The sequence below is a fragment of the Schistocerca serialis genome, chromosome 12, assembly GCF_023864345.2.
Source record: "Schistocerca serialis cubense isolate TAMUIC-IGC-003099 chromosome 12, iqSchSeri2.2, whole genome shotgun sequence".
Taxonomy (NCBI): Eukaryota; Metazoa; Arthropoda; class Insecta; order Orthoptera; family Acrididae; genus Schistocerca; species Schistocerca serialis.
In genome coordinates this window covers 113,628,120-113,916,477 of record NC_064649.1, presented here as the reverse complement: position 1 = coordinate 113,916,477, position 288,358 = coordinate 113,628,120, and the positions used below count along the sequence as shown (strand labels likewise).

At 44.3% G+C, this 288,358-nt stretch overlaps 1 protein-coding gene, 1 non-coding gene and 1 pseudogene across 4 annotated transcripts; all 3 read right to left on the bottom strand.

The window, feature by feature from the left end:
• Positions 1-158,853: 158,853 nt before the first annotated feature.
• On the bottom strand, positions 158,854-271,599 carry LOC126428169 (natterin-3-like). Of its 3 annotated transcripts, none has more exons than XM_050090083.1 (5): positions 271,512-271,599; positions 257,333-257,377; positions 190,060-190,256; positions 170,738-170,881; positions 158,854-159,068 (listed from the first exon to the last, which is right to left on the bottom strand). In XM_050090083.1, the coding sequence occupies exons 1-5, from the start codon at positions 271,516-271,518 to the stop codon at positions 158,982-158,984; spliced, it is 480 nt and encodes a 159-aa protein (XP_049946040.1). In that variant the 5' UTR covers positions 271,519-271,599; the 3' UTR covers positions 158,854-158,981. The 3 variants fall into 3 exon arrangements, with proteins under 3 accessions (XP_049946040.1, XP_049946038.1, XP_049946039.1); XM_050090081.1 differs by lacking the exon at positions 257,333-257,377 and adding an exon at positions 214,397-214,765 and having other exon boundaries at positions 271,512-271,587; XM_050090082.1 differs by lacking the exons at positions 257,333-257,377; positions 271,512-271,599 and adding exons at positions 214,397-214,765; positions 238,525-238,604.
• On the bottom strand, positions 199,669-199,786 carry LOC126428609 (5S ribosomal RNA; annotated as a pseudogene).
• Positions 247,284-247,358, bottom strand: Trnap-ugg (transfer RNA proline (anticodon UGG)). The gene has a single exon. It is a non-coding gene; the product is annotated as a tRNA-Pro (tRNA).
• Positions 271,600-288,358: the final 16,759 nt, after the last annotated feature.

The window sequence follows — 288,358 nt, the reverse complement described above, 5'->3', positions numbered from 1 at the left end:
AAAAAGGATAAAGCAATATTTTCAGTCAAAGGTCAGCATATGTTCCCTATAAATTTCTATAATTATGTAGGTGTCTTCTACTGGTGGCTTCTCCAGCAGAGCGAAAGTTTACGCCGGGCAAAGCCTAATGCCTGTTGCGTGCTGCGATTAATGGCATTTTGCACGCAACTTACTTGCAAATACTGTCGCACATATTAAGAACATTAAAGAATTTTCTTTGGCTACGTAACGAATGTGGTTAACTGCCCATTACTACGAATACTTTCATGTGTAACATGACACAGCTGGGGATATGCCCGCTAACTATATAATAACTCCCAACTGCTTCGACAAGCCTTACAACATAATAATTGAAAGTAAGGAGCAGTGGGAGAAAACAGTTCGACACCGTACAGGGGACATCGTTTGGTTCACCAATGGGTCGAAAACAGATCAAGGCGTTGGGGCAGGGCTGTATGGGGCTCAGCCAAGGCTGGAGAGCAGCATCTCTCTAGGGAAACTGGCCTCTGTAATCCAAGCCGAAATTACTGCAATCACGGCATGTGTGGAGGAGAATATGAGTAGGTACTACAATGACCGTAGCATCTACACCTATTCAGACAGCCAGGCAGCACTAAAATCATTGGCAGCTCCTGCAACAAGATCCGAGATTGTTGCAGATTGCCGCAGGGCTCTGGTGGAGCTAGGGGGAAGCAGTAGGGTGTACCTAGTGTGGGCCGGCAATGAACAAGCCGATAGATTGGCTAGGGTGGGGGCAACAACTCAATTTATCGGACCGGAACCTGTCTTGCCAATCACCAAGGCTATGATCAAATTAGAACTACGGAAATGGATTAGGAAACAGCACGTTAGATATTGGACCAAGGTCCATAAACAAAAACATGGTAAGGTAATGATGCCCAAGCCATGTTTTAAAAGAAGCTCTGTAATCCTGGGATTGAAGAGGAAAGAGATCAAACTCATGACTGGACTGATGACCGGCCATAGGAACTTTAAAAAACACCTGCACACAGTGGGTATAATGGAAGTGGACCCTAAATGTAGGATCTGTGATGAGGGTGAAGAAACTGCATCACAACTAATCTTTGAATGCATGGCATTGGAGAGCAAAAGATACAGAATCTTCGGGACAACTAGATCTGAAGAAATTGTGTCTAACAAAAAACTGGTAGAGGGACTCCTTGCACTATTTAAGGACACTGATTGGCTTTACTAGATATACAGGGAGCGATACCGCACAATAAACCTAGTTTCGGTGCGGGCAGTGGCGAGTTAGACATAAGCTGTTGTAGCTCTCCTGTTAAAATCAATCAATCCACAAGATGCAGCTGATATTATCACTCAGAGCAGTGGCGACGTGCGTGAAATCTAATAACCTTGCAGTATCGGTTATCTGTCGCCGTCAATATGGAGAAACGTGAAGCGGCCAGCAGAATTTAGCGATCAGCGAGGGGAGCGACTGAAAGAATTTCCATTACCCATTTGAATGTCAATATTCGGTTATACACTATGTGATCAAAAGTGTACGGACATCCTCAGAAACATACGTTTTTCATATTAGGTGCATTGTGCTGCCAGGTACTCCACATCGGCGACCTCAGTAGTCATTAGACATCAAGGTCCACTTCTTAGATGTGATAGTGAAGTGAAAACGTGAAGGGGCATGTCCAGCATAAAAGTGTATAGGCCGACCTCGTCTGTTGACTGACAGAGACCACCGACAGTTAAAGACGGACGTATTGTGTAACAGGCAGACATCTATCACAGAAATTCCAAACTGCATAAGGATCTACTGCAAGTAAGATGACAGTTAGGCGGGAGGCGAAAAAACTTGGATTTCGTGGTCCCTCATAAGCCACGCATAAGCCACACATCATGTCGGTAATTGCGAAACGACGCCTCACTTAGTGCAAGGAGTGTAAGCATTGGACGATTGAACAGTCGAAAAACGTTGTGTGGAGTGACGAATCACGGTACACAATGTGGTGATCCGACGGCGAGGTGTGGGTATGGCGAATGCCTGGTGAACGTCCTCTTCCAGCGTGTGTAGCGCCAACAGTAAAATTCGGAGGCGGTGGTGTTATGCTGTGGTCGCGTTCTTCATGGAGGGGGCTTGCACCCCTTGTTGTTTTTCGTGGCACTATCACAGCACAGGCGAACATTGAGGTTTTAAGCAGTTTCTTGCTTCCCACTGTCGAAGAGCAATTCGGGAATGGCGATTGCATTTTTCAACATGATCAATCACCTGTTCATAACTCACGACCTGTGGCGGAGTGGTTACACGACAATAAGATCCCTGTAATGGACTGGCCTACACAGAGTCCTGACCTGAATCCTATAGAACATGATTGCGATTTTTCGGAACGCCGACTTTGTGCCAGGCCTCACCGACCGACATAGAGACCTCTCCTCAGTGCAGCACTCCGTGAAAAATTCCCCAAGAAACCTGACTGAACGAATGCCTACGAGAAAGGAAGCCGTCATCAAGGCTAAGGGTGAGCCAAGACCATATTTAATTCCAGCGTTACCGATGGAGGGCGCCACGAACTTGTAAGTAATTTTCGTCCAGGTGTCCGGATACTTTTGATCACATAGTGTGCATTTGCTTGTTATGTGCCTAGTAAAGTAGTATACTACTGCTAATATCAATGCATTTTCTGTTACATGTATGTTAATCATCCACTGAGCATTCCTGAATAATCTCTTGGCCGAATTAAAGAGACTGAAGCGCCAGAAGGAAATACTGCAACAATTACAGTCCATTTATTGTAGCCGTGGACTACCGATGCCAACTGAACGCCAAATGGTGAGGGGAACAATATGTCTTCCTTTCGTTTTTCAGTAAGCCAGAGTAGTGCATTGCCCACGGACTCGCAACAGTGATAACGCCGGTTTCCGTCAGATCACCGAAGTTAAGCGCTTTCGGGCTGGGCTAGCAGTTGGACGGGTGACCATCCGGTCTGCCGAGCGCTGTTGGCAAGCGGGGTGCTCTCTGCCCTTGTGAGGCAAACTCAGCAGCTACTTGACTGAGAAATATCGGCTCCGGTCTCGTAAAGTGACATACGAGCGGGAGAGCGGCGTGCTGACCACATGCCCCTCCCTATCCGCATCCAGTGACGCGTCTGGGCTGAGGATGACACGGCGGCCGGTCGGTACCATTGGGCCTTCCAAGGTCTGTTCGGAGGGGGATTAAGTTTAGTGTAGTTTAGTTTATAACTAACAGTGTAATCTGTAGTTTTCACTTTGTAATATTTATTAATTCTTAAGTGTTTTTTTTATAGCCACGAATAGGATTAGGACTAGGTTTCAGCTGCACTCAGAGACAGGTAATGTATCTGACAATGAGGAAGCAGAGAATATTCATGAGACATAACGAAATAGTGCATCCTTCGTTCTCCCAATTAGAATCAGATGACCAGTTAGCACAATATACAGTACCTGAGTCGAGAAGTACTCAGGGTCGAGTGAATGGTCTACAGAGCACGTTTCACATTCACAGTAGCACTGCTACAATTGGTACAGCGGTAGAAAATCCGACGGTTAACGGAGACTAGTTGACGGAATTTTTTAATCGGCTGGAACTGTGAGATAAAGAAAGAGAAGTAAATCGTAGGGAAAGAGATTAAGCCTTGCTAGCTAAATTTAGTGAGCAGCAAAGAGCCAGCAAATACGAAAGAAAAACAACGACCCAGCGAAAAGGAAAGGGAAGGAAAGCTACAGCTGTGGTGTCACATTCTCACACCGTAGCTGAACACCATATTAGAGAAAAGGGATCTAACCTCAGTCAAAAGGATATAGAATAGTTTCAAGAGCATCACTACCGAAGTAACTCTGATAAAGGAAACCTTTAAGGACGTACCTGAATCAGTTGACAAACTTACAGAGGAATTACAGAAACGCCAGACCTCCACTGAAAATCTGAATAAGTAGGTAAAAGACGTGACCATTAGGCTGGACCAACTGCGGGTAAAACAAGCAGTGCAGATCCAAGAGCACGTGAAGGAGCATACTGAAAAATTAGACATCAATGTAGCACAATGGTTGCAACAGAAGGATGAGGAGATAACGGTACAGAGGTACAGTCAGCCATTGCAAGGGTCACCACTCGGTTTCTGTCAGTGGAGAGTCTGCCAATGAATTGAAGTCTTAACTGCAAAATATCAGGTAAACTTTAGACGAAGGTTTGGCACAATTGAGAAACGAAATCTTGCCACGAATAGCTCGCACTGAGCGAGGGGACATGTGTGTGGCTGAAAGTCAATCTGTGGGCACACGGCAGCTCTAACATTCAGCGTTGTCTGTTAGTTCTAAGTCGTGCCTCCCTATCACTTTCACGCAACGACGCTCTGAGCGTGTTTTTTAGGGAACTGACTAGTTTGAACCTGGGACCTGTTGCTGGTAAGGAGACGCCAGACCACACATGACATGTAGAGTTCAGAAGAGTTCAGTGAGACTAGCGATGATACAGTCAAATACTTAATGATTTCAGCGTCAGCTCCACTGCACTCCCTGTAAAAGAATCATAATACTAACTAAATTCAGTGGAAGGGGTTCAACGCTTTCCTATCTTTAGTTAGCTGGTAAAATAACGTCGAAAAAGCAGTTAAGTTTATCATTGGAATTTTTATCTACTCACAAAACATTGTTTATACATTGCACTATTCATAAAAGGAAATATTTAAATACAGGATGATAAAAACCAACTGTGTTCAACAAAAATGTGAACGAATATTCCCTGAATGGGTTTCCAAGTTCTATAACGGATGACCTATGCCATATCACATCTATAATCCAGGTTTAAATTAAGTTTCATAGAAGAGAAAACTATCAAAAATGGTCTACAGTGACCCTCAATTATCTTTAATTATTTATTTAACTTGTCGTATATTACAGTGGCAGATGTGGCTTCTCAATAATTATATAACAGAAAAATCATCGCTTTTCAGATTTTAACTCCAAGTAGCAAATGTGAATACCACGAAGTTTATCTGACGATCGACACTAGTATTACGTAAAAAGGGGATGTAACAGATGAGACTTCTGCAGTTCTGAGTGAAGCCTTATGCGCTCTTACATGGCATCGCGTGCGTTCATTACCTTGTCGGTGGTTAGGCAGCGTCAGGGGGCGGCGGGTGGCACAGCTCCACACACCTCGCCGTCTCGGTAGCAACTCTCTCGAACTTCTCCTTACTACAATTTACCCGAAGTCGGTTTAAGAAAAGGGTATCTGGCTATGTTTTCAACTGACCAATCAGGGTCTCTATGTTAACCTTAAGCTCCGCCTACAAAAATTCTTTCTATCCAATGAGAAATGTTATACTTTTCGTGGTGGGGCAATGTTTTTAATGTTTGCTATGTAATAGAGATGCGTATAGTCTCACGCTAAAACTTGCAGCTGGTGTGGCCCTTTTACTGTTATCGTAAGATCTATACTGTTCTTCTGGAGGGCTTTATCTTTTAACATAGGCTGGGGGATAAACCTCCCAGCGGTCGGCCTTCTAGGCTACACGACTCTGCTCTCGGCTTCTGTTCTCGTTTCTCCCCTCGGAACTGCGTCTGTAGGAAGGTATGACATGCATTTAGGCTCTCTTGTGTTAGTCTGTGGTATTCCGTTTGCTCACTCGTTGATCGTTTTACTTTGGTTAATTTAGTGTCAGGATTTATTCGGAGCTATGTGACATATTGCCCGATTTGCTATCATGCCAGGGTTTTGAGGGAAACTGTTGGATTTGTCTGACACCTTACACAGCGTATGAGATAAAGTAGTGAATCGATGTACCCAGTAGCCTCTGTTGCGGTAGGTCATGAGTATGACACTCCAAGTCTCATGAAAGTCCTATAAAAGGACCACTTGTATCTGCGAAACAGGGAGGCACACAGACCTACTCCAGTATAAAGATGCAAGAGAGGTTAAAAAAGCATGGACAGTTTACGAACTTTTGCCGTGAGAAAAGATCTACACACCCTGTGATTTTTATAAAGAGTTTTTAGTTTGCTTTGCCCAAAGTTTGGTCAGAATGACAGAAAATACAGTTCATTGCAATGCTCACAGTTGGTGACGCAGTGTTATGGACACTGAAGGGTGTGATACGCTTCAGCAGTTTGAAAGAAAATTTTTGTCAAAATTTTCGAGTTCTTGTTTTCAGGAATGACTTAGAAAATAAGTATATAATGCTCAACAGTATAACTCGAAGAAGGGTGGTATGAGAAATTTTATTGAAAAGTGTATTAATAAAACGAGATACAATTAGTGATCGTACCTGACACAGACCTGGAACAATTTCTGGCTACTCTGGATTCAACTGATATGATCAGCGAGGATACTAAAAGAGACATTGGGAATGACCGTAGTTATAATCCATCAAGAAAATCACAATAAAGGTAATGTCAATGGTAACCGCAAAAGAAACGGTTATCGCAACCTTGACAGCAATAATCGTTATGATTACGGTTCAGGCAGTAACGAGGACTTAACAACAATTATAATAGTAACAGTTCACCAAATGCAAAGAGTAAGCATGCGAGGTGCCGGGGTGGAGAAGAGTTTGTACCTCTTTAATTCTGACGAATTTTACATGAGAACGAGACATGCAGTCGACCCACTCCTTACCTACCACCTAATTAATAATGTGCACAATAGTAACGAAAGGAAATGATGGAGGACCCTGCTAGTTGGTAAAATAAGAAGTGCAGACTCACAATAATTTAATAAAAATCGTAATCTACTCAGAGAAAAAAAAAGGAGAAATTTATCATAATAAACAACAGGAAATGGGATTCTGAATATATCTGCGAACTGATATGCAGCTTAAATATTACAATGAGATTTATTATACGAGCTGCATTCAAGTTCTAAGGCCTCGGATTTTTTTTCTAATTAACTACTCACCCGAAATCGATGAAACTGGCGTTGCTTCTCGACGTGATCGCCCTGCAGACGTACACATTTTTCACAACGCTGACGCCATGATTCCATGGCAGCGGCGAAGGCTTCTTTAGGAGTCTGTTTTGACCACTGGAAAATCGCTGAGGGAATAGCAGCACGGCTGGTGAATGTGCGACCACGGAGAGTGTCTTCCATTGTTGAAAAAAGCCAAAAGTCACTAGGAGCCAGGTTAGGTGAGTAGGGAGCATGAGGAATCACTTCAAAGTTGTTTTCACGAAGAAACTGTTGCGTAACGTTAGCTCGATGTGCGGGTGCGTTGTCTTGGTGAAACAGCACACGCACAGTCCTTAACAGACGTTTTTGCTGAAGTGCAGGAAGGAATTTGTTCTTCAAAACATTTTTGTAGGATGCACCTGTACCGTAGTACCCTTTGGAACGCAATGGGTAAGGATTGCGTCCTCGCTGTCCCAGAAAATGGACACCATCATTTTTTCAGCACTGGCGGTTACCCGAAATTTTTTTGGTGGCGGTGAATCTGTGTGCTTCCATTGAGCTGACTGGCGCTTTGTTTCTGGATTGAAAAATGGCATCCACGTCTCATCCATTGTCACAACCGACGAAAACAAAGTCCCATTCATGCAGTTATTGCGCGTCAACATTGCTTGGCAACGTGCCACACGGGCAGCCGTGTGGTCGTCCGTCAGCATTCGTGGCACCCACCTGGATGACACTTTTCGCATTTTCAGGTCGTCATGCAGGATTGTGTGCACAGAACCCACAGAAATGCCAACTCTGGAGGTGATCTGTTCAACAGTCATTCGGCGATCCCCCAAAACAATTCTCTCCACTTTCTCGATCGTGTCATTAGACTGGCTTGTGTGAGCCCGAGGTTGTTTCGGTTTGTTGTCACACGATGTTCTGCCTTCATTAAACTGTCGCACCCATGAACGCACTTTCGACACATCCATAACTCCATCACCACATGTCTCCTTCTACTGTCAATGAATTTCAATTGGTTTCACACCACGCAAATTCAGAAAACGAATGATTGCACGCTGTTCAAGTAAGGAAAACGTCGCCATTTTAAGTGTTTAAAACAGTTCTCATTCTCGCCGCTGGCGGTAAAATTCCATCTGCCGTACGGTGCTGTCATCTCTGGGATGTATTGACAATGAACGCGGCCTCATTTTAAAACAATGCGCATGTTTCTATCTCTTTCCAGTCCGGAGAAAAAAATCGGAGGCCTTAGAACTTGAATGCATCTCGTACATCAGAACATAAAGCACATCATTATCGACACAAACAGTAGGTCAAAGGATAGGGTATTCTGAACTATTATGCGAATAAGACGGCTCGAGAGCAAGGGGCTCCTACTCTTTGTGATGCAATGGCTTGACCATAATGACTGGAGGTCCTAATCAATCAAATATTACTCTCTCGACTATATTGCAGTATCGCGATTAGTAGTGAGAGATCAAACGGGATTACATGGAGAAACGAGCAAGGTGGAATAGTGGCAATACGAGCACGCATGCTGCTGAAGGATTCAATATAAAATTGATGAGGTCCTACAATGCCGGAGGCGCAAAATACTTTACCAGTCCTGAAATCTGTAGCTGGTCATCGGTAGGCAGCTTTCTGACGATGTAGGCGCCGACTTCTGGTGTGTAGCAACTCTGTTTCAACCCCCGCCCTCGAAGGCTGCCCGAAAAAAAAAAGACCATGTGACTCCAATGAAGATCATAACCTGAATCTCCTGTGGCCGTGCAACGCAAGAGCGAAGCCATCATTGCTCAACTCCCTCCTCGAAAACTGCGAATCAGCATTCAGTGCGGTTTCCAAAATTCACCCACACTGTCTCAGAACATGATTCGCGCCAATAGCGACCATTCCCTGCAATTTCGAGCAGGAATTTATGACGTCAACTAGCCTCAGTTTAAGTTGACCAATCATGCCTCTGCTATTCGGCTGAGGGCACTAAACCTGCCGTTTGACCAACTACGAAAACAACATGCCTGCACCACGAGCAATCCGGCGCCAGACAGTCGCACCCAGCAAGGCACGGTCCACAAGTATTCTCAGAATGAAAAAGGACAATGCAGTCAGTCGGTGTCGGAACGGTAAACACATAAACTACGGCGACACTCACACGTCTCGCAGGTCGTTTCGCCCTGCATACAGTAGGCGAAACTCGACGGACATCAGTCGTTCCGCCAGGCGCTTAAGACCATTCTACGAACCCTTCACAATTCGGGGAAGTACAGCCCCTAACCGGAAATGCAGTGTGCCGCGTCCCCCGATGCTCGCCTCGCACAGGCCAGCCAGGAAAGTACCCCAACATGCATAGCAATCAAGTGATGCAAGTGGTTAGCTCAGATGGTAGAGCACTTGCCCGCGAAAGGCAAAGGTCCCGAGTTCGAGTCTCGGTCCGGTACACAGTTTCAATCGGCCAGAAAAGTTTCATATCAGCGCACACTCCGCTGCAGAGTCAAATTCCCATTCTGGAAAAATCCCACAGGCTGTGGCTAAGCCATGTCTCCGCAATATCCTTTCTTTCAGGAGTGCTAGTCCTGCAAGGTTTGCAGGAGAGCTTCTGTAAAGTTTGGAAGGTAGGAGACGAGGTACTAGCGGAAGTAAAGCTGTGAGGACGGGGCGTGAGTCGTGCTTGGGTAGCTCAGTTGGTAGAGCACGTGCCCGCGAAAGGCAAAGTTCCCGAGTTCGAGTCTCGGTCCGGCACACAGTTTTAATCTGCCAGGAAAGTTTCATATCAGCGCACACTCCATTGTAGAGAAAAAAATCTCATTCTGGAAACATCCCCCAGACTGTGGCTAAGCCATGTCTCGGCAATATCCTTTCTTTCAGGAGTGCTAGTCCTGCAAGGTTCGCAGGAGAGCTTCTGTAAAGTTTGGAAGGTAGGAGACGAGGTACTGGCGGAAGTAAAGCTGTGAGGACGGGGCGTGAGTCGTGCTTGGGTAGCTCAGTTGGTAGAGCACGTGCCCGCGAAAGGCAAAGTTCCCGAGTTCGAGTCTCGGTCCGGCACACAGTTTTAATCTGCCAGGAAAGTTTCATATCAGCGCACACTCCGCTGCAGAGTGACAATCTCATTCTGGAAGTGAAAAGTATTTTTGAGCTCTCACAAGGGGAAGGCCTCAGACACGGCCAACCGATTCGGCTCAAATTTGGCAGGTCGCTTGTGTACAACTTATAACGAGGGACTCTAAGGTATTTTGGGTCAACATCCTCAAAATTTTGAGAAAGTGACCCCTAAAGGTTATGACGAGCAATTGACTCAAAATTGGAGGGATCGATAGATAATTGTAAATAGAGAATTTTGCATCATCAGGTATGGGGTCCGCATACGCAAAATTTTCCAGAAAACGAGGAAAGAAACTTTTACAACTGCCGCTTCTGTACCCACACGGTAAACGCCTTTCGCCGACAGCGCCAATATCGCAATGGCCAAGGTAATTGGCTAGGAATCGGAAAATCCGGGTTCGGATCTCGAGGAAACGTAGCGGATGTTATGAAAGGGTACAGTACCGCCCGACATTGAAAATAGGTACAACATACTTCATTATTTTTGTCAGAACAACACATTTTTTTTTGTAAAATAACTCAATTTCAATTAATACAGCGAAGCCGGATACCAGTGTGGGAAAGAATGACAATTTATTTATTTAATTGATCACATGTGCACTCCCACAAAGTAAATCCCTACATCCAGTTTGGTGAGATCTGTGAAATGAATGAATATATGGTCGTCTGCTAACCGCAGATAGTGAATGTGAATATATGATCATCTTTGAGTCGATCCTTTGGCCACCTTTGGTGGGACCAAAGAGATGAAATTTCCCAGAGCTTTGAGCGCCTGAAATGTGGCTGACCAATACGATAGCAAGGTGCTTCCCCCACCTCGACAGAGAACGGCCTCACCTAGAGAACGGCCATGTTTCGGCGCTCTGCCGCTGGATCTTGTGCTGTTAAGACCTGTTTTAGTTGTGCTCCGTAATGACGAAAGAGTGGAGACATGGTATGCATGTGGAATATTTAAGAGTAGTTTGAAATAATAATTTCTCTATTTCAGGAACTTTCGTGGAGGGGAAAATTAAATGCCAGGCAGGTAATATTAATGGGATTGTAGTAATCTTCGGAAGTGACCAACGGTTACAACGAAACCACGTGTAGCAATAAGTTGAAATACTTCCGTGTGCTTAAGTTAAGCTGAATTACTAGCGTGTGTACAATAAGTTGAAATATTTAAGAAATAGCGTGTGTACCATAAGTTGAAATATTTAAGAAATGGCGTGTACAGGACTTGAAATTAGAGACGAGTACTTCCACGTGGTGAGTACTGTGTGAGTCTCAAACTGTGTATGAGACAAAAGACAAAGAGAAGTACTCGTCCATGGTATCAGTTGAGGACTCGCGTGTGTGATGAATACGTTCTTAAAATTACTTTATGTAATATGATTCCGTGTGACGCTAGATTCAAACTCTGAGAGAGAAGCAAGGTGAGTCGGCCGTCTATCCAGCAACGCCACTTGGCTTGCATTGCACAGGAAGATGTGCAAATATCTCCAGAGTTCATAGTAGGAAAGTAGAATTACGAAGTGGGGCAGTGTCATGTGAAACTGCGATAAATATTAATTGAAGTGGGAAAGCTGAAAGTGATAATGTTGTGACTATTCTCTGTGTAGTATTTCATGTTGTAGTGTGGTGTATGTCATGTAATTTGGGTATGTGTGGTTTGCATGGGAGAGTAGCGAGGTAGTTTCAAAAGATTAGTGGGTTATGCTTGTTCCTTCGGTACCGCTCGGTCTGGAGGAAAGTTTCGTGATGATGATTGCGAGAGTCGAAGTGTGAGGTATAATAAAAGATCCACCATCCTATCCAGAAAGTGCACTGTAGCGTTAAAATATTTACGAGACCATAATATAGAGATTCACCATTGTAAAGCCATGCCCACTGGGCGGAATTTCTCATGTGTTATTGTTGTAGGTTATAGAATTTGTGTGTTTAGGTTAGAGAATTTATCGGAATAAATGAGATAGTGAAAAGAAAAAGATTGGTGGACTATTCCTTCGAATTGTATGTTGTCATAATGTCCCGAATTTATAATGTGTGCGCCATTCATATTCAGTGCGGTGGCCACGTGTTGACAAAAGCCGTTAAATAAAAGACAAAAAGAAAATGTGGTATTGCCAGTGCGTAGTGTACAGTCAGAGTTCTGTAAATTACTGATAGTCAGATGCGTGTTTCCGTTGCGCATTATTCATGCAGGAGGATAATTTGTAACTAAATTGTGAGTACGAGAGTTCATGTTACTCGATAAATAAGAATGAATCCACTCGCTTGGCAGACCACTCATCTTGCAGGCCTGACTGCTTGATGCCACAGTATGAGCAAGGCATGTGGGTGCCTCTCAGTTATTATTTTCGTTTGTATTTTTCCATATCTCAATTGATACGGATAGGAGGGTTAATAAAGTAAGTAAATCAATAAGGAATGATAATAATACTTACCTTATTAAACCACCTACCCCTATTAACTGAGATATGGAAAAACACAAACGAAAAGAACAACATCCGCTAGGTTTCTTCGAGATTCTAACCCGGGTTCTCCGAGTCCCAGCCAGTTACCTTGGCCGTTGCGCTATCGGTGCTGTCGGCGAAAACGGACCATGTGGTACAAAAGCACCAGTTGTAAAAGTTTCTTACCTCGATTTCTGGAAAAGTATGCATTTTCGCACCATATACCTGATGATGACAAATGCTCTATTTACAATTATCTATCGATCCCGCCAATTTTGAGTCGACTGCTAGTCATAACCTTTAGGAGCGATTTCTTAAAATTGCGGGGGTGTTGACCCAATATATCTTAGATACCTTCGTTTTAGGTTGTACACAAGCGACCTACCAAATTTGAGCTGAATCGGCTGGCCGTGTCTGAGGCCTTCCCCTTGTCAGTACAGATACTCTCATTATGACAACCTTATTCGGTCTGTTACCACCGTGCAATGACATAGAACATTAATAAAATTGATGAAAATGAGAGGCGACATACAAAAGAGGGCATGGAACCTCTCAAGCGATGTGATAAATGGCCTGAGTCAGTGGTTTCAACAATCCAAGGCTAGGAAGTTTAACTCCGAAATAAACAAAATCTGCTAAGTCACCGATTACTCAACAGAGGGAGACTTAAGTGAAAGGAGGATGATCAGAGCTATGTATCGTGGCAAAACAGTCCGGAGACACATCCTTTAATGAATAAAATGCACATATAACCTAAATGCCTCAGGAGAGCCTACTGGACCCATCAAGCCCGGTAAACTACATTTGATCACACTACGTCTTCCAGTGGTGGTCAGGGCACAGAGCGAAGGCACATGTGAACAAGTTCTCATGTTACAGTGCCAGCACGGACATGATATCAGTGACAAATTGTGTCATGAGCCAGCCAAGTGTGAAAAGACAGCAATACAGGTGGTAAAAGCTGCTATTCATGCCAGGATTGGAAAGTATCTGGTAACTGTTATTGTTGATACAGGAGCATCAACCAGTGTACTCGATTTTAATTTTTACAAAGAACTGTGTAAGGAACTTACCTTATCCATACATACACTTCCTGTGCACGGATGCAAAGTCATGGGCGCCATTGGTGGCAAAGCACAAGTACCATGCTCATGTGGAAATGATGTATTTCAGTGGAACTTCCTTACGTCTAAAAATTCGTCGGTCACTTGTGTGCTGGGATGGGAATTCCTCCAGGAGAAGCAAGCAAGACTTGACTTGTCTGTGGGTAAGTGCACTCTTGAAATGCAGGCCATCGCATTTAATTGGAGTTGGTAAAAACGGATGAGGTACATGTCAAATATTGCCAACATATCTGTGTGATGTACCTTAAAACACGTCTGCGTTACATAAATACAGAAACATCAGCATTAGGGTATAATCATGCAGCACTGGTATCGGCAGATAGCGACAGTATAGTATTACTAACCAGATCCGCAATAAATTGGTAGAATCTGAGGGCTTAAGTGTGAACGAGCAGAAACAGCTGTGAGATTTGTTAGTCAATTTTCAAATTGTGTTCACACGGAAACCTAAAACCATTAATGGCTATTCTTACCATATGGAGGTATATCCCCACCAAACTTATTCCAAAGCCACATACTCATTGGCCTAAACAAAGAAGGAAGCAATTACCCATGAAATACGTAAAATATTGGAATGGAACGTTATAGAAGTGTCAGACTCACCTTAGTATCAGTCCACTGATTGCAGCAGGTAAAGCAGATGGCAATATACCCATGGTTCTTGATATAAACAAAATAATGATAGCAATCCATACCAGGCCAGAACATTCAGGAGCCAAATCCAAAAGTTTTAGAATGTGAAACACCGGGCATGTACTGATATGAGATCTGCTTATTGGCAAATTGCATAAACAGAAGAATCTAGGAAGTACGTTGCCTTCCTCTTTGTCAGAAGAAGTTATCAAACTAAAATATTGCCCTTTGGGCTGAATATAAGTGCCGGTGTCTTTATAAACGCGCTTGACACAACGTTAGGCTATGATCTATTAAACAGAGTGACTACGTATGTTGATGATCTGTGATAGTTACTTTGGAGGAACATACTGAAATAATAACTTGGGTACTAACAAGGTTTGCAGATGCAGGGGAAACAGCAAATGTTATGAAATCAAAGTTCAGAAGAGCACAAATAAAGTATCTTGGTCACTTGATATCTGGGGAAGGAATAATTACAAACGCAAATAAGATGAAGACATTTAGAAACTTCCCAACACCGAGGACAAAAAAGCAGGTGAGGGTTTATCTAGGATGAGCAATATTTTTCGCTGCACTGGTGAATTTGTTGATAACAAAAACACCTTGGATCTGGAGCTCCGCATGCCAACAAGCATATGAAGGAATCAGGGATGACTTGATTAAATGTGGAAATCCTGAACCATCCTGATATGATGCAGGATTTCTGTATTGTGTCAGATACTTCATCTTTTGGCATGGGGGCGTGTCCCTTTAAATTGTGCTAAAATTGTACTAAAAGGTATCAGATTGATTATGTAATGGTAAGACAGAGATTTAGGAACCAGGTTTTAAAATGTAGAACATTTCCAGGGGCAGATGTGGACTCTGACCACAATCTATTAGTTATGAACTCTAGATTAAAACTAAAGAAACTGCAAAAAGGTGGGAATTGAAGGAGATGGGACCTGGATAAACTGAAAGAACCAGAGGTTGTACAGAGTTTCAGGGAGAGCGTAAGGGAACAAATGGCAGAAATGGGGGAAAGAAATACAGTAGAAAAAGAATGGGTAACTCTGAGGGATGAAGTAGTGAAGGCAGCAGAGGATCAAGTAGGTAAAAAGACGAGGGCTAGTAGAAATCCTTGGGTAACAGAAGAAATATTGAATTTAATTGATGAAACGAGAAAATATAAAAATGCAGTAAATGAAGCGGGCAAAAAGGAGTACAAAAGTCTAAAAAATGAAATCTAAGGAAGTGCAAAACGGCGAAGCAGGCATGGCTAGAGGACAAATGTAAGGATGTAGAGGTTTATCCCACTAGGGGAACGATAGATACGGCCTACAGGAAAATTAAAGAGACCTTTGGAGAAAAGAGAGCCACTTGTATGAATATCAAGAGCTCAGATGCAACCGCAGTTCTAAGCAAAGAAGGGAAAGCAGAAAGGTCGAAGGAGTATATAGAGGGTCTATACAAGGGCGATGTACTTGAGGACAATATTATGGAAATGGAACAGGATTTAGATGAAGATGAAATGGAAGATACGACACTGCGTGAAGAGTTTGACATGGCACTGAAAGACCTAAGTCGAAACAAGGCCCCGGGAGTAGACAACATTCCATTAGAACTACTGACGGGCTTGGGAGAGCCAGTCCTGACAAAACTCTACCATCTGGTGAGCAAGATGTATGAGACAGGCGAAATACCCTCAGACTTCAAGAAGAATATAATAATTCCAATCACAAAGAAAGCAGGTGTTGATAGATGTGAAAATTACCGAACTATCAGTTTAATAAGTCACAGCTGCAAAACACAAACGCGAATTCTTTACAGACGAGTGGAAAAACTGGTAGAAGCCGACCTCAAGGAAGATCAGTTTGGATTCCGTAGAAATGTTGGAACAAGTGAGGCAATACTGACCTTACGACTTATCGTAGAAGAAAGATTAAGGAAAGGCAAACCTACGTTTCAGCATTTGTAGACTTAGAGAAAGCTTTTGACAATGTTGACTGGAATAGTCTCTTTCAAATTCTGAAGGTGGCAGGGGTAAAATACAAGGAGCGAAAGGCTATTTACAATTTGTACAGAAACCAGATGGCAGTTATAAGAGACGTGGGGCACGAAAGGGAAGCAGTGGTTGGGAAAGGAGTGAGACAGGGTTGTAGCCTGTCCCCGATGTTATTCAATCTGTATATTGAGCAAGCAGTAAAGGAAACAAAACAAAAATTCGGAGGAGGCATTAAAATCCATGGAGAAGAAATACAAACTTTTAGGTTCGCCGATGACATTGTAATTCTACAGAGACAGCAAAGGACTTGGAAGAGCAGTTGAACGGAATGGACAGTGTCTTGAAAGGAGGATATAAGATGAACATCAACAAAAGCAAAACGACGATAATGGAATGTAGTCGAATTAAGTCGGGTGATGCTGAGGGAATTATATTAGGAAATGAGACACTTAAAGTTGTAAAGGACTTTTGCTATTTGGGGAGAAAAATAACTGATGAAGGTCGAAGTAGAGAGGATATAAAATGTAGACTGACAATGGCAAGGAAAGCGTTTCTGAAGAAGAGAAATTTGTTAACATCGAGTATAGATATAAGTGTCAGGAAGTCGTTTCTGAAAGTATTGGTATGGAGCGTAGCCATGTATGGAAGTGAAACATGTACCATAAATAGTTTAGACAAGGAGAGAATAGAAGGTTTCGAAATATGGTGCTACAGAAGAATGCTAAAGATTAGATGGGTAGATCACATAATGAGGAGGTATTGAATAGAATTGGGGAGGAGTTTGTGGCGCAACTTGCCAAGACGAAATGCTCGATTGGTAGGACATGTTCTGAGGCATCAAGGGATCACAAATTTAGCGTTGGAGGGCAGCGTGGGGGGTAAAAATCGTAGAGGGAGACCAAGAGATGAATACACTAAGCAGATTGGAAAGGGTGTATGTTACAGTAGGTACTGGGGGGTGAAGAAGCTTGCACAGGATAGAGTAGCATGGAGAGCTGCATCAAACCAGTCTCAGGACTGAAGACCACAACAACAACAATAACACCAACAATATTTGGGGGCATTTTGCAATTCAAAAGTACGCTAGGTAAATTCCAGTTATTATTATTACCCTAACCTCAGGAAGTGTGTTATATGACAGAAGGCCAGACATATAAATGTGTCCATGAAAACCGAACTCGATTCTATAACTCCAGTAAAACCATTACAGTTAACATCAACAGACGTCTGTTAGCCTTTCCAAACCGCTCATGGGGGTGTAAAGTTCTTTTAATAATGAGCGATGATGTGTTCTCCAAATATTTAAAATTATATACGAGTAAAACCACCGCTTCCACACCGACCATCAGGAGAATAGTGACTTATTATATACCAAATGTTGGCAAACCATAGGCCATGTTACATAAGAACGCATCATATTTGGTCAGCACAAAATTGAAGCAAAATTTCTACAGGACCAAGAGATAACTCACTGATCTTCCAATTCCATCCAGAAAGTAGCCCAGTTGCAAGAGTGATCAAGGATTTTAATAGGTTCATGAGAATGTACGCCCACAGGCAACATGCAAAATGGGCCGAGTATGTTCAGCTGGTTGAAGAAGTATTTAATAGTTTCAAAGGATTATATCCCACGAGAGAGAATGTTTCCGAGTAGAGAATGGGCCAACCCAATTCCAAAATTTGCTCGACTGTAAGTACAAAAATAAATAATACGTTAGTGTACTTAACCAAGGAAGCTAACACTCGAAAAGTCAAATATGATAAAAAACTGACTAAGCTCCAAACCTATGCCATAGGAGAACTAGCCTTGAGGACTCACCCAAATTCTTCCAGCATAAAGTGCCAGGCTTTGATAAAATGTTCAAATGTGTGTGAAATCTTATGGGACTTCACTGCTAAGGTCATCAGTCCCTAAGCTTACACACTGCTTAACCTAAATTATCCTAAGGACAAACACACACACCCATGCCCGAGGGAGGACGAACCTCCGCCGGGACCAGCCGCACAGTCCATTACTGCAGACCGCTGGGCTAATCCCACGCGACGCCAGGCTTTGATATTCCCACGTGTTATTATTACTGCGGAAGGTAGATCTCTCAGCCAGAACTGATACAGTAGCACTGCCAGTTACCAACTGCATCTTTCTCGGTGGAAATGAAAATGAGCGTTTGGCGTCATTGGCCGGGAGGCCCCTTACGGGGCAGGTGCGGCCGCCATGGTGCCGGTCTTATTACATTCGACGCCAGATTGGGCAATCTGCGCGCCGTATGTGGATGAAATGATGATGAAGACAACACAACACCCAGTCCCTGAGCGGAGGAAATCCCCGACCCAGCCAGGAATCGAACCCGGGCCCGGAGGACGGCAGTCCGTCACGGTGACCACTCACCCATCGGGGCGGACACCTTTCTCGGTAATTGCTACGCACTGTGGCCGACAGTATCAATGTAGTAATGTAGAACAATATTTCTTATACAATATCTTTGGTTAGGAATTGCTAGTGCTTATAGAATTCTCTATGACGTCACTGTTTCGTTTCGTTTCTGATATTGTGACGTCACACGCTAGTAATGGAGTGGTGGCTTGGCAGTCATACGTAAATGTTGGTCAAAGCTAAGAACATAACGACATCGACACGACAGTATGCGACTGTGACACTACGTAACACGACACAGCGCGATGTTGACACATAACTCGCGTGATTAGGTATAAGTGCGCAAAACTCCTAAATCATCTGCGTAGAATAGCATCCTTGGAGAAACGCCAGATATCACTTAGGTTTTGTTATGTCCCCACAGAAAATACCCTCTACCACGCACCAATTAATCATTTTTTATCAAACCATCCACATTAATTCACTTTGGAAAAGTTATCTGATCTGATTTTCTCGTAATATATGCGGCGACAGCTCGACGACGCCAAAGTATTTTCTAGTGCGTTTATTCTTTGAAATAACAGAGATGCATATATGCATTATCCATGGTAACTAGGACAGCTTCTGGAGTATCTGTCGAGGGATTGACGTGTTTCTGAGAGATACGTATTCTGCTTTTCTTCTCGCTAAAGCGAGCCAATTAACATTTGTTCCGCTAGCGGTTTGTTTGAGGAGAAAGAAACTGTAAAATGAAAATTATTAAGGCGTGGAATCACCGGAGATCTGGATATGTAATGGAGATTGATTTAATACACGATTTCCTCCATAAATAAGGTTTGTGACTTTTTTGTTCTGGAGTGAATGAACGAATGAGTTTTTTCTGAACCATTTGATGATCACGTTGGCCCTGTAATTAGTGGGGAAGTTTCAGGTGTGTCGAAGAGAGCCTGCAATCACTGAGTCTGTGTTAAATCGTCCAAAAAGGCTTCGTACACATCTGGAATTCGCAATCTTTCGTAAAAGGAACAAATTGTCCACACGATTGATTCTCCCGACTGACTGCAGTGTTTAACAGTAATAATAAATGTAAAGATCTCTTACAGCAAGCCAGCCGCTGATTACCAAGACGAAGGACTCCACCAAAGATCCTATTTGGCTGATTTCATGTAATGAAATATTACATTAAAAACTTTACATAGATAAAGGAGAGAGAGAGAGAGAGCGAATGAAAATAAAGGTAATACTAATAATCCTCCATTAGTCTAATTTTTCGCCTGTCTTATCACGGATCAGCCAAGAACTGGGAGGGCCTTACTTTACTGTATAGATTTATGTGTGAAGGTGAAGGGATCTTAAAGGCAACAGATACACATCTATACAGACAAGACATTACACAGAGATAGTGGCTAGCTGCATTCATCATCTATTCTTAGATAAAGAGACGGCAACTTATTATCCGAACATTTAAAAAATGTTAAAGTTTGACTAGATGACTTCCCATCAGTTACTATGGACTGTGACCATTCGATTCGCATGACTGAGAGGTTTTGAATCTGATTAGAATTCACCGCTCAGGAACGCAATGAAAACCCTTCTGGAAGTCTAGCAATATGGAATGACTGTGAGATCCCCTGTCGAAAGGAACATTACTTGGTTTGAATGAAAAGTTGTGTTCCAATAGAACGATAGTTTCTGAACCTATGAGTACTGTGTGCCCACGGGGCTTGCCGCAGTGGTAACACCGTTTCCTGTTAGATAACCGAAGTTAAGCGCTGTCGGGCTAGTATAGCACTAGGATGGGTGACCATCCGGACTGCGGAGCGCTGTTGGCAAGCGGGGTGCACTCAGCCCGTGTGAGGCAAACTGAGGAGCTACTTGACTGAGAAGTAGCGGCTCCTGTCTCGTAAACTGACATACGGCCCTGAGAGCGGTGTGCTGACCACATGCCCCTCCATATTCGCATCCAGTGATGTCTGTGGACTGAGGATGACACGGCGGCCGGTCGGTACATATCCATCTACATGCATACTCTGCAAATCACATTCAGGTGCGTGGATGAGGGTTCATCGAACCACCTTCACAATTATCTATTATTCCAATCTCGTATAGCGCGCGAAAACAATGAACACTTATATCTTTCCGTACGAGCTTTCATTTCCCTTATTTTATCGTGGTGATCGTTCCTCACTATGTAGATCGGTTTCAACAAAATATTTTCGCATTCGGAGGAGAAAGTTGGTGATTGGAATTTCATGAGAAGATTACGTCGCAACGAAAAACGCCTTTCTTTTATCGATTTCCAGCCCAAGTCCTGTATCATTTCTGTGACGCTCTCTTCCACATTTCGCGATAATTCTGCTACCCTTCTTTGAACTTTTTCCATATACTCCGTCAGTCCTATGTGGTAAGGATCCCACACCACGCAGCAGTATTCTAAAAGAGGACGGACAAGCATAGTGTAGGTAGTCTCTTTAGTAGGTCTGTTACATTTTCTAAGTGTCCTGCCAATAAAACGCAGTCTTTCGTTAGCCTTCCTCACAACATTTTCTATGTGTTCCTTCCAATTTAAGTTGTTCGTAATTGTAATACCTAGGTATTTAGTTGAATTTTAGATTAGACTGATTTATCGTGTAACCGATGTTTAACGAATTCCTTTTAGCACTCATGTGGATGACCTCACACATTTCGTTATTCAGGGTCAACTGCCACTTTTCACACCATTCAGATATATTTTCTAAATCGTTTTGCAGTTTGTTTTGATCTTCTGATGACTTTTTTTAGTCGAAAACGACAGCGTCATCTGCAAACAACCGAAGACGGCTGCTCAGATTGTCACCCAAATCGTTTCTATAGATAGGGAACAGCAAAGGGCCTATAACATTACCTTGGGGAACGCCAGAAATCACTTCTGTTTTACATGATGACTTTCCGTCAGTTACTACGAGCTGTGATCTCTCTGACAGGAAATCACAAATCCAGCCACATAACTGAGACGAAATTCGATAAGCACGCAATTCCAGTACGAGACGCTTGTGTGGTACAGTGTCAATAGCCTTCCGGAAATCCTGAAATACGGAATCGATCTGAAATCCCTTGTCAATAGCACTCAACACTTCATTTGAATACAGAGCTAGCTGTGTTTCACAGGAACGATGTTTCCTAAACGCATGTTGACAGTGAGTCAATAGACAAAAAATGGTTCAAATGGCTCTGAGCACTATGGGACTTAACAGCTGAGGTCATCAGTCCCCTAGAACTTAGAACTACTTAAACCTAACTAACCTAAGGACATCACACACATCCATGCCCGAGGCAGGATTCGAACCTGCGACCGTAGCGGTGTCGCGGTTCCAGAGTCAAGCGCCTAGAACAGCACGGCCACACCGGCCGGCGTCATTAGACAGTTTTCTTCGAGGTAATTCATAATGTTCGAACACAATATATGTTCCAAAATCCTGCTACATATCGACGTTAACGATATGGGCCTGCAATTTAGTGGATTACTCCTACTACCTTTCTTGAATATTGGTGTGACCTGTGCAACTTTCCAGTCTTTGGGTACGGATCTTTCGTCGAGCGAACGGTCGTATATGATTGTTAAGTATGGAGCTAATGCATCAGCACACTCCGAAAGCAACCTAACTGGTGTACAGTCTGGAGCAGAAGGCTTGCTTTTATTAAGTTATTTAAGTTGCTTCACTACTCCGAGGATATTTACTTCTACGTTACAGGCCGGCTGGGGTGGCCGAGCGGTTCTAGGCGCTACAGTCTAGAACCGAACGACCGCTACGATCGCAGGTTCGTATCCTGCTTCTGGCATGTATGTGTGTGAGGTCCTTAGGTTAAAGTAGTTCTAAGTTCTAGGGGACTGATGACCTTAGAAGTTAAGTCCCATAGTACTCAGAGCCACTTGAACCATTTTTCTACGCTACTCAATTTGGCAGCTGTTCTTGATTCGAGTTGTGGTACCGTTGTGCCTTCATGGCCTGTTCGGGCAGAGTATACTTTTTTTATAACTACTGTGTACTGACAGATCGGTATCCTTCTGTAGCCGTTCTTCTCTTTACTTGTGAGGGAGCTACACCCATTAGAGTGAAGACCTACTTTAACAAAGCTAAGTCACATGGCACTGACTTGGCGTCCCGTCTGCTCTGAACACGCTTGCTTTTTACGGCGACGTTCCGTCCATTCCGTTGACGGCAAGTATGGATGGACCTTGGAAGTTGGGCATGCAGTCACCGTTCCGAGATTGGCTGTGAAGCTGGCGCAGAGACTGTGGCTTCGCCATCAGTACCGACACAGTGCAGCCCGCTAATTGGCGAGGCTGCAGACCAGCGGGGAGGCAAAGAGTTGTGGAGGGGAGAGTGGGGGAAGGGGGGAGGCTAATTGGGAGCGAGGGGAACCCCCGCAGCGATGGCAGAGCCCTGGCCGACGTCAGCCACTGTCCCCTCCGCTATGCCCGCGCGCTGAAGGCGGTGACCGAGGTGGTACCTTCGATCCTCATAGAGGTGTTACAGGAGCTCTTTTGCTCTTAATCTATACTGAACCGCCAGAGAAACTGGTATGGGCATTCGTATTCAAATACACAGGTATGTAAACAGGCAGAATACGGCGCTGCGGTCGGCAACGCATATATAGGTTGGTCCATTGAATGGTCCATACCTCACACAGAGGCATATACAGGGTGGTCAATTGATAGCGAATGGTCCAAATATCTCACGAAATAAGCGCCAAACGAAAAAACTACGAAGAACGAAACTTGTCTAGGTTGGAGGGGGAAACCAGATGGCGCTATGGTTGGCCCGCTAGATGGCGCAGCCATAGGTCAAACTGCGTTTTTTTAAAATAGGAACCCCCATTTTTTATTACATGTTCGTGTAGTACGTGAAGAAATTTGAATGTTTTAGTTGGACCACTTTTTTCGCTTTGTGACAGATGGCGATGTAATAGTCACAAACATATAGCTCACAATTTTAGACGAACACTTAGTAACAGGTAGGTTTTTTAAATTAAAATACACAACGTAGGCACGTTTGAACATTTTATTTCGCTGGTACCAATATGATACATGTACCTTTGTGAACTTATCATTTCTGAGAACGCATGCTGTTACAGCGTGATTACCTGTAAATACCACATTAATGCAAAAATTGCTCATAATGATGTGCGTCAACCTCAGTGCATTCGGCAATACGTGTAACGACATTCCTCTCAACAGCGAGTAGTTCGCCTTCCGTAATGTTCACACTTGCATTGAGAATGCGCTGACGCATGTTGTCAGGCGTTGTCGGTGGATCACAATAGCAAATATCCTTGAACTTTCCCCACGGAAAGAAGTCCGTGGACGTCAGATCCGGTGAACGTGCGAGCCATGGTACGGTGCTTCGACTACCAATCCACCTGTCATGAAATATGCTATTCAGTACCACTTCACCCGTGCGCGAGGTATGTGCCGGACATCCGTCATGTTGGAAGTACATCGCCGTTCTGTCATGCAGTGAAACATCTTGGCGTAATATCGGTAGAACATTACGTAGGAAATCAGCATACATTGCACCATTTAGATTGTCATGGCTAATATGGGGGCCAATTATCCTTCCTCCCATAATGCCGCACCGTACTTTAACCCGCCAAGGCCGCTGATGTTCCACTTGTCGCAGGCATCGTGGATTTTCCGTTGCCCAATAGTGCATATTATGCCGGTTTACGGTACCGCTGTTGGTGAATGACGCTTCGTCGCTAAATAGAACGCGTGCAAAAAATCTGTCACCGTCCCGTAATTTCTCTTGTGCCCAGTGGCAGAACTGTACACGACGTTCAAAGTCGTCGCCATGCAATTCCTGGTGCATAGAAACATGGTACGGGTGCAATCGATGTTGATGTAGCATTCTCAACACCGACGTTTTTGAGATTCCCGATTCTCGTGCAGTTTGTCTGCTAGTGATGTGCGGATTAGCCGCGACAGCAGCTAAAACACCTACTTGGGCATCATCATTTGTTGCAAGTCGTGGTTGACGTTTCACATGTGGCTGAGCACTTCGTGTTTCCTTAAATAAGGTAACTATCCGGCGAACGGTCCGGACACTTGGATGATGTCGTCCAGGATACCGAGCAGCATACATACGACACACCCGTTGGGCATTTTGATCACAATAGCCATACATCAACACGATATCGACATTTTCCGCAATTGGTAAACGGTCCATTTTAACACGGGTAATGTGTCACCAAGCAAATACCGTCCGCACTGGCGGAATGTTACGTGATACCACGTACTTACACGTTTGTGACTACTACAGCGCCATCTATCCAAAGCGAAAAAAGTTGTCCAACTAAAACATTCGTATTTCTTTACGTACTACACGAATATGTAATAAAAATGGGGGTTCCTATTTTTAAAAAAACGCAGTTGATATCCGTTTGAGTTATGGCAGCGCCATCTAGCGGGCCAACCAAAGCGCCTTCTGGTTTCCCCCTTGAAGCTAGACGAGTTTCGTTCCTTGTAGTTATTTCGTTTGATGCTTATTTCTTGAGATATTTGGCCCGGTCGCTATCAATGGACCACCCTGTATAAGGCAAGTGTCTGGCGCATATGTCAGATTGGTTACTGCTGCTACAGTGGTAGTTTACCAAGATTTAAGTGAGTTTGAACGTGAAGTTATAGTCGGTGCACAATCGATGGGACACAGCATCTTCCAGGTAGCGATGGCGTTGGGATTTTCCCATACGATCGTTACGCGACAGTAGCGTGAAACGCAGTAAATGAAGCAGGCAGAAAGGAATACAAACGTCTCAAAAATGAGATCGTCAGGAAGTGCAAACGGCTAAGCAGGGATGGCTATAGGACAAATGTAGAGGCATATGTCATTAGGGGTAAGATAGATACTGCCTACAGGAAAATTAAAGAGACCTTTAAGAGAACCCCTTGTATGAATATCAAGAGCTCAGATGGAAACCCAGTTCTAAGCAAAGAAGGGAAAACAGAAAGGTGGAAGGAGCATATAGAGGGTCTATACATGGGCGATGTACTTGAGGACAATATTACGGAAATGGAAGAGGATGTAGATGAAGAGGATACGGGGGATATGATACTGCGTGAAGAGTTTGACAGAGCACTGAAAGACCTAAGCCGAAGCAAGGCCCCGGAGTAGACAACATTCAGTTAGAACTACTGACAGCCTTGGGAGAGCCAGGCCTGCAAAACTCTACCATCTGGTGAGCAAGATGTATGAGACAGGCGAAATACCCTCAGACTACAAGAAGAATATAATAATTCCAATCCGAAAGAAAGCAGGTGTTGACAGATGGGAAAATTACCGAACTATCAGTTTAATAAGTCACAGCTGCAAAATACTAACGCGAATTCTTTACAGACGAAAGGAAAAAATAGTAGAAGCCGACCTAGGGGAAGATCAGTCTGGATTCCGTTGAAATATTGGTACACGTGAGGCAATACTGACCCTACGACTTATCTTAGAAGCTAGATTAAGGAAAGCCAAACCTACGTTTATAACATTTGTAGACATAGAGAAAGCTTTTGACAATGTTGACTGGAATACTCTCTTTCAAATTCTGAAGGTGGCAGGGGTAAAATACAGGGAGCGAAAGGCTATTTACAATTCGTATAGAAACCAAATGGCAATTATAAGAGTTGAGGGGCATGAAAGACAAGCAGTGGTTGGGAAGGGAGTGAGACACGGTTGTAGCCTCTCCCCGATGTTATTCAATCTGTATATTGAGCAAGCAGTGAAGGAAACAAAAGAAAAATTCGGAGTAGGTATTAAAATCCGTGGAGAAGAAATAAAAATTTTGAGGTTCGCCGATGACATTGTAATTCTGTCACAGACAGCAAAGGACTTGGAAGAGCAGTTGAACGGAATGGATAGTGTCTTGAAAGGAGGGTATAAGATGAGCATCAGCAAAAGCAAAACGAGGATAATGGAATGTAGTCGAATTAAGGCTGGTGATGCTAAGGGAATTAGATTAGGAAATGAGACACTTAAAGTAGTAAAGGAGTTTTGCTATTTGGGGAGCAAAATAACTGATGATGGTCGAAGTAGAGAAGATATAAAATGTAGACTGGCAATGGCAAGGAAGCGTTTCTGAAGAAGACAAATTTGTTAACATCGAGTATAGATTTAAGATTCGAGCAAGCCTGTACCTACACGTACAGCGCAGAAATTCATTCGCTGGTCTATTTTCCTCTCGCAGTACCGCTACGATATTTTGTATCGGTCCACTGCTAAGCACGGAAACGCCGATGCGTTGTCCCGTTTGCCTGTTGCTGAGGATAGAGCATTCGATTCTTCCGAACTTGCTTGCATGTTCATTTGATGCGGAAACCGATGACGTGGTCGAATCGTTTCCGATTGATTTTCGTCGTGTAGCTACAGCCACAGCTGCTGACCCTGTCCTTGCTACCGTTCTGCGTTTTGTTGCTACGCAATGGCCCTTGTCAAAGTCAAGGATCTAGGATGCGTTGGTTCGCCGATTTTTTGCTCACGAGGAGAGACTTTTTGTACGACGTGGTGTTTTGCTGTTGCGTTCTGATAATGATCAGTCCAGGGTCGTGGTTGCACGTTCGTTACAGTCCTCTGTCTTACGGCTTCTCCACCAAGGACATTGGGGTATAGTGAGAACGAAACAACTTGCTCGTCAGCACTGTACTTGGTTCGGAATCGATGCTGCGATTACGAATATGTGTTGTTCTTGCATGGCGTGTGCCGAACAACAATCCGCACCACCGCGGAAATTCTTTGCATGGCCAAAAGCCACTTCCCCTTGGCAACGCTTACACATCGATTTTGCTGGTCCATTCTGGAATGATCGATGGTTGGTTCTGGTCGATTCATTCAGTAATTTTCCTTTTGTTGTCCGGATGTCTTCCACGACGTCATCTGCCACCATCCAAGCGTTATCCGCTATCTTTTGCATTGAAGGTCTTCCACAGACTATTGTTTCCGACAATGGCCCACAATTCACGTCTGCAGAATTTCAGTCATTCTGCAAGGCCAATGGTATTCAAAATCTGACGTCCGCGCCGTTTTCGCCGCAGTCAAACGGTGCCGCTGAACGATTGGTCCGGACTTTCAAGTCACAGATGTTGAAGTTGAAAGAGTCGCATTCTCGAGAGGACGCATTATTGCTCTTTTTGTCCTCGTATCGCTCTCAGCCCCGAGATGGTCGCTCGCCGGCTGAGTTGCTCCACGGTCGTCCTCATCGAACCTTGATGTCTTTGCTGCATCCGCCGCATCAGGTTCCTGTGCAGCGGCAGCCACCTGCTTTTGCCCCAGGCGATGTTGTATACTATCGCAACTATCGAGGTTCACGGCGTTGGCTCGCAGGGCGCATTCTTCGCTGCCTCGGCCGCGATATGTATCTGGTTTTGGGGGCCTCTGGTGAGGTGCGTCGGCATCTCAATTAGCTGCGCCTCTGTCGTCGCACGGGTTCTGCCGCTCCCCGTCTGCTTTCATCGACGGTGCCGTCCGGTCAGCGCCCTGGGGACCCATCTACTGGCTCGCCTCATCCCCAGGTGTTACCGACGCTGTCTTCCATTTTGTCCCATGGCGACGCGCCGCCGCCGCCTGTTCTCCCGCCGGCGGCGCCGCAGTGGACGCTTCGCTGCAGCTGCCAAGCGCCTCCCTGGGTCACGCGCCGCCGATCGCTTCCCGTGACCAGCTGTCCTCCGACGTGGAACTCTTGCCCGCTCCGGACCACATGGCGTCTTCGCCCGTCGGGTGCCCAGCCCCGATGGAGGTCGACTCTTCGGCCCTTCCTGTCTCTCTGCGGGCGCATCCACCGCATGTTGACGTGCACCCTGGACTAGGTTTTCAGGCGTTTCCTAGCTCCCCTCGGACCGAATGGCAGGGTGCGGGTGGCACAGCCTCGCCTGTTGTTAGGCTCCCCACCTCGTCGCATACGTCAACATGGGGTCCTCCCCACGGCGGGCGGAAGCCTTATAACACAACCGTCCGCCGATTTGCGGGGGAGGAATGTGGTGTCACCGCCAGACACCACACTTGCTAGGTGGTAGCCTTTAAATCGGCCGCGGTCCGTTAGTATACGTCGGACCCCTGTGTCGCCACTGTCAGTGATTGCAGACCGAGCGCCGCCACACGGCAGGTCTAGAGAGGCTTCCTAGCAATCGCCCCAGTTGTACAGCCGACTTTGCTAGCGATGGTTCACTGACAAATTACGTTCTCATTTGCCGAGACGATAGTTAGCATAGCCTTCAGCTACGTCATTTGCTACGACCTAGCAAGTCGCCATTATCATTTGCTATTTATCTTGTGATGCATGTACCGTCAGACCGATGTTTACCAATTATGGGTTAAAGTTAAGTATTCCAGAAGCTACGTACTTTTTTTACTAGACTCAACTCCTTTAACTGTTCCAGACCTTACGCCAGCCTGCGTGAGCTTAAACGCGTGCCTTTCGGCTTCCTCTCAATAGTGGCTTGTCTGTCTTGCCAAGTCACAACACTATATTTATGAAACCAATAAACATATAGAATGAATTGTGTGTTTTGATGAACGGGAAACTGATAAAATAAATTTATTTCGTACATTTTCATAGGTCTTCAATATGCCCCCTCGAGATGGACAGCATATGTCAACACGGTATTCAAGTCTAGACTTACAGCTTCCACAGCTGCTGTTATGCGATGTCTCAGTTCATTCATTGTTGTTGGTAATGAAGGCGGATAAACAAAGAACCTCCAGTGTAAATATTCACATACAGGCAGGCACGGTGACCTTGGACGCCAGTAATGTAAGGCTGAATCCTTTGGTCCCATGCAACCGATCCATCGTTCAGTAATCCTTTGGTTTAAAAATTGCCCCAATTCTAGCTGCCGTTGTAGCGGTGCCCCATCCTATTGGTAAATTTCGGAAAGTTGAGATAAGGTCTTGTTGGACTAAACTGCTGATGTCATCGGTCCCTAAGCTTACGCACTACTTCATCTAACTTAAACTAACTTTCGCTACGGACAACACATATACCCATGCCCGAGGGAGGACTCGAACCTCGGACAAGGGGAGCCGCATGGCATCCTGTTGGTAAATGAAGTCGCTCGAATCAATGTCCAACTGTAGGAAAAGAAAGTTCTCAGGCATATCGAGATATGTGCTTCCTGTGACAGTGTTCTCGGCAAGAAAAATGGACTGTACACCTTTTCCCATGAAACTGCACAAAACACATTAAATTTTGGAGAGTGCCTCTCATGTTGTACAACTTCATGTTGTTGTTCCGTACCCCATATTCTCACATTACGACTGTTCACCTTTCCAAAAATGGTTCAAATGGCTCTGAGCACTATGGGACTTAACATCTATGGTCATCAGTCCCCTAGAACTTAGAACTACTTAAACCTAACTAACCTAAGGACATCACACAACACCCAGCCATCACGAGGCAGAGAAAATCCCTGACCCCGCCGGGAATCGAACCCGGGAACCCGGGCGTGGAAAGCGAGAACGCTACCGCACGACCACGAGATGCGGGCCACCTTTCCATTTAAATGGAATGTTGCCTCGTCTCTAACCACTGAGCGTGGAAGAAAACTGTCATCCTCCATCTTGCCAAGAACGAAATTACAGAACTCCACACGCTGTTGTTTGTCACCTTCACGAAGAGCATGCAGTAGCTGAATTTTGTACGGTTTCACGTGTAAACGTCGGTACAACACACGCCAGAAGGACATCGGGGGCATGCTGAGCTGTCGAGCTGCACGGCGAACGGATTTCTGCGGACTCCTTGTGAAACACAGGCGGATGCGTTCGACGTCTGTGCCAGACACTCGGGGACGGCCCGGTTGATTTGCCTTCACACAAACAACCTGTTTCTCGGAATTGTTCACGCCATCGTCCAATGCTCTGTGCTCTAGGAGGATCGAGACCATACCTAGTACGAAAGTCACGGTGCACTGCGCGGAACGTAGAACACAAAATGCTTCCTATTGCCCCGACACTATTTTCACTACTGCGCGCACTACTGCTACCTAGCGGGAACCGTGTAAGACTCGAGAGTTTGCTCTTTCCAACAGTACGTTGTTCATGCACATATCTCAAATAACACAATAGTTATGTTTTTTTTTTTGAAGTCGAGTGATTCTTTTGATACAGACTGTATATTGCCGTACTAGTATTATGTGCACGGCTGTCAGCAGCAGCATCTACGTTACAGGAGACAAAATATCTTTCAAACTACATATAGCTCTTGTGTATGGTGTTTCGTATTACATCACTTGACTCCTAGTTTGTCATGTAAAAAAGGTTCAAATGGCTCTGAGCACTATGGGACTTAACATCTTAGGTCATGAGTCCCCTAGAACTTCGAACTACTTAAACCTAACTGTCCTAAGGACATCACACACATCCATGCCCGAGGCAGGAGTCGAACCTACGACCGTAGCGGTCGCGCGGTTCCAGACTGTAGCGCCTAGACTCACTCGACCACCCCGGCCGGCTTTGTCATGTAGTTTAACTTGCTGCATATAATGATTTCTTAACACATGTGAAGGATGTTTGCCGATAGTAGTAGTTTGGTTGAAATGGCTCTGAGCACTATGGGACTTAACTGCTGAGGTCATCACTCCCCTTGAACTTCGAACTACACTCCTGGAAATGGAAAAAGGAACACATTGACACCGGTGTGTCAGACACACCATACTTGCTCCGGACACTGCGAGAGGGCTATACAAGCAATGATCACACGCACGGCACAGCGGACACACCAGGAACCGCGGTGTTGGCCGTCGAATGGCGCTAGCTGCGCAGCATTTGTGCACCGCCGCCGTCAGTGTCAGCCAGTTTGCCGTGGCATACGGAGCTCCATCGCAGTCTTTAACACTGGTAGCATGCCGCGACAGCGTGGACGTGAACCGTATGTGCAGTTGACGGACTTTGAGCGAGGGCGTATAGTGGGCATGCGGGAGGCCGGGTGGACGTACCGCCGAATTGCTCAACACGTGGGGCGTGAGGTCTCCACAGTACATCGATGTTGTCGCCAGTGGTCGGCGGAAGGTGCACGTGCCCGTCGACCTGGGACCGGACCGCAGCGACGCACGGATGCACGCCAAGACCGTAGTATCCTACGCAGTGCCGTAGGGGACCGCACCGCCACTTCCCAGCAAATTAGGGACACTGTTGCTCCTGGGGTATCGGCGAGGACCATTCGCAACCGTCTCCATGAAGCTGGGCTACGGTCCCGCACACCGTTAGGCCGTCTTCCGCTCACGCCCCAACATCGTGCAGCCCGCCTCCAGTGGTGTCGCGACAGGCGTGAATGGAGGGACGAATGGAGACGTGTCGTCTTCAGCGATGAGAGTCGCTTCTGCCTTGGTGCCAATGATGGTCGTATGCGTGTTTGGCGCCGTGCAGGTGAGCGCCACAATCAGGACTGCATACGACCGAGGCACACAGGGCCAACACCCGGCATCATGGTGTGGGGAGTGATCTCCTACACTGGCCGTACACCACTGGTGATCGTCGAGGGCACACTGAATAGTGCACGGTACATCCAAACCGTCATCGTTCTACCATTCCTAGACCGGCAAGGGAACTTGCTGTTCCAACAGGACAATGCACGTCCGCATGTATCCCGTGCCACCCAACGTGCTCTAGAAGGTGTAAGTCAACTACCCTGGCCAGCAAGATCTCCGGATCTGTCCCCCATTGAGCATGTTTGGGACTGGATGAAGCGTCGTCTCACGCGGTTTGCACGTCCAGCACGAACGCTGGTCCAACTGAGGCGCCAGGTGGAAATGGCATGGCAAGCCGTTCCACAGGACTACATCCAGCATCTCTACGATCGTCTCCATGGGAGAATAGCAGCCTGGATTGCTGCGAAAGGTGGATATACACTGTACTAGTGCCGACATTGTGCATGCTCTGTTGCCTGTGTCTTTGTGCCTGTGGTTCTGTCAGTGTGATCATGTGATGTATCTAGCCCCAGGAATGCGTTAATAAAGCTTCCCCTTCCTGGGACAATGAATTCACGGTGTTCTTATTTCAATTTCCAGGTGTGTACTTAAACCTAACTAACCTAAGAACATCACACGCATCCATGCTCGAGGCAGGATTCGAACCTGCGACTGTAGCGGTCGCGCGGTTCCAGAATGTATCGCCTAGAGCCGCTCTGCCACTCCGGCCGGCTATATGACAGTTTTAATCAAGATATTAATGCCGTATATTATATAAGCCTACTTGTCAGCTCTAAGTACAAATGCAGATATCCTGGTTGACCAAATAGTATCCAGATTTTTTTAAATGGAATTTTTTGTATTTTTGTTGTATTCTCGTCGCCACTCTAGAGTCTTGTACCATAGGAATCAAGGGAGAGGGTGTTGTTTGGTAGCTGGTATCCTACAACACAACTGCACACATCAATTAACAGTGGTCTTTATTTAGGTAAACAGGAAGCTATGTATCCGTAAGAGATACCATGTCTTGGGGTACAAGCTCTTCCACAACAGTGCATGTTAGCCTCACTGCTGGTGAAGTACACGTCCCTCTATGCGACACTGGCAGACGTCAAACTGGAGTGTGAGTTGGTGAATCGGCGACTGACCTAGTGACACAGACTGCACTAGAGACTGAGACCGAGCCATCCGCCATGCAGCGGCGATCTAAATATTTGCAGTCGAGAGGGCGTTGGCGGCATGTTGCATGCGAGTCTGTCTTTAACCTCCCTCCTGATACGCTCGCTTGATCCAGCACCTTCTGTCGATCTTCTTGCTACATCTCTGACGACTGGTGTGCTGGCGACACCTTACACCACCACAATTTTCTACATTTTTATAAATTTATACATGTTTTTCATATGTAAGTGCATGTGTATAAATATTCTCTTACTGCTGACAAGACCAGATGTGACTTGTTATTTCGTTTTATGCCATCCAATTTTGACACTGAGTGCCAATCCAGTCACGGTCTATCCTTATTCCTCCTCAGCATTGAAAGCAGTGCCAAAACACATGGATTGCTATCGGAGGTACTGTGTTGACGTTGATCTGCCAAACACACGGTGACGCTATTACCATGTTGACTTCCCACTCCATCCCTCCAGATCCATTCGTGCTGTTCGTGTGACTTCAAAAAAAGGGTTCTCTGCCGTTTACTACTACTACAGAGCTTGCACAAGCACTGAACTTCAGTCCAATTATACGTAATATTTTATCAAAATACGCATATTAGTTTTACTATTTAAAATGATACCAAAGTCATCCATATATCATGATGATCCTGCGGTGGCATCATCACGTTTTTCCATATGGTTGTCAGGCTTGGGAGCTGCATCTCACATTTTTATAGATATATGGGATGACACTCCAGTAAATATACGCTGTTACGTATGAGCTTTCGTGTACAGAGTAGCACTATGCGTGTGGCACGCCGTTGCTGGACTCCACGCTCCCACACCGTGACTCTTGCGTAATCACGTGACAGCACACAGCGAGAGTTTAGTCTCACTTCAGAGGTCATGACCGATGGTTTTTTGCTAGTATCGTGAATAATGATCGATAGTAAAAGCATTTTCTGTTGGTGGCCATATTCCCATGTTATGATCCAATGCAGTATTTCCCCCACACATTTACGAATGTCAATGCAGACTGACAGAGCAATGCACGCTCTGAAACGTGCTCCTATGCTATCTACATCTACATCCATACTCCGCAAGCCACCCGACGGTGTGTGGCAGAGGGTACAGTGAGTACCTCTATCGGTTCTCCCTTCTATTCCAGTCTCGTATTGTTCGTGGAAAGAAGGATTGTCGATATGCCTCTGTGTGGGCTCTAATCTCTCTAATTTTGTCTTCATGGTCTCTTCGCGAGATATACGTAGGAGGGAGCAATATACTGCTTGACTCCTCGGTGAAGGTATGTTCTCGAAACTTTAACAAAAGCCCGTACCGAGCTACTGAGCGTCTCTCCTGCAAAGTCTTCCACTGGAGTTTATCTATCATCTCCGTAACGCTTTCTACTAAATGATCCTGTCACGAAGCGCGCTGCTCTCCGTTGGGTCTTCTCTACCTCTTCTATCAACCCTATCTGGTACGGATCCCACACTGCTGAGCAGTATTCAAGCAGTGGGCGAACAAGCGTATTGTAACCTACTTCCTTTGTTTTCGAATTGCTTTTCCTTAGGATTCTTCCAATGAATCTCAGTCTGGCGTCTGCTTCTCCGACGATCAACTTTATATGACCATTTCATTTTAAACCACTCCTAATGGGTACTCCCAGGTAATTTATGGAATTAACTGCTTCCAGTTTCTGACCTGCTATATTGTAGCTAAATGATAAGGGATCTTTCTTTCTATGTATTCGCAGCACATTACGCTTGTCTACATTGAGATTCAATTGCCATTCCCTGCACCATGCGTCAATTCCCTGCAGATCCTCCTGCATTTCAGTACAATTTTCCATTGTTACAACCTCTCGATAGACCACAGCGTCATCCGCAAAAAGCCTCAGTGAACTTCCGATGTCATCCACAAGGTCATTTATGTATATTGTGAATAGCAACGGTCCTACGACACTCCCCTCCGTCACACCTGAAATCACTCTTACTTCGGAAGACTTATCTCCATTGAGAATGACATGTTGCGTTCTGTTATCTAGGAACTCCTCAATCCTATCACAGAATTGCTCTGATAGTCAATATGCTGTTACTTTGTTCATTAAACGACTGTGGGGAACTGTATCGAACGCCTTGCGCAAGTCAAGAAACACGGGATTTACCTGGGAACCCTTGTCTATGGCCCTCTGAGTCTCGTGGACGAATAGCGCGAGCTGGGTTTCACACGATCGTCTTTTTCGAAACCCATGCTGATTCCTACAGAGTCTCCAGAAAAGTCATTATACTCGAACATAATACGTATTTCAAAATTCTACAACTGATCGACGTTAGAGATATGGGTCTATAGTTCTGCACAACTGTTCGACGTCCCTTCTTGAAAACGGGGATGACCTGTGCCCTTTTCCAATCCTTTGGAACGCTACTCTCTTCAAGAGACCTACGGTACAACGCTGCAAGAAGGGGGGCAAGTTCCTTCGCGTACTCTTTGTAAAATCGAACTGGTATCCCATCAGGTCCAGCGGCCTTTCCAAAAAGAAGGGGGGCAAGTTCCTTCGCGTACTCTGTGTAAAATCGAACTGGTATCCCATTAGGTCCAGCGGCCTTTCCTCTTTTGAGAGATTTTAATTGTTTCTGTGTCCCTCTGACGTCTATTTCGATACATACGATTTTGTCATCTGTGCGACAATCTAGAGAAGGAACTACAGTACAGTCTTCCTCCGTGAAACAGCTTTGGAAAAAGACATTTAGTATTTCGGCCTTTAGTCTGTCATCCTCTGCTTCAGTACCATTTTGGGCACGGAGTGTCTGGACATTTTGTTTTGATCCACCTACCGCTTTGACATAAGGCCAAAATTTGTTAGGATTTTCTGCCAAGTCAGTACATACAACTTTACTTTGGATGCTATCTACAAGTATGGTGAAAAGTTCTTGTGCTAAAGTATTGCATTCCTCCACCAGCACGGTTGAGAAATGGAGGACCGTCGTTGGTGAATGTGGACATGTTGCATTACGTTTTTCCAACTCATATTACACGTGCTCGAAGGGATTTAATTCGGAGGGCAGGGAGCGGGAGGGGGGGGGAGGGGAACTGTCAACCCACACCATTCCCCGATTATCAATATGTCAACAGAGCCGTTCAATGCAGTCCCACACAGTAATCCGCAGAAATGAAGCCAAAACCGAACGTACAACAGAAAACAAATGCATGCGGAAGTGGTCTGTTTATTCCCTGTCTGAGGTCTTCTAAATCTTCTCTTGGGTCATGTTGTAACCGAAACCGTCACCACAGTGCACTATCACCGCTCGCTGACAGAAACACAGTCTTTTCCAGTTCCTTCAACTGCCTCGTGTCGTGGAATCAACTCCATTTGGAGCCGTAGAAAGTTACATCTACATCTACAGCGATGTCTACATCTACATACTCCGAAAGCCCACCATACGGTGCGTGGCGGAGGGTATCCTGTACGACTACTTGTCATTTACCGTCCTATTCCACTCGCAAATACACTACTGGCCATTAAAATTGCTACACCAAGAAGAAATGCAGATGATAAACGGGTATTCATTGGACAAATATAATATATTAGAACTGACATGTGATTACACTTTGACGCAATTTGGGTGCATAGATCCTGAGAAATCAGTACCCAGAACAACCACCTCTGGCCGTAATAACGGCCTTGATACGCCTGGCCATTGAGTCAAACAGAGCTTCGATGGCGTGTACAGGTACAGCTGCCCATGCAGCTTCAACACGATACCACAGTTCATCAAGTGACTGGCGTATTGCGACGAGCCAGTAGCTCGGCCACCATTGACCAGACGTTTTCAGTTGGTGAGAGATCTGGAGAATGTGCTGGCCAGGGCAGCAATCGAACATTTTCTGTATCCAGAAAGGCCCGTACAGGACCTGCAACATGCGGTCGTGCATTATCCTGCTGATATGTAGGGTTTCGCACAGATCGAACGAAGGGTAGAGCCACGGGTCGCAACACATCTGAAATGTAATGTACACTGTTCAAAGTGCCGTCAATACGAACAAGAGGTGACTGAAACGTGTAACCAATGGCACCCCACCATCACGCCGGGTAATACGCCAGTAAGGCGATGACGAGTACACGCTTCCAATGTGCGTTCACCGCGATGTCGGCAAACGCGGATGCGACCATCATGATGCTGTAAACAGAACCTGGATTCATCCGAAAACAATGATGTTTTGCCATTCGTGCATCCAGGTTCGTCGTTGAGTACACCATCGCAGGCGCTCCTGTCTGTGATACAGCGTCAAGGGTAACCGCTGCCATGGTCTCCGAGCTGATAGTCCATGCTGCTGCAAACGTCGTCGAACTGTTCATGCAGATGGTTGTTGTCTTGCAACGTCCCCATCTGTTGACTCAGGGATCGAGACGTGGCTGCACGATCCGTTACAGCCATGCGGATAAGATGCCTGTCACCTCGACTGCTAGTAATACGAGGCCGTTGGGATCCAGCCCACCGATTCCATATTCTGCTAACAGTCATTGGATCTCGACCAATGCGAGCAGCAATGTCGCGATACGATAAACCGCAATCGCGATACGCTAGAATCCGACTTTCATCAAAGTCGGAAACGTGATGGTACGCATTTCTCCTCCTTACACGAGGCATCACAACAACGTTTCACCAGGCAACGCCGGTCAACTGCTGTTTGCGTATGACAAATCGGTTGGAAACTTTCCTCATGTCAGCACGTTGTATGTGTCGCCACCGGCGCCAACGTTGTGTGAATACTCTGAAAAGGTAATCATTTGCATATCGCAGCATCTTCTTCCTGTCGGTTAAATGTCGCGTCTGTAGCACGTCATCTTCGTAGTGTAGCAATTTTAATGACCTGTAGTGTAGAAACATTGATTGCATATTTTCGTTCTGATGTATTTCTCATCCTTCTTTAAGAATTGTAGCACCCATCTAACAGATAATTTCCTTATAGGCAATTCCATTCTTCAAATATGGTACCCCCATTCATATAACATCCCTACAGCTTCAGCAATTTCTTGCACGTGCAGTTGATGATCCTCCGTGTCCATTTTATGAAATTTTGCAGTAAATGCTGTGGTGGTAGCGCATCTTGTCTGACCAATACGCGGATCTTGATTTAAGTTGTCCCGACCAAATTTAAACTCGTTCGTCCACATGGCAACAGTTTTAAATGAAGGAGCAGATTCTTCCCTACGTGTTCTAAAAACTGGCATGAGTATTTCCTTTGCTTTCATACCTTTCTTTATGAAGTACTTAGTCACTTCCCAAATCTCGATTTCTTTCAATCTTCACCAATGACTACACGGGACTCTGTCCCCTTAGCTGATAGTCAGTGCATCTCGCTCCTTGCAGCGGGTCCAGTTTCTATTCCCGGTAGATAACTTTGCACTCAGTACTACTGTTTTCGTTAAGTGTGTGCAAAGCTAAGTCTCTGGTAACTTCGCTGAATTTGTGATTATATAATACTTTAAAATATTCGAAACTGCACATGCAGAATTGTCCCTCTAATAAATGCCCTTATTACTATTAAATATTTGATATACTACAAGACCTTTGCATGAAAATGTAAGATGAAGATCATGTACAAAATGTGAATACCTGAAGATTGCAATAATCAGTGCGATCAGAAAACATTTGTGCACTATTTTATGCCAGATACAAAGTAAATTTAACAAGAGGAGCAACTGAGAAAACGTTATTTTCTTCTAATGGTGCCAAATGTCCATGAAACTGTACAAGAAAATTTAGTGCGCACACAGTAATAAATCCATGTTACAGAAAATGTTGAGCTACTCAGAGCTAATAAATAACATGTAAAACATAGTAACAGTAATAATAAAAATACTTACATAAAAAAATACACAACGTAAGAGGACGAAGGTATACGGACGAGAAACAAAGAAAAATGTGCATACTTCAACAGGGTAGTGCTCTCATATGCCATATGCAGCAAATCAAAAACATTACCACAAAACATCATGCCATACCAGCTTTACCTGATTACCCAAAAAAATTCACAGAAACAAATAACAGTGACGCCTTTTGCCATTTTGGTGTTACCCACCATTTCAGATCTCTGCTTTGCTACTAACCTCTGGGAGGCTGTAGGGGACATCAAAACAAATATTTTTCCCTAATTTCATTTTTTCCTATGAGGAGTATTTAAACCGGTAGAGGAAGATTTCTCTGGCGGCAAATTAATTATACCAGCAAACACTTTTCCATTTTTTTATGACCAAGAGATAGCACATTAACACAACCCAATTACAATAGATTTAGAAAAATGCCTCCATTGACACGTAAACAAAGGTTACGCCGTCGGACCATGTTCTATCTGACACGGGCAAGAACCCCAGGAATATTCTGAATTGTTCCTGCTGCGGCTACTATCCGGGCAACCAGATCTGATGCTACAGGAGTAGCGTAAACAAGGTTGCACATCTCTCCCCACTCAAAATAGTCCAGAGGGGACATATCTGGGGATCGAGCAGGCCATGGTACAGGACCACCTCTGCCAATCCACGTTTCTGGGAACCGTCGGTCCAGGAATCGACGCGCACGACGACTGAAGTGTGCCGGCGTCCCGTCATGTTGGAACAAAAAAATGGTTCAAATGGCTCTGATCACTATGGGACTTAACTGCTGTGGTCATGAGTCCCCTAGAACTTAGAACTACTTAAACCTAACTAACCTAAGGACATCACACACATCCATGCCCGAGGCAGGATTCAAACCTGCGACCGTAGCAGCAGCGCGGTTGCAGACTGAAGCGCCTAGAACCGCGAGGCCACAGCGGCCGGCTATCAGTGTGTGCTCACATCGCAAAGCACCAATTCTTTTGAACTCCCCTCAGTTACTGATCATAAATGAAACTGAAAGGAAGAGATATTTCAGCACTCTCAGTTTACTAAGTACAGACAATAACTAAATAACTTACAAAACGAGGTGTGACAATAAAGTAATGAGACTGAATTTCTTTGCAAGATGTGACAACCCTGCAAGCTTGCTTAGGCACCTTGGCCTATAAGCTGCTTATAGTCCTAGCAGCACATCGACGCAACTGCTCAATCGTGAGTTGTACTGTAATAAGTTAACACGTGTTTGTGTCTCTCGTCACGGAAATGGAACCGAATAATATTGCGCAACGGTATGCCATTTCTTTTTGCGTTAAATTGGATGAAAACGCGACGACAACTTACGGTAAGCTTCAGAAGGCTTTTGAAGAGGAGGTTATGTCAAGAGCTCAAGTTTTTCGTTCGCATAAAATGTTTAGTGAAAGCAGAACGACTGTTGAAGATGAAGACCACAGTGGACGAACATCAACCTCATAGATGGATGTCAACTTGGCCAGGGTACGTGAACTTGTACGATGTGATCGAAATTTATCTGTGAAAATGATTGCAGAAGTACTGAACATCAATCGAGAAACGGTTCGTTTAATAATAACTGAAGATCTTGGTATGAGAAAGATTTGTGGAAAAATGGTCCCAAAAAATCTCACCCCACAACAGCGAGAAACACAGAAAATGTGGCACCCGATCTGTTAGTGCAAACGTTAATCAATCCAGAATTGTTGAGCAGTGTTATCACTGGTCATGAAAGTTGGTTTTTTCAGTACGATCCAGTGACAAAACGCCAAAGTTCGCAATGTTACTCAAAGGGATCACCCAGACCAAAAAAAGCTCGAATGCCAAAGTCAAAAGTGAAATGCATGCTTGTGTGCTTCTTTGATTCCAAGGGAATTGTTCATAAAGGGTGGGTGCCTCCTGGAAAAACAGTTAACAAATATTACTACAAAGAAATTTTAGAAAGATTTCGTAAAGGAGTTCTTTGTGTCCGTGCCAACATTGCTGATAATTGGATTCTGCATCACGATAATGCGCCATCCTATACTGTTCTGTCAGTACAGCAATTTTTAACCACAAAACAAATTTCAGTACTACCACGGCCACCTTATTCACCAGATATCGCTCTTTGCGACTTTTTTCTGTTTCTGAGAGCCAAAACAGCCGTCAAGGGACACCATTTTCAAAGAACACAGGATGTCCAGAAAGCTGTGATGAGGGTCTTGGAAGATATTGAAGAAGATGAGTTCCAGAAATGTTACCATCAGTGGCAGAAGCGCTGGAAAAAGGGTGTGCAGTCAGAAGGAAACTACTTTGAAGGTGACAACACTAAACTTGACTTAAACAGTGAGCAACATTTTCTTGCTGTTGTGTACATAGTTCCGCGTAATCAGCGCGTACACAACTTTCCCACTAGAGCGCGCCCCGCTAAGCACAACAGCGCAGGTGCAGCGCTCGTCCGTCTTCGCACTACGAGATGGCGCTGCCTTAGATACGGACCAAATTCTCCTTCCGCCGATCCGCGTGTTAATATGTAACGCAGCCAATGAGAATGCTGCTAATGTAGAACCTTTTCTCCTCACGGATCACACTCGCACAGTGATACATGAACGAGCGAGGTATTATAACGAGTGTACAGACCTCCGATTAGTCAGTCTGCATTAGTCTGCACCAGTCTGTATGAGTTCTACATTTGTCTGTACCAGTCTATAGTCATGTTTCAGTCTGCGCCTAATAAGATTACCACATTCCTGTACATAGCCATGAAGATAAATGTATAGACACTTTTGTCAAGTATCAGAGACATACGTGAGAATAAGATTAACGTACCAATACCAAAGGAGTCAATTGTAAATAGCATCCAGAATCAAGTTACGTAATGTCTATGGTTTTTATTATTTTAATAAATGTGTGTGAAAATTAATCAAGTTCTGTTTAAAGTTGGTCACCGTCAATCTGCTACTCTAAGCGTGCAAGTGGCATTTCTATCGTCTGACCTAACGGCAGAAGATAAACACGCCACGATAAGACCACGAGACATATTGCTGACACTCGCCTACTTCGTTAGAGCGACAAGTCAAATAATCTGATGGTGTGTGTACCGAAGGTCTTACAGTAGGCACACCACACTTGCACATCAGTCTCAATTTTACTGTCGCACCTCGTATATACTCACAGCAGGGTTATCTTTTGTACGCTTACATATACCTCATTGCTGTGTAACTCTGCTTTATGTACCCAGAAGGAAATTTGGGACAAAACAGAATGCCATACATATGAAACTATGTCACCGTAACCTAATTCATCATAGAACAAAGCTGAACTTGTTGGCGGTAAGGCGAGAAAATATTGTGAAATTTTTTCTCGTTACTGGAAGCCAGCCTCGTACGGCGGTGCATAATAAATTCTCTTTTTTTCTTCTTTTTTTTCGCCACGATATTTCGCAGCGCGCGTCTCATTTCCACGTGCGGCGCACGTGGCAGGAGCCAGAGGCGACGCGGAATTATGTGGGCGGTGTATGACCAGGATATACGGCCACAATAAAAGCCACCCTGACGAGACCTAGCGGCCGCGAGAGGCCGGAAATAAATTACCCGACTCTAAACTCAGGCTCATTACCCGGAATTATAGTCCCTCCTCTTCAGGTCTCGTAAAAACACACGTGGCTGTGACGCGTGAAAAAAATAAAAGGAATACCGAAATGCCCCCTGCGAGAGTCGTATAGTCCCAGAGTGCTGCGAGAGACTATGAGGAAAGTAAACAGCCACGGGAGATTTCGGGAAAATATACATAAAAAATTTCTTTCCTTCTGCGTTCGACATTTTGTGCAGATCCGTCTGAGCCACGGATGTGTGTTTGTGTGTGTGTCTGAATATGTGGTGTGGAGTCTGAGGAACGTAAATAGCCAGGGGAGATTTCAAAAGAATATGCGTAAAAAATTTTCATTTTATCTAATTTGATCTTAATCTTAGAATACTTTTAATTAGAGTTTCTTCCAGCAACCAATAATTAGAACAACAACAATCTTGATTATTTTCGTATTTTCAAATATATTGAAGGGACAAAGAAATTGGTGCACCTGCTTAATATCGTATAGTGTCCTCACAAGCACACACAAATGCCACAGCATGACATGACATGGACTCGACTAATGTCTGAAGAAGTTCTGGAGGGCAATGACACCATAAACCCTGCAGAGCTGTCCATAAATCCGTAAGAGTACCAGAGGATCGAAATTTCTTCTGAACAGCATGTTGCTAAGCATCACAGATATGCTCAATAATTTTCAAGTCAGGAGTTTGGTAGCCAGCAGAAGTGTTTGAAGTCAGAAGAGTGCTCCTGGAGCAACTCTGTAGCAATTCTGAACGTGTGGGGTGTCGCATTGCCCTGCTGGAATTACCCAAGTCCATCAGAATGCACAAAGGACATGAATGGATGCAGGTGATCAGACAGGATCCTTGTATGTGTCACCTGTCAGAGTTGGCTTTAGAGTGTGAAAGGTCACCTGCTGACATGCAGGGTTGTTGGATTCATGAGGTTGTCTCCATACCTGTACACATCCACCCACTGTATACAATTTGAAACAAAACTCATCGGTTCAGCCAACATGTTTACAGTCAACAATACTATAATTTCAGTGTTGACAGCACAGGTGAGGCATAAAGATTTCTGTCATGCAGTCATCAAGGGTACATGAGAGGGCCTACGTCTTTAAAAGCCCGTTTGATGATGTTTTGTTGAATGGTTCATAAGCAGACACTTGTTGATGAGCCGGTATTGACATCTGCAGCACTTTGCAGAAGGTTTGCACTTCTGTCGCGATGAATGATTCTCTTCAGTTGTCGTTTGTCCCGTTCTTGCAGGGTCTTTCTCCAGCCGCAGTGATGTCGGAGATTTGATGTTTTACCACTTTCCTGATATTCACAGTACACTCGTAAAATGGTCGTACAGGAAAATCACTACTTCATCACTACCTCGCAGATGATATGTCCAATAGCTCATGCGCTGAGTATAGCACCATGTTCAAACTCAAGCAAACATTGATGACCTGTCATTTTAGCAGCAGTAACCGATCTAACAACTGTACCACATATCAGTTGTCTTCTAAAGGCGTTGCCAAACAAAGTGCTGTATTCTACCTGTTTACATATCTTTGTATTTGAATACTCATCCCTGTACCAGTTTCTTTGATAGTTAAAAGTGTTCATCCAATCTTTCCTTCATTATCTTAAACAGTAATGTTGCAACAATTAGATCTAGTTGTTTACAGTCTTTCATTTTTATATTTTCTAATATTTGTCACATATTTATATTTTCGATTATTACTAATTTTTGTTGAAGACTACTGTGTTGAATAAAAGAAAATACTTCATTTTTAATAAATTGCTACTTTTTGTAAGTCTTATAAATTTATTTTTGCTGGGATCTTTAACAGTATGTACAACTATTTTCCATACTGTTCACAAAAAACACCAAAATATGAAAACTTATTATTATCATTTACAATAACAGTGCAAAATTTATAAACTCCATTTACTGCAAACTCTATCTCTTGACATTTAAATTTTTTTTATTTCTGCTTTTTCTCTTATATTTTGTTCCTTTTCTAAAATATTTTTGTATTCATCTTTTAAGGGTATATTATTATTCAAATATTCTAATTTTATTCCTTGTTTACTTAATCTTTTACATTTTGGTTCTCTTTTTTTAGTACATCGTAAATATACTGCATCAATTGGTTTAATTTATTTCCTAGGAAATGGAGAAAGTTTACTACCAATATTTGTTCTTTCGCTAGACACAAATGAAAGAATATTATGTGTCTGAATTAATCCTAACTCTTCAATATTTATACATTTTGGTATTGCAGAAAATAAGCTCTTAGATTTAGAAAATATGTCTCCAGATTTAATAAAATAAGTTAGTTTTACAAAAATTATATCCTCTCTCTCTATGACAAATTCTATATAATTAATAAGAAAGTAATTTAAAATTAAAATAAGATAAAATATATTTAAACAATTTTTCCCTTTCTTCTTAACTTTTTTATTTTTTATTAGTATTGCAGTTAATTTTTTTGCATATTTGTTACTGCAATAAACATGTTATAAATAAGACAACAACTATTTTGTAATTAATCTGTTAATTTTTGTAACATTTTGGATTCTGGAACAGAATAAAAAGGAGCTTACTTGATATATTTGCTGTTAAGTATTATTAATTCTTAACTGCTGCATGTTGATTTTTTCCAAGAAATTTATTACTTTTGATGTCTCCACTGCAAGCTATATGGTCAGTTACTTTAAAGACATAGTATTACCAAAAAATTTTTCTGAAACTGATATAAATTCTTCTAATCCTTTTCTCCTTTTGCTTAATTAATATCTCAAATATTTGTATTAAGATCATTGTTATTTAAATTTTCTGTAAGTAGCCATAAGCCTATATTTCATTAGTTTCCTTTTTGTATTTCCTAGATGTTTTGTAATAGAATATTTCTTATTGTCTGTAGTACCTTTTTGATTTTCATCTTCTGTTCACACATAAAAAATTTTATTAGAGTTGTGTAAAAATAGTGAGAATTAGTTTTAAAATTTTTTTAAATTATAAAATTTATTTTCAAAAAGTAGTGGAAACTGCGTAGTTGAAAACATAGCACGTGGTTCCTTACCTATCTGAAAATATCATGGAAACAGGTTTTATGCTAGGTGAACGAACATATGAATTAAGAATTAACTGGATTATGGAATTCGCTTCAACTGGACCCAGAAGTTATCGTTCTGAAAAAATTATAAAAATACAGAGATGAAAATAAAGAAATTTACTTTAAACTGTAAGGTCACTTAAAAGCTTAATGGTGAATCTATGATGAGGTAAACTGAGGCTGCTGTGGAGGAAAAGTTGCATTTAGAGTACAAGCAAAAAGCTAGATATGTGAATACTAAAAATTTAATAAACAAAACAGATAATGAAGAATTCTTATTTGGTATGGTAAAAGAATGGTTCTACAAAATTGATACAGGACCATAAGGATTTTAAATTTTTATTAATAAATTTCTGTTGAAGCTAAACGATGCAAACAGTACTAATTTGCTTAGAAAAGTTAGTGAGCTACACATATATATTTTATGTAACACTAATAGCCATAGGTATTTCATTAATAGACATAAAGAGAAGTTATGGTTGGAAGTGAATAATTAATTTCAAATTATTTTGCAAAACACTAAAACACACATTTAAAATTAATTATGGGATGGGATTTTCAATTTCTTGAAGGAGGGAACATTAACCTTAGAAACTTAAAAATAATGATGATGAATTTTGTGATCTAAAGTCTTTGGTTTAAATTCTTTCACACACACACACACACACACACACACATATATATATATATATATATATATATATATATATATATACATATATATATATATATCACGAAAGAGGGAAGGAGAGGGAAAGACGAAAGGATGTGAGTTTTAAGGGAGAGGGTAAGGAGTCATTCCAATCCTGGGAGCGTAAAGACTTGCCTTAGGGGGAAAAAGGGACAGGTATACACTCGCTCAAACACACATATCCATCCGCACATATACAGACAGAAGCAGACATATGTACATACACTACTGGCCGTTAAAATTGCTACACCACGTAGACGACGTCCTACAGACGTGAAATTTAACCGACAGGAAGAAGATGCTGTGTAAGGAGGTGAAATGCGTACCATCACGTTTCCGACTTTGATAAAGGTCGGATTGTAGCCTATTGCGATTGCGGTTTATCGTATTGAGACATTGCTGCTCGCGTTGGTCGAGATGCAATGACTGTTAGCAGAATATGGAATCGGTGGGTTCAGGAGGGTAATACGGAACGCCGTGCTGGATCCCAACGGCCTCGTATCACTAGCAGTCGAGATGACGAGGCATCTTATCCGCATGGCTGTAATGGATCGTGCAGCCACGTCTGGATCCCTGAGTCAGCAGATGGGAACGTTTGCACAACAACCGTCTGCACGAACAGTTCGACAACGTTTGCAGCAGCATGGACTATCAGCTCGGAGACCGTGGCTGCGGTTACCCTTGACGCTGCATCACAGACAGGAGCGCCTGCGATGGTGTACTCATCGAGGAACCTGGGTGCACGAATGGCAAAACGTCTTTTTTTCGGATGAATCCAGGTTCTGCTTACAACATCATGATGGTCGTATACCTGTTTGGCGACATCGCGGGGAACCCACATTGGAGGTGTGTATTCGTCATCTTCATACTGGCGTATCACCCGGCGTGATGGTATGGGGTGTCATTGGTTACACGTCTCGGTCACCTCTTGTTCGCATTGGCGGCACTTTGAACAGTGGACGTTACATTTCAGATGTGTTACGACCCGTGGCTCTACCCTTCATTCGATCCCTGCTGAACCCTACATTTCAGCAGGATAATGCACGACCGCATGTTTCATGACTGTTAGCAGAATATGGAATCGGTGGGTTCAGGAGGGTAATACGGAACGCCGTGCTGGATCCCAACGGCCTCGTATCACTAGCAGTCGAGATGGCAGGCATCTTATCCGCATGGCTGTAATGGATCGTGCAGCCACGTCTCGATCCCTGAGTCAGCAGGGATACAGAAAATGTTCGACTGCTGCCCTGACCAGCACATTCTCCAGATCTCTCACCAATGGAAAAAGTCTGTTCAATGGTGGCCGAGCAACTGGCTCGTCACAATACGCCAGTCACCACTCTTGATAAACTGTGGTATCGTGTTGAAGCTGCAAGGGCAGCTGTACCTGTACAACCCATCCAAGCTCTGTTTGACTCAATGCCCAGGCGTATCAAGGCCGTTATTAATCACATGTCAGTTCTATTATAATTGTCCAATGAACACCTGTTTAGCATCTGCATTTCTTCTTAGTGTAGCAATGTTAATGTCCAGTAGTGTGTAGTAGTAATAAATGTATACAAAGAGCACAGTTGCCATGTTTTAGTAGCATACCCTCTTTTTGAGAAATTAATTATATTAATGTCATTTTGAAGTTTGATTAATTTTTATTTTTTAAATTAGTTACATTTACAAAAGAGAACACCTGAAAATTGTCATAACTATGACTTATTAAAAAATAAAATAAAATTAGTGAAAAACTCAAATAAAACCAATATGATTGATTCCTATTAAAATAAAATTTATTTAATTAATTGATCAAAATGAGAGTGTGCTGTAAAAACATGTCATCATCGCTCAGCTTACTGCTGGCCTCAAGAATGTTTCCCTCCACAATGCTTCTTCTATACATGAAGATCGTACTTCGTATTGCATGACGACATGAAACTATGAACCTCGTTTCCTGAAACCAGTTTCACGGAACTGATTCTGTAGATGGCTCTGGAAACAGCTAATATGTACTTCAAAGAGGCTGGCATTGTCAAAGCACCGGAAATGACCGCGGAGAAGCCCTCGGACGTTGGCGCGCCAGGTACATATAGTCTGCGGCCTCGAGCTCGGCTCCAGTTCACCACCGGCAATGGAGGGTGAAGATTTGACAATGCCAGCCACTCGTGCTGGCGAAACGTCAGTAAAATCATTAGATGAACGTCGGCCGAAGAACCAGAGACAGAAGCCAGTGGTGCAAGATATTCGAAATTCTGAGAAAAATAGAGGTAAGCTATAGGGAGAGAGAGGTGTTATACAATATGTACAAAAGCCAGGAGTGGACCCCCAAGAAGAAAGTGCTCGGATTAAAAAGAGTGTAAGACGGGGATGTAGTCTTTCGCCCCTACTATTCAATCTGTGTCGAAGAAGAAATTGTGGAAATAGAAGAAATATAAAGGAGTGGAATTAAAATTCAAGGTGGATCAATGATACAGTTCGCTGATGACATTGCTATCCTGGATGTAAGTGAAGAAGAATTCGTGATCTGCTGAATGGTATCAACAGTGTAATTAGTACAGAATATGGGTTAGGAGTAAATCGAAGAAAGACGGAAGTAATGAGACGTAGCAGAAATGAGAACAGCGAGAAACTTAACATCAGCGCTGATGTTCAGGAAATAGATGAAGTTAAGGAATTATACTATCTAGGCAGCACAATAAGCAATGACGGACGGAGGAAGGAGGACATCAAGAGCAGGCTGGGACTGAAGAAAGAGGAATTCCTGGCCAATAGAAGTCTACTAGTATCAAACATAGGTCTTAATTTGAGGAAGAAATTTCTGAGGAAGTGCGTTTGGACCACAGCATTGTATGGTAGTGAAACTTGGGCTGTGAGAAAACCGAAACAGAATCGAAGCATTTGAGATGTGGTGCTACAGGCGAATGTTGAAAATTAGGTAGACTGGTAAGGTAAGGAATGAGGAGGTTCCGAGCAGAAGCGGAGAGGATCGAAATATGTGGAAAACACTGCCAAGGAGAAGCGACAGGGCGATAGGATATCTGTTAAGACATCAGGCAATGACTTCGGTGGTACTAGAGGGAGCTGTAGAGGGCAAAAACTGAAGAGGAAGACGGAGGTTGGTATGCATCTAGCAAATAATTGAGGACGTAAGATGCAAGTGCTACTCTGAGATGAAGAGGTTGGCACAAGAGAGGAATTCTTGGAGGGCATAAAACCAATCAGAAGACTCAAAGAAAAAGTGGCAAGTTATCCCGGAGTCGGGTTCCTGCCACTGTGAAGTACTACGAGAAAGTGGCCGAACGATGGAGTGGGAGAGAGACGGTTTGGTTCTGACGGAATCGTGCGTTACTGCCATGTTATTCAGACAGAGATATGAGGTACAGTGTTCAGTGATAAGACCGTAGAGGAGGCAGAGGATATGGAAATCTCTGCGCTTGTCTGCATTTAGCCAGGTTAGTTGTGCACATCATGGTGAAATACACTCCTGGAAATTGAAATAAGAACACCGTGAATTCATTGTCCCAGGAAGGGGAAACTTTATTGACACATTCCTGGGGTCAGATACATCACATGATCACACTGACAGAACCACAGGCACATAGACACAGGCAACAGAGCATGCACAATGTCGGCAATAGTACAGTGTATATCCACCTATCGCAGCAATGCAGGCTGCTATTCTCCCATGGAGACGATCGTAGAGATGCTGGATGTAGTCCTGTGGAACGGCTTGCCATGCCATTTCCACCTGGCGCCTCAGTTGGACCAGCGTTCGTGCTGGACGTCGCAGACCGCGTGAGACGACGCTTCATCCAGCCCCAAACATGCTCAATGGGGGACAGATCCGGAGATCTTGCTGGCCAGGGTAGTTGACGTACACCTTCTAGAGCACGTTGGGTGGCACGGGATACATGCGGACGTGCATTGTCCTGTTGGAACAGCAAGTTCCCTTGCCGGTCTAGGAATGGTAGAACGATGGGTTCGATGACGGTTTGGATGTACCGTGCACTATTCAGTGTCCCCTCGACGATCACCAGTGGTGTACGGCCAGTGTAGGAGATCGCTCCCCACACCATGATGCCGGGTGTTGGCCCTGTGTGCCTCGGTCGTATGCAGTCCTGATTGTGGCGCTCACCTGCACGGCGCCAAACACGCATACGACCATCATTGGCACCAAGGCAGAAGCGACTCTCATCGCTGAAGACGACACGTCTCCATTCGTCCCTCCATTCACGCCTGTCGCGACACCACTGGAGGCGGGCTGCACGATGTTGGGGCGTGAGTGGAAGACGGCCTAACGGTGTGCGGGACCGTAGCCCAGCTTCATGGAGACGGTTGCGAATGGTCCTCGCCGATACCCCAGGAGCAACAGTGTCCCTAATTTGCTGGGAAGTGGCGGTGCGGTCCCCTACGGCACTGCGTAGGATCCTACGGTCTTGGCTGCATCCGTGCGTCGCTGCGGTCCGGTCCCAGGTCGACGGGCACGTGCACTTTCCGCCGACCACTGGCGACAACATCGATGTACTGTGGAGACCTCACGCCCCACGTGTTGAGCAATTCGGCGGTACGTCCACCCGGCCTCCCGCATGCCCACTATACGCCCTCGCTCAAAGTCCGTCAACTGCACATACGGTTCACGTCCACGCTGTCGCGGCATGCTACCAGTGTTAAAGACTGCGATGGAGCTCCGTATGCCACAGCAAACTGGCTGACACTGACGGCGGCGGTGCACAAATGCTGCGCAGCTAGCGCCATTCGACGGCCAACACCGCGGTTCCTGGTATGTCCGCTGTGCCGTGCGTGTGATCATTGCTTGTACAGCCCTCTCGCAGTGTCCGGAGCAAGTATGGTGGGTCTGACACACCGGTGTCAATGTGTTCTTTTTTCCATTTCCAGGAGTGTATTACGAAAGAGCCGAACATCACAGACATAACGAACACAGGAATTAACAAACAGTTCCAGAAGCCATGAGCTTTCCTGAGAGAGGCCTTGCAAAGCAACATCACTGTAATCAATCATTCAAAGTGTAAGTGTTCTTTTTCAGGACAAGAGCAAAGAGCTGTATATATTTCTGTACGGCATACAGAGATACTGCTGCCTTCTGGCACGTTGCTGTTACCTGATCAGTCCAATTGACATTTAATCCATTATTACTAAAAATGGTTCAAATGGCTCTGGGCACTATGGGACTTAACATCTGAGGTCATCAGTCCCCTAGAACTTAGAACTACTTAAACCTAACTAACCTACGGACATCACACACATCCATGCCCAAGGCAGGATTCGAACCTGTAACCGCATCAGTCGCGCATTTCCGGATTGAAGCGCCTAGAACCTCTCGGCCACCACGGCCGGCTCCATTATTACTCCTAGCCTCTTTCCTGAAGGCGAGAAGTTGATTTATTCATTTAGTGAATGGCGGTAAGACACAAACGACAAGACAATTACTTAAAATTCTAACAATTATACTTACGAACAAACGTCTAGCATATTTATATTGGCTATTGCTCCTGGAGTTGCCATCAGGAAATCTTCAAGTGTCCCTTCATAAGCTGTCAGAGGGTAATCTCCTGTGATGTGTTTCATGGTTGGATTTCACCGCATTCACAGAATGCAGTCGATTTCTTGCGCCTTTTATACAGGAAGTAGGCACATCTATCATGCTGGCTACGTATTCTCTTCAGATTTGGCCAGGTTTTATGTGGTAACTCAAAACGCTGAGGCTTTTGAGTAACACATGGAATTTTGCTACTCTGATTTGTTGTCCATTGTTGATGACAAGCTTAATTTTTCCTCTGTTGCTGTAATTGCCGTTTTGATATGGGGCTTTCAGGATCGAAGGTGGGTATGTGTGACATATTCAGTGTCCTCATCCAAATAAATACAGACTCATTTACAGACATTTTTCTCTTATTACGAGTAAACAATGAAAATGGGAATGGGGACATACACACAGATTTCCCAAAGTCTTTATTTGCAAGTTCACCAATATGATAGGTACGGTAGGCAATAATGTCTCTGTCTACAAAACTTTCAAGGCCAGGCACGTTAGGAACTCCAGTACCACCTCGTACAATTGCTACTGTAAACCAACCATTACCATGTGTAAAAGAATCATTGATGTCAATGCTGTTGACCAAGGTCCTCTTGTAATTTTTCAAAAATGGTTCAAATGTCTGCCGGCCGCGGTGGCCGTGCGGTTTAGGCGCTTCAGTCCGGAACCGCGTGACTGCTACGGCCGCAGGTTCGAATCCTGCCTCGGGCAGTGATGTGTGTGATGTCCTTAGGTTAGTTAGGTTTAAGTAGTTCTAAGTTCTAGGGGACTGATGATCTCAGATGTTAAGTCCCATAGTCCTCAGAGCCATTTGAACCATTTTTTTTCAAATGGCTCTAAGCACTACGGGACTTAACATCTGAGGTCATCAGTCCCACCTAAGGACATCACACACAGCCATGCCCGAGGTAGGATTCGAACCTGCCACCGTAGCAGCAGCGCAGTTCCGGACTGAAGCGCCTAGAACCGCTCGACCACAGCGGCCGGCTGTAATCTCTCGCTAGTGCGTTTATACGGCGCAAATTTGGCGGTGATATACGGCTCAGTACGGGAACCCATTCCGTAGGATTTTATGACTCTTGCGATCGTTCTCGTTGTGTTATTGGGTTAAGCGTCTATTTCATGGGTGTGAGAACTGTGATGCCACACTGGAGCACAGTATTCAGCAGCTGAGCAGACAAGAGCGTAGGGCAGAGACGGATGCTACCAATGTTGTTCCACAGAATTTCTGTATAATGTTGTTCCTCGATTTTGATTTATCTCATATTTTTGTTATATGCTCTTTAAATATGAGAGTTCTACCGAGTGTCACGCCCAGATACGAGGATGGTTTGAAAAGTTCTCGGAATCACCACGAGAGGTCAGCGTTAGCGCAACGATTTGTTCACGTGATATTGATTGGACTGTTGCCTGTAAACACATTCCACGCCAGTGCCCTTGGAAGAGAGCTGTGGCGGTGACGTAGCTCTGTTGTTGTGTCCGCGTAATGATTTGCGAAGATAGAAAAAAATCGAGATTCGAGCAGTAATTAAGTATTTCGTAAAGAAACATATGAAAGCAGAGGACATTCATGCCGCTTTCCAGAATACACTGGGGGACTCTGCTCCTTCATATTCAGCTGTTGCCAACTGGACAAACGAATTTCAATTTGGTCGGGAGACCTTAGATGATGACCCGCGCAGTGGTCGGCCAGGATGTGCCACTACTCCAGAAATCATTGCAAAAGTGCACAAAATGGTCACGGAGGATCGCCGATTGAAAGTGCGTGAAATTGCTCGCGCTTGCCAGGTGTTATCTGAAAGGGTATATCGCATTGTAACTGAAGAATCTGAAATGAAAAAATTATCTGTAATATGGGTGCTGCCGCGCCGCTGGATCAAAAACGCACGAGAATGGACATATCGGAACAATGTACGGCTCGTTTTAGGAGAAACGACAAGATTTTTTGCGCCGTTTTGTGACCACAGACGAAACTTGGGTGCACTGCTATACCCGAGAGAGAAAACAACAGCCAAAGCAGTGGAAACATGCTGATTCTCCGCCACCAAAGAAAGCCAAAACTGTTCCTTCGACGGGAAAGGTCATGGCATTAGCGTTCTGAGATAGGAAGGGGAGTCTGTTTGTACATTATCTCCCCATTGGGCAGACAATTACTGGAGTTACTGCCCGCCATCCATGTGGAGCACGTGTCGGTCTCACCGCGGAATTCTAGACTGAGCCACACACAACTGATTTCATCAAACTGTACGGGCCTGAAGACGGCGTTGACGCAGCGTCGAAACTAGTAGCGAAGTAAATATAAAATCTTAAGTACAGCTGGAGGAATTTCATTTTTAATAAAAATTACTGGAGAATACTATGCCAGCCTCTTGGAAAAATTACAAAAAAATATACTCGAAAAACGGCCAAACTCAGCAAGGAAGAAATTCACCTTCCATCAAGACAACGCGCCCGCACACATGTGCCGCCGCCATAGAAAAATTACGTGAACTAAGGTATGAATTGTTGTCACACCCACCTTATTCACCTGGTATGGATCAGTCACGCTTCCATCTCTTCCCAAAACCGAAAATTTTTCTTGGTGAACGAAGATTCATTTCAAATGAAGAGTTGATAGCCGGAGTTGACAACTATTTTGCAGGCCAGGAGGAAACTCATTTTCGTGATGGGATCAATGCAATGGAGCATCGTTGGACCAAGTGCATTAATATACAGGGAGACTACATTCAAAAAAGAATTTCAATGATGTAAGCACTTTTTTTCTATTCCGTTCCGAGAACTTTTCAAACCACTCTCGTATTTTGGTACTTCATTGTAAGGCATGTGTTTTCAAACTGTATCCTAAGCACCCTTTTGGTATATTTGTTGTTCAGATGAAATAATGTAACCTCTGTTTTATTGACGTTTGGTTGTAGACTACATTTCCGGAACTACCCTTCCAGGTCAGCTGCAAGGACCTCCTCTGATTCATATTTGTCCTATTTAGGGTTAAAGGTTGTAGGGATTCTCGATATTTCGGGCTAAAGAGCCTAGAGTGATCAACCGGTACCTCTTGGGCTTTAGATGTGTTGAGGTTTAACCCTATATCCTGCGTCCATTTTGATAGTCACACATGTCGGTATTGAGATTGGAAACTGGGTGTTCACAATGAATAACGTATCTATGGCGATGGCTTCTTTATCGCAAGTATGTATCACTCATTTTGCCTTACTGCGACTGCCTTTTTGAGGCTTCCTACCCCAATGGAAGCAGTGATGATGACAACCACTGACTATGTGCTCTCTTACTGGAGGTAATATTGATAGCTACATGTTTTCCTATCTTCAGTCACCCACGGACTTGCGCGCTCGTCGCTGCATAGGTGCTGATAAGTGAGCCGGAAACCCATGGACAGAAATAGGCACTGTATTCTGAGTTGGGGCGTATTAGAAAATAGTTAACGCACTTCAAGTAGCTTCTTTCGAAGTTATATCTGACTGCGCTAACCGGCACTACTACACCAAGTAGGAATATTTCTTCGTATTTATTTTATTTTCTTCCGAACTGGAAAAGGATTGCTACGTCTTCTTATACAGCAGGATCATTTAGTCTCCCTTGCCGAGAAGGAACTGCATCTCACACTTCACGTAAGTCGTTGGCATAGGCCAAGAATTGCTTTAGCTGTTCCACGAAACGATAGCTCTGTAATTCAATGAGCCATAGATACTAACTGACTGTATTGCGCAGAAATACACTCCTGGAAATGGAAAAAAGAACACATTGACACCGGCGTGTCAGACCCACCATACTTGCTCCGGACACTGCGAGAGGGCTGTACAAGCAATGATCACACGCACGGCACAGCGGACACACCAGGAACCGCGGTGTTGGCCGTCGAATGGCGCTAGCTGCGCAGCATTTGTGCACCGCCGCCGTCAGTGTCAGCCAGTTTGCCGTGGCATACGGAGCTCCATCGCAGTCTTTAACACTGGTAGCATGCCGCGACAGCGTGGACGTGAACCGTATGTGCAGTTGACGAACTTTGAGCGAGGGCGTACAGTGGGCATGCGGGAGGCCGGGTGGACGTACCGCCGAATTGCTCAACACGTGGGGCGTGAGGTCTCCACAGTACATCGATGTTGTCGCCAGTGGTCGGCGGAAGGTGCACGTGCCCGTCGACCTGGGACCGGACCGCAGCGACGCACGGATGCACGCCAAGACCGTAGGATCCTACGCTGTGCCGTAGGGGACCGCACCGCCACTTCCCAGAAAATTAGGGACACTGTTGCTCCTGGGGTATCGGCGAGGACCATTCGCAACCGTCTCCATGAAGCTGGGCTACGGTCCCGCACACCGTTAGGCCGTCTTCCGCTCACGCCCCAACATCGTGCAGCCCGCCTCCAGTGGTGTCAAAAAAAAAAATGGCTCTGAGCACTATGGGACTCAACTGCTGAGGTCATTAGTCCCCTAGAACTTAGAACTAGTTAAACCTAACTAACCTAAGGACATCACAAACATCCATGCCCGAGGCAGGATTCGAACCTGCGACCGTAGCGGTCTTGCGGTTCCAGACTGCAGCGCCTTTAACCGCACGGCCACTTCGGCCGGCCCAGTGGGGTCGCGACAGGCGTGAATGGAGGGACGAATGGAGACGTGTCGTCTTCAGCGATGAGAGTCGCTTCTGCCTTGGTGCCAATGATGGTCGTATGCGTGTTTGGCGCCGTGCAGGTGAGCGCCACAATCAGGACTGCATACGACCGAGGCACACAGGGCCAACACCCGGCATCATGGTGTGGGGAGCGATCTCCTACACTGGCCGTACACCACTGGTGATCGTCGAGGGGACACTGAATAGTGCACGGTACATCCAAACCGTCATCGAACCCATCGTTCTACCATTCCTAGACCGGCAAGGGAACTTGCTGTTCCAACAGGACAATGCACGTCCGCATGTATCCCGTGCCACCCAACGTGCTCTAGAAGGTGTAAGTCAACTACCCTGGCCAGCAAGATCTCCGGATCTGTCCCCCATTGAGCATATTTGGGACTGGATGAAGCGTCGTCTCACGCGGTCTGCACGTCCAGCACGAACGCTGGTCCAACTGAGGCGCCAGGTGGAAATGGCATGGCAAGCCGTTCCACAGGACTACATCCAGCATCTCTACGATCGTCTCCATGGGAGAATAGCAGCCTGCATTGCTGCGAAAGGTGGATATACACTGTACTAGTGCCGACATTGTGCATGCTCTGTTGCCTGTGTCTATGTGCCTGTGGTTCTGTCAGTGTGATCATGTGATGTATCTGACCCCAGGAATGTGTCAATAAAGTTTCCCCTTCCTGGGACAATGAATTCACGGTGTTCTTATTTCAATTTCCAGGAGTGTATATAAGTAAGAAGTGTAAGAAAAAAGTAACGGCAATTTTTAAAATTTCACGGGCTTTATAATCCGATTTACAAAATTTTTTTATCTTGTCGGTACACATGTTCCTCAAGTATGTTTGCGTATTTAGCTGTTCTGAATATTTAATTTATTTTTGACAGACGAAAAGGGCGCTCGGCAACGCCTATAAACACTACTGGCCATTACAATTGCTACACCAAGACGCTAAAGACGCGAAATTTAACCGACAGCAAGAAGATGTTGTGGTATGCAAATGATTAGCTTTTCAGTGCATTCAGAGGTGGCGATACCTACAACGTGCTGCCATGAGGAAAGTTTCAAACCGATTTCTCGAACACAAACAGCAGTTGACCGGCGTTGCCTGGTGAAACGTTGTTGAGATGCCTCGTGTAAGGAGGAGAAAAGCGTACCGACACGTTTCCGACTTTGATAAAGGTCAGATTGTAGCCTGTCACGATTGCGGTTTATGGTATCACGACATTGCTGCTCGCGTTGGTCGAGATCCAATGAGGTGCCATTGATACAGGACCATAAGGATTTTAAAATTTTTTAATAAACTTTTCTTGAAGCTAAACAGTACTAATTTGCTTAGAAAAGTTAGTGAGCTACACATATATATCTTATGTAACACTAATAGCCATAGGTATTTCATTAATAGACATGGAGAGAAGTTATGGTTGGAAGTGAATAATTAATTTAAAATTATTTTGCAAAACACATATTTAAAATTAATTATGGGATGGGATTTTCAATTTTTTGAAGGAGGGAACATTAACCTTAGGAACTTGAAAATAATGATGATGAATTTTGTGATCTAAAATCTTTGGTTTAAATTCTTTCATATATATATATATATATATATATATATATATATATATATATATATATATATATATATATATATATATTAAAGAAAGATGCTGTGACTTCCAAAACGAGAAAGCGCTGGTAGATAGACACAATAAAGAACACACAAACACACACACAAATTTCAAGCTTTCGCAGCCCACGGTTGCTTCATCAGGAAAGAGGGAAGGAGAGGGAAAGACGAAAGGATGTGGGTTTTAAGGGAGAGGGTAAGGAGTCATTCCAATCCTGGGAGTGTAAAGACTTGCCTTAGGGGGAAAAAGGGACAGGTGAACATTCGCTCAAACACACATATCCATCCGCACATATACAGACAGAAGCACACATATATATATATACACTACTGGCCATTAAAATTGCTACACCACGTAGACGACGTGCTACAGACGCGAAATTTAACCGACAGGAAGAAGATGCTGTGTAAGGGGCAGAAATGCGTACCATTACGTTTCCGACTTTGATAAAGGTCGGATTGTAGCCTATCGTGATTGCGGTTTATCGTATCGAGACATTGCTGCTCGAGTTGCTCGAGATGCAATGACTGTAAGCATAATATGGAATCGGTGGGTTCAGGAGGGTAATACGGGACGCCGTGCTGGACCCCAACGGCCTCGTATCACTAGCAGTCGAGATGACAGGCATCTTATCCGCATGGCTGTAACGGATCGTGCAGCCACGTCTCGATAGCTGAGTCAAAAGATGGGGACGTTTGCAAGACAACAACCATCTGCACGAACAGTTCGACGATGTTTGCAGCAGCATGGACTATCAGCACGGAGACCACGGCTGCGGTTACCCTTGACGCTGCATCACAGACAGGAGCGCCTGCGATGGTGTACTCAACGGCGAACCTGGGTGGACGAATGGCAAAACTTCGTTTTTTCGGATGAATCCAAGTTTACAGCATCATGATGGTCGCATCCGTGTTTGGCGACATCGCGGTGAAAGCACACTGGAAACGTGTATTCGTCATTGACATACTGGCGTATCACGCGGTGTGATGGTATGAGGTGGCATTGGTTACACGTCTCGGTCACCTCTTGTTCGCACTGACGGCACTTCGAACAGTGGACGTTATATTTCAGATGTGTTACGACCCGTGGCTCTACCCTTCATTCGGTCCCTGTGAAACCATACGTTTCAGCAGGATAATGCACGACCGCATGTTGCAAGTGCTGTACGGGCCTTTCTGGATACAGAAAATGTTCGACTGCTGCCCTGGTCAGCACATTCTCCAGATGTCTCACCAATTGAAAACGTCTGGTCAATGGTGGCCGAGCAACTGGCTCGTCACAATACGGCAGTCAGTACTCTTGATGAACTGTGGTATCGTGTTGAAGCTGCATGGGCAGGTGTACCTGTACACGCCATCCGAGCTCTGTTTGACACAATGCCCAGGCGTATCAAGGCCAGAGGTGATTGCTTTCTCAGGATCTATGCACCCAAATTGCGTGAAAATGTAATCAGATGTCAGTTCTAGTAAAATATATTTGTCCAATGAATATCCGGTTATCATCTTCATTTCTTTTTGGTGTAGCAATTTTAATCACCAGTAGTGTAAGACAAGTGACTGGCGCATTTGTAAGATCGTTTACTGCTACTACAATGGCAGGTTATCAAGATTCAAGTGAGTTCGAACGTGCTGTTATAGTCGGCGCACGGGCGAGGTGACACAGAATCTCCAAGGCAGCGATGTGGTGCGGATTTTCCTGTGCGACTATTTTACGAGCGTACCATGAATATCAGGAATCGGGCAAAACACCAAATCTCCGACATCGCTGCGGCCGGAGAAAGATCCTGAAAAAACGGGACCGACGACGACGGTAGAGAATCGTTCTAGGTGACAAAAGTGCGACCCTTCTGCAAATTGTTGCAGATTTCAATACTGGGCCATCAGCAAGTGGCAGCGTGCGAACTATTCAACGAAACAACATCTAAATGGGCTCTCGGTGCCGAAAGGTCACTCGTGTACCCTTGATGACTGCACGACACAGAGCTTTATGCCTCGCCTGGACCCGTCAACACCGACATTGGACTGCTGATGACTGGAAACATGTTGCCTGGTCGGACGAGCGGATATAGATGTACAGGTATGGAGACGACCTCATGAATCCACGGACCTTGCATGACAGCGGGGGAATGTTCGAGCTCGTGGAGGCCCTGTAATGGTGTGCGGCGTGATATATCTAGATATGATTCTGACACGTACCTAAGCATCCTGTCTGATCACCTGCATCCATTCATGCCCATTGTGCATTCAGACGAACTTGGGCTATTCCAGCAGGACAACGCGACACCCTATATATTCAGAATTTGTAAAGAGTAGCTTCAGGAAGACTCTTCTGAGTTTAAACACTTCAAGCGGCTCTGAGCACTATGGGACTTAACTACTGAGCTCATCAGTCCCCTAGAACTTACAACTACTTAAACCTAACTAACCTAAGGACATCATACACATCCATGCCCGAGGCAGGATTCGAACCTACGACCGTAGCGATCACGCGGTTCCAGACTGTAGCGCCTAGAACCGCTTGGCCACCCCGGCCGGCTTAAACACTTCCGACGGCCACCAACCTTCCCAGACACGAACATTACTGAGCATATCTGGGATGCCTTGCAACCTGCTGTTCAAAAGAGATTTGCATCTCGTCGTAGTTTTACGGATTTTAGGAGAGCCTTGCAGGATTCATGGTGTCAGTTCCTTCCAGCACTACTTGAGACATTAGTCGAGTCCATGCCACGTCGTGTTGCGGCACTTCTGCGTGCTCGCGTGGGCCCTACGCGATATTACGCAGCTGCACCAGTTCATTTGGATGTTTTGGGCGTGAAACGTGTAGCAGCGAAGATTGTTCCGAAATGGTTGAACTTTGACCAAAATCTAAGTCGCGTAGACATTGCTCAGGAATTGCTGAATGAAGTCGACAACGATCCAGAACTTGGAAAGAACGTTATAATAGATGACGAAACATGTGTATACCAATATGACGTCAAAACCAAGGCCCATTCGTCCCAGTGGAAACTGCCTGCAGAACCAAGACCGAAAACTATTCGTCAAGTTCAGTCACATGTTGTTCTCTCTGTTTTCGTCGGATACAATGGGATAGCGCATCATGAGGTCCTGCCTCGTGGTTGTGCAGTCAGTAAGGAATCTAGCTGGAAGTTAAAACTACCAGAACTGTGGTAAAACCACTTGTGGAAATGGCGTCACGATAATTTTCCCCCTCACACCTAAATGCTTGTTCGTGATGTACTGGAAAAAAAAAGCAGTTACGTTGCGTGAGCCCCCGTATTCGCCGGACAGGCGAATTCCAGAGGCTTAAGAAACCCATCAAAGGACGTCGTTTTCCCAATATTGATGAGATAAAACAGATTCACTGAAAGATCTGAACACTATAACGAAAAGTGACTTCCAGAAGTTCTTCCTACATTGGAGAAAGTACTGGTGCAAGTGTGTTATATCTGAGGCGGAGTGCCTTGAAGGGTAAAAAGTTGAAGTTGATAATTAAGTAAAAATTCTTTAAGAGAAACAAATTCGCGTTACATTTTCATCACACCTCGTATATCACTTCGAAATGTTCTGCTACCACTTTCGATGCGAATGTATGTTCTGTTATTGTTCAACGTTATTTTGTTAACCTAAACATCAAACCGAAATCGAATCATAAACTGTTATACATAAATTACTGCAGCTTCTATAACTTGAAATAAAGTTCGCATAACCATAATGTTCTGGTATTAACTCTTGAGTTGCCACCAAAAACAAATTACTTGAGGCTATTTCAGGCGATTGTTAAAAGTTAGTCAGTTTAAAGAAACTATAGTTTCCTTTTTTTTCATTCTTTCCAGAATTATTATTCAAACAATTTTTCTGAAATTACTCACTTTTGGTTTATTGTCCGTAGATGAAATTTTCTGTACACGTTCTCACGTGCCTAATATTTTGTAGAGTAAAATATTTCAGGCGACTGTTAAAAGTTAGTCACTTCAAAGAAACTATGGTTTACTTCTTCCTATTATTTCAAAAATTATTATTCAAACAATTTATCTGAAATTACTTACTTTCGGTTTACTGTCCATAGATGAAACTTTCAGTATATGTTCCTACGTGTCTAATATTTTCCAGAGTGAAGTATTTCAGGCGATTGTTAAAAATTAGCCACTTTAAAAAAACTGTGGTTTCCTTCTTCCTGTTATTTCCAAAATTATTATTCATACAATTTATCTGAAATTACTTACTTTCTGTTTACTGTCAATAGATGAAACTTTCAGTATATGTTCCTACGTGCCTAATACTTTCAAGAGTAAACAGCTCGCTAATAACATCCAAAGGATCGTTAACAGGTCATCAGTAGTCAAAATTAAAGCTCTTTGCCGTAAACGTATCTCGCTCATAGGCTTTTCACTGTTACTAAAAACGAATGAGTAAAACTGAAAAATCTCTTCCGTGCTTTTTGGTAAGACTACTGCACTGTACGACATACCTAGCTGACACATATTTAGCTTAACACGCCTTTTGTTATTAGTTCGTTTATACGAGGGTGAGTCAAATGAAAACCTTTAATTTGCAATAACAAATCGAAATTTCGCGCCGTTATCCTTAAGTCGGTAAGCGTGCTACAAACATCATGCAAAATGGCCTGTAGGTGGCAGCATAGTGCAGATGCACACATACCGTCGCGGTATCAATATCAAGATGGCCGCCCCCCTTGCGACTAAGGTGTGAAACCTATTGAAATTCATTGACGAATGAAGGTTCAGTACGGTGATGCATGTTTGTACAGCAGCAAGTCTACAAATGGAGTAGGAAGTTCGCAATTGGTGTGACTTCAGTGGAAGATGCTCCTCGTCCAGGTCAGGCGCAACGAGTTGTGACTCCACAGAACATTGCAGCAGTTGAAGCCATAGTGAAGGAAATCCGCCGAGTGACACTGAATGACATTGCAGCATGTTTACAGTCTAGTCATGGGTTAGCACACCACATTGTGCATAATGTGCTCCAGTTTCACAAAGTTTCTGCAAGATGGATGCCACGTCAGCTGACTCCTGAAATGAGAGAACGACGTGTTGATGCTTGTGAAGAACTTCTTCTTTGAACGAGAAGGTGATGGCTTCCTCGCTAGAACCTGGGTTCCCTTCCACCAACCGGAAACGAAGAGAGCGAGCAAGGAATGGCCCCATTCCTTATCACCAAAACCAAAGAAGTTTAGAACAGAACCATCAGCAGGGAAGGTTATGCTGACTCTCTTTTGGGACGAAAAAGGCGTCATTTTGGAGCTTTACATGCCTAGAGGGACCACTGTCACCAGTGCATCATACACAGATCTCCTAAAAAATCATCTGCGGCCTGCAATGAATTCAAAGCGACGTGGATTGCTGTCACCATATGTCCTTTTGCAACATGACAATGCAAGGCCCCACACTGTCCGTACAACAGTCGCAACAATCACAGATCTGCATTTTGAGTGTCTTCCTCATCCACCATACTCACCAGACCTTGCCCCAAATGATGTCCATATGTCTGGACCACTCAAAGATGCAATGGGAGGAAAGAAGTTCCGTTCTGAAGAAGAGGTACGCCACGCGTATCATGATGGTTGCACGGACTACCAAAAGAAATTTTTCTAAAGGTTTTTATGCACTTTGTAAGCGCTCTAGGACTTGCATGTTGAAAAGTGAGACAGCTTTGTAGCACTTCTGCACAATAAATAATATTTTAAAAAATATTTAAGGTTTTCATTTGACTCACCCTTATACAATACACATTTATCACTACATGTTCGAGACGTCATGTGAATTAATCACCTTACGTAAATCAGTTTCAAACATCCATTTAATAAAAGTGGACAGAGAAGATTTGATAGTGCTGACACGATGTTCTCGCTGGCGTCCTTTTCGTTTAGTGATCCTAACCGCCGATTACTGCGCAGGCAGAACACCGTCCGACCACTTTGCCAGCACCTCCCCTCTCAGACATATAACAAACAGAGGAAAAAATAACACTTTTTAGCACGCACATCATACAAAAAATATGTCACAGTAGAGTCTCGATTATCCGACCTAAACCGGCCGTGGCAAGGTCGGATAAGCGGGAAGCTCGGATAACACGGAAAATAATACAAAAAAACACAGAAATTAAACTAAAGTAGGACAGATGAGTTAAACATTTAATACAATACAAATCCAATTAGACTGAATAGATATTTACTGTGTGAAGAAGTTAGTAATTGTCTTTTGTTTGCCTGCAGTTTGCCGTTTTTCTCCCGCTAAATCACGTAGTCTCGTAAGAAGTAAAACCTCGGTAGACGATGTTTTCTCCAGTTGCTCTACATATTTTAAAGCAGCTTCTAAGGCCTTGTGTCCTTCGTTGTGTGAAATCTAGGGCGCAGTCTCCTCCACTACATCCGCTTCTTTGTCTTCTTCTTTTTCGTTTGCCATGTTGACTGTTCCTTCATCTGTCACTTCAAATTCTTCATCTTGGACAATCATTTATGTCGTCTTCTGTGGCGTCAGCACATCCCGGAACTTTTCGTAACAATGAAAGCAGGGTAGTATTTTCTGGTTCGGTCTGATGCTGTAGATTTTCATCACCTGGAGAATTTTCTTGATTTGCCTGTAGCAAAATTTTCCAGGATTTTGCGGTTGCTTTTGTCCAACACTCTCCCAAGATTGGGCCTCGTCATAAGCTACGTCTTTCAAATCAATACTGCGCAACTGCTCTAGCAAGTCTTCTCCCTTGTCCATAGCATTAATTAAAGAGGAAAACGGTAGTTTCTTTCAGTGTCTCTGAGGCCCCTTGGTCCATAGCCTGACATGAGGATGTGACATTTGGAGGCAAAAACATGGCCTTTACATCTTGATCTTGAACCTCATCTTCATTAGGATGACAAGTGGCATTGGAATCACTCAACAGAGCAAAGTCCACTGGACCTGACGGGATACAAATTCGATTCTACACAGAGTACGCGAAAGAACTTGCCCCCTTCTAACAGCCGTGTACCGCAAGTCTCTAGAGGAACGGAAGGTTCCTAATTATTGGGAAAGAGCACAGGTAGTCCCAGTCTCCAAGAAGGATCGTCGAGCAAAACTATAGACATATATCTCTGACGTCGATCTGTTGTATAATTTTAGAACATGTTTTTTGCTCACGTATCATGACGTTTCTCGAAACCCAGAATCTACTCTGTAGGAATCAACATGGATTCCGGAAACAGCGATCGTGTGAGACCCAACTCGCTTTATTTGTTCATGAGACCCAGAAAATATTAGATACAGGCTCCCAGGTAGATGCTATTTTCCTTGACTTTCGGAAGGAGTTCGATACAGTTCCGCACTGTCGCCTGATAAACAAAGTAAGAGCCTACGGAATATCAGATCAGCTGTGTGGCTGGATTGAAGAGTTTTTAGCAAACAGAACACAGCATGTTGTTCTCAATGGAGAGACGTCTACAGACGTTAAAGTAACCTCTGGCGTGCCACAGGGGAGTGTTATGGGACTATTGCTTTTCACAATATATATAAATGACCTAGTAGATAGTGTCGGAAGTTCCATGTGGCTTTTCGCGGATGATGCTGTAGTATACAGAGAAGTTGCAGCATTAGAAAATTGCAGCGAAATGCAGGAAGATCTGCAGCGGATAGGCACTTGGTGCAGGGAATGGCGACTGACCCTTAACATATACAAATGTAATGTATTGCGATTACATAGAAAGAAGGATCCTTTATTGTACGACTATATGATAGCGGAACAAACACTGGTAGCAGTTACTTCTGTAAAATATCTGGGGGTATGTTTACGGAACGATTTGAAGTGGAAAGATCATATAAACTTAATTGTTGGTAAGGCGGTTGCCAGGTTGAGATTCATTGGGAGAGTTCTTAGAAAATGTAGTCCATCAACAAAGGAGGTGGCTTACAAAACACTCGTTCGACCTATACTTGAGTATTGGTCATCAGTGTGGGATCCGTACCAGGTCGGGTTGACGGAGGAGATAGAGAAGATCCAAAGAAGAGCGGCGCGTTTCGTCACAGGGTTATTTGGTAAGCGAGATAGCGTTACGGAGATGTTTAGCAAACTCAAGTGGCAGACTCTGCAAGAGAGGCGCTCTGCATCGCGGTGTAGCTTGCTGTCCAGGTTTCGAGAGGGTGCGTTTCTGGACGAGGTATCGAATGTATTGCTTCCCCGTACTTATACCTCCCGAGGAGATCACGAATGTAAAATTAGAGAGATTAGAGCGCGCACGGAGGCTTTCAGACAGTCGTTCTTCCCGCGAACCATACGCGACTGGAACAGGAAAGGGAGGTAATGACAGTGGCACGTAAAGTGCCCTCCGCCGTACACCGTTGGGTGGCTTGCGGAGTATAAATGAAGATGTAGATGTAGATGTAGATGTCTAGAAGGAACAGTGCTTTGCGGGGTAAGTTGTTGGCTTTCAAAAACTTTTCAGTTTGTGGCACGAACTCGTTAAAAAATCCATTCTTTAAAAATGTCTGAGCTGTTTCAAGCATTTTTTTGTCGTTGTAATATTTCACCGGGTAAAGCATTTTTAGATACATTTTTAAATGCTCTCGGTTTTTTTTGTCTTACCTATCGCGGGCAGTTTCATTTTCAGATTTGCTGTGGCGTTACTGCATGGAATTATTGTCACTCTTTCTTTTCTACGTTCGTAACCTGGCGCTGCCTTTTCGGCCTTTGACGCTAAAGTTTTCCGGTACAGTATTAAATAATACACCTTTCTGGCCTAGCTGATGTTGCTCCAGCAGACATTACCGACGGTGCTGCCCCCTGCATTCTGGAGCCCCACACTTCTTCAACCCCCATCGGTCGAACTCCTCCCACACTTCTTCAACCCCCATCGGTCGAACTCCTCTCGTTGGCTGTGTACAGTCTAACAACACTACCACAACAAAGGTCAAAATTTTAATAACGATTGTGGTGTTGCTCACGCTGCTAAATACTGCATTATCGGGCAACAACAGTCATATTATGTGGCAGGTGTCATTAGAGCACAGTTAATAAAGTCATTTCATGTAATAATCAAAAAACTAGGCACTCATCTTTTTGTGTTTCCCACGCTGGTCTCGTCGTAAAATCATGGCTCAATCGTTGAAAATGTAGGTGGTTATGATTCCAAGCTCGGATGCAAAGAGGCCTAGGTTTTATCCTGCTATATTCAAAAGTTATGTAGATGCGCTTCTCAAACCATTCTTGGAGATTGAACCTTTCAAAGTTAGCACAATAGTGATGTAAAAAAAATAATCAGCACTCCGAAATTAAGTTACACTTCCTTTTAATTGCTTTTATTGCAATATCACGTGACACACTAACATCACTTCACAATACAAAACATACTTGAAAACATCTCTCTCACAGTCACTGTTAAAGTTCACATTTTATAAGCTGACTACGTTAAGCGTCTTTACAACATGACGTCCCAGACTTGACCTTCTCAAGGTCCGACTCTCTAACAACTTAACAACTAACTAACTATCGCTTACGCGCCTAAAAATGAGAGTTACAAGTACGTCAAAGATCATAGTGACAAAAGAAAGAATACACACAAGAATAATATCATTGCAATATAAAGATATCAATGTATCACAAATGAAATCAAATCCGAATGTTGTCTCAGAAATATCTTAAGTAGTTAACAAAAATGGTTCAAATGGCTCTGAGCACTATGGGACTTAACATCTGTGGTCATCAGTCCCCTAGAACTTAGAACTACTTAAACCTAACTAACCTAAGGGCATCACACACATCCATGCCCGAGGCAGGATTCGAACCTGCGACCGTAGCAGTCGCGCGGTTCCGGAGTGAGCGCCTAGAACCGCTAGACCACAGCGGCCGGCTAAGTAGTTAACAGAAACACAGAATATTAGTGGTATCGAGAGGTTCAGATGAGGTGCCGTAATTGTTACGTAATTCAAGTACCATTACATATGGTATACAGCAGTTCCAGTGGGGCGGTTGCGTATTGCACTGTATAAATTCTTTACGGGATTAGCAGCTTTTCTGTCATCCGGCAAGTTCATAATCGGTTCTCCCACTTGTTGGTAAGCCTGTTACAGACCGTGCGGGGTGGCTGCAAATTGTGCCGCTAGAACAGTGATTTCCGGAGGAAGCCGTTGGCGGCGGGATACCAGTAATCGCCTCGCCATCCGCTTAGCGAGGAATCGGTCGCCTTTACAGAGATCACGCTTCTCAATTCCGAGAGTTAGTCTGCCGGGCTGCATCGATTGACTCTGTCAGCCGGCCGTGGTGGTCTAGCGGTTCTAGGCGCGCAGTCCGGAACCGCGCGACTGCTACGGTCGCAGGTTCGAATCCTGCCTCGGGCATGGATGTGTGTGATGTCCTTAGGTTAGTTAGGTTTAAGTAGTATTAAGTCTGGAATACTCTCTTTCAAATTCTGAAGGTGGCAGGGGTAAAATACAGCGAGCGAAAGGCTATTTACAATTTGTACAGAAACCAGATGGCAGTTATAAGAGTCGAGGGACACGAAAGGAAAGCAGTGGTTGGGAAGAGAGTGAGACAGGGCTGTAGACTCTCCCCGATGTTATTCAATCTGTATATTGAGCAAGCAGTAAAGGATAGCTAAGAAAAATTCGGAGTAGGTATTAAAATCCATGGAGAAGAAATAAAAACTTTAAGGTTCGCCGATGATATTGTAATTCTGTCAGAGACAGCAAAGAACTTGGAAGAGCAGCTGAACGGAATGGTTAGTGCCGTGAAAGGAGGATATAAGATGGACATCAACAAAAGCAAAGCGAAGATAATGGAATGTAGTCGAATTAAGTGGGGTGATGCTGAGGGAATTAGATTAGGAAATGAGACACTTGAAGTAGTAAAGGAGTTTTCCTATTTGGGGAGCAATGCCTCGGGCATGGATGTGTGTGATGTCCTTAGGTTAGTTAGGCTTAAGTAGTATTAAGTCTGGAATACTCTCTTTCAAATTCTGAGGGTGGCAGGGGTAAAATACAGGGAGCGAAAGGCTATTTACAATTTGTACAGAAACCAGATGGCAGTTATAAGAGTCGAGGGACATGAAAGGGAAGCAGTGGTTGGGAAGAGAGTGAGACAGGGCTGTAGCCTCTCCCCGATGTTATTCAATCTGTATATTGAGCAAGCAGTACAGGAAACAAAAGAAAAATTCGGAGTAGGAATTAAATTCCAGGCTCGCCGATGAGATTGTAATTCTGTCAGAGACAGCAAAGGACTTAGAAGAGCAGTTGAACGGAATGGATAGTGTCTTTAAAGGAGAATATAAGATGGACATCAACAAAAGCAAAGCGAGGATAATGGAATGTAGTCGAATTAAGTCGGATGATGCTGAGGAAATTAGATTAGGAAATGAGACAGTTAAAGTAGTACAGGAGTTTTGCTATTTGGGGAGCAAAATAGGTGATGATGGTCGAAGTAGAGAGCATATAAAATGTAGACTGGCAATGGCAAGGAAAGCGTTTCTGAAGAAGAGAAGTATAGATTTAAGTGTAAGGAAGTCGTGTCTGAAAGCATTTGTATGGAGTGTAGCCATGTATGGAAGTAAAACATGGACGATAACTAGTTTGGACAAGAAGCGAATAGTAGCTTTCGAAATGTGGTGCTACAGAAGTATGCTGAAGATTAGATGGGTAGATCATACAACTAATGAGGAGGTATTGAATAGGATTGGCGAGAAGAGAGGTTTGTGGCGCAACTTGACTAGAAGAAGGGATCGGTTGGTAGGACATGTTCTGAGGCATCAAGGGATCACCAATTTAGTAATGGAGGGCAACGTGGAGTGTAAATATCGTAGAGGGAGGCGAAGAGATGAATACACTGAACAGATTGAGAAGGATGTAGGTTTCAGTAGGTACTGGGAGATGAAGAAGCTTGCACAGGATAGAGTAGCATGGACAGCTGCATCAACCCAGTCTCAGGACTTAAGACCACAACAACAACAACAAGTCTAGGGGATTGATGACCTCAGATGTTAACTCCCATAGTGTTCAGAGCCATTTGAACCATTTGAACAATAGTTTTTCTACTTACGAAAATGATGAAAGGTAAAGAAATTAAAATATGTGCCATGGCCCGGACTTCAACCTAAGTCTTCCTGCTTATGAGACAGATTACACTTCCAGATCGCTGAATCTAACACCTGCGTGGACGATCCTAGTCGAGTGTCATTCGTAACACAAACTTCATATCTCTAGCTTATTTTCCTCTTCTTAGACTATGACTATTTCCATGGCTCTCCGGTATTGGAGTAGCACCCTTTACATCCCACGCTGCGGTGTTATTCCAATAACAGAGAACCTCAGCAAAATTTTACAAGAAATAGTCAGACTCTGAATCCCGATTACGCATCAATAGATCTTTCAAAAGTATGTTATTAACGTAATCCAAGAACAATTAAAGAATTTTATTTACTTTTCTAAATTTATTTATGATGAGCAGAAAGTAACCGCCCCCCCCCCCCCCAACTTCCCTTGGTAATACACATTACTGAAAATGGCTTGATATTGCGAGGGTTAATGTACCAGCGTTTCACATATGCAATGGCTTATCTCGCGCTTACTAACCTGTTGTCTTGCAACATTAATCACTAAATATGTTACGTAGACAAATGTCTTCTGGAAATTTTATTACTCTTCATTAACTGCTTTTTGATGTTGCGTTTTTTTCCCTCAGTCTACTTGTAAAGCGCTAACTTTGACCATATTTGACGGTGGAAGTGAGGAACAAGAAGGTTCAGATGTAAGATAAGGAGCGCAGACTGATGCGGGAATAACCTGGAACTTGTGAGCTCGTCTGCGGCAAGCGGTATGTCCGTGATATCCGCCGTTGTCGGATCTGTCTGCGCTGCTTGGGCGCAGCTCCGTAATTTATTGCTCGGGCCCCAGCGCAAACTTGCTCCATCTCTGGGTCGCAGCTACACACCACCCACCTACCTGCTGCGTGACGCAGCGCCGCGTGTCTCAGGAGTGCATGCCTACCTGCCCACGTCACGGCCGCGTAATTCAGTTAGCGGTGATAAACTTGTCTGCCATTTGCATAGCCGGGCCATTAGGCAGACGCCTGCATAGCAGGCTACCCGCTCTGCGCACCTGCACGGCGGGTTGCCGCACACCACCAGCGAGGCGTCCCCGTCGGATCCTAATCAGAGCCGAGAACTTCATGTTAGCGAAATTTGTGCCCTCCCAAGGATTTGCGAGTTATGGCAAATAGTAAATCCACAACTAATCATCATTACCATACGATAGACTTCAAGATCTACTGATTTTGGAATAATCCCGATGGAAGTTCAAACCTGCCTTTTAGTGTCTACATCACAATTTTTCCTTTTTTTTGTGTACGAGGGTGGTTTGAAAAGTTCTCGGAATCACCATGAGAGGTCAGCGCTAGCACAACGATTTGTTCACTTGATGTTTATTGGACTGTTGCCCGTAAACACATTCCACGTCAGTGCCCTTGGAGGTGAGCTGTGGCGGAAACGTGGCTCTGTTGTTGTTCCCGTGTAGTGATTTGCAAAGATAGAAAAAATCGGGATTCGAGCAGTGATTAAGTACTTCGTAAAGAAAGGTATGAAAGCAAAGGACATTCTTGCCTATTTCTATAATACACTGGGGAACTCTGCTCCTTCATATTCCACTGTTTCCAAGTGGACAAATGAATTTGGTCGCGAGAGGTTAGATGATGGTCCGCGCAATGGTCGGCCAAGATGTGTCACTACTCCAGAAATCATTGAAAAAGTGCTGAATATGGTCATGGAGGATGGCCGATTGAAAGTGCGTGAAACTGCTCATGCTTTTCAGATGTCATCTGAAAGGGTATCTCACATTTTAACTGAAGAGTTAGAAGTGAATAAATTATCTGCAAGGTGGTGTAACAACGACACTGTACTATTGTACATATAAATAATTTTTTTTCTTCTGATTTTTCGATAAACTTGTGTAACTGATGTTCTGATTTCATTTCTTTTTTTCCCATGCCATTGTGTTATGAAAACTGTAAATAAGTTTCAATGTGAATATTAATGTTTATGTCAAATGTCAAGCAATATTGTAATAGAATTGAAATGTAACATATGTTGAAACTGTTGTAAGATGTTTAAAATTGTAACTGTGCGTCTGGTCCATACGTAGGCAATGTGTTAGGATATGTATAATGCAAAACCTCGGGTGAATACCCGGTCTGGCAGGGAGCGGTAAAAGGTGGATGGCAGGCGAGCGCGGGAAAATGCGCACGGGCACTGCACGGCACAACGGGCTCAACAGTAGTAGTTGGAGTTTGGCATTGCTCTGAGCAACACCTTCTGGAGCGAGGAGGCTCTCTTGGAAGACGTAGTTTCACTGAGCCTCGGGTATGCTGTTCCAACGCCCACACAGCATGGCAAAATTCCATAGGCACTAAATGGAAAAGTATTGCGGCGCTAAGAAGAATTAAAGCGCCGATACGTCAAGAGCCATAGCTGTGGTTGTATGTGTGCTCTGTGCCTCGCCATCTCGCCGCCCGCCAACCGCCGCATCGACACTAGCAGGTTGAAACTTTTAGTACTGTATTCGCGTGGACCAGAGAGTGAACTGTGCAATAATAACCTAAATTTTACCAGAACTTTACCATCATTTAATTATCCTCACATCTAACCTAGACAGGGTCCTTTCCAAATGTTGTGCAATCCGAGTGTCCCGAAATGAAAAATTAAATTTTGTGTTAATAATAATTACTTGCAGACCTATGTTAGAATGGTGTTTAAAGAACTGTTTTGTTAATGAACCAGTAAATGAATAACGAAGGTCTAACGAAGTTGAATGATGACTTTAATATTGATATAGTAATGAAGTTTAATTATTTCGAGACAGATGTAAAGGTATTTAAATAAGCAGTAAATAAGATAAAAAGAGTAGTAACTCATATACTGGAAATCTTGAACGCATAATAATTTCAGTAATCAATTTTTTTAATACAGTGATCATAACAGTTTCAGAATCCCCCCCCCCCCCTTTTTATTCATTTGAATTCTGAAGTGTTCTAAATTGGTTTGACCAGCAAAAGTTAAAGTCAAAATAAAAGCCAAAATTTATCAGTGTTTTATCCTTATCAAAATTGACGTTTTGTGTGTGGCACGAAAGTGATATTTCTAGGGTAACCTATGCCCGATTTTAATCAGATTGATAGACAGTATAAAGTTTTGTAGTATACATTATAGTGTAGTGTTATGTATTCATGGTTTTTCCATATCAGTACAGAACGTGAAACTATCAGTTCAATAGATTTTCTGGTTCTAAAATTATACTATAGTATGCAGTGTTACTACTTGTTGTTTTGCATGAATATCTACCAACTTGTACAGGGAAGAAACTCAGTTAATGCCTAATTAGGCTGGCGACCGTATTATTATCATATTCAGTGTTGCTTTTGGTCCATCCTGACGTGTAATTGCATTTCGGACTTGCTTGACAGATCATTGTTATTACAGAGTGGGTGTAAGTCTGATTTGCCACCATTCAGGTACACGCGGTCGATAACTATACGAAAATCCTTTCTCATAAGGTGAACCCCGCTCACTTACCATAGCACAGGCTTTAATGAGTATTGTGTGCCCCACGCGCACGTTACAATGGGTGCCGCGACTCTTGACGCTGGATCAAAAACGTATGAGAATGAACATATCGGAACAATGTATGGCCCGTTTTAAGAGAAACGAACAAGAATTTTTGCGCCTGGTTGTCACCACAGATGATACCTGGGTGCAATACTATACTCCAGAGACAAAACAACAGCCGAAACAGGGGAAACATGCAGATTATCCGCCACCAAAGAAAGCAAAGACTGTTCCTTCGACGGGAAAGGTCATGACATCAGTGTTCTGGGATGTGAAGAGGATTCTGTTTGCAGATTATCTCTGCACTGGGCAAACAATTACTGCAGAATATTATGCTAACCTCCTGGGGAAATTGCAACAAAAGATACGCGAGAAAAGGTCAGGTTTAGCAAGGAAGAAAGTCACCTTCCATGAAGACAATGCGCGCCCGCACGCGTGTACCATCGCCTTGCCACACTTACACAAACTAAGGTATGAATTGGTTAAAAATGGTTCAAATGGCTCTAAGCACTATGGGACTTAACTTCTGAGGTCATCAGTCCCCTAGAACGTAGAACTACTTAAACCTAACTAACCTGAGGACATCACACATATCCATGCCCGAGGCAGGATTCGAACCTGGGACCGTAGCGGTCACGCGGTTCCAGACTGTAGCGCCTAGAACCGCACGGCTACCCCGGCCGGCTATGAATTGTTGCCACACCCGCCTTACTTACCTGATATGTTTCCGTCAGGCTTCCATCTCTTCCCAAAACTGAAATTTTTTCTTGGTGGATGAAGGATCACTTCAGACGAAGAACTAATTGCCCGAATTGACAACTATTTTGCAGGCCTGAAGGAAACTCATTTTGGAGATGGGATCAAGCCAGTGGAACATCGTTGGACTAAGTGCATTAATTTACAATGAGAGCGCATTCAAAAATAAAAATAAAAATGTTTCAGTGATGGAAGTACTTTTTTTCTATTTCGTTCCGAGAACTTCTCCTTGTAATTTATGAATTAACGTTTCCGTCAAAATTGCAAATAATTTTTTTATTAGTGCCTAGAGTCGAGTTTTTCGTACATTCTCAAACCATTACTTACAAGAGACACTCTTGTTAACAAAATATGAAATACAAACATTGTTGTGGGTACAGATTACAGTAATGCAATAAATCTTTTGTGCCATACCTGCACTTGTTACGTTTTGCTGCACATAATACAGGGTTACTACAAATGATTGAAGCGATTTCACAGCTCTACAATAACTTTATTATTTGAGATATTTTCACAATGCTTTGCACACACATACAAAAACTCAAAAAGTTTTTTTAGGCATTCACAAATGTTCGATATGTGCCCCTTTAGTGATTCGGCAGACATGAAGCCGATAATCAAGTTCCTCCCACACTCGGCGCAGCATGTCCCCATCAATGAGTTCGAAAGCATCGTTGAATCGAGCTCGCAGTTCTTGCACGTTTCTTGGTAGAGGAGGTTTAAACACTGAATCTTTCACATAACCCCACAGAAAGAAATCGCATGGGGTTAAGTCGGGAGAGCGTGGAGGCCATGATATGAATTGCTGATCATGATCTCCACCACGACCGATCCATCGGTTTTCCAATCTCCTGTTTAAGAAATGCCGAACATCATGATGGAAGTGCGGTGGAGCACCATCCTGTAGAAAGAAGAAGTCGGCGCTGTCGGTCTTCAGTTGTGGCATGAGCCAGTTTTCCAGCATGTCCAGATACATGTGTCCTGTAACGTTTTTTTCGCAGAAGAAAAAGGGGCTGTAAACTTTAAACCGTGAGATTGCACAAAACATGTTAACTTTTGGTGAATTGCGAATTTTCTGCACGAATGCGTGAGGATTCTCTACCGCCCAGATTCGCACATTGCTCACTTCACCATTACGAAAAAATGTTGCTTCATCACTAAAAACAAGTTTCGCACTGAACGCATCCTCTTCCATGAGCTGTTGCAACCGCGCCGAAAATTCAAAGCGTTTGACTTTGTCATCGGGTGTCAGGGCTTGTAGCAATTGTAAACGGTAAGGCTTCTGCTTTAGCCTTTTCCGTAAGATTTTCCAAACCGTCGGCTGTGGTACGTTTAGCTCCCTGCTTGCTTTATTCGTCGACTTCCGCGGGCTACGCGTGAAACTTGCCCGCACGCGTTCAACCGTTTCTTCGCTCACTGCAGGCCGACCCGTTGATTTCCCCTTACAGAGGCATCCAGAAGCTTTAAACTGCGCATACCATCGCCGAATGGAGTTAGCAGTTGGTGGATCTTTGTTGAACGTCGTCCTGAAGTGTCGTTGCGCTGTTATGACTGACTGATGTGAGTGCATTTCAAGCACGACATACGCTTTCTCGGCTCCTGTCGCCATTTTGTCTCACTGCGCTCTCGAGCGCTCTGGCGGCAGAAACCTGAAGTGCTGCTTCAGCCGAACAAAACTTTATGAGTTTTTCTACGTATCTGTAGTGTGTCGTGACCATATGTCAATGAATGGAGCTACAGTGAATTTATGAAATCGCTTCAATCATTTGTAATAGCCCTGTACATTTGTTTTCGCATCAGGTCATTGTTACCTGACAGTGACCGTCGACTTGATGCAATCAAAAGCCGATAGGCCTCTGTAGTTGCATACACATAAAAATTGGGCAGTGACCTTTTGTTGTTTATTGTGTGTCCACATACTCCACCTCTCAGCTACCTTACTGTTATACATAAATTTATATGTGCTGTACTGGTAAATGTCTCAGACATTATCGCACTGTTTTATAAATCACTCGACGCATCATAAGCTAACTGCTCTACTAATACAAGCATCATTTTCAAAAAGATCAAAAAAAGTTATTGTATGTGAATTCGGACTGTTTATCTGCTTCCATCACCTTTTGTTTATATATTGGCCGATCTTCAGGTATGTATAACTGCATTCCTTTAGGTGCCACGTGTAGGATTTTCGTAGCGCTGTCAACACCACCAAGTGATTCTTTCGTACTTCGCATATGATAGCCAAAACCAGTCTCTCTGCTTGAGCTGATGTCTTTCTTGAATGTAATTACAAAATTCCGACCAGTTTGGCTTGTATAAAAACGATCGGATGTTCTACGTTGTAGTCTATACACACCACATGCATAACACTTTTTTCATGTTTTTCAATTCTCTGTCTTAGTTTAAACCTTTTGTACTGTTTAGGGAAAGCATGCGCTCACTTTTCGGTAATAGAGCTACAAAGTTTCAGTGTACCAAACTTTTTTCGTTACTTATGTGGGTTTTTTTCGTTTTTGGGAATTTGTGTAACTAAGTTCCTCATAAAAACAACTGGCTACTGCTACTCGTTTAAGGACGCATAATTTCCGCTGTATTTTCGTGTCATCTAATGGAAGCTCATAGGGTCTGTTCAAAAAATCCCGGAACATTCGTAATTTCGCGTCAATGGTGTGATGGAGCGAAATTCGGTTGGCATCCCTGCACACGCCTGTATTTAATGTGTAACTGCCGGAAGTTTCATTATTGTATCTCTGTTAGTTGTTGTTCAGTACTGTATTGAGTAGAGCGTTGTGTCTCAAAGTTTGCGAATTTCGAAATGGCAGAGTTGGAGGGGTAACGCGTCTGTTACGTTTTACGTGAAACTCGAGGAAACCTTTAAGGAAACACACCAAATGAGGCAGGAAGCCTACGGTGACGACTGCTCAAGTCGTACTTGGTGTTAAGAATTGCTCACACGGTTTAAAAATGACCGGACGGAAGTTAGTGATGACCCTCGTTCGAGACGCCCTTCGACGCCTATTGACTACGGTCATGTCAGCAGCGTCAACGACATTTATGCGTTACAATAGAAGACTGCCTGTCAGAGAGATTGCAGAAAAATGTGACGTTTCAGTAGGATCGTGTCACGAAATCCTGACACAGCGTCTTTGAGTCCATCGTGTTGCCGTGAAGTTCGTCCCGCGGCTTATGAGTCAAGACCAGAAAGACCTTCGCCTCGCAATGTGTGAAGAGCTTTTGGACTGAGTAAATGAGAACGAGATATTCCTTAAGAGAATCATACCGGGCGATGAGACGTGGGTCTATGGTTATGATGCTCAGACCAAGGTTCATTCTTCACAATGGGGCGGGGAAGGCTTTGCAAGATCAATAAAAGCTCGTCAGGTCAGGTCAAATATCCAAGCCGTTGTGACGTCACTTGTGACGTCCGTTGGGATTCGTGACGTCGTATTCAAAAAATTATTACTTATATATATATATATATATATATATATATATATATATATATATATATATATATAGTGAGTCACCTAACATTACCGCTGGATATATTTCGTAAACCACATCAAATACTGACGAACCGATTCCACAGACCGAACGTGAGGAGAGGGGCTAGTGTAACTGGTTAATACAAACCATAAAAAAATGCAAGGAAGTATGTTTTTTAACACAAACCTACGTTTTTCTAAATGGAATCCCGTTAGTTTTGTTAGCACATCTGAACATATAAACAAATACGTAATCAGTGCCGTTTGTTGCATTGTAAAATGTTAATTACACCCAGAGATATTGTAACCTAAAGTTGACGCTTGAGTACCACTCCTCCGCTGTTCGATCGTGTGTATCGGAGAGCACCGAATTACGTAGGGATCCAAAGGTAACGGTGATGGACCTTAGGTACAGAAGAGACTGGAACAGCACATTACGTCCACATGCTAACACCTTTTTATTGGTCTTTTTCACTGACGCACATGTACATTACCATGAGGGGTGAGGTACACGTACACACGTGGTTTCCGTTTTCAATTACGGAGTGGAATAGAGTGTGTCCCGACATGTCAGGCCAATAGATGTTCAATGTGGTGGCCATCATTTGCTGCACACAATTGAAATCTCTGGCGTAATGAATGTCGTACACGCCGCAGTACATGTGGTGTAACGTCGCCGCAGGCTGCCACAATACGTTGTTTCATATCCTCTGGGGTTGTAGGCACATCACGGTACACATTTTTCTTTAACGTACCCCACAGAAAGGTGTAAGATCAGGAGAACGGGCTGGCCAATTTATGCGTCCTCCACGTCCTGTAAAACGCCCGTCGAATGTGTACATCACCCGTCATGGTAATGTACACGTGCGTCAGTGAAAAAGACCAATAAAAAGGTGTTAGCATGTGGACGTAATGTGCTGTTCCAGTCTCTTCTGTACCTAAGGTCCATCACCGTTCCCTTTGGATCCCTACGTAATTCATGCTCTCCGATACACACGATCGAACAGCGGAGGAGTGGTACTCAAGCGTCAACTTTAGGTTACAATATCTCCGGATGTAATTAAGATTTTACAATGCAACAAACGGCACTAATTACGTATTTGTTTATATGTTCAGATGTGCTAACAAAACTAACGTGGTTCCATTAAAAAGAAACGTAGGTTTGTGTTAAAAAACATACTTCCGTGCAATTTTGTATGGTTTGTATTAAACAATTACACTAGCCCCTCTCCTTACGTTCGGTCTGTGGAATCGGTTCGTCAGTATTTGACGTGGTTTACGAAATATATCCAGCGGTAACGTTAGGTGACTCACCCTGTATATCTCCATGATTCTTTCTCTCAGGGATATTGTCTTTTTCTTATCACTTTTACTTACGTGCATAAGTAAACATGAAAAGTGTTCTTGAAGGGTCTCAGTTATTCGTGTACCAACTTTAGATTTTGAACATAATGACTAAAATATAGTGGCCGTTAACTGAATTGAATGTAATTTTGTTATTTTCTATTTATGGATTGCAAAGCAAGGCTTGAGAGAATTTCGATTGTTGCCGTGGAGCGGCCAAGATAAAACTTACTGAACTCATGGAATCTGTATAGTATAAAAACATGAACTTTAACGTAAATTAATTATCTGTTCCAATTTAAAAAGGTTCTTATAACGAAATCTCTCGCATTTACAGTTACTGTTAACACTGAAAAATTAAACTAATACTTCGGCGCGTAACGGCCGACCAGAGGCTGCATCGGAAGATGAGCTTCTCGCAGCGCAAATTGCTGAAAAAGTAGTTATTAAAAATAATTAGTCACTGCGAGCATGTGACGTGACAACTACTACAAAGAAATTCATTTTGTAATAATAATAACAAGTTTATTTTAGAAATAAATACGAATAACTTACATAAAATATGTGTAGCCGCTCAATGGCTGTCTTCCGTATAGCGAAACAAAACAGCATGTGTACCACAAAATACACTCCTGGAAATGGAAAAAAGAACACATTGACAACGGTGTGTCAGACCCACCATACTTGCTCCGGACACTGCGAGAGGGCTGTACCAGCAATGATCACACGCACGGCACAGCGGACACACCAGGAACCGCGGTGTTGGCCGTCGAATGGCGCTAGCTGCGCAGCAGTTGTGCACCGCCGCCGTCTGTGTCAGCCAGTTTGCCGTGACATACGGAGCTCCATCGCAGTCTTTAACACTGGTAGCATGCCGCGACAGCGTGGACGTGAACCGTATGTGCAGTTGACGGACTTTGAGCGAGGGCGTATAGTGGGCATGCGGGAGGCCGGGTGGACGTACCGCCAAATTGATCAACACGTGCGGCGTGAGGTCTCCACAGTACATCGATGTTGTCGCCAGTGGTCGGCGGAAGGTGCACGTGCCCGTCGACCTGGGACCGGACCGCAGCGACGCACGGATGCACGCCAAGACCGTAGGATCCTACGCAGTGCCGTAGGGGACCGCACCGCCACTTCCCAGCAAATTAGGGACACTGTTGCTCCTGGGGTATCGGCGAGGACCATTCGCAACCGTCTCCATGAAGCTGGGCTACGGTCCCGCACACCGTTAGTCCGTCTTCCGCTCACGCCCCAACATCGTGCAGCCCGCCTCCAGTGGTGTCGCGACAGGCGTGAATGGAGGGACGAATGGAGACGTATCGTCTTCAGCGATGAGAGTCGCTTCTGCCTTGGTGCCAATGATGGTCGTATGCGTGTTTGGCGCCGTGCAGGTGAGCGCCACAATCAGGACTGCATACGACCGAGGCACACAGGGCCAACACCCGGCATCATGGTGTGGGGAGCGATCTCCTACACTGGCCGTACACCACTGGTGATCGTCGAGGGGACACTGAATAGTGCACGGTGCATCCAAACCGTCATCGAACCCATCGTTCTACCATTCCTAGATCGGCAAGGGAACTTGCTGTTCCAACAGGACAATGCACGTCCGCATGTATCCCGTGCCACCCAACGTGCTCTAGAAGGTGTAAGTCAACTACCCTGGCCAGCAAGATCTCCGGATCTGTCCCCCATTGAGCATGTTTGGGACTGGATGAAGCGTCGTCTCACGCTGTCTGCACGTCCAGCACGAACGCTGGTCCAACTGAGGCGCCAGGTGGAAATGGCATGGCAAGCCGTTCCACAGGACTACATCCAGCATCTCTACGATCGTCTCCATGGGAGAATAGCAGCCTGCATTGCTGCGAAAGGTGGATATACACTGTACTAGTGCCGACATTGTGCATGCTCTGTTGCCTGTGTCTATGTGCCTGTGGTTCTGTCAGTGTGATCATGTGATGTATCTGACCCCAGGAATGTCCCCTTCCTGGGACAATGAATTCACGGTGTTCTTATTTCAATTTCCAGGAGTGTACGTCCTTACTCCTCGGCCGTACAATCGCGTCTCTTTCGATCCTTTTTTATTTTCATAGACGTTAAATAAAGATGCTACTGCTGCGTATCAGTTGTTTCAAGAACATTATCTATATCTCTTACACTAATTATATTCATAAAATACGTAAACTACGATTTACAACCGCTAAAAATGTCAATATTTATGTGACGTACCGTCACACCGTGCTGATAGTTTTCTTTGCTTTGAAGGATTAGGTCATCATGAATTCGTGTCCCAGAGACAAACTGTTAATCGATGGTACTATCGGGACGCGTTACTGCGCCTATGGAAACAGCCTGGAATGTGGCGAGACAATTCGTGGCTCTTGAATCACGTAACGCACCCGTTGGTGCGTGACTATTGTACAAAGAAAACGAAGTCATTCAGCTGCCTCATCCTGCGTACTCTCCAGACCTGGAACCTGCGGACTTTCTTTTATTTCAAAACTTGAAAACCCCATTGAAAGGACCAAGAGTTGCAACTATACACGAGATAAAAGAAAATTCGGAGACGGCGCTTCTTGCAATGCAGCAAGAGGCGTATCAAGGCTGCTTCCGGAAGTGGTTTAAGCGGCTTTGAGAGCGGTGTATCAATTTTGGAGGAGAGTTTTTCGAAGGAGACAATGCGAAATAAGTAAAATGTAAGTGAAGAGAAATTTTGTAGACAATGCTCAGGAATTTTTTGAACTGACCTCACAGATAGGCGAGCGGCCACAGTGAAGAAATACGCCTTTTTATGCTGTGGAGAAAATATTAAATTGCAGTAAATGAAGCAAGAGAAAAGGAATACCAACATCTCAAAAATGAGATCGACAGGAAGTGTAAAATGGCTAAGCAAGGAAGGCTAGAGGACACAAGTAAGGATGCAGAGGCATATACCAATAGTGATAAGGTAGATACTGTTTACAACAAAATTAAAAACCTTTGGAGGAAAGAGAACCGCCTGTATGAATATCACGAGAGCCGATGGAAAACCAGTCCTAAGCAAAGAAGGGAAAGCAGAAAGCTGGAAGGACTATAGAGAAGGTCTGTACAAGGACGATGTACTTCAGGATAATATTATGTAAATGGAAGGCGACATAGATGAAGATGAAATGGGAGATATGATACTGCGAGAAGAATTTGACAGAGCACTGAAAGACCTAAGTGGAAAACAGCCCCGGAAATACATAACATTACGTTAAAATTACTGATAGCATTGGGAGAGCCGGCAGTGACAAAAGTCTACCATCTGGAGAGCAAGATGTAGGAGACAGGCGAAATACCTTCAGAGTTCAAGAAGGATATAATAATAAAAATCCCAAAGAAAGCAGGTGTTGATAAGTGTGAAAATTAACGAACTATCAGTTTAATACGTCATGGGTGCAAAACAATAAAACGAATTCTCTACAGACGAATCGAAAAACTGGTAGAAGCCGACCTCGGGGATCAGTTTGGATTTCGTAGAAATGTGGGAACACACGAAGTAGTATTGACCCTATGACGTATCTTAGAAAATAGATTAAGGAAGGCCATACCGAGTTTCTAGCATCTGTGGACTTAGAGAAAGCTTTTGACAATACTGACTTGAATACTCTCTTTCAGATTCTGAAAGTGGCAGGGGTAAAATACAGAGAGCGAAAGGCCATTTACAATTTACACAGCAACCAGATGGCAGTTATAAGAGCCGAGGGGCATGAAAGGGAAGCAGTGGTTGGGAAGGGAGTGAGACAGGGTTGTACCCTATCCCCGGTGTTCTTCAATCTGTATATTGAGCAAGCTGTAAAGGAAGCAAAATAAAGATTTGGAGTAGGAATAAAAATCCATGGGGAAGAAAAAAAACATTGTTTCCGATGCTATCGTAGTTCTGTCAGAGACAGAGCACTTGAACGGAATGGACAATGTCTTGAAAGGAGGATATAAGATGAACATCAACAAAAGCAACGTTTCCCACGCCCGGGTTCCTGGGTTCGATTCCCGGCGGGGTCAGGGATTTTCTCTGCCTCGTGATGACTGGGTGTTGTGTGATGTCCTTAGGTTAGTTAGGTTTAAGTAGTTCTAAGTTCTAGGGGACTGATGACCATAGATGTTAAGTCCCATAGTGCTCAGAGCCATTTGAACCATTTGATTTGTACAAAAGCAAAAGAAGGAAAATGGAATGTAGTCGAATTAAATCAGCTGATGCCGAGAGAATTGGATTGGGAAATGCGCCATTGAAAGTAGTAGATGAGTGTTGCTATCTGGGGAGCAAAATAAATGATGGTCGAAGTAGAGAGAATATAATATGGAGACTGTTAACATCAAGTATAGATTTAAGTGTCAGTCTGTCTTTCTGAAAGTATTTGTATGGAGTGTAGCCATGTGTGGAAGCGAAATATGGGCGATAAATAGTTTAGACAAGAAGAGGATAGAAGCTTACGAAATGTGGTGCTACAGAAGACTGCTGAAGATTAGTTGCGTAGATCACATAACTAATGAAGAGGTACTGAATTGATCTCGGGCGAAGAGGAATTTGTGGCACAACCTGACTAAAAGAAGGGACCGGTTGGCTGGACACGGTCTCAGGCATTAAGAGATCACGAAATAAGTACTGGAGTCGAGCGTGGAGGGTAAAATTCGTAGAGGGAGACCAAGAGATAAATACACTAAGCAGATTCAGAAGGATGTAGGTTGCAGTAGGTACTGGGAGATGAAGAAGCTTGCACAGGATAGAGTAGCATGGAGAGCTGCATCAAACCAGTCTCTGGACTGAAGACCACAACAACAACAGGTAGTGGTGGGTAATTTGAGTCATCCTTTACTTTTGCATCTGAGTGTGCTGATTTACAATAAATGGGAAATTTCAACTTATATTCTGGCCTTGTTACTGTTAAATTCACAAATATCATGTTTGCTAATATTTGAATAATACGTTCCGCTAGTGAGGAAAAAAATGCGTGCAAGGTTTGGTCAAATGGCTCTGAGCACTACGGGACTTCTGAGGTCATCAGTCCCCTAGAACTTAGGGCTAAGGACATCAGACACATCCATGCCCGAGGTAGGATTCGAACCTGCTACCTTAACGGTCGCGCGGTTCCAGACTGCAGCGCCTAGAACCGCCTGGCCATTCTGTCCGGTGCGTGCAATGTTTAATCATTCATAATTCGAACACGGGTTATTATATAACTTCAAGTCTCCATTCGATGTATTTCTTCGTCTTTGTTGGCTCGACAACTAGAGGGATACTCAGGTACTACGTTTAAATTCTCATAATTATGACGCAGCACAATTTTAACATACAGGTGTGTCTGAAATTAAGCAATTGGGTGAATATAGTATAATAAAAAGCATTAATCATAAACTTAGAGAGCACGACGCCTTAGTCACTAAGAGTGACAAAGGGAACACCGTGGTCGTGGCTTATAAAAATGAATATATAGAGAAGACTGTAAAGTTTTTTGAGGAAAACGACATCACTGAGGTTACTGTAGATCCTACTACTGAACTGCAAAATGAAATCCGGCGTACTTTAACGAATTCCGTCAGCTTGTTCAATAAGTTCCAAAAGAAAGGGCTTATAAATATGAACCCTAAACCACCAGTGCTCAGAAGTCAGTTTAAGCTGCATAAACAAAATCACCCGATCCGCCCTATAGTGAATAGTATAGGCAGTCCACATCACACACTTGCTAGGCGCCTCCATTTTAAAATTAAAGATGCTTTCACATTTGAAAATAATTTTTCTGTAAAAAACAGTAAGGAATTAATTAACAATATTCAATCTATAAGTTGTACACCTGACACTAGACTGGTGTCCTTTGACATCGTCAGCCTTTACACAAATGTTCCGGTTGATGAAACCATAGACCTTGTAAAAGAGAATCTTCTTAAACATAAAAAATTAAGTGAAACTCAGATTGCCGAACTCATTGGTTTGCTTAAGGTCATTTTAAAATACAATTACTTCACATTTAACGGGAAAATGTATGTACAGCCAGATGGTCTAGCAATGGATAGCCCCCTCGCCGGTATTCTAGCAGAGGTTTTCATTAACGCCCTGGAAACAACGTTCTTCAATTCAAGTTCAGAATTACGCCACAAAATCCGCTATTATGCACGTTATGTTGACGACATTTTCATTGCTTTTGATGGCACTGATCATGAGTTAGAGCATCTCTTTAACACTTTCAACGGTTTACATGAAAAAATTTCCTTCACAAAAGAACTTCAAAACGTGAACTTAATTTTCTCGATTTAACAATTTCTATAGAAGATAATTGCTTCCATTTTAATATCTTCCGCAAGGAAACATATTCAGATAATGTCATTCCTGCTGACTCAACCCATCCAAAAGCTCATAAATTGGCATTTTTTCTTCCGCCATTCACCGAATGGTAACCACTCCTTTATCATCTGCTGATCAAAAAAAGGAATTGAATGTCATCAAAGCGATTGCGGTTAATAATGGGTATAACCAGAATATGATCGATTACCTGCTCAATAAGAAAATCTCCCAAAAATGTTCGACTTTGAGAAATATTCTCCCCACGGATACCACAGAAACTAATAAATTTATTTCCATCCCTTTCCTGGGTAACTTATCGTATAGGATTAAACGTCTTCTAAATAAAAAATATAACTGTAACGTCTCCTTTTCTACAGATAACAGTTTAAAAAGAAATCTTGTACAGTCAGTAGAGATTGCCAGCGATTGGTTTTCTAATTCAGGTATTTACAAGCTAACCTGTAATAACTGCCCCTCTTATTATATTGGTAAAACCGGCAGAGCTGTGAAAACACGATATAAATAACATCTTTTAGGTAAAAAAGGAACGAATATTCGCAACTCTACCTTTGCTGAACACCTCTTGATAACCGGCCATACGCCTAAACAGTTAGAAGACACGGTTATCCTACATAGACAGGTCAAAGGACGGAGACTAGATCTGTGGGAAGAGCTATTTATTTTTAAACATCTAGAGCTCAAAGACGGCAATATACTGAATGATCAGTTGAACCTTGCCTGTAAACAATTTTTCGAAGGCTTCAAACCCGTACTGTTTAATATATAACATTAATGCTAGTAACCTCAGTAGTCTATTTCCTCAGGAAGCTATAATGCACTTTCAAATCTTTCAGTTTACTACCGTTTATATAATGTGTTCTTCTCACGATGTATGGCTGCCACTACAGCGGCCCTCATGTAGTTTTCTCTTATTCTATATTACGTAGTAACTGGATTGTAGACCAGGTCTCGTAATTTTCTTAAAAGCCATTACTGATTGTTCTGGATGTTTTGACTTATATACGTTCTATGGGCTTTACTAATATGGTAATATAACTTTTATATTTTGGCTATATAGACCACTGCATGTAACTCACGGCGGAAGCGCCACCTGTCTTTTTGATGTATGTATCTACGTTATTGTTCCTATACCTCCCACAATGTCATAACGGGAGTTAAATGCTTGCCATTTTATTTATTATCACTCTATTTAAGTACGCATTTAATATTGATGTCTCAAATATTGCTTCAGTACGCCTATCGGCACATAGTTCGCGACCTGAGCGCCACCTGCCCTGGCCGCTGTGCTACTACGCTGGCCGATTTTAGTCGCTTAGGCGCTCTGCAACTTCTATGAACCTATTTTATTTGTCTGACAAACCCTGTTTTCAGGGCTATGTTTTATATAATTAATGTAACTATGCAGATGTTTGCCTAAACGATAAGGACATATCACTTCATGTTGTTATAATACTGTAAGTACCAAGAATCTTTCTCACATCTTGTAATACAATATTTTCCTAATATATGTTAAACTTCATTGTTGACTTATGAGCGCCCGAATGCTGACCCTTCCCCCGAAGTCTCCTCCAAAAAAAACCCCAATCCCCGTGACCCACCCACTCCCATGGACGCGGCCCCGACCCCCGCCCCCGCCACGCCTGCCACCCACACCTTTGTCCTCTCCAATCCTGACCCTCAATTCCTTGATGCCCGCTCCCTCACTCTCGCCATCCGGAAATACTGCCCCAATGCTCCCATCTCCCAACTGATTCCTCGCAAGGACTCGGTCCTCATAAAATCCCCCAATGCTTCCTTCCACACCGACCTCCTCTCCCGCATCCCTCGTATCCAATTTGGCCAACGTGCAACCCTCACCCCCTACCACACCCCGTCCTCTCCCCGTCAGCCTCAACCTCCCCGACGTCCGCCGACCTTCACCGCTGTGATCACGAAGCTTAGCCCCGTGATCACGGAGGCTGAGGTGTTGGCGGAACTCAACTCCCGGCCCGACATCGAAATCCGCTCGGCCCGTCGCATCTTCAATGATGCCGGGCCGACTTTTCTCATGCGGATATTCACTGAATCCTCCTCCTCCGTTGACCGCCTCCTCACCGAGGGAGCCCTCATCTACAATCAGCGCCATAAGGTGGACCCCTCCCGTTCCCCAGTCCAGTCCTACCGCTGCCAACGCTGTCTCACCTACAACGACCACGTTACCTCTGCCTGCAAGAACCCCCCTACTTGTCCCCACTGCAAAGCTTCCCACTTCCTCAAGCATTGCCCCAACCTCACCTCTCCCCCCTCCTGCAACACTTGTAATGAACCCCATCCTACCTACTCCTCGAAGTGTAAAGCGAAACCTCCACCAGTAACCCCTGAGCTCACCGTCCCTGTCCGTCCTGTTGATGACCCCATCCACCCCAACAACTCGCTCCGCCCTCCCCCTACTGCTGAGGACATCATCCGTTTCACCACCATTGTGCTCCAAAACATCCACCCCTTCCAGCGCTCCCACACTCTTTCCCAAATCGCCCTCGCTGCCCGTTCCATCTTCCATCTTACCACCTATGCCACTTACTCCCACAACCAGGCCCACTTCACCTTCACCCCCCTCACCACCCTCGTCTAACTCTCCACTCCCATGGTACAACAACCGTACCGTATCCTGTACCACAACGTTCGCTCCCTGCCCACCCACAAACTCCTCTTCCTCCACACCCTACGTCAGCACCGCGTGGATGCCTTCGTCCTCAATGAAACCTTCCTTCAGCCCCGTATCTCCGTCTCCACTGCCCCTTACACCCTACATCGCACCGATAACCCGTACCCTCTGGCACGTGGCGGAGTTGCTATAGGCCACCTCAAGCACCTCCCAGTCCAGCCACAACCTCTCCTTAACAATCCTGCCGAGCATCTCACCCTCAGCCTCTTCTTCCCCGCCCTTACCATCACCTGTGCCACCATTTATGTCCGCCCTCGCACCCCCATCCCATACGATTTCCTGGCCCACATTGACCGCACCTTCTCCACCTACGTGATTGCCGCCGACCTCAATATCCACAGCCGTGATCCTGCCGACCTCCGGCGGTGGCATCAGTTTCTCACCACTCTCCAGGGAGACCTGGTTCCCCTGCCCCAGCACACCCGGCCCGTATCCAACACCACTCCTGATGTAGTCCTTGCCTCTCCGAACCTTCTTGGGCGCATCACCGCGGATGTCCTTGACCTCATTGGCAGTGACCATGCTCCTGTCCTCCTCACTATCTCTACCGGTCGCCATCCCCGCCACACTCCTCGCCCTGACGTCCCTCCTAAACTTGTCCATGATTACTCCCGTGCCAACTGGGATGCCTACCGGGATTCCATTCACACCCAGGTTGACAGCCACGACCTTACCCTCCAGTCTCCTGATGACATCTCTCGCACTGCTGCCTTCCTGCACCAGACCTTGTCTGACGCCGTCGCCACCCATATCCCCACCAAAGCCATCCACTCTCACCGCCCTGCCCTGCCTCCACAGGCCGTCCTTCTCCTTCGGGAGTCCCGCCGCCTCTACCGCTCTTTTCTCCGCACTCGTGACCGGGATACACTTACCCGCCACCGGCAATTACAGCGACACATCCGCAACCTGCTTGTTGCGAAGAAACGCCGAGCCTGGCGCCAGACATGTACACACCTCAACGCCACGCTCCCCATCAACTCTTCCAAGTATTGGTCTGCTTTCCACCGCCTTACTGGGAACCGCCCCACCCCCCAGTACCCTCTCCTCCTTAATGACCGTCCCTTTCCTGACAACCTCAGTAAGGCCAACCACTTTGCCTCCCACCTCTCTGATGTTTTTTCCATCCCAGATGATCCCCACTTTGATTATTCCCTCTTCCCTGCTGTCATGGACCGTACGGATACCTCTGTTCCTCCCCTCGCTCCTAGCTTCCAGTACTTGGGCCACACCCCACCATCTGCACTTAACACTCCCATCACTACACAGGACATCAGCCTCACACTCCGCACTAAACGCAACACTGCTCCCGGCCACGACTGCGTTACCTACCGCCACCTCGAACACTGCCCTCCCTCCTTCCTTTCCCTCCTTGCCGCCCTCTACAATGTCATCCTTGCCACTGGCTTCTATCCCGACCTGTGGAAAACCTCCCGTATCCTGATGTTCTCCAAACCCAATAAGCCTCCATCTGATGCCTCTTCCTATCGTCCTATCTGTCTCACGTCGGTGTTCAGCAAGCTCTTGGAATCCATCCTTTCCCGGCGCATCCATCTCCACCTCCACCAAAACCACCTCCTCCCAAACACCCAATGTGGCTTTCGACCTTCCTTCTCTGCTGATGACCAACTCCTCCACCTCACTCATCTCCTCTCCCTCCAGCTTAACTCCCATCGCTCCGCCATTTTTGTCTCACTTGACCTTGAAAAGGCCTACGACCGTGTCTGGCATCCCGGTCTCCTGTTTAAACTCCAAACCTACGCCCTTCCTATCAATTACATCCGTCTGGTGGCCTCCTTCCTCTCCCGCCGCCCCTCCTACGTTACCATCCATCATGCCAATTCCCGCACCTTGTACCCCTCTGCCGGTGTGCCCCAGGGCTCTGTCCTCTCCCCTCTCCTCTACCTCCTGTACACGGCAGATATGCCCCAACCCCCCCCTCCAGTGCACCTCTTGCAATATGCTGATGACACCGCATTCCTCGCCCTCGCTCCTACCCTCCAACGGTCCCAACGCCTTCTCCAGAATCACCTTGACCTTTTTGCTGCATGGTGTAACCAATGGCTCCTGAAACTAAATCCTTCCAAGACCCAGGCAATCATCGTAGGTCGTACCACTCGCTCCTTCCGGCTCCTGGATTTCTCCCTTACTGTCTGCGCACGTCCTGTCCGTCTCACCCCCACCCTCACCTACCTTGGCCTCACCATTGACTGTCACCTCACCTGGATCCCTCATCTCCGATCCATCCAATCCAAAGCCCACAACCACCTCCGCCTCCTCAAACTCCTCTCTGGCCGGACATGGGGGTTGCACCCCTCTACCATCCTCCACACCTACAAATCCTTAATCCGTCCCATCCTCTGTTATGCCAGTCCTGCCTGGATATCTGCCCCCCCCAAATTCTATCACTCCCTCCAGATCCTTGAGCGTCATGCACTCCGCCTCGCCTTCCGTATCCGCCTCCCGTCCCCCACGCGGATCCTCTATGATCTCATTCCTTTCCCCCATCTGCTCCTATTCCTTGAACATATCCGCATCCTCTACACCTCCCGCCGTCTTGAACCCCCTCACCCCCTGGTTGCTCCTCTCCTCTCCCATCCCCGCCCCTGCCACGTCTTCACCGTTGTGTCCCCCCTACCCTCCATCTCTACACCCTCCATCTCCTTTCCCGAGGTGGCTTCCGTCAACTCCCCCTCCCGGATGATGCCCTCTCTCCCTCCATTTATCCTTCCTATCAACTCTGATCCTCCATCCCCCTCCTTTCCTCTGTCCTTTCCCTGGGCTCCCTCTCCCCCCCCACTTCTGTCCTGTTCTTCCCCCCACTACACCTCTCCCTACCTCCCTACCTCCCTTCTCCCCCCCCCAGTCCTTTTGTATTCCCCTCCTCTGCCTACCCCACTCCTCATCCTCCTTCAACTCCTTTCCCGGCTCCCCCCTTCGCTTTTACTCTCCTTTCCCCCCTTTTTCGTTTTCCCATCTACTGTCCAGTTTCCCCCCACCTGCTCTCGACTGTGGTGTCACATTTGCCAACTTTTTAGTGCAGTGTTCCAGTGACTATTCAGTGTTGTTTGTCTTTCTCGTGTTGCGAACAGAAACCATGCTGTCGCTCGGTGTGAATTTTATTTCCTTTGCGAACAGAATCCAGACTGTCGCCGTGTTTTTTAATTGTCTATTGTTTTCCCTGTCTACTTCGTATGTCTTTTTATTAGCGTCATCATCCCTGTGTTGTTGTTTTATGTTCCCTGATTTCTTTTCGCCTTGTTACTCTCTAAGTCTCCGATTTTATCGCCTGTTGTTTTTCTTATTTGTTCTCTTGCTCTTTGTCACAAAATCTGTCGGCTGAAGAGCGGCGTACTAAGCTGCTGCCAGCCCGCCCCCTTCGGGGGGAATTGAAATTCAATAAATGAAAAAAAAAAAAAATGTTGACTTATGGCGACACATTCGAAAATTGCTCGCGGCCAAGAAACGCCGGGACTGGCGACAGACATGCACCCGTTTAACTGCTACCCTCCCTATAAACTCGTCCAAGTTCTGGACTGCCTTCCGTCGCCTTACCGGAACTAAACCCTCCCCCTACTATCCTCTTCTCCACGATGATCACCCCTTCCCTGACGCCCTTAGTAAGGCCAATCACTTTGCCTCCTACCTGTCCGATGTGTTTTCCATCCCTGATGATCCCCAGTTCGATTACTCCCTCTTCCCAGATATCCGCGATCGAACTGACACCTCTGTCCCTCCCCTCGCTCCTGGTTTCCAGTACTTGGACAACATTCCACACACGGACCTTAATACCCCCATCACCACACAGGATCTCATCAATACACTCCGCACCAAACGCAACACCGCTCCTGGTCACGATCGTGTCACCTACCGTCACCTTCGTGAAACTCCTGTCTCTTTTCTCTCCACCCTGGCCAGGCTCTACAATGTAGTCCTGTCCACCGGTTACTACCCCGACCTGTGGAAAACCTCCCGTATCCTCATGTTCCTCAAACCTGGCAAACCGCCGTCCGCCGTCTCCTCCTACCGTCCCATCAGCCTTACCTCGGTCTTCAGCAAGGTCCTGGAATCTATCCTCACCCGCCGCATCCACCAGCATCTCCGCCAGCACCGCCTCCTCCCCGTTACCCAGTGTGGCTTTCGGCCGTCCTTCTCTTCCGACGATCTTCTCCTTCACCTCACTCATCTCCTTTCCGAACAGCTCAATTCCCGTCGCTCCGCAATCTTCCTCTCTCTTGACCTCGAACGCGCATATGACCGCGTATGGCATTCCGGTCTCCTCTTCAAGCTCCAAACCTTCGCCCTTCCCATTAACTACGTTCGTCTGATCGGTTCCTTTCTCTCCCGCCGTCCTTCCCATGTCACCATCCATAACACCGATTCCTACACCTTTTTCCCCTCCGCCGGTGTGCCCCAAGGCTCCGTCCTCTTCCCCCTTCTGTACTTGTTGTACACGGCGGACATGCCGCCGCCGTCACCCCCCGTCCACCTTCTCCAGTTTGCCGATGACACCGCCTTCCTTGCCCTTGCCCCCACCCTGCGACGCTCCCAACACCTTCTCCAATCCCATCTTGACCGGTTCACCGCTTGGTGCAACCAGTGGTTGCTCAAGGTCAATCCTTCCAAAACCCAGGCGATCATTGTAGGCAAAACCACTCCCTCCTTCCGCCTCCTTGATTTCTATCTCACAGTTTATGGCCGTCCCATCGCTCTCACCCCCACCCTTAAGTACCTTGGCGTCACCCTCGACTCCCCATCTCCAGACAATCCAAGCCAAGGCCCGTTCCCGACTCCGTCTCCTCAAGCTCCTTTCCGGCCGAACGTGGGGTCTGGACCCCTCCACCATCCTCCACACCTATAAGTCCCTCATCCGCCCTATCCTCTGTTACGCCCATCCAGCCTGGATCTCCGCCCCCCCTTCCTTTTATAAATCCCTCCAAATCCTTGAACGCCATGCTCTCCGCCTTGCCTATCGCATCCGTCTCCCTTCCCCCACACGGATCCTGTATGACCTTATCCCCTTCCCCCACCTCCTCCTCCTCTTCCTCGAAAGGATACGAATCCTATACACCTCCCGTAAACTCGATCCTCCTCACCCGCTCGTCTCCCCGATCCTCTCCCACCCCCGCCCGCTGCCGCGCCTGTACTCCCATGTCCCACCCGGTCTCCATCTCTCCACCCTCCTTACCCTCTCCCAAGGTGGTTTCCGCCAGCTCCCTCTCCCTGATGATGTCCTCGTCCCCTCCATCTACCCCTCCTATCAACTTTGACCCTGCCCCCTCTCCCTCCTGGTGTCCTTTCCCTTCGGCACCCTCCCTCCTTTCTCTTCCCTTCCCTTCTCTTTCCTTTTGCCCCATTCCCTCCCTCCACCCCTCTTCTTCCGGGCTTCCCCTCCCCCTTCCTCTCTCCCCCCTCTTTCCCCTGCCCGTGACGTCCCTGCTCTCCCCTCTCGCTTTCCCACTCCCCCTCCTCCTCCTCCTCCTCCTCCTCTCTTGGCAGGTCCCCGGACTCGCACACGCCTCGTGAACTTTCGCGCGCCGGAGATCATCGCCCTCGTTTTAGTGCCTGTGCCGTCGTGTCTGTGCCTCAGTGTTTTTCGCCGTCCACGCTCCTTCGTTCACGTGTGTCCTCTACCTCGTCAGTGTTTGTGCCCAGTGCCGACGGTTTTTCTTGTTTGTTTCGTCAAGTGTGAACGGCTTCATGTTTTTTAACTGTTGTATCTCCTGTTTTTTAAACCGCCATTCTGTTACTTGTCTGTCTCCCTATCTTCTTTTTTATTGTACTGCTTATGGCTGAAGAGCGGAGTACACTGTTCCGCTGCCAGCCCACCTTGTATGGGGTGTCCAAATTACAGTAAAGAAAAAAAAAAAAAAAGTTGACTTATGCATCTCCGGCGGTACACCGCAAGGTTACCGCCCTTCGATAGTGCCATTTTCGCGCTAATCGAAGTGCTAGGGGTTACAGGTGCCAGCCAGCCAGCCAGCCAGCCAGCCAGCCAGCAGCAGCAGCAGCAGCAGTTCCCGGTCCCGGCCTGCAGCAGTGGTCCCGCAGCCAGCCAGCCAGCCAGCCAGCCAGCCAGCCCTCCGGTGGCAGCAGCAGTCCAGCCAGCAGCAGTCCAGCCAGCAGCAGCAGCAGCAGCAGCAGCAGCCGCCGCCGCCCCGGCCCCGTCCGCGGCAGCAGCGTCCCTGCCTCTCGCCGTCGCCGTCGCCGTCGCCGTCGCCGTCCGCCGTCTCCCAGTGTGTGTCCTGTCCTTTTAGTGCTGTGTTTTTCTTTCTTCTTCTTGTCGTCATGTCCGCCCCCACCACCACCGTCACTACTACCACCACCGCCATCGTGTATACGTCCCCTTCCGGCGCCTCCACCACTATCACTTGGTGTGCCCAGTCCCACCCCCCTCCTTCCATTCCTCCCCTCCTCTCTATCCCTTCGCCCTCGCTCTTTGTCGCCCCCTCTCCCGCCTCTGCCTCTCGTTCTGATCCTTTCCCCCCACTCTCCCAGCCTGTCACTGCAGCTCCGGCTAGGGTGGTGGCCCGTCGGGCCACTGCCCACGCCCAGCTCTCCCCGTCGCCATCGCCATCGCCATCGCCATCACCGCCGCCACCGCCACCGCCACCACCGTCATCATCGTCACCATCACCATCACTGCCACATTCGTCTGCACCGTCACAGTCACTATCTCCGGCGCCGACTGCTGCGTCCGTGCCGGGACCTGTCCCTTCCCGCCACCTCCCCATCGTTCCCGTCCCTCATGTCACCACCCGCCCATCTGCCGCTGTCAAACGCCCTAGTGGCGCCTCCACTTCCTCTGCTCCTAAAAAGGCTCCACCCCGCCCCCCATCCCCACCCCAAAATGCCATGGACGTCTCCCCACCAGGCCCCGCTCCCTCCTCCTCCTCCTCCCCACCCGGTCTCTACAAATATCTCCTGTCCCGTCCCGATCCTTCCTTCCTCGAGGCCCGGAATCTCTCCCTCCTCCTCCGCCAACATTTCCCTGGCTCCCCCATCTCTCTCCTTACTCCCAGACGGCTGTTCTTATCTCCTCCCCCAGCCTAACCCTCCATACTGACATCCTCTCCCACCTCCCCATCACCCGTTTTGGTCCTCACGCCTCCCTCACCCCTGCTCCCTCCCCATCTCCTACCCGCCAACCCCAACCCCCGCGTCGCCCGCCGACCCTCACCGCCGTGATCACTCGGCTTAGCCCGTCGATCACGGAGGAGGAGGTGCTGGCGGAGCTGAAGGCCCATCCCACCCTGGAGGTGCGGGCAGTCCGCCGCATTTTCAACGCGACCGGCCCCACCCGCCTTATGCGGGTTTTCTCTGAGGACGCCCCCTCCATTGACCGTCTCCTGAAGGAGGGTGCCCTCCTCTTCAATCAACGGTACAAGGTCGACCCCTCCCGTTCCCCCCCTCAATCCCTGCGCTGCCAGAGATGTCTGCGCTACAATGCATATCCAACAGCAGAGTGCCGCGAGACCCCCACCTGCCCGCATTGTCGGCAAGCGCACTTCCTCCGGCAGTGCCCCAACCTCCAATCCCCTCCCTCCTGTAATACCTGCAGCCTCCCCCACCCCACCTACTCCCAAAAGTGTAAAGCCCGACCCCCTCCCACCACTCCTGAACTCACCGTACCTGTCCGTCCCCTAGACGCCCCCACCCCTCCTGGCAATTCCCTTCGTCCCCCCCCCCACTGCAGAGGACATCATCAGGTTCCTCACCATTGTCCTCCAAAACGTCCATCCCTTTCAGCGCCCCCACACCTTACAACAGATCTCCCTCGCCGCCCGTTCCATATTCCACCTTAAAATGTACGCCACCTTTTCCAATAACCAGGCCCATTTCACCTTCTCCCGCCTTGACACCCTCGTATAAGTCCTTATCATGGCGCGACAGCATCGTATCCTTTTCAACAATATCCGCTCCCTTCCCGCCAACAAGCACCTCTTCCTGCACACCCTTGCTACCCACCGCGTGGATGCCTTCCTCCTCAATGAAACCTTCCTCCAACCCCACCACTCCATCCACACCTCCCCCTATCTCCTCCACCGCTCCGATAATCCCCTCCCAGTTGCGCGTGGCAGAGTTGCCATTGGCCACCACCGCCAGAAACCCCGTTCGGCTCCAGCCTCTCCTTCCCGACCCCACCGAACACCTGATCCTTAGTCTCTTCTTCCCCGGCCTTACCATTACCTGTGCCACCATCTATGTCCGCCCCTACGCCCCTCTTCCTTTCGACTTCCTCTCCCACATCGACCGTACCTTCTCCTCCTATGTGATCGCCGCCGACCTCAACATCCATAGTCGCTCCGCTGACCAGTTACGGCGGTGGCATCGATTCCTCTCCTCCCTTCAAGGCGACCTCATCCCCATCCCCCAGCACACCCGTCCCGAATCCAACTCCACTCCCGATGTTATCCTCTCCTCCCCCAACCTCCTTGGTCGCATTACGGTGGATGTCCTGGAGTCTATTGGTAGCGACCATCTCCCTGTCCTCCTCACCGTTTCAGACGGCCGTCGCCCCCGCCCCGACCCTCGTCATGACCCTCCCCCTAAGTACATCCATGACTATTCCCGTGCCAACTGGAATGCCTACCGGGATACCCTCTCCACTCAGGTCGATAGCCACCCTCTCGCCTACCGCCGTCCCGATGATGTCACCCATGCCGCCTCCTTTCTCCAGCAGACCTTGTCTGAGGCCATGGAGGCCCACGTCCCTACTGTTGCCATCCACCCCCACCGTCCTACCTTACCACCACAGGCCGTCCTCCTCCTCCGTGAATCCCGTCGTCTCTACCGTGCCTTCCTCCGCACGCGTGACCCGGACACCCTACGACGCCACCGGCAACTCCAGCGACACATTCGACATTTGCTCGCGGCCAAGAAACGCCGGGACTGGCGACAGACATGCACCCGTTTAAATGCTACCCTCCCTATAAACTCGTCCAAGTTCTGGACTGCCTTCCGTCGCCTTACCGGAACTAAACCCTCCCCCTACTATCCTCTTCTCCACGATGATCACCCCTTCCCTGACGCCCTTAGTAAGGCCAATCACTTTGCCTCCTACCTGTCCGATGTGTTTTCCATCCCTGATGATCCCCAGTTCGATTACTCCCTCTTCCCAGATATCCGCGATCGAACTGACACCTCTGTCCCTCCCCTCGCTCCTGGTTTCCAGTACTTGGACAACATTCCACACACGGACCTTAATGCCCCCATCACCACACAGGATCTCATCAATACACTCCACACCAAACGCAACACCGCTCCTGGTCACGATCGTGTCACCTACCGTCACCTTCGTGAAGCTCCTGTCTCTTTTCTCTCCACCCTGGCCAGGCTCTACAATGTAGTCCTGTCCACCGGTTACTACCCCGACCTGTGGAAAACCTCCCGTATCCTCATGTTCCTCAAACCTGGCAAACCGCCGTCCGCCGTCTCCTCCTACCGTCCCATCAGCCTTACCTCGGTCTTCAGCAAGGTCCTGGAATCTATCCTCACCCGCCGCATCCACCAGCATCTCCGCCAGCACCGCCTCCTCCCCGTTACCCAGTGTGGCTTTCGGCCGTCCTTCTCTTCCGACGATCTTCTCCTTCACCTCACTCATCTCCTTTCCGAACAGCTCAATTCCCGTCGCTCCGCAATCTTCCTCTCTCTTGACCTCGAACGCGCATATGACCGCGTATGGCATTCCGGTCTCCTCTTCAAGCTCCAAACCTTCGCCCTTCCCATTAACTACGTTCGTCTGATCGGTTCCTTTCTCTCCCGCCGTCCTTCCCATGTCACCATCCATAATACCGATTCCTACACCTTTTTCCCCTCCGCCGGTGTGCCCCAAGGCTCCGTCCTCTCCCCCCTTCTGTACTTGTTGTACACGGCGGATATGCCGCCGCCGTCACCCCCCGTCCACCTTCTCCAGTTTGCCGATGACACCGCCTTCCTTGCCCTTGCCCCCACCCTGCAACGCTCCCAACACCTTCTCCAATCCCATCTTGACCGGTTCACCGCTTGGTGCAACCAGTGGTTGCTCAAGGTCAATCCTTCCAAAACCCAGGCGATCATTGTAGGCAAAACCACTCCCTCCTTCCGCCTCCTTGATTTCTATCTCACCGTTTATGGCCGTCCCATCGCTCTCACCCCCACCCTTAAGTACCTTGGCGTCACCCTCGACCGTCGCCTCTCCTGGACTCCCCATCTCCAGACAATCCAAGCCAAGGCACGTTCCCGACTCCGTCTCCTCAAGCTCCTTTCCGGCCGGACGTGGGGTCTGGACCCCTCCACCATCCTCCACACCTATAAGTCCCTTATCCGCCCTATCCTCTGTTACGCCCATCCAGCCTGGATCTCCGCCCCCCCTTCCTTTTATAAATCCCTCCAAATCCTTGAACGCCATGCTCTCCGCCTTGCCTATCGCATCCGTCTCCCTTCCCCCACGCGGATCCTGTATGACCTTATCCCCTTCCCCCACCTCCTCCTCTTCCTCGAAAGGATACGAATCCTATACACCTCCCGTAAACTCGATCCACCTCACCCGCTCGTCTCCCCGGTCCTCTCCCACCCCCGCCCGCTGCCGCGCCTGTACTCCCATGTCCCACCCGGTCTCCATCTCTCCACCCTCCTTACCCTCTCCCAAGGTGGCTTCCGCCAGCTCCCCCTCCCTGATGATGTCCTCCTCCCCTGCATCTACCCCTCCTATCAACTTTGATCCTCCCCCCCCCCTCCTGTGTCCTTTCCTTCAGGCACCCTCCCTCCCCCCCCTTTTCCCTTCCCTTCTCTTTCCTTTCCCCCCTCCCTCCTACCCTTTCCTCCGGGCTTCACTCCCCCTTCCTCCCTCCCCCTCTCTCCTTTGCCCATGGCATCTCTGCTCTCCCCTCTCCCATTTCCCCTTCCTCCTCCTCCACCTCCTCTCTTGGCAGGTCCCCGGACTCGTACACGCTGAGTGGACATTCGCGCGCCGGAGATCATCGCCATCAGTGTCTCGTGAGTGCCGTCGTGTTTCGTGTTCAGTGTTCCCGTCATACTCCATCGTTCACCTGTGCCATCGCCATCTTCAGTGTTAGTGCATCGTGACAACAGTTTGTAGTGAATTTTCGTCAAGTGTGAACGGCTCCGTGTTTGTCTTTATGTGTCTACTGTTTTATTACCCACCGTTATGTCAAATTTGTGTATTCTTTCTGTTCTATCTTTATCTCCTCTACGGCTGAAGAGCGGCGTACCATGCTGCTGACAGCCTGCCTGTTTGTACGGGTTTGAAAATAACAATAAAGAAAAAAAAAAAAAAAAAAAAAGTTGACTTATGTTTCATACCTTAATATATATTACGATGTTCATTGTCCCCACGCCGTCTTCTGAAGAAGATAGATTTATATCTATTGAAACCTAGGTAAAGATTACTTTATCCTTTGCAACTGGTCGGCTGCTCTTAGTCTGATTTACCACGTAACACACACATTGCAAAAGAAACCACCAACCATACATAATAGCAACCTATCACTCCAACCAGTTAACAAGAGCAAATGTCTAAATAGTTTACACAGGAATATATATATATATATATATATATATATATATAAAGTAAGTATATATATATATATATATACAGGGTGTCCCACCTATCTTGTTCACGCCTGAGCCTCAGGACGTGCGCTAGCGGGGCATGTCGGGTGTTTCAAGCGTCAACTTCGCGTCTCAATATCTCAATGGGAATATTGCGATGCAATCAACGCCATTGTGTATGTGCTTTGTCATGCTATGGTTTGCTGACGAAAAAATATAGGAGGTCCATTTAAGAAAACATAAGTTTTTGTTAAAAAACACATATGCTTTCGTTTTAGAATGTTTCCAAATATGTACATTCATGGGCCCCAGCCCTACATTGATACCGGTGAAAGTCGTTTTCCGATAGCTGTTGTTGTTCCAGAGATATTTTGGGTGGACAAGATAGCTGGGACACCCTGTATATATAGCTTCTATTCTTTTCTCCATTCCAGACAAATACTTTCAGAAAAGACTTCCTCGAGCTTAAATCTATACTTGATGTTAAGAGTCTACATATTATATCTTTTCTACTTCGACCATCATCAGTTATTTTGCTCCACAGACAGCATATATATATATGGTGTTACAAAAAGGTACACCCTTAGCTGCTTAAGGCGTTGACATGTCCGGAAGAACAGATACCATCTTAGTATATACAGGGTGTTACAAAAAGGTACGGCCAAACTTTCAGGAAACATTCTTCACACACAAATAAAGGAAAGATGTTATGTGGACATGTGTCCGGAAACGCTTAATTTCCATGTTCGAGCTCATTTTACTTTCGTCAGTATGTTCTTCCAACTACGCTCAATGGAGCACGTTATCATGATTTCATACAGGATACTCTACCTGTGCTGCTATAACATGTGCCTTTACAAGTACGACACAACATGTGGTTCATGCACGATGGAGCTCCTGCACATTTCAGTCGAAGTGTTCGTACGCTTCTCAACAACAGATTCGGTGACCGATGGATTGGTAGAGGTGGACCAATTCCATGGCCTCCACGCTCTCCTGACCTCAACCCTCTTGACTTTCATTTATGGGGGCATTTGAAAGCTCTTGTCTACGCAACCCCGGTACCAAATGTAGAGACTCTTCGTGCTCGTATTGTGGACGGCTGTGATACAATACGCCATTCTCCAGGGCTGCATCAGCGCATCAGGGATTCCATGCGACGGAGGGTGGATGCATGTATCCTCGCTAACGGAGGACATTTTGAACATTTCCTGTAACAAAGTGTTTGAAGTCACGCTGGTACGTTCTGTTGCTGTGTGTTTCCATTCCATGATTAATGTGATTTGAAGAGAAGTAATAAAATGAGCTCTACCATGGAAAGTAAGCGTTTCCGGACACATGTCCACATAACATATTTTCTTTCTTTGTGTGTGAGGAATGTTTCCTGAAAGTTTGGCCGTTTTATATGTATATATATATATGTATATATATATATATATATATATATATATATATATATTCATGTCGCCTACTCCGGATGACCATTGTAGACGAGTGTGTCTGCGAAATGGAATAAGCAGTGTTTTGGAGACGCACAGCTCTGTTACCCCAACGTCATGGTGGAGGGAGACAACGAACACGACGTCGGGACAGAGCTGGAACATCATGGGAGTCCTGCATCTTCACTTGTTACCTCTTAAGTGACAGTATCCCGGTGTTATTTTTCAACAGCGTAATAGTCGACTGCACATGACAAATGGCTCTCTGAACTGCTTGCATTACGCCGAGCTGCTCTCTGGCCAGGCAGGGTCGCCACATCTGTGCTGGCAGAACACAAGTATGACCAGCACGAAAGTCAACTTATTTGCAGAGCCAGTATCGAGGAAATGAACCACCAAGTATAGTAGTGGTGGGCCAGCATGCCTCAGGAGAGGATACAACGGCTCTGTGACACTTGTTCCCCAACGGAATCAGTGCTTGCATTCAGGTCCGAGAGGATAGAGGGTCATACTGATAAGGGGGCTAATACTGCCAAGTATATTGTCAATCTGACTCAGTACCGTAGTCAATCATCACACACGCTCTCACCAGATCGAATTCCATTTCGTTTCCTCCTCGCCATCTCGGTGCTTCACTTTATTTACCAGGCTGTGTATAGATACTGGAGAGCGAAAGAAACTGGCGCACCTGCCTAATATCGTGTAAGACCCCCGCGATCAAGCAGAAGTGCCGCAACACGACGTGGCATGGACTCGACTAATGTCTCAAGTAGTGCTGGAGGGAACTGAGACCATGAATCCTACAGGGCTGTCCATAAATCCATGAGACAACGATGGGGTAGAGATCTCCTCTGAACAGCACGTCGCAAGGCGTCCAATATATGCTCAATAATGTACATTTCTGGGGAGTTTGGTGGCCATGGGAAGTGTTTAAACTCAGAAGAATGTTCCTGCAGCCACTCTGTAGCAATTCTGGACCTGTGGGGTGTCGCATTGTCCTGCTGGAATTGCCAGATTGCACACTGGACATGAACAGAGGTCAGCAGGGGACTATTAAAGCTGGTAGAGGCTCTGTAATGGTTTGGTGCGTGTGCAGCTGAAGTGATATGGGACCCCTGATACGTCTAGATACGACTCTGACAGATGATACGTACGTAATCATCCTGTCCGCTCACCTGCATCCATTCATGTCCATTCTGCATTCTGACAGAGTTGGCCAATTCCAACAGGACAATGCGACACCCCACACGTCCAGAATTGCTACAATGTGGCTCCAGACACACTTTCTCAGTTTAAGCACTTCCGCTGGCCACCAGGCATGAACATTATTTAACATATCTGGGGTTCCTTGCAACGTGCTGTTCAGAAGAGATTTCCACTCTCTCGTACTCTTACAGATTTACGGACAGCCCTGCAAGATTCATGGTGTCAGTCTCCTGCACCACTACTTCAGACATCTGTCAAGTCCACAACACATTGTGTAGCGGTACTTCCATGCGCCGTGGTGTTGCAGCACTACTCCATGCTCGCGTCGGCCCTACACGATATTAGGCAGGTGTGTCACTTTCTTTGGCTCTTTGATGTACACTCCTGGAAATTGAAATAAGAACACCGTGAATTCATTGTCCCAGGAAGGGGAAACTTTATTGACACATTCCTGGGGTCAGATACATCACATGATCACACTGACAGAACCACAGGCACATAGACACAGGCAACAGAGCATGCACAATGTCGGCACTAGTACAGTGTATATCCACCTTTCGCAGCAATGCAGGCTGCTATTCTACCATGTAGACGATCGTAGAGATGCTGGATGTAGTCCTGCGGAACGGCTTGCCATGCCATTTCCACCTGGCGCCTCAGTTGGACCAGCGTTCGTGCTGGACGTGCAGACCGCGTGAGACGACGCTTCATCCAGTCCCAAACATGCTCAATGGGGGACAGATCCGGAGATTTTGCTGGCCAGGGTAGTTGACTTACACCTTCTAGAGCACGTTGGGTGGCACGGGATACATGCAGACGTGCATTGTCCTGTTGGAACAGCAAGTTCCCTTGACGGTCTAGGAATGGTAGAACGATGGGTTCGATGACGGTTTGGATGTACCGTGCACTATTCAGTGTCCCCTCGACTATCACCAGTGGTGTACGGCCAGTGTAGGAGATCGCTCCCCACACCATGATGCCGGGTGTTGGCCCTGTGTGCCTCGGTCGTATGCAGTCCTGATTGTGGCGCTCACCTGCACGGCGCCAAACACGCATACGACCATCATTGGCACCAAGGCAGAAGCGACTCTCATCGCTGAAGACGACACGTCTCCATTCGTTCCTCCATTCACGCCTGTCGCGACACCACTGGATGCGGGCTGCATGATGTTGGGGCGTGAGCGGAAGACGGCCTAACGGTGTGCGGGACCGTAGCCCAGCTTCATGGAGACGGTTGCGAATGGTCCTCGCCGATACCCCAGGAGCAACAGTGTCCCTAATTTGCTGGGAAGTGGCGGTGCGGTCCCCTACGGCACTGCGTAGGATCCTACGGTCTTGGCGTGCATCCGTGCGTCGCTGCGGTCCGGTCCCAGGTCGACGGGCACGTGCACCTTCCGCCGACCACTGGCGACAACATCGATGTACTGTGGAGACCTCACGCCCCACGTGTTGAGCAATTCGGCGGTACGTCCACCCGGCCTCCCGCATGCCCACTATACGCCCTCGCTCAAAGTCCGTCAACTGCACATACGGTTCACGTCCACGCTGTCGCGGCATGCTACCAGTGTTAAAGACTGCGATGGAGCTCCGTATGCCACGGCAAACTGGCTGACACTGACGGCGGCGGTGCACAAATGCTGCGCAGCTAGCGCCATTCGACGGCCAACACCGCGGTTCCTGGTGTGTCCGCTGTGCCGTGCGTTTGATCATTGCTTGTACAGCCCTCTCGCAGTGTCCGGAGCAAGTATGGTGGGTCTGACACACCGGTGTCAATGTGTTCTTTTTTCCATTTCCAGGAGTGTATTTATCTAGTTAGAATTGTTATTTCCTAGGTCACTATGATGTAAAGAAGTTACTGCATGTGTGAAACCCTGGTAAGATCTAAGAAAGCACCTGATGGCAGCAATCACATCAGGTTAAATAAATAAGTAAATAGCCACCTATCTGTCAACTAAGGACAAGTGGCTGGTATTCAGATTCAGTTGTCGTACGGGCAACTTATGACATACTTGTAGCAGGGCATTAAAACAATACCCAGTGCAATGTGCAATCTCACTTCGGCCAGAATTGGGATGGAGCGCGGGGAGTGGGGGGAGAGACGACGACTCCAACTGCAAACTTTACGGACTCCACAAGACGGCAAGCAATAAGGAACGGGAGGAGGCTATTCAGATTCTTCCTTTTGTTTCCGCCCGGGAGCTCGTCTTTTCTTTTCATTTCTTCTTTTTTTTTAAAAAAAAAAAATCTTCCCCCCAGGAGCAATATTCATTTTCTTCCGACTTAGCCCGACATTGTAACACAAAGAGATATTCGAGAGCCCCCGCTCCCGCGAAACAAGCAATAAACTGCCAACTCTCTGTAATCAAGAGGCTGCCGTGTGCCCAGAAGCACAGAGCGGCATTATACTCCAGGACGTAAAGTGGCCGTCTCTTCTCCGGCAGTGTATGTAGCCTGTACCGAAGCGAACATCGCCTTTGCGTCGGGCACAGTCCTTGCGAAAAGTGGCGACCCACCCAGGAGACCACCGTGTATGTTCTGGCGATGTTTGACATCCACTCCAGTGGAAAAATCAAAAACAGCGCTCTGCGACAGCTGTACTTTTATCGTATAAAAGCTGATTACTTTCCGTTGCTGGCGAGGCGTGTAATAAATGTTATTGAAACTATACAGGGTGATCCAAAAGTAACTACATACTTCGTGGGTGCAACCTATGAATCAAAATAAGAGTAAAGTGTTAGATAATTTTTTTCTGAATCTGCTTTATTTCCGAGTTATAAAGCACAGTGTCATTTCTGGTAGGCATTAACGTCGATATGCAGCAGGATTTTGGAACATGTATTGTGATTGAACATTATGAATTACCTCAAAAGGCCAGCCGCGGTGGCCGACCGGTTCTAGGCGCTTTAGTCCGGAACCGTGCGACTCCTACGGTCACCAGTTCGAATCCTGCCCTGGGCATGGATGTGTGTTATGTCCTTAAATTAGTTAGGTTTAAGTAGTTCTAAGCTATATGGGACTGATGACCTCTGATGTTAAGTCCCATAGTGCTCAGAGCCATTTGAACCATTTGAACCTCGAAGAGGATGGTCTGTTGATACACAGGCAACACACATTTAGAAAATATCATTCATGTGAAATACACTAGCTCTTTATACACACGAAGTGTTGTGTGCTATTGACAAGGGATGTCTAATTGATTCCCTGTTCCCAGACTTCAAGACAGTTTTTGACACTATACGACACAAGTGGCTTGTGGTGAAATTGCGTCTTTATGGAATATCGTCTCAGTTATGTTCTCGATTAGTGACTTCCTGTCACAGAGGTCACAGTTCGTAGTAGCTGACAGAAATTCATTGAGTAAAACGGAAGTGATTTATGGGGTTCCTCAAGGTATATACCCTGTATTGTTCCTTCTCTATATAAACTATTTAGGAGACAATCTGTGCAGCCATCAAGGTTGTATGCAGATGATGCTGTCGGTTATCGTCTAGTAAAGTCTACAGATGGTCAAAACCAATTGCAAAACGATTTAGAAAAGATATCTGTATTGTCCGAAAATTGGCCATTGACCCTGAATAACGATACGTGTGAGGTCATCCACATGAGTGCTAAAAATCTGTTAAACTTCGGTTACACGACAATTCAGTCAAATCTAAAGGCAGTAAATTCAACAAATACCTAGTAACTATAATTAGGAGAAATTACACTACTGGCCATTAAAATTGCTACACCAAGATGAAATGCAGATAATAAATGGGTATTCATTGGACAAATCTATTATACTAGAACTGACATGTGATTACATTTTCACGCAATTTGGGTGCATAGATCCTCAGAAATCAGCACCCAGAACAACCACCTCTGGCCGTAATAACGACCTTGATACGCCTGGGCATTGAGTCAAACAGAGCTCGGATGGCGTGTACAGGTACAGCTGCCCATGCAGCTTCAACACGATACCACAGCTCATCAAGAGTAGTGACTGGCGTATTGTGACGAGCCAGTTGCTCGACCAACATTGACCAGACGTTTTCAATTGGTAAGAGATCTGGAGAATGTGCTGGCCAGGGCAGCAGTCGAACATTTTCAGTATCCAGAAACACCCGTACAGGACTTGCAACATGTGGTCGTGCATTATCTTCCTGAAATGTAGGGTTTCGCAGGGATCAAATGAAGGGTAGAGCCACGGGTCGTAACACATCTGAAATGTAACGTCCACTGTTCAAAGTACCGTCAATGCGAAGACGTGCAACCAATGGCACTCCATACCATAACGCCGCGTGATACGCCAGTATGGCGATGACGAATACACGCTTCCAATGTGCGATGCGATGACGCCAAACACGGATGCGACCATCGTGATGCTGTAAACATAACCTGGATTCATCCGAAAAAATGACGTTTTGCGATTCGTGCACACAGGTTCGTCGTTGAGTACACCATCGCAGGCGCTCCTGTCTGTGATGCAGCATCAAGGGTAACCGCAGTCATGGTCTCCGAGTTGATAGTCCATGCTGCTGCAAACGTCGTCGAACTTTTCGTGCAGATGGTTGTTGTCTTGCAAACGTCCCCATCTGTTGACTCAGGGATCGAGACGTGACTGCACGATCCGTTACAGCCATGCTGATAACATGCCTGCCATCTCGACTGCTAGTGATACAAGGCCGTTGGGATCCAGCACGGCGTTGCCTATTACCCTCCTGAATCCACCGATTCCATATTGTGCTAACAGTCATTGGATCTCGACCAACGCGAGAATCATTGTTGCGATACGATAAACCGTAATCGCGACAGGCTACAATCCGACCTTTATCAAAGTCGGGAACGTGATGGTAAGCATTTCTCCTCCTTACACGACGCATCACAACAATGTTTCACCAGGCAACGCCGTTCAACTGCTGTTTGTTTATGAGAAATCAGTTGGAAACTTTCCTCATGTCAGCACGTTGTAGGTGTCACCACCGGCGCCAACCTTGTGTGAATGCTCTGAAAAGCTAATCATTTGCATATCACAGTATCTTCTTCCTGTCGGTTAAATTTCACGTCTGTAGGACGTCATCTTCGTGGTGTAGCAATTGTAATGGCCAGTAGTGTAAATAGGAAGTAAGACATAGAAAATGTTGCGGGGAAGGCAAAACAAAGACAGCGTTTTATTGGCAGAATACTTAGAAAATGTAGCAGATCTACTAAAGAGACTGCCTACACTTCGCTTGTCCGTCCTCTTTTCGAGTAATGATGCGCGTTGCGGGATCCTTACCAGGTAGTATTAACGGAGTACACCGAGAAAGTTCAAAGAAGAGCAACCCGTTTTGTATATCGCGAAACGGAAGAGAGAGTGTCACTTAAGTGATACACGTTTTTTGGGTGGTCACCATTAAAGTGAAGGCCTTCTTCGTTGCAGCGGAATCTTCTCACGAAATTTCAATCACCAACTTTCCCCTCCGAGTGCAAAAATATCTTGTTGACGTCGACCAACATAGGGTCAAACAATCATTATAATAATATATGGGCCGGCCGGAGTGGCCGAGCGGTTCTAGGCACTACAGTCTGGAACTGCGCGCCCGCTACGGTCGCAGGTTCGAATCCTCCTTCGGGCATAGATGTGTGTGATGTCCTTAGGTTAGTTAGGTTTAAGTATTTCTAAGTTCTAGGGAACTGATGACCTCAGAACTTAAGTCCCATTGTGCTCAGAGCCATTTGAACGAATAATATATGGGAAATCAGAGCTCGCAGTGTACGATATAGGTGTTCGTTTTTACCGCGCGCTGTACAAGATGATAATAATAGAGAATTAGTATGAAGGTGGTTCGATGTACCCCCTGCCAGACACTTAAGTGTGATTTGCAGAGTGTCCATGTCGATGTAAATGTAAATGTGGCTGTACCTCACGGGCCAATACAGGCCTTTGGTGCATTTTGTTCACCTGTGTATCGACTGCTCTGGCTTTGTCAAAATGGTTCAAATGGCTCTGAGCGCTGTGCGACTTAACATATAAGGATAATTAGGTCTTCAGTCCCCTAGAACTTAGAACTACTTAAACCTAGCTAACATAAGTACGTCTCACACACATGCATGCCCGAGGCAGGATTCGAACCAGCGACAGCAGCAGTCGCTCGGTTCCAGACTGAAGCGCCGAGAGTCGCTCGGTCACAGCGGCCGGCATGGCTTTGGCTCGGTGCACAGTTCTGTCGGGAGGCAAGAGTACCTCGAAGTGGCTTATCCTGATCATTGGAAAGACCGTGTAAAAATGGTTCAAATGGCTCTGAGCACTATGGGACTCAACTGCTGAGGTCGTAAGTCCCCTAGAACTTAGAACTACTTAAACCTAATTAACCTAAGGACATCACACACAACCATCCCCGAGGCAGGATTCGAACCTGCGACCGTAGCGGTCACGTGGTTCCAGACTGTAGCGCCTAGAACCGCACGGCCACTCCGGCCGGCTGAAAGACCGTGTAGGACCGGCTCTTTGGCCCTCCAGATTTCCAGATCTTGGCCATGGAACTTGTACCTTTCGGGCCGTGTCAAGGATTTCGGGTATGGTATTGCAACTGAAAATGTAGCACAAGTACAGAAGCGAATTGGAAATTGCTGTGTGGCATTGTAGAATGAGAAGAACGGAGACTGCAATATTCTTCCAGCAGTAATAATTTCAGCACCTAACAGTCTTTGTCTACATGGACATCATTTTTAACATCTCCTGGGATAAACGTATGGTACGTAGCTGACAAGGGGAGGCCGCCAATTGTGAAATTCAGATTCAATTCATACTGCGCATGATAAAAGCTCATGGCCAGAGGTGTAATGTGGCAAAGCACCAAGATGCACTTCTCAGCCGTTGTCGAGAAAATCGACAGTTAAAAGAAACCGTTCCGGTAATATACTCTCTACGATTAATAATTATCGACAGCATCGTGGCACGGCGCTAAGCGCCAGGGTTCGTAATCCAAAGGTCGCCGGATCGAATCTCGCGTCATGCAATTTTTTTTTTTTTAGTATTTGTTTTTTGTTATTCAAATGTGTCTATACACACACACACACACACACACACACACACATATATATATATATATATATATATATATATATATATATATATATATAATTCCCGGCAATCAGTTGCAACAATTATGCATATAATAAGTTGTTGAAGGTCGTTTGTCGTGGAAAAACTGGCGACTTCGAACATCATTATGTTTTCCGCAAACAAAGTTGTATTTCACAAATGTTATTAATTGTCTTCATGATGTTAACCACGTATAGTTAACGGAAGACGTAGAAACGATATTCCGAAACGAATACGTATAGCGTAAGTCAAACGTTCGAATTAGAATAGAGACCCCACGAACACAAACTTACTGTGGCAGGTATGAAATATAAGCTCCGTTACTCGCTCGTTACACTTGAAGGACAGATGTTGAATGGGCCGAAACGTGCCGCCGCATAAAAGCGTAGTTGCCTGCTAACTTCGAAAGAAGGTAGATGCGGTCCCTAGCGCAACTTATAACATCGTCGAAAATCAGTGCGGACGGGAGAGCTTTGGTACACCCTGTTAAACAAACGGAAAAATGGAGGCGGTACAACTGGAGAGCGATCCGCCTTCACCAAAATGCATAAGCAATTCATTAATGGTTATATATATATATATATATATATATATATATATATATATATATATATATATATATAATTTGAATTACAAAGAACTAATAAAAAAAATGTTGCATGGCGCGAGATTCGATCCGGCGAACAGCCGATTACAAACCCAAGCGCTTACCGCTACGCCACGACTCTGTAGAAAATTGTTAATCGTAGAGAGTATTTCACCGCAACGGTTTCTTTTAACTGTCGATTTTCACGACAACGGCTGAGAAGTGCATCTTGGTGCTTTGCCACATTACACCTCTGGCCATGAGCTTTCATTATGCGCAGTATGAATCGAATCTGAATTTCACAATTGGCGGCCTCCCCTTGTGAGTTGAATCTCGGATCCCTTCGTGTCACTGCTTTCTGAAAAGAATTAATTTTGTGTCGTTTGAGTTGCACTTGTCATTGCTACTACATTGCATAGCTCTGAAATGAAGCAATTTCAGACAAAATTTTATTTAATGTTTTGCTCTTATTGTGATGCACACATTGCACCTATGAAGTGAATCACCATGTACACATGCACAGCAACTAGACACACAACAAGTCAGTTTGCGAGCACCATGTCTCAAGAAGTGAGACAACAGTGCCGTTTATCACCCACATCATTTAACCATTAGCTACAATAGTGGAGTAATTTACACACATAAAAAAAAATTTTGGATCACCCCGGTTCCCAGAACCCCTGAAGATAGACGTTGACAATGGATATTGTATCACATACACAGTCCCTTTGACTACTCAGACGTGTTACTAAACTGCCCAAAGATGTAAACAACCATGCATGAGCAGCACCTATTAGACGGAGAAGGTCCGACAGCCGATCAGTTCCAGTTATCCCGCCAGGAAGGAGGTACACGGCTCGTGTTGTCTGTAGTTCAACCAAACCTAGACGGTCAATACCGCGGTTCGATCGCGTCCGCTTTGTTACTCTGTGCCAGGATAGGCTCTCAACACGGGAAGTGGCCAGGCGATACAGAGTGAACCAAAGCGATGTTGTTCGGACACGGAAGAGATAGAGAGAGACAAGAACTGTCGATGACATGCCTCGCTCAGGCCGCCCAAGGGCTACTACTGCAGTGGATGACCGCTACCTACGGATTATGCTTCTGACAAGGGAACCTCCCCATCGCAACCCCCTCAGATTTAGTTATAAGTTGGCACAGTGGATAGGCCTTGATAAACAGAACACAGATCAATTGAGAAAACAGGAAGAAGTTGTGTGGAACTGTGAAAAAATAAGCAAAATATACAAACTGAGTAGTCAATGGGCCACATAAGCAACATAATGGACTACGCGAGAATAGGAGCGCCGTGGTCCCGTGGTAGCGTGCGCAGCTGCAGAACAAGAGGTCCTTGGTTCACGTCTTCCCTCGACTGAAAATTTTACTTTCTCTATTTTCGCATAGTTATGGTCTGTCCGTTCGTTCATTGACGTCTCTGTTCACTGTAATAAGTTTAGTGTCTGTGTTTTGCGACCGCATCGCAAAACCGTGCTATTAGTAGACGAAAGGACGTGCCTCTCCAATGGGAACAGAAAACATTTGTCGCTAGATCATAGGTCAACCGATTCCTCCACAGGAAAACACATCTGATATATTCTATACGACACTGGTGACGGCATGTGCGTCACATGACAGGAATATGTTGTCGACCCACCTAACTTGTACACTTGGCGAATGGGTAAAAAGATTCTTCTACCTTGCCCGATTTAGGTTTTCTTGTGGATGTGATAATCACTCCCAAAAAAGTGATGAAAACATAAGAGTTTGTCACATAAACTGAAAATAAAAAATTAAATTTTTGACTCGATGGATGATTTGAACCAAGGACCTTTCATTCCCCAACTGCTCACGTTACCACGAGACCACGGCGCTCTGGCGTTCCGTGTGTACTTGACGTTGCATATCTTCCCATGAACTACTCAGTTTGTATATTTTGCTTATTTTTTCACAGTCCCACACAACTTCTTCCTGTTTTCTCGAGTGATCTGTGTTCAGGTTTTCAAGGCCTATCCACTGAGCCAACTTATAACTAAATCTGAGGGGGGTGCGATGGGGAGGTTCCCTTGTGAGGAACCCTGACAGCAACGCCACCATGTTGAACAATGCTTTTCGTGTAGCCACAGGACGTCGTGTTACGACTCAAACGGTGCGCAATAGGCAGCATGATGTGCAACTTCACTCCCGACGTCCATGGCGAGATTCATCTTTGCAACCACGACAGCATGCAGAGTGGTACAGATGGACCCAACAACATGCCGAATGAATCGCTCAGGATTGGCATCACGTTCTCTCCACCGATGAGTGTCGGATATTCCTTCAACCACACAATCGTCGGAGACGTGTATGGAGGCAACCCGGTCAGGCTCAACGCCTTAGACACACTGTCCAGGGAGTGCAGCAAGAAGGGGGTTCCCTGCTGTTTTGCGGTGGCATTATGTGGGGCCGACGTACGACGCTGGTGGTCATGGAAGGCGCCGTAACGGTTCTACGATACCTGAATGCCATCCTCCGACCGATAATGCAACCATATCGGCAGCATATTGGCGAGGCATTCGTCTTCATGGACGACAATTCGCGCCCCCATCGTGCACGTCTTTTGAATGACTTCCTTCAGGATAACGACATCGCTCGACTAGAGTGGTCAGCATGTTTCCGAGACATGAACCCTATCGAACAGCCGGCCTGAGTGGTCGAGAGGTTCTAGGCGCTACAGTCTGGAACCGCGTGACCGCTACGGTCGCAGGTTCGAATCCTGCCTCGGGCATGGATGTGTGTGATGCCCTTAGGTTAGTTAGGTTTAAGTAGTTCTAAGTTCTAGGGGACTGATGACCTCAGATGTTAAGTCCCATAGTGCCGAGAGCCATATTTTGAACCTCGATGAACTTGTGGATAGTATGCGACGAAAAATGCAGGCATGCATCGATGCAAGAGGACGTGCTACTAGGTATTAGAGGTACCAGTGTGTGCAGCAATGTGGACCACCAGGTCTGAATGTCTCGCTGTATGGTGGTACAACATGCATTGTGTGGTTTTCATGAGCAATAAAAAGGGCGGAAATGATGTTTATGTTGATCTCTATTTCAATTTTCTCTACAGGTTCCGGAACTCTCTGAACCGAGGTGATACAAAACTTTTTTTTATGTGTATATTATTGTTTACAAATCCTTTCCTATTGTAACTAGCACTGCTGATATTTCTAAAAATACCGGGACTACAGTATACGAGGTGTGGCTAGAAAAAAACCGGACTAGTACTGGTGAAACAATAAAACGAATGCAATAAGGCTGAAAGTCGCGTGGCCTGTCACGTGACTCTCGCTCCGCCTACTGCTCGAGTTTCATCTGCCTCCTGCACTCAGTCTGCCCGTGGCGTCTGTTTTAAGTAGTTGACGTTTTGTCTGTGCGTCGGAAAATGTTGAGTGTACAGAAAGAACAGCGTGTTAACATCAAATTTTGTTTCAAACTAGGAAAATCTGCAAGTGAAACGTTTGTAATGTTACAACAAGTGTACGGCGATGATTGTTTATCGCGAACACAAGTGTTTGAGTGGTTTAAACGATTTAAAGATGGCCACGAAGACACCAGTGATGACACTCGCGCTGGCAGACCATTGTCAGCAAAAACTGATGCAAACATTGAAAAAATCGGTAAACTTGTTCGACAAGATCGCCGTTTAACAATCAGAGCAATGTCTGATTTAACAGGAGTTGACAAGGAAAGTGTTAGGCAGATTCTTCATGAAAGTTTCAACATGAACAAAGTGTGTTCAAAAATGGTTCCAAAGTGTCTCACAATTGAACAGAAGGAACGCCGAAGAATGATTTGTTCTGACATCCTGGAAAACATTGAAAGTGATCCCACCTTCTTACAAAATGTTATTACTTGCGATGAATCGTGGTTTTTTACTTACGATCCCGAAACTAAACGCCAATCGATGCATTGGAAAACTCCTGGTTCTCCACGACAAAAAAAAGCACGAATGTCAAAATCGAAATTCAAGACAATGATGATTGTTTTTTTTTGACATCAAGGGGATTGTGCACATTGATTGGGTACCAGAGGGACAAGCAGTGAATCAGCATTACTACATTAGCGTCCTGGCTACCCTACGTGAGCGAGTACGGAGAAAACGGAACGATTTGTGGAGAAAAAAGTCATGGATCCTTCACCAAGACAATGCCCCAGCTCACAGTGCGTTGTCAGTGAAGACGTTTTTGGCAAAACACAACATTCCCATCTTAGATCATCCACCCTACTCACCTGATTTGGCCCCCTGTGACTTTTTTCTTTTCCCTAAAGTCAAGTCAGCTTTGAAAGGAACTGGATTTGAGACTGTTGAAGCAGTAAAAGAAAAAGCGACGGAAGTAATGTATGGACTTACCGAAAATGATCTGCAGTATTGCTATGAACAGTGGAAAATTTGTATGGAGCGGTGTAGAGACCGAGGAGGAGAGTACATTGAAGGAGATAACATGAAATTGTAAATAATTGTAAATAAATGTTTTTTCCAGCATCAGTCCGGTTTTTTTCTAGCCGCACCTCGTATTGATATTCGAAAAGCGTCATAGCCTGCTGTCTGTATATCAATAATATTATCGGCATCAATAATATTATCGGAGCTTCAAATATCGACGTATAGACCAATAATGTTGTTGACTGCACATTGTAGATGTACTGCCCGTTTTAGAGCTGTAAATTGAAGTACTGATTTGTTGTTAGATATTCTGTGCATCAAAAAGCTAGGAGCCTGCTTATCCCCTTCAAAACAAGAACTGAAAGGAAAACGATGCCTGTTAACGCTTGGCGTTAGCTACTTTGCTAACGATGGTAACCGCAGGTTGTTGTTGTTGTAGTCTTCAGTCCTGAGACTGGTTTGATGCAGCTCTCCATGCTGCTCTATCCTGTGCAAACTTCTTCATCTCCCAGTTCCTACTGCTACCTACCTCCTTCTGAATCTACTTAGTGTATTCATCTCTTGGTATCCTTCTAGGATTTTTACCCTCCACGCTGCCCTCCAATACTAAATTGATGATCCCTTGGTGCCTCAGAACATGTCCTACCAACCGATTCCTTCTCCTAGTCAAGCTGTGGCACAAACTCCTCTTCTCCCCAATTCTATTCAGTACCTCCTCATTACTTATCTGATGTACCCATCTAATCTTCAGCATTCTTCTGTAGCACCACATTTCGAAAGCTTCTATTCTCTTCTTGTCCAAACTATTTATCGTCCATGTTTCACTTCCATACATGGCTACACTCCATACAAATACTTTCAGAAAGGATTTCCTGACACTTAAATCTATACTCAATGTTAACAAGTTTCTCATCTTCAGAAACGCTTTCCCTGCCATTGCCAGTCTGCATAACCGTAGGTAAGTTGCATAATAAAATTTGTGCGATACGTCCGTCGGTCGGATTCGTCACATGTCGGATTTGTCAATTGACCTTCCTGCTCTTTGATCTCCGCAAAGGCGAGCTTCCCAGCAGTTCTCGCGTCAAAACTGCGAACGTTGATGTTTCTCCTGGTAGCGCAGATTACGTCAGCATTTCCCCTCAAGCGTCTTCACCCACCCCAAAGACCGATCTTGTCAATTAGATTTTTGTTGATTAATTTCAGCACCTGTTTTTGAGGAACACCGATGTGAAGAAATAGCACCCTAGTTGCGTTAAAAATTGTTTTTTAAAGAAACTGGTGTGCTATTTCTTCACGTCGGCAATCTTGTTAATTCCTTTCACACTGCCACCCACCAGTGCAATCGGACATCTTCCTTGTGCCATCTATACTTACTTCACACAGTCAAATAGAAAGACTGGACGTGATCAAAGCTCAAAATTTATTAAGGCTGTTTCACAAAGTTAAAGTAAAATTATGTTCTACTACAATTTCAAAAGAGAAACTTCAAATATTTATCGAAAATTGCAAAATAGTATAATTAAAAAAATATCAGCAATCGACATTGCTTTCTTGATTACGGTATATCGGTAGAAATAGTTGTAAGGCGTTCACCACCCTGCTGGAGCGAATGTAATTTCGATGTATTGCTCACGCGCTGCCTGCGACAGAAAATATCTTTGCTGCAATAGAGTCGCAGGTCAGAGAAGTCTCGGCAGTTGCAATCGCTCGCTGCTAGAGTGCAGTTGTAGCACGGTCTTAACATAGCACTTCGCCTCGATTTTGTTGCTTACCGCGGCAGCAGCGCCCCAAGCGGCCAGTAAGTTAAACTGTGAATTCGGCGCGATCGTGAAAGCGAACAGTGTTGGTTTATTTTGTAGAGATGGGCAAACTGAAACACGTAACTGTTTCTAAACAAATGAAACAGTACAATGTAATGTTTCGATACGCTGTTTCGAAACAGTGAAACAGTTTGTGTTTTGTAATTTAATAAACCTACACATTTTATCATCTTTGGACTTGTAGTCCGGGGTGATATGTTACAATACAGCATCACCGGTCTATTGCGGTCTAACTGTGTTGGTGAGGCGGTAAATTTCCACAGGACAGTGACTGCGTCACTGCAATTCACTTTGGAGGTGTGGCGGTGGGACTTGTAGTCCCGTACCACCCTCTGACGGTGATGGTACTACATGAGTCAGGCAGAAAAATTTTGCCTAACATGGGCAGGTGAAGGTGTGGCGGTGGGACTTATAGTCCCGTGGCGAGAGGAATGTCTACTGTATAAGTATGTCCATATAAACACAAATGAGGTGCGAGAGCGCTATTCATATCGCAGAAAGCATGAAACTATCACTTAGGCGTCTTGGCAGTTTCGTATTTCCTGCAGCAAATGCGCTACTTTCGTGTCTTGTGACTTTCATACTTTTCAAATGGCTGAGGACAGCCATAGCTGAAGACAGAAGAACCACCACGAACGGAACTCGAGGTGGGAGCAAACTGCAGAAACAACGGATGTGCTACAGGGATTCCCACATTCCGTTAGTATAGGTAATAATTTTCACGCACACAAAGGGAATCATTGTGGATAATAGGCACAGTGACTATAGACTCACAAATAATGCCAAATAATTCGAATAAATAACAAAATATAACGGAAAAAATTTTGTCTTTCAAGGTGTTTCGAACCGTTACTATAAATTCATCATGCTTCCCAGCGTTTCCCGTTCACCATTACACTATCAGTGATTTGTCAAACAGATTGCTTGCAAATTATACCTACATCAAATATGTATATATGTCTAATAACTGCCACTCTACGCCTTTTTTTATTCACAATGTTGTAGGCTTACTTGCGTTTCTTAATATGATTACTGTACATGAACAGAGAAGCGTATGTTATAAAAAAAGTGTAATTTAACTGAATGATTTTCACATATTTATTATTTTGAATGTGAATAGTATGCGTTGTTTTGTTGTTTGGTTAGTGTTCATGAAGCAGATGTTACGCCATTTCGGAACAGGACAGTCAGCTAGAAACGAAGCTTTATTTTCGGATATCTTAAGCTTCATGCTATTGCCTGCCAAAAAGATTTCGACACTCTTGAAAGTGTTTCATTAAGTGGTATGTTGTGTTTCAGTACCTGTGCCGAGCCCGAATCTCGTCCGACACAGAGCGGAATGAAACATCACTGTCTCGATACAATTAGTCCGTTCCAAGCACAGGTGGACTGAAACAGCCTTATTTTGAAACAACGATACAGTTTCTGTGTCTGGCTCGAGATCGAATCTGGTCCGGTTATCCGAGACAGGGGCGGAATGAAACACCACTGTTTCGAAACAGTGAACCACAGCCGTTCCGAAACACTGAAACAGTTCCACGTATCGATACACTGTATCGAAACATAGAAACAGTGGCCAAGTCTATTATTTTGATTTCTACAATGGTTTTTACAAGCGGGAGCTTTTGTAGCGCAATAAATGGCAGCAAGAACAGGAAGAAGACACCACAGCTGTCTTTTACAGGTTTACTAAGGATCATGAGAGGTATATAACATCATGTTACGAAACTGTATCGTGAGGATTCACTCGCAAACGACATGTGTATTAATGGTTAATGTTTTGTTTTAGGATCTAGTTGATAGCAAACGAGAAGACCTTATGAAGAAAGACCCAGTTTACCTGTATAATAATATTAGGTTTTGCTCGCTACATTTCGAACAAAAGCAGTTCATGAACGCAGACAATAATAAACTCGTGTGGAATGCAGTAGCGACACTGTTTAACATCCCAAATAATCCACATCATCGACGATGAAGAGGAAACCGCCACAAAGATTCGACAATACACCTAAAGCTGTAAAACAGTCCTATGACACAGAAGCAGCCAGTTCAGCTCTCCATGAATCAGTGGCAGATTCGTATGATTCGTCAACACAGACCTTCTTTGACAATGAAGTGGTTAGGTTAAGTGCAGTTATTCGTGTCTTACAAAAACGTAATGTTTGGTATGTATTTCATTCACTTCTGTTCTTACAAGGGAACCTCCCCATCGCACCCCCCCTCAGATTTAGTTATGAGTTGGCACATTGGATAGGCCTTGAAAAACTGAACACAGATCAATCGAGAAAACAGGAAGAAGTTGTGTGGAACTATGAAAAAAATTAGTAAAATATACAAACTGAGTAGTCCATGCGAAGATAGGCAACATCAAGGACAATAGGAGTTAAGGAGTGCCGTGGTCCCGTGGTTATCGCGAGCAGCTACGGAGCGAGAGATCCTAGGTTCGAGTCTTCCTTTCAGCGAAAAGTTTAATTTTTTATTTTCTGTTTATGTGGCAAACTCTTATGTTTTCATGACTTTTTCGGGAGTGATTATCACATCCACAAGAAAACTAAATTGGGCAAGGTAGAAGAATCTTTTTACCTAGTCGCTAAGTGTACAAGTTAGGTGGGTCGACAACATATTCCTGTCATGTGACGCACATGCCGTCACCAGTGTCGTATAGAATATATCAGACGTCTTTTCCTGTGGAGGAATCGATTGACCTATGACCTTGCGATCAAATGTTTTCGGTTCCGGTTGGAGAGGCACGTCATTTCGTCTACTAATCGCACGGTTTTGCGGTGCGGTCGCAAAACACAGACAGTAAACTTATTGCAGTGAACAGAGACGTCAATGAACGAACGGACAGATCATAACTTCGCGAAAATAAACAAAGTAAAACTTTCGGTTGAGGGAGAACTTGAACCAAGGACCTCTCGTTCCGCAGGTACTCACGCTAACCACTGGACCATGGAGCTCCTGATCATCTATTTTCCCTGTTGTTGCTTATCTTGCGCATGGACTACTCAGTTTGTATATTTTACTAATTTTTTTCATAGTTCCACACAACTTCTTCCTGTTTTCTCGATTGATCTGTGTTCAGTTTTTCAAGGCCTATCCACTGTGACAACTTATAACTAAATCTGAGGGGGGTGCGATGGGGAGGTTCCCTTGTTAGTCAATTTTTCTTGCTTCCTTCGTGTGATGACATTATTTTGTTGGCACCTTGTTCAGTGACATTGTTTGAAAATTATTCAAATATTTGATTTTGCGTGAAATGTAATGTAATTAGCTCATTATAATGTTTTCAACGTATTTCTCCCATTATTTGGCAGTTGCTTCACCCACGTAGAATAATATAAAGATGAAAGTGGTACTTGTGGCAACAGGCGACAATGACAAACACAGTAGCCCTACAGAATGATAAATGAGCTGTCGATCGCTTTTGCATATAGAGGTATATGTCTGTGCTTCTTATGTGTGAACATCTGTGTTTATGTTCTTTTGATATTAACGTGGTGAGCTGCAATACTATCCAATGTCACAAGTATTTCTTCACGAATATGTGGTAGCTTGCCACTCGTTTCATGGTTTTTGTCCATACTTGCGCTTATTTTAGAATCATTTTTAGAAACATATATGCCTTCAGATACTACACAAACCCTTGGAGGCAAGAAAATAACTTAATTATTTCGTAAATTACATAGGAAATTAATTCAAAACAAACATCATGCTTACGACGCGTCTGACGCTCACCTTACTCGCCGCTTGGAGCGCTAGTGTCGTTCCAGCTGTCAAACGGTAACAACTTTTACAGCAGTGAATGTCGCGACTGTTATGTTAGATTGTGGTTGTAGTCTGTCGCTGGTACAGAGCAGTTCGTAGCCATGAATTGGAAGGTAAATTTTATAATATTTTATTGGCATGCGGATAGTTAAGTCATTTGTCAGAGATGTTCATATGAGTTTGTTTCAATCTTTTTGTGATTCGTCCGCGCCAGTTGACCCAGATTTGTAATACTCAATTTTTCGTATAACGGATTGCAGATCTTCATTAATAATGTAAAAGATTTTCAGAAGATAATTTTTACCAGTCAACAAAAAAGGAAGGAATAATTTTGCCTTAAGTCATTACCAGTCCTGATCCAGTCATTTATTTACATTTAAATATTTCAGAAATTTTCGCAGATCATAGTCATGTGTTCTTGAGTAATCAGATGACCAGCTGTGCAGCTGTCACTAAGTAAAGTCAGTTCTTCTAATTACTCAGATCTCATACAAATGTTATCCAGTATTAGTAGATAGGCCTGCATTGTACTAAGCTGTGCCATTTGCTAGCAGATACATAGACAGCGTTATCCGGCGACACCACGACGAGGTAAGAATTTTTCAGTTTATTTCCCACGGACAGATTCAGATTGATTTCACACAGCCATGGCGTAGCGCTGGCTTACGTCAAAAAAATTATCAGCTTTCATGAGTTAAGATATTAACAAAAAAATTATCATTTTTACTATTTCATACGGGAAGGTTACAGTGTCGTCTATATACAGGGTGATTCAAAAAGAATACCACAACTTTAAAAATGTGTATTTAATGAAAGAAACATAATATAACCTTCTGTTATACATAATTACAAAGAGTATTTAAAAAGGTTTTTTTTCACTCAAAAACAAGTTCAGAGATGTTCAATATGGCCCCCTCCAGACACACGAGCAATATCAACCCGATACTCCAACTCGTTCCACACTCTCTGTAGCATATCAGGCCTAACAGTTTGGATAGCTGCTGTTATTTCTCGTTTCAAATCATCAATGGTGGCTGGGAGAGGTGGCCGAAACACCATATCCTTAACATAGCCCCATAAGAAAAAATCGCAGGGGGTAAGATCAGGGCTTCTTGGAGGCCAGTGATGAAGTGCTCTGTCACGGGCTGCCTGGCGGCCGATCCATCGCCTCGGGTAGTTGACGTTCAGGTAGTTACGGACAGATAAGTGCCAATGTGGTGGCGCTCCATCCTGCTGAAATATGTATTGTTGTGCTTCTTGTTCGAGCTGAGGGAACAGCCAATTCTCTAACATCTCCAGATACTGTAGTCCAGTTACAGTAGCACCTTCGAAGAAAAAGGGACCAAAAACTTTATTGGCTGAAATGGCGAACAAATGTACAACTAAATGAAACTTTATAGCTCCCTTAGTTCGCCGACAGGTAGTGCTTAGCTCTGCCTTTTGTCGTTGCAGAGTTTTAAATTCCTAAAGTTGTGGTATTCTTTTTGAATCACCCTGTATATCGATATCATTTGGAAAAAATATCGATATACCGATTTTTTTTATCCACAGCCGTATTGTAACGTTACCACTCCGCTTCTATGAAAGCTTAGTATTGGTTGTACTTTTGCACTTTTAACAGATAAAAATAAAATAAATTAGTATAATAATAATAATTTGTAATAATAATAATTATTGTTGTTTGTATAAGTAATTGAGAGATTAAAGTTTGTTTCGCCTTTAAGATTGTATTTGAATTTCTTAATGTTTCATAAAATCTTACGTAGCATTGTTCATTGAGGTCAGGCAATAAAGTAAATGCTATTTAGGCCGTGAATTTATCGAGCTTCGCACGTCCGAAGATGTACGGAACGTAGCCAGGGCTCATTATATATTTTTTGTAGACAAAGTCTGATATCTGACCTCAGCTTCAATCATGACAATGGGGTGACTAAAACTACTAAAACAGAGAAAAGCATACGATTAAATAAAACATGTATTAATTCAACATATACATTACGATATGAATGACACCTACATAAATTTCTAGGTAAATAATTGCAGATAATTCACAAATGAGAGCGACTTATTAATTCGGCGCCTCTTTTCTGCAAATAAGTCTCAATATGGCTAACTGTGGAGCCACACAAAATATTACGTCCTTCTAGGACAACGAATGACATAGGAGTGTGTTGATGCCTACTGGCTGCGACAAGAGACCGGTGTTAATTCCTTTGTTTTGCTTTACCTTATCTTAAAAAATCGATACATATAATCTAAGTTCAGTAAATTAAATATCGTCTGTGCTCGAGTGCAAATGGTTCAAATTCAAATTGCTCTGAGCACTATGGGACTTAACATCCATGGTCATCAGTTCCTAGAACTTAGAACTACTTAAACCTAACTAACCTAAGGACATCACACAACACCCAGCCATCACGAGGCAGAGAAAATCCCTGTCCCCGCCGGGAATCGAACCCGGGAACCCGGGCGTGGGAAGCGAGAACGCTACCGCACGACCACGAGATGCGGGCGCAAATGGTTCCTTAAACACTGTACAGGCTAACTTTAATACTGAAATTTTAAACATTTTTATTTGCCTAGATCCAGCAACCGTACGTTATTTAATTACACAATGTATACACAGCCACATCGGTTGCACAAAATTTTTTGTCAGTTGACAATTGTTTCGATTGCACTAGGGCGATCTTCATCAGAATGAAAAATACATTCGTGCAACCGATGTGGCAGTATATAAATTCTGTAATTAACTTTAATCCGATTAAAATTACTCGATAGTTGACACCTCACGCGTTGGAGCTGGTTTCCTCCAATCGAAGCGCTGAGCTTCACGCCCGAGTCCGTCACCGTTGCCGAACTACCACAACAATTAGTTCGCCTCCAGTTCCTTGTCCGCCGTTCGTCCTAGAAGTGTCTGGGTTCCGAAACCTGGGTCTGGCGCTTTCGTTTCGTATTTCATCAGACATGAGAACCATACCATAAACACACACACATACACACAACGATACTAACGAAATACATACGTTTCATACACAGCGCTAACCATCATTAATAGATCCTTTCGCACAGTACGCGACTCAGAGTCACATAGGCCTACATAGTTATTAGAATCACGCTATAATTGCGCTGTAATCGGCTTACGGGGTTTGTTCGAAAAATTCTGGAACTCTGGCCACAAAATTTTTTTACGCTAATCTTTACTTATTCGAAATGCTCACCTGCGCAATTGACACACCGCTCCTAACGCCGTTTCCACTTCCGAAAGCAGTCTTGGTTCCCCCTTTGCAGAATCGTACGCAGCGCCATCTGCGAATTGTCTTATATCTCGTCTTACGTCGCAAATCTTTTTGTCCTCGCAACAGGGTTTTCACCTTTGTAAATAAGAAAAATTCCTCAGGGGCCAGGTGTTGTGATATTCGCTATTTTTGGCTTCGTTAAAACAGCAAATAGTTAATACTTTCAGCCAGAAGGCAAATACTTGTTTATAAAGAATGCTTAAAGTATAATAAGGCGTCGCATAGCGATCGTGGAATATCCTCAATAATGTAATTCGTCGTCTTTGGGCGACAACATAAATAGAAGAATACTGATAGATATGCGATCCTTCACTATTTTGTTCGCTGGAGAACAATTGAAGGCTTGAGCGCTAAAACACTTGTACTGTTTTTCTTAAGTAAGACGGACGCAGATTTGTGGCAGTCTGATCTAATTTTTTATTAAATAAATGAAAACGTGTTCCGTCTAAGTTTGAGTGAAGTGTAAAAAGAAGAACTGTCATAACTTATCGTGACGACGTACGAGCGACCCAAGAGGACAACGGCTATGTAAAAGAGCGCTCAATGGACATCAAACGGACATAAAAATCTACCGTCAATGTAGTACTAAGCTTAAGGTACGATATATGTTTTAGTTATAATAAATATTTGTTCTGGGAATACTAAATCATTTAGCAGTGCTCATTTCTATCATCTCCTCAGTATTATTTTCATTTTAATTATGCATTTTGTTAAGATTACAGACGCCAAGATCAGCAGTCCAATGTGCGTGTTACATTGATAAAAAGAAAACTGTTTTGTCGTCTTCTTGCATCAGCTTTAATATTGAATTTCCCTTTTGTGTGGTGTTACAGTTGTTTTTGCGCCCTTAAGAACTTTCTGGTCCCTTAGGAAATTGTTTTGTCATAACAATAACTTCACAACCGGGTATGATCGTATCTAAGATCATGAAGTAATTAGAGAGACGATAACGCAATATCTTAATCAGTAGCACGCTAGCTGTGACTGCTTCAAGCCACGCGAAACTGCAACTAAAGATGTTCACATTTCATAATGCAATATCTTATGACGATGGTGAATCCATGATTCTTACGCCAATTGTGATTGGTAAAACAGTAAGCGAAATCTCAAATTCATACTTTTCCATTGGATGACAACATCACTTTTATTTTGTTACGTCTCAGTGTGGAAAGTACGGAGAATGATGCAGTACAGTGATTTCGTTTTTTGTGCAATAGTCACACACGAACACCGATGAACGCGCGGCTGCGTTGTCATGATGCATGAGACATGAATTGTCTCGCCACATTTCAAGCCGTTTCCTTCCCACATTTTCTCGCAATAAGTCCCGCTAGTACCACCAATTGGTTCAAATGGCTCTGAGCACTATGGGACTTAACATCGGAGGTCATCAGTCTCCTGGCCGTCCGGGGCGGCCGAGCGGTTCTAGGCGCTACAGTCTGGAACCGCGCGACCACTACGGTCGCAGGTTCGATCCTGCCTCGGGCATGGATGCGTGTGATGTCCTTAGGATAGTTAGGTTTAAGTTGTTCTAAGTTCTAGGGCAGTTATAAGAGTCGAGGGACATGAAAGGGAAGCAGTTGTTGGGAAGGGAGTAAGACAGGGTTGTAGCCTCTCCCAGATGTTATTCAATCTGTATATTGAGCAAGCAGTAAAGGAAACAAAAGAAAAATTCGGAGTAGGTATTAAAATCCATGGAGAAGAAATAAAAGCTTTGAGGTTCGCCGATGACATTGTAATTCTGTCAGAGACAGCAAAGGACTTGGAAGAGCAGTTGAACGGATTGGATAGCGTCTTGAAAGGAGGATATAAGATGAACATCAACAAAAGCAAAACGAGGATAATGAAATGTCTTTGAATTAAGTCGGGTGATGCTGAGGGAATTAGATTAGGAAATGAGACACTTAAAGTAGTAAAGGAGTTTTGCTATTTGGGGAGCAAAATAACTGATGATGGTCGAAGTAGAGAGGATATAAAATGTAGACTGGCAATGGCAAGGAAAGCGTTTCTGAAGAAGAGAAATTTGTTAACATCGAGTATAGATTTAAATGTCAGGAAGTCATTTCTGAAAGTATTTGTATGGAAGTGAAACATGGACGATAAATAGTTTGGACAAGAAGAGAATAGAAGCTTTCGAAATGTGGTGCTACAGAAGAATGCTGAAGATTAGATGGGTAGATCACATAACTAATGAGGAAGTATTGAAAAGGATTGGGGAGAAGAGAAGTTTGTGGCACAACTTGACCAGAAGAAGGGATCGGTTGGTAGGACATGTTCTGAGGCATCAAGGGATCACCAATTTAGTATTGGAGGGCAGCGTGGAGGGTAAAAATCGTAGAGGGAGACCAAGAGATGAATACACTAGGCAGATTCAGAAGGATGTAGGTTGCAGTAGGTACTGGGAGATGAAGAAGCTTGCACAGGATAGCGTAGCATGGAGAGCTGATTCAAACCAGTCTCAGGACTGAAGACCACAACAACAACAATAAGTTCTAGGGGACTGATGACCTCAGCAGTTAAGTCCCATAGTGCTCAGATCCATTTCATCAGTTCCCTAGAACTTGGAAATACTTAAACCTAACTAACCTAAGGACATCACACACATCCATGCCCGAGGCCAGATTCGAACCTGCAACCGGAGCGGTCGCACGGTTCCAGACTGGTGCGCCTAGAACCGCTCGGCCACTCCAGCCGGCTACCATCGATTAGCAGTTTGTTCCGGTGGTACGAATTCATGATGGGCTAATCCTTCAAAGTCAAAGAAAACTATCAACATGGCTTTGACATTTCACCTGGTCTGAGGAGCATTTATTGGTCTTGGAGAACCTTTCCCGATCCCTGTGAGGAATAAACCTTGGTCTCAACATCATAACCGTAGACCCGGGTCTCATCATTTGCAATTTTCTGAAACAGCATCTCGGTGTCATTTGAGCAGTCCAAAAGCTCTTCACATATTGCGAGGCGAAGGTCTTTCTTGTCTTCACTCGTGAGCCGTTGGAGGATCATGGCTGCAGCACGATGCATTCCAAGACGCTGTGTCAGTATTTCATGACATGATGCAACTGAAACGCTACATTCTTCTGCAACCTCTGGGACACTCAGTCTTCGACTGGCACGCACAATTTCGTTGACGTACTTCGGTAGACGTTGAAGGTGTCCAGCACGTGGGTCATCTTCAATTTCCATGTGGTCAAATGTTCAAATGTGTGTGAATTCCTAAGGGACCAAACTGCTTAGGTCATCGGTCTCTAGACTTACACACTACTTAAACTACCTTATACTAAGAGCAACACATGCACGCGTGCCCGAGGGAGGACTCGAACCTCCTGCGGGAGGAGCCGCGCAGTCCGTGACATGGCATCTCAGTCTGGCCATATTTAAATCGTGCAGACCTTTCGTAACATCGAGTACGGCTTAAGCGCACATCACCGTAGGCTTCCTGCATGATTTGGTGCGTGTCTGTAAAGGTTTTACTGAGTTTCATGCAATATTTGACACAGTTGCCTTGCTCCTCTAACTGTCATCTCGAAATTCGCAAACTGTGTGACACAACGTTTACTTAATACAGTATTGAACAATAACTAATACACATAAAACAATGAATCTTCCCGTAGTTACACATTAAACACCGGCGTGTACAGGAATGCCAATACATTTCACTCTAACGCACCAATGGCGCGAACAGACGTGGTACATTAGACTAGCTTCATACCATATTTCGTGAAATCGAATACTTGAACAGTTTAAATTAATCGTTGTCATATTGAAGACTAGCGTGATAAACACAACAGCTTTACATGGAGTAGTCGTTAGTGTATAAGGCTGCCGCGTCGTTTTCATCATCGTATCGATGTTTTTATTTTCTGTTACTTTTCTTCCTCTCATTCTTTTTTCGTTTCGAATCTGCTTGTGTTGCCTATACTCTACAAACAAGTGCCAACGACGACTAATAATCAGTTGGTAACGCTGCATCCCGTGTATCTAGCGTCAGGATAGTTTCAGGTAACCAACGAAAGCGAGAAATTACAGTTTGCTTTTAGCACTGAAACTGAAACTTTGCTGCGCAAAATGGCTACGTACACCGATATAAAATATGTGATCAAAAGTATCCGGACATCTGGCTGAAAATGACTTCAAATCCGTGGCGCTCTCCATTGATAAAGTTGGAATTCAATATGGTGTTGATGACAGCTTCCACTCGCGCAAGCCGGCCTTAGTGACCGAGCGGTTGTAGGCGCTAGAGTCTGGAACCGCGCCACCGATGCGGTCGCAGGTTCGAATCCTGCCTCTGGCATGGATGTGTGTGATGTCCTTAGGTTAGTTAGGTTTAAGTAGTTCTAAGTTCTAGGGGACTGATGAAAATGGTTCAAATGGCTCTGAGCACTATGGGACTTAACAGCTGACGTCATCAGTCCCCTAGAACTCAGAACATCACACACATCCATGCCCGAGGCAGGATTCGAACCTGCGACCGTAGCGGGCGCGCAGTTCCAGACTGAAGCGCCTAGAACCGCTCGGCCACTCCGGCCTGCGGGACCAATGACCTCAGCAGTTAGGTCCCATAGTGCTCAGAGCCATTTTGAACTAGTCTCGCAGGTACACGTTCAGTCAGGTGCCGGAAGGTTTTCTAGGGAATGGCAGCCCATTCTTCACGAAGTGCTGCATTGAGTAGAGGTATCGATGTCGATCGGTGAGACGTAGCACGACGTCGGCGCTCCAAAACATCCCATAGTTGTTCTGTAGGATTCAGGTCGGGACTTTGTGCAGGCCAGTCCATTACAGGGATGTTATTGTCGTGTAACCATTCCACCACAGACCGTGCACTAAGATTGTGTTGAAAGATGCAATCGCCATCCCCGAATTGCTCTTCAACGGTAGGAAGCAAGAAGGTGCTTAAAACATCAATGTACGCCTGTGCTGTGATAGTGCCATGTAAAACAACAAGGCGTGGAAGCCCCATCCATGCAAAACACGACCACACCATAACACCACCGCCTCCGAATTTTACTGTTGGCACTACAAACGCTGGCAGATGACGTTCACCATGCATTCGCCGTACCATGCCATAGGATCGCCACATTGTCTACTGTGATTCGTCACTCCACACAACGTTTTTCCACTGTCCAATGGTCCAATGTTTACGCTCCTTACGCCAAGCGAGGCGTCGTTTGGCATTTACTGGCGTGATGTGTGGCTTATGAGCAGACGCTCGAGCATGAAATGCAAGTTTTCTCACCTCCCGCGTAACTGTCATAGTACTTGCAGTGGATCCTGATGCAGTTCGAAATTCCTGTGTGATGATGTGGATAGATGTCTGCATATTACACGTTACGAACCTCTTCAACAGTCGACGGTCTCTGTCAGTCAACAGACGAGGTCGGCCTGGACGCTTTTGTGCTGTACGTGTCTCTTCGCATTTCCACTTCACTATCACATCGGGAACAGTGGACATAGAGATGTTTAGGAGTGTGGAAATCTCGAGTACAGATTAATGACACAAGTGACACCCAATCACCTGACCACGTTCGAAGTCCGTGAGTTCCGCAGAGCGCCCCATTCTGCTCTCTCACAGACTGAGGTCGCTGATATGGAGCACTGGCAGTAGGTGGCAGCACAGTGCACCTAATATAAAAAACGTATTTTTTTCGTGGTGTACGGATACTTTTGGTCACATAGTGTATTATCAAACTTTTCCGCATTGAGTTTGCTTGTAGAGTTTTGCGTTAAGCACTGTGAACAAAGCGATCGTGACTTTAGTTCTTCCGCAGATTCTTGGTCGCCGTTGCACATCACTAGGTAGTGCTTAGCTTGGGACATGAGTTTAAATTCTGGGCTACAAACATGTCGCCTGTCGCCCTATCCTTTGCTACGCCCACTCTGCCTGGATCTCCGCTCCCCCTACCTTTTACAAATCCCTTCAGATCCTCGAACGCCATGCTCTTCGCCTCGCCTATCGCATCCATCTCCCCTCCCCCACATGGATACTGTACGACCTTACTCCCTTCCCCCACCTCCTCCTTTTCCTCGAACGGATACGGATTCTCTACACCCCCCGCAAACTCGATTCTCCTCACCCGCTTGTCTCCCCCATCCTCTCCCACCCCCACCCGCTGCCACACCTGTTTTCCCACCCGGTCTCCATCTCTCCACCCTCCTTACCCTCTCCCAAAGCGGCTTCCACCGGCTCCCCCTCCCTGATGATGCCCTCCGCCCCTCCATCTACCCCTCCTACCAACATTGATCCTCCCTCCCTCTTCCTGTGTTTGCTCCTTTGGGCACCCTCCCTCCCTTCTCTCCCCCTTCCCTCCCGCACCTATTTATCCCCGTTCCTCCCCAGGCTTCCCCTACCCCCACACCTCCTTTTCCCATCTCCTCTGCCATTGGCATCTTTGCTCTCCCCTCTCCCTCCCCCTCACCCATCTTCCCCTCATGGCAGGTCCCCAGACTCGCACACGTTACGTGGACATTCGCGCGCTGGAGATCATCACCATCGGTTTCTCGTGTGTGCCGTCATGTTTTCTGTTTAGTGTCCACCGTCACACTCCATCGTTCACATGTGCCATCAAAATCATCAGTGTTTGTGTGTCATGTCAACAGTTTGTAGTGTGGATTATCGTCGAGTGTGAACGGCTCCATGTTTTGTATTCTCTGTCTATTGTTTTTTACCCGCCATTATGTCAATTATGAGTATTCTTTCTGTTTTTTAATTGTCTACTCTAAGGCTGAAGAGCAGGGTAGAATGCTGCTGCCAGCCCACCCTTATAGAGGTATTAAAATTACAATAAAGGAAAAAAAACATGTCGCCTGTCTCCTTCCCCCCCTTTTCTTTCCCATCATCTGTCCAGGTTCCCCCCCCCCCCCCCCCATTTGCTTCGGCTGTGGTGTGCCAACTTTTTAGTGCAGTGTTCAAGTGAGTGTTCAGTGTTGTGCGTCTTTGCGAAGTGTTACGAATAGAAATCATGCTGTCGCTGGGTGTAATTTTTATATCTTTTGCGAACAGAAATCAGGCTATCGCCGTGTTTTTAAATTGTCTATTATTTTACCTGCCAGCTTCGTGTGTATTTTATTAGCAAGCACCAACCCTTTGTTTTACGTTTTAAGTTCCACAATTTTCCGCGATTTTACCATTCAAGTCACCGATTTTATCGCCAGCTTTTATTATTTATTATCTTCATTTGTTTAAAAACAAAGTCTGTAGGCTGAAGAGCGGCGTACTAAGCTGCTGCCAGCCCGCCCCCTTCGTGGGGAATTGAAAATCAATAAAGGAAAAAAAAAACACGCCGTCTGCCGCAGTACAGTCACGGGTCACTGACAAGGGAACCGCCCCATCGCACCCCCCTCAGATTTAGTTATAAGTTGGCACAGTGGATAGTCCTTGAAAAACTGAACACAGATCAATCGAGAAAACAGGAAGAAGTTGTGTGGAACTATGAAAAGAATAAGCAAAATATACAAACTGAGTAGCCCATGAGCAAGATAGGCAACATCAAAGACAATTTGAGCTCGGGAGCGCCGTGGTCCCGTGGTTAGCGTGAGCAGCTGCGGAACAAGGGATACTTGGTTCGAGTCTTCCCACGAGTGAAAAGTTTAGTTTATTTATTTTCGCAAAGTTATGATCTGTCCGTTCTTTCATTGACGTCTCTGTTCACTGTAATAAGTTTAGTGTCTGTGTTTTGCCACCGCACCGCAAAACAATAGGATTAGATGACGAAAGGACGTGCCTCTCCAATGGGAAACGAAAACATTTGAAGGCAAGGTCATAGGTCAACCGATTCCTCCACAGGAAAACACGTCTGAAATATTTTATACGACACTGGTGACGGCATGTGCGTCACATGACAGGAATATGTTGTCCACCCACCTAACTTGTACACTTGGCGAATGGGTAAAAAGACTCTTCTACCTTGCCCGATTTAGGTTTTCTTGTGGATGTGATAGTCACTCCTAAAAAAGTGATGAAAACATAAGACTTTGTCACATAAACTGCAACAAATGAATGCAACAGTTTCACACTCGCACTGTTTTCCCTGTGCTCTATCAAAACATATGTTTTTAACGTTTTCAAATTTTTCCGTGTGTAGACCGTCAAATCCTGCATATGTCCAAGCAAATCTGAACATGTCGTGGAATTTTGGAGAGCGAAGTTGATTACGTGCGAGTGCCTGAACTTTGATAATTGTTTGAAAATAAAAAAAATTAAACTTTTCACTCGAGGTAAGACTTGAACCAAGGACCTCTCGTTCCGCAGCTGCTCACGCTAACCACGGGACCACGGGGCTCCTGACCAAACACTTGCCTCGATGTTGCTTATCTTACGCATGGACTACTCAGTTTGTATATTTTGCTTATTTTTTTCATAGTTCCACACAACTTCTTCCTGCTTTCTCGATTGATCTGTGTTCAGTTTTTCAAGGCCTATCCACTGTGCCAACTTATAAGTAAATCTGAGGGGGGTGCGGTGGGGAGGTTCACTTGTTAGAATCATCTGTCGACAGATCATCTTGCATTTCCGTGACGCCCCGCGGCGGCCGTCTCTAACATTGCTCCTCGCTGCATATTAACAGGGTTTGTGAAGAGATCCACCATGTTTATGCGTCGCCTATAACCGAGCCGTAGACGGTACCAGATGTGGCAACACTGTAGCGGCTAGTGCCAGAGTCAACTATCAAGTAATTTTAATCGGACTGTAGCGACCATTATTTCCGTAGGTATGTACCGTTTGAGGTCAAAATCAGCGCCACAAAGCTATTAACGTCAGTTTCATCATATGTCATCAAAAATGATTTCTAATAGCTTTCGACAGGAAGGAGCGACGTCTGGATGATGATAGAATCTTTGAGATGTTTTTAATTAGCAGAGGCTAATGACTCGCTGGATACACCAGATGTTTTTTTTCGAGAGACAGCTGAGTTTAGCGACAGTCAAATAGAAATATCATATAATGAAACTGACAGTGAAATACAGGACGATGAAAAGGCATAAGAAGCGAATGTTCGCAAAGAAAGCCAAGCAGAGGCAACACGTTCTCGCTATTTTTAGAGGCAAAAAAGTTTTGAGAGCACGGCGCAAGGAACTAATTTCGATGTTCTGAGTGGTGTCTATCTGGGCCATAAGAATGAAGGACTGGTTGTAGATCGTCTGACGTTTGCAGATGACATGGCACTGATTGCTGATTCTCTTGAAATGGCGACAATGCAGGTAAACTGCCTCAGAATACATAGAAAGAAGAATCCTTTATTGTACTCATATGATTATATGATAGCGGAACAAACACTGGTAGCAGTCACTTCTGTAAAATATCTGGGAGTATGCGTGCGGAACGATTTGAAGTGGAATGATCATATAAAATTAATTGTTGGTAAGGCGGGTACCAGGTTGAGATTCATTGGGAGAGTGCTTAGAAAATGTAGTCCATCAACAAAGGAGGTGGCTTACAAAACACTCGTTCGACCTATACTTGAGTATTGCTCATCATTGTGGGATCCGTACCAGATCGGGTTGACGGAGGAGATAGTGAAGATCGAAAGAAGAGCGGCGCGTTTCGTCACAGGGTTAGTTGGTAAGCGTGATAGCGTTACGGAGATGTTTAGCAAACTCAAGTGGCAGACTCTGCAAGAGAGGCGCTCTGCATCGCGGTGTAGCTTGCTCGCCAGGTTTCGAGAGGGTGCGTTTCTGGATGAGGTATCGAATATATTGCTTCCCCCTACTTATACCTCCCGAGGAGATCACGAATGTAAAATTAGAGAGATTAGAGCGCGCACGGAGGCTTTCAGACAGTCGTTCTTCCCGCGAACCATACGCGACTGGAACAGGAAAGGGAGGTAATGACAGTGGCGCGTAAAGTGCCCTCCGCCATACACCGTTGGGTGGCTTGCGGAGTATAAATGTAGATGTAGATGTAAAGCATCTTCGCCAGTAAAACTTTACTCGATAATTACCATTGCCCGCCAAGCGTGTCTTCGTTACGTTGGTATTTTATTTATTTTTATATTTTACAGATATATTTGTGTATGAAGCTAGAACGCGTGTGGTTTTGGTATCATAGTAATATAGTTTGTCAATATTCCCCATTCGGTGAGGCCCATGGACGAAATGAGTGCCATGCCGATGGGAGCGTACGTGGGGTCACTGTGCATCTTGGTCCGCATGTCATTTTCCCCCTATTCCTGTGCTCTTCGGTTTGCTTCTGACCTGGAATTCCTTAATTCCATGTGCCTATGCAGGTTTTCGTAGTTGATTCGTACGCTGCTCATAATGAATACATAGTGAGAGACCATAGAGCAAGTGAATATGTTCTTTTTTAGCGCTTACAATACCTAAGACGATAGCGCCTAGACAGGTGAAGCCCAGCATACAGGTTTTAATCGCTCGTCACATTGTCCCTAAGTCGTGTTATGAACAGCTTTCTGTGTGCATATCCCTGACGTCCTTATATGAATAGAGGTAAATTATAACATGTAGTTGTGTAAGGCGCTAATGGATAATGTCTCTGCCGCAGATTCTTTTACTTTGTAATTGTCGTACCTTATAGTGACTGTATGCACAGGAAATCTATGCGCAAATGTGGGCTTTGCATGGGTGTGTGACAAGCAGTTATAGTGGAGTTGTGTTTTAGTAGTAACGAGTGGTTATACCGTGGGACTGTGTGTGCGCTGATTGGACAGCGCTATCTGGTGGCCGGTTGTGAACCGCTAGAATCACAGCAGGTAAGCTTGTGTGTAACAGAGGGGATAGAGAAGATCCAACGGAGAGCAGCGCGCTTCGTTACAGGATCATCTAGTAATCGCGAAAGCGTTACGGAGTTGACAGATAAACTCCAGTGGAAGACTCTGCAGGAGAGACGCTCAGTACGGGCTTTTGTTAAAGTTTCGAGAACATACCTTCACCGAAGAGTCAAGCAGTATATTGCTCCCTCCTACGTATATCTCGCGAAGAGACCATGGGGATAAAATCAGAGAGATTAGAGCCCACACAGAAGCATACCGACAATCCTTCTTTCCACGAACGATACGAGACTGGAATAGAAGGGACAACCGATAGAGGTACTCAGGGTACCCTCCGCCACACACCGTCAGGTGGCTTGCGGAGTATGGCTGTAGATATAGATGTAAATAGAGCAGTGATGGTGCCGACCGGTGTTAGGCGAGCAGTGATAGTTTTATTTGGTGATTTCGGTTTTATATTTTATAGAAAGAACGACCATGAGAGGAGATTTTTATATTTTTATCGGTTGTGACAATGATTTTATCTGATGGTCTGCCTCATATGCCATGATGTCCATATGATTTTATAATTGTTAATCCACGTTTCAGGTATGTGGTTCTGTAATGATTGTAAGGTATATAGTTAACTCATGTAAGGCTTCCCTCAAACATATTATACCTTCACAGATCTGATTCAAAAAATGGTTCAAATGGCTCTGAGCACTATGGGACTCAACTGCTGAGGGCATTAGTCCCCTAGAACTTAGAATTAGTTAAACCTAACTAACCTAAGGACATCACAAACATGCATGCCCAAGGCAAGATTCGAACCTGCGACCGTAGCAGCAGCGCAGTTCCAGACTGAAGCGCCTAGAACCGCTCGGCCACACTGGCCGGCACAGATCTGATGATGTCACCTTCAGAGTGCTGAAACCGGTCATCTAATAAGCGATTGAAGCGATCGTGGCTTTTCAATTATTTTAAAAACAGAGTGATCGCCCCACGACACACCATGTGTTCACTACAAAGCCGAATAGTTGAACAAGAGTGGTCCAAAGAAGGACCCCCTCGAAACAAGAAGAAGACGAGAACAATCCGACATGTCAGTAATCAAAGCAAATATCAGAGAGAGGAAAACGAATATCAGAAATTTTTCTAGAAAATTGCAGACACAAAAGATTTTGAAAATGGTAATAGAGTCGACGAATCTGCAATGTAAGTCCAAGTGGCATCGAGACAGCAAAAAAAGCGAAAGTGTCACGATGCAGGCCTTAAAGACACAAAAATAACAAAAACATGTTCTAAATGTCGAAAACAGGTGTGCAAAAGCGTTCCATTGACATGAAGGTATGCCTTGACTGTAGTGAACGAAAATGCTGACTCGTCCATATAACTACTGTCACTACTCAACATATCCACAAAACCGGAAATTTTCCCCAGAAGTCAGAAGGACGCCAAGATTTCGATACACAGCTGTTGCCTAACAGCAACGACGGCGAGATATTCCTCTGAGCAAACGCGCGATAGCTGGGACACAATATTTGTCCGTACCGCCTTTGTGTGCGCCAAGAGATAAGGCAAGTCAGTGAACGCGACACGGCTGCTCTCGCCACGGAGGTGAGAAGCTGTTGGTAACACACACTGCATACAACCCTATCAGTTTACCAGTATCGACAACCGGATCAGGTACTCTATCGTTCCGATATCTGCTCAGCTCGAATAGGCAAACCGCTGATGCATTCCCTAGTTGATTACGAACCAGTGTCAAGTTCTGTCATATTTATGTGCTATATGTTCCTCCTAAAACAATTGATTTTTCTCTGGTGTTCGGAACGTGCGAGTGTACTTACGTGCATAAGATAACAAGAACTGTACACAGTTATACTAACGTACGTGCTTTTTTTGGGTCACCGGTCTTCTGACTGATTTGAAGGTGCACGACACGAATTCCCTTCCTGTGTCAACCTCCCCATCTCAGAGTAGCACTTGCAACCAACGTCCTCAGTTATTTGTTTGATGAATCCCACTCTCAGTATTCCAATATTGTTTTCACCCTCTCCAGCTGTCTCTAGCACCATGCAAGTTATTCCCTCATATCTTAACAGACGTCCTAGCATGCTGTCCATCTTCAAGTCAGTGTCCTTCATAAGTTCCCTTATTCATTAGTTCTTGGTACAGTCTCCTCATTCCATACCATCAGTCCTCTTTATTTTAACATTCTTGTGTAACACAACATCCTAAAGGCTTCGATTGTCTACTTCTCCAGTTTTCTCGTCCATAAAGTGAGTAGTTTTGCTTGTATGGTTGAACGTTGACTTGGCCACTGTTTCTATGTTTCGATACAGTGTATCGATACGTGGAACTGTTTCAGTGTTTCGGAACGGCTGTGGTTCACTGTTTCGAAACAGTGGTGTTTCATTCTGCCCCTGTCTCGGATAACCGGACCAGATTCGATCTCGAGCCAGACACAGAAACTGTATCGTTGTTTCAAAATAAGGCTGTTTCAGTCCACCTGCGCTTGGAACGGACTAATTGTATCGAAACAGTGATGTTTCATTCCGCTCTGTGTCGGACGACACTCGGGCTCGGCACAGGTACTGAAACACAACATACCACTTCGTGAAACACTTTCAAGAGTGTCGAAATCTTTTTGACAAGCAATAGCATGAAGCTTAAGATATCCGAAAATAAAGCTTCGTTTCTAGCTGACTGTCCTGTTACAACATCTGCTTTATAAACACTAACCAAACAATAAAACAACGCATACTATTCACATTCAAAATAATAAATATGTGAAAATCATTCAGTTAAATTACACTTTTTTATAACATACGCTTCTCTGTTCATGTACAGTAATCACGTTAAGAAATGCAAGTAAGCCTACAACATTTTGAATAAAAAAAAAGGCGTAGAGTGACAGTTATTAGACATATACATAAATTTGATGTAGGTATAATTGCTAGCAATCTGTTTGACGTATCACTGATACTGTAATGGTGAACGGGAAGGGCTGGGAAGCATGGTGAATTTATGGTAACGGTTCGAAACACCTTGAAAGACAAAATTTTTTCCGTTATATTTTGTTATTTATTCGAATTATTTGGCATTATTTGTGAGTCTATAGTCACTGTGCCTATTATCCACAATGATTCCCTTTGTGTGCGTGGAAATTATTACCTATACTAACGGAATGTGGGAATCCCAGTAGCATATCCGTTGTTTCTGCAGTTTGCTCCTACCTCCAGTTCCGTTCGTGGTGGTTCTTCTGTCTTCAGCTATGGCTGTCCTCAGCCAATTGAAAAGTATGAAAGTCACACGACACGAAAGTAGCGCATTTGCTGCAGTAAATACGAAACTGCCAAGACGCCTAAGTGATAGTTTCATGCTTTCTGCGCTATGATTAGCGCTCTCGCACCTCATTTGTGTTTATATGGACATACTTATAGAGTAGACATTCAAGATGATAAAATGTGTGGGTTTATTAGATTACAAAACACAAACTGTTTCACTGTTTCGAAACAGCGTATCGAAACATTACATTGTACTGTTTCATTTGTTTCGAAACAGGTGTTTTAGTTTGCCCATCTCTAGTTCAACGGTCTCCAAAAATAATAAAAATTTATTGAATCAAAAGAGCTGTGAGGCAGTAACACTGAATCGTAATAGAAAATTGAACTGTAGTAACGAGAAGGCAAGTCTTTAATACTGGTAAAGTGAGTGATCTGACTGCAAGAATTTTGAACAGCATAAACTGCCTGAATAATTAACTTTTACATAAAACCTACGGTAACTGCTTTTGCAAAGCTGATCAGAGATCCCAGAACTAAAACTGATACACAACACAGAAAAATCTAACTGTCTCTGAATGTCATAAGTTGGCCCTGATTGAATAAAAAATAGTTAGTCCTTACCTCTATTCTGCGGCAAATCTGGATCAGGCGTTACAGTACTACTCTGTCTTGCTCGCCGCTGTGCTAAAGCTGCAAATTACTGTATCTGCGCAGAGGCGCTCGTAAGGCGCAACGATTTCTCTGGCTGTTGAAAGTCGAAGTGTTTTCGTTCCATGAAGAAGTAAAAATTGTAAGAGAAAGAAAGGTGAAAATGGCGCTGCAATAATAAAAGAGTCACTTCAAAAAATTACGTTGTTGTTGTTGTGGTCTTCAGTCCTGAGACTGGTTTGATGCAGCTCTCCATGCTACTCTATCCTGTGCAAGCTTCTTCATCTCCCAGTACCTACTGCAACCTACATCCTTCTGAATCTGCTTAGTGTATTCATCTCTTGGTCTCCCTCTACGATTTTTACCTTCCACGCTGCCCTCCAATACTAAATTGGTGATCCCTTGATGCCTCAGAACATGTCCTACCAACCGATCCCTTCTTCTAGTCAAATTGTGCCACAAACTTCCCTTCTCACCAATCCTATTCAACACCTCCTCATTAGTTATCTATCTAATCTTCAGCATTCTTCTGTAGCACCACATTTCGAAAGCTTCTATTCTCTTCTTGTCCAAACTATTTATTGTCCATGTTACATTTCCATACATGGCCAAACTCCATACAAATACTTTCAGAAATGACTTCCTGACACTTTAATCTATATTCGATGTTAACAAATTTCTCTTCTTCAGAAACTCTTTCCTTGCCATTGCCAGTCTGCATTTTATATCCTCTCTACTTCGACCATCATCAGTTATTTTGCTCCCCAAATAGCAAAACTCATTTACTACTTTAAGTGTCTCATTTCCTAATCTAATTCCCTCAGCCTCACCCAAGTTAATTCGACTACATCCCATTATTCTCGTTTTGCTTTTGTTGGTGTTCATCTTATACCCTCCTTTCAAAACACTATCCATTCCGTTCAACTGCTCTTCCAGGACCTTTGCTGTCTCTGACAGAATTACAATGTCATCGGCAAACCTCAAAGTTTTTATTACTTCTCCATGGATTTTAATACGTACTCCGAATTTTTCTTTTGTTTCCTTCACTGCTTGCTCAATATAAAGATTGGATAACATCGGGGATAGGCTACAACCCTGTCTTACTCCCTTCCCAACCACTGCTTCCCTTTCATGTCCCTCGACTCTTATAACTGCCATCTGGTTTCTGTACAAATTGTAAATAGCCTGTCCCTCCCTGTATTTTATTCCTGCCACCTGTGGCTTATTAAACTGATTCTTCGTTATAATTAAGTTATAATTCCTAATCACGTAAATAAAAGATTCAATTAAACTGCCTTCTTCTCAGGTCAGTTACCGTTACGTAATCATCTTAATTAAACACATCGATAAATTGAGACTTTATATTTGAAACATAACATTGCAACCGCTTCCTCACCTTAACACAGCTGACCACTATCTGCTGCTGCACCTAGGCGCAAACCAAAGATGAAAACCTAGCCCTGCGATACAGCTTGTAACACCTAATTTTGACCTGTTTCGTATATGTATCGATATTTTTATGTCAATTCGTAGTATAGCTTACGTATAATGTTTTATCTACCATGGAAATTCTTTAACTATCTATACATATTTCAGGTATGTGAACTTTTGAAAGACGTTGTTTAAATTATGCTTGTGATTTTAAATAAATATTGTAATGATAGTCTGGGCTGAGCAGTGCTGTGGTTAACACCCCGCTAGCAGTGGTGCATCATTGTGGCTTATGTTCTTGGTGTTCTGAGACCAGAAGAGCTTAAGGGCAGTATTTATGGGCCTCAGCTGCTGCATTTGTTGATACCATTATCATAGCATGGTTTTTGGCCCAATAAAAGTGTGGTGTCACCGCCAGACACCACACTTGCTAGGTGGTAGCTTAAATCGGCCGCGGTCCACTTAGTACATGTCGGACCCGCGTGTCGCCACTGTGTGATCGCAGACCGAGCGCCACCACACGGCAGGTCTCGAGATACGGACGAGCACTCGCCCCATTTGTACGACGACTTTGCTAGCGACTACACTGACGAAGCCTTTCTCTCATTTGTCGAGAGACAGTTAGAATAGCCTTCAGCTAAGTACATGGCTACGACCTAGCAAGGCGCCATTAGCCTTACATAGTTTGATAGTTATCGTATGAAATGTCTCATCACGAACGTTGTAAACCAAAGGACTATATAAAAGTTAAGTATTCGAGGAGCTGCATACTTTTCTTATTAGCATTCAATACTTATCCTGTTCCAGAATTCACGCCCGTCTGCGTTAGATAGCGTGCATTTCGGCCTCCTCTATCTACAAGGTGTTGGCACATTTGCCAACACATCAAAAAGTATAATTCCGACGCCAAGAAGATATGTACAGGGCGAGGCTAACAGTACTTGCGGATCTGAAGATGGTTTTAGAGGAACCGAAACCGGTCATGTGAATAAACATTTTGCAATCAAGACGGATCATAAGTACCAATGCAGAAAAAGTGATTGCGGTATCCCTGCAGACATAATGCCTGTTTTTGCAAAGTTTGTATCTGGCACTACGTAAATGGACCAGATAATTGTGAAATTTGGTTGATTTCATAATAATAATCGCGGTTTTGCTAAAAACTCTATCTTACACCCGTGATTATCCCAAATCACAATCCTGGGCAGGAATCCTATCCTAGTGAATTTAATTCCGAGTGTCCTAATTTATTATGAGAAAGTGGTTGAACTTGAATTTAATGTTGTGCTGTCATTTGCACAGCCAATTATACTTTTGAGTAGGTCAAAAGACAGCATACAAAAGCACATTGCTACTTGAATAATTATAGCTGTTGTGCTTAAACTTAATTAATAATTAATGATAAGAATCCTTAGCATTTCTCGTGCATACTGGTGTAGTTTTGTTAATGAGGGTGGTTCTTCATACCATGGAAGATTAAGGGTCCTCATGTACTACGTTAGTTAGCGAAGCAATGAAAAGGCTCCTTCAGAGCCACTGTAGTTAGATTTTCATTCTGTTTAGTTGCTTCAAACCGAGTTTAAGAAAGAACTGTTTGCCGTGTGAAATGATAATTAAATGGACACCCTAGCTGCAAACAGGCGTTGATGTACTTCATTGGGGACATGTTTGGTAGATTAATCCGCCACGAGTAATGAGTATTATGGGCAGACATCTATTAGGCGCACTACGATTGTAGTGTTGTGGACATGTTGGGAATGTGGATCTCACGGGGAGCGTGCAAGGGATAAGTCCCTGCAGACGCACTATCCTCTGTGTCCTCGGTGGCTGAGATGGATAGAGCGTCTGTTTGTAAGCAGGAGATCCATCGTTCGAGTCCCGGTCGGGGCACACATTTTCAACATGTCAGCAATGAAGTACATCAACGTCTGTTTGACGCTAGTGTGTCCATTTAATTACCATTCCATTTCTAGCAAAGCTGCATGGTCATCTACGGTAACTGTTCTTTCGGGAACAGATACTACCGTCACATATATGTTTGATGTGTTATTTATTCTAATGCAAGTTGATTAATGCAGAGGCGTAGAAACTGCTAAGCAATGAAGTTATAGATTACGATCATTAGCAGACCCCTTGGTTTAAATTCAGAATCATTTCAAGGTTTTTCCCTCTTCAGTTTTGCTACTAGTTTCATGTGTGTCGGTAATCGGTTTTATGAACTGTTACACCTAGTTCATTTAAGGTACGTCTTGTTGAGAAGCATGTATTACTGTTTACTATCTAATTGGCCATTTGTTTGTTAGTAGCACATTTATCTGCAAGATTAGGTTACTGTGTTGTAGTATGAACAGGTATAAGGAAGGTTACATTAGCCTTAGCACTGTCTCCTACTTTATCATTTTGCTTGAAACAAGAATGTCTAATTAGGCTCGCTACCGGATTTAATATGTAACGTTACAATTTACTTTTTTGCTGGGAGAACGTCTGCCACACCGTTTACTATTGGTTATACTTTGCTGGAGTGTTTCTGTAACAAATTCCAGTTTGATTGTTTTGTTTCCATTTGGTTATGTCACGGTCAACTTTTCAAAAATTCCTCGCATAGGTATAACGTTAGCCTCGATTGCCTGTTTACGGTTGTCGGTGGTACCGTTACAGACTTGCAACATCGCTGCTTGTTCACATGCAACAGATAGAGAGCAAAGATACCGCAGAGTTGCAAAATTGATTAATACTCAAATGTCACCTATCAAGGTGACAGAATTACCGAACTTGCGGTGGCCGAGCGGTTCTAGGCGCTTCGGTGCGGAAGCGCGCGCGTGCTACGGTCGCAGGTTCGAATCCTGCCTCGGGCATGGGTGTGTGTGATGTCCTTAGCTTACTTAGGTTTAAGTAGTTCTAAGTTCTAGAGGACTGATGACCTCAGAAGTTAAGTCGCATAGTGCTCAGATCCATTGGAACCATTTTTAGCGAACTTAGTCTTCTTTGTGGTCCCCAATTTTCACGTCGCGTTTATCACCAATCACATACCTGCTCCTTCTCATTATTTTAGTTTTCTTCACTTTACTCTGAATCCATATTCTGTGCTCATTAGACTGTTTACTCCATTCAACATATCCTGCAATTCTTCCTCACTTTCAATGAGGGTAGCAATGCCATTAGCGAACCTTTTCAATGATAGCTTTTCACTTCGAATTTTAATCCTGGCCTTCAGCGTTTGTTTTATTTCCGTTATTGGAACTTCGATATATCGGTCGAACAGTGAGGGTGAAATAGTTCACTCCTGTCTTACACCCCTTTTAATCAGAGCAGCTCGTTGTAGATCTTCCATTCTTGCTGTTCCCTCTTGCTTCCTGTAGACATTGCCTACGACGGTCTTTGAATAATTAAAGAGACAAATTGGTCTTGAAAAAAAAAGCGTTTATTTTTACAAAACAATACTTCTTCTACTTATCAACATAATCCCCTTGAACATTTATGCAGTTGTTCCAATGGGCTACAAGCTTACTTCATTCCAGCTGCAAAAAAATCTTTATCTTGATGTTTGAACCAATTTCCCACAAACTTTTTCACGTCCTCGTTGTCCTGGAACCTCTTCCCACAGAATGCCTCCTTCAGTGCACCAAACAAAAATGAAATCACTTGGTTGGTTCAAATGGCTCTGAGCACTATGGGACTTAACAGCTACGGTCATCAGTCCCCTAGAACTTAGAACTACTTAAACCTAACTAACCTAAGGACAGCACACAACACCCAGTCATCACGAGGCAGAGAAAATCCCTGACCCCGCCGGGAATCGAACCCGGGAACCCGGGCGCGGGAAGCGAGAACGCTACCGCACGACCACGAGCGGCGGACGAAATCACTTGGTGCTAAATCAAGACTGTAAGGGGGATGAGGTAGTACTTCCCAGCCCATTTTGTCGATGGTTTTACGGGTTATTTTAGCAATACGAGGACGTGCGTTACTGGAGAATCACACCTCTTCTCTGAGATCCACGACGTCTCTCTCTCATGATTGGCTTCACCTTGTTTAAAAACAAATCCGAGTAGTACTGGCTGTTTATTGTAGGCTGCTCGTAGAGATAATCACAAAAAAAACTGGACCTTCAGCATCTCAAAATACCGGCAACATGACTTTTCCTGTTGATGCCTGGGTTATTCAATTTTTTCTTGACAGGTGAGTTGGTGAGCTTCCACTCCATGCTTTGCCTTTTTGATTCTGGATCATAATAGTGAACCCAGGTTTTACCACAAGTTAAAAATTTTGTTGAGGAAGTGCTCACCTTCTCTTTCATAACATTCCTTTAGCTCTGTGCACACTCTCAACCTTATTTCATCGCGTAGCCGCGTCAACTCCTTTGGGACCCATCTTACACATGTTTTACAATACCCCAGCTTTTTACAGGTTATGTTATGAATTGTATGAGTGCTAACTTGAACCTCATCAACTATCATTTTCACAGTCACAAAGAGGTCGGCACGAATAATGTCATCAATTCGACTTTCAAGTGAGGGAGTTGAAACTGCAACTGGTCGGCCAGAACGGTGTTCGTCAATCACTGAGTCACGACCATTTTTTGAACTGCTCTACGCATTTGTAAACTTCACCATAAACGCTAGACATTATACAATATATATTGACTGGTTTCTCGCCTTCAGCAAGTGAAAAACGAATAACAGAACGTTGTTCATCTAATGTGGGCGTTTCAAGCCATCTTGAAATGTATTTTTGCGGATGTAAAAAAAAAAAGTATGTGGTTACATCAGCTGATCAGAACTCATCCCAGTGATGCCAACTTAAAGCCATAAAAATACCAAACTCGCCCTAGTAACAGTTTTTTTTCCCCAGACCAATTTGTCTCTTTAATTATTGAATGACTCTCGCATTTTCCGACACTCCGTACTGTTTACTCCCAATTTGCTCAGAATTTCGTACTTACTGCATCATTTTACATTGCCGAGCACTTTGTCCAAGTCAACAAATCCTATATACGCTCTTCCTTCCTCATCAGTGGCAACGCCAGAACAGTCACCCTCGTGCCTTCTATTCGAAAACTAAACTGTATTTCATCTAAGACATTCACAATTTTCTTTTCCGTTTTTCTATGCCCTCAGTGATACATAAATTTCACCTCGAGATAAAATAAGTGATCATAGTTCCCAGATGACGCTGCCGCTCCGAAACGCAGATTCAAAACGGAGGTGTCAACCACAGCTTTTCCCACAATTGTCACACTTATCAATTGTGTTTTCTAAGCAAGAAAATGCGATATTGCCGTAACTGTGTCATGCAGTGGGACCAAAATACGAAGTTCTACCATTACGTTGCACTCTGCACTCACATGTCATACAAAGCCAGGCAAACCGAGCGAGGTGGCGCAGTGGTTAGACACTGGACTCGCATTCGGGAGGACGACGGTTCAATCCCGCGTCCGGCCATCCTGATTTAGGTTTTCCCTGATTTCCCTAAATCACTCCAGGCAAATGCCGGGATGGTTCCTCTTAAAGGGCACGGCCGACTTCCTTCCCCATCCTTCCCTAATCCGATGGGACCGATGACCACGCTGTCTGGTCTCCTTCCCCAAAACCAGCCAACTAAAACCAGGCAATCTGACCAGCTATGGTCTCCTATTCAGAGGTGGGCTTGGTATCTGGTAACTTCCTAACTAATTACTTAATTAGACTGATACATGGGAGTTCTCCTGCCGTGACACACTAACGGCACAAATAGTTCCTTACGAATCTTTGTTTGTATGGAGGACTACATTGAGCAGCACGTACAGAGCATGTCTAGCATTCCTGCAAGTTCCTGGTCCACCATTAAGAGATTTGCTTACCTCGCATCTTATTAAGTTCTTCCGATGTCGCACTTGATGTTGCTCTAATCCAAAAGGCACAAGCATTCAATCGACAACGAAAAATGGGATGGCAAACGAGAAAACCTCAACGCTACTTTAAATTAAAAGTGTCCAAGTATTGGAGTGCCACTTTGTTTTAATGAAAAAGCAAGAGTCAGCCTGGTACTAATACTTCAATGATTTCTGAAGTTCACTTACCGAGCAGCATTGCAAATTAATAAAATTATAGAGCTTCTTGGCAGATTAAAACTACACTCCTGGAAATTGAAATAAGAACACCGTGAATTCATTGTCCCAGGAAGGGGAAACTTTATTGACACATTCCTGGGGTCAGATACATCACATGATCACACTGACAGAACCACAGGCACATAGACACAGGCAACAGAGCATGCACAATGTCGGCACTAGTACAGTGTATATCCACCTTTCGCAGCAATGCAGGCTGCTATTCTCCCATGGAGACGATCGTGGAGATGCTGGATGTAGTCCTGTGGAACGGCTTGCCATGCCATTTCCACCTGGCACCTCAGTTGGACCAGCGTTCGTGCTGGACGTGCAGACCGCGTGAGACGACGCTTCATCCAGTCCCAAACATGCTCAATGGCGGACAGATCCGGAGATCTTGCTGGCCAGGGTAGTTGACGTACACCTTCTAGAGCACGTTGGGTGGCACGGGATACATGCGGACGTGCATTGTCCTGTTGGAACAGCAAGTTCCCTTGCCGGTCTAGGAATGGTAGAACGATGGTTTCGATGACGGTTTGGATGTACCGTGCACTATTCAGTGTCCCCTCGACGATCACCAGTGGTGTACGGCCAGTGTAGGAGATCGCTCCCCACACCATGATGCCGGGTGTTGGCCCTGTGTGCCTCGGTCGTATGCAGTCCTGATTGTGGCGCTCACCTGCACGGTGCCAAACACGCATACGACCATCATTGGCACCAAGGCAGAAGCGACTCTCATCGCTGAAGACGACACGTCTCCATTCGTCCCTCCATTCACGCCTGTCGCGACACCACTGGAGGCGGGCTGCACGATGTTGGGGCGTGAGCGGAAGACGGCCTAACGGTGTGCGGGACCGTAGCCCAGCTTCATGGAGACGGTTGCGAATGGTCCTCGCCGATACCCCAGGAGCAACAGTGTCCCTAATTTGCTGGGAAGTGGCGGTGCGGTCCCCTACGACACTGCGTAGGATCCTACGGTCTTGGCGTGCATCCGTGCGTCGCTGCGGTCCGGTCCCAGGTCGACGGGCACGTGCACCTTCCGCCGACCACTGGCGACAACATCGATGTGCTGTGGAGACCTCACGCCCCACGTGTTGAGCAATTCGGCGGTACGTCCACTCGGCCTCCCGCATGCCCACTATACGCCCTCGCTCAAAGTCCGTCAACTGCACATACGGTTCACGTCCACGCTGTCGCAGCATGCTACCAGTGTTAAAGACTGCGATGGAGCTCCGTATGCCACGGCAAACTGGCCGACACTGACGGCGGCGGTGCACAAATGCTGCGCAGCTAGCGCCATTCGACGGCCAACACCGCGGTTCCTGGTGTGTCCGCTGTGCCGTGCGTGTGATCATTGCTTGTACAGCCCTCTCGCAGTGTCCGGAGCAAGTATGGTGGGTCTGACACACCGGTGTCAATGTGTTCTTTTTTCCATTTCCAGGAGTGTAGTTCCTTACAAATCTTTGTTTGTATGGAGGACTACATTGAGCAGCACGTACAGAGCATGTCTAGCATTCCTGCAAGTTCCTGGTGCACCATTAAGAGATTTCCTTGCCTCGCATCTTATTAAGTTCTTCCGATGTCGCACTTGATGTTTCTCTAATCCAAAAGGCACAAGCATTCAATCGACAACGAAAAATGGGATGGCAAACGAGAAAACCTCAGCGCTACTTTAAATTAAAAGTGTCGAAGTATTGGAGTGCCACTTTGTTTTAATGAAAAAGCAAGAGTTAGCCTGGTCCTAATACTTCAATGATTTCTGAACTTCACTTACCGAGCAGCATTGCAAATTAATAAAATTGTAGAGCTTCTTGGCTGATTAAAACTATGTGCCGGACCGAGACTCGAACTCAGGATTCTTGCCTTTCGCGGGCAAGATTTAATTTGACAGGAAGTTTCATATCAGTGCACACTCCGCTGCAGAGTGAAAATCTCATTCAGGAAACATCTCCCAGGCTGTGGCTAAGCCATGTCTCCGCAAAATCCTTTCTTCCGGGAGTGCAAGATTTCACAGAAGAGTTTCTGTGAAGTTTGGAAGGTCGGAGACGAGCTACTGGCGGAATTGAACCTCCGAGGATGGGTTGTCAGTTGTGCTTGGGTAACTCAGTTGGTAGAGCACTTACCCGCGAAAGGTTACCATTTCGGGCCTCGGTCCGGCACACAGTTTTAATCTTCCAGGAAGCTTCATATCAGCGCCCACTCCGCTGCAGAGCGAAAATCTCAGTCTCTTAATGAAATTGTCTCTACCTAAATTATTAACTGTTCGAAGTCTCACATTCGTGAATTCGTAGATGAACATTCTCCGAGGCACTTTAAACTCAGCTTACCACTTTAATGCAAAAACGCATTCGGTCCATTGTACATGCGTGGTGCCTGATCTGAGACTGTTCAAACGTATCCCTAGGCTAGTTAACACTAACTCAACCTGAAGAATCAGAATATTCACTCGCAGTGAATAAACGTTGTCATCCTGAATGCGGTATGTGGTCTTGCTTTATCGTGCAAAATGAGGACACCAGCTGCTAGCAAGTCATGCGTTCTCTGACGAATTTCCAGGCGCAAATAGTTTGCAGAAACAGCTTGTTGTACGCGTCTGTTACAGACGTCCCCTCGCACCCTCTGTCTGTAGCTGTGACTACATTCATGTCATACGGATAGATCATCATCAATTCCACCTCTGACTGTCGCGGCGGAATTTTTTTCCGGCGTGGAGAGTTGGAAATTTTCCATTGTGATGGCTGTGACGTAATCATTCGCAGGTAGCTACCACTAATCCGACCTTACTCGATTCCAAATATTACTCCAATTCGAAAGTTTATCTGCGAGTCAAGTAAAGTCTGAGTAGCTCTGTACAACTTACCCTTATAGTGTTTCAGCTGAGACTACAACCTCACATAATTGTCTGGAACACGTACGTGAACTTGTAGTATTAGGTACTTTTTACACTCTTGGAAATTGAAATAAGAACACCGTGATTTCATTGTCCCAGGAAGGGGAAACTTTATTGACACATTCCTGGGGTCAGATACATCACATGATCACACTGACAGAACCACAGGCACATAGACACAGGCAACAGAGCATGCACAATGTCGGCACTAGTACAGTGTATATCCACCTTTCGCAGCAATGCAGGCTGCTATTCTCCCATGGAGACGATCGTAGAGATGCTGGATGTAGTCCTGTGGAACGGCTTGCCATGCCATTTCCATCTGGCGCCTCAGTTGGACCAGCGTTCGTGCTGGACGTGCAGACCGCGTGAGACGACGCTTCATCCAGTCCCAAACATGCTCAGTGGGGGACAGATCCGGAGATCTTGCTGGCCAGGGTAGTTGACTTACACCTTCTAGAGCACGTTGGGTGGCACGGGATACATGCAGACGTGCATTGTCCTGTTGGAACAGCAAGTTCCCTTGCCGGTCTAGGAATGGTAGAACGATGGGTTCGATGACGGTTTGGATGTACCGTGCACTATTCAGTGCCCCCTCGACGATCACCAGTGGTGTACGGCCAGTGTAGGAGATCGCTCCCCACACCATGATGCCGGGTGTTGGCCCTGTGTGCCTCGGTCGTATGCAGTCCTGATTGTGGCGCTCACCTGCACGGCGCCAAACACGCATACGACCATCATTGGCACCAAGGCAGAAGCGATTCTCATCGCTGAAGACGACACGTCTCCATTCGTCCCTCCATTCGCGCCTGTCGCGACACCACTGGAGGCGGGCTGCACGATGTTGGGGCGTGAGCGGAAGACGGCCTAACGGTGTGCGGGACCGTAGCCCAGCTTCATGGAGACGGTTGCGAATGGTCCTCGCCGATACCCCAGGAGCAACAGTGTCCATAATTTGCTGGGAAGTGGCGGTGCGGTCCCCTACGGCACTGCGTAGGATCCTACGGTCTTGGCGTGCATCCGTGCGTCGCTGCGGTCCGGTCCCAGGTCGACGGGCACGTGCACCTTCCGCCGACCACTGGCGACAACATCGATGTACTGTGGAGACCTCACGCCCCACGTGTTGAGCAATTCGGCGGTACGTCCACCCGGCCTCCCGCATGCCCACTATACGCCCTCGCTCAAAGTCCGTCAACTGCACATACGGTTCACGTCCACGCTGTCGCGGCATGCTACCAGTGTTAAAGACTGCGATGGAGCTCCGTATGCCACGGCAAACTGGCTGACACTGACGGCGGCGGTGCACAAATGTTGCGCAGCTAGCGCCATTCGACGGCCAACACCGCGGTTCCTGGTGTGTCCGCTGTGCCGTGCGTATGATCATTGCTTGTACAGCCCTCTCGCAGTGTCCGGAGCAAGTATGGTGGGTCTGACACACCGGTGTCAATGTGTTCTTTTTTCCATTTCCAGGAGTGTATGTCTACATTTTGTACTTTCAGTAAAGTTACGTGTCTGTATAGCGTAGACTGTCAAAAAAACTTATGCTAGGTCAGTGATTGGAACAACTATCATGTCAGGGTTTCCGTAGCAAGCGCTTAACTTGGTGAAAAATTCTTTTGCCTCTTCAGGTAATTTTGTAAGCTGGTGACGTCATTTCATGTTGGTATGTCATCGATGTGCACGTCACAGACAGATAAAGTTGTTAATGTTAAACAACTTTCGGTTTTTTCGTGGCATAGTCTTTAACTCAGCGCATCCTGATACATTGTTAGTTTAACAGTGGTAGGTGATGGTGGGCAGCAAGGATGAATATCATGTACACATTGAAAGGTGAAAGAAAATTTTGAGTAACTTTTTTTGTTTTTTGTTTTGGAGAGAAGAAGTTTTGAGGTAAGACTGCACACTGCTAATCTACCTTTTGGGAATGATTGTTGTCAGATAGTTAACTTGCTCAGAAGTGAGAGAAATGCCATCCCACTCTTCAGTACCATCGAAAATGTTCAAATGTGTTTGCAATCTTATGGGACTTAACTACTAACTTCATCAGTCCCTAAGCTTACACACTAGTTAACCTAAATTATCCTAAGGACAAACACAAACACCCATGCCCGAGGGAGGACTCGAACCTCCGCCGGGACCAGCCGCACAGTCCATGACTGCAGCGCCTCAGACCGCTCGGTTAATCCCGCACGGCTCAGTACCATCGAGTAACATATTAACTGATTAAGATGTCTGATTTTCATAGAAATTCTCTGTTAACTTTGTATCACTTCTAAATCGTCGTTCACTTTGCTCACACCGGATTTATGTGTGGAGATCACGCGAAGTTCTACTACGTCTATTTGAATACCGGTACGTATTTCATTCTAAAATCGTTGTCTCGGAATATCATTACATAGGACTAGTCACTCGCCACACCCCACTGCTTGTCATTACGCATTACCACATGCATCAGTTTTGATGTGTGTTAAGCTGCCTGCTTGCTATTTAGTGTTATGCTTTCATGAAATCTGCAACAGTGTTGCCAAGACGCGCGGCAAGTGGAAATTTTGATTACGCCCATACTTCAGTTGCATTCAGTTCAGTTACAGTTCAGTTCAAATTCGGTTCTATTTAGTCAAAGGTTATCAGATGAATTTAAGTTCGATAACAATTTGTGGGGACGCAAAGTTGGGCTGAATTTCATATAAAAACATATATAGAGAGCAACTTAAGTATGGCGACCCAGTCAGGATAGTTCTTTGCATCTTTTGAAAATACCTATGTGATCAAAACTATCCGAACAACCCCAAAAATATACGTTTTTTTATATTAGGTGCATTGTGCTGCCACCTACTGCCAGGTACTCCACATCAGCTACCTCAGTAGTCATTAGACATCGTGTGAGAGCAGAATGGGGCGCTTCTCAGAACTAACGGACTTCAAAAGTGCTGAGGCGATTTGGTTTCACTTGTTCATACGTCTGCACGCGAAATTTCCACACTCCTAAACATCCCTAGTTCCACTGTTTCCGAAATGTGAAGGGACACATACAGCACAAAAGCGTACAGACCGACCTCGTCTCTTCACTGACAGAGACCGCCGACAGTTGAAGAGGATCGTAATGTGTAATCGGTAGACACCTATCAGGACCATCATGCAGGAATTCCAAACTGCATCAGGATCCACTGCAAGTACTATGACAGTTAGGCGGGAGGTGAGGAAACTTGGATTTTATGGTCGAGCGGCTGCTCGTAAGCCACACATCACTTCGGTAAACGCCAAACGACGCCTCGCTTGGTGTAAGGAGCCTAAACATTGGACGACTGAACAGTGGAAAAACGTTGTGTGGAGTGATGAATGACGATACACAATGTGGCGATCCGATGGCAGAGTGTGGGTATGGCCAATACCTGGTGAATGTCATCTGCCACCCTGTGTAGTGCCAACAGTAAACTTCGGAGGCGGTGGTGTTATGGTGTGGTCGTGTTTCTCATGTTGTTTTGCGTGGCAATATCACAGCATAGCCCTAGATTGATGTTTTAAGCACCTTCTTGCGTCCCACTATTGAAGAGCAATTCGGGGACGGCGATTGCCTCTTTCAACAGGATCAGGAACCTGTCCATAATGCACGGCCTGTGGCGGAGTGGTTACACGACAATAACATCCCTGTAATGGACTGGCCTGTACAGAGTTCTGAACAGAATCCTACAGAACATCTTTAGGATGTTTTGGAACGCCGACTTCGTGCCAGGCCTCACCGACCGACATCGATACCTCTCCTCAGTGCAGCACTTCGTGAAGAATGGGCTGCCATTCCCCAGGAAACCTTCCAGCATCTGACTGAACGTGTGCCTGTGAGAGTGGAAGCTGCCATCATGGCTAAGAGTAGGCCAACACCATCTTGAATTCCAGCATTACCGATGGAGGGCGTCACGAACTTAAGTCATTTTCAGTGTGACGTCCGGATACTTTTGATCACATAGTTTACGTAATCAGATAGTGTTGAATTTGTCGAAAGCAAAAATACCGCTGTGCTATTTTTACTAATGTTGTACCTATTTTTGAGGCAATTCTTTTAAAACTCTGTGTTTGATCTGTGATGTTATGTGTCATGTGACAATTATCGATAACGTTACTGCATAATCAATTGCCATAACACTACAGGTTCTGTGTCGATTTGTTTCATTGTTTAGTATTTTCATAACTATAGTAAAGTATTGTTTTTGTTTGTTTGGTCATTTTAGCTATTTTGTTTTTCCAAGAAATAGTGTTTCATCATGTTTGGTGCAAGAGAAACCAATACGAAAGTTCGTCGCAGTAGAACAGAGTGTGTCGCAAAATGAGTCAGTACTTGTATGAGATGAACCACCTTTAGAGATTAGTAAATACCACTAGTTTACATGAGATAGCAGGAAATCGAACGGATCCGCAATTATTAACCAATTTAGTGAACAATAATGAAACAAACAAACGACGGGCAATGAACACGTGAATTCTGAAGTTAAGTCGATCGGCAATTAGTTGCCGCAGCCTTGCGAAAGCTTACAAAACTCACAACAGTCGTGTGAAAATTTTACAGCTGGTAATGACGGACACATCAGAATCAGGTTTTGTGTCAATGTAATTTGAACGAACACAACACACATCACTTTCGTAAACACTTATACAGAACTTAGAGAAAGCTTTTGACAATGTTGACTTGAATACTCCCTTTCAAGTTCTGAAGGTGACAGGGGTAAAATACAGGGTGCGATAGGATATTTACAATTTGTACAGAAATCAGATAGCAGTTAAAAGAGTCGAGGGACATGAAACGGAAGCAGTGGTTGGGAAGGGAGTGAGACAGGGTTGCAGCCTCTCCCCGATCTATTCAATCTGTGTATTGAGCAAGCAGTAAAGGAAACAAAAGAAAAGTTCGGAGTAGGCATTAAAATCCATGGAGAAGAAATAAAAACTTTAAGGTTCGCCGATGACATTGTAATTTTGTCAGAGACAGCAAAGGACCAGGAAGAGCAGTTGAACGGAATGGACAGGGTCTTGAAAGGAGGATGTAAGATGAACATCAACAAAAGCAAAACGAGGATAATGGAATGTATTCGAATTAAGTCGGGTGATGCTACGAGGAAATGAGATCCTTAAAGTAGAAAAGGAGTTTTGCTATTTGGGGAGCAAAATAGCTGATGATGGTCGGAGTAGAGAGGATATAAAATGTAGACTGGCAATGGCAAGGAAAGCGTTTCTGAAGAAGAGAAATTTGTTAACATCGAGTATTGATTTCAGTGTCAGGAAGTCGTCTCTGAAAGTATTTGTATGGTGTACAGCCATGTATGAAAGTGAAACATGGAAGATAACTAGTTTGGACAAGAAGAGAATAGAAGCTTTCGAAATGTGGTGCTACAGAAGAATGCTGAAGATTAGATAGATAGATCACATAACTAATGAGGAGGTATTGAATAGAATTGGGGAGAAGAGCAGTTTGTGGCACATCTTGACTAGAAGAAGGAATCAGTTGGTAGGACATGTTCTGAGGCATCAAGGGATCACCAATTTAGTACTGGAGGGCAGCGTGGAGGGTAAAAATCGAAGAGGGAGACCAAGAGATGAATACACTAAACAGATACAGAAGGATGTAGGTTGCAGTAGGTACTGGGAGATGAAGAAGCTTGCACAGGATAGAGTAGCATGGAGAGCTTCATCAAACCAGTCTCAGGACTGAAGACCACAACAACAACAATATACAGAATCGCTCTGCGCGAATTCGACAATTTTTTCTAGGTAAAATTCGTCAAATACTTAGGGAAATACAAGATGAGAATAGAAAATCACATGAAGAAAATAGTAAATCACTTAACGAAGAAATAAAATATGACAGGAAGAAAATAGAAAATGACAAGAAAAAATGAAATTGAAAATACCAAATGTATCTGTTGATATGAGGGAAGAAATTAAAAAAAATGACCTTCAACCAATAATGAACAGTTTTTCGAATAGAATACGTTTGAAACAGAACACGAAAACTTGAAGACATGTCAGCGTAATGAAAAGGACGAACTATTAGCTAAAATCAACACCGTAATTGCGATAGCACAGATAAAAGAACAAAACGAACAGGTTCACACAGTGGTAAAAGAAATTTGTGAACAAGTGGAAACTTTGACATTAGATTCTGAAGAACAGAGAGTCCTAGTTGTTTCGCATATAAAAGCTGCACTGGTGTGATATTTAAGTGTCAAACATTAGAAAATAAAGCTGTAAATGTCTTGTGACATGATTTCTTCGAAAGTAAGAAGTAAAATAAGTTAAGGCAAACCTTTAAAAGTCCTTTGAATTGTGCTAAAATCCATGTACAGGAAATCCAGTGAACAATGAGAATTTAATGTTAAATGTTTCAATTGGAGCCTCAAAAATTTGAAGTGCACTAGGGGATGTTTGTTTGCTGTCTGCTCTTGCGTGGAGTTGACATATTTCTATCATCTATGCCCGAAAGAGTAAAAACGTTCAATAATTTTTCAATATCAAAACTTTTTCGGTAGATAATCCACCAAACATGAGGAAAGAGAATGTGACCGCAAATCAGGGGCTTAATGTCTGTCGGCCTGTATCCGGATCCCACTCGAGCTACTGCCGGGTCTGGGTTGTTACTATGGATTTTGGCAACGTTAGCTTCGGAGGGTGGCCGATGCCATTCCTGTCGCCACTAGGGGCTTAATGTCTTATGAAAATTTCCTTGATTTCTTGAACGACATTGAACGAATGGTGTGGTTGTGCTTTACAGGTGTCTGAAAGAACATTTCAGGCAGCGACAGGGCAGAGAACTATGACAGCATTGTACAACAAGTACTGCGGTAATACCACTTCATGTGATACGGTACTAATGCGTGCGGCTGGTCCCGGCGGAAGTTGGAGTCCTCCCTCGGGCATGTGTGTGTGTGTTTGTCCTTAGGATAATTTAGGTTAAGTAGTGTGTAAGCTTAGGGACTGATGACCTTAGCAGTTACGTCCCATAAGATTTCACATACATTTGAACATTTTTTTGGTACTAATTTTTACTAAATTTGTTGAACCATGATTCGGACTCCTTTCCGGGATGACCTCGGCACTTTTAGAGGAGAACATGGAGAACTTTTCTACCAGTACGTTTTCAAATGGAAAGGCGCTATCAACGCACTAGCAATACCACAGTAATCTCGGACTGCTGCTGGTGTTGTTTACAAACCGAAGCTATGAGGCAAAGTATTGGGTTGTTGCACAAGTTCGTAGCGTTTTTCCATAAGTGTAATAAACACAATAGACGCAAATTATTGGGAATTATTTATCAATAATATTCTCTCCTTCACTCTTTACACCAGTCCACCAACGCTGGGGTAACTTTTCGATTATGTGACTGTAGAAATCAGCTGGTTTCGAGGCAAGGAATTCGAAGAGCCAAGTTCGGAGCAATTTTCATCCGGAAAGTAAGTTCCTTGAAGATCTACCGATAGAGAGCGAAAAACTTGAGGTTCCATCGGATGCATAACATTATGTTTTTTCGAAGTGTTCAGTTCTTTGTAGGGGGAGTTGCTGCTTTGTTTGGCCTCATCCATTCCTTTCTGTTCCTTACGTTACAATAACCAGTAACGATGCAGGATACGAATGGTCGGCGTTGTTCGCGACCCAACTGATGACGAGCAAGCAGAGATGCACATATGGCCAGCCGCTGATTTTTGTGATTTTGGCCCGGAGCCTGTGGTACGCATACACACCATTTTTGAACCTTCCCCACAGCATGCAGGATGGTGGAATGATCATTCATCAAATTTTCCAGTTCCCGAGTCCTACAATGACGTGAATCATTGTGTATCAAAGCGTTTAAACGACGTTCATCAAACACCGTAGGTCTTCCTAACCGTGAAAAGACACTAATGTCCTCCTTAAGGGGTGGGGGGGGGGGGGCGGCAGGACGTCAAACGGGCCGACTTGGAGCAGGAGAGTCACCACAGGACATTTTAATTTCCACTGTCTATACTTTTACAAGTAAATTCATAAAACTTTGTCAGCATGACCAGGAAGGATTCAGGATTCACACTCGTAGCAGCGGAAGTTCTGTTGTGGGTTGGCAGGAGAGCCAACACCGGGATACAAGAGGAAGCCGAAAGGCACGCGTTTTAGCTCACGCAGGCTGGCGTGAGGTCTGGAACAGGACAAGGAAATTAGAATTTAGAAAAACGGACGTAGCTGGTGGAATACATAACTTTAATCCATTAATGGTCAACATCGCTCTTGACAGTACATTATTCACAGTATCAACAGTAACTGGTAATGGCGCCATGCTAGGTCGTAGCAAATGACGTAGCTGAAGGCTATGCTAACTACCGTCTCGGCAAATGAGAGCGTATTTTGTCAGTGAACCATCGCTAGCAAAGTCGGTTGTACAACTGGGGCGAGTGCTAGGAAGTCTCTCTAGACCTGCCGCGTGGCGGCGCTCGGTCTGCAATCACTGATAGTGGCGACACGTGGGTCCGACGTATACTAACGGACCGCGGCCGATTTAAAAGCTACCACCTAACAAGTGTGGTGTCTGGCGGTGACACCACAAGTTCAAAGTTCAAAAACATAACAAAATAATTATTTTTACATGTGAAATTTCATCATTTGTTGCTATAGGTACACTTTTCTTCGTAAGTAAGAGAGACTGTTCTATGAATTTTGCACAGCATACAAATCATACTTACAGGTGTCTGAAACTCTAGAATCTATCTAATTTATGAAAAAAATGTATGAGCTGTTACGTTTTAAACTTTATGTTTAGAAAAAATATTTTTTTTGTGGTTAATTACCTCAATTTTTACCACAGTTTTTATTAGATTTGGAAAATTCTAGAGTTTCATACACCTGTAAGTATGGTTTGTATGCTGTGCAAAATTCATCAAAGAATCTCTCTTACTTGTGAAGAAAAGTGTACCTATAGCAACAAATGCAGCCAACAGAAAGTGAAAAAATGATGAAATTTCATATCTAAAAAAAATTTATTTTGTTATGTTTTTGCACTTCCACTGCTATCAGTGTGAATCCTGAATCCTTCCTGGTCATGGTGACAAAGTTTTACGAATTTATTTGTAAAAGTATAGACAGTAGAAAATAAAATGTCCTGTGGTGCCTCCCCTGCTCCAAGTCGGCCCGTTTGACATCCTACCCCCCTTAAAATGGGAAAACCATTTTATTGCCGTGCTCTGTCCAGTGGCATTATCCTCAAAAACGGCGCTAATCTTTTTGGCTGCCTCCGTTGCTATCGCCCCTCTATTTATCTCAAACAGAATAATATGGTGGAAATCTTCCTCTTTCTCCATTTGATACTCAATTAGCTAGCGTCCACAATCCACTCATTATCTCCGAGCGACATAATGACAGTACGTGAACTCAAATAGTAACAGTGTACTACAAATAAGAAACGACAGTCGATAACTAAACCCAAAGCAACGGGAATATCAACACAAAAAAATTAAAAAATTAAAAAAAAAGATGCTAGATTCAAGCACCAACTTAAAATCGCACAAACCGGGAAGAGGTATATTTTTAGGTATTTGACATCGACCTGTGTACTCTGGATGCTTGGCTATTTTTGTCAGACAGTGTATTTTGGTCCAACAGTGTATTTCCCAGACGTAACTCACCGAGCGATGTGGTGCAGTGGCTAGCACACTGGACTCGCATTCGGGAGGACGACGGTTCAATCCCGCGTCGGACCATAATGATTTAGGTTTTCTGCGATTTCTCTAAATCGTTCCAGGTAAATGCCGGGATGGTTCCTTTCAAAGGGCACGGCCGACTTCCTTTCCCGTCCTTCCCTAATCTCATTGTCTGGTCTCCTCTCCAAAACAACCAAAACCCAAACGTAACTCACAGGGCTATGAAAACACAGAAATTAAAAATGTTTAGTGATCTTTCTTTGTACCCGTAAGTAACTCCTTGTTCGATGTAAGAGAGGGCCTGAAGACACCAATCTGCTGGTGGCTGAATAAGAAATTCATGTAAACAAATAAATGAACTGTTTGATTAAAAGCACCTTGCCGCGGTTCGTGTGGCTCCCCCCGTCGGAGGTTCGAGTCCTCCAAGGGGCATGGGTGTGTGTGTATTCTCCTTAGTGTAAGTTAGTTTAATTTAGATTAAGTAGTGCGTAAGTGTAGGGACCGAAGACCTCAGCAGTTAGGTCCCCAGGAACTTACCACAAATTAAAAAAAAAATTGGTAAAAATTCGGACATCAGGAGAACAGTGGGAACAATATGTATGGACAAGGGAGTTTATGAAAAGGCCGTGGACTGAGCGACACAACAGAAACAAGGCAATGAGCAGACAGAGTGTTTATTGACATAATTGAATGGTCTGACAGCACGTGTATGTGAGTTTTGGACGCGGCAAATCAGTCAGTCTTGCCTCCTCCGGCAGTGTGTGGCTTCGCCTGGACGTTCCTGGTCTATCGACCCACCAAGATCTCGTACTCGCCGTATGCCACTTCCTCACCCCCGTACGGGATGTAGCACACGCCGTGCGACGGCTGCACCTGTGGGAAGAAGAGAACAAACGCAATAAGCAAACACAAAAAGTGTAAGTGGTACTTAACGGAATTTACGGCTAGTGACGAAGATGCATTTGCAATGTCAAATCTCGAATGAGGTGTGTGCCCATGTTGGTACAACACTGAAGAGCAAAAGAAAGTGGTACACCACTAGGGCCTCCGCGAGCACGCATAAGCGCCACAATACGACGTGACGTGGACTCGACTAATGTCTGAAGTAGTGCTTGAGGCAATTGACGTCAAGAATCGACAGAAAACCACTATACGAGGTGCATTCAAGTTCTAAGGCCTCCGATTTTTTTTCTCCGGTCTGGAAAGAGATAGAAACATGCGCATTGTTTTAAAATGAGGCCGCGTTCATTGTCAATACGTCCCAGAGATGGCAGCACCGTACGGCATATGGAATTTTACCGCCAGCGGCGAGAATGAGAACTGTTTTAAATACTTAAAATGGCGACGTTTTCCTTACTTGAACAGCGTGCAATCATTCGTTTTCTGAATTTGCGTGGTGTGAAACCAATTGAAATTCATCGACAGTTGAAGGAGACATGTGGTGATGGAGTTATGGATGTGTCGAAAGTGCGTTTGTGGGTGCGACAGTTTAATGAAGGCAGAACATCGTGTGACAACAAACCGAAACTACCTCGGGCTCGCACAAGCCGGTCTGACGACACGATCGAGAAAGTGGAGAGAATTGTTTTGGGGGATCGCCGAATGACTGTTGAACAGATCGCCACCAGAGTTGGCATTTCTGTGGGTTCTGTGCACACAATCCCGCATGACCACCTGAAAATGCGAAAAGTGTCATCCAGGTGGGTGCCACAAATGCTCACAGACGACCACATGGCTGCCCGTGTGGCGTGTTGCCGAGCAATGTTGACGCGCAACGACAGCATGAATGGGACTTTCTTTTCGTCGGTTGTGGCAATGGATGAGACGTGGATGCCATTTTTCAATCCAGAAACAAAGCGCCAGTCAGCTCAATGGAAGCACACAGATTCACCGCCAGTGCTGAAAAAATGATGGTGTCCATGTTCTGGGACAGCGAGGGCGTAATCCTTACCCATTGCGTTCCAAAGGGCACTACGGTAACAGGTGCATCCTACGAAAATGTTTTGAAGAACAAATTCCTTCCTGCATGGCAACAAAAACGTCCGGGAAGGGCTGCGCGTGTGCTGTTTCAACAAGACAACGCACCCGCACATCGAGCTAACGTTACGCAACAGTTTCTTCGTGATGACAACTTTGAAGTGATTCCTCATGCTCCCTACTCACCTGACCTGGCTCCTAGTGACTTTTGGCTTTTTCCAACAATGAAAGACACTCTCCGTGGCCGCACATTCACCAGCTGTGCTGCTATTGCCTCAGCGATTTTCCAGTGGTCAAAACAGACTCCTAAAGAAGCCTTCGCCGCTGCCATGGAATCATGGCGTCAGCGTTGTGAAAAATGTGTACGTCTGCAGGGCGATTATGTCGAGAAGTAACGCCAGTTCCATCGATTTCGGGTGAGTAGTTAATTAGAAAAAAAATCGGAGTCCTTAGAACTTGAATGCACCTCGTAATATTGCCTGAATGGAGTAATAACGTAACGGCAGTTTCTGACACTACTTCATCTAAATGCTCAGCCATCTGCGTTCACCTAAAGAAGTATACTTATTGTATTAATGGTTACTTATAACTATTGATCTACCTTTTACGTTCTGACTACTATATTGCTCCGAGAATACGATTAAGAAGCCCACATTGCACAGATTAGTCCTTTACCATGTCACAAACATTTCCAGTTTTGTCACACTGATGCCAAAGCAACATGACACTGTCAAACATATAACATGATAAGGCCATGCCTCAGACTATGTCATTATTGTGATCTTAGCAACATCTGCTTACTGATATGACGTATCACTGGTGGATAGTCACATAATTTATACCATACTGGGCGCAAAATTGTATTCATTACATTTCAATGTACCTCTCAAATTATTGTTCACTGGTGTCCCCTCTAGACACTGGCGTCAATACTATACATGTTTTTGCTCATAGAGTGTGGCTGTACACGCCAACTATTACTAGGTTCAGTTCAATTTCAAATTAATCAGCAATATCATGGTATGACATTAACATTTAAATATGCACAGCATGATTGATTTAGTAGATAGTATTTAATATGACTAATTGTAAACACTATAATGACTTAAGCACAAGAACTTTAACCAAACCTTACAGCTGCTAGAATATCTAAAACGTACACATAACTAGAAACACTGTTATCCCTATGACGTAAGTAATTTTGGGAAAAAACTTTACAATGTGGGTGGCAGAGCGGTTCTAGGCGCTTCAGTAAGGGAACCACGCGGCTGCTATGGTCGCAGGTTCGAATCCTGCCTGCGGCATGGATGTGTGTGATGCCCTTTGGTCAGTTAGGTTTAAGTAGTTCTAAGTCTAGGGGACCTCAGATGTTGAGTCCCATAGTGCTTAGAGCCATATGAACCATTTTATAAAGGGGTATGAAGTCCCAAAATCATTCATGGAATAAAAACTTTATGCTTTCATATTTGCAGTGTGAGGCTATTTTCGTTCTTGTTACTTTAGTGTATAGAAGAATGGAAACGAAAACTGAGGATTTGCTAGATGAAGATCGGGCCGTCTTTGGGAAAAATAAAGGCATAAGAGAGATAGTTCTGATGCTGAATTTGACAATGGCCGTAAGAAAAATACAGAGACGTTCATAACATTTGTCGAGCCAGAAAAAGCGTTCGGCGAAGTAAAATAGAGCAAAAAGTCCGAAATCCTGAAAAAAATAGATGTAAGCTGTAGGGAGATACGGGTAATATACTACATACACAAGAACAAAGAGAGAAAAGTAAGGCTCGAAGGCAAAGAACTGTGTGATAGGATTGGAAAAGGTGTACCACAGAGATGCAATCTTTCGCCTCTACTGTTCAACATACAAATCCAAGATGCAATGGTTGAAGTAAAAGAAAGATTTGGAGCGGGATTAAAAATTCAGGCTGAAAAGATATCTTGAGAAGATTCACTGATAACGTGACTGTCCTCAGTGGATGTAAAGAAGAATTGCGGTAGCTGCTGAATGGAATGAACAGTCAAATGACTACAGAATACGGACTGAGGGTAAAGAGAAGGCAGATGAAAGTAATGAGGAGTATCAAAAATAAGGAATAAATTTAACATTGAAATTGGTGACCTCGGAGTAGGTTATGGAATTCTGCTACCTTGTATGTACAAGAATGCACAGCAAGAAGGATGTGGAAAGAATACTAGCACTTGCAGAAAAGGACATTTCTGGGTGAAAGATGTCTGCTAGTATCAAATGTAGACCTTAATTTGAGGAAGAAATTTCTGAGAATGCACGCTCCGATCACAGCATCTTATGCAGGTGAATGACCTCTGGGAAAACCATAAAAAAGAGAATTGAAGCGTTTCAGATGTTGTCCAATAGATGGATGCGTAAAAGTAGGTGGACTGGTAAGATAAGGAATTATCAGCAGACAATGACAAACATTTGATAAGATAATAGCATAGCATGGGGTACTGTACTGTAGATAAAACTTATGGATTGTAGTTTACTGTACTGTCTAAAAGAATTCATAATAAATAATGGTGTTCTTTTTATTTTCACCGAAATATCCTTCTTCACCGTGCACAATTCAGGAAGTGGAGCATCAGTCTGAAACGTAACATTAATTTTGTAATGTTGATAAAGTGATTGATATTGAGCTGCAAAGTCGTCTACCTGAAAGACGAAACTCATGCAGTGAAAGCCACGTGAAATATTGTCTGCAGCTGTTCATTTTCTGAATTTGTTAAAACTGTGTCCGTTGATGGATTTTGTAAGTTTGAAGTCAAGATGGCGTGTCGTTTCTTCTGCTTTGATTTCCATAGTGAATTGAGTGTTATTTGGTATGTTACATATCTGCAGGCTTAAACTGTTTTTATTCGTTATTGTGGTTCGTCTTTGTATGTTCAGCTAAGTATTAGTGAACGACCTTTGCAATGTGTTGTGCTGAGGATTTTTGAAATTGACATCTGGCCTCATGAGCCTTTGCGTTTACGTATTTTCAGGCTAGTTCCTGAGCGTTGGTGATCCTAAATTGTTGTTTTGTCCTAAGAATGATGATGGTCGAAGTAGAGAGGATATAAAATGTAGACTGGCAATGGCAAGGAAAGCGTTTCTGAAGAAGAGAAATTTGTTAACATCGTGTATAGATTTAAGAGTCAGGAAGTCATTTCTGAAAGTATTTGTATGGAGTGTAGCCATGTATGGAAGTGAAATATGGACGATAAATAGTTTGGACAAGAAGAGAATAGAAGCTTTTGAAATGTAGTGCTACAGAAGAATTCTGAAGATTAGATGGGTAGATCACATAACTAAAGAGGAGGTATTGAATAGAATTGGGGAGAAGAGGAGTTTGTGGCACAACTTGACTAGAAGAAGGGACCGATTGGTAGGACATGTTCTGAGGCATCAAGGGATTACCAATTTGGCATTGGAGGGCAGCGTGGAGGGTAAAAATTGTAGAGGGAGACCAAGAGATGCATACACCAAGCAGATTCAGAAGGATGTAGGTTGCAGTAGGTACTGGGCGATGAAGAAGCTTGCACAGGATAGAGTAGCATGGAGAGCTGCGTCAAACCAGTCTCAGGACTGAAGACCACAACAACAACAAGAATGTTTCCTGCCTATTTGCAAATTGTTGGATCAAGCTTTAATTCTATGGCATTATTATTCAGAAACATTCTTCTTGTGTGGACTCCGTGTGGTTTTGTGTGTCTGTGTCTGTGTGTGTGTGTGTGTGTGTGTGTGTGTGTGTGTGTGTGTTTGCAGGCTTAAAAACTCTTTTAGTGGCCTATTTCCAAGAAAGGGACGTGGCAACTTACGAGAGTGGAGAATTGGTAGAGGGATGGGAGAGGGGGACATAGAAGATAGGGGTGCGGGAACAAGAAGTCGTCATGTGCTCGCCATTCCCTGAGATCAGAGGTATATTCTTGACACCACATGGCCATTACGTTCCTACACTACTGCCCATTAAAATTGCTACACCAAAAAAAATGCAGATAATAAACGGGTATTCATTGGACAAATATATTATGCTAGTACTGGCATGTGATTACATTTTCACGCAGTTTGGGTGCATAGATCCTGAGAAAACAGTACCCAGAACAACCATCTCTGGCCGTAACAACGGCCTTGATAAGGCTGGCCATTGACTCAAACAGAGCTTGGATGGCGTGTACAGGTACAGCTGCCCATGCACCTTGAACACGATACCACAGTTCATCAAGAGTAGTGACTGGTGTACTGTGACGAGCCAGTTGCTCGGCCACCATTGACCAGACGTTTTCAATTAGTGAGAGATCTGGAGAATGTGCTGGCCGGGGCAGCAATCGAACATTTTCTGTATCCAGAAAGGTCCGTACAGGACCTGCAACATGCGGCCGTGCATTATCCTGTTGAAATGTAGGGTTTCGCAGGGATCGAATGAAGGGTAGAGCCATGGGTCGTAACACATCTGAAATGTAACGTCTACTGTTCAGAGTGCCGTCAATGCGAACAAGAGGTGACCGGGACGTGTAACCAATGACACCCCGTATCATCACACCGGGTGATACGCGAGTATGGCGATGACGAATACACGCTTCCAATGTGCGTTCACCGCGATGTCGCCAAACACGGATGCGACGATCATGATGCTGTAAACAGGACCTGGATTCATCCGAAAAAACGACGTTTTGCCATTCGTGCACCCAGGTTCGTCGTCGAGTACACCATCGCAGGCGCTCCTGTGATGCAGCGTCAAGGGTAACCGCAGCCACGGTCTCCGAGCTGGTAGTCCATGCTGCTGCAAACGTTCGTGCAGATGATTGTTATTTTCCAAACGTCCCCATCTGTTGACTCAGAGATCGAGACGTGGCTGGCTACACGATCCGTTACAGACATGCGGATAAGATGCCTGTCATCTCGACTGCTAGTGATACGAGGCCGTTTGGATCCAACACGGCGTTCCGTATTACCCTCCTGAACCCACCGATTCCATATTCTGCTAACAGTCATTGGATTTCGACCAACGCGAGCAGCAATGTCGCGATACGATAGACCGCAATCGCGATAGGCTGCAATCCGACCTGTATCAAAGTCGTAAACGTGATGGTACGCATTTCTCCTCCTTACACGAGTCATCACAACAACGTTTCACCAGGCAACGCCGGTCAACTTCTGTTTGTGTGTGAGAAATCGGTTGGAAACTTTCCTCATGTCAGCACGTTGTAGGTGTTGCCACCTGCGCCAACCTTGTGAGAATGCTATGGAAAGCTAATCGTTTGCATATCACAGCATCTTCTTCCTGTCGGTTAAATTTCGAGTCCGTAGCACATCATCTTCGTGGTGTAGCAATTTTAATGGCCAGTAGTGTACCTACACAAGAACCAAGAGAGAAAAGTAAGGATCGAAGGAAAAGAATAAAGTGATCGGATTGGAAAAGGTGTAACACAGAGATGCAATCTTCAGCCTCTAGTGTTCAACATAGACATCGAAGATGATCTTGAAAAGATTCACTGATAACATTGCTGTCCTCAGTGGATGTAAAGAAGAACTGAGGTAGTTGCTGAATGGAATGAACAGTCAAATTACTACAGAATATGGACTGAGGGTAAAGAGAAGGAAGATGAAAGTAATAAGGAGTATCAAAAATTAGATTGAGGATAAATTTAACATCGAAATTGGTGACATCGAGTAGGTGAAGTTATAGAATTCTGCTACCTCCTAAGCAGAAAAACGCACAGCAGGAAGGATGTGAAAAGAATACTAGCACATGCAAAAAAGAACATTCCTGGGTGAAAGGTGTCTGTTTGCATCAAACGTAGGCCTTAATTTGAGGAAGAAAATTCTGAGAGTGCACATTTCGAATACAGCGTCTTATGCAGGTGAACGACCTCTGGGAAAATCATAAAAGAAGAGAATCGAAGCGTTCCTGATGTGGTGCTACAGATAGATGTGTAAAATTAGGTGGGCTGATAAGATAAGGAATTATCAGCAGATGATAACAAATGTTTGATAAGATAATACCATAGGATGGGGCCACCGTAGTGTAGATAAAGTTGTAGTTTACTTTACTGTGTAAAAAAATTCATAATAATTAATGGTGTTCTTTCATTTTCATCGAAATATCTTAATTCAGCCTTTACAGATTAACAGGGAGTGAAGCATCAGTCTGACGTGTCACATTAACTTTCTAATGTTGACAATGAGATTGATAATGAGCTATAAATTTGTCTACCTGAAAGACTAAACGCATGGAGTGAAATATTGCCTGTAGCTGTTCATTTTCTGAATGTGTTAAAACTGTGTCCGTTGATGGATTTTGTAATTTTGAGGTCAAGATAGCCTATTGTTTCTTCTGCTTTGATTTCCGTAGTGAATTGAATGTTATTTGGTATGTTACATATCTGCATGCATAAACTGTTTTTATTCGTTATTGTGGTTCGTCTTTGTAATGCTCAGCTAAGTAGTAGTAAATGACCATTGCAGTGTGGTGCGCGGGAGGATTTTTGAAACTGACAGCTGGTCTCATGAGCCTGTGCGTTTATGTATTTCCCAAATTGCCCTTTGTATTGCGAGTGTTTTCTATTTGCAAATTGTTGGATGAAACTTTAGTTCATCGGCATTATTATTCAGAAACATTATTCTTGTATTGGAAGCCTGGACTACGTGGTTTTGTGTGCCTGTGTATGTTTGTGTACGTGCGTGTGTGTGTGTGTGTGTGTGTGTGTACTGGCTTAGAAACTCTTTGAGTGGCCTATTTCCAAGAAAGGGACCTGACAACTTACGAGAGTGGAGGGGTTGATATAGGAATAGGGGGGGGGGGGGCAGAGAAGATAGGGGTGCGGGGACAAGATGTTATCATGTGCTCGCCACTTGCCAAATTACGAGGAATGGCAGTGGTATATACTTGGCACCACATGGCCATTACGTTCCTACTTATCCTACTTATACCTAATATATTTATGACAGGAAGTCAACGTAGTGTTCACAGCCTACTGGGATTGAATGGCATCAACTTGACTAGTGTCTGAAGTAGTGATGGAGGGAACTGACATCATGAATCTTGCAGGGTGGTGATCTCTTTCCAACAGCACATTCCAAGGCATCCCAGATATGCTCAATAACGTTCATCTCTGAGGAGTTTGGTGGCCAGTGGAAGTGTTCAAACTCAGAAGAGTGTTCCTGGAGCCACTCTGCAGCAATTCTGGACGTATGGCGTGTCGCATTGTCCTGCCGGAATTGCCCAAGTTCGTCGGAATGCGCAGTGGACACCAATGGATGGAGGTGATCAGACAGGATGCTTAATGTACGTGTCACCTGTCAAGAGTTGTATCTAGACGTATCAGGGGTCCCATATCACTCCAACTGCACACGCTCCACACCACTGCAGAGCCTCCACCAGCTTGAACAGTCCCCTGCTGACATGCAGGGTCCATAGATTCATGAGGCTGTCTCCATAACCATTCACATATATCTCTCTATATAATTTGAAACGAGACTCGTTGGGACCAGGCAACCTATTTGCATTCCAATGTCGATGTTGATGGGCCCAGGCGAGGAAGAATTCTTTGTGTCGTGCGCTCAACGAGGGTACACGAGTGGGACTTCAGCTCCGAAAGCCGGTATCGATTATGTTTAGTTGACTGGTTTGCAAGCTGACACTTGTTGATGGTCCAGCACTGAAACCAGATGCAATTTGCGGAAGGGTTGCAATTCCGTCACGTTGAATGATTCTCTTCAATCGTCGTTGGTCCCGTTCTTGCAGGATCTTTATTTCGGAGATCTGATGTTTTGCAGTATTCCTAATATTCATGTACAGGAAAATCCGGTCGTACAGGAAAATCCCCACTTCATCGCTACCTCGCAGTTGCCGTGACCCGTCGCTCGTGCGCCGACTATAACACCACGTCCAAAGTCACGTAAGTGTTGATTACCTGCCATTGGAGGAGCAGTAACCAATCTACACTACTGACCATTAAAATTGCTACACCAAGAACACAGACGGGTATTCATTGGACAAAAATATTATACCAGAACTGACATGTGATTACATTTTCACGCAGTTTGGGTGCATAGATCCTGAGAAATCAGTACCCATAACAAGCACCTCTGGCCACAATAACGGCCTTGATACGCCTGGGCATTGAGTCAAACAGAGCTTGGATGGCGTGTACAGATACAGCTGCACATGCAGCTTCAACATGATACCACAGTTCATCAAGAGTAGTGACTGGCGTATTGTGACGAGCCAGTTGCTCGGCCACCATTGCCCAACATTTCCAGTTGGTGAGAGATCCGGAGAATGTGCTGGCCAGGGCATCAGTCGAACATTTTTTGTAACCAGAAAGGCCCGTACAGGACTTGCAAAATGCGGTCGTGCATTATCCTGCTGAAATGTAGGGTATCGCAGGGACCGAATGAAGGGTAGAGCCACGTGTCGTAATACATCTAAAATGTAACGTCCACTGTTCAAAGTGCTGTCAATGCGAACAAGAGGTGACCGAGAAGTGTAACCAATGGCATCCCACACCATCACCCCGGGTGATACGCCAGTATGGCAATGACGAATACACGCTTCCAGCGTGCGTTCACTGCGAGATGGTACGCATTTCTCCTCCTTACACGAGGCACCACCAGGACGTTTCACCAGGCAAGGCCGTTCAACCGCTGTTTGTGTATGAGAAATCGGTTGAAACTTTCCTCATGTCAGCACGTTGTATGTGACGCCACCGGCACCAACCTTGTGTGAATGCTCTGAAAAGCTAATCATTTGCAAATCACAGCATCTTCTTCCTGTCGTTTAAATTTCGCGTCTGTAGCACGTCATCTTCGTGGTGTAGCAATTTTAATGGCCAGCAGTGTAACAACAGCGCCAAACCTCCTGTTGTCTTATATAGGCGTCACAGACCGCAGCGCCAATTTCTGCTTGTTTACATATGTCTGTTTACATATAGAAGCCGATCTCGGGGAAGATCAGTTTGGATTCCGTAGAAATGTTGGAACACGTGAGGCAATACTGACCCTACGAGTTATCTTCGAAGAAAGATTAAGGAATGGCAAACCTACGTTTCTAGCATATGTAGACTTAGAGAAAGCTTTCGACAATGTTGACTGGCGTACTATCTTTCAAATTCTAAAGGTGGCAGGGGTAAAATACAGGGAGCAAAAGGCTATTTACAATTTGTACAGAAACCAGTTGGCAGTTATAAGAGCCGAGGGGCATGAAAGGGAAGCAGTGGTTGGGAAGGGAGTGAGACAGGGTTGTAGCCTCTCCCCGATGTTATTCAATCTTTATATTGAGCAAGCAGTGAAGGAAACAAAAGAAAAATTCGGAGTAGGTATTAAGATCCATGGAGAAGAAATAAAAACTTTGAGGTTCGCCAATGACGTTGTAATTCTGTCAGAAACGGCAAAGGACTTGGAACAAAATGGTTCACATGGCTCTGAGCACTATGGGATTCAAGATCCGTGGTCATAAGTCCCCTAGAATTTAGAACTACTTAAACCTAACATCACACACATCCATGCCCGAGGCAAGATTCGAACCTGCGACCGTAGCAGTCGCGCGGTTCCTGACTGAGCGCCTAGAACAGGACTTGGAAGAGCAGTTGAACGAAATGGACAGTGTTTTGAAAGGAGGGTATAAGATGAACTTCAACAAAAGGAAAACGAAGATAATGGAATGTAGTCGAATTAAGTCAGGTGATGCTGAGGGAATTAGATTAGGAAATGAGACACTTAAAGTAGTAAAGGAGTTTTGCTATTTGGGGAGCTAAATAACTGATGATGGTCGAAGTAGAGAGGATATAAAATGTAGACTGGCAATGGCAAGGAAAGCGTTTCTGAAGAAGAAAAATTTGTTAACATCGAGTATAGATTTAAATGTCAGGAAGTCGTTACTGAAAGTATTTGTATGGAGTGTAGCCATGTATGGAAGTGAAACGTGGACGATAAATAGTTTAGAAAAGAAGAGAATAGAAGCTTTCGAAATGTGGTGCTACAGAAGAATGCTGAAGATCAGATGGGTAGATCACATAACTATTGAGGAGGTATTGAACAGAACTGGGGAGAAGAGGAGTTTGTGACACAACTAGACTAGAAGAAGGGTTCTGAGGCATCAAGGGATCACCAATTTGGTACTGGAGGGCAGCGTGGAGGGTAAAAATCGTAGAGGGAGACCAAGAGATTAATACACTAAGCAGATTCAGAAGGATGTAGGCTGCAGTAGGTACTGGGAGATGAAGAAGATTGCACAAAATATAGTAGCATGGAGAGCTGCATCAAACCAGTCTCAGGAGTGAAGACCACAGCAGCAGCAGCATATTTACATACGCATGGCTACACCAGTTTCTTTGGCGCTTCAGTGTGTGTGTAATTAATTGTTTGTTCACTCGGAATTCCACTTCGCAGATGGCTACAACTGAGAGACACTACGACAAACGTGTTCTTAGGAAAGCTACCAGTAACTTAACAATTAAAACCAAAACTGCACTCGTGTGGAATTTATGGTGACTTTTGTGTTGATACGACTGCCCTTCATGTACTGCCCCTGGCAACCGTCCCGTGCTAGCCTACGGAGGGTGTCTTTAAATACCTTTCCCACGGAGAAGGCGCCGTCGTGCATGACGCGGCCAATGAAAAGCCGTTCGCCCTCGCTGGTGGTTCCCCCGGGCACTGCGCCATCTGGGACGCTGCCCCCAGAGGTCATCACCCAGGCAGGGTCCCCGTCACACAGCACCTGCAAAACACAACAGAGCACTGCATAAGCGGGCCTCACTCACTAGCCTACATGTAAACGACACTTTGTTGTTATTCTTTAATACGCAAATTCGCACATAAAACAATAGTCTCAAAAAGATAGATTGCTGTTCACCATATAGATGAGACAATGAGTTGCAGACAGGCAAAACGAAAATACTACTAAAGTTAGCTCTCGGCGAAACTACCTTTTTCATAAATAGAAAGCACACACATATACACACAAATATGACTCACACAGACATGACCACTGCCAACGGCTAATGAGTCTCAGATGGATAGAGAGAAAGTGGCCGCGTGTGTCTCAGTTGCGCTTGTGTTAATGTGTGTGGCTTTCCACTTCCGAAGATCTTTCGGCTAAAATCTTTAATCCTTAGTAGATTGAATTTTCTCATTTTGAGAGTATTGAGGGGCGATCTGTTATAATTGTTGAAAACTATTCAACAACGAAGATAATGTTTTTTTATTGAAGACATCCGGTTCCAACACACTTAGCTGTCATCTTCAGGTCTTTTGTTTTGTTTTGTGTAAAACACGGTCATTTTACGCTAGCCCCACACACAGGATGGCAAGCGAATAAAATCAGCATGTCATAAACGTTTTGTCAACGCTAAAACATTTAAAAAACATAAAGCGCCTCATTCAAAAGGATACGTCAACAAGGCGCTTTATGTTTTTTAAATATTTTAGTGATGACAAAACGTGTATTACTATATTTATCCACTTGGCAGCTTGTGTGTGAGGTTCAGCGTAAAATGAACATATTTTACAACAAAACATTTTAGACCTAAAAATGGCAGCAAATTCTTTTGATATTGGTGGTCTTAAATAAAAATAATATATTTTACGCGAGCTTGGTTGTTAAATGGTTTTCATATCTTAGTAGAATTTTCGTTGGCCTACCTGCAACTCAGCGCCTCCAGTATCCACTGTGTAGCAGTCAATCCTTTTCATAATATTGTTGTTTCGTCATCTTGGACTTTCCATTATCCATACAGGCAGACATATAGGCACACACACACTGCACTCATATAATGTTAGAGATGCAAGTACGGAAAAGTTTAATATCTAATACTGGTAACAAAAGAATGTACCACTTAGAACACCAGACAAACTGTACAGTGCTGTGGAAAGCTGAAAGTGGGGTGTCGCATTGTCCTGCTGGAATTGGCCACGTCCGTCGGAATGTACAATGGACATGAATGGCTGCAGGTGATCAGACAGGATGCTTACGTACGTGTCACCTGTCAGAGACGTATCTAGACTATGCGGCGTCCCATATCACTCCAACTGCACACACACCACATCATTACAGAGACTACACCAGCTTGGACACTCCCCTGATGACTTGTACGGTCCATGGATCCATGAGGTTGTCTCCATACCCGTAGTCCATCAGCTTTATACAATTTGAAACGAGACTCGTCCGACCAGGCAACATGTTTCCTGTCACCAACAGCCCAATGTCGGTACTGACGGGCCCAAGAGAGGAGTAAGGCTATGTGTCATACAGTAATCAAGGGTACAGGAGTGGACCTTCGGCTCCGAAAGCCCATATCCATGATGTTTTGTTGAATGGTTGGTACGCTGACGCTTTCTGAAGGCCCAGCGTTGAAATCTGCAGCAATCAAGGGTTGCAGTGCTGTCACTTTGAACGATTCTCTTCAATCGTCGTTGCTCCCGCTCTTGCAGGATCTGCTTCCGACGGCAGCGATGTCGGAGATTAGATGTTTTACCGGATTCCTGATATTCACGGTACACTCATGAAATGATCATACGGAAAAATCCCCACTTCTTCGCTACCTCGGAGATGCTGTGTCCTATCGCTCGTGCCGAGTGTAACACCACGTTCAAACTCACTCACCATCTTGACAGCCTGCCATAGTGCCAGTAGTAACCAATCTAACAACTGCACCGGACACTTGTTGCCGACCGCAGCCGCCTGCCAGTTTACATATCTCTGTATTTGAATACGCGTACCTTCCAACCTACTATTCGGTTCCATATAGCGAAAAAACAGTGATCGAAATATTGGAGAGGTCCTAGAATGGCATCAAATTTCAGCGTGGATGGACGTAAATGACATTGTTGTGCTCAGTGTAATTGAAGTAAAATTACTGAACATGCTGAATGGAATCAGCAGTACAAGGGCTGCAGAATGTTGGCGGAGAGTAGACCTAAGAATGACAAAAGAAGTGAGGAGTGGCAGAAATTAGATTAGTGAGGAACTACATAGAAAATTGGGAAACCCGAAGCCGATGACGGGAAGTAATTGCGGTAATGTGAAAGAGAAATAACACGTGACGGACGACTCAAGGAGGACATAAAAGCAGAGGCCGAAAGAGCGATTCCTGATCGGAAGAATACTACTAGAATCAAACATTAGCCGGCCGCGGTGGTCTAGCGGTTCTAGGCCCTTAGTCCGGAACCGCGCGACTGCTACGGTCGCAGGTTCGAGTCCTGCCTCGGGCATGGATGTGTGAGATGTCCTTAGGTTAGTTAGGTTTAAGTAGTTCTAAGTTATAGGGGCCTGATGACCACAGATGTTAAGTCCCATAGTGCTCAGAGCCATTTTTGATCAAACATCGGCGTTAATTTGAAGAATGAGATTCTTGAAAATGTATGATTCGAGCACAGTCGTCGTCTGTGGTGTTCAGTCCTGAGACTGGTTTGATGCAGCTCTCCATGCTACTCTATCCTGTGCAGGCTTCTTCATCTCCCAGTACACACTGCAACATACATCCTTCTGAATCTGCTTAGTGTATTCATCTCTTGCTCTCCCTCTACGATTTTTACCCTCCACGCTGCCCTCCAGTGCTAAATTTGTGATCCCTTGATGCCTCAAAATATGTCCTACCAACCGCTCCTTTCTTCTAGTCACGTTGTGCCACAAGCTCCTCTTCTCCCCAATTCTATTCAATACCTCCTCATTAGTTATGTGATCTACTCATCTAATCTTCAGCATTCTTCTGTAGCACCACATTTCGAAAGCTTCTATTCTCTTCTTGTCCAAACTATTTATTGTCCACGTTTTACTTCCATACATGGCTATACTCCATACAAATACTTTCAGAAACGTCTTCCTGACAAATCTATACTCGATGTTAAGAAATTTCTCTTCATCACAAATGCTTTCCTTGCCATTGCCAGTCTGCATTTTATATCCTCTCTACTTCGACTATCATTTTTGCTCCCCAAATAGCAAAAGTCCTTTACTACTTTAAGTGTCTCATTTCCTGATCTAATTCCCTCAGCATCACCCGACTTAATTCGACTACATTCCATTCTCCTCGTTTTGCTTTTGTTGATGTTCATCTTATACCCTCCTTTTAAGACACTGTCCAGTCCGTTCAATCTGTCACGTTTAGCGAGTCTCTTCAGTCGTCGGTGGTCCTGTTGCTGTAGGATCTTTCTCCGGCCGCAGTGACGTCGGAGATTTGATGTTTTACCGCGTTCCTTCCAATCCACCGATCCACACATTACTCGCCTCTCCAGAAATTACGCCCCATGACTTTTTTTTCTGGGGCTACATCAAGGACGGAGTCTTCGTCACACCAGTTGCTGGCGTCGATGAGCTGAAGGCTAGGATACAAGCTGCTGTGGGTACTGTGACAGAACACATGTTACGGAACACCTGGTGGGAGCTGCGATACCGCCTCGACATTCTCCGCTACCTAGGAAGCACACGTTGAGGTTTACTAACGTAAGTGGTCTTAAAAAAAAGTAGTAACACTAACGTATTTAACACCTTTTCATTGAGTCAAAAATGTTGAACAAATTCTTTCCATCGTGAAGTTTAAATTAATTGTCGCGTACGAGTGACTGCCGTGTCGCTGTGGGCGTGTTGTACGTACGTGTTTGTCACGTATCTCGTCAGATATCCGGAGCAAATAAGACTTATCTGAGGTGCACAGGAGGTTCGAGAAACGCGACACGACGCAGATAACGAGTCCCCTACTGCTCTGAGTCACCGTCCACACGGTCGCCAGGAATAGAGTTGTTTGTCGCAGCGCGGTACGTGACGCCGTTGTTCTGACGAACACCCCAGGGGAAAGCTGGAGTGCCGTTCCAACGGCGCCGGCCGGCCGGATATTCCGTCGCAACGACCGCATTAACATGGCTACGTGTGTGACGTCCCGGTATTTTCTCGGCTGTCATTTCCACATCAGAAGGTGCTGATGGCTACGCTGAGAGCAGCGCTTGCAACAACAAAAAAGTGTCGTTAAACTGAAATTTAGACCTTTCAAAATAAATGGCGTTGCCGGGCAAGAAAATAGTTCGATCTAATTTTTTTTTCACTGGGTTATGGAGAGAGGCGTGAAAGGGAAATGATGGTTCAGAAGGGAGTGATACAGGATTGTAGGCTACCCCCGATGTTATTCAATCTGCACATTGGGCGAACAGTAAAGGAAACCAAAGCAAAATTATGAGTAGGAATTAAATCTCAGGGTAAAGTAATAAAAACTCTGACGTTTGTCGATGACACTGTAATTCTGTCAAAGGCAGTGAAGGACTTGGAAGAGCAGTCGGACGAAATGGGCAGTGTATTGGAAGTAAGATATAAGAAGGACATCAAAAAAAGCCAAACAAGGGTGATGGAATGTAGTCGAATTAAATCAGGTGGTGATGAGGGAATTGGATTAGGAAAATAGTAGATGGGTTTTGCTACTTGGGCTGCAAAATAACTGATGATGGTCGAAATAGAAAGCGTATAAAATGTAGACTGGCAATGGCAAGAAAAGAGTTTCTGAAGATAAGAAATTTATTAACATCGAATACAAATTTAAGCAATACGAAGTCTTCTCTGGACGTATCTCTATGCAGTGGAGCCATGTACGGAAGTGAAACATGGATAATAGGCAGTTTAGACAAGAAGAGAATAAAATCTTTTAAGCTGTGGAGGTACAGAAGAATGCTGACGATTAGGTGGCCAGATCACGTAACTAATTAGGAGGTACTGAATAAAATTGGGAAGACCAGAAATTTGTACAATCTGAACAAAAGAAGGGATCGGTTGGTAGGACACATTCTGAGGCGTCAAGGGTTCACCAGTTTAGCACTGCAGGGACGCGTGGGGGTGGGGGGGTGGGGGGAGGTAGAAATCGCAGTGGGAGACTAAGGGATGAACACGGGAAACAGATTCAGAAGGATGTAGGTTGCAGTAGTTGGCTGGCTCTGAGCACTATGGGACTCAACTGCTGTGGTCATCAGTCCCCTAGAACTTAGAACTACTTAAACCTAACTAACCTAAGGACAAAACACACATCCATGCCCGAGGCAGGATTCGAACCTGCGACCGTAGCAGTCGCACGGTTCCGGACTGCGCGCCTAGAACCGCGAGACCACCGCGGCCGGCGTTGCAGTAGTTATTCAGAGATGAAGAGACATGCAGAAAGTAGAGTAGCATGGAGAGCTGCAGCAAACCAGTCATTGGGCTGAAGACCACAACAACAATAACATTAAGAGAGCAAAAATATCGCCACTGATGTTGGTCGGAAAGAATACAGGTGTTGTGACGACAGCCAACATGACAGGCTTAAGACTCTCCACCGAGAAAACAATATTAATAGGAAATATTAAAAAGTGCTAAAAATATTTAATAATTAATATTGGCCAAATGTAAAATGAAAAAAGCGAACATTTCAGGGACAGTATTTAAGGGGGGTAGGACGTCAAACGGACCGACTTGGAGCAGGAGAGGCACCACAGGACATTTTAATTTCCACTGTCTATACTTTAAATTCATAAAACTTCGTCAGCATGAGCAGGAAGGTTTCAAGATTCACGCTCATAGCAGTGGAAGTTCAAAAATACAGAAAAATAATTTTTTTACATGTGAAATTTCATCATTTCTTCACTTACTATTGGCTGCATTTGTTGTTACAGGCTCACTTGCCTTCATAAATAACAGTGATTCTTTTATGGATTTTGCACAGCATACAAACCATACTGACAGATGTATGAAACTCTAGAATTTACTTAACTTATGAAAAAAATGTATGAGTTGTTACATTTTAAACTTCATATTTAGAAAAAACTCAAATTTTATAGTTAATTATCTCAGTTTTATTACAGTTTTTAATAGATTTGGAAAATTCTATAGTTTTGCATTAAGGAGTTAGTATTCAATAAATATACCAAGTTTGAAAGTAATAGGATAATTATTTTGGATGTTACATGTACCAAAGTACAGAAATTTTGGTTTTGCGGAAAATGGCCGTTAAAGCTTCTGCTCGTATTTGGCATTCTGTTCGAACTGTCCAGCACCATAAGCAGGTTCTTTTTCATTTTCTAAATCAGTTTTCTTCCTTTTCACATTCCTATGATGCACTGGTCTTGATTTTATCATCTCAAAAAGAGATTTATCTGCTTTTACTACATGCTCTCAGTCTATCGCATACAAAGCTTTGACGCAGTTCACTCCGGGCATAACGACCGCTACGGTCGCAGGTTCGAATCCTGCCTCGGGCATGGATGTGTGTGATGTCCTTAGGTTAGTTAGGTTTAAGTAGTTCTAAGTTCTAGGGGACTGATGACCTGAGAAGTTGAGTCCCATAGTGCTCAGAGCCATTTCACTCCGGGCTTAATTCCCAATTTCTCTAAAACATATTGCTTGCTCTGCACACCATCAATAAAACATAAAACTACATCACAAACAGCAATAACAAGTGCATTTCTTCCCACAAATCTTGGCAGTCTTTCCCATACACATTGGTTAAAACTTTCATTTGGCTTTTGGGTACCGGCATGAAGACATTTCTTCAATAAGTTTTCATTTTAAACGTCCTTTGTTTGGTGTATGATAATCTCTGACGCATATATAAACATTCGATTTCTACCACACTTACGAATGGCAGAAGAAATTTGGGCAAAAGGGGTGTGGCACTGCATTTTGCCCCACTTAAGACCAAATAACGTGCCTTATAAAGTCTCAAATATATGTGTCTTATACATCAAACTATTCAGAAACATGTCCGCTACAAAATATGCATAGTTTTGAAAAATCGAATTTTTAAAATTTTTGACGTCCTATGTCCCTTAACTAAGAAAACGGGTTAGAAAAGTACAAGGAAAGGACACACAAGGTGGAAAAACCGTTTGGTGCAACTAAGAATGCTCACAACAAAACGCGCCTGCCTAAATTGCTTAAAATAAAGTATTGAAACCAAACTACCCACATGCTAGCTAATGTCTAGTATTAAACTATAAGCTTGAGAAGTCATAATATTATGAAAAGGATAGTTGCTACTCACCATACAGCGGAGATGCTAAGTCGCAGACACGCACGTTCAAAACGACTGCCCGAAAGTGCGTTTTCAGCTGACAAGACATTCCTCGGAAATAGGCAACATACACGCATACTCTCACGCAAACGCAACACACACGCGCATGAATCCAGTCTCTGGCTGTTGAGGCCCCAGCAGCCTAACATTGTGGTGTGTGCGAGTGTCTGTGTTTGTGCGTGCATGCGCGCGCGCGCGCGCGCGCGCGCGTGTGTGTGTGTGTGTGTGTGTGTGTGTGTGTGCTGTCTATTTCACACGAAGACCTTTTCGGCCGAAAGCTCAGTTTCTGACAGTCTTTTTGTTGCGCCTAGCTGCGACACAGCATCTTCGCTATATGGTGCGTAGTAATCGTCCTGTTGATAATATTGTTACATACCACGCTGGATCTTCCATAGCTTGATAAGTCAGCACTATTAGAAAGAAGAATTACATAGAACGGTACGATGTGATTCCAGAGACGTTCTCAAGTCTCAGATATCTGTGCTGTATACACGGTCACAGTTATTGAACTATGTGAAATAAAATCGTCATAATTTCTGCACGGTTTGCGTTAGTACGTTCAAACTGCACAGCTGGCCGCGGGGCATGCTGGGAGTTGGTGGTTTGATTTAGCGACGAAGCCCACTTTCATTTGGATGGGTTCGTCAACAAGCAAAACTGGCGCATTTGGGGGACTGAAAAACCGCATTTCACGATCTTGACTCTCAACGGGTGACTTTGTGGCGGGCAATGTCCAGACACCGAATTGTCGGTACGATATTTCTTGATGGCACAGTGGCTACCGAACAGTACGTGAGGGTTTTGGAAGATGATACCTTCTCCATTACCCAAAGTAACCCTGATTTCGACAATATGTGGTTCATCCAAGACGGAGCTCGACTCCGTCGAAGAAGGAGAGTGTTCGATGTCCTGGAGGACCACTTTGGGAACCGTATTCTGGCACTGTCGGTACACATGCGAATCCTTTTTGTGAGTCTATATTAAGGATAAGGTGTACAGAATAACCCATTGCTGAGCTGAAAACAGCCATTCAGGAGGTCATCGCCGGCATCGATGTTCCGACACTTCAGCGGGTCATGCAGAATTTCGCTACACCATTGACAACGATAGCAGGCATGTTGAACATGTTGTTGTTGTTGTGGTCTTCAGTCCTGAGACTGGTTTGATGCAGCTCTCCATGCTACTCTGTCCTGTGCAAGCTTCTTCATCTCCCAGTACCTACTGCAACCTACATCCTTCCGAATCTGTTTAGTGTATTCATCTCTTGGACTCCCTCTACGATTTGTACCTTCCACGCTGCCCTCCAGTACTAAATTGGTGATCCCTTGATGCCTCAGAACATGCCTTCCAATCGATCCTTCCTTCTAGTTAAGTTGTGCCACAAGCTCCTCTTCTTCCCAATTCTATTTAATACCTCCTCATTAGTTATGTGATCCACCCATCCAATATTCAGCATTCTTCTGTAGCGCCACATTTCGAAAGCTTCTATTCTCTTCTTGTCCAAACTATTTGTCGTCCATGTTTCACTTCCATACATGGCTACACTCCATGCCTATACTTTCAGAAACGACTTCCTGACACTTAAATCTATACTCGATAATACAAAATTTCTCTTCTTCAGAAACGCTTTCCTTGCCATTGCCAGTCTACATTTTATATCATCTCTACTTCGACCATCATCAGTTATTTTGCTCCCCAAATAGCAAAATTCTTTTGCTACTTTAAGTGTCTCATTTCCCAATCTAATTCCCTCAGCATCACCCGATTTAATCTGACTACGTTCCATTATTCTCGTTTTGCTTTTGTTGATGTGCATCTTATATCCTCCCTTCAAGACACCATCCATTCCGTTCAACTGCTCTTCCAAGTCGACTGCTGTCTCTGACTGAATTACAATGTCATCGGCGAACCTCAAAGTTTTTATTTCTGCTCCATGGATTTTAATACCTACTCCGAATTTTTCTCTTGTTTCCTTTTTGCTGCTTGCTGAATATCCAGATTGAATAACATCGGGGAGAGGCTACAACCCTGTCTCACTCCCCTCCCAACCACTGTTTCCCATTCATGTCCCTCGTCTCTTATAACTGGCATCTGGTTTTTGTACAAATTGTAAATAGCCTTTCGCTCACTGTATTCCAGTCAACATTGTCAAAAGCTTTCTCTAAGTCTACAAATGCTAGAAATGTAGGTTTGCCGTATTGAACATGTCATAACCTAAATCAGAATATCTGCAGTGACATTTACATGTTGAATAAAGTGTGTGAACGCCGTAGTTTGTAACTAATTAACGTTTCTTTTTAATATAGTTCAATAATTATCACCCTGTATATGCTGACTCAGGCGACGAGTGAAAATTTGTAATAAGACCAGGATTCTAACCCAAGTCTGCTGCTGACTAGGCAGTTGCGCCTACGACCACGCCACCCTGGCACAGTAGGTCTGCACATCTGAACGAACTGTCGTAGCATTACACCCTCCCCAGTCCGAAATGCTATCCACACCTCAGACCACTTCGTATCCTCCTTAAACTCGAACAGCATTGCAGAGACTCTCCAGCTGTACTGGAATAGCATCTCGGCATCGATGTTGATGATGTTTGATTTGTCGGGTGGTCAACTGCGCGGTCATTAGCGCCCTTACAAAGTTTTACACAGTCCAAATTTTACACAATCCAATCTAGCCACTGTCATGCATGATTATGACGATGATGATGAAACAATGAAGACATCACAAACACCCAGTCCCCAAGTAGAGAAAATCCCCAACCTGGCCAGCAATGGAACCCAGGACTCCGTGATCCAGAGGGAGCAACACTAGCCACTAGACCATGAGCTGGGGACACCTCGGCATCGAATGAAAAGGGGAATCCTACCCAAAACCCAGGCGTGGATGGTTTAATTAAACGAAGCTTGTCCAGGTTCATCTACAATAGAGTGGCAATGCGGCGTCTTCCTAGTGAGCAGGGTACCCAGGTTTGAATCCTTACTTCGGTACAAATTTTCATTTGTCAATTCAGTCTGCATACATAAATTATACATCAAATATTAGGTCGCCAAAAAATTGATAAGAATGATTAGATTTATTAAAATACACAAAACATATGAGACTCATTAAACAAGGGGGTGACAAACTGCCTATTGGCTTCTGTCTCGGTTTCTTCGGCCGACGTTCATCTAATGATTTTTCTGACGTTTCGCCAGCACGAGTGGCTGGCATTGTCAAAGCTTCACCCTCCATTGCCGGTGGTGAACTGGAGCCGAGCTCGCGGCCGCAGACTATATGTACCTGGCGCTCCAACGTCCGAGGGCTTCTCCGCGGTCATTTCCGGTGCGGTTCTCCTCTTGCTACCTGCGACGGGCGTTCGCTGCAGTACGGGAAGCCAGGATCCGTTTACCTTAAGGCTTTCCTCTTTCTTGTTGAAACTGTTCGCGTGTTTTTGTATTTCTACAGCTTCTCTGAACAAGCGCGTGTGATAGTGCTTCTCTACAGCTAGAACTTCCGTGTCGGCGAATTTTATTACGTGGTCGGTCTCATTCAGTGCGTGCTCTGCCACGGCCGATTTCTCCACCTGCCCCAACCTGCAATGTCGCTTATGCTCTTTGATCCTGGTGTTAATGGATCGTCCAGTCATTCCGACATAAACTTTTCCGCATGTGCAAGGCATACGGTATATTCCCGACATTGCAAGTGGGTCTCTTTTCTCCTTCGCCGATCTAAGACACTCTTTGACCTTCCTTGCCGGTTTGAAAATCGTCTTTACGCCGTGTTTGCGCAATATCCGGCCGATTCTGTCCGTCACTCTGGGAATGTATGGCAGAAAGGCCATACCCGACATTTCTTTTTCTGGTTCCTTACTTCGCCGAGTGTTTGGCTCTGTCACACTTCTAATGTAATTTGTGGAGTACCCATTGCTCCTCAGAACAGTTTCCAGGTGTTGCATTTCTCGTTTGAGGTGTTGAGGCTCACATATTCGTCCTGCTCTCGTTACGAGCGTACTAATCATGCCTCTTTTCCGGCTCGGGTGGTGGTTTGACAGTTTGTGCAGGTATCGGTCCGTGTGTGTCGGTTTTCGATACACGCTGTGTCCCAGGTTTTCGCCGTCCCTTGTGACCAGCACATCTAGAAATGGCAGTTTCTTGTGCTTTTCTACTTCCATGGTAAATGTTATGTTGGCATGGAGGCTGTTCAAGTGTCTCAGGTGGAGAAATCGGCCGTGGCAGAGCACGCACTGAATGAGACCGACCACGTAATAAAATTCGCCGACACGGAAGTTCTGGCTGTAGAGAAGCACTATCACACGCGCTTGTTCAGAGAAGCTGTGGAAATACAAAAACACGCGAACAGTTTCAACAAGAAAGAGGAAAGCCTTAAGGTAACGGATCCTGGCTTCCCGTACTGCAGCGAACGACCGTCGCAGGTAGCAAGAGGAGAACCGCACCGGAAATGACCGCGGAGAAGCCCTCGGACGTTGGCGCGCCAGGTACATATAGTCTGCGCCCGCGAGCTCGGCTCCAGTTCACCACCGGCAATGGAGGGTGAAGCTTTGACAATGCCAGCCACTCGTGCTGGCGAAACGTCAGTAAAATCATTAGATGAACGTCGGCCGAAGAACCCGAGACAGAAGCCAATAGGCAGTTCGTCAACAAGTGGCCACGAAAACCTTAACAATTTTGTAAACAAGGGGGTATTACTATGTTGGACGTATTTACAGAATGGATGATAACAGACTCGCCAAACACATTGTGAGGATCCCATGTCCTCATACATCAGGATATTTGTTATGCTTTGTGAGATTATTGCTTAGCTTTGTCGCAGAGTAAGTGTTATATTAATGCAACTACACAACGCAGAAGAATGTGTTTGTATCCTTCCGCATTTAGCGTTTTCTTAATTGCAATCAGGGGATGACACCCTAACCACGAAGAACACCACCTCCTCACTACTTCATTGTTGCCAATACTCGTGATGGCAAGCAACGTTCTGCAAGCACTCGCCAAACACAAACCTAAATTGGAAAGGCACGCACACACACACACACACACACACACACACACACACACACAGTATATGTATCTAAGTGCCATCTATTGGTCAGTTAAGGTGGTCTTACAAGGAACTTTTCAATTGCAAGTTCACAAAATGTCAATAATTTTGGAACATATATTGTGTAAGAACATTATGAATTACCTCGAAGAAAACGGCCAATTGAGACACAGTCAACATGGATTTAGAAAACATCGTTCTTGTGAAACATGAGTAGCTCATTACTCGCCCAAAGTGTTGAGTGCTATCGACAAGGGATTTCCAATTAGTACCTTATTTCTGGTTCCCAGAAGGCTTTTGGCACTGTACCACTCAAGCGGCTCGAAGTGAAATTGCGCGATTATGGAATATCGTCGAAGTTAAGTGACTGGATTCGTGATTTCCTGTCAGAGAGGTCACAGTTCGTAGTAACTGAAAGAAAGTCGTCGAGTAAAACCGAAGTGATTTCTGGCGTTCCCCAAGGTAGTGTCATAGGCCCTTTGCTGTTCCATATCTATATAAACGATTCAGGAAACAATCGGAGCAGCTGACTTAGGTTTTTTGCAGATGACGCTGTCATTTATCGAGTAGTAAAGTCATCAGAGGATCAAAACAAACTGCAAAACGATTTAGAAAAGATATCTGCATGGTGCTAAACGTGGCAATCGACCCTAAATAACCAAAAATGTGTGGTCAACCACATGAGTGCTAAAAGAATCCGTTAAACTTCGGCTACACGATAAAGCAGTCAAATCTAAACGCTGTAAATTCAGCTAATTACCTATGAATTACAACTGGGAAGAACACATAGGAAGTGTTTTGGAGAAGGCTAGCCAAAGACTTGCGTTTTATTGGCACGACACTTACAAAATGTAACAGATATACTAAAGTGACTGCCTACACTACGCTTGTCCATTCTCTTTTAGAATACTGCTGCACAGTGTGGGATCCTAACCAGATAGTATTGACAGAGTACATGGAAAAAGTTCCAAGAAGGGCAGCACGTTTTGTATTATCGAGAAATATTGGAGAGAGTGTCACGGACATTATACAGGATGTGAGGTGGATATCGTTAAAATGAAGAATCTTTTCACGAAATTCCAATCACCAACTATCTTCTCCGAATGCGAAAATATTTTGTCGACGTCGACCTACATAGGGAGAAACAATCACCATAATAAAATAAGGGAAATCAGAGCTAGTACAGAAAGATACAGGCGTTCGTTTCTTCCGCGCCAGGCCCTTAAGTGTGATTTGCAGAGTATCCATTGTAACGTTGTTGCTTTAATTTTCTTAGAAAGCGGTACTGATAGACAATAAAAGCGGGTTAAAAGCTGTGAGCTGTCTGGGGAAGTTAACCTTGCATTACTGCGCATCTATTTCACCAGGTATCCAGTCTAGCTTACCAAATTCCCAACCAGACTAACATTAATTATAATCTTTTAATAGTCATACGACAACCGGTGATATATATATATATATATATATATATATATATATGTATATATATATATATATATATATATATATATATATATATATATATAAGAGAATTTAAATAAAAAGAAATAAATCAGTTTATATTTGGAAATTTATTTTAACATTGATCACTGAAATTTCAGCATATTAAACGTGAGTCATAACTAAGCTGGTGCCTTATTTAGGACTGTGAAAATGTGAGTTTGTAATCTTACGGAACACATCAAATTTGGAGCCAAGATTGGGAGACTGCATACAACACTGCATTCATAAAATAACACACGAAGAACGTTGAAACATATGCAAGAGGAAATTAACCACAACCAACCGATTCAACTCTCTGTGAAATCTTCCCGTAAAGAATAGCTGAGGGCTACTTTGATGATTACACCACATGCTTCACGTTGTCAACTTGGTTTACACAAAGAGTGTAACTCCACAATAATTTTGATAATTAAAATAAATTAGATCGAAAAGCAATTTACAAAAGAAAAACCTCGAACTGGTTACTATCGTCTTACTATTAACCTGATGGGTCAAACCATTGTATGAGCGCGTGGTACTGGTCTCACAAACTACACTCCACATGGGTTGAACATAAAGAAAAGTTGCTATATTGAAAAATATTGTCAAGACGAGACGTTATAATCTCACGCACATTCGCAATTAAGATTGATGATCTTAGTTAGATTTACTGATCAACACGTGGTTCCACTTTACTCACAAAGTAGTGACAAAGCAACTACCGGAAGATATTCTGAACTTCACACGCGAATTACACTGCGTTGCAATTTAAGATAACATTAGATATTTTAGAGCTAAACCTGAAATAAAGGTGATTAAATTTTCAGTTAGGCTGAACTTAAGAAATCCATTGTCCTACGGACTTAGCAGACACACGCTTAGCCGGAGATCTTACCACTTCTGACGCTCGCCGCGGACAGACTGCCTGGTCCCTTCCTGAGGGTGGCTCACAAATACAAACGGAAGTTACCAGAGGGGCAGCTTCCTATACCAACATGACAAGGGACGGACAGGACCATGCTAAGGATAGAAACCTCTCTGCTTTTAGAAAGCGTAGCTACCTGTTCGGACGTTGGTAGCATGCAACTAGAAATACATTTTCTCATCATCCTCTCACACAGAAGGGAAGCGGGATGACAGTATCTTATCATATACAGTATATGAAAGGAAGCGGATGTAGGTTCCGTATGAGACTGTGTGACATGAATTACATATAAACTGTGTTTTAAAGTGTAGTAGTGTGACAGATCGTTCTTGTTTATGTGTAAAAGTAACACGTTCCACTACTCAGTCTCCTCCCAGATAGTCAGAAACGCCACAGTAAATTTAGAAGAGGAATTTATGCCGTAAATGACAACAGATTTAAGAAATCAAACATGAAAGGAATCCAACAGAGACCGTTCACCATCTAGATGTAGATGAATAATGTTTACGGCTTTACAGCGTTCGACTCTCCCCACATATTGTCTACTGTGCAACCACAATATTGGCTGCTAACGGCAAAGGGGGGGGGGGGACTGGAGGTATCCAATGATGAGCACAGCATGAGGCTACGGAGGGTGGTCAAACTGCTTACGAGACGAGTAATTCACAACAGTGTTACGGTGCTAGTGGTGTCGATACAAAGCAGAGCAATGGCAACGATAAACGAAGCAAACATTGCATTATGTCTACAACACCACTTGCCAGAGTTGACATTTCGTCAGAAAGGAATGCAATGAATTTCGGAGAGTGATACAGAAGTCGCAGAGAAATATTAACCTTTCTGCAAGATAAGTTAGTGGAACCAGTGGTGGCGTGTATGCTAGACTGTGTGGACAATGTACTGCCAACTGAGTTGACAGTTGATGGTTGGAGTGCTGAAGCATTATGTGCGATTTCAGTAATGGTGGAAACTGATGGGTTATGCATGGGGGTCGTATCAACCTGTACCGCATCAAAACAGCCTGAAGATGATGCAATGAAGCGTCGAAACTGGTAGCGACAAAATAAAATAAAATAAAATTATAAGGACAGCTGTAGGTGTTTTTACTTTTTGTCACGATAGTAAACGGCCGTCGTCCCAGAGGCGACCTGTTAAAAGGATGGAAATACAAAAGATTTGCCGGCCGATGTGGCCGAGCGGTTCTAGGCGCTTCAGTCTGGAACCGCTCGACCGCTACGGCTGCAGGTTCGAATCCTGCCTCGGACATGGCTGTATGTGATGTCCTTAGGTTAGTTAGGTTTAAGTAGTTCTAAGTTCTAGGGGACTGATGACCACAGATGTTGAGTCCCATAGAGCTCAGAGCCATTTTATACAAAGGATTTAGGTTAGTTCCGCAGCAATATGACAGTGTAGTGCACAAGAAAAACAACGGATATTCAAGGGACTACAAGACGCACTTGCTACAGAAACTTGCATTTCCGCATTTGAAGGACGCACGGCACAATTTCAAGGATGCACGTGATAATGACCTCCTACGTTATGCACATCAAATTCCACGCGACATATATTACAGTGCTTGGATGGTTATATAACTTCAGACACTGCTACAGAACTGGAAAATGTAAGATAACAAAATTTCAAACAAAGCGTCAAGGAAACTGAGGAATCAGCTCGAGAATTTTTAGATGTCATAAAAAAAAAATTTATCCCCCTTTGTTTTCAACTCCGACAAATCGAGATTTGAGGAGGAAATGCATATGAGAGGAACCCTGCAAATTAGAGGTAGCAACAGAGTTATATGAAGATCGACTAACATCAGAGCATTATCACATTCATATACAATTATGCCGACTGTTGTTCATAATGTTCAAGTTAGTACTGGTACAGTTCATAACATTATCTGTAACAAGCTGAAGTACCGCAAAACATGGGTCTTAAAGGAGTTGACTCGGCTACACCAGGAAACATGGTTGAGAGTGTGCACAGAGCTAAAGGAACGTTATGAAAGAGTAGGTGAGCACTTCCTTCCTCAACAAAATTTTAACTTGTGATAAAACTTGGGTTCACTATGATGAGCTAGAATCAAAAAAGTCAAATCATGCAGTGGAAAGACACCAATTCACCTGTCAAGAAAAAATTCAAAAATCCCAAGCATCGGCAGGAAAAGCCATGTTGACGGTGTTTTGGGGTGGTGAAGGTCCAGTTTTTTTGTGATTATCTCGAAGAGCAGCGCACAGTGAACAGCCAGTACTACTCGGATTTGTTTTTAAACAAGGTGAACCTAGCCATGGGAGAGAGACGTCGTGGATCTCAGAAAGGTGTGGTACTCCAGCAAGATAACGCACGTCCTCATATTGCTCAACTAACCCTTAAAACCATCGACAAAATGGGCTGGGAAGTACTGCCTCATCCCCCTTACAGTCCTGATGTAGCACCTAGTGATTTCCATTTTGTTTGGCGTACTGAAGGACGCATTACGTGGGAAGAGGTTCGAAGACAACGAGGAAAGGAAAAAGTTTGTCGGAAATTGGTTCAAACGTCAATACAAAGAGTCCTTTGCAGCCGGAATAAAAAAGCTTGTAGCCCCTTGGAACAAGTGCGTATATGTTCAAGGGCATTGTGTTGAAAAGAAGAAAAAGTATTGTTTTGTCAAAATGAACGCTTTTTTCTCCAGACCAGTTTCTCTCTTTGATTATTGAATGACCCAAGCATCAGCAGGAAAAGGCATGACGACGTTGTTTTGGGATGCTGAAGGTCCAGATTTTTCTGATTATCTCGAAGAGCAGCGTATAATGAACAGCCAATACTACTCGCATTTGCTTTTAAACAAGGTGAACCTAGCCATGAGAGAGAGACATCGAATCAAAAACGACAAAGCATGTGGTGGAAGCACACCAACACACCTGTCAAGAAAAAACTCAAAACCCAAGCATCAGCAGGAAAAGGACATGTTGACGTTGTTTTCGGATGCTGAAGGTCGAGTTTTTTGTGATCATCTCGAAGAGCACCGTACAATGAATAGCCAATACTACTCGGATTTGCTTTTAAACAAAGTGAGAGAGAGACGTCGTGGATCTCAGAAGAGAGGTCTGATTCTACAGCAAGACAACGCACGTCCTCATATAGCTCAACAAACCCGTGAAACCATCAACAAAATGGGCTGGCAAGTACTGCCTCATCCCCCTTACAGTCCTGATTCAGCACCTAGTGACTTCCATTTGTCTGGTGCACTGAAGAAGGCATTGCGTGGGAAGAGGTTCGAGGACAACGAGGAAGTTAAAAAGCCTGTGGGAAATTGGTTCAAACGTCAATATAAAGAGTTCTTTGCAAGCGGAATAGAAAAGCTTGTAGCCCGTTGGAACAAGTGCGTAAATGTGATTCTTGAGTTTCTTCCGGCGTATTTGACAATAAAAATATCCACGGGTGTACTGCCGGCCTACAGTGTCCAACTGGAACAATATTTCGGCGATCATACATGTCGCCATCATCAGGTGAACTGACGGACTGAGCTCCTGAGAACGTGCCGGCACGGAGATCCGTACGCTATGGCTGCTCAGAGGGAACTGGACTCGGTCGTGGTGGCGGCCGATTTAAATACCCTCCGCCCGCGGCGCGCTCCCTCCGCCGTCCGCGCCCCGCGCCACGGTTGCGCGGTGGAACAGATTGCGACGGCGTCTGAGATGACGTCGGTGTGATGGCTCTGTCCGCCGTGGTCGTCACAACTATACGTTTGCTCGATTTACTCTTGATTAACCCAATCGCTGGTTCCCAAGCCTTGCTAAGATTATAGCCACAGCGATTGGGTTAATCAAGAGTAAATCGAGCAAACGTATAGTTGTGACGACCACGGCGGACAGAGCCATCACACCGACGTCATCTCAGACGCCGTCGCAATCTGTTCCACCGCGTGACCGTGGCGCGGGGCGCGGACGGCGGAGGGAGCGCGCCGCGGGCGGAGGGTATTTAAATCGGCCGCCGCCGCGACCGAGTCCAGTTCCCTCTGAGCAGCCATAGCGTACGGATCTCCGTGCCGGCACGTTCACAGGAGCTCAGTCCGTCAGTTCACCTGATGATAGCGACATGTATGATCGCCGAAACATTCTGCCCGTTGGACACTGTAGACCGGCAATACACCCGTGGATATTTTGATTAAGTGCGTAAATGTTCTAGGGGATTATTTTGAAAAGTAGAAAGAAAAAATAAATGCTTTATTCTCCAGACCAACTCCTTTCTTTGATTACTGAATGAACCTCATATGACACCTAACAACGCAACACTTTGAAATGAGCCTCACTAAAGATGGAACTTGCGACCTCGCATTAGAGGGACGCCTTGTTAGTGTAGTGAGTCCAGCTGAAGACTCGGGGTAGTCGGCCACGGTGTCAGTATGCAGTGGTTCTGCTTCGGCCGCGCCCACGCACCCACCTCGTACTCTTCCTTGCTGTGCTCGCCGCCGCCCCAGGCGACGTAGGCGCCGCCCTTGTTGGGGACCACCTTGGCGGGCAGCATGTCGCCCTCGTGGAAGGCGCGGCCCACGAAGATGGGGCCGCCGTCTTTGTCGTGACCGGCGCGGACCGCCCCGTCTGGGATGCTTCCGTAGTTGCCTTGGCGCCAGCAGTAAGCTGTCGACACAAACACGCCAGTAAATTGTCTACCACTGCAAAGTAAAATAACACAAAATTTGACTGTAAACCTATAGTAGCAATTCCTCTGTGAGAAATGATTTACACTACTGGCCATTAAAATTGCTACACCACAAAGATGACATGCTACAGACGCGAAATTTAACCGACAGGAAGGAGATGCTGTGATATGTAAATGATTAGCTTTTCAGAGCATTCACAGAAGGTTGGCGCCGATGGCGACACCTACAACGTCCTGACATGAGGAAGGTTTCCAACCAATTTCTCGTACACAAACAGCAGTTGACCGGAGTGGCCTGGTGAAACGTTGTTGTGATGCCTCGTGTAAGGAGGAGAAATGCGTACCATCACGTTTCCGGCTTTGATAAAGGTCGGATTGTAGCCTATGGCGATTGCGGTTTATCGTATCGCGACATTGCTGCTCGCGTTGGTCGAGATCCAATGACTGTTAGCAGAATATGGAATCGGTGGGTTCAGGAGGGTAATACGGAACGCCGTGCTGGATCCCAACGGCCTCGTATCACTAGCAGTCGACATGACAGGCATTTTATCCGCATGGCTGTAACGGGTCGTGCAGACACGTCTCGATCCCTGAGTCAACAGATGGGGACGTTTGCAAGACAACAACCATCTGCACAAACAGTTCGATGACGTTTGCAGCAGAATGGACTATCAGCTCGGAGGCTATGGCTGCGGTTACCTTTGACGCTGCATCACAGACAGGAGCGCCTGCGATGGTGTACTCAACGACGAACCTGGGTGCACGAATGGCAAAACGTCATTTTTTCGGATGAATCCAGCTTATGTTTACAACATCATGACGGTCGAATCCATGTTTGGCGACATCGCGGTGAACGCACATTGGAAGCGTGTATTCGTCATCGCCATACTGGCGTATCACCCGGAGTGATGGTATGGGGTGCCATTGGTTTCACGTCTCGGTCACCTCTTGTTCGCATTGACGGCACTTTGAACAGTGGACGTTACATTTCAGATGTGTTACGACCCGTGGCTCTACCCTCCATTCGATCCCTGCGAAACCCTACATTTCAGCAGGATAATGCGCGACCGCATGTTGCAGGTCCTGTACGGGTCTTTCTGGATACAGAAAATGTTCGACTGCTGCCCTGGCCAGCACATTCTCCAGATGTCTCACCAATTGGAAACGTCTGGTCAATGGTGGCCGAGCAACTGGCTCGTCACAATACGCCAGTCACTACTCTTGATGACCTGTGGTATCGTGATGAAGCTGCATGGGCAGCTGTACCTGTACACGCCATACAAGCCCTGTTTGACGCAACTCAATGCCCAGGCTTATCAAGGCCGTTATTACGGCCAGAGGTGGTTGTTCTGGGTACTGATTTCTCAGGATCTATGCACCCAAACTGCGTGAAAATTTAATCACATTATATTATAATATATTTTTCCAATTAATACCCGTTTATCATCTGCGTTTCTTCTTGGAGTAGAAATTTTAATGGCCAGTAGTGTAATTTAAAAAAGGGCGGGAGAGACCGCGCATCGATACATTTTAAGAAAAGAGCGGGAAAGAGCGCGCATTGATACATTTTGATATGGTAGCAGGATTTGTCTGTACCAGAAAGCATTGTTGGCGGGAGAGACCGCACTTTAGCGTTCGTAGGAAGTCAGTAGTAAGCGAGATGTGAAGCGAGTCGGTAGCAGGTCTGAAGCGAGAGGTTGAGAGGAGCGGTGTGCCTGCCAGCCACTAGCTACGATTTACAAGAGATTGTAAACGGATGTACAGAGTCAACAGCTAACTATTATCATAAAAGGAACTAATATTATTGAATTATTTTTTTGAGAAACTCAAGACTGCTGAAGGTACGTTTGCGCAATGCTAGTTGTAAGATTATTGTAAATAGTAAGTCCCATTTGAACGTTTGTAAAATCATTTCATTACCGACAGCAAATATTTAAAGAATCGTTTTCAGAATATAATTAATTTTTGCCAGCAATATTGCATTACTGATTATAATCTATCCCAAAAACCATCAACGTAAAACTTTGCAAAATTTTATTGTTGTCAAGAAAATGATTAACTATGAATTACGTAACTTCAGTAAAATTAATTAAAGAATAACGTCAGCTTTGCTATTGAAGAATAGCGTCAGATTTTGCAGTAAATACAGCCACTTATTATGACAACCCACCAGCAGCTAATATAGTAAAACAGAGTAAGTATATTCATGTCGCAGTTCGATGTAGCAGTCAGATGGCGATCCAGTAACAGTAAAAAAGGTAAGGAACAGTTTTGGGTTATTGCAGGTAACGACTGAGGGCCACGACTCACGACACATTCTATGTTTCGTCGAAATAATCAGCAAATCACTTTTAATAAGAAGCATTTAAATTAGTATGCGAAGATTGCACTTATTATTAGTGAGAAAGAGAATTAATTTCAAAGGGGAGATTTCATTTGTTATTATTAAGCAGAAGATAGAAATGCTAAGGGAAGGTTTCATAGGTTATTGTAGAAGGAAGATAGAAATGCTAAGGGAAGGTTTCATAGGTTATTGTAGAAGGGAAGGTTGCGTAACAAAAGAGATGTGGAGGAGAGGGGAAGGTTTCAACAGCAAGGAGGTGTACCGAACTGTGAAAAAAGAAGCAAAATAGAAACAGTGAACGATCCAAGCTCAAGACGTGCAACATCGAGCGGACTACGACGATTATGATGTCGTGGTCACGGTATTGGACTGCCCAGTGTGACATCCGTGTTCAAATCTACCTCGTGCCCCATTTTTTTGCACAAATGTATGAACTTTCCTTCCGGTCATTGACGTGTCTATTCTCCTTCTATAGTGTAGGCAATTGTTATGATGTACTCGTACGTTGGTTATAGAATATGAGCCACGTGGGAAGATTATACACTGAAGAGCCAAAGAAACTGTTACACCTCCCTAATATCGTGTGGGGCCCCACAGAGGTGCTGCAACACCATTTGGTATGGACTCCACTGAAGTAGTGCTGGAGTGAAATGACACGATGTTTCCTTCAGGGCTGTCCAAAATCCGTAACAGTACGAACGGGTGGAAACCTTTTCTAAACAGCACGTTGCAAGATATCCCAGATATGCTCAATAATGTTCATGGAGAGTTTGGTGGCAAGTGGAAGAGCTGAAACACAGAAGACTGTTTCTGGAATCACTCTGTAGCAATTCTGGACGTGTGAGACGTCGCATTGCCCTGCTAAAATTGGACAAGTCCGTCGGAATGCCCAATGGATATGAATAGATTCAGGGGATCAGAAAGGATGCTTACGTACGTATCACCTGTCAGCGTCGTATTGCTGCGCGGTCTAAGGCGCTGCAGTCATGGACTGTGCGGCTGGTCCCGGCGGAGGTTCGAGTCCTCCCTCGGGCATGGGTGTGTGTGTTTGTCCTTAGGATAGTTTAGGTTAAGTAGTGTGTAAGCTTAGGGACTGATGACCTTAGCAGTTAAGTCTGTGATATTCGCTATTTTTGACTTCATTAAAATGGCAAATAGTTAATACTTTCAGCCAGAAGGCAAATACTTGTTTATAATAAGGCGTCGCATAGCGATGGTGGAATTTCCTAAATAATGTAATTCGTCGTCTTTGGGCAACAACATAAACAGAAGAATACGGATAGATATGCGATTCTTCACTATTCTGTTCGCTGGAGAACAAATGAAGCCTTGAGCGCTAAACACTTGTACTGTTTTTCTTAAGTAAGACGGACGCAGAATTGTGGCGGTCTGATCTAATTTTTACTAAAGGTATAAAAACGTGTTACGTCTAAGTTTGAGTGACGTGTAGAAAGAAGAACTGTTATAACTTATCGTGACGAAGCACGAGCGACTCAAGAGGACAATGGCTATATAAAAGAGCGCTCAATGGACATGAAACGGACATAAAAATCTACTGTCATTGTAGTACTAAGCTTAAGGTACGATATATGTTTTAGTTATAATAAATATTTGTTCTGGAAATACTGAATCATTTAGCAGTGCTCATTTCTATCATCTCCTCAGTATTATTTTCATTTTAATTATGCAGTTTGCTAAGATTACAGACCCCAAGATCAGCAGTCCAATGTGCGTGTTACATTGACAAAAAAAAAAACTCTTTGATCGTCTTCTTGCATCAGCTTTAATATTGAATTTTCCTTTTGTGTGATGTTACAGTTGTTTCTGCGCCCATAAGAACTTTCTGGTCCCTTAGGAAATTGTTTTGTCATAACAATAACTTCACACTGGAGCCCCATACAGATACACGGATCTCCCCCTTCGCTGTCATACTCCATGACCACATAGCACGCTAGCTGAGACTGTTTCAAGCCACGCGAAACTGCAAGTAAAGACTATTCACATTTCATAATGCAATATTTTATGACAACGGTTCTTATACCAATTGTGATTGATAAAACAGTAAGCGAAATCTCAATTTCCAACTGTTCCATTGAATAACAACATCACTTTTATTTTGTCACATCACAAGTCCCATAAGATTTCACACACATTTGAACATTTTTAGAGTCGTATCTAGACGTATAAGTGGTCCCATATCACTCCAACTGCGCACGCCCCACACCATTACAGAGCCTCTACCAGCTTGAACTGTCCCCTGCTGACATGCAGCGTTCACGGATTCATGAGGTTGCCTCCATACCCTTACACGTCCATCCGCTCGATACAATTTGAAATGAGACTTGTCGGACTAGTCAACATTTTTCCAGGCATCAACACTCCAATGTCGGCGTTGACGGGCCCAGGCGAGGCTTAAAACTTTGTGTCGAGCAGTCATCAAGGGTACACGAGTGGGCCTTCAACTGCGAAAGCCCGTATCGATGTTGTTTCGTTGGATGGTTCGCACGCTGACACTTGTTGATGCCCCAGCACTGAAATCTGCAGCAACTTGCGGAAGGCTTGCACTTCTGTCACGTTGAACGATTCTCTCCAGTCGTGGTTGGTCCCGTTCCTGCGGGACCTTTTTCTGGCCGCACCGATGTCTGGGATCTGATGTTTTATTGGAATTTTGTCATTCACGGTACACTCGTGAAATGGTCGTACGGGAAAATCCCCACTTCATCGCTACCTCGTAGGTGCTGTGTCCCATCGTTCGTGCGCCGACTATAACACCACGTTCAGACTCACTTAAATCTTGATAACCTGCCATTGTAGCAGCAGTAACCGATCTTACAACACTTATGTGTTATACAGGCGTTGTCGAGCGCAGCGTCGTAATCCGCCTGTTTAAATATCTCTGTGTTTTTTTGAATACACATTTGGCGCTTCAGTGGATTGCAGTCGCAATTAAATGTGATGATTAGTGAGAGCAAGCGAGATGCAGCAGAGACTTCTCATAGAAATGAAAACAACAAATAAATGTGTGTGGACTATGTCACAAAAATGGAATTCAAAACTTCCAACACCGAACGCAAGACTAATAGCACGTTCTACTTGTGTAGAAGAAACAGGAGGTACGTACGTTTTACACTGCGCTTTTCAAGACGGACGTTACATCACGACATGGACACAAATTTGAATCGAGATAACATACACGTGAATTACCGGATGGATAATTCATAATTTTGTGGGAAAAAATGATCTGGAGCCCCATAGAGATACACGGATCTCCCCCTTCGCTGTCATACTCCATGACCACATAACCACGACGCTTTTGTGAGCAAAGTTCGCTCGATGTTGCAGACGTTCAACTTGGACTGTTCACTCTTTCTACACTCCTGGAAATGGAAAAAAGAACACATTGACACCGGTGTGTCAGACCCACCATACTTGCTCCGGACACTGCGAGAGGGCTGTACAAGCAATGATCACACGCACGGCACAGCGGACACACCAGGAACCGCGGTGTTGGCCGTCGAATGGCGCTAGCTGCGCAGCATTTGTGCACCGCCGCCGTCAGTGTCAGCCAGTTTGCCGTGGCATACGGAGCTCCATCGCAGTCTTTAACACTGGTAGCATGCCGCGACAGCGTGGACGTGAACCGTATGTGCAGTTGACGGACTTTGAGCGAGGGCGTATAGTGGGCATGCGGGAGGCCGGGTGGACGTACCGCCGAATTGCTCAACACGTGGGGCGTGAGGTCTCCACAGTACATCGATGTTGTCGCCAGTGGTCGGCGGGAGGTGCACGTGCCCGTCGACCTGGGACCGGACCACAGCGACGCACGGATGCACGCCAAGACCGTAGGATCCTACGCAGTGCCGTAGGGGACCGCACCGCCACTTCCCAGCAAATTAGGGACACTGTTGCTCCTGGGGTATCGGCGAGGACCATTCGCAACCGTCTCCATGAAGCTGGGCTACGGTCCCGCACACCGTTGGGCCGTCTTCCGCTCACGCCCCAACATCGTGCAGCCCGCCTCCAGTGGTGTCGCGACAGGCGTGAATGGGGGGACGAATGGAGACGTGTCGTCTTCAGCGATGAGAGTCGCTTCTGCCTTGGTGCCAATGATGGTCGTATGCGTGTTTGGCGCCGTGCAGGTGAGCGCCACAATCAGGACTGCATACGACCGAGGCACACAGGGCCAACACCCGGCATCATGGTGTGGGGAGCGATCTCCTACACTGGCCGTACACCACTGGTGATCGTCGAGGGGACACTGAATAGTGCACGGTACATCCAAACCGTCATCGAACCCATCGTTCTACCATTCCTAGACCGGCAAGGGAACTTGCTGTTCCAACAGGACAATGCACGTCCGCATGTATCCCGTGCCACCCAACGTGCTCTAGAAGGTGTAAGTCAACTACCCTGGCCAGCAAGATCTCCGTATCTGTCCCCCATTGAGCATGTTTGGGACTGGATGAAGTGTCGTCTCACGCGATCTGCACGTCCAGCACGAACGCTGGTCCAACTGAGGCGCCAGGTGGAAATGGCATGGCAAGCCGTTCCACAGGACTACATCCAGCATCTCTACGATCGTCTCCATGGGAGAATAGCAGCCTGCATTGCTGCGAATGGTGGATATACACTGTACTAGTGCCGACATTGTGCATGCTCTGTTGCCTGTGTCTATGTGCCTGTGGTTCTGTCAGTGTGATCATGTGATGTATCTGACCCCAGGAATGTGTCAATAAAGTTTCCCCTTCCTGGGACAATGAATTCACGGTGTTCTTATTTCAATTTCCAGGAGTGTATTTTGCTTCTTTTTTTTTTCTCATTTCACTAAACCTTCTTCCTGTTTTCATGCTTGTTCTGCGTTCAGTTTTTGACGATTTATTCACTGGGCTTTCTTACCACTTAAGCGGGGGAGGGGGGGGGGGGGTGCGTTGGGGAGTTTCCCGTTTCGCTTGTCTTTCGTATTTCACTTGAAATGTTCGGCCAGACTCTTAACTTTTACACCTAAATTAGATATTCCACATCTAAACATGGTTTCCATATATCTGATTACCAAAAAATATTTTTCTGGTGATAAAATTTTATTTTCATGTCGAGCCGTTTAGCACACAGATCTTGAACAGTGAAAATTAGTAATGGCAATTGTTAACTTAAATCAACCAAAAACCACTTTGCAGTGAAAGGAAGAAGATTATGCTTTAATTTTCTTGTAAACAAAATTTCATTTTTAACTTTTTCTGGTTTTTCCATCGATAATTCAAACGACAATTATACAAAGACAAGAAGCTAATAGTTTTTATCTTCTCAAAATATGAAACCTTCATTATCAATTATTAGGCACATAAATCTTAATGCAAATAATAATTTCCAGGAAACATTATGTAAATTATACTTGAAAAGTAATTCCAAACAAGGCAATCACAATAAAATTCAATTGAACTACATCCTGTTCTAGAAGGATCGGGAAGCTATATAAGTAATACTAATAGAAATTTTAGGAGTCAAACACGTCATAAAAGAATTCAGTTGTCGAGTTTGGTCAACGTAAGTATTAAGTTCTTTTTCCTGTCTTGAAATGTTACACAATGCATTTCCTTAACAAGTGACTTCGTAGAGCGTGTCAAGGATTTATGAATAAATACTGATGATGTCAAAAAGCATCAACATTCCAGTGTTTTTCACTGAAGCAAAACACCTTGTACGAGTACATATTAACTGGAAAGCATAAGCAGGAACCGACACTCCAGACAACAAGACAGCCGTAGCTAGATAAGTAATATTTATCGGCTAATATAACGTTTCTGCGTTATAAAAGTATATAAACGTTGTCAACACTAGAATAGTGAGTTCAACGTACGATATTTACTTTCTGTACGTCTACGAACATTCTGATAGTAAGCATTTGGGAGGACGACGGTTAAGCCGGCGTCCGGCCATCCTCATGTAAGTTTTCCGTGATTTCTCTAAATCGCTTCAGGCAAATGCCGGGATGAGTCCTTTGACACATCACGGCCGACTTCCTTCCCCATTCTTCCCTGATCCGATGGGACAAATAATCTCTCTGTTTGCATCCCTCCCCCAGATCTACCAATCTGATAGTATGGGATGTGTAACATAATATCACAACGGTCGTTTAAGTACAAGGTGTCCGGGCTAGGTATACACAAAATGGTTCAAATGGTTCTGAGCACTATGGGACTTAACTTCTGAAGTCATCAGCCCCCTAGATCTTAGAACTACTTAAACCTAACTAACCTAAGGACATCACACACACACCCATGCCCGAGGCAGGATTCGAACCCGCGACCGTAGCGGTCGCGGGGTTCCAGACTGTAGCGCCTACAACCGCTCGGCCAAGGCATACACAATGCTGATAACAAAAGAACTCGGCATTTAAAGTTGTAGGGTACGTACGGAATCGACAGAAGCACTCTCCAAGACGCGATCTCCACCATTTCGTGAACGGTTCTGAGCCGTATGGCGATGGGCACCAACGTCAACAACATGAGGACGCCATACGAAAGCTGCAGCGTGTGTAGTGGTTAGCAAGAGTTAAAAATCTGCAACACGTTTTCAGCGGCGTGCGAGAAGTGAATGGAACGTGGATCCCTCGCACGTAAATCCATTTATCCGTGGTACAGAACACTTAGAGAAACAGGACATCTGATTCCAGATGCTGGAAAACATCCTAAAACGCATGTGAATGAAGACACCGTGGAAGGTACGTGCGAAGTATTCGCCAGAAACCAACTTTTGCGTGACATTAAGCTTGAGTATCGTCGCAGACGATGTGATTTCACTGTCTAAATGTTGCATCGTATAGACGTAGACAAAAAAACTAAAGGTAAACTCCGCAGGAGTGAAGGTCCAACGGTACCGACTGACCGCCGTGTCATCCTCAACCACAGGCGTCGCTTGATGCACGTATGGAGGGGCATGTGGTCAGCACACAGCTTTCCCGGCCGTATGTTAGTTTACAAGTCCGGAACCGCTACTTCTCAATCAAGTAGCTCCTCAGTTTGCCTCACAAAGGCTGAGTGCACCCCGCTTGCCAACAGCGCTCGGCAGACCAGATGGTCACCCATCCAAGTGCTAGCCCAGCCCGACAGCGCTTAACTTCGGTGATCTGACGGGAACCTGTGTTACCACTGCGCCAAGGCCGTTGCCATAGATTGCACCTCAATGCAGTGCTCTTCAGTGTCTAGTCCAACTTCCCACATAACCATCGAATATGGGGAAGTGAGACTGCAGGAGAAATGATTAGGTACGAACGGGACACACCAAAAGTTAATGTGCGGTTGGGATTACATAAACATGGTCTTTTTTTATGGAGTCTACAGTGATAGGACACACCTATCTCGACATGTTGGCGAACTACGCAATTAAACAAATGCCTCACAATGTCGTATTACACTAGATAGTGACTCACCCCACTATCGTCGAGATTTTACATTTCCCTACAACACTCTTCCTGAATGATGGATGGGAAGAGGGATTCCCATTACTCGGTCCCCTAAGTCACCCAGTCTGACTGCAGGATTTCAGTCCAAGGAGCTTTATCAAGGACACTGTTTACAGAACGAAAGTTCGAGACGACATACCACGTGTCATGATTACGAACACTTGGCGGGAAACACAGTACACTTTCGGTATCTGTCGAGTTACAGTCGGTGGCCACATTGAACTGCAGCGACATGCATAAAAGTATTTGAGCTCCTGCGTACAATGTTAGACAAATAAAGTTATAAACCTTAATAGGCAATGAAATATAAACAAATGTTTTTCTATATTTCTACCAGTCACACGGCACTTGTCCCATCTTTAAAGAAACACCTCAAAATCAGCACTTGTCCCATCTTTAAAGAAACACCTCAAAATCAGCTCAAACAGCGGTGGGAGATGATTAGATTCGATTCTGAGGAAATACAGGATCATACGAGCACATACGGACCCTACCACAGAAGGGTGAAGAAAGGCAGACCACCATTAATAGGACATGTAGGTTTAGGAAGCGTTTTGCCGGCCCGTGTGGCCGAACGAATCTAGGAGCTTCAGTCTGGAACCGAGCGACCGCTACGGTCGCAGGTTCGAATCCTGCCTCGGGCATGGACGTGTCTGATGTCCTTAGGTTAGTTAGGTTTAAGTAGTTCTAAGTTCTGGGAGACTGATGACCTCAGATGTTACGTCCCTTAGTGCTCAGAGCCATTTGAACCATTTTGAAATGCTAAGATCAGATTGGAATATTTATCGCAAGAGTAGGTGACGTATTTATTACCATAAAGAACTTGATAATATGTAGTGAGGTTATCATGCATTACGAATGTGACTGAATCTGGTGGAAGTATGGCTGGCTCTGAGCACTATGGGACTTAACATCTATGGTCATCAGTCCCCTAGAACTTAGAACTACTTAAACGTTTTTGATAACCTAGGATGGAATATATAGCTTGGCATTCTGAAGTTTTCACTGATAAAACACGGGGAGGAACTTGATAAATATAATGTAGAAGTAGAGGCAACACGTCGTTAGGATGTTAGTAATGGAGGGAAGTGTGGTGGGATGATAGAGTATGGGGAAGTGGAGGATGGGTTAAAATTTTAGAGGAAGGTCAAGATTTCATTACAATAAGCAGCTTTAACAGGATGGACTCGTTATACAGAGATTGACACAGGACAGACGCGTCGAACGAGCCACAGACTGAAGCCTACTACAACCACAGTGTACGAGTAAGATGGACCTACATTTCTCTTACCACTGGAATAATAACAGATTTAGGACCACTCATGCAACAAAATTATGCTCTGGAACCAATTCACAAACACAATTTTAGCTACAAATCGATCTGATGAAGTAATGAGTGCTGTCGACAGAGGATGTCAAATTGGATGCATATTTTTAGATTTCCAGAAGGCTTTCGACACTGTTCCTCACAAGCGTCTTCTAACCAAACTGCGTGCCTATGGAGTATCGCCTCAGTTGTGCAACTAGATTCGTGATTTCCTGTCTGAAATCTAACATTTCGTTCTAATAGACGGAAAGTCATCCAGTAAAGCAGAAGTAATGTCCAGCGTTCCCCAAGGAAACGTTATGGGCCCTCTATTGTTCCTGATCTATATTAACGACATAGCAGACAATCTGAGTAGCCCTCTTAAATTGTTTGCAGATGATGCTGTTATTTACCGTCTCGTAAAGTCATCAGATGATCAAAACGAATTGCAAAACGATTTAGATAAGATATCAGTATGATGCGAAAAGTGGCAATTGGCCCTGAATAAAGAAAAGTGTAAGCTATTCACATGAGTACTAAAAGAAATCGGCTAAACTTCGATTACGCAATAAGTGACACTAATCTGAAGGCTGTAAATTCAACAAAATACTTACGCACTCCAGTTACAAATAACGTCAATTGGAACGATCACATAGATAATGTTGTGGGTAGAGAAAACCAAAGGCTGCGATTCTTTGGCAGAACACTTAGAAGGTGCAACAGGTCTACTAAAGAGACTGCTTACACTACGCTTGTCCGCCCTATTCTGGAGTACTGCTGTGCGGTGTTGGATCCGCATCAGGTGGGACTGACGGATGACGTGAAAAAAGTGCAAAGAAGGACTGCTCGTTTTGTATTATCGCGAAATAGGGGAGATACTGCCACAGACATGATACGTGAATTGGAGTTTCAATCATTAAAACAAAGGTGTTTTTCGTTGTCACGGGATCTTCTCATGAAATCTCAATCACCAGTTTTCTCCTCCGATTGAGAAAACATTCTGTTGGCACCAACCTACATAGGGAGAAATGATCATCACGATAAAATAAGAGAAATCAATACTGGCAGAGAAAAATGTAAGTGCTCGTTTTTTCCGCGCGCCGTTCGAGAGTGGATTTGTAGAGAGACAGCTTGAAGGTGGTTCATTGAACCCTCTGCCAGGCACTTTATTGTATATAGCAGAGTAATAACGTAGATGTAGAGATGTAGATCTTCTGGAAACAGAAATTATTCTCTCGCCTCGATATGGGTTCACAGCTCTTGTACTCATTATGTCTCTCACACCTGTCTCGGCCCTCGTGTTACTGCAGGTCTTAAAACGGCGATAAGAGAGACTTTAGCGGATTAAGCGGCGGTGTTTCGCAACAAACCGTCTATCTTGTTCAAGAGTAGTGTGTCCCGCTGCACACGGAGTAGGCCATACGGCGCAGTGGCGGCTTTCGTAAAAATTTTCTACTCCACAGCTTCATAGACAATAGATGCACAATGTTGTGTGCTCGTTTGTGAACAGGTTATCCACCCTTGTTTCTGTGTGCACTATGTACCCCCACTTCGATACTCCACAACGACCAGAGCTTAGCCATTTCTTAAATAACAGTACCCCGGCCAGCTCCATTCGCTTCAGATCTGAACTACCCTATAAGAAAGTCAACCAGTTGCCGTCAGATCACCGAAATTAAGCGCTGTTGAGCTGCGCTAGCTCTTGGATGGGTGACCATCCGGTCTGGCGAGCGCTGTAGGCAAGCGGGGTGCACTCAGCCCTTGAGAGGCAAACTGAGGAGTTACTTGACAGTAGTGGCTCCGGTCTCGTAAACTGACCTACGGCCGGGACAGCGGTGTGCTGTCCACATACCCCTCCATATCCGAATCCGGTACCGCATGTGAGCTGAGGATGACACGGCAGCCGTTGGACTTTCATAGCCTGTTCGAGCAGAGTTTTGTAGTTTATAAGAAAGTCAACCGGCAGGAATACACGACCGGATAACTACACTACCGGCCATTAAAATTGCTACACCAAGAAGAAATGCAGATGATAAGCCGGCCGCGGTGGTCTAGCGGTTCTAGGCGCTCAGTCCGGAACCGCGCGACTGCTACGGTCGCAAGTTCGAATCCTGCCTCGGGCATGGATGTGTGTGATGTTCTTAGGTTAGTTAGGTTTAAGTAGTTCTAAGTTATAGGGGACTGATGACCACAGATGTTAAGTCCCATAGTGCTCAGAGCCATTTGAACCATTTGAGCAGATGATAAACGGGTATTCATTGGACAAATATATTATACCAGAACTGACATGTGATTACAAAATGGTTCAATTAGCTCTGAACACTACGGGACTCAACATCTGAGGTCATCAGTCCCCTAGAACTTAGAACTACTTAAACCTAACTAACCTAAGGACATCACACACATCCATGCCAGAGGCAGGATTCGAACCTGCGACCGTAACGGTCACGCGCTTCGAAACTGAAGCGCCTAGAACCGCACGGCCACACCGGTCGGCCATGTGATTACATTTTCCCCCAATTTGGGTACATAGATCCTGAGAAATCAGTACCCAGAACAACCACCTATGGCCGTAATAACGGCCTTGATACGCCTGGGCATTGAGTCAAAAAGAGATTGGATGGCGTGTACAGGTATGGGCAGCTGTACCTACACATGTCAAACTATAGATCGCTTCCTGGGCATTGAATCAAACAGAGCTTGGATGGTGTGTACAGGTACAACTGCCCATGCAGCTTCAACACGATAACACAGTTCATCAAGAGTAGTGACTGGCGTATTGTGACGAGCCAGTTGTTCGGCCACCATTGACAAGACTTTTCAATTGGTGAGAGATCTGGAGAATGTGCTGGCCAGGGCAGCAGTCGAACATTTTCTGTATCCACAAAGACCCGTACAAAACCTGCAACATGAGGTTGTGCATTATCCTGCTGAAATGTAGGGTTTGGCTTGGATCGAATGAACGGGTCGTAACACATCTGAAATGTAACGTCCACTGTTCAAAGTGCCATCAATGCGAACAAGAGGTGACCGAGACGCGTAACCAATGGCACCCCATACCATCACGCCAGGTGATACGCCAGTATGGCGATGACGAATACACGCTTCCAATGTGCGTTCACCGCGATGTCGCCAAACACAGATGCGACCATCATGATGCTGTAAACAGAACCTGGATTCATCTGAAAAAATGACGTTTTGCTATTCGTCCACCCAGGTTCGCCGTTGAGTACACCATCACAGGCGCTCCTGTCTTTGATGCAGCTTCAAGGGTAACCGCAGCCACGGTCTCCGAGCTGATAGTCCATGCTGCTGCAAACGTCGTCGAACTGTTCGTGCAGATGGTTGTTGTCTTGCAAACGTCCCCATCTGTTGACAAACGGATCGAGACGTGGCTGCACTATCCGTTACAGCCATGCTAATAAGACGACTGTCATCTCGATTGCTAGTGATACGAGGCCGTTGGGATCCAGCACGGCGTTCCGTATTACCATCCTGAGCCCACTGATTCCAAATTCTGCTAAAAGTCATTCGATCTTGACCAACGCGAGCAGCAATGTAGCGATACGATAAACCGCAATCGCGATAGGTTACAATGCAACCTTTATCAAAGTCGGAAACGTTATGGTACGCATTTCCGCATTTCTCCTCCGTACACGAGGCATCACAACAACGTTTCACCAGGCAACGCCGGTCAACTGCCGTTTGTGTATGAGAAATCGGTTGGAAACGTTCCTCGTGTCAGCACGTTGTAGGTGTCGCCACCGGCGCCAACCTTGTGTGACTACTCTGAAAAGATAATCATTTACATATCACAGCATCTTCTTCCTGTCGGTTAAATTTCGCGTCTGTACCACGTCACCCTCGTGGTGTGGCAATTTTAATGGCCAGTAGTGTACATAAATTCGTACACATAAACATCATAGACGGGTATGATTACAGAGATAGAACTGTCGCCAGACCGCATTAGTGTTGTTCGTGTCTAGTGTTGTTACCAGACTAGGTGGGCTGTATAAGGGGTGAGAATGGCGTCAGACGTCGAGTGGGAGCTGCGAAGAACACGTAGATGCCACGTACTGGTGTGAGACAGCGTAATCAGCAACTGACAAGGTTTGTAATGGGCCTCGCTGTGGGTCTCAATTTGGTCGGCTGATCGAACAGTGCAGCATCAAGATTTGTGGGGCCTTGGGATAAAACAGAGGCCCCATGTTGGGCAGCAAGGGAACATGATGGCCAACACGCCAGTAGTCAAGGTCAAGCAGGACGTAACCCCTCTACGCCTGAGCCTGCAGCAGACCTGAGAACCACTGCCGAGACTTTCTGTGTTTTTTCTGTACCACTGGTTGGACACCACCAGTAATCGGGCTCGGGAAATTGTCGATCACTACAAAATAAATGTCTGCGTTGAAAGTGGTTCTTGTTCCGTGACCACGAAGCATGCACTGCTTGGTGGATGGCATCGCATTGTGGTCAGCTACAAATTGCCGTCGTGCACTGCATTGCTCCGGATGACGGCCATAGACCAGTGTGCTGACAACGTAGGGAGTGGTGCCACTCTCCCAGCGTTTTTTTTTTTTGGGGGGGGGGGGCACATTGGCATCACTTCTGGCGCCATGCCGGGGGGGAGGAGGGAGGGGGGCGAACATCAAAATTGAGGTCAGTTCACGGCTGGTAGTGGCTGAATCAACACTGACGGAACAACAGTACGTCCAGGGCACCCTGCGACTTCACGTCTCATCTCTCCTGCCACAGTACTGTGGTGTCATTTTTCAACAGGACAATGCTCGAGCATGCGAAGCACGTGTCTTTATGAACTGTCTGCATTATGTTGAGCGGACGTGTACGGCGGAGCAGGGCCAGTATCTGGATTGTCCAGCACACCTACAACAGCTCCCTCAGGAGATGATACAATAGCACTCCGTCTTCAGGCCACAAGTGGCCCATTCGAGCGCCGTGCCATCCTCCGATGAGGATGCGGATAGGAGGTTCAAATGGGTCAAATGGCTCTGAGCACTATGGGACTCAACTGCTGAGGTCATCAGTCCCCTAGAACTTAGAACTACTTAAACCTAACTAACCTAAGGACATCACAAACACCCATGCCCGAGGCAGGATTCGAACCTGCGACCGTAGCGGTCTTGCGGTTCCAGACTGCAGCGCCTTTAACCGCACGGCCACTTCGGCCGGCCGGATAGGAGGAGCATGTGGTCAGCACACCTCTCTCCCGGTCGTTATGATGGTTTTCTTTGACCGGAGCCGCTACTATTCGGTCGAGTAGCTCCTCAATTGGCAGCACAAGGCTGAGCGCACCCCGAAAAATGGCAACAGTGCATGGCGGCCCGGATGGTCACCCATCCGACAGCGCTTAACTTCGGAGATCTGACGGGAACCGGTAGATGATACAATGGCTTCATTAAACTATCCCCAACCGAGTCAGTGCATGCATCCAACCCAAAGGCTCTGCAACATCACACTGATAAGTACGTTCATGCAATCAAGATATTTGCAAATTTGACTGGATTTCGAACTGAACGAAATAACATCACATACCATCTAAAGTCATGTGACTCCCCCTCCCTCCCCCCGTCTGCTGTCCCTTTTTATACATGTGGATCCTATCACTTATCTGTCAGACACTTGCGTCTCCTAAACGTTGTGCCGATAAAACGAAGTTTCTGTTTCGCTTTCCTTACGACATTTTCTACACTTTCTACTTTATCTCTTTCTCTTATCACTAGAGTATTTTGTAAAATCGACAACCTTCGTAACTGGCGTCATTTTTCACGTAACAGAAATGCACTGCCACTCTCTTACTAGTCGTGTGTTCAAGCTCACACTTGTTATTGTTCAGATTTTACCACTTTTCACACCATTCAAATATCTTATCTAAGTAATTCTCTAATTCCTATGTACACTTTACTAGACACAAAACGACGACACTGTATGCGAACAACTTTAGTACACTGCTCAGAGTACCTACGAAATCCATATATATACAAAATAACGCTGTAACACATGCTTTCTCAGAAATGATAAGTTCACAAAGGTACATGTATCACATTGCAGCAATCGAAATAAAATGTTCTAACGTACCTACGTTCTGTATTTTAATTTAAAAAAACCAACCTGTCACCAACTGTTTGTCTAAAATTGTGAGGCATATGTTTGTGACTATTACAGCGCCATCTATCAAAAAGCAAAAAAAGTACTCCAACTAAAACATCCGTATTTCTTTGCGTACTACATGAATATGTATTAAAAATGGGGTTCCAATTTTCAAAAAATGCAGTTGATATACGCTTGACCTATGGCAGCGCCATTTAGCGGGCCAACCATAGCGCCATCTGGTTTCCCCCTTCAAGCTAGACAAGTTTCGTTCTTTGTAGTTTGACGGTCACTATGAATGGACCACGCTGTATATGTGTGTGTGTGTGTGTCTGAATATGTACCTATGTATGTATGTGTGTATGTTCCACATCTCCTCCTTAACCACTGGACGGCTTTCAACCACATAACTGTCGTTGGGGTATATACCACCTATTTATCGTGGTTCAAAAGATATGACATCATAAACATTGAGATGCGTGAAAAAATGCATCATGCATCATGCATGAAGTTTTAATACATTCATTCTTTAGTAGTAAGGCAGTTCTAGAATCGAGTCAGCTTAAGGAAATCCCTGAACCCCGCCAGCGCATTTGACAGATTTAAAATGCGAAGCGTGGACAGCTGTAGGCGAAAACATAGCCGTCTATACAGCTATGATTATTCGCTGCCATAGAGACGTTTACAAAATTGCGTGTAGACATGCGATGCAACTGTACTTATACATATGTACATTATGCATATTTCTTTATACTACTTCTTTCATAATTGCAAAGATATTTTCACCATTACTTGGAAACGAACTCTTTTCCATATTACACCGCAGACACAGTTAATGTTTTGTTTCCGTTTCAAACAGAAAATTGGCAAAATGAATACCTGGACAACGCCGGGTTTCTCAGCTAGTTCTTTTTACAGGTCAGCAAGACCAAGGTTAACATCACACTTCCTTCGGGAAAGTCAAACATAATTTCGGTTTCACTTGATGAGTTTAGTTCTGTTGTTAGGTACTGTGATTTCCCTGACACCATATCGCAAATCCAGTCGCATAGCTGAGAAAATGTTCCATATGCGCGCAATTTGATTAGGTATTCTTAGGCAGTTCTGTTAATCAGATGGCACTATATACACGCTGATCATTCTTCCTCTTCTACGATCACCATTACTGATGTTATTTATAACAAAATAATTAATATCATTATTTAATTAAACTGTGACTCAACCCTCATCTCGTTATGATTTCTTTGAAAAAGAAATAACTGTTTTAAATGTTTCGTTATGTGACTTGGCACCACACATTACTGTAAACTTAAATCACTTTATAGTTATCATTATTAAGAGTTCTCAGAATCATTATAGTATTAGTCATTATCGTAAGACTAGGTCAAAATACAGCTGTGATCTCATTCTAGTGGACATAAACTACGAATGAACTGGTTGTCACTCTAAAACGAAGCGTGTGGGTACAGTCTGCGAGGAACTGAGTGAAAAAACGAAAACTAAAAGTGTAAGGGGGAAGGAGCTGGTACTTAAATAGTTTTCATCTTTAGTAACTATGCAGGAATTAGCAAAAAAAAAAAAAATGCTTCCACAAACTTTGTATATGTGGTTATAAAGAAGGGCGTCACGAGGCACGTGAAGAAGCCCGCGATTAATAGCAAGTGTAGGAATGTTCATATTTTCAAAATTCGTAGGTCAAAATCCTTGCTAATACTGCTCATGTGCAACTGAGCTTCAGTACTTGTGCTCCTAACGGCATTTCTGTTACTACTTTTTGAAATGCTCTGTTTATAATTCCGCTCACTTCTTTGTGTGTAACATAATACTTTCCATTTTACAAATTTAAAGAAATTATAAAAAGGGAAACTTCAGTACTAGAACATAGTTGGGATAACAAAAGCACTTCACACCACTGGAAATACGGTATCTATTATGTATAGTAAGTTAGAAATAAGATTGAAAACTTGAAGAGGAAACTGTTCAAGCCCATTTTAGAATGAACATCCGTCAATCAAATTTGAATAAAAAACAAGTCAAATCAATCTACCAATTTGCAGACTCTCATATATTATTTGTATGTGTTCATTAAAATTTTGTGGTCACACATATAGGTGGATTGCATAATGGTTCTCAACTTTATAGCTGATAGTGATGGAGGCCCTGATGGTTACAGGGAAACATCCAGTTTATTAGCGAGACCTGATATTTTCCACATATGCAAACAACATAAAAAAGTGAAACAGGCGATATATGACAGAAGACACTGTCTGACCAAATGCACTCTTCCCTGGCCTTATGTCTGTAACACTTGCTTACTTAGGCGCATGCACCACGAATGAATAACAATCTCACGAAGAAAACTTGTAACGTGCCTTGATTTTAAAAGGTTACAACTGATAAACGGAAATTAATGAAAGTGTGAAAGAAATTAGCATCAATATACACGTAACAGATGACGGAAAACGTTTGCATTGTCATGAATATATAACGGATAAGAACAGAATTTGCACAATTAAGATTTTACCTTGTCAATGAAAACTCAGTGTTAAAGAGATAATCGGAATTCGAAATAAAGAGGAGATACACGAATTTGGTCGGAACATCAGCCAGCGAAATAAGTGTGGATTGAAAGGGAGGTTACCAAGAATGTTGTAAAGGAAAAAAAAGTGGAAATTTCGCCATCAGCCAGATATAATGAGGCACACCACTAATAATAATAATAATAATAATAATACAAATAATAAATGGCATGAAGGTAACAATAAAAGAATTAGTAGCTATGCAAATTCTGAGTTCTCTCTACTAACACTAGGTAAAGTATCTAGTAAATATGGATACTGCATCAAAGTCTTGATGAAGCACAGAAGTTGAGGACACGATCTTTCTGTGGTAGTGTAGCATTGACGAGGTGAAACTCCCTGACTCTCAGGATGAGATGGCCTCTAACCAAGTTGTGTTCTGTGAGACTGTGGAGTTTGCAAGACAAAAATTAAATGATGCTGTGTATACAACTCCCCTTATAGAGAAGAGTGGTGTCAGGAAAACGTTCGGTGGTATAATGCACATTTCTGATAGAAAACATTAAAAACACAAAAAAATTTTTTTTCTTGTTTGTTCAATATACATTAATCTCCCAATTTTTAATACATATACATAAATTGAGTTACCAGTACATACATATGCATTCACACACATGTGTGTGTGTGTGTGTGTGTGTGTGTGTGTGTGTATACATGTATTTGTATATGCATATGTATGTATACATGTACACACACACACACACACACACACACACACACACACACTTACATATGCATGTACAAATACATGTATACATACACATATAGAGGTGCACATATATAAATACACACAATAATTACATGTATACCAACATGTATATACTACATTACACACATATATACATACACATACATAATTACATATAGACACAAATACACAGACACAGACATACAAAAATACAAATACACCAGTGGCTGAGGACTCTGTACTGAACTGCGTTACATCAGTATTTTCATCATTTGCAGACTAATAATCATGGCCATTAGAAATCATATGTTGTTAGGTTTGTCAGTAACTTCCAAGCACATGTGCCAAGAGCAAGCCATTAATGCCTAATGTTAGGTGCTGAAGTGAGGATATGCCAAAGCAAAACAGTAGATGGCAGACAGGTGTAAATCACTTAGTATTGCAGTATGACTATGCTGAAAATATCAGGTGATAAAATTTGTGACATGTTTGTGGGAGGAATGTTTGTCGCAGAAATATAAAGCAACAACCCACCCTGCAGTACTCTTACAAGCAACAACCCACCCTGCAGTACTCTTACAAGTGTTTCGGTTGTTACTGATCAACCTGTACATGAAAACCTCAACACTAAACAATGGTGAGCGACAGTCGACTGTAAACTTAGTTATTACATGCAAAAAACAGTAAGTGATGTGCTTCAGTCCCGTTAGTTGAAATTCTACAATAATCTGAGGGATAGCAGCTCTATCTCGAAATTTTGCTTCTAGTTAGTGGTGACTTTAGCAGAATGTGTGTAAGTAAACAGAGATAAGTGCGACAAACATGGCTTCCTGTAGTCGTAACGTGTGCTATGGTCGTGTCTAGGAAATGCTTTCCAGGAAAGATCTGCACGAATCGCACGATGATGTGGATGGATATGACTCTGATAAATAGCCTGTATACGTTCCTGTCTGGGAATGCGCATCATAAGATGTTATTAATCAGGTAAATGTGCATATTTCGTTAAGCAAGTAAATAATGTCAAATTGTGTTGGTTGCCATAGTTTAAGTGCATTTACGTGGAAGTGTGACGGCAGGCATGTCATTTAATATTTTTGACGTGGTGTTGTAAGATGCATTCATTGGTTTCTCATAAAGTGTTATCTGTGGTTATACTCACAGCTCAAAAATCGTATGAACAAAAGTTAAGGCCTGCATTGAGTGTATATTTATATTTGAGGTATGCATGAAAGTGCTAACGAGTACATACTATAAACCATCGATGTATTTTAATTTCTTCGTGAAATTATTGAGATATATGGAGGATGTGAAGCTCATAGCTCTGAATTTTTATAGGCCAGGAACATCACAGAAATGCAATCCTTCCGAAGGATGACATTCTGCAGGCAGGTACAGTTGATGCAAATGATCAGTAGCCGATGAAGAGGCCAGAAGAGGATAAAACGTTGAGGTATACACGAACAAGTGAAGAAAAAGAGAAAAGGAGGAAAGATATATAGTATAAACACATGGGAAAGTGGGGTAGTATTGTGTGAAAACTTATGTGAATGCTCTAAAAAGCATTTACTTCTCCATTTCTTATCTCTTCTTTTCTTTGTCTTCAGTCATCCGATAGTTGACATTCCTACTCTCACCTGCATATCCTTCCATCTCTTCATCTCTGTTTCATTTAACACTCTCACTAATGTGTTAAACACATATATGAACGTGATCTGCTCTTTCTGTTTCCCCTGCGTTTCAATTATCCACTGTCTTGTTACCAACTCCCTGGATGCCCTGCATGTACACTAACCATACTTCTCATAAGCGTATCTCATAGTTCACTTTTCTCTCTTTTTGATCATCTTCCGATTTTCTGAAATCATCTGCACTTTCGGTTTCCCCTGCATTTTATTTATCCACTGTCATGTTACCTACTCCGTGGACGCCCTGCCACATGTTACAACAAGCACACCTACCTTCAAATAAGTGTGCTCATAGTCTCCTTTATTGTCTTTTCGTTTATCTCCCACTTCTCTCATATTCATCTGCTACTTAATATGATTTAATACTGATTTGTTAGAAGGCACAGTACATCTGTACAGCTGTTTTGACTGGTTAGGTATCAGAATCGTCTAAAAAGCATTTCCTTCTCCATTTCTCATCTCTTCTCTTCTATATCCTTCCATCTCCTCATATCTACTTCATTAACACTCTCACTAATGTGTTAGGCACATTTATGGACCTCATCTGCTCTTTCTGTTTCCCCTGCATTTTATTTATCCACTGTCATGTTACCCACTCCCTGGATGCCCTGCCATATGTTAGACTAAGCACACCTATTTTCAAATAAGTGTATCTCATAGTTTCCTTCATTGTCTTTTCGTTTGTCTCCCACCTCTCTCATATTCATCTGCTACTTAATATGATTTAATACTGATTTGTTAGAAGGCACAGTACATCTGTACAGCTGTTTTGACTCGCTAGGTATCAGAATGCTCTAAAAAGCATTTCCTTCTCCATTTCTTATCTCTTCTCTTCAGTCATCCAGTAGTTCACATTTCTACTCTCTCCTTCATATCCCTCCATCTCTTCATATCTACTTCATTTCTGTCACTAATGTGTTAAGCACATTTATGGACCTAATCTGCTCTTTCTGTTTCTCCTGCATTTTATTTATCCACTGTCATGTTACCCACTCCCTGGACGCCCTGCCATACGTTAAAAACAAGCACATCTATCTTCAAATAAGTGTATCTCATAGTTTCCCTTATTGTCTTTTCGTTTATCTCCTCTCATATTCATCTGCTACTTAATATAATTTAAATCTGATCTGTTAGAAGGCACAGTACATCTGTACAGCTGTTTTGACTGGTTAGGTATCAGAAAGGTCTAAAAAGCATTTACTTCTCCATTTCTTATCTCTTCTCTCCTCTTTTCTTCCCTTCTCTCCTCTCCTCTCCTCTCCTCTTTTCTTCCCTTCTCTCCTCTTCTCTCCTCTCCTCTTTTCTTCCCTTCTCTCCTCTCCTCTCCTCTTTTCTTCCCTTCTCTCCTCTCCTCTCCTCTCCTCTCCTCTCCTCTCCTCTCCCCTCCCCTCCTCTCCTCTCCTCTCCTCTCCTCTCCACTCCTCTCCTCTCCTCTCCTCTTCAGTCATCCAGTAGTTCACATTCCTACTCTCTCCTTCATATCCTTCCATCTCCTCATATCTACTTCATTTAACACTCTCACTAATGTGTTAAGCACATTTATGGACCTCACCTGCTCTTTCTGTTTCCCCTGCATTTTATTTATCCACTGTCATATTACCCACTCCCTGGACGCCCTGCCATATGTTAGACTACGCACACCTATTTTCAAAATAAGTGTATCTTTCTTTTATTGTCTTTTCGTTTATCTCCCACTTCTCTCATATTCATCTGCTACTTAATATGATTTAATACTCATCTGTTAGAAGGCACAGTACATCGGTAAAGCTGTTTTTGACTCGCTAGCTATTGGTTAGTGAAGACCACACAAAAAAGAAGTGCAGCTCCAACAGGTATGCTGGTACACACTGGAGTCAACACTGAGCCGTCTGTTAGTAGCCACAGTAAATTAGTGGAGTTGTTTTGACGGGTTAGTGAAAGCGACACGATAATGGTGTGTTGTCGGTACGCACCGGAGTCGTTATCATCATCGTCATCGAGGGGCACGGACGGGTAGACGACTGCTGCAGGTTGTGGTTGTGGTAAGGTGGGCGGCGGGCACGGGGTGGGCTGCACGTCTACCACGGGGGCAGCCGGGAAAAGCTGGGGGGCCTCGGCCGGCATCGGCATCGCCATGGGCGGCGGCGCCCACCCGCCAGCGTCGTGCTGGGGGGGCCCCGGGTACTGGTGGGGGGCCTGGGGCGCTATGGGCGGCGCCGCCCACGCGCCCGGCTCGTGCGGGGGCGGCGCGTGCACCACGGCCCCCGGCCGCACCGGGTCGTCACCACAGTCGCAGCAGCACGACATCACAGTCGGGGCAGCTGTTCTCTAGTGGCCCCTCTCTGCGAACACACCAGGGGGCGCTGAGGGCATATCCTCGTCCAGCGTGGCTCGACGGCACCACTCGGGGAGGGGCGTAGGTGGACGTGTGTGCACAGATCGGATATTCTCCTCTGATCTGGGCATTATGTCACTGCCGAGAAATTCCGCTCAGCCCATGCGCGCTCGTACATCTTGAAGGGGGGTAAGTTATTTGCTGTTGCTTATGACGTTACTTCATTCTGTTGTTGTTGTGGTCTTCAGTCCTGAGACTGGTTCGAGGTAGCTCTCCATGCTACTGTATCCTGTGCAAGCCTCTTCATCTCCCAGTACCTACTGCAGCCTATATCCTTCTGTATCTGCTTAGTGTATTAATCTTTTGGTCTCCCTTTACGATTTTTACAATCCACGCTGCCCTCCAGTACTAAATTGGTCATCCCTCGATGCCTCAGAATTTGTCCTACCAACCGATCTCTTCTTCTAGCCACGTTGTGCCACAGACTCCTCCCCAATTCTGTTCAATACCACCTCATTAGTTATATGATCCACCCATCTAATCTTCAGCATTCTTCTGTAGCACAACATTTCGAAAGCTATTCTGTTCTTGTCTAAACTATTTATCGTCCATGTTTCACTTCCATACATGGCTACACTCCATACAAATACTTTCAGAAACGACTTCCTGACACTTAAATCTGTACTCGATGTTAACAAATTTCTCTTCTTCAGAAAAGCTTTCCCCGCCATTGCCAGTCTACGTTTCATATCCTCGCTACTTCGACCATCATCAGTTATTTTGCTCCCCAAATAGCAAAACTCCTTTACTACTTTAAGTGTCTCATTTCCTAATTTAATTCCCGCAGCATCACCCGACTTAATTCGACTACATTCCATTATCCTCGTTTTGCTTTTGTTGATGTTCATCTTATACCCTCCTTTCAAGTCATTGTCCATTCCGTTCAACTGCTCTTCCAAGTCCTTCGCTGTCTCTGACAGAATTACGATCTCATCAGCGAACCTCAAAGTTTTTATTTCTTCTCCATCGATTTTAATACCTACTCATAATTTTTCTTTTATTTCCTTTACTGCTTGCTCAATATACAGATTGAATAGCATCGGCGATAGGCTACAACTCTGTCTCACTCCCTTCCCAACCACTGCTTCCCTTTCATGTCCCTCTACTCTTATAACTGCCACCCGCTTTCTGCGCAAATTGTAAATAGCCTTTCGCTCCCTGTATTTTACCCCTGCCACCTTTAGAATCTGAAAGAGAGTATTCCAATCAACATTGTCAAAAGCTTCCTCTAAGACTACAAATGCAAGAAACGTAGGTTTGCCTTTCCTTAATCTTTCTTCTAACATAAGGCATAAGGTCAGTATTGCCTCACGCGTTCCAACATTTCTACAGAATCCAAACTGATCTTCCCCGAGGTCGGCTTCTACCAGTTTTTCCATTCGTCTGTAAAGAATTCGCGTTAGTATTTTACAGCTGTGACTTAGTAAACTGATAGTTCGGTAATTTTGACATCTGTCAACACCTGCTTTCTTTGGGATTAAAATCATTATATTCTTCTTGAAGTCTGAGCGAATTTCACCGGTCTCATACATCTTGCTCACCAGATGATAGAGTTTTGTCAGGACTGGGTTCTTCATTCTGTTTGACATTAATAGTGCTGTATGTGGAAACTATATTCTTTTAAGTAAAGGTAGTTTCCCAGAGTTCTGGAGACATGTGACCAATGGATTGAGCTCTACAGAAGATATTATCACTATAAATTCATGAATTAAAAAGGTTCACTGAATCCACTACTCTGTTTGGTCTTTAAGTTCGGCCAGTTAATCAGGAGATTTAGGAACCAGGTTTTAAACTGTAAGACATGTCCAGGGGCAGCTGTGGACGCTGACCACAATCTACTGGTTATGAACTGCAGATTAAAAATGAAGAAATTGCAAAAAGGTGGGAATTTAAGGAGATGGGACCTGGATAAACTGACAGAGCCAGGGGTTGTAGAGAGTTTCAGGGGGAGCATTAGGGAAGAATGGTGGAAAGAAATAAAGTAGAAGAAAAATGGGTAGCTCTGAGAGATGAAATAGTGAAGGCAGCAGAGGATCAAGTAGGTAAAAAGACGAGGGCTAGTCGAAATCCTTGGGTAACAGAAGGGATATTGAATTTAATTGATGAAAGGGGAAAATAGAAAAATGCAGTAAATGAGGCAGGCAAAAAGGAATACAAACGTCTCAAACATGAAATCGACAGGTGGTCCAAAATGGCTAAGCAGGGATGGCTAGAGGACAAATGTAAGGATGTAGAGGCGTATATCACTAGGGGTAAGATAGATACTGACTACAGGAAAATTAAACAGGCCTTTGGAGAAAAGAGAACCACTTGCACGAATATCATGAGCTCAGATGGAAACCCAGTTCTATGCAAAAAAGGGACAGCAGAAAGTTGAATTGAGTATATAGAGGGTTTGTGTTCTTGAGGACAGTATTATGAAAATGGAAGAGAATGTAGATGAAGATGAAATTGGAGATATGATACTGTGTGAAGAGAGTGAAAGAGCACTTTGTATGGAGTGTAGCCATGTATGGAAGTGAAACGTGGACGATAAATAGTTTAGACGAGCAGACAATAGAAGCTTTCGAAACGTGGTGCTACAGAAGAATGCTGAAGATTAGATGGGTAGATCACATAACTGATGAGGAGGTATTGAATAGAATTGGGAAGAAGAGAAATTTGAGGTACAACTTGACCAGATGAAGGGATCGATTGGTCGGACATATTCTGAGGCATCAAGGTATCACCAATTTAGTATTGGAGGGCAGCATGGAGGCTTAAAATCGTTGAGGGAGACTAAGAGATGAATACGCTATAGAGATTCAGAAGGATGTAGGTTGCAGTAGGTACTGGGGGGAGATGAAGAAGCTTGCACAGGATAGAGTTAGCATGGAGAGCTGCATCGAACCAGTCTCTGGGCTGAAGACCACAACAACAACAACAGTTAATCAGATAAGTTGTATGTTCCAGACATATATTAAATCTCAGCTTTATTAATGATAATGAATACAGGATGAAATAACGAATTCAGATTCGGACTAAGGCTGGCAGTCAGACCTATGTGTTCTCCTCACTAGGCACATTTGCTGATCACTGCGTTATGCTGACAGTGTGGCTAACACATCCACACGGATGACCCTAATATTTCTTCCTTCCCAATGCAAACCCCAAAACGCGCAGGAGCCAATCTTGATGCTATCCATCTTAGCTTGTATCAGTATTGCAAAGACTCTCTAACATGTTATTCAATGCTAAGGTGCTATTCCAGTATCGGGAGGACCCTCCCAATACTGATTTGAGTTACGAAGGGTAACATCAGGACTGGTTGAGATGTGGAGTTTGTATTAGGGAGGGAGATGTAGTACGCTAGCCACTGTATGACGGTGCCACGGTGGTTAGCACATAAGCCTCGTGAGCACGAGACCTCGGTTCGAATCTCAGCCTTGGTACAAATTTTAATTCATTGCTTTGGCCTGTGTTCATTACCTTTTTCAGTTAGTTCTGAAAACTTATACAATATAACAAAAGATGAAAAAGTAAGGCTTAAATATTTACAAAGTAAATACGCATAGAGTATAAAACCTACACTGTGCTGTAAAGGGGCATGGAGAAGGTAATAAACATTAGAGATGCTACTTGGTGTAGCATACATTTTTAAAAAGGGTGATACTGAACTTCACTCGAAATAAGATCTCAGAGACGACTACGCTGCCTACGTTTGACGTCATTAAAGCTGCTTCTGCTACTGTTCCATCCTCTCACCCACAGCATTTCACAAAGAAATGGTAGTAGGAATGTTCGTCAAACACGTAAACGAATGTGTGCTTGACAAACTTCACTGTCACTGAGGATCGCAAAAGGGTATCGAAACACAGAAACAGCAAAAGGGTCGTAGCAAGGATGGAACTGAAACATACTTGCGAGGAATATACATTACTGATTGTGAGAGAAGTAAATCAGCGTTTATTAACAGAATGCAATACGCTGAGAACGGAAAACATATCACTGGCTCATGTTTCACAGAGACAAAGAAAGCAATACCAAAGCTTTCATTTACGACACAATGCGAAACCAATGACTGAACCACATCAAATTTTACAAAACGTCTTTGCAGACACAAATTATAAGTCTCATGAAATACTAGAAGAGTGCTCATAGGACAAACATAAGCAAACCCTGGTTTCTCTCTCTCTCTTTCTCCCCCCCCCCCCCCTCTCTCTCTCTCTCTCTCTCTCTCTCTCTCTGCTTGCCAAGAAAAACTTATATTTATGTAAGAAATTTATGAAGATACGACTACCGAGATTGTCAATTAAAAAAAAAAAAGGGTATCTTATTCTTGTTGCTGCCATCCCTGGCACTTTGATTAAAAAATGTTTCAAATGGCTCTGAGCACTATGGGACTTAACATCTGAGGTCATCTGTCGCTTAGATCTTAGAACTACTGGAACCTAAATAACCTAAAGACATCACACACATCCATACCCGAAGCAGGATTCGAACCTGCGACCGTAGCGGTCACGCAATTCCAGACTGAAGTGGCTAGAACCGCTCGGTCACTACGGCCGGCTCAAGGTTATCAGACATTGGCATAGCGCAAAAGATGTTGGAGAAGACTGGCATAAATCCAACAAATAATTGAGGAAACAGGAGGCAAGTGTTACTCTGAGATGAAGAGGAATTCATGCCTATATTCTTTAAGACCCCATACATTCAATTAATTGATCTGGTTCGCCATAACCAACGCAGTAAGACCTTAGTAATGTATCTTCCAGGCTGTGTCGTGAAACTCAAGTTCCTAACTCGTCTTCAAACGTGCGTGGCTTCCACATCCGTCTATTCAGAGATATCTCGGCGTGCGTTATAGGCCGTTAGAACCGCCGTTATATGTGACACACTTTCACCAGCACGGATATACCAGCACCCCTGTCCTGAATCAGCGCTATTTGTCAGATTATAGAGGGTATGAAAGAGTGTTGTGTGGCACCGACATCAAATATGGCAGCTCGGAATGAATGTCAGTGTAAGTGAACAGCTTCAATGTAAGGGTTCCTACTTGCTCTGCAAAACCGGTGTGAGGTGCACGACACAGAATTTTTCATTGTAGCAGTTACTAGCGCGTCTCCCCGTTTCATTCGCCTACGGAGGACAGGAAGAATCGCTTAAACGCCTCTGTGCGTCCTGTAATTAATTTAATCTAATACTCACGATCCCTGCGGGAGGGATACATAGGGGGTTATACACTGAAGGGTCAAAGCAACTGGTACACCTGACTCATATTGTGTAGGGCCCCCGCGAGCACGCAGAAGTGCCGCAAAACGACGTGGCACGGACTCCAGCAATGTCTGAAGTAGTGCTGGAGGGAACTGACGCCATGAACCCTGCGGGACTGTCCATAAATCCATAGGAGTACGAGGTGGTGGAGATCTCTTCTGAACAGCACGTTGCAACGCATCCCAGATACGCTCAATAATGTTCATATCTGGGGAGTTTGGTGGCCAGCGGAACTGTTTAAACTCAGAACACTGTTCCTGGAGCCGTTCTGTAGTAATTCTGGACGCGTGGGGTGTCGCATTGTCCTGCTGGAATTCCCCAAGTCCTTCGGAATGGAAAATGGACCTGAATGGGTGCAGGTGATCAGATACGTTGTTTAAGTACGTGTCACGTGTCAGAGTTGTATCTAGACGTATCAGTGGTTCCATATCACTCCAACTGCACATACCACACACCATTACAGAGCCTCCACAAGCTTGAACAGTCGCCTGCTGGCATAAAGACTCCGTGGATTCATGAGCTTATCTCTACACCCGTACACGTCCATTTGAAACGAGACTCGTCCGACTAGTAAACGACAGTCCAATGTTCATGTTGAGGGGCTCACGCGAGGCGTAAAGCTTTGTGTCGTACAGTCATCAAGGGTACACGAGTGGGACTTCGGCTCCGAAAGCCCATATCGATTATGGGGCCTGAAGATGACGTTGTTACAACGTTGAAACTAGTAGCCAAAATAAAATCGACACCTTAAATACAGCTGAAGGAATTTCTTCATTTTTAATATAAATTTATATCAGCTGACGTCCCACTGTCCTCCATTTCAACTATGGAAGTACGAAGATTTCACTGAATGGTTCACACACAGAGAATTGTTGATGCCCCAGCACTGAATTCTGCAGCGATTTGCGAAAGGTTTCAGTTCTGTCACGTTGAACGATTCTCTTCAGTCGTCGTTGGTCCCTTTCTTGCAGGATCTTTTCCCGGTAGCAGCGATGTCGGAGATTCGATGTTTTACCGGACTCCTGGTATTCACGGTACACTCGTGAAATGGTCGTACGGTAAAATTCGTACTTCATCGCGACCACGGAGATGCTGTGTCCCATCGCTCGTGCGCCGACCACAGTGAAACTCTCTTAAATCTTGATAACCTGCCATTGTAGCAGCAGTAACCGATCTAACAACTCCTCCAGATCCTTGTTGTCTTATTTAGGGGTTGCCGACCGCTACGCCGTATTATGCGTGTTTACCTGCCTCTGTATTTGAATACGCTTGCATATACTAGTTTCTTTGACGCTTCTGTGTAGTATATTCCTAGAAGCCGGTTCTTGAAACACTGTGGCCACAGGATTGCCTGACCAATGGGGAGTGACAAGGAGATGCTCAAGAAACTGAAAATTCAGATGTCTGAAAATGGACTCAGACTATCCCGAGAAAGCCTACGTCATTTCGAATAATGGGGATGAAATCATCTTAGGCGCTCTGCAACTTCTATGTACCTATTTTATTTGTTTGACAAACCCTGTTTTCAGGGCTATATTTTATATGATTAATGTAACTATGCGGATGTTTGCCTAAACGATAAGGACATATCACTTCATGTTATAATACTGCCGTCTTCTGAAGAAGATAGATTTATATCTATTGAAACCTAGGTAAAGATTACTTTATCCTTTGCAACTGGTCGGCTGTTCTTAGTCTGATCTTCCAAAACGTTCACATACCATATCGCACCGATTATTCTGTGACAGGACGTTGCCCACCATAGCGTCAATCTTTGAGATTGAAAAACCTTATCGATCACGAATTGCGGATTCTCAGTCCTCCAAATGCGCCAATTTTGCTTATTGACGAACCCATCCAAATGAAAGTAGACTTCGTCGCTAAACTCAAACATACAGAGCATACTAATTCCCATCATGCCCCGCGGCCAACCGCGCAGTTTCGACAGCCTAACGCAAACCGTTCAGCAGTTACGACGATTTAATTTCATGTAGTTCCATAACTGTTATCCTCATTCTGTAACAGACCCAGTAAGACACACAGTCGGCAGAATCAACCTTCACACTGAGGACATATTTACCTTTTGCACTACATCGTGTTACGTCATTCAGTTTTGTATTGTCACATGTTTGAGGAGCTGGTTTCGTTTCCTGTGCGAACAGCAAACTAACGAAATTAGTCGATCAATATGTTGTTGTTGTGGTATTCAGTCCTGAGACTGGTTTGATGCAGCTCTCCATGATACTCTATCCTGTGCAAGCTTCTTCATCTCCCAGTACCTACTGCAACCTACATCCTTCTGAATATGCTTAGTGTATTCATCTCTTGGTCTCCCCCTATGATTTTTACCCTCCACGCTGCCCTCCAATACTAAATTGGTGATCCCTTGATGCCTCAACACATGTCCTACCAACCGATCCCTTCTTCTGGTCAAGTTGTGCCACAAACTTCTCTTCTCCCCAATCCTATTCAATACTTCATCATTAGTTATGTGATCTACCCATCTAATCTTCAGCATTCTTCTGTAGCACCACATTTCAAAAGCTTCTATTCTCTTCTTGTCCAAACTATTTACCGTCCATGTTTCACTTCCATACATGGCTACACTCCATACAAATACTTTCAGAAACAACTTCCTGACACTTAAATCTATACTCGATATTAACAAATTTCTCTTCTTCAGAAAGGCTTTCCTTGCCATTGCCAGTCTACATTTTATATCCTCTCTACTTCGACCATCATCAGTTATTTTGCTCCCCAAATAGCAAAACTCCTTCACTACTTTAAGTGTCTCATTTCCTAATCTAATACCCTCAGCATCACCCGACTTAACTCGACTACATTCCATTATCCTCGTTTTGCTTTTGTTGATGTTCATCTTATATCCTCCCTTCAAGACACCATCCATTCCGTTCAACTGCTCTTCCAAGTCCTTTGCTGTCTCTGACAGAATTACAACGTCATCGGCGAACCTCAAAGTTTTTATTTCTTCTCCATGGATTTTAATACCTACTCCAAATTTTTCTCTTGTTTCCTTTACTGCTTGCTCAATATAGAGATTGAATAACATCGGGGAGAGCCTACAACCCTGTCTTACTCCCTTCCCAACCACTGCTTCCCTTTCATGTCCCTCAACTCTTATAACTGCCATCTGGTTTCTGTACAAGTTGTAAATAGCCTTCCGCTCCCTGTATTTTACCCCTGCCACCTTTAGAATTTGAAAGAGAGTATTCCAGTCAACATTGTCAAAAGCTTTCTCTAAGTCTACAAATGCTAGAAACGTAGGTTTGCCTTTCCTTAATCTTTCTTCTAAGATAAGTCGTAAGGTCAGTATTGCATCACGTGTTCCAGTATTTCTATGGAATCCAAACTGATCTTCCCCGAGGTCGGCTTCTACTAGTTTTTCCATTCGTCTGTAAAGAATTCGTGTTAGTACTTTGCAGCTGTGGCTTATTAAACTGATGGTACGGTAATTTTCACATCTGTTAACACCTGCTTTCTTTGGGATTGGAATTACTATATTCTTCTTGAAGTCTGAGGGTATTTCGCCTGTTTCGTACATCTTGCTCACCAGATGGTAGAGTTTTGTCAGGACTGGCTCTCCCAAGGCCGTCAGTAGTTCCAATGGAATTTTGTCTACTCCGGGGGCCTTGTTTCGACTCAGGTCCTTCAGTGCTCTGTCAAACTCCTCACGCAGTATCGTATCTCCCATTTCATCTTCATCTACATCCTCTTCCATTTCCATAATATTGTCCTCAAGTGCATCGCCCTTGTATAGGCCCTCTATATACTCCTTCCACCTGTCTGCCTTCCCTTCTTTGCTTAGAACTGGGTTTCCATCTGAGCTCTTGATGTTCATACATGTGGTTCTCTTCTCTCCAAAGGTCTCTTTAATTTTCCTGTAGGCAGTATCTATCTTACCCCTAGTGAGATAAGTCTCTACATCCTTACATTTGTCCTCTAGCCATCCCTGCTTAGCCATTTTGCACTTCCTGTCGATCTCATTTTTGAGACGTTTCTATTCCTTTTTGCCTGCTTCATTTACTGCATTTTTATATTTTCTCCTTTCATCAATTAAATTCAATATTTCTTCTGTTACCCAAGGATTTCTACTAACACTCTTCTTTTTACCTACTTGATCGTCTGCTGCCTTCACTACTTCATCCCCCAGAGCTACCCATTCTTCTTCTACTGTATTTCTTTCCCCCATTCCTTTCAATTGTTCCCTCATGCTCTCCCTGAAACTCTGTACAACCTCTGGTTTTTACCTACTTGATCGTCTGCTGCCTTCACTACTTCATCCCTCAGAGCTACCCATTCTTCTTCTACTGTATTTTTTCCCCCATTCCTTTCAATTGTTCCCTCATGCTCTCCCTGAAACTCTGTACAACCTCTGGTTCTTTCAGTTTATCCAGGTCCCATCTCCTTAAATTCCCACCTTTTTGCAGTTTCTTCAGTTTTAATCTACAGGTCATAACCAACATATTGTGGTCAGAGTCCACATCTGCCCCTGGAAATGTCTTACAATTTAAAACCTGGTTCCTAAATCTCTGTCTTACCATTATATAATCTATCTGATACCTTTTAGTATCTCCAGGGTTCTTACATGTATACAACCTTCTATCATGATTGTTAAACCAAGTGTTAGCTATGATTAAGTTGTGCTCTGTGCAAAATTCTATCAGGCGGCTTCCTCTTTCATTTCTTAGCCCCAATCCATATTCACCTACTAAGTTTCCTTCTCTCCCTTTTCCTACACTCGAATTCCAGTCACCCATGACTATTAAATTTTCGTCTCCCTTCACTATCTGAATAATTTCTTTTACTCCATCATACATTTCTTCAATTTCTTCGTCATCTGCAGACCTAGTTGGCATATGAACTTGTACTACTGTAGTAGGTGTGGGCTTCGTATCCATCTTGGCCACAATAATGCGTTCACTATGCTGTTTGTAGTAGCTTACCCGCATTCCTATTTTCCTATTCATTATTAAACCTACTCCTGCATTACCCCTATTTGACTTTGTATTGACAACCCTGTATTCCCCTGACCAAAAGTCTTGTTCCTCCTGCCACCGAACTTCACTAATTCCCACTATATCTAACTTTAACCTATCCATTTCCCTTTTTAAATTTTCTAACCTACCTGCCCGATTAAGGGATCTGACATTCCACGCTCCGATCCGTAGAACGCCAGTTTTCATTCTCCTGATAACGACATCCTCTTGACTAGTCCCCGCCCGGAGATCCGAATGGGGGACTATTTTACCTCCGGAATATTTTACCCAAGAGGACGCCATCATCATTTAATCATACAGTAAAGCTGCATGCCCTCGGGAAAAATTACGGCTGTAGTTTCTCCTTGCTTTCAGCCGTTCGCAGTACCAGCACAGCAAGGCCGTTTTGGTTATTGTTACAAGGCCAGATCAGTCAATCATCCAGACTGTTGCCCTTGCAACTACTGAAAAGGCTGCTGCCCCTCTTCAGGAACCACACGTTTGTCTGGCCTCTCAACAGATACCCCTCCGTTGTGGTTGCACCTACGGTACGGCTATCTGTATCGCTGAGACACGCAAGCCTCCCCACCAACGGCAAGGTCCATGGTTCATGGGGGGTCGATCAATATAGAGGGCGCAAATTTTAAGTTGTCAAACCAAAATAACTCGAAAATAAGCTTCACACGAAAAAATGTGTAGAAACCAAAGCTGATTATTTTTGAGGGGGACATATACTGCTAAAATTAGCCCGCCACCCCAGCCCCGTGGGGGTGGGGCGGGAGGCAGCTTTATAATTTCAAATGGGAGCCCCCATTTTTTATTGCAGAATCAGATTCTACATAAAAAACTACGTACATTTTGTCTTAAACATTTGTTTCGATTCTTGGTAGTTGGCGCTGTAATGCAAGAAAATCCATGTTCTCATTTTTGCGTGGAAATTGTTTACAGATAAATCAAAAATACTTATTCACTTGCCGGCCGGAGTGGCCGAGTGGTTCTCGGCGCTTTAGTCTGGAACCGCGCGACCGCTACGGTCGCAGGTTCGAATCCTGCCTCGTGCATGGATGTGTGTGACGTCCTTCGGTTAGTTAGGTTTAAGTAGTTCTAAGTTCTAGGGGACTGATGACCTCAGGAGTTAAATCCCATACTGCTCAGAGCCATTTGAACCACTTTGAACTTATTTACTTCATAAATTTTGATTCGCTAAAACTAAAACTCTCCCTCTCTCCCCATAGGGTGGGGTTTGAGAGAGAGGAATTAGTTTTACAAATGTTGACCCAAATATTTATTTTTTCCGCAGATTCGGATAAGTTTTGTTTGTTTAGTGGTCATGAGGCCACACAACTTTTAAGAATCAAACAAATCATCTGACTAGCTAAGTAACTAACCAAACATCATACTTAATAACTTGAGTATTTTTTATTTATCCTTAACGATTTCCCACGCAAAAACGAGAACATTGATTTTCTTGAATTACAGTGCCAACTACCAAGATAAAAAAAATTGTTTAAGACAAAATGCACGTAGTTTTTTATGTAGAATCTGATTCAGCATTAAAAAATGGGGGTTCCCCTTTGAAATTTTAAAGTTGTCTCCTGCCCCACCCCCAAGGGGCTGGGGTGGCGGGCTAATTTTAGCACCAGCAGATGTCCCCCTCGAAAATAATCAACTGTGGATTCTACACAGATGTCCCCTCGGAAATAATCAACTTTGGATTCTACACATTCTTTCGTGGGAAGCTTATTTTTCTAGTTACACTGGTTTGTCAACTTAAAATTTACACCCTGTATGATGCGAAAAATGTTGATACAGCTGCGATAGAGGTCTGCACTCTCTCGGTCGCAGCATTACTCCGTGAACAGACCATTTTTAACATTATTAATGCAATGTAACTTCAATTTTCTGTGAGAAGTCTTACTATTAAGTCGATGTACCCCACATAGACTCTTTTGTGTAACAGATGTATGTTTGGCAGTAGCTACTACTGAATTTTCGATTCCGGAGAAAGTAATATGAAATATTACAACAGAATTAGCATCAGAATTAAATCGATTCGTACAGGAAAGTCTAGTGCTCATTCAGGAATATATTCTGATCAGTTTCTTCATTTGCGTGGCTATATTGCCCGTAGCTGGTTTACAGTTCTTTAGAGTACTTTCGTTCTGTCGAAGAAACTACGAGAAAATGCGTGTTTTATTTTTTTTTTTCATCGGACGCGTTTCGCTTGATTGAGGTAAAGTATCATCAGTGGTCTGTATTTTAAATGTATTTATAATTTGATTTGTTTTTAAGATCTAAAAACGGTTCGTTAACAATATGTTGCGTTTCACTTACGGTGATTTCTGTTCAGTTTCTCGCCCAGACGGAAATCACATTAAGTTAAAAGCAACGGATCGTTCTATGACCTTAAAAATAAATCAAATTATAAATATCTTTAATTACAGATCAATGATGGTGCCTTATCTTAATAAAGAGAAACGCGACTGGTGAAAAAAAACCACGCATTTTCTTGTAGTTGCAACGACAGAACGAAAATAGCCTCAGAAATTCTGATTAATATTTAAAAGCTACCCAATTGTTTTCTTTCAAAGGATTCAGATTCGTTATTACGATATCCTAAGAATTCTCACAGATCGTCTGGAATGATGCAGAATGGACGTATGGTAAGATCCTGTTGTCACGGTCACGTTTCCTTCGGGAAGTGTACTTTTATTTGGACATTTTTATAGCTAACGTTTTTTCTTTTTGAGGCCTCAGTCTTCTGACTACGTCGATGCGGCCTGCCACGATGGCCTGTTGGAAGCTACGTCGTGAATTATTTGCTGCATGTATTCGAATCTCTGTCTTCCTCTACACTTTTTACCCTTTTCTGCTCTCTGTAGTGCCATACAAGTTATTACTTGATGTCTTTCACAGTTGTCCTGTCATCCTGTCCTTTCTCCTTGTCAGAGTTTTCCATATGTTCTTTTCCTCTCCGATTCTACGCAGAATCTCCTCATTCCTTACATTATCAGTGCACCTTATTTTCAACATTGGTCTGTAGCACCAGATCTCAACTGCTTCGATTTTCTTCTGTTCCGGTTGTTCAACAGTCCCAATCTCACTACGATAGAATGCTGGATTCCAAACGTACATTCTCAGAAATGTCTTCCTCAAATTAAGGCCTATGTATGATACTAGTAGACCTCTCTTGCCCTTTTTACCGATGTTAGTGTTCTTTGATGTCCTCCTTGCTCCGTCCATCACGGTTTATTTTGCTTTCTATGAAGCAGAATTCCTTAACTTCATGCGCTTTGTGATCCCCAATTCAGATACAAAGTATCTCACTGTTCACATTTCTGCTACTTCTCATTGCTTTCGTCTTTCTTCGGTTTACTCTCAATCCATATTCTGAACTCAATAGATCGTTCATTCCATTCAACACATACTTTAACTCCTCTTCACTTTCACTGAGGAAACAATACCATCAGCGAATCTTGTCACTGATACACTTTCACCCTGAATTTTAATCCCACTCTTGGACCTTTTTTATTTCAGTCATTGCCTCTTCGATCAACAGATTGAGCAGCAGGGACGAAAGATTACCCACTTTCCTGACACCCGTTGTAATCCGACAACTTCGTTCTTGATCTTCCAGTCTTATTGCTCGCTCTTGGTTCTTGTGTGTAATTTGTATTACCCGTCTTTCTCTACAGGTTGATTCACGAAGATATGCAAATATTTCAATATATTATTCTAGAAGTGAAACTGAAGAAAAAAGTTCATATAAACATAGGTCCGCAAATGTTTAGTTACGCAGTTACGGCTAATAAAAGATTTTTCCCGAAATTTAGCAACTTCGCTAATATGAAACCATCGCAAATCTGTATGTGCAAGCACGCTATCCATTAATTTTGTTGTTATTGATCTAGTGAATGTAATACAACATGTCACAGACGTGTATCTGCAGTAGTTTTTCCAAAACATCCACAGAAGCAAAAACGTAATTTCGAATAATTTCTAATTTATCGAGTACTTGTCCCAATTTGTTTTTTAAATTCCACACAATTGTACAAAGTTTTCAACAGAAGTTGTACAGAATTAAATACTGTAAAAATGATATTAATAGCGTTAACTGAAACTGTATGAATGTGTCACATAATCTACTTTTATTAATACCATAGCACATGTGAATTCATGTTAAACCGGGAAAAACAAAACTCAGTGTTAAGGAAGTTGTACAGTGTACATACAATTTCACAGTACATTCACAATATATGTTTCTAACTCGTTCCAAGGTTAGGATACGACTGAAACAACTCACTAACGGTTTCCAACAATGACATACACGTTTCTACATTCTCAATCGAAAGTAAACAAATTTACTTGTATAATAATCTTTGTTTCTCTGGATGTTCTGGAAAACTACTGCAGACACACGTCTGTTATATTTTCTATTAGATTCACCAGACCAATAACAACACAATAAATGAAATCGAGCCTCACTTTAACCTCGAGCAGTTTTGCGATGGCTTCATATTAGCCAAGTTGCTAAATGTCAGGCAAAATCTTTTATTAGCTGTAACTCCGTAACTATACATTTGCTGACCTATGTTCATACGAACTTTTTTCTTCAGTTGTACTTGTAGTATAACATATTAAAATATTTGCATACTTTCATGAATCACTCTGTATACTCTTTTTTTTATTTTTCTCAGAACTTCCATGTGCAGGACAATTCTCATCCCTTTTCATCGATTAAGTCATACGTACGAATTATGGAGATCGATTGATGACTTTCTTTTATAGATGCCAGCTTCTGAGATTAATTACAGCACCAGTACCGAACAAAATAGTTTTTTTCAGAAAGATGTGCGACAAGTGTCAGGTACTACATCTACATCTACGTGATTATTCTGCTATTCACAATAAAGTGCCTGGCAGAGGGTTCAATGAATCACCTTCAAGCTGTCTCTCTACCGTTCCACTCTCGAACGGCACGCGGGAAAAATGAGCACTTAAATATTTCTGTGCGAGCGCTGATGTCTCTTATTTTATCGTGATGATCATTTCTCCCTGTGTAGGTGGGTGCCAACAGAATGTTTTCGATATCAGAGGAGAAAGCTGGTGATTGAAATTTCATGAGAAGATCCCGTCGCAACGAAAAACGCCTTTGGTTTAATGATTGCCACTCAAATTCACGTATCATGTCTGTGGCACTATCTCCCTTATTTCGCGATAATACAAAACGAGCCGTCCTTCTTTGTATTTTTTCGACGTCATCCGTCAGTCCCACCTGATGCGGATCCCACACCACACAGCAATACTCCAGAATAGGGCGGACAAGCGTGGTGTAAGCAGTCTCTTTAGTAGACCTGTAGCACCTTCTAAGTGCTCCGCCAATGAATGGCAGTCTTTGGTTTGCTCTACGCACAATATTATCTATGTGATAGTTCCAATTTAGGTTATTTGTAATAGTAATTCCTAAGTACTTAGTTGAATTTACACCCTTGATATTTGTGTGACTTATCGCGTAATCGAAATTTAACTGATTTCTTTTAGTACTCACGTGAATAACTTCTCACTATTCTTTATTCAGGGTCAATTGCCACTTTTCGCATCATACAGATATCTTATATAAATAATTTTTCAAGTCGTTTTGATCATCTGATGACTTTACAAGACGGTAAATGACAGTATCATCTGCAAACAATCTAAGACGGCTACTCAGATTGTCTCCTATGTCGTTAATATACACTCCTGGAAATGGAAAAAGAACACATTGACACCGGTGTGTCAGACCCACCATACTTGCTCCGGACACTGCGAGAGGGCTGTACAAGCAATGATCACACGCACGGCACAGCGGACACACCAGGAACCGCGGTGTTGGCCGTCGAATGGCGCTAGCTGCGCAGCATTTGTGCACCGCCGCCGTCAGTGTCAGCCAGTTTGCCGTGGCATACGGAGCTCCATCGCAGTCTTTAACACTGGTAGCATGCCGCGACAGCGTGGACGTGAACCGTATGTGCAGTTGACGGACTTTGAGCGAGGGCGTATAGTGGGCATGAGGGAGGCCGGGTGGACGTACCGCTGAATTGCTCAACACGTGGGGCGTGAGGTCTCCACAGTACATCGATGTTGTCGCCAGTGGTCGGCGGAAGGTGCACGTGCCCGTCGACCTGGGACCGGACCGCAGCGACGCACGGATGCACGCCAAGACCGTAGGATCCTACGCAGTGCCGTAGGGGACCGCACCGCCACTTCCCAGCAAATTAGGGACACTGTTGCTCCTGGGGTATCGGCGAGGACCATTCGCAACCGTCTCCATGAAGCTGGGCTACGGTCCCGCACACCGTTAGGCCGTCTTCCGCTCACGCCCCAACATCGTGCAGCCCGCCTCCAGTGGTGTCGCGACAGGCGTGAATGGAGGGACGAATGGAGACGTGTCGTCTTCAGCGATTAGAGTCGCTTCTGCCTTGGTGCCAATGATGGTCGTACGCGTGTTTGGCGCCGTGCAGGTGAGCGCCACAATCAGGACTGCATACGACCGAGGCACACAGGGCCAACACCCGGCATCATGGTGTGGGGAGCGATTTCCTACACTGGCCGTACACCACTGGTGATCGTCGAGGGGACACTGAATAGTGCACGGTACATCCAAACCGTCATCGAACCCATCGTTGTACCATTCCTAGACCGGCAAGGGAACTTGCTGTTCCAACAGGACAATGCACGTCCGCATGTATCCCATGCCACCCAACGCGCTCTAGAAGGTGTAAGTCAACTACCCTGGCCAGCAAGATCTCCGGATCTGTCCCCCATTGAGCATGTTTGGGACTGGATGAAGCGTCGTCTCACGCGGTCTGCACGTCCAGCACGAACGCTGGTCCAACTGAGGCGCCAGGTGGAAATGGCATGGCAAGCTGTTCCACAGGACTACATCCAGCATCTCTACGATCGTCTCCATGGGAGAACAGCAGCCTGCATTGCTGCGAAAGGTGGATATACACTGTACTAGTGCCGACATTGTGCATGCTGTGTTGCCTGTGTCTATGTGCCTGTGGTTCTGTCAGTGTGATCATGTGATGTATCTGACCCCAGGAATGTGTCAATAAAGTTTCCCGTTCCTGGGACAATGAATTCACGGTGTTCTTATTTCAATTTCCAGGAGTGTAGATCAGGAACAATAGAGGGCCTATAACACTTCCTCGGGGAACGCCGGATATTACTTTTGTTTTACTCGATGACTTTCCGTCTGTTACTACGAACTGTGACCTTTCTGACAGGAAATCACGAATCCAGTCGCACAACTGAGGCGATACTCCGTAGGCTAAACTGTCAAATAGAATAACGCTATTAATGTAAACCAACGTGTGTTATCAATACAAGCCGCGATTATTCTGGAGCGTAATGCAAAGACCTTTTCTAAGATCGAATTCCTGTGATTTTTCATATCGGTTATGAGTATTCAGACTTTCGAGGTTCCACAGTGAGAATTCATTTAGACTTCTTTAATTAATTTTTACCGGGCTCACACAGAGTTAATTACAGTCGCTTACAGGGTCATTTTACATTGTCTTCGCTATCTTCGGAACTAAAAAGAGAGGTGTTTGAGAGTCGGCAGAGGAACGAGGGGCGGCTAGCAGAGTAGATAATTAAATCAGAGTGTTAAGACTTCCGATGCCGTACATGAGTCCTCGTGAATGTCAGGGCCTATATGTGTAAGGCTGACACAGCAGCAGCTAACGCGTCTGTAAATATAGAGGGTCATTAGAGCCGGAAGCGTTTAACCGACCATTTGGAAACGTTCCGGGAAAGTCAGTGACGTGGTCGGCAGTAACGACACAGGGCTTGCGCGGTTCTAACGAGACAGGCGACGCGAGAAACTTCCTCGTGTCACGGTATCCTTTCCTCTCAGGGACTGAACTTGACTTGGCCGTATGCCATCTCCTTCTTGTCCTTATTGCCACAAGGAAGGGACACTTCTGCATATTAACTGCGCACTCTGCCGAGGCTGAATCACGCTCGATACTGCTCGCCTGTTTTTCAGGGTGTATCAAAAAGTATCATCCGGTTTAAAAAAAAAATCATAACTATTAAACTATTCGACGTATGTTCGTGAACAACGTATTGTCGGAAAGAGCAAACTCTCGACCTTTACATGGTTCCCGCTAGGCAGCAGCAGTGTGCGCCCACTTTTTTACACTACTGGCCATTAAAATTGCTACATCAAGAAGAAATGCAGATGATAAACGGGTACTCATTGGACTGAACTGACATGTGATTACATTTTCACGCCATTTGGGTGCATAGATCCTGAGAAATCAGTGCCCAGAACAACCACCTCTGGCCGTAATAACGGCCTTGATACGCCTGGGCATTGAGTCAAACAGAACTTGGATGGCGTGTACAGGTACAGCTGCCCATGCAGCTTCAACACGATACCACAGTTCATCAAGAGTAGTGACTGGCGTATTGTGACGAGCCAGTTCCTCGGCCACCATTGACCAGACGTTTTCAATTGATGAGACATCTGGAGAGTGTGCTGGCCAGGGCAGCAGTCGAACATTTTCTGTATCCAGAAAGGCCCGTACAGGACCTGCGACATGCGGTCGTGCATTATCCTGCTGAAATGTAGGGTTTCGCCGGGATCGAGTGAAGGGTAGAGTCACGGGTCGTAACACATCTGAAATGTAACGCCCACTGTTCAAAGTGCCGTCAATGCGAACAAGAGGTGACCGAGACGTGTAACCAATGGCACCCCATACCATCACGCCGGGTGATGCGCCAGTATGGCGATGTCGAATACACGCTTCCAATGTGAGTTCACCGCGATGTCGCCAAACACGGATCCGACAATCACGATGCTGTAAAGAGAACCTGGATTCATTCGAAAAAATGACGTTTTGGCATTCGTGCACCCATGTTCGTCGTCGAGTACACCATCGCAGTCGCTCCTGTCTGTGATGCAGCGTCAAGGGTAACCACAGCCACGGGCTTCGAGCTGATAGTCCATGCTCGTGCAAACGTCGTCGAACTGTTCGTGCAGATGGTTGTTGTCTTGCAAACGTCCCCATATGTTGACTCAGGGATCGAGACGTGGCTGCACGATCCGTTACAGCCATGCGGATAAGATGCCTGTCATCTCGACTGCTAGTGATACGAGGCCATTGGGATCCAGCATGGCGTTCCGTATTACGCTCCTGAACCCACCGATTCTATATTCTGCTAACAGTCATTGGATCTCGACCAACGCGAGCAGCAATGTCGCGATACGATAAACCGCAAGCGCGATAGGCTACAATCCGACCTTTATCAAAGTCGGAAACTTTATGGTACACATTTCTTCTCCTTATACGAGGCATCACAACAACGTTTCAGCAGGAAATGCTGTTTGTGTATGAGAAATCGGTTGGAAACTTTCCTCATATCAGCACGTTGTAGGTGTCGCCACTGGCGCCAACCTTGTGTGAATGATCTGAAAAGCTAATCATATGTATATCACAGCATCTTCTTCCTGTCGGTTAAATTTCGCGTCTGTAGCACGTCATCTTCGTGGTGTAGCAATGTTAATGGCCAGTAGTGTAAATATCTATACAGGGTCGTCAGAAACAGGCTGAAAAATCTTGTAAGAGTGTTATAGAAGGTTCTGCTGGGAAATAATTGTTAAGAAAAATTTAATAGTGTTAAATCTTGCGTAGTTGTCGAATACGGGATGTATAGGAAACCTGCTTTCTTGGATCGCTAGACAACAATTCCAGTGAAACGTATTAATGAGTTTTATTACCAGAAGTAAATGACAATACTTAACTGTGAGAAATGCGTAGATGTATCGCAAGCAACGGGCGACATGCAAAATAAGCAAGTTCTTCGGTATAAGCAATCCTAATACAACCGAAGTAATAGAGTTGGCGCTTCTATTCAGGATGTGGGATGTTGTAACCGCTGAGTAACTGAAAAACAGAATGCACAAACGATACTATGCATTCTTTCTTAAAAATTTTTGACTATTGTTTCACTGTGACTTAACAGTCACTTCCTTCGTTTGCCTACTTTTAATCTATGTCTCAGCATCATTTGTGTATTCTGCTTTTATTTAACTCATATTTCTGTCACTTTTCTCCTTTCTGCGTACACATTTCACAAACCATATGAAATCGACGTCGTATATCAGCATCTTTGCAATCCATTGCTCATGCCCTCTGTATGTTCACATCTTTGCTACTTTTGTGATCCAGTTACCATACTTGCCGTATGAAATTTGAACTTAATTGTTTATATCACTGTTTCACAAGCTTTCTAACATGTATGGTAGCGGAACAGTATATAAATCCTCAACACCACATGGACCTGCTCTGAGACAGCATGTCAAAGCTTTATATTTTTGAGCGCGTTACAAAATACCACGTACATAGCTTCGAAATTATCACTCTAAACCTTTGTCAGTTTCATAATTACGTGTATCATATTCGACGTCCGACTGTTTTCAGAATGCTTCAAAGTGACCACGTGTCGAAATTGCAATCACAATAAATGCTGTTTTAACAACCGAAAGCGGAACGATTTCTATTTAAAAATTTCACGAAGGCTCTGGTTCCAGTTTTCATCAAACTTGTAAATCGTACTACGCTTTCATAACACGTCTGTTTCCGTAATCATCTTGCCTAACATCCCACAATACCGGGAATGATTTATGCATTTTGGTGTAATCAAATAAGAACGCTGTTCCATTTTGTTCTGAACTCTTTCCGAGCACGGTAACAGCAACAGCTAACACAACGATATACAGAGACCGTAGCACGCTAGAGACTGGCATAAGCCGGCCGAGGTGGCCGAGCGGTTCTAGGCGCTACAGTCTGGAACCGCGCGACCGTTACGGTCGCAGGTTCCAATCCTGCCTCGGGCATGGATGTGTGTGGTGTCCTTAGGTTAGTTAGGTTTAAGTAGTTCTAAGTTCTAGGGGACTGATGACCTCAGAAGAAGTCCCATAGTGCTCAGAGCCATTTGGACCATTTGAACTGGCAAAAGTATAGCCAACACAGCACACAGACAGCACAATATTAAAACTTTTATCCATTACAGATGAGGATCACTGCGACTGTGATGAATAAATGTTTCTTGAAATTACTGCAGCCAGTCCGCCGTTTGTTTTGTTGCTCAATTTTTATCATCCTATTACCGATGGCGAACCGCCTACTCATTCGTCATCAGATGGTACATATTTATTGATTGCCTTCAGTAGTCTCGGAGTCGTATAGGTGCGGCAAGATGTATAAACGAAACACATACGTATTGAGTATGACGAGAATGATTCACATTGTGAGACTGATTTTGTAGCGTTACTTACAGTTATTACCAACCAGCGGATACTAATAACTGTAAATAACGCAACAAAATCGATCTCTTATGTGAATAATTCGCAGTACTTACATGTTTCGTTCAAACATGTTGCCACAACTATACGACTCTCACATTGCTGCAGACAAAATCAATAAATATGTGCCGCGCCGGATTAACCGAGCGGTCTTAGGCGCTGCAGTCATGGACTGTGCGGTTGGTCCTGGCGGGGGTTCGAGTCCTCCCTCGGGCATGGGTGTGTGTGTTTGTCCTTAGGATAATCTAGGTTAAGTAGTGTGTAAGCTTAGGGACTGATGACCTTAGCAGTTAAGTCCCATAGGATTTCACACACATTTTTGAATAAATACAGGGTGTTTCAAAAATGACCGATATATTTGAAACGGCAATAAAAACTAAACGAGCAGCGATAGAAATACACCGTTTGTTGCAATATGCTTGGGACAACAGTACATTTTCAGGCGGACAAACTTTCGAAATTACAGTAGTTACAATTTTCAACAACAGATGGCGCTGCAAGTGATGTGAAAGATATAGAAGACAACGCAGTCTGTGGGTGCGCCATTCTGTACGTCGTCTTTCTGCTGTAAGCGTGTGCTGTTCACGACGTGCAAGTGTGCTGTAGACAACATGGTTTATTCCTTAGAACAGAGGATTTTTCTGGTGTTGGAATTCCACCGCCTAGAACACAGTGTTGTTGCAACAAGACGACGTTTTCAACGGAGGTTTAATGTAACCAAAGGACCGAAAAGCGATACAATAAAGGATCTGTTTGAAAAATTTCAACAGACTGGGAACGTGACGGATGAACGTGCTGGAAAGGTAGGGCGACCGCGTACGGCAACCACAGAGGGCAACGTGCAGCTAGTGCAGCAGGGGATCCAACAGCGGCCTCGGGTTTCCGTTCGCCGTGTTGCAGCTGCGGTCCAAATGACGCCAACGTCCACGTATCGTCTCATGCACCAGAGTTTACACCTCTATCCATACAAAATTCAAACGCGGCAACCCCTCAGCGCCGCTACCATTGCTGCACGAGAGACATTCGCTAACAATGTAGTGCACAGGATTGATGACGGCGATATGCATGTGGGCAGGATTTGGTTTACCGACGAAGCTTATTTTTACCTGGACGGCTTCGTCAATAAACAGAACTGGCGCATATGGGGAACCGAAAAGCCCCATGTTGCAGTCCCATCGTCCCTGCATCCTCAAAAAGTACTGGTCTGGGCCGCCATTTCTTCCAAAGGAATCATTGGCCCATTTTTCACATCCGAAACGATTACTGCATCACGCTATCTGGGCATTCTTCGTGAATTTGTGGCGGTACAAACTGCCTTAGACGACACTGCGAACACCTCGTGGTTTATGCAAGATGGTGCCCGACCACATCGCACGGCCGACGTCTTTAATTTCCTGAATGAATATTTCGATGACCGTGTGATTGCTTTGGGCTATCCGAAACATACAGGAGGCGGCGTGGATTGGCCTCCCTATTCGCCAGACATGAACCCCTGTGACTTCTTTCTGTGGGGACACTTGAAAGACCAGGTGTACCGCCAGAATCCAGAAACAATTGAACAGCTGAAGCAGTACATCTCATCTGCATGTGAAGCCATTTCGCTAGACACGTTGTCAAAGGTTTCGGGTAATTTCATTGAGAGACTACGCCATATTATTGCTACGCATGGTGGATATGTGGAAAATATCGTACTATAGAGTTTCCCAGACCGCAGCGCCATCTGTTGTTGAAAATTGTAACTACTGTAATTTCGAAAGTTTGTCTGCCTGAAAATGTACTGTTGTCCGAAGCATATTGCAACAAACGGTGTATTTCTATCGCTGCTCGTTTAGTTTTTATTGCCGTTTCAAATATACCGGTCATTTTTGAAACACCCTGTATGTACCACCTGACGATAAATCGCCAGGCGGCTCGAAGCCGGTAATGGGATAATAAAAACTGAAGGGCAGAACAAAAGGCGACTGGTTGCAGTAATTTCAAGGAACCGGCACAATATTTCCAGGCAGCGTACAATACTTCAGAAAGTTATCGATACGCGGGTATCTGGTAATGCTACGCTATAATAGTGCACGTGTAGGAACCGCTCGACAGTGTACTTACTCATGGTCGCTCAGCGTGGTGTGCGGTGCGTCCACAAGCTACTCCGACAGACTGCAAGCGCTCGAGAGCACGCCGTAGGTACTAAACAGCGAGCCAGGCGTCCGCTGCTAACACATTCGTCACGTCGCTGCGTTTCGAAAAGGTGCAGCCGGCTACCACTTCGGGGAAATTCAGGCGCGTTTGTTTTCCGGGAAAACAGCTAACGTTACATTCCCCCAGTCTTGTTGTCCATCCATATTCAATTCGTCGCTTCGTGGTACATCCCCCCGCGTCTTTTTGCCTCGCTGTCTGTACGGTGCTTTCAACAGCAAGGTCATAAGCAGCGCTTTACTAATACGACAAGAATGCGGGGTTAATTCAATGCCGCCAAAACTACGGCATATATTTCACTAAACGGCGCCTTATACTCCTCCACATCTCAATGGGGGGCGTCCGAGTACCGTGGGCCCAAGATACCAAGTCCAGGGTGGCGCACGAAATGTGTTACCAATTATTGTTTCTTTCACAATTTACGACGCACATTAGATATCCCGCTGGGATCTCTACAGCTGTACCAGCAGGGCTTGGAAAAACAAATGAGTTACGGAATGACGTTTAATTCACGATACTGCCGCTAGGAGACTAGTAAGCAGCAATGGCTGCCAATGGAAGACTGACGACACAACAACGATCGGCAATTGTGTTTCTTTTTCACGAAACGAAAAGCCTTTGTTGTGCCTCATAGGCGTTTTCGACAACAGTGTAATACACGATGGGTCCCTTGCAAGAACACCATCCACAAGTTGTACGATAAATTTGTACAGGAAGCCTATTTATTCGCCGGAGAGTATTGAAGCGGTACGAGTTGCTGTACAGAGAAGTCCCGGGAAATCGTGTAGAAAGGCAGCAGTGCAACTGGGAATATCCAGACGCTCCGTTCAACGCATTCAAAAGTGACCTCCATATGTACCCATACAAGATGACCTGTGCACAGAAGCACACTGAAGAACACAAGCAGCAGAGACTACTGTTTGCTCAGTGGGCGTTGGATAAGGAAGAATCAACAACGTTTGGTTTTCAGACGAGGCGCGTTTTCAGTTAGACGGTGTGGTTAACAAACAAAATGTACGCTTTTGGGCCACTGAAAACCCACAAGTGCTTCATGAACGACAACATTGTGCTCCGAGGATTACAGCATGGGCAGCAATTTCCAGTCACGGACTTATTGGACCCATTTTCTTTGAAGAAACTGTGAACAGCGAGCGTTATTTGAGCATGCTTCGCAATAGCTTCATTCCACAGCTTCTTGTTACTGCCTTGCCCTTCAACACGCAGTGGTTCATGCAAGATGGAGCAAGGCCGCATACTGCAAACACTGTGCTGGAGTGAAACTTCCTGGCAGATTAAAACTGTGTGCCGGACCGAGACTCGAACTCGGGACCTCTCATTCTGGAAACCTCCCCCAGGCTGTGGCTAAGCCTTGTCTCCGCAATATCCTTTCTTTCAGGAGTGCTAGATCTGCAAGGTGCGCAGGAGAGCTTCTGTATTGTAACGTACGAGGCGAGGTACTGGCAGAAGTAAAGCTGTGAGGACGGGGCGTGAGTCGTGCTTGGGTAGCTCAGTCGGTAGAGCACTTGCCCGCGAAAGGCAAAGGTCCCGAGTTCGAGTCTCGGTCCGGCACACAGTTTTAATCTGCCAGGAAGTTTCATATGAGCGTACATTCCGCTGCAGAGTGAAAATCTCATTCTGGACTGTGTTGGAGTCTTTACACGAGCATTTCGACATGCGGATCATTTCACTCAGGTTTCCAGGTCGCTTCAATGACGGACAAAATTGGCCCACCCCCAATAGTCCAGACCTCAATCCATGTGACTTTTTTCTTTGGGGGTACCAAAGGAAAAAAAATTTCCCGAAACGTCCACGTGATTTAATGGAGCTCAGAAGACTTATTCTTCAAGCTTGCCGTGAAATTACGGAAGACATATGCCATAGGGTAATCACTAACTTCAGTGTTCGTTTGAAGGAAGTTAGGAAACGAAATGGTGGACATATTGAGCATGTGCTGAGTTAGAACAAATCTCCATGGACGGCTCATCATTGTAGTATATGTTCCTTTCAGATTGTACTGACAATAAAGTTTATATTCAAAAATGGTTCAAATAGCTCTGAGCACTATGCGACTTAGCTTCTGAGGTCATCAGTCGCCTAGAACGTAGAACTAATTAAACCTAACTAACCTAAGGACATCACACACATGTTTCCACACCGACACTTTGTCTCGAAATCTGGCAGAAAATCCAAAGAGATTCTGGTCATTTGTGAAGTATGGTAGAGGCAAGACAATCAATGCCTTCTCTGCGCGGTAGTAATGAAAATACTATCCGTAACAGTGCTCCTAAGCCATGTTACTAACACAGCCTTCCGAAATTCCTTCACCGTAGAAGAAGAAGTAAATATTCCAGAATTCGAATCAAGAACAGCTACCAACCCGAGTAACTTAGAAGTAGATAACCTCGGAGCAGGATATCAACTTAAATCACTTAATAAAAGCAAGTCTTCCGGACCAGATTATATACCAGTTAGCTTCCTTTCAGAGTATGTTGATGCAATAGCTCTATACTTAACAATCATGTACAACCGCTCACTCGACAGAAGATCCATACAAAATGAATGTAAAGTCGCACGGGTCACACCAGTATTGAAGGGAGGCAATAGGAGTGATCCATTAAATTACAGACTCATATCATTAACGACGATATGCAGTAGGATTATGGAGCATGTATTGTTTTCCAATATTATGAACTACCTACCTAGAAGAGAACTGTATATTGACACATACTCAACAGGGATTTAGAAAACATCTTTCTTGTAAAACACAACTAACTCTTTACTCGCACGAAGTGTTGAGTGCTATCGACAACGGATTTAAAATTGATTCCGTATTTCTAGATTTCCAGAAGGGTTTGGACACCGTACTTCACAAGTGGCTTGTAATCAAATTGCCTGAATATCGTCTCACTTATGCGACTGGATTTGTCATTTCCTATCGGAGAGGTCACAATTCGCAGTAACTGACGCAAAGGCGTCGAGTAATACAGAAGTGATTTCTGCCGTTCCCCAAGGCACTGTTAAGGCCCTCTTCTGCTTCTTGTCTATTTAAACGACTTTGGAGACAATCGGAGCAGCTGTCTTGGGGTTGCAGATGACGCTGTCGTTTATCGTCTAGTAAAGTCATCAGAAGATCAAAAACAATTGCAAAACGAATTAGATAATATATCTGAATGGTGCGAAAATTGGCAATTTACCCTAAACAATGAAAAGTGTAATATCACCCACATGAGTCCTAAAACGCATCCGTTAAATTTCTGTTACGCGATAAATCAATCAAATCTAAAGGCCCTAAATTCAACTAAATACCTACGAATTACAATTACTAACAACTTAAATAGGAAATAACATGTAGAAACTGTAGTGAAGAAGACGAACAAAAGACTGTGTTTCATTGGCAGAACACATGCAAAATGCAACAGATGTAGTAAAGAGACTGCCTACACTATGCTTGTGCATACTGTTTTGGAGTGCGAGAAAGCAGCACTTTTTGTATTATCGAGGAATAGGGGCTGAGTGTCGCGGACATAATATGGGACTTGTGGCTGTCGTTAAAACGCAGGCGTTTTTCGTTGCGGCGGAAATTTCTCACGAACTTTCAATCACCAACTTTCTCCTCCGAATGCGAAAAGCTTTAGTTGGCGATGGTCTACATAGGGAGAGACGATCATAATAACAAAATAAGGGCCACGCGGGATTAGCCGAGAGGTCTGAGGCGCTGTAGTCATGGACTGTGCGGCTAGTCCCGGCGGAGGTTCGAGTCCGCCCTCGGGCATGGGTGTGTGTGTTTGTCCTTAGGATAATTTAGGTTAAGTAGTGTGTGAGCTTAGGGACTGATGACCTTAGCAGTTAAGTCCCATAAGATTTAAAAAAAAAAAAAAGTAAAATAAGGGAAGTCAGAGGTCGTACGGAAAGGTATAGGTGTTCGTTTTTCCACACCCTGTTCGAGAGTCGAATAATAGAGAATTTGTATGAAGATGGTTCGATGAACTCTCTGCCGCACACTTAACTGTGGTTTGCAGAGTAGCCATGTAGATGTAGATGAATACGACGTTCTTTAAAATAATAAAATGCATTTTATAATTATGATTTTTTCCTATGACTCAAATGTCTGACAAAAATGTATATGTGATCAGCCGGGGTAGACAGATTCTGCATGTGTGTCGAAGAAAGAAAGATCGAACGGTAACAGCCCGTTGACGACGAAGTCATTAGAGACGAATCAGATGCTCAGTTTGCCAAAGATATTAGCCCGCGCCATTTTCAAATTCAAGCAACCAGTCGTTTGCCGAATTCGATTTAGGGAAACCAAGGAACATGTAAATGTGGAAGTCTACGCTGCAATTCGAAGCGCATTTCTACCAAACGCGAAGCGTCTCGACTGTGCCGATACCGCGCGAGAATTGGTTTAGCGAAGTGTGTGAATAGTCTGTGACGCATGCGCCGTACCGTTTGCCACACGCTCGTATTTTAGCGCCTACTGAAGCCCAGTTCTTGCGAGGAAACTCGGGCTGACGTATGGCGTGACAGATAGTACCAAAGCCTGCCGCTGCTGTTCGCGGAACACGCTGGCGCCACTGTCGCTGTTGCTACGCCGCCACTTTCTTCCTGCTTCCCTGTTATTTAGTATGAAGGTTCTGTTTCACAAAGACTGTTAGCAGGAAAAGTCCGCTCATGGATTCCATGGAATTCTAAATTACGTCGAACGCACTCGTGCGACGTTCATCTGTTACCACTCAGTTCATCACCCATCCAAGCGATTAAGGTTTCTAGGAAGCCAGAAATCGGCGAACGTAAGCTCACTCGAATCGTAGAAAAAGAGTCCGACGGTGTAGAATGGTCGTCCAATATGTAATGTCGCGTATTTTTTTCTCGGAACATTGTATTGTTAAGAGTCAGAATGTGGTGACAATATCCATCAACATGTCTTGTCCATGTCCTATTTTTCTACGTAGCCTCCATCACGTTCTATGGCCGTACGCCAACGTTGTGGAACAGTATGTATTTCCTGCTAGTAAAAGCTCTTGTCCTGTAGATGTAGCCATGTTTTCACTGCATGACTGACTCATCATCTTCAAAGTGAGTTCCCCGTAGAGAATCTTTAAGCGGCCCAAAGAGATGGAAGTCCGAAACTGCCAGGTCTCGACTGTAGTGGGGAGTGGATGAGGCAATGTTGTCCAACCCAATTTGGCGATGTGTTCCCGGGTTCTCAATCTGTGTGTGGACGTGCGTTATCGTGTTGGAGCAAGATTTCTTCTGGATTCTTGTCCGATCGAACACGTCGGAAGCGGTTCTCGAGTTTATTCAGAGTCTTCATGTACGACTCTGAATTGATGGTTGACCCTCTTGGCATCACATCCACAAGAATAACGACATCACAATCCCAGATGACTGTCACCATGACTTTTCGGCAGAGGGGGTTGTCTTGAATTTCTTCTTTTGTGGTTTATTGATTTATTTAATTGTATGGCTAGGGTCCCCCGTCGGGCAGGCCATTCGCAGGGTGCTGGTCCTTCAATTTGATGCCACTTCGGCGACCTGCAGTCGATGAGGATGATAGGATGATGGCGAGGACAGCAAAACACCCAGTCCCGTGGTGGGGAAAATTCGCCGACCCAGCCGGGAATCGAACCCGTGCCCAGAGAATTGGCAATCTGTCACGCCGGCCGTTCAGCTACCGGGGGCGAATTTCTTTTCTGGTGAGTGAAGATGATGCCTTGTTTCCGGCGCCAAGTGGTACACCCAGCTTTCGTCCCCCGCTCCAACAATTCAGATGAAATGGCCTTTCTTTGAAACATGCACGCAGGTACTAGAATTCAGCGTTATGTCATAAGTTCAAAGGAATCGCTGACGAACTTTAAGAGATTAAGGACTCTGAACAAGCTAACATTTATTTTTTATAGCGTTTCCCCTTTACAGGGTGGTCCATTGATAGTGACTGGGCCAAATATCTCACGAAATAAGCATCAAACGAAAAAACTACAAAAAACGAAACTAGTCTAGCTTGAAGGGGGAAACCAGATGGCGCTGTGGTTAGCCCGCTAGATGGCGCTGACATAGGTCAAACGGATATCAACGTAGAAACCCCGATTTTTTATTACATATTCGTGTAGTAAATATGAATGTTTTAGTTGGACCACTTTTCTCGCTTTGTGATAGATGGCGCTGTAATAGTCACAAACGTATAAGTACTTGGTATCACGTATCATTGGGCCAGTGCGGACGGTATTTGCTTCGTCATACATTACGCATGTTAAAATGAACCGTTCACCAATTGCGGAAAAGGTCGTCGCTAAATAGAACGCGTGCAAAAAAATCTGTCATCGTCCCGTAATTTCTCTTGTGCCCAGTGGCGGAACTGTACACGACGTTCAAAGTCGTCGCCATGCAATTCCTGGTGCATAGAAATATGGTACGGGAGCAATCGATGTTGATGTAGCATTTTCAACTCCGATGTTTTTGAGATTCCCGATTCTCGCGCAATTTGTCTGCTACTGATGTGCGGATTAGCCGCGACAGCAGCTAAAACACCTTCTTGGACATCATCATTTGTTGCAGGTCGTGGTTGACGTTTCACATGTGGCTGAACACTTACTGTTTCTTTAAATAACCTAACTATCCGGCGAACTGTCCGGACACTTGGATGATGTCGTCCAGGATACCGAGCAGCATACATAGCACACGCCCGTTGGGCATTTTGATCACAATAGCCATACATCAACACGATATCGAGCTTTTCCGCAATTGGTAAACGGTCCACTTTAACACAGGTAAAGTAACACGAGGCAAATAACCGTCCGCACTGGCGGAATGTTTTTTTTTGGCCCGGTCACGATCAGTGGACCACCCTGTATACTACACATATACCAGATGGCGCTCGGTTAGGTATATAAAAATACTTGAGTGTTCGAATGCAACGTTGAGTCGAAATTCCAATTCAATCGGTCAAGATCAATTTCGGAGAAACACGATTTTGAACAAACGAACATTTACTGTTTTATGTTTATAGATTATGGTTGGTTGGTTGATTTGGGGCGAAGGACCACACAGCGAGATCATCGGTCCCATCGGATTAGGCAGGGATCGGGAAGGAAGTCGGCCGTGCCCCTTCGAAAGAAACGTCCCGGCATCTGGGTGGGAATTAGGGAATTGTGTGGGATTTAGGGAAATCACGGAAAACAATCAGGATGACCCTTGTCCTCCCGAATGCGAGTCCAGTGTGGTAACCACAGCGCCACCTCACTCGGTATAGATTATGTTAACAAATTTCTGTTCTTGAAATACGTATTTCTTGCTATCTCGACTTTGAATTTTTATCCTCTCTAGAACGTGCTAATAAAACCTGATCGCTTCAGCACATGCAAATGTTTGGGATTATCGTATCAAATATAGAGTTCCAATGGTTCAAATGGCTCTGAGCACTATGCGACTTAATTTCTGAAGTCATCAGTCGCCTAGAACTTAGAACTAATTAAACCTAACTAACCTAAGGACATCACACACATCCATGCCCGAGGCAGAATTGGAACCTGCGAGCGTAGCAACAGCGCGATTCCAGACTGAAGCGCCTAGAACCGCTCGGCCACAGCGGCCGGCACATATAGCCTTTCCAGTGTAACGATTGTGGTATAGCTCTTCCAGTGCACCAAAATTGTCGTGATTAGCTTGGACTAATAAACGTATCATTTCGCTACTGGATTCACACCTGCAAGTAGTTTCCATTACGATGGTTCCGAGGCTGCATAAAACCGGAATGCTTGTGCTTTGCGTTCCACCTGTTAGATGTATCGTCTGGCAGCCTAGGTGATACGTCACAGCAGGGCTTCCCAATGTGTGGTCCGCCGGCTCTTTCTATGGAGTGTGCGGCCACCTTTCACCAAATCGTGTAAAATAATGAGTAAAATTAGTGAATAAAAACGTGAAAATCAACTTCATCACTATTTTATTTTTCGTGTGAAAAACATGTGTACTTTTACTTCAGGTCGTATTCCCAATCAGCCTTTGCCGTTCCTAAGTGAGACGGCATACGCAGTTTAGTGCCGGAGAATGCGGCTTCTCTGATCGACTGTTTCGCAACGATACGGGGGTCGTTTGTGCGCCGGCTCACGCCGCTGAAACCTGTTACGCATGCGCGTAGCGATTTTTGTCGACCAATCACAGCGCTCGCTGGCACGTATGCGGGCCCCAGGCATCAATAAATGTTGAACTTGCTTTGTCACTGCACTACCTAGTTCATAAGTCAATTTTTGATCAGTTTATTAGTTCTAACATGGATCGGTGGCTCAAGTCAGGATCACTGAAGAAGGGTGTAGTTTCTCCATAGCCTTCACAATAAGGGAAGTTTCCAGTTGAAATGAATGAGGAGGGAGGACAACCAAAGGCAGAACAATCACAAGAAACTCCACAGCCGGATTTGTTATGTGAAAATAACCTGCTCTGCCAGAATTGTTTCCTTTCAGAAGAAAAGTCTTACGTCATGTGAAATGCTTTGTCTTCTTATATAGAAACAAGAGTCTGTTTGTTTTCGTAATTTGTTTACAGTCGAGGCTGACTGCCACGATATAGTGTCCAAGTAGAAGTTGTCAGCTGTGGCTAAACTGTTGCCATGTCGCCTGCCAGTTCCCAACTACCAACTGACAGTACACTGAAACTTCCTGGCAGATTAAAACTGTGTGCCGGACCGAGACTCGAACTCGGGACCTTTGCCTTCCACGGGCAAGTGCTCTACCAACTGAGCTACCCAAGCACGACTCACGCCCCGTCCTCACAGCTTTACTTCTGCCAGTACCTCCGCAATATCCTTTCTTTCAGGAGTGCTAGTTCTGCAAGGTTCGCAGGAGAGCTTCTGTAAAGTTTGGAAGGTTGGAGGCGAGGTACTGGCAGAAGTAAAGCTGTGAGGGGGCGTGAGATGTGCTTGGGTAGCTCAGTTGGTAGAGCACTTGCCCGCGAAAGGCAAAGGTCCCGAGTTCGAGTCTCGGTCCGGCACAGTTTTAATCTGCCAGGAAGTTTCATATCAGCGCACACTCCGCTGCAGAGTGAAAATCTCATTCTGGAAACATCCCCCAGGCTGTGGCTAAGCCATGTCTCCGCAATATCCTTTCTTTCAGAAGTGCTAGTTCTGCAAGGTTCGCAGGAGAGCTTCTGTAAAGTTTGGAAGGTTGGAGGCGAGGTACTGGCAGAAGTAAAGCTGTGAGAACGGGGCGTGAGTCGTGCTTGGGTAGCTCAGTTGGTAGAGCACTTGCCCGCGAAAGGCAAAGGTCCCGAGTTCGAGTCTCGGTCCGGCACACAGTTTTAATCTGCCAGGAAGTTTCATATCAGCGCACACTCCGCTGCAGAGTGAAAATCTCATTCTGGAAACATCCCCCAGGCTGTGGCTAAGCCATGTCTCCGCAATATCCTTTCTTTCAGGAGTGCTAGTACTGCAAGGTTCGCAGGAGAGCTTCTGTAAAGTTTGGAAGGTTGGAGGCGAGGTACTGGCAGAAGTAAAGCTGTGAGAACGGGGCGTGAGTCGTGCTTGGGTAGCTCAGTTGGTAGAGCACTTGCCCGCGAAAGGCAAAGGTCCCGAGTTCGAGTCTCGGTCCGGCACACAGTTTTAATCTGCCAGGAAGTTTCATATCAGCGCACACTCCGCTGCAGAGTGAAAATCTCATTCTGGAAACATCCCCCAGGCTGTGGCTAAGCCATGTCTCCGCAATATCCTTTCTTTCAGGAGTGCTAGTTCTGTAAGGTTCGCAGGAGAGCTTCTGTGAAGTTTGGAAGGTTGGAGGCGAGGTACTGGCAGAAGTAAAGCTGTGAGAACGGGGCGTGAGTCGTGCTTGGGTAGCTCAGTTGGTAGAGCACTTGCCCGCGAAAGGCAAAGGTCCCGAGTTCGAATCTCGGTCCGGCACACAGTTTTAATCTGCCAGGAAGTTTCATATCAGCGCACACTCCGCTGCAGAGTGAAAATCTCATTCTGGAAACATCCCCCAGGCTGTGGCTAAGCCATGTCTCCGCAATATCCTTTCTTTCAGGAGTGCTAGTTCTGTAAGGTTCGCAGGAGAGCTTCTGTAAAATTTGGAAGGTTGGAGGCGAGGTACTGGCAGAAGTAAAGCTGTGAGGACCGGGCGTGAGTCGTGCTTGGGTAGCTTAGATGGTGGAGCACTTGCCCGCGAAAGGCAAAGGTCCCGAGTTCGAGTCTCAGTCCGGCACACAGTTTTAATCTGCCAGGAAGTTTCATATCAGCGCACACTCCGCTGCAGAGTGAAAATCTCATTCTGGAAACATCCCCCAGGCTGTGGCTAAGCCATGTCTCCGCAATATCCTTTCTTTCAGGAGTGCTAGTACTGCAAGGTTCGCAGGAGAGCTTCTGTAAAGTTTGGAAGGTTGGAGGCGAGGTACTGGCAGAAGTAAAGCTGTGAGAACGGGGCGTGAGTCGTGCTTGGGTAGCTCAGTTGGTAGAGCACTTGCCCGCGAAAGGCAAAGGTCCCGAGTTCGAGTCTCGGTCCGGCACACAGTTTTAATCTGCCAGGAAGTTTCATATCAGCGCACACTCCGCTGCAGAGTGAAAATCTCATTCTGACAGTACACCATTGCAACGCCGCCTGCTAGCTGCCGGCTGTGGACTGACAGCTGCCATTCAGTAGATATGCAAAGACGTAAAAATAACTAGACTTTCCGAGCTGTTTACATGGGGACGAAAATCCATTGTGGAACTGGAAAACGGCTTTATAGAAGCAGGTTCCCAGAATCGATATTGAAGTGTTTACTTGACCAACCAAAAGAGGAACTTGGACATCGGCTTACACGAAATCCGCTGGGGAACATGGCACTTGCATTAACCCTAGGACGCCCAAGCATTTTTTTCTAACTTTGATGCCTAAGGGAGGGTTCGGGGAGCCCACAGGTATTAAATAAGTTTACTGACGAAAAATTACAACTTTCAAAATGGTTTATGTATTTTAACTAAGGCATCGGCTTGTAAATGTTGTTAATTGTTATAAATATTGGATTGAGTGAATAAAAAATTGAAATATTGCAATACAAAATACAGATGTGTTCATATAAAATAGACTATTCTGAGTCCTCAACTTCAAGGCAAGAGACACACTTCACAATTTTTTCTCAATGTGTGTTACACACATGCTTATGACACTGTCCACAATATTGTTTTGGTTTACTTAGATTGTTGTACATCTGGTTCTTTGTTTTAGCTTTTCTTACACAAATATGGCACCGACCTTTCCCTGCAGGAGGCTGACGTGCTTCTGTTGTCACTTCTTTGATTTTCTTTTGTAGAATAGCCTCCATTGATTGAACAATTTGGTTAGATAACCCTCTTGCATTTGCACTTCCTTCTTCTACCTGCAATTTCACTAGTTCCTTCCCAGCTTGCAGAAGATAAAGTTTCCGTTTGTTGTGTTCTTTTCATTCCATCTTGGATGTATCTGGTGGTTGCATTGATAGCACAAATGTCGATGAGGGAGTAAAATACAGATAGAGGCCATCTCTTTGTTTCCCTCTTGCAGGTGTACACACGCGCCATTTGATCAATGGTAGCAATTCCACCTTTAGTGCAATTATAATATGCATTTATCTCGGTTTTATTCTTCTCTCCTCCAACAGTGCCTTTATCTTGGTGCACTGTTGCCAAACATCAGTAAGTTTTTACTTGGTTTCTTTTTTGCCGTGTAGGACACCAAAGTTACTGGAGGCCTACGTGTTGGGAACTGCACTAACTCACTGCAAGTTTACAAGATAAATAACAGCTGACTGACATCAACAATCACTTCTTCTGAAAGTAAACCGATTGTTGTGAATATCAAGAATACCAACCAACGAGAAACTAACTTGCATTGCTGTAGAGATGAAAAATGCGAAATCCTACTAAGGGAAATTTTCTATAGCATGGAAGCCTAAGGGGGGGGGGGGGGGGGGAGGGGTGTTTGTTGGACCTATAATAAGTTTATTTATTTTTTCTTTCAAAGCAGGAATTTTCTATAAAATATATTCACACCAACGTTTCATAAAATAGCCAACAAACAATAACTCAAAGGGAATATGTAGTATGAAAGTTACTTGGTCAAAAGCAGGGGACATAAAAAAATTGTGGGTTCAACGAATCCCCCCCCCCCCCCCCCCCCCCTTTGGCGTCCTAGGGTTAAGAAGCTTTCAGCTATCAGTTCCCATGGGTTTCGCTCTGAAATTTAATGTTACTGTGCTCTTGACTGACTAGGTGTCCGGCATGGATTTTCGACTGAAGAAGGGGTCCGCCAGCTGAAAAGGTTCGGAAGCCCTGCGTCACAACATTCCGACTCTTTCTCTCTCCCTCCCTTCCTCCCTCCCTCTCTCTCTCTCTCTCTCTCCCTCTCCATCTCTCTCAGTCTCCCTGTCTCTCTCTCTCTCTCTCTCTCTCTCACACACACACACCCACACACACGCACAGACATATCGTTGTGTCATACGAGCCAGAAATGGCGTGACAGTCTCTTCCCCGCGTGATAAGGAGATCATGCAAACACGCACGCACCAGGCACACCGTGACACGGCTGATACTGTATCTGCCGGCCTCTGGCTGGTTCCAAATCTCTCCGGCAGTCGCGTTCACCTCTCGGCTACCGATACAACTTCTCACTTATATAGTTTTTTTTCCACACCACTTTAACTTGCTCGTTCAACATACCCGGTTTCTGAAATAACCAATTTAGTTTTTTTTTATTTCTCTTATTTCCTGCAATAAATGTAGAAATCGAACAAAGATTGAAAGATTTTGACTGACTCAGTTTCAAGATAAATAAAATCAAAATACTAAAACAAATCGGCAAATAAAAGAAAATTTAGTTTGTCCACCGGTAGCTGCTTTCCTTGAAAAGTGACAATTGGTACAGTACTGCAAAAACACCAAAAGTATTCTGTTGTTGTTGTGGTCTTCAGTGCGAGACTGGTTTGATGCAGCTCTCCAAGCTACTCTATCATTCATCTCCGAGTACCTACTGCAACCTACGTCCTTCAGAATCTGCTTAATGTATTCATCAGTTGGTCTCCCTCTACGATTTTTACCCTCCACGCTTCCCTCCAATACCAAATTGGTGATACCTTGACGCCTGAAAATGTGTCCTACCAACCAGTCCCTTCTTCTAGTCAAGTTGTGCCACAAATTTCTCTTCTCCCCAATTCTGTTCAGTACCTCCTCATTAGTTACGTGGTCTACCCATCTAATCTGCAGCATTCTTCTGTAGCATCACATTTCGAAAGCTTCTATTCTCTTGCCTAAACTATTTATCGTCCATGTTTCATTTCCATACAGGGCTTCACTCCATACAAATACTTTTAGAAAAGACTTCCTGACACTTAAATCTATTCTCAATGTTAACAAATTTGTCTCCTTCACAAACGCTTTTCTTGCATAGCCAGCCTACATTTGATATCCTCCCTACTTCGACCATCATCCGTAATTTTGCATCCCAGACAGCAAAATTCACCTAGTACTTTAACTGTCTCATTTCCTAGTCTAATTCCTTCAGCATCGCCTGATTTAATTCGGCTACATCCACGTTTTGCTTTTGTGGTGTCACCGCCAGACACCACACTTGCTAGATGGTAGTCTTTAAATCGGCCGCGGTCCGTTAGTATACGTCGGACCCGCGTGTCGCCACTATCAGTGATTGCAGACCGAGCGCCGCCACACGGCAGGTCTAGTCTAGACAGACTCCCTAGCACTCGCCCCAGTTGAACAGCCGACTTTGCTAGCGACGGTTCACTGCATACGTACGCTCTCAATTGCAGAGACGACAGTTTAGCATAGCCTTCAGCTACGTCATTTGCTACGACCTAACAACGCGCCATATTCAGTAATTAGAATGAATTCTGAACAGACAATATTGCGAATCATGTACCGTCAAGAGCGACGTTCATCATTAATGGATTAATGTTAAGTATCAAACTAATTACGTCCGCTTTCTGAATTCCAATTCCTTGTCATGTTCCTGACCTCACGTCAGTATAGTTCTTCCCTCCTCACGCCAGCCTGCATGAGCTAAAACGCGTGCATTTCTGCATCCACTAGTAACTCGGTGTTGGCTCTTCTGCCAACACTACAGCTTTTATTGATGATCATCTTATATCCTCCTTTCAAGACACTGTCCATTCCGTTCAACTGCTCTTCCAGGTCCTTTGCTGTCTCTGACAGAATTACAATGTTACCGGCAAACCTCAAAGTTTTTATTTCTTCTTCAAGAATTTTAATCCATACTCCAAATTTTTCTTTTACTTCCATTACTGATTGATCGGTATACAGCTTGAATAACATCGGGGAGAGGCTACAACCCTGTCTCACTCCATTCCCAACCACTGCTTCCCTTTCGCCCCCCTCCAATCTTACAACTGCCATCTGGTTTCTATACAAACTTCAAATAGCCTTTTCCTCCTTGTATTTCACCTCTGCCACCTTCAGAATTTGAAACAGAGCATTCCAGTCAACAATGTCAATAGCTTTCTTTATGTCTACAAATGCTAGAAACGTATGTTTTCCTTTCCTTGATCTAGCTTCTAAGGTAAGTCTTAGGGTCAGTATTGTCTCGTGTGTTCCAACATTTCTATGGATTACAAACTGATCTTCCCCGAGGCCGGCTTCTACCAGTTCTTCCATTCGTCTGTAAAGAAGTCGTGTCAGTATTTTGCAGCCGTGACATATTAAACTGATAGTTCGGTAATTTTCACACCTGTGAACACCTGCTTTCTTTGGGATGCTGTTGATTCCAATTTCTTAAAACTTTTCTCAAAAATCCTGTTGTAATCGGGGATCATGTCACTATTTGGGCGTTTCAAATAGTCGGTGCTGAAGGGTGAAAACTGAGGACGAAGAATTATGTCTTTCGTATTAATCTATCCATTTTCAAGGGTCACAAGCAGATAAAGACATATTATGCAGACAATGGCAGTTGATGAGTTAGTTTCTATTTTTGTTGTATACTATGAATGAGTTTTTAATTCATTACTGTTACGATAATTTGCTTTCTCTTTATCTGTTCCATTCAAACGGCAGACAAATCTTTCATCTTTTAAAGCGAAAGAAGCATTGTACTTTATATACGCAGACTATGGTTTGCGCCGTTATGCAATACAGCCGATTCCCGGCGATGGCAGCGAGAAATTACCGCATAGACCAGGTGGAAGTAAGTCTTACGTAACAGTCGTACGCGCGTTCCTTAAGCCACGACACACGGTAACAGGTACATTAATTTTTTTGAAAGATATAACCGCCAGGTTTAATTTCACAATCTAGATTTCGGCCTTAGGCCATTATCAAGCGTTACAATTATTATAAATCGTTAGATTTGAGTAGAACCTAAGTCATCGTCAAAATATGTATCTTCGCTTACATAAACGAATTTTGTCGAAACTAAATGCGACTCCATTCGTGTAATATGATAATACACTGGCAATTACCATTATTCAGTTGATATGGCAGTGGAGAAATAGATGACCAAGTCACAGGACTATAAACTTTTTCTGCACCGTGTCTAAGCACACATTGTCTCAGCAGTGCTATACTATTTCTTATGCCACGTGTTTTCCGTTCGTTAGTGTCAATTGTTACTAAAACAGCACTGATAGCTTTTCTCATTTTCTATAATAACGCTATATTTCGAGCCAATGCAGATTTTACGGATAAAAATTACTCCTTTTTCATAAAAGGTTTATTTAAAAACGAAAAATTATAACACTGTTGCTATTAATAAAAATAAAAAAGACTCCTGTTATAACTGAAACCAAATAAATGCGGAAGAAAACGGCTGTTGGAGCTTTATGCATCATAACAGAGTGGTACGGCGTTTCGTCCATTACTATTATCGAATTCCGAGGAACGTTTTGCACCAGAAGGCTATCTTCCCAGGCGGTGAACATGTTCTAGGACGACAGTTGTAGTCCAAACCACGTATCCAGATGTACTATACTGTTGTTAATGCAACGCCAGCACAAAACACTTGTTCACAATACCGGTCGACTACAGAACTCTTTAATGCCAGAAAATACGACTTTTAACGAGAGCTGAGGAACGTTGCTGCATCGGGGAGACCACGTGGTACTGTTTACTCATGGTGTGGCAACAGGGGCCTTTTACGAGTAGAACAGCTGGCGGCGTGGTAGGGAAAGCTGGATCGCCATTTATGTTACCCCAGCAACGGCGCCACGTCCCCCTCCGGTCAGTCAAACGTCAAAAGTCGCAACTAATTTCAAACGCCCTATAGTGAAGGCGAAAATGAGATCGACAGGAAGTGCAAATTGGCTAAGCAGGCACGGCTAGAGGACAAATGTAAGGATGTAGAGGCTTACCTCACTAGGGGTAAGATAGATACTGCATATAGGAAAATTAAAGAGACCTTTGGAGAAAAGAGAACCACTTGTATGCATATCAAGGGCTCAGATGGAAACCCAGTTCTAAGCAAAGAAGGGAAAGCAGAAAAGTGGAAGGAGTATATAGAGGGAGTATACAAAGGCGATGTTCTTGAGGACAATATTATGGAAATGAAAGAGGATGTAGATGAAGATGAAATGAGATATATGATACTGCGTGAAGAATTTGACAGAGCACTGAAAGACCTAAGTCGAAACAAGGCCCCGGGAGTAGACAACATTCCATTAGAACTACTGACAGCCTTGGGAGAGCCAGTCCTGACAAAACTCTACCATCTGGTGAGCAAAATGTATGAGACAGGCGAAATACCCTCAGACTTCAAGAAGAATATAATAATTCCTATCCCAAAGAAAGCAGGCGTTGACAGATGTGAAAATTACCAAACTGTCAGTTTAATAAGTCACGGCTGCAAAATATTAACGTGAATTCTGTACAGGCGAATGGAAAAACTGGTAGAAGCCGACCTCGGGGAAGATCAGTTTGGATTCCGTAGAAATGTTGGAACACGTGAGGCAAAACTGACCCTACGACTTATCTTAGAAGCTAGATTAAGAAAAGGCAAACCTACGTTTCTAGCATTTGTAGACTTGGAGAAAGTTTTTGACAATGTTGACTGGAATACTCTCTTTCAAATTCTGAAGGTGGCAGGGGTAAAATACAGGGAGCGAAAGGCTATTTACAATTTGTACAGAAACCAGTTGGCAGTTATAAGAGCCGAGGGGCATGAAAGGGAAGCAGTGGTTGGGAAGAGAGTGAGACAGGGTTGTAGCCTTTCCCCAACGTTATTCAATCTGTATATTGAGCAAGCAGTAAAGGAAACAAAAGAAAAATTCGGAGTAGGTATTAAAATCCATGGAGAAGAAATAAAAACTTTGAGGTTCGCCGATGACATTGTAATTCTGTCAGAGACAGCAAAGGACCTGGAAGAGCAGTTGAACGGAATGGACAGTGTCTTGAAAAGAGGATATAAGATGAACATCAACAAAAGCTAAGCGAGGATAATGGAATGTAGCCGAATTAAGTCGGGTGATGCTGAGGGAATTAGATTAGCAAATGAGGCACTTAAAGTAGTAAAGGAGTTTTGCTATTTGGGGAGCAAAATAACTGATGATGGTTGAAGTAGAGAAGATATAAAATGTAGACTGGCAATGGCAAGGAAAGCGTTTCTGAAGAAGAGAAATTTGTTAACATCGAGTATAGATTTAAGTGTCAAGAAGTCATTTCTGAAAGTATTTGTATGGAGTGTAGCCATGTATCGAAGTGAAACATGGACGATAAATAGTTTGGACTGGAAGAGAATAGAAGCTTTCGAAATGTGGTGCTACAGAAGAATTCTGAAGAGGATAACTAATGAGGAGGTATTGAATAGAATTGGGAAGAGGATTTTTGTGGGACAACTTGACTAGAAGAAGGGATCGGTTAGTAGGACATGTTCTGAGGCATCAAGGGATCACAAATTTAGCATTGGAGGGCAACGTGGAGGGAAAAATTCGTAGAGGGACACCAAGAGATGAATACACTAAGCAGATTCAGAAGGATGTAGGTTGCAGTAGGTACTGGGGGATGAAGGAACTTGCAGAGCATAGGGTAGCGTGGAGAGCTGCATCTAACCAGTCTCAGGACTCAAGACCACAACAACAACAACAATATCAGTTCTACAAATATCCCGCTAAATGACCACGAGGGGAAAAATCAGAAAACAGTATTCAAGCGAAGGTTACCAGGAATCGTTTTTGATACGCACCATTCGGGACATACCGGGCGATGACTTTCCTACTACCTCCTCGACGTAGAAACATTTTAAGTTAGATGGCCGAAATCCCCTATCCTGTAACTACGGTAGCTTACTAGCCTATGACTTACGTTCATTTCGCCGGCCGAAGTGGCCGTGCGGTTCTAGGCGCTGCAGTCTGGAACCGCGAGACCGCTACGGTCGCAGGTTCGAATCCTGCCTCGGGCATGGATGTGTGTGATGTTCTTAGGTTAGTTAGGTTTAACTAGTTCTAAGTTCTAGGGGACTAATGACCTCAGTAGTTGAGTCCCATAGTGCTCAGAGCCATTTGAAGCATTTTTTTTACGTTCATTTCGCACTGTGAAAATTGCGCAGCCTGTGATCGCTTCAGTGGGGTAGTGAGTAGGGAAGCATGCTGAAGGGAAGCCGTTCTCCAACCTTTTAATTGCAGCTTTCTCAATATTATTTTCCTGCACCAGCACAGTGAAGCTAAGAAGCGAGTTTACTCTGTCAGCACCAAAGCAAATACTGCGAGACCTGGAAGCTATTCAGCGCATTCATCCAAGCACAAAACCATACATAATATGGGTACGTACCATCACTATCGGAAGATGAAGAGGAGGAGGAAGACGAGCTGGAACCTGGAATTTGACGAGAAAGAAGAAATCAGCACGTAAGTGCTTACCATATCACACAGAGAACTGCAGGGCAACTGAAAGGGAGGAAAACAAAAAAGTAGTTGGGAATTTGCAATGTAACTTCTAATTACAGCGCTATTGAAATGTCACATTGCTATTGTTTTAAAATGAGTCATTTGTTGTTGATAAAATTATCTGTACGTAATGCATACTGCGGTCCACCATCGTAGCTGATTGGTCGACCGATCATCGCTTCATTTGTGACCCGGCAGCAAACGTCTGGCGCTTTGCCCAGCGAATATTGGTCTTCCGCACACGTGCCACTCCTGACCGAATAACACAAACCATGTTCTCCCAGGATGACATGTACTACCAACAGCCGAAGACTCACTCTGTGAATTGCTTCAGCGGCTTTGCAGTTCGATATTTACTTGCGAGAAAAGGGGAAAAAAATTGTATATTTGTGATAAGTTCCTATGGGACCAAACTGCTGAGATCATCGGTCCCTAGGCTTACACACTTCTTAATCTAACTTATGCTGAGAACAACACACAGCCGGACGGGGTTGGCCGAGCGGTTCTAGGCGCTACAGTCTGGAACCGCGCTGCCGCTATGGTCCCAGGTTCGAATCCTGCCTCGGGCATTGATGTGTGTGATGTCCTTTGGTTAGTTAGGTTTAAGTAGTTCTAAGTTGTAGGGGACTGATGACCTCAGAAGTTAAGTCCCATAGTGCTCAGAGCCATTTGACAACACACACATACACACACACATGCCCGATTGAGGACTCAAACATCAGACAGAGGGAGGAGGGGGGGGGGGGCTAGAAGAGTGTTCTAGTTTCTCGGGCTTATACAAACGAACGACATTGCACCATTGTTCATAATGCGAAATACAGGCAATCCTTTTGCAATTTCCTTTAGAGTATTTTCTACGACCCGCCAGGCAGTCGGGATGTCCCTCCAGTGGCCAACAGATACGAAGCGCAATTGTAGATGTTTTGACACCACGACCCCCAACGGTATACCCCTTTATTCCGAGAGACATGCGTGGAACTGCTCCACTGATACCTCTAGCTTCATGGTTTTCACTCCGCAGGTCCGAGGAAAAAAATTGTCTGTTACTTACACTTGTTATACCATCTATTTCCTTTCTTAGTTAAGATACAACTGTTGGGATTGGGTTAGCTATGGGCCACCGCCTGAAGTGGTGCAGACATTTTTGTTTTTAGGGTCAAATTGGCGGCGGCAAGTAGACCCCCTATTTTATGGGTTCCTTCATAATCAGGAATGTGAAAAAAATTTGGTCAACGCTACAGACCCTCATGCGGGGGATCGGTAGTTCGATTGCCGCTGCTGCCATGAATTTTTCCTCACAAGGGGACCCTCCATACCGCAAATCACTGATGTTGATGCGCTCCAAATATGTTGTAGAGGTACTTACCCTGAGTACCTGGTTACCCGTTTTTGTAGCGACGGTCTTTGGTTTGTGAGAAAATCGATTTTGAAGTTCATTGCGCGCTTTGTATACCCGTAACATTACACCTACTCCGAGCGAGTCAGCGTAGCGTAGCGGTAAAGGTTCACAGCTACCGCGGTGGAGGTACCGCGTTCGAATCCTACTCTCATATGTTTTTTATGTATGCAAGAAGCGTCCGGAACATTTGGTCCTCACGTTCAAATACGAGTAGGCGAATTAACTGGGAAATACAGAAATGTAGTCGCCTCCTGCACGAAATCCGGGAAGTTCACGAAACTGGTGTACGAAGAATTTTTTCCTTCTGTATCTCTTCCGTACGTGGGATAGAAAACGATTTTGTACATAATCGATTTGTGGGGAGGGCAAGCCAATTCAACTTTATACGATCGCGTATTCACTGATGAAAGAAAAGCGAGCACCTGCACCCTAAAAGTGACTCCCACCAAAGTCCACTCCTTATTGCCATCACTGCGACGTTTATTTTTACCGACAGGTGAAAATCTTCACGGAAATTATTCCGAATGCTCCCGACTTCATGAAAGACATTAGGGACATTGCTTCTAGGGAAGATATGATAAAATTATATTCGCTAATCCTACATCAATTCAGCGCACCTAATGTTGAAAGCATTATTAGATACCCATATTTCTCATCGAAATTAGCGGATGAAAGAGAAATCTTTTTGAATGCAAAAGAACTGTGTTTCCTGGTATCGCTCATGAAGAAACCGTGCGCATGGAAGATGGTTGTTTTCATAAAATGCGCGTGGTGCTGCGAAAATTTGTACTTCGGTTGTTGCTATCATAAGTATCACCCACAATATTGTTCTGACACATCAAGCAATGTGGACGATGAAAAATAAGATTTTGTAATATTGTGTGACAGAAAAAATTAATAACTGAATATATCTTTGAAGTAAAATTGAAAAATTCGGTCGATTTTGAAAAAAAAAAAAGGTACACAAAGAGGATTTGAGCATGGTATCGCCAGCACAGTAGCCGTGCACATTTACCCCTGCGCTACACTGACTTGCTCGGAACATGCGTAATGCTACAGGCTTCCACGATAAATTGTAATGATGTGGAACGAATCATTATTCTCTGACATAATTTTTTTCTAAATATGCCTCCATGATCATCATTTGTTAGTTCTTTCATTTTTTAATGACAGATTTTAGTCAGTAATTTCTACCTATCACCATTTGCACGTAAGAGTAATAGGTAATCTTCTGCGAAATATGAGGAGTTGTCAAAGAGAAAAATTTTCAGTTTAGTTTCGAAATTCTGCTTCCCAGTTTGTCAGGCATTTTATATCAATGGGTAAGTGATCAAAACTTTAGGCTGCAGCATTGTGAACTCCTATTTGAGATACAGATAAGTGCCATAATGTGGCGTGACGAATGATATTTTTTTCTTCTGGTACTGTAATTTTGTGAAACAATGATCCTGCTGAAGTGCAGAGGATTATTTACAACAAATTTCATGGGGAACAATTGGACTGTGAAACGGATAGATTGCTACTCGCATGCCGATCAGCATGCACCCAATACGAAAAGTTTTCAGCCCAAGCCTTCTTCTGAAAGGAAGCAAAGCACACATACACATAGGCCTACATACAATCATACACACAAAACTGACACAAACACATGACCGCTGTCTCCGGCTGTTCTCCCCAGACTCTTTTTTAAAGTGGTAGGAAATGCTAACAATGAATAATTATCGGCGGGAGGAATTAAGGGCAGATGCTGCCCCAACAATCGGCGTGATTACGTAGACATGTGTTGTGGCTCGTATATCGGAGCGATTTGGAAGGCAATGAAAAAGACAGGAAGGTAGAGAAAGAACGGACATTGAGTAAAGTAAGGCAAATCTAAAGTCAAATGGCAGGTATAAAACCACTACGATAAAAGTAAACAGTGCAAACGTAATACATCTCTCTCTCTCTCTCTCTCTCTCTATTCGTTTAGTCGGTTCCGACTCTTCGTGACCCCGTGAACCAAATAACGCCACTTTTTCCTGTCTTGCACTTTCTCCCGTAGACCTTCCAGGTTGGAACACATTGCTTCCGTGATGCCATCGATCCATCTCATCCTCTGACGTCCTCTTCTTCCAGTTCCTTTAATCTTCCCCAGCATTAATGTTTTTTCCAGCGAGGCATGCCTTCACATTGTGTCTCCAAAGTAGGTCAGCTTTTGTTTTAACATTAGACCTTCCAGGGAGAAATCTGGTTTAATTTGCTCCAATATTGATCTGTTGGTTCTCTTTGCAGTCCATGGAACTCTAAGAAGTTTCCTCCAACACCACAATTCGAAGGAGTCAATTCTTCGCCGTTCAGCCTTTCTAATGGTCCAGGTCTCACATCCGTACATCACAACTGGAAAGACCATAGCCCTCACAATACGGATCTTTGTTGCTAGTGTTATATCTCTGGACCTTATAACCTTGTCAAGGCTTGACATCGCCTGTCTACCGAGCAACAGGCGTCTCCGGATTTCATGGCTGCAGTCGCCGTCAGCAGAGATCTGGGAACCGAGATAACTGAATGTGGTTACTACCTCCATGGTTTCTCCTGCTATATCCCACGAATTGGTAGGTTTAGTTGCCATAATTTTCGTTTTCTTCACATTCAGCATAAGACCGGCCTTTTCACTTTCGTCTTTCACCTTCAGTAAGTGTGTTCTCAATTCTTCTTCACTTTCTGCCAACAGGATCGTATCATCCGCGTACCTGAGGTTGTTTACATTTATTCCAGCTATTTTAATCCCTGTTTCTCCTTCATCTAGCCTCGCATTCCTCATGACATGTTCTGCATACAGATTGAATAAGTGCGGTGACAGTATGCAGCCTTGCCGGACCCCTTTCTGAATCTTTATCCATTTCGTTGTTCCATACATAGTTCTCACCGTGGCTTCTTGGTCAAGGTATAAACTCCGTATCAGATGAATGAGGTGATCTGGTACACCTATGTTTTTCAGTACGTTCCATAATTTGTTGTGATCGACGCAGTCAAAGGCTTTGGCGCAGTCAATAAAGCAGAGGTACACATCTTTCTGTAATTCTCTCGCTTTTTCCATAATCCACCGAATGTTAGCAATTTGATCTCTAGTTCCTCCTCCTTTCCTAAATCCAGCTTGTTCTTCTGGTAGCTCTCGATCTAGATATTGGCGAAGTCTATTTTGTAAGATTTTCAACATAACTTTGCTAGCATGTGAAATAAGTGCGATTGTTCGGTAATCTGAGCATTCTTTAGAACTTTTCTTCTTTGGAATGGGGATGAATACTGATTTATTCCAGTCTTCTGGCTACTGCTGCGTGATTCATATTTTTTGACATATTGAGTGCAGCACTTTCACTGCATCCTTTCCAGTGACTTTAAACAATTCTGCTGGTATTTCATCATGTCCACTTGTTTTGTTATCAGCCATATTTTCAATACATATACGCAAAGGAAAATATTGCGTGAATGGCCCCACTTACAAACGAAATGTTCTTCCTTTAAACTTTAGACAAAGATCCGATTGATCAGCAATGACATAAACAAAGCACATTTATGATTAAACAACTACGTCTCCACACAGTCAAAACACCCAACACGGTCAAACTGGGCACGGGGAGATCATAGTGACGTCACGGATATAACCGCGCCGAACCTAATGTTTTGGGCTACTAGAGATGGTGGACAACGGTTTCAGGTTTGTGACGTAATGACAATTCCCTTCCTTTTTTTTTTATCTACATGGTCGGAGGCTTTTTTCGCTTTTGTTTGTCGATGGCTGATAACTCAGAACTAAAGACAGTCCTAAATTACACATACGATATAATTCGGTTATCGTCAGAGATATAAATTTAATAAAAAACCATATCTATGATATATACGAGGGCAGTTCAATAAGTAATGCAACACATTTTTTTTCTCGGCCAATTTTGGTTGAAAAAACCGGAAATTTCTTGTGTAATATTTTCAAACATTCCCGCTTCGTCTCGTATAGTTTCATTGACTTCCGACAGGTGGCAGCGCTGTACGCAGCTGTTAAAATGGCGTCTGTAACGGATGTGCGTTGCAAACAACGGGCAGTGATAGAGTTTCTTTTGGCGGAAAACCAGGGCATCTCAGATATTCATAGGCGCTTGCAGAATGTCTACGGTGATCTGGCAGTGGACAAAAGCACGGTGAGTCGTTGGGCAAAGCGTGTGTCATCATCGCCGCAAGGTCAAGCAAGACTGTCTGATCTCCCGCGTGCGGGCCGGCCGTGCACAGCTGTGACTCCTGCAATGGCGGAGCGTGCGAACACACTCGTTCGAGATGATCGACGGATCACCATCAAACAACTCAGTGCTCAACTTGACATCTCTGTTGGTAGTGCTGTCACAATTGTTCACCAGTTGGGATATTCAAAGGTTTGTTCCCGCTGGATCCCTCGCTGTCTAACCGAACACCATAAAGAGCAAAGGAGAACCATCTGTGTGGAATTGCTTGCTCGTCATGTGGCTGAGGGTGACAATTTCTTGTCAAAGATTGTTACAGGCGATGAAACATGGGTTCATCACTTCGAACCTGAAACAAAACGGCAATCAATGGAGTGGCGCCATATCCACTCCCCTATCAAGAAAAAGTTTAAAGCCATACCCTCAGCCGGTAAAGTCATGGTTACAGTCTTCTGTGACGCTGAAGAGGTTATTCTGTTCGATGTCCTTCCCCATGGTCAAACGATCAACTCTGAAATGTATTGTGCTACTCTTCAGAAATTGAAGAAACGACTTCAGCGTGTTCGTAGGCACGAAAATCTGAACGAACTTCTCCTTCTTCATGACAACGCAAGACCTCACACAAGTCTTCGCACCCGAGAGGAGCTCACAAAACTTCAGTGGACTGTTCTTCTTCATGCACCCTACAGCCCCGATCTCGCACCGTCGGATTTCCATATGTTTGGCCCAATGAAGGACGCAATCCGTGGGAGGCACTACGCAGATGATGAAGAAGTTATTGATGCAGTACGACGTTGGCTCCGACATCGACCAGTGGAATGGTACCGTGCAGGCATACAGGCCCTCATTTCAAGGTGGCGTAAGGCCGTAGCATTGAATGGAGATTACATTGAAAAATAATGTTGTGTAGCTAAAAGATTGGGGAATAACCTGGTGTATTTCAATGCTGAATAAAACAACCCCTGTTTCAGAAAAAAAATGTGTTGCATTACTTATTGAACTGCCCTCGTAAATACCAGCAATAATCAGACGACGCCAATTTGGCCGTCTTTGCCTTATTACATGGTTAAATCTTTGCCGTCGCAGTCCAGCTGCTCCCGGAAAGAGATCATTGTGGAATGACCCCTGGGCTAAGAGTGACGATATGTAGTGAGCCTGATTGTTAATACATTGGTGAGTATTCTGCATTCTTTGATATGTCTAATTTCGTCGTGTTAAACCTTGCCATTTTAACCTATGTTTAGACCGAATAATTCGAGTAACTAGCAAAATAATACCATCATCTGGAATACTCCAAAAATCACAATCACAGAGGTTTCATGCAACACAGCTTGCGGAAGACGAAACTGCGGTTTTGGAAACCTATTTTCAGTGCTGTATTTACAAGTTAGGCCCGAATCTATTTTGTCAGTTTTGTTATAAATCGTTGTTTTCCGAGCGTCAATTGTTCTACACGAATTATGTCAGTAACTTTGCTGTTCTGATTTCACCAGTCAATTTTAATCATCAGCATCTTCGTATTTTATTTTTAATGTACGACTACTCTATGGATATCAACTGAACTCGTAAGAAAAAGAAACTGTTCCAGAGAAGATATTTAAAGTCCTATGCAAGACAATCAATGCGTCCGAAAATGGTTTATAATAACCATCTAGATTACAGAAATTATGAATAATTGTAACATTCTATTATCCTTACAAATACACACACCACGTTCAGATGGAGTGAGTGAGAGCAGACGATTGTTAGTGTCCGTCACCTGACTTTTCAGGACCCATTGATTGATTAATCACTGTGATGCAACTGAGTTTTAAACTTGTTATGTTTAAAAATACTCTTTATGTCCAAAATTCCATACCATGTGACACAAAAGAATATCTTATGCACAAAGCAACTTTGACATGATTATTTAAAAGGAGCACGTTACAGAGAGGGATTCTAACATTAAATCGAGATAATGGTTCAAATGGCTCTGTGCACTATGGGACTCAACTGCTGTGGTCATCAGTCCCCTAGAACTTAGAACTACTTAAACCTAACTAACCTAAGGACATCACACACACCCATGCCCGAGGCAGGATTCGAACCTGCGACCGTAGCAGCAGCGCGGCTCCGGACTGGAGCGCGTAGAACCGCACGGCCACCGCGGCCGGCTAAATCGAGATAATGCCAGGCCAAGACAATAGTCGACGAAATTCTCACAAGGAGGTCGAATAGATGCGTCACAGACGTGTGAAGACAGTTGACACGCGTATATTCCTGCATTGTTGACAAAACAACAATTACTGCCTACGTTGTTGATACAAAAAACTACGTTCTCTTTTGCCATATTTCACCTACGGCGATTAAGCTACATTTCTTACAGAATATTGTGAAACCAGCCACTTTCACTGGTTGTGGTCGAGAATGTTTGTCACTAAAACAGTCTTAAATATTTTCACATTAGCCAACAACACAGGATGTAAGTGCGTTGCCAGTCGGGGCTAATTTGCTAATTACATGAGCATTAAGGTCACTTATTTTATCTAATACACATAAACTGTGTTTCTCTTCAAATAAATTACGGAATTAATAACGTACTGGTCAGACCGGTTTTTTTCCCTTCACTTCAAACAAAATCATTTGGTCAACATTAATCAACGTTTTTAAGAGCAAGTGGCAATCTGGGAACCCAAGCACAGTTCAAAAATGGGTGAGCGTTTATGTTTGAGGGGGAAATGACGTGGAACAGAGAGAGCACATATATATTATCATCTCCAAAATGGATAATGGAGTCTTAAAATGACCAACAAGTGGTAATGGATAGCAGTTTGCCGAAAAATGCATTTGGCAGTCCTACGTATAAGACAAGGCAATGGGACACAACTGTTGTACATAGTGACATGACAAATAACATGTTGTGGTCTTGGTGTTATATGACAACGTTACAATTCACGTTAGCCAACAACGCAGAATGTAGGTGTGTATAAAACCAGTTTGCTAATTACATCAGCATTAAGGTACCTTATCTTATCTAATATACGTAAACTGTGTTTCTCTTCAAATAAATCACGGAAACTAATGACCAACAAGAAGTGGTATTGGATATAACTTTGCAGAAAAATGCAATTGGCAGTATAAGACAGGGCAATGGGACACAACGGTTGATATTTACATGACAAATGTTGTCTTGTTCTTATATGACGACGTTACATTACACGTTAGCCACACAGGATTTAACCCAAGATAACTTATTTTATCTACTATACATAAACCGTGTTTCCCTTTAAATAACTCACGGAATTAATAATCTACTGGTCAAATTCAAATGTGTGTGAAATCTTATGGGACTTAACTGCTAAGGTCATCAGTCCCTAAGCTTACACACTACTTAACCAAAATTATCCTAAGGACAAACACACACATCTATGCCCGAGGGAGGACTCGAAACTCCGCCGGGACCAGCCGCACAGTCCATGACTGCAGCGCCCTAGACCGCTCGGCTAGCATTCGGGAGGACGACGGTTCAATCCCGTCTCCGGCCATCCTGATTTAGGTTTTCCGTGATTTCCCTAAATCGTTTCAGGCAAATGCCGGGATGGTTCCTTTGAAAGGGCACGGCCGATTTCCTTCCCAATCCTTCCCTAACCCGAGCTTGCGCTCCGTCTCTAATGACCTCGTTGTCAACGGGACGTTAAACACTAACCACCACCACCACCACCGCTCGGCTAATCCCGCGCGGCTCTACTGGTCAGATCAATACGTTTTTTCCTTTCACTTCCAACAAAATCATTTTGTCAACATTAAACAACATTTTTAAGAGCACGTGGCAACATGGTAACCCAAGCGCGGATCAGAGATGGCTGAGCGTTTATGTTTGAGGGGAAAATAACGTGGAACAGAAAGAGCGACCTCTATAGCAGTATCTCCAAAACGGATACTGGAGTGTTAAAATGAGCAACAGGAAGGGGTACTGGATAGCAGTTTTCAGAAAAGTGTGTTTGGCTTACACAGCAACGGGACACAAATCTTGATAGATATTTACGTGGAAATGTTATGTATGACGAAGTTACATTTAATTTTATGGAAAATTTCTTAAAAAAAAAAGGAAAGATAGCAACCAATCATTGTCGATAGCATTATTCATTAAAAAGGAATAGCGTCATTAGAGGTTTCGGGCGTACAGGTGCATCTTAAGGCGGATTTTCAAATTTGAAATTACGTTTAGCTTGTGCTGAATACGAGACGAAGATTGATTTTGGTTGTGGCGAAGGTTTCCTGGGATGTCGTAACTTACAGCCAAATTCCATGTAAGCACAGAAACTATTCGCGGCATTTAATTTTAACAACTACAACCGATTTTTTTTTCTGTCATATAAAGTACATAGCATGCAATAATATGCAGATGCGTGTATACTTAAGTAGTAGGGATGAGATATGTCAAGCACGATCTGAAATTCAGAGAGAGAAAGAATTGCTGCTGACGAATCTACGGATCTATACTAATAGATAGGAAATGATCATAGCTTAAGGGTAGGTTTTGTATGGTGTTCAGCTATTCATGTTTTCCGTAATTATTATTACAACTTCTCTCTCATTTGTATCAGTACATGGTACATTTGCTGAGGTGTCACTTCCTTTGTAACGTAGACAGTCTTATAACGGTCCAACATACACCGAAATCTGTTGATGAGTACTGTGATGTTCACACGGTGAAATTTTAGACGTATCTCAGTATCTCAGAGTGTAGGTAATGACCGCTTGCACAAAAAGGACTATTTTATTGTAACTGCATCTAACAAGAAACTGCGACAACGTAAAAATTTTCTAAGGTACCGGTACATGTTGATTCACTTCACTGTTAGGCCCAATTAACAGTGAGTCAGACTTTTATCTTACACTATTTCCTGCTGCAAAGCATTTGTGCTGCAAGGAACATCCGCCACAAAGAAAAAACATCTGGCATTCAGCATATAACGAACGTAATAAATACATGAACAGAAAGCTGCGATTGTATCTCTCTCGGTTTGAGGTAACGGTGCTATTTTTAATTAATTCCAAAATTCCATATAGTCGATTCTTGCTACTTACAAGGGAACCTCCCCATCGCACCCCCCTCACATTTAGTTATAAGTTGGCACAGTGGACAGGCCTTGAAAAACTGAACACCGATCAATCGAGAAAACAGGAAGTTGTGTAGAACTGTGAAAAAAATAAGAAAATATACAAACTGAGTAGTTCATGTGCTAGATAGGCAACCTAAATGATAATGTGACCTCAAGAGCGCCGTGGTCTCGTGGTTTGCGTGAGCAACTGTGGAACTGGAGGTCCTTGGTCCAAGTCTTCCCTCGAGCGAATATTTTAATTTTTTATTTTCAGATGATTATCATCTGACAAACTCTTACGTTTTCATCGCTTTTTGGGAGTGATTATCACATCCACAAGAAAACCTAAATCGGGCAAGGTAGAAGAATCTTTTTACCCATTCGCCAAGTGTACAAGTTAGGTGGGTCGACAACATATTCCTGTCATGTGACGCAATTGCCGTCACCAGTGTCGTATAGAATATATCAGACGTGTTTTCCTGTGAAGGAACCGGTTGACCTATGACCTTGCGATCAAATGTTTTCGGTTCCCATTGGAAAGGCACGTCCTTTCGTCTACTAATCGCACGGTTTTGCGGTGCGGTCGCAAAACAGACACTAAACTTATTACAGTGAACAGAGACGTCAATGAACGAACGGACAGATCATAACTTTGCGAAAATAAAGAAAGTAAAATTTTCACCCGAGGGAAGACTAGAACCAAGGACCTCCAGGCGGCAGGTACTCACGCTAACCACGGCGCTCCTGAGCGCAGGCTATACTTAATACTGCCTATCTTGCGCATGGACTACTCAGTTTGTATATTTAGCTTATTTTTTTCATAGTTCCACACAACTTCTTCCTGTTTTCTCGATTGATCTGTGTTCAGTTTTTCAAGGCCTATCCACTGCGCCAACTTACAACTAAATCTGAGAGGGGTGCGATGGGGAGGTTCCCTTGTTAGGGTCTCGATGAATCGAATTTCTCGACAACTCGATATGGTGGTTGGCCGCGTTAAAAATCTCGAGAAATCGAAGAAATCCTAAACGCCTTGGCACATTCGATAAATCGTAGCGATTTTACGACGGGAAGTTAGCGGCTAACTTAACACCCGGTATTTCGAACATTTTATCAGTTGGTTTGGTAGTTCCTTCAACTTTTTGTGACACTCCTTCTTTACCCAACAATGAAAAAAGTAGTGCAGTTGCGGATAGGATGAACCAAAGACAGCGTTTTATCGGCAAAACACTTACAAGATGCAACGGATCTACGACTGAAACTGCCTACATTACGCTTGTTCCTTCCCTTATGGAATACTGCTGCGCAGTATGGGTTCCTTCCCAGACTGAACTGATGGAGGACATCGAAAAAGTTCAATGATGGGCAGCTTGTTTAAGTATTACAGCGGAATGTGGAGATGGTGTCACGGATATGATGAGCGAGTTTAGGTTTCAATCATTGGAACAACAGCGTTTTCCGTTCCGGGGAGGTCTTTTCACGACATTTTAGTCATCAACTTTCTCCTCCGAATACGAAAATATTCAGTTGACACCCACTTACATAATTGTGATAAAATATGAGAAATCAGAACTCGCGCGGAAATATTTAAGTGTTCTTTTTTCCAGCGTACAATTAGAATGTGGGACAGTACAGAAACAGTCTGACGTGTGCACTGGGGAGTAGTCAAGAATTTAAATGACTTCTAAAAGTGATCTGAAGGATGCACACGTGACTGGCTCTCAAAGGGCCGTCCTGATTTGGAAAAAGAAAAACATAACGTTAGATAGTACATTATGTTGACCGTGTGCAATTCTGCAATGCCCTCTCAGCCAATGCAGAAGTAGACGATGTATTTTCGCCTTTCCTTACAACAGGACATGACAAGAATTAGTAATCCTCTGGGCCTGTTGCGTAATAAATGTCTTTCAAGGACCTAATAAATTTTGTATAACTAGTTGCGCTGCTATATGCCTGTTTTAGCTATGCAGCCATATGATTTTACATACATTTTCATTGTTTCTGTTGCTGTCTATCTGTTTAATGATTATATTCTTTCGTTGTTATTCTACTGTTGTATGTTACGGTATGTTCTGATATTTCATTAACTCTCAAACGAAGTGGCGGGGTCCTCTTCGATACCAGTGAAACTGTACACCCCTGCCCTTTCCTCTATTGGTCATTCTGTGTTGGAGGTTCGACACACCTTGGCGACAATCAAACTAGAAGCATATCGAGTCGTCTGCTTTTTCAGTGCATAGCCGTAAAGTTTGGGTGGTCCCTTTATTGACCGCACGACACCGTAAGTGTTTGCGGTTTCAATACGGTCAAACGTAATGTATCAACTAAATATCATTTTATTTTTGGGCTTAATTAGTATTTCCATTTATTTTAAGTGTTCCTATGGCTTGGGACCCTCATACGTTTCTCAGTGCTTGATGCAAATTTTCTGGATTTTGTGAGGTAAACGTAAGATCAAAACGAAGATAGCGATGGAAAATGATTTCGAAGATGAAAGTGAATTCTTACAACAGTGAAAATGAAACTGCTTCAGAACAAAGATGTGACTAAGATAACGCGAAATGAATACAGAGAGGAGGTTCAGTGATAATGAGTAAATAGTGTGTTCATTATATGCTGCTAATTTTTCACGCCGTATTTGTTCATCTTACAGCTATCTATTACTGTTCTCCTAACACAATAAACTTATCTGAATTTTAATGTTTCATTTCACGTCGGTTTTCATAAACTTGTTTTTCTTCTGTGATTTATTTTGAGTTTTTTCTGTTAAACTGATGTTTTGTATTCTAATACATGCAAGTATGAAATTTATGGATAAATATTTATAATGAAAGAAAAGTAAATTATTTCTCAGGGCATAAACAAAAGCGGTGTCCTTTTCGACCCCACAACGTTACTTCTGGTACAACAAAGTCACAACTCCGTTTGAGGGTTAATAATGGTCTGAAATAAAATTATTTCGAGTTGAGAAAATTGAAGTTTTGTAATATTTTTCCGCAAATTTGTGCATCTGAAACAGTTAATACCGATAAAAGCTGATCAAAATTCGCAAAAGACTAACTTTCTTTTAATCTCCGTTGTAGTTGTAACAATTTGCTTCCCTTTTGTAAAGAAATACGATTGTTGTTGCACCTATAGTTCTACGTGTTAGCTTTCCGTTTGTACTGGAGAAGAGTTACGTAAAATCGAACACTCACTTATTGGAATTCAGATCCTCTGAACTTCTAACTATCGAAAGTCGACTGTATTAGCAGTGGATGGTTGCTGTTTTCCTTTGTACGAATTATCGCGTATTACATTTCATGTGGAGAAGTGAAGAGTGGTTCTGTTGCTAATGAGGATGTTGAATGATGGCTATGGAAAAGAGATACTCACGTCCCATGGTGATTCCACTTGGTATGCGAAACGACGACGAAAGTAGCGTAGCGGACACTGACTCGCAACCTGTCGCACTGGCGAAGCGTGTGTGGGGAGCTTACTAATGTGCTACCAGCGAGAGGCGGGGGGGCGGGGGGGGCTTACGAGCCTTCGGCGGAAGGGAGGAGAGGGGAAGGGAGGGGAGCGAATGACTGACAATCCAGCTCGGGCCAGAGGCTTGTTGACACTGATAAGGAAGATACGTGCTGCGGGCAGTTAACAGCGCTACAAAATGGTTCAAATGGCTCTGAATGCTATGGGACTTAACATCAAGCGCCGTTACCTGACCGATGATAATATATATAAATGACCTAGTAGATAGTGTCGGAAGCTCCATGCGGCTTCTCGCGGATGATGCTGTAGTATACAGAGTAGTTTCAGCATCAGAAAATTGCAGCGAAATGCAGGAAGATTGCAGCGGATAGGCACTTGGTGCAGGGAGTGCCAACTGACCGTTAACATAGACAAATGTAATGTATTGCGAATACGTAGAAAGAAGGATCCTTTATTGTATGATTATATGATAGCGGAACAAACACTGGTAGCAGTTACTTCTGTAAAATATCTCGGAGTATGCGTGCGGAACGATTTGAAGTGGAATGATCATATAAAATTAATTGGTGGTATGGCGGGTACCAGGTTGAGATTCATTGGGAGAGTCCTTAGAAAATGTAGTCCATCAACAAAGGAGGTGGCTTACAAAACACTCGTTCGACCTGTACTTAAGTATTGCTCATCAGTGTGGGATCCGTACCAGGTTGGGTTGACAGAGGAGATAGAGAAGATCCAAAGAAGAGCTGCGCATTTCGTCAAAGGGTTATTCGGTAAGCGTGATTGCGTTACGGAGATGTTTAGCAAACTGAAGTGGCAGACTCTGCAAGAGAGTAGCTCTGCATCGCGGTGTAGCTTGCTGTCCAGGTTTCGAGAGGGTACGTTTCTGGATGAGGTATCGAATATATTGCTTCCCCCTGCTTATACCTCCCGAGGAGATCACGAACGTAAAATTAGAGAGATTCGAGCGTGCACGGAGGCTTTCCGGCAGTCGTTCTTCCCGCGAACCATACGCGACTGGAACAGGAAAGGGAGGTAATGACAGTGGCACGTAAAGTGCCCTCCCCCACACACCGTTTGGTGGCTTGCGGAGTGTAAATGTAGATGTAGATAACCACTATAATAAAGGAGATTTTGGTTCCGGAAGAAAGTCATCTCCAGACGAAGAAGCAGACAGTGATTATATTCGAAAGCTCGAGTTTTAGTTCTGATTTGACGCAGCTTCTTCCGTTCGTTTGTTCAAATGGTTCAAATGGCTCTGAGCACTGTAAGACTAAACATCTGAGTTTATCAGTCCCCTAGAACTTAGAACTACTTAAACCTAACTAACCTAAGGACATCACACACATCCATGCCCGAGGCAGGATTCGAACCTGCGACCGTAGCAGAAGCGCGGTTACAGACGGAAGCGCCCAGAACCGCTCGGCCACCGCTGTGAAGTTTTCCGAGGGACTGTATTATTAGATACAGTAGCAAGTAAAATGCAACTTGATGTACAGCGGAATCGGTAGTGTCATGGCTTGGTACCTTATTGCAGCACATGGTTCGTTGGTTCCAGTCTCGCCTGGGTCAGTTTTCTGTCTCGTTCAATTTGAATTACCTACATCTCGTAATTGTAAATTTCACCGTAATTTTTTATGAATGATGCACGCCTTATTGTTATTAAATTGCGCGCAAAATTCCTGTTTCCATTTCAACTATAAATTCTCAGCTATCGATATTTTATGAAAGACTGTTAACAAAGGGTGTTTAAATTAAGAAAACACAACAATTTAAATTTTAATGCAAAAATGAAAAGCTGAGTACTCTTTATTTGGACGACGCCCAATGTTTTATAGCACAGATGTGTCGTAGAAACTTGAACAACAGTCATTTTGACAGCATCGAGCATACCATACAAAGGCTGCATTTTTACATGTGCCACTGTACCATTTCAATGTTAACCCAGCAGAACTGATCTGGAGCCAAAGTAAGGGATTTGGTCCGAGAAATAAACTCTTAAGCTGCCAGACGTACTAGAAATAACGCACAGAGCTTTTTCATGTCACTGCCGATCTACATCTACATCTCCATCCATACTCCGCAAGCCATCTGACGGTGTGTGGCGGTGGGTACCTTGAGTACCACTATCGGTTCTCCCTTCTATTCCAGTCTCGTATTGTTCGTGGAAAGAAGGATTGTCAGTATGGTTCTGTGTGGGCTCTAATCTCTCTGATTTTGTCCTCATGGTCTCTTCGCGAGATATACGCAGGAGGGAGCAATATGCTGCTTCACTCCTCGGTGAAGGTATGTTCTCGAAATTTCAACGAAAGCCCGTACCGAGCTACTGAGCGTCTCTCCTGCAGAGTCTTCCACTGGAGCTTATCTATCATCTCCGTAACGCTTTCGCGATTACTAAATGATCCTGTAACAAAGCTCGCTGCTCTCCGTTGGATCTTCTCTATCTCTTCTATCAACCCCATCTGGTACGGATCCCACACCGCTGAGCAGTATTCAAGCAGTGGGCGAACAAGCGTACTGTAACGTGCTTCCTTTGTTTTCGGATTGCATTTCCTTATGATTCTTCCAATGAATCTGTCTGGCATCTGCTTTACCGACGATCAACTTTATATGATCATTTCATTTTAAATCACTCCTAATGCGTACTCCCAGATAATTTATGGAATTAACTGCTTGCAGTTGCTGACCTGCTATTTTGTAGCTAAATGATAAGACTGTTACGTCATTGAAGAGGAGACAATGTGGCGGCAGGGTGTCAAATGACAGTTGCCGTTCTGAAATGTATTTCTCAGATTCGGATAAGCAAGGCGCTAAGAGATTACCAGACGTTTGACTGTAATTAATACCTTCAGTGACTTCAGTTTTCAACAGTACGGTGAAATCCGTGCAGTATACTTTTCTCCAGAGTTGGCTCGCTCAGGAAAATTACCAAGTGTTTATGTTAGGAATTTTCAACCCTCTTGTTTGGAATTAGAATACTATGTCAGATTAGAAGGAGAGAATTTTACGCTTTCCGTCTGCCCACCTAAGAAGCGCGCTGTAGTGCTGTGATTTTGCCGAATATTATTTCATTGTCTTTAAAAATTAAATGAGATTCGAAGGTATATTCTTTCTTTGGCAGTTTCTTTTTATGTATGACCTGCAGCTGCTCACATAATCGCAGGCTAGTTGGACCTCTGGCTGCCCAGTGCTGTCCAAGTTTAATGGGCCGGTAAAGTTGTCCCGTACTTTATCGCTCAATCTCAATGCGTGTAAAAGAGCATAAAACGTATCTTTATGATCGTGACTGTACTGGTCACAACTTGGCTTCCGCTACACATGAAACGATATCCAATGAGATTCAAGCAAGCGCGGAAGAATACATTTATTCTTATGATAAAAAAAATGTCGTGTGGCTAGGGCCTCCCGTCGGGTAGACCGTTCGCCTGGTGCAGGTCTTTCGAGTTGACGCCACTTCGGCGACCTGCGCGTCGATGGGGATGAAATGATGATGATTGGCACAACACAACACCCAGTCCCTGAGCGGAGAAAATCTCCGACCCAGCCAGGAATAGAACCCGGGCCCTTAGGATTGACATTCCGTCACGCTGACCACTCAGCTAGCGGGGACGGACATGAACGGAGTATAGTCATGTGTCGAAAAGGCTACCATGATACCTAAAAGAAATATATACACACCATTTACAAATGCCCCATATTAAAACGAAATCTAATATCATTACCTCCTTTTACTAATAATGTCGTTGATGTAAGATTTTTCTGCCTTTTAATATAAGTAAAATACAACATTTTTTTCCTCTGAGGATTCAAAAAGTTAAGGTGGACACATCGCCGAGCGTACCCATGGGAACTCAATATTGCCTAAAAACTATACTCCGTTCGAACAGGCCATGAAGGTCCAACGGTCCCGACCGGCCGCCATGTCATCCTTAGACCACAGGCGTCACTGGATGCGGACGTGGAGTGGCATGTGGTCAGCACACTGCTCCCCCAGTCATATGATGACTCGCGGTGTCTTTTTCATTTCACTAAGTTTTTCGTTTCCAATTTTGGCTCGTCCCGGCAACATACGAGGAAGACAAACATGTGCGAGCACCACACTCCACATGACAGGTACCATGGGGACAATCTCCAACTTGTCGCATACTGTCGTGAGAATGGAAAAACAATTCATATGTGTCAGCTGCAGCTATTACGCATTAATTCTCCGTCCGTTCAATCCTTGGAAGGCCCAACGGCACCGACCGGCCGCCGTGTCATCCTAACCCAACAGGTGTTACTGCATGCGGATATGGAGGGTCGTGTGTTCAGCACACCGCTCTCCCGGCTGTATGTCAGTTTACGAGACCGGAGCCGCTACTTCTGCATCTACATCTACATACGTACTCCGCAATCCACCATACGGTGCGTGGCGGAGGGTACCTCGTACCACAACTAGCATCTTCTGTGCCTGTTCCACTTCCAAAGAGAACGAGGGAAAAATGACTGCCTATAGGCCTCTGTACAAGCCCTAATCTCTCTTATCTTTGTGGTCTTTCCGCGAAATGTAAGTTGGCGGCCGTAAAATTGTACTGCAGTCAGCCTCAAATGCTGGTTCTCTAAATTTCCTCAGTAGCGATTCACTAAAAGAACGCCTCCCTTCCTCTAGAGACCCCCACCCGAGTTCCTGAAGCATTTTCGTAACACTTGCGTGATGATCGAACCTACCAGTAACAAATCTAGCAGCCCACCTATGAATTGCTTCTATGTCTTCCCTCAATACGACCTGATAGGGATCCAAAACGCTCGAGCAGTACTCAAAAATAAGTCGTATTAGTGTTTTATAAGCGGTCTCCTTTACAGAAGAACCACATCTTCCCAAAATTCTACCAATGAACCGAAGACGACAATCCGCCTTCCCCACAACTGCCATTACATGCTTGTCCCACTTCATATCGCTCTGCAATGTTACGCCCAAATATATAATCGACGTGACTGTGTCAAGCGCTACACTACTAATGGAGTTTCAAACGTTACAGAATTCTCTTTCCTATTCATTTGCAGCAATTTACAGTTATCTATATTTAGAGTTAGCTGCCATTCTTTACACCAATCACAAATCCTGTCCAAGTCATCTTGTATCCTCCTACAGTTACTCAACGACGACACCTTCCTGTACACCACAGCATCATCAGCAAACAGCCGCACATTGCTATCCACCCTATCCAAATGATCATTTATGTAGATAGAAAACAATAGCGGACCTCTACACTTCCCTGGGGCACTCCAGATGATTCCCTCACCTCCGATGAACACTCACCATCGAGGACAACGTACTGGGTTCTATTACTTAAGAAGTCTTCGAGCCACTCACATACTTGGGAACCAATCCCATATGCTCGTACCTTAGTTAGGAGTCTGCAGTGGGGCACCGAGTGAAACGCTTTCCGGAAGTCCGCAGCTCGTGGTCGTGCGGTAGCGTTCCCGCTTCCGACGCCCGGGTTCCCGGGTTCGATTCTCGGCGGGGTCAGGGATTTTCTCTGCCTCGTGATGACTGGGTGTTGTGTGCTGTCCTTAGGTTAGTTAGGTTTAAGTAGTTTTAAGTTCTAGGGGACTGATGACCATAGATGTTAAGTCCCATAGTGCTCAGAGCCATTTGAACCGTTTTTTTTCTTTCCGGAAGTCAAGGAATATGGCATCCGTCTGATACTTCTCAATGAAGTAGCTCCTCAGTTTTCCTCACAAGAGCTGAGTGCACCCCGCGTGCCAACAGCGCTCGCCAGACCGGATGGTCACCCATCCAAGTGCTAGCCCAGCCCGACAGCGCTTAATTTCGGTGATCTAATGGTAACTAGTGTTACGACTGCGGCAAGGCCGTTGGCTGAGGCATAATGATGTAGAATGTTAACAGCCGTTTTGTTTCAAAGCAATAAGCGTCTTCACATAAAAAATTCGGAGGCATCACTTTACAGCACGCCCTCGTATTTAACCTGTTAAGTGGATTGTGAGACTAATTACGCTTAAAAAACGATAATAATTAATTTATTCCAGAGGAAATATTTCCCCTACGATGAAGAGTTAATTCATAGTTCGGACACGTTAGACGAGAGTTGGTCCCTGCCTTGTTACATCATGCCTTAGGCTGGACATTTTCTGTGTGGGAGCTACACGCAGTGCGACCGTGTGTGTTATGTCTGACGTGAGGCAGAAAGGGCCAGATCTGGGTCTGCGGCAAACAGAGACGCAGGGGAAATCTCGACGTAACTTTCGTCATCTGTCTTCTACTACAAGCGTTACTCATTTGGAGCTCGTGACGTTGACTGCGTGACAGATAGAAGGACCGTCTCGTTCTGTTGTCTCTGTTGTGTGTTCTTCTGGCAAACACAGACTGCCGTCTGGAAATTGGACCCAGCCGTTTAGGAAGAGAATAGCTTTCTGGGAACATACACCTTGTGAATCACGAGTGACACCCTCTCACACAGGAAATCTGTCCGAGCCGCAAGTAGGTGAATCGCGTGGTTATCACTTCGCTGGACTTTCACCACAATTTTTCCTTTAGAGTCAAAGTGACTCTAGGCAGCAACAACTTTCTTTCTCATGAGGCTTGTGCTGTCACAAGGCTTAGGCCCCCCCTCCTCATTAAATCGACCATGACTTATACGAATAATTGTAAGAACAGTTATTATTATTATGTTCTTTAAGTTTGTTTTTCGGTTTTCAGAAATACTGTGGGAAGAAAGTTTATTTATGTTGCAGATAACGTGAAAGACGTTGCCCAACGATCACCACGAAAGTTCGACGTAGCGGCAAGTGGGCAAGGAATAAAACGAATGCTGCAAACTACCGCGAGCCATGGAAGAGCCAAGGCCGCGAGGGCTTCGAGCTTCCTAGGTCGTTGTTGGACAACAACAAAGGAAGAGATATTCTGCTTTCGCTTTGTAAACAGATCGATCGAGTCTTGAGAGGTTCATGTAAAACGTATAGGCGGGTGACACATTAGGTGGGACCCGATGCCTGTAATACTTCCACAGTTATTAAAAAGTTGTTGAACGGCAAAACCAATAGTTCATCATATATATATAGATAAAAAGTAGTAAAGATACAGGAAAGGAAGAGTTGCGGCGTCAGAACGAAAAGTGGGGTCTAGTGAAGCAGGGGATACAACCCGTCGGCTTTGACCAATGGCGTCATATATTAGTCATAGATAGTAATGTCTTAACGTGTAGGCACAGATAATAAAACAGTTCTGTTCCGGATAACCGCTATCCTTGTACATTAAAACAATTATTCGTAATGATATTGAGGTAATTTGGAGTATTAGTTTGTTATTGTAGAACAATATATACTGTCTTATTTTCGTTTATAGGAATGGATTTGTCTGTTTGTGGGTATGCAATTTTCGTTGCTGTCTGTCTAGGTGAGCTTCGGTCGTTCCTCCATATATCAGTGTGCTAAGTTCACTTTGCCATTTGCTTCTTTCACTGTATTTCGCCATTTTGACATATTTCACTGTTTTATTCCACCAATATGTGTATTTTCGTGTTGTGAAGTACGTAATAGAAATTTCTCAGCTGTCGATCTTCTTTCGTTTCCCAGCACTAGTATCAGTACGACATTTTCGAATGTGTACTTGGTATATCACAGGCGAAACCCCTGACACAACTGAAATTTGTATCCCGTCCTTCACTTCGCCTTTACACTGACACTATATATGTCAATTGGCGAGCAAGATACAAATGTTGCGTATAGCTATGTAGCTCAAGTAACGAGTGGGATACTATTAGCGTCCAAGGCAAGAAGAAAACTGTACCCCATAGTGAAGTACGGGATGCAAATTGTACATGTGTCGTCTTCTTGTCTCCGTGTAATTCAATTGAGGTACAGGCTGCAAATGTAACGTACGTGTATTTCCACCTTTTCGTTACCAGTGTACATATATCGAGGTCAATGGAAGTCTGGTATGCATATATTACATACGTAGGTCCTTCTGTCATCAGTAATACTGATATGTACGTAAGAAAAGGCTGTTAGTAATACCGGAGACGAAATAAACAGCACATCTGCAATTTGTATCCCGTGTTCCTCTTACGGTTTACTGAAGCGGAGGATACATCGTTCAGGTTGAGAACAGGACAGTAATGCTAGTGAAAACGATTAAATCGACTTACGACAAACTGGTATTCAGTACTGTACTTAAGCAACACACTTCGAGTGAGCTTTTAATTTGTATCCGGTGTTTCATTTAAGGTTTAGTGAAGCAGGGGATTCATAGTTCAAGGGAACAACAGGACAGCAATGCTAGTTGAAACTAAGAAATCGACGTACGCTGAACTTGTATCCGGGACTGCACTTAAGCAATACAGTTCGAAAGACTTTCGAGATACAACTGACATACATGTAACGTGATGTATTCTTTGCTAGTAATATATTTCATTCATTTCTTTCCATTGTATTTTGCGGAGAAATACTAAGATACAAACACGCGATATCGTTAACGTGAAAATACTACTGGCCCTTATATACGTGAAGTACAGTTTTTCTCTCTTGCATTCCTTTGCTTCTGAACATTCTTCTCTTTCATCTTTGTAATACATGCTCTCTGGCGAATTCTGACGTCATTGGTCAAAGCCGACGTGTTGTATCCCCTGCTACACTAGACCCGAAAAGTGATACATCGCTCAGAAACGAAGAAGGACGTAAACAGCGGGCGTTACATGGTGAAAACAAATCAACTGATAAAATAGTAAGTCTGTAATTAAGCAAAAAGCCACGTAACACTGCAAGCTTAAGAAGTTGGTCAGCTTAAATTTAATAGGATAGAGTACAACTGTATTCCTGCTCATTATCATTTGAAAGGTGCCACACACTCTAAAACTAACCACATGTTCTGGGGATGTACGTCGTTTTTTGTCATAAGCTTCTTTTGTTCGTACGTCATGGGGATGTATATCGTTTTTTGTCATAAGCTTCTTTTGTTCGTGAAGCATCTTCACTGTCGTTTTCCGATGTTTTTAATCCACCTGTGTCGTTCTAGAAGTGTATTTACAAGGTTAGCATGCTCCAGATGGCGAATTTCCGCCTTTTTTGGCCACATTTATTGCATAACTTCACTTTCACTTTCAGTGCTAGACTTCACTTGCACTTTTCACTGTCAGTGAAAACTGGAAGCTAAGCTTTTAAATAAAGGTGGCCAAACAAACGCCGAAATACAGCCATCTGGGGGATGCAGACCGTGCAAATACTCGTACATCTCCAGGACGACACACACACGGACTAAAAACATCGAAAATTGCCATTGAAGCTGCTTCACAAATAAAAGGAGCGCGTGACAAAAACCAAACTGCCTTTCGTTTTGCTGCAAAGAGGAAATATTCCTCCCTGGAATTTCAATTAAGTAAGGAACGACGAAAAAGTTTTCAGACAGAAACTGACCACCGTTCATGCCCTGATACGTATATACAGGGCTATTACAAATGATTGAAGCGATTTCATAAATTCAATGTAGCTCCATTCATTGACATATGGTCACGACACACTACAGATACGTAGAAAAACTCATAAAGTTTTGTTCGGCTGAAGCCGCACTTCAGGTTTCTGCCTCCAGAGCGCTCGAGAGCGCAGTGATACAAAATGGCAAGAGGAGCCGAGAAAGCGTATGTCGTGCTTGAAATGCACTCACATCAGTCAGTCATAACAGTGCAACGACACTTCAGGACGAAGTTCAACAAAGATCCACCAACTGCTAACTCCATTCGGCGATGGTACGCACAGTTTAAAGCTTCTGGATGCCTCTGTAAGGGGAAATCAACGGGTCGGCCTGCAGTGAGCAAAGAAACGGTTGAACGCGTGCGGGCGAGTTTCACGCGTAGCCCGCGGAAGTCGACGAATAAAGGAAGGAGGGAGCTAAACGTACCACAGCCGACGGTTTGGAAAATCTTACGGAAAAGGCGAAAGCAGAAGCCTTACCGTTTACAATTGCTACAAGCCCTGACACCCGATGACAAAGTCAAACGCTTAGAATTTTCGGCGGAGTTGCAACAGCTCATGGAAGAGGATGCGTTCAGTGCGAAACTTGTTTTAAGTGATGAAGCAACATTTTTTCTTAATGATGCAGTGAACAGACACAATGTGCGAATCTGGGCGGTAGAGAATCCTCACGCATTCGTGCAGCAAATTTGCAATTCACCAAAAGTTAACGTGTTATGTGCAATATAACGATTTAAAGTTTACGGCCCCTTTTTCTTCTACGAAAAAAACGTTACAGGAAACATGTATCTGGACATGCTGGAAAATTGGCTCATGCCACAACTGCAGACCGACAGCGCCGACTTCATGTTTCAACAGAATGGTGCTCCACCGCCCTTCCATCATGATGTTCCGCATTTCTTAAACAGGAGATTGGAAAACCGATGGATCGGTCGTGGTGGAGATCATGATCAGCAATTCATGTCATGGCCTCCACGCTCTCCCGACTTAACCCCATGCGACTTCTTTCTGTGGGATTATGTGAAAGATTCGGTGTTTAAACCTCCTCTACCAAGAAACGTGCCAGAACTGCGAGCTCGCATCAACGATGCTTTCGAACTCATTGATGGGGACATACTGTGCCGAGTGTGGGAGGATCTTGATTATCGGCTTGATGTCTGCCGAATCACTATAGGGGCACATATCGAACATTTGTGAATGCCTAAAAATTTTTTTTGAGTTTTTGTATGTGTGTGCAAAGCATTGTGAAAATATCTCAAATAATAAAGTTATTTTAGAGCTGTGAAATCGCTTCAATCATTTGTAATAACCCTGTATTCGTAACTCCATGTACGTTATACACTACCTAACTGCGTAGAAGACGAAATATTTACAAATGCTGCAAAAAACACAGTCTCATATTTAGCAAAAAAAAAAACTGTGGAAAATGTTGGGGACTGATTATGGCGGTCTCCACTGAGCATTTCTACTTGTGATTCTAAAATCAGTCCCTAAACTGAAATTCGTGTTTTCCTGGTTACACTGTCCTCCAGGAACAACGCTTGTCCCTACATCGTATTATCTGTTTAGGAGTGTATATATAAATTTTCTGTACATGTAAATATAAATTTTTTTTTTCGGAGTATATATATATATATATATATATATATATATATATATATATATATATATATATATATATATATATATATATATATATATGTGTGTGTGTATGTGTATAAATTTTTCTGTTTAGAGGAATTCCTTAAACAGAAAATAAATATATATATATATATATATATATATATATATATATATGTATATATATATATATAATGGAAAAAAGAACACATTGACACCGGTGTGTCAGACCCACCATACTTGCTCCGGACACTGCGAGAGGGCTGTACAAGCAATGATCACACGCACGGCACAGCGGACACACCAGGAACCGCGGTGTTGGCCGTCGAATGGCACCAGCTGCGCAGCATTTGTGCACCGCCGCCGTCAGTGTCAGCCAGTTTGCCGTGGCATACGGAGCTCCATCGCAGTCTTTAACACTGGTAGCATGCCGCGACAGCGTGGACGTGAACCGTATGTGCAGTTGACGGACTTTGAGCGAGGGCGTATAGTGGGCATGCGGGAGGCCGGGTGGACGTACCGCCGAATTGCTCAACACGTGGGGCGTGAGGTCTCCACAGTACATCGATGTTGTCGCCAGTGGTCGGCGGAAGGTGCACATGCCCGTCGACCTGGGACCGGACCGCAGCGACGCACGGATGCACGCCAAGACCGTAGGATCCTACGCAGTGCCGTAGGGGACCGCACCGCCACTTCCCAGCAAATTATGGACACTGTTGCTCCTGGGGTATCGGCGAGGACCATTCGCAACCGTCTCCATGAAGCTGGGCTACGGTCCCGCACACCGTTAGGCCGTCTTCCGCTCACGCCCCAACATCGTGCAGCCCGCCTCCAGTGGTGTCGCGACAGGCGTGAATGGAGGGACGAATGGAGACGTGTCGTCTTCAGCGATGAGAGTCGCTTCTGCCTTGGTGCCAATGATGGTCGTATGCGTGTTTGGCGCCGTGCAGGTGAGCGCCACAATCAGGACTGCATACGACCGAGGCACACAGGGCCAACACCCAGCATCATGGTGTGGGGAGCGATCTCCTACACGGGCCGTACACCACTGGTGATCGTCGAGGGGACACTGAATAGTGCACGGTACATCCAAACCGTCATCGAACCCATCGTTCTACCATTCCTAGACCGGCAAGGGAACTTGGTGTTCCAACAGGACAATGCACGTCCGCATGTATCCCGTGCCACCCAACGTGCTCTAGAAGGTGTAAGTCAACTACCCTGGCCAGCAAGATCTCCGGATCTGTCCCCCATTGAGCATGTTTGGGACTGGATGAAGCGTCGTCTCACGCGGTCTGCACGTCCAGCACGAACGCTGGTCCAACTGAGGCGCCAGGTGGAAATGGAATGGCAAGCCGTTCCCCAGGACTACATCCAGCATCTCTACGATCGTCTCCATGGGAGAATAGCAGCCTGCATTGCTGCGAAAGGTGGATATACACTGTACTAGTGCCGACATTGTGCATGCTCTGTTGCCTGTGTCTATGTGCCTGTGGTTCTGTCAGTGTGATCATGTGATGTATCTGACCCCAGGAATGTGTCAATAAAGTTTCCCCTTCCTGGGACAATGAATTCACGGTGTTCTTATTTCAATTTCTAGGAGTGTATATATATAAGGTGGCATGAACGTCCATTTACAGAAGATGTTCGAAGTGATGACCATTGGTATCAATGCAGTGCTGCAATCTTCTTGTTATGGATTGAGTGGTATTTCTTATGACTTGCAAATGAAGTGACTTTCCTTGATGTTCAAAAATGGTTCAAATGGCTCTGAGCACTATGGGACTCAACTGCTGAGGTCATTAGTCCCCTAGAACTTAGAACTAGATAAACCTAACTAACCTAAGGACATCACAAACATCCATGCCCGAGGCAGGATTCGAACCTGCGACCGTAGCTGTCTTGCGGTTCCAGACTGCGGCGCCTTTAACCGCACGGCCACTTCGGCCGGCTTCCTTGATGTCTTAGCAAGTTTATCTGTCTTGAAAATTTGTGTCACTTTCCAATAGCTTATGTTTCAAAATGTATTTAACTTGTAACAGTTTTCCAATAACACTTCTTCACCTCAGAATATGTTTTCAAAATTCGAAATACCTAATTATCTGGAATAATTTTAGTAATTTCGTACGAAGATGGTAGCACATATATTACACTTGTACTACGGAACTGGCCAGAGACGAAAGCCTGAAACGCACAATTTGTGACAGGATTGAAAGTTTCTTGGTAGGCACGACGCAGTAAATTATCTTGGATACACAGTCATAAACAGATGCAGAAGTAACATCCGGTATGCCTCAGCGAAGTGATTTGGGACTCTTGCTGTATTTCAGAGACATTGTAAGCAATATTTGTTGTGGACTGACAAGACAGCCAGTCCACAGTGACGGGTAACCGAAAGGCACGCGCTTAAACTCACGCAGGCTGGCGTGAGGTCTGAAACAGGATACGTAATGACTACTATAAAGAAAAGTACGTAGCTGCTGGAATACTTAACTTTAATCCACAATTGGTGAACACTGGTCTTGTTACTGTACATGCTTCATTAGATACATAGCAAAGGATAAATGGCGCCTTGCTAGGTCGTAGCAATTGACTTAGCTGAAGGCTATGCTAACTATCGTCTCGGCAAATGAGAGCGTCATTCTCAGTGAACCTTTCCTAGCAACGTCGGCTGTACAACTGGGGCGAGTGCTAGTAAGTCTCTCTAGACCTGCCGTGTGGCGGCGCTCGGTCTGCAATTACTGACAGTGGCGACACGCGGGTCCGTCGTATACTAGCGGACCGCGGCCGATTTAAAGGCTACCGCCTAGCAAGTGTGGTGTCTGGCGGTGACACCACAATATTAACAGTAATTTCAACTTTTCGGAGATGATGTGATCTCAAGTGAAGTACTGACCGAAAAATTTGCACAAAAATTGTGCCAGGCCTTGCTGATGTTTCAAAGTGATGCAAGATCGGTAACATGCTGCAAATGTTCAGAAATGTAAAATTCTGAGCTGCAAAGCAGGAAATAATGTTATATGGTATCACTACAGTACCAATAAGTCGAAACTGGAATCGCTCAACTTACACAACTACCAGGGCTTAACAATTTGTAGGGGATATGGTATGGGCGACCACATAGGCTCAGTCACTGGTGAAGCGGATGGCGAACTTCGGTTCATTCGTGGAATACTGTTGACATGAAGTCATTGTGCGGATAGGAGATTACCAATGACTCGTGCGAACCATTCTAGAATACTGCTCAAGTGTGTGCAACCCATGTCAGATAGGACTAACAGGGCACGTTGAACGTCCCTTCAGTAAACAGAACGATAACTGAGAAATGAAAGGTGAGAAAAGTCTCTGCCATACGGGTTGCGCATGATCGAAGCGAAGAGCAGAAAGCAGGTCGCAAAAGAATCGCAGAAGAACTGCTTCGACGTTATCGAGCATAAGGAGAACCGTCTCTGGAAAGGGCTGTTACACTTTGATGAAACCTGGATACGAGTTTTGAGCCGGAACTGAATTTCAGTCGACGCAATGGAGAAATTCCGACTCTCCACACCCGAACTGATTCTGCCAGCGACAGTCAAAGGTGAAACTGATGATTGTCTTGGCTTGTGACATGAATGGAGTCATAGCTACATATAGTCTGCTCCAGGGGACGTCTGTAACAGGAGCGTACTGCAAGCTGTTTTTACAAAATATTTTGCTGCCAAAAATTCGCCAAACCAGCCTGACATTCTTGCAGCTGGTGTCTTCATATTGCCCTACCAGTGGGAGAAGCGCTCGACAAATATGGATGGGAAATAGTTACTCATACACCATACAGTCCTGGTATGAGCCCAGCAGACTGTTTCAATCGCAGATTGAAGGAACAATGTCATAGAAAACGTTATGGATGCAGTTGGTGAAGCTTCCGTTATAAGCAACAATGTACATAATGATGAAGTCTTGTAAAGGTATCTGGGAAAATAAGTTACTTTCTTCAGCCCTATCTTACAGTGTCCATAACTTATGAAATCAATCTCGTATGTGTGGAACTTTTTTTACTGAAAATAGTGTCGACAGCGGAGGCTCCTAGGTATACGTTCTGGGTGTTCAAAAATGTTTGAATTCTGATAAATATGAGAGTGCGAAATTAATAGCATCTGCTGTTTAACAGTTATGCTTAACTACAAATTTATACAACTTTAGCCGCTGTCAATAACAATAATAATAATAATAATAATAACAGTAATAATAATAATAATAATAATCCAGAATGAGACTTTCACTCTGCAGCGGAGTGTGCGCTGATATGAAACTTCCTGGCAGATTAAAACTGTGTGCCAGGAAGTTTCAATAATAATAATAATAATAGTAATAACAGTAATAATAATAATAATAATCCAGAATGAGACTTTCACTCTGCAGCGGAGTGTGCGCTGATATGAAACTTCCTGGCAGATTAAAACTGTGTGCCAGGAAGTTTCAATAATAATAATATCGCATTTGTGCGAATCTATTGCGCTATCGAATGTAACACGCACTCCAATTTTAAAAATTAAATTAATAAAAAAAATGGAATTTTGGCACAGCGCTGGTAGGGTATTTGTGTATTGTCGAAATTTATTTTACAATTCTAACTTTATTTCAAACAATAGTGAATGCAGACATGAACTATAAAAAACAACAATTTAGTTTTAAGTTACTCATTACGGTAATAAGTGACATTTTCATTATTAAACTTGATTACCTACATGATTCAACAAAGAAACATACTGTAAATTACAGGCGTTACTTATCATTAATTGGTAATGTCATCATTACTGGAATCCTCCGAAGAGTCTACATCAGAAATAGATTAATTTCCTCCCTTCCCGCCATCCTCGGTGTCGTTCCAGAGCACATCATCTTCCCTGACATCTAGGGTAGAAATAGAGCATTTCTTCAATGATTTTACGTCATTGGTGCTTCGATGCGTTTCCAGGCAGCCGAAAACCAGTGCGCAATAATGTAGGGTGCAGCACGTTTAGTTTTGCCTGTAGCAGTTATTTCACGATTTGGTTCGCAAAACAACTTTTCGTACTGTTCCTTGACGTAACTTTTAAAAGGTTTATTTATGCTAATGTCCAGGGGCTGTAATGCAGAAGTCATTCCTACAGGAATAATAACCAGGTCACTGGGTAGGCTGCGGATCTTCTTTTTCACGTCGTCATTGAGATGATCACGAAATGCATCAAGACAAATCACTGATGGTTGCTTGGAAAGCCCACCCTGACCGAGTTCCCACAAGTTTTGGAGCCAGTCAAGCATCAAAGATTCAGTCATCCATCCCTTCTCTTGATTCCGAAAAATGACGTCATCAGGGGATAGCTTTTCATTTTTTTTTTTTTTTTTGGAGTCTTAAATCACTGATGGTTGGTTGTTTGGAAAGCCCACCCTGACCGAGTTCCCACAAGTTTTGGAGCCAGTCAAGCATCAAAGATTCAGTCATCCATCCCTTCTCTTGATTCCGAAAAATGACGTCATCAGGGGATAGCTTTTCATTTTTTTTTTTTTTTTTGGAGTCTTAAATCACTGATGGTTGGTTGTTTGGAAAGCCCACCCTGACCGAGTTCCCACAAGTTTTGGAGCCAGTCAAGCATCAAAGATTCAGTCATCCATCCCTTCTCTTGATTCCGAAAAATGACGTCATCAGGGGA

Excerpts from the sequence above, each read along its gene's own strand:
- LOC126428169 (XM_050090081.1), bottom strand. The coding sequence starts at position 214,730 with ATGTCGTGCTGCTGCGACTGTGGTGACGACCCGGTGCGGCCGGGGGCC. Across the intron at positions 190,257-214,396 it reads CGATGATGATAACGACTCCG|CTTACTGCTGGCGCCAAGGC; the intron begins GTGCGTACCGAC and ends TTGTGTCGACAG. Across the intron at positions 170,882-190,059 it reads ACAGCAAGGAAGAGTACGAG|GTGCTGTGTGACGGGGACCC; the intron begins GTGGGTGCGTGG and ends TGTGTTTTGCAG.